Here is a 259,184-nt window from a genome sequence, read left to right on the forward strand (position 1 = left end):
CCAAGCAAGCCAAGCTCATTGTTGTAATTGTAACACGTGTGCGCTGGGCAAGATTAACGTACATGATGAGACACCTTTAGGGCTAGGTACATCCGGAAGATCTCGTCTACTGGAGGGTTTTCAGCAACCCATTGTTGACTGTGCTTTGATGTTGTCCTCATGCTGTCCTGTACTATTAGCGCACACGGATCCCTCTTCGCCATTTCCTTTACCGTAATATTGAGGTGACCTTGGATGGTCTCCTCTCCTCGATGGTCTCTGACTGAAAGCAATTTCCAATGTTAATGTCAGAGAGGTGGTAGGGACAAGTATAAGATATGCCCGACCGACGCAACTGTCCCCGCTACTCGTGACGGTGGCATTGTAGACTGTTAAAGAACAGTAAATTCTACCTCTAAGCCCCTGTACACTCGCTTGGGTGCAGTCGGACAAGCTGGCGGATCCCGATGTGGCCTCTTTTCTCCTGCTGCGGGCGTGCTGCCGCTCAGCAGCCTCAACTTTTGCCTCTCATATTTTCCTTTTGATATCAAGGCTGCCTTCCATGAGCCCTTCAAAAATAAGAGCGCAATGCGAATTAAAAACATGATTCGTCATATATGGATATAGGAATCGATACGTCAACCAAGAGCAGCGATTGGGATGGCTTACATGCGGCAGACCCAGTGTGTCTCCCAATGCCGGAAATCTTTTCACTAATTTCCGTGATACGACTTCATAAAGCCTGCTTCTTGCAACACTAATTTAAGAACGAGAAGCATGCATAGGTTGTAGCTTCCCCATGTCCCACAGAAATTATGCAAAACATACCCATCATACGTGCACATATCCCTGTAAAGGTGCGCTACAAGCCTTGTTCTCTGGGTAAAGTATTGCCCCTGTCTATGAGCTGCGGCGGCTTCTTAAAGGTCGCTCGGCAAACTAGGAAATACATAGCCCTCCGCGGACGGTCGTGCACGCACTGTGCACATGTCAGCCTCCTGCCCAGCAAGTACATCCTGGATTCTGCAAAAAAATTTCATTCCGTGTCATGTGGGTCCAAGCAGCAAGAACTGAATACTCGTAGCAAACACGATACGCAATCGGAAACGTGAAAACTAACATAAATGACGAATCGTAACATAACAAAGATAAATAAATGTGGTAGGGCATGACCAACGTTAGTAGATCCACAAACTCAATTCAGGCGTGTCCTCTTCCTCCACGAGTACGCGGTCCTTGTTGTGGAATGTCGTTGCATCGGTTATTTCGACATGCGTTTGGAAATCGTTGTTGTAAATCTGGGGGAACAAAAAAATAAATGAATAAACGACTGACACACATCGACACTAATTGTTGGTAAGGGGTTCCTTGAAATGCAATATTCCGACAAGGCAGGCACGTGTTGTTCAAGGTGACACTTACCATGAGCTGTTTCGAGCATAGTTCTTCTTGTGACACACCGAGTGCTGCCGATATAGAAACAGTAAGGTTGCAGAGGTTGCAGCCATCCTGCCGGGAGATTAATACCTTGCGGGATTTGTACGAAACCAATACCTTAATCGCATTCATTGGGCGGGGTGGGGGATGCCGGCGTAAATGGCGGACACATACTAGACGGCGTTAAACGTGTGGGCTTGACTAGGATCGACACACTACTAAAGCAAAGCCACACGGGGGTTACACAAATGATCCCGTCCCTCTACTCGAAGTGGAAAGAAAAAGGGAAAGAAGTGTTTAGGGACACAAAGAACGTGGCTGAATTTGTTGGACCAATAAGGCAGTGAAGAAAACAAGGTCACTCTTTCAACAAAGTTCATCTACGTCGCAAGCAGGTCATTCTCAGAATTTTCCTGCTCCGGGGTGACCCTGGGGCGCGAACATAATAGACAGAGTATGCAGGACCACGTGGCATTCTTGAAACGAGGAAAACGAAAAGAAAAAGCCTCACTTTTCGCCACACTGGTTACTTTTCTTTGTTCCTTTCGTTTGCTTGCTTTTCTCTTCGATCTTCTTTTTACTAAAGGCAGCACTAGTTCAGTATACTGTGCTTCCATTTTGCCTTTTGGAAAAACTAACAATAATAATCGAAATATTTATTTAGTCAATATTGCAAACGTACAGAAAGCGGGACTGTGAGGGCAAAGCACGCATTACACATTGCAGGCATTCCGCATTGATTACATGCATTACATGTAATGCACTACAGGCACTGTCAATGTCATGATGACGAAATCTCGAAAAATTCTAACATATAACACCCCCAATTAGATGAGGTGGTGTGTACATTTAGCCTTCTAAAAAACATCAGCAAGGCTACTGCGGGTCCCTTCCTTTTTGTTCCCCTGCGAATATATTAACTAAAAGAACTCTACACAAAAAAGGAAAAGCATGAACAACCGGTACCGCTTAACAGTGGCTCTGCAAGTGAAGGGTAATAGTCAAATTAAAAACACCCACCGCCATCCTCATGGCGGGGTGCATTCAAACGTCTGGTAAAGCGTGCTGAGACTACGAGTTGCCCAATGAACATGGCGAACTGTGAACATGTGTTGTTGTTTTCTGAGCGTGGGGGGTTAGGGGTTGGAACTGTACGAAGGGGTTTGGGGGTGAGGGTTTATATGGAGTGCTTTTTTTTTCTTATTCAATACGAAATCCTGCAGAGGCCGAGCGATTGCTCACCGCCTCTTTCACCCCACTTATATGTAATTTTATTTCGCGTTTTTCTGTGATGTGATTTTATTTCTCGTTTAATGTTTATGGCGCTTATATACTTGACTTTTTTATGTTAGCTGAACTTGGGTGTACCTCGAAATAAAGTAATCGAAATCCCCGTTGGAAAATAAACTACTGTAACTAAATATGACTATAAAATGCACAGTCGCGCGTGAAATACTGCTAACAGCGAACTTAGACTAACCTGGACATAGTAATGCAAACACTAAACTTGGACGAACCTAATAATGAACTAACCAACGTGCTATTCAGTCCTCTCCGCCCTGCTAAGCGTGACAGGCGCAAAAATGTGGCTTTCGTTCGCTAAACCGACTTGGACAGACATAGAAAATTCGTTAATTTTAGTGATTAAGTAGTGAAGTGTTTTTTAAATCTCCCCCGGGTTCTGTCTTGGAAGATCCTGGTGACGCAGGCATGTGCGTACCGAGAGGGGGGCAAGGCACTCCTTATTCATAAGTCATGATTTTTTCCTCAGATGTCATAATAATATGAACTCGTAAACACCCGCACAGTCCGCAGCGTCCGTCTCCAGGGAAGGAGGTGACGTGGTTGCACGCTTTGCCCCCCTGAAAGCACTTTGCTGCCCCCCATCTTGGAAAAAAATCCAATAGGAACGCGCCATGGACGCAGGTCCTGACAAAGACGCTTCAGGCGTGCATGCAAGTGGACGACCTCTCGCCTCACCCACTAAACTGGTGGATTTCCTAGATCTATTTGAAGCAACTTAGACAGCTAAAGAAGAAGTTCAGCTAACATAAAAAAGTCAAGCGCCATAAATATAAGTGTGGTGAAAGAGGCGGTGAGTAATTGTCCGGCTTCAATGGTTCAGGGGTGAACAATTGACCGGCGTCAGCAATTTTTTTGGTGAGCAATTGTCGCGTGAGCAACTGTCCGGTGAGCCCTGCGCCCCGATGCAAGTAAGCAAGTAAATGATGAAGTTATAACGGATAATGGGAATGGCAGCGGAATTGTAAAAGATTGTCCAACAGCGTCACCTACAGAGATGAACCCGCTTACGGACCACCATGACAATCTGCGGTCGGCAAAAATGTCCCAAGGCCGGATGCTGCACGGTCAGCGGTATGCTTCAAAGCAGCCTGAGTGAATGCTTCTAACCGTAAATCTTAGTCTTTTTTCTATCATCGTTACTTGTTTTAAAACGCATTTTCTTTAAATTCCTTTCTTCAGTGTAGTTGCTGGGTATTGTCATGAGCGCATGTTATACAGGGTGTCTGCTTTTGTTGGAAACAGAACACTTCACAAACATAGAGCAATAATGTGAGCAATTGTGGTGAGCAAATGCTGAGCAAAAGTGCAATTGCTCACCGGACAATTGGTCACCACGGTACCGCTGAAGGCGGACAATTACTGACCGCCTTTATCAGCTGACGGATTTTATATCGCGCTTTGGTTGACAGTTGCGCAAGACATTGCATTGTCAAAGCATGATAAAATTGTGTGAAACATCACACCAGTATAGTTGCCTGATCTTTAGAATATTTCACAAATATTTTAACACCTAAGCACTGTGAAGGCCATAAGCGGCACACATCGCGGAAGGAAATTCACTTGGTGGTTCGGCCTCGGAAAACGCTATCTCGAAGTTCATGTCCTTAGGAGGCCTTCCAGCATGACAACATGCGGTTAGATACGGTGAACAATTGTCCGGGATCCATAACACTCAAGGGTGCCACAGCATGATGCGCAGTCCGCTCTTTCGGGCTGCATTTGTGCTACAGCACGCGAAGCTTTCATTCCTCCGTGCAAAGTGGGCTCACGGCCATTCACAGCAAATACACTCCTGCGCTCCACCTGAGTGGATGTTTCGGATTCGGAATCGTTCCAAACGCCGCAGATTGCCTTCGGTTCCACCAATGGTTCCATCATTGGTTGTCTTGTCTTACCCACGAGAAATTCGATCAAGTGACGAGTTTCGCATTAACTTCCGATGCATAATACGTCTCCTAAGTTCGAACTTAACAACCGAACACTCTTATTCTGTTTCGACCAGGCTAAATGTGCTTTGTCTCGGCCGTGGCCATTGCAAAAGCGATCCAGAAAAATGTACTGCGCGTAAGCGTGTAACAACACACAACTATGATAAAACAGACAGCTACAACTATACGATGTGAACTTTGCCCAAAACCAGCCACTGAGGTGACAGATGATCCGGTTACGACATTTCCAGAAACCTGTACTTCTGTGCCAACAACACTGACATTCAACATGGCGTGTTCTGTGTGTGAGGCGGTCAACATGTTTCGACGAACTGGCTCAAGTCCGTGGTCATCATTTGTCACAAGTAGTGCAAGTCTTTAGGTATGATACGAAGCCTCACCAGACCAGTCTAGTTATGGGTATAAATCAGTGCCCGAAATGCTCCGTCGTTTCGCGAAAGCTAATCGCGGTCATAAACCACCTTTGGGCCCATCATGCATGGGAAGCCGACTTCGCTGTCACATGTGGTATTGACGGCTGCCCAAATAGGTACAAAGGATACGGCGTCTTCAAAAGCCGTCTGTATCGCAAGCATCCACATGCGCTGCGAGAACACGGCAGCAACGTTGGAGGCTGTGATAGGATACGCGAAGTGGAAGAAGGATATGACGCCACCGACACCTTGAATGAAAATAACGACACCGGCACCACCGAAAGCGAGCGAATCGATAACTCTGCTACAGACAATGACGGACGTTCAGCAGCCAGAAATTTCATTTGAAAGCTTCTGCAACGACATGAACAAAACAATATGTATTTTCTTCTTGAATGCCACTGAATTGCAGAGCCTCCCTCACAGCGTAAGCAATGCGTTCTTTGAACAGTTCAAGTTCATGTTGTGTTATGTGATGAAGACAGATGCAAAGCAGATAACACAGAAATTGTCAGGTCTTCCAATCCCTAAAGATGCACGCGTATTATTGCAGTGCGACTTCCTCTTGGACACATTTGAAGGAATTCAAACTTCCCACCTGCGACAGAAGTATGCAAAGAAACACCTACCATATGTCGCTCCCCAGGAGCAGGTTATTCCCTGCAGTACCGCAACGTACCAATACATACCGATGGAACCATTGCTGAAGAGCCTTTGCGAATTGCCCGAGGTTGAAGCCAGTTTGAGACTGCACCCCAAGAAGCCCGATGACACCCAAGATGTCCTAAGCAGTTTTATGGATGGCACCTTTTTTGAAGAAAAATGTCAAAGCGTCATCCCTGAAGGTAGCTTGTACACAGTCTTTATAGTGCTCTATTCCGATGAAGTAGAAATTGTGAACCCTTTAGGATCAAAACGCGGCAAGCACAAACTGCTATGTGTGTATGCTACACTCTTGAACGTTCACCCGAGATACCGCTTCAAGGTGCATTCAAGCCATTTGCTGAACCTTGCAAAATATGTTCATGTGCCACAATTTGGACTCTCTAAAGTACTGAAGCCGCTCATGAAAGACTTGGTTCATCTGGAGGACACAGACATATCCGTTACTTTAGGAAGCAGAATCCAGCAAATGCGGATTCGTGTGTTTGCCTTTTCTGGAGATAATCTTTCTTCAAACAGACTTGACGGATTCACATGCTGCTTCAGCAAGGGAAGAGTGGTGTCGATTTTGCCTCGCTTCAAAGAACAGCCTTGCGGGCTTGACCAGTGAAGAGCATTGCAAAGTTCGGACAGCGGAAATTCACCAAGAACACCTGAAAGCTATCTCTGTGAACAGTGTTGAATGCAAGCGAATGTATGGTGTGAACTCGGCTTCACCAATGCTCGACATGAAGTATTTCGACGTGACATGCCAGCTTCTGCCAGACGTGATGCATGACATCCTTGAAGGTGGTTGGGAACATGTGCTGCGTCTGGTCCTCCGTAATCTTATAAATGACAAGGTCCTTACGTACAACGACTTGGAAAGCATAACTACCTATGACTATGAATTCCACGACAAGAAAAATCAACCGGAGCCATTGAAACGAGCTTTTGTCAGCGAAAAAGCACATCTCATAGGAACGGCATCACAGAGGTTGTGCCTTTTGAGGCTGATACCACTTATGCTGGGTGACGCTATTCCTGGAGGGAATGAAGATTGGGAAATTCTGTTACTCTTCCGCGAGGTCGCTGACATTATTTTTGCGGAGTATCCCACTGGAGTACATTGGCTATCTGCGGGTCCAGATCCAGGAATTTCTTCAACGCTTCACAAGTCAGTACACCGACGCAGCTATGATACCAAAACTTCACTTCCTCATCCATTATCCTCGCTTTATCTCTATGTTCGGCCCTCTTCAGCAGTACTGGACCATGCGCTTTGAGTCAAAGCACCAGTACTTCAAGCGGCTATCATAAAGAGTAAAGAACTTCAAGAATATATGCAAAACGCTATCTGCCAGGCATCAAATTCGAGAGTGCTTTGAGTTGCAAAGCGACATCTGTGTTGACGATATATCCACATCACGAGGAAAACCTGTCCTTAGTGATTCCCTACCTCCCTGTGCTGCTGGAGACTCTGTGGGCAGCAGCTTATACGAAGTTACAGAAGCTACTGTTCATGCGTGCCGTTACCGAAGGAATGATGTACTGATTTTAGAGGAAGGGCCCATTCCTTTAATGGGTCATGTGAAGGCAATGTATGTGTCCCATGGTGATGTTTACATTGTGGTGGACCTTTTACACACTGTTCAATTTAGTCGACACAAGTTCTGCTTCACTGTTGAGCCAACTAATTTTCAGAGAATGATACGTCCAGGAGAGGAAACGAGCCATCCACCTCTTGACTATTACAAAGACGCAATAGTCACAAAGTGGGCCATCTTCTGAATGTGATGGGATGATGTCACTGATCTGGTGAACGAAAGTGCTGGGCCCTGGGGAATGAACAAACTGCGTGCACCACGAGTCCAGCTCATTGCCTCTCGTTTTGTTTACGTGTACCTGTGTTATATCTGTAATGTATCTGTTGATAACTGATGCAGGACATCAGATGGTTGTCAAGCCCCAATAGGAATTTCTCCAAACCTTATTAAATTGATGAGAGGCATGGATGCATTGTGCACGCACCATCATAGATGACTCAGTCTCATTTCCACTAACTTTCTACATTTTACGGTCGACTTTCCATGCAATGCATGGTGCAACACGTACTTGGCTCCTGACGCACTAGAACGTGACTAATTCAAGGGACTGTAGCTTTTCTCTAAACTTCTGCAAGTTGGTTTCGTTACTCTCCTGTTGCTTTACGGGCATTCTGTCTCTGCAGCGGTTTTTACCAAAGGGTGAAAATATGATTACATGGTCACTGATATCCGTGCATAACGTGCATCCGACTATGTCCGCAGAATAATTGTAAATGAATACATCGCATGAATACATTTACATGGTACGCTAAAATCTTGCCATTGTTTGTACCAGGTCGCAGGTTTCGGTGATTGATATGGTTAAAGTTTGGGCTAAAATAACATTTGTGCTCACTGATTTACCACGTATGCTGACCTGTTGTCGCCTGTCAAGTACATATCCCAATGTCTGTTATCGTTGATAAAGTTTAAAGTCATACACTAGGCCTAGGAAGCACGCAGTTTCAGTAATAATCCATGCAATTAATGATTGAAAAGAGGATGTAATCTCACTGCTGTCGAGGTATTTGACTGATATCGAAGTTTATAGCTCTACTCGAACCTTCCAGGTGAAGGCGCAGATTTCGCGGATTGGATGCTGTCAAAAATATAACTCGGAAATGCGGATCAACTACAGAAATTATGTGCGCTGAAGGGGATTGGATGCGTATGACCAAAACCTCATCCATGCAGGGCTTTAGTGCAGGGGTTCTCGCCTGTGCTCATTTCTCCGCAGAGTATGCACGCTGAGTGGAGGTGCGCTGCAATTTCGAGATGTACCCAATTATGAAAGCATTTCTGTTTTGTCAATATTATTTTGCCTTTCGAAGAGTGAATGCCTCTTTGCGGCACTCAGGGCGCAGCTACACAAGAGCGGCCATTCTATCTACACTGGCTGTAATGATGACCACCATTTTGCAATACTCCGGCCTTCATGTTGCCATGCCAATCAGTGTGCCAGCAGAATACCTCTTCTTTGGGAGCATTACTTGTAAGACGAATACAGACAGGCTATCAGATCAAAATTCAGTTGTTTCTCGGCATAAACAACATTAATCATGTTGTTTTCCTAAATGCGAAGTACTGAGACCCTCACAGTAGGTGTTGGCAGCTGTGCGATGAATGAAGTTGGTGAGAGTGACCAACCATTGTTCACGCCATCTGATGAGCGTAATTGACACGAATGATGGCTTGGGTTGCTTGTCATCTGAAAGGAACCAATCTGGTGCGACTCCAGTTGCATGTAACAGTTGCCGGAGAAAAGTCGCATCGTGTGGATGGGCCCCACATTTCCTTGCCCAACCAGGACGTTCGCAGAGAAAGAACAGTGCTAGTGATTTTTCCATTGCATTGATCCTGTGTGTGGTAAATACCAAGTACAGCAGATTTCTACGGAGAGATCTCAATTAATAATATTAATAGTTTATTACCACATTTGTTAGGGGCAAGAGCTGTGAAAAAGTCACTAAGGTGGCTTGACGAGCTCACAGCTCTCATACATTGGCAAGAGTGGCAACGAAAGACAGTATTAAAGACGAATACATGTAGAACAAATTAGTCTGTATACAAAAATTCCGGATAGTTTTCCGTGGAACATATAACGGATCAAACAAACATTCACTGAGTAAACAGGGAAGAAAGTAGCTAAGACTTTGTTCGCCATAAGCAGTCTGACAACAGGGAATTGTCTAGGCCTTGCGGTTACGACAGTCGTAACGCCGGGGTGTTGCCTTACCTCAAGAATGGACAGAATAGTTGTCAAGAACTTTTCTGATGCTGTTTGGTAACTACATAACAATTTGTATTGGTATAAAATATGTACCTTTATCACACCATGATTTTCAAAAAGCCCTTGAGTCGTGTGAGGCACGGTAGGTTGTCCAGACTTCGCAGAAATTTCTTTTGGAGAGCAAACAGAATGTTCAATCTAGACTTTGCTGAAGTACCCCACACCAAAAAGCAGTAGCTGTATTGTGAGTAAATTAATGCATAGTAGAGTAATAGAACAACAGACTGCGTCATGTGCGCTCAATATCTGTACAGAAAACCAAATATCTGCGAAGCATTTGAATAAACGTGACTGATGTGTAGCGCCCAGGAAAGACTTGCGTAATAGAGTTTTCACAGTATCAGCGAAATCCACAACCGTGTTATTAATAGAGCCTGAAGTTTTAGGGTCAAACCCGTTTCTTCCCCGAATTTGCACCCCGAATCGGAGGTGGCCTCTTTAGGGCGAAACACTATTTTTACCCGGCAAATTGTCCTTACCGAAACATCTGTAGGAAAGCACACTACCTTTTTTGGCAGCAAACACAATTACATCACCGTTTGTACCAAACCGGTACGGTTCGCTTGAGTAATCGAGCCCGATTTCTCCCCGATTTTAGCGTACTGAAAGTTGTTCCACCCGAATTTGCATGCATTGCTTCTACGACCTTATTTTTAACAAAAAATAATAATAACAGTTTTGTTGGCATTTATTCTCAACTGGTTAGCGTCAGCCAAGGATTTTATTTCCTGGAGTACGTGATTTGCATTGTGTACTAGAGTGTCAGGATCATTGTCAGTAAAAAATAGAGTGGTGTCATCTACATAGATGATGAACTCGACCTCATTTGTTATTAGTATATTGTCATTTAGATAGATGGAAAAAAGGAGTGAGACCAATGCACTCTTAACTCGGTACCCTTTATTGTAATTTTGAGCAATGTGTAACCTTTATATAGACGTAAATTTCCAAATATCGTAGAGGTTACACGTCCGATACCTCTATTTAAAGGTTAAACACAACTTGTAACGCGACACTGGAGGAGCAGTAGAGGTTACTTCAGTGTTAAAACGGAAATCCAATCGTCGTAACTTATAAATGTACCCTTTATGGGAACGTTGTAACTTCTAAACGAATTCCGCGTTTGAATTTCCTTCGCTTGTTTTTCTTGATTCTTTGCAAGGTAACCTGTATAAAAGGTACTGCTCAAAAGTCACTATGTTCTCGTTCAAGCAGCACATTCAATCATTCAGTACGAGAGTGTCGGACCAGTGTGTGTTACGTTATTGTGTCTCTGCGTCTGTACGAACTGCAGATCGTGTTCTGAATTGTGAAGAATGCACAAGGGTCAAGTGACGGAACTTTATCAGGGTGTTTCTATGGTATGTTCACTACAAAGTTTACGTGGTTACGTTTTTGCTGGACAGTCTAGGAACACTAATCACTGCACAGTCTGTCTCTCTAACACGGTTCAACGGTTCAACACAGTGTGCACGTGTGTGTCTTACGTCCGTTATTTGCTTAGTCCTTTGTCATCCTTGTGTTTTACTTCTTCGTGTGCTTCTGATTAACCATAGCCGCGTCGCTGATGCGTCATTCTGGCATATCACAAAGGAATAGAACAATTTTCGGCGTACTGGAGAGGAAGTTGCAACAACGTGGGACTGCAAAAAGTATACCTACTTGAAGCTGAATGTCGTTCACCACAGCTGAAGTGTTGGTATTGTGACGTCCTCGTGCTCTTGCCTCAGCTGTAGTTCCAGGTTTGCCAATTAAATAATACATATGCTCCAGTTGCAGTTCTTTCTTTCTTTAATTTGTTGTGCATGTGAATATGTACATGCAGTGACTTTTCGAAAACTGGATGCCCTTAGATGAATTACGTATATTATAGCTATATGTTCCGAACGACAGTATGCGTTCTGCACTGATTAGAGCTCATTTTGACCACCATTTGTTCTGTAGCGTCTGTGAAGAGGCGAGCGTCTTAGAGACAGCCATGCCTGGCGAAACTGTAACTTTTACGTCGGTGTGGCGGTTAGGAGACAGTAACCTCTATTTATAGGTGATCTGTGTAACGTTTATAGAGGGTATTGCCCATATGTTACAAGGTAACTTCTGAAATGGAGGGTAAAGATTTTGAAATTTTTACCCTTTGCTAGAAGGTACCAGGTTTAGAGTGTAGGCTCCCTTGTGGTACCCCAGACTGTATCTTACGCAGAGTAGATGAGTACTCATTAATGACCACCTTCTGATAACGGTCCGACAGATTCATTGTGAACAATGAAAGTGCAGGACCCCGAATCCCATAATGGGATAGGTTTTGCAGTAACACACTGAAAGATACAAAATCAAAAGCCTTGGTGAAGTTAATAAACACCCCCAGTGTTAGCAGCTTACATTGAATATTTTTTAGAATAATTTCTTTTTGTAGTAATTGAGCTAGTTCGGTTGAACAATTTTCGAGCAAACCAAACTGCAGTTCGGATAGAAAGTGATGTTTATCGAGGAAAGTGACAAGCCTTGTATAAATTATACGTAAGAAGCCCTTTGAAAAAATTCATAAAATTGAGATAAGGCGGTAATTTCAAACACAATCTATGTTGCTGCTCTTGTAAATCATAGTAACTTTTGCCACCTCTATGCTTTTAGGAAATGCTCCTGTGAACATGCAAAGATTAAAAATAAACAATAGATAATATATTATGAGGTCAAGCACTACTTTAATTGAACCTATCTGCATATTATCGACACCTAAAACCCTGGTATTTTTTATGTTCATAAAGCTATTAAACACTTCAGATTTGTCGGTAGGGCTCAGGAATATAGAACTGCTCTGGACTTCGGTTATTTGTTTGCATGCATTCTCGGTGTGACTCTAGCTTATTGCCTGACAGCGTAGGCTGACCAGATAATCATTAAAAAATTGTGCCATGTCCTGCCCACGGTAGCGAACACCGTCCATGTCAATGTGTCTCAGACCTTTGCGTAGCTTTCCACCGTGTAGTAACATATTTACATTGTGCCATATCGCAGACAAGTTGCCACAACTGGAAAACAGCAAAGTTGTAGTCGTGCTTAGCTTTTTTTTACCCTTTTGTTGACATGTATCTGTATTGTACGTATTATCTGGCTCCTGACACACTATGATCTCAGTTGTCTCGCGACGTAAAACCCCCAATTATTAAATATTATCCTGACACACAAGAATGTGGCTAATTCAATGGACTGTATCTTTTCTCCAAACTTCTGCAAGTCGGTTTCGTTAACCTCCTGTTGCTTTATGGGCATTCTGTTTCTGCAGCGGTTTTTACCAAAGCATGAAAATATGATTACATGGTCACTGATATCCGTGCCTTCTACTAAGTCTGCAGAATAATTGTAAATGAATAAATCGATTGAACTACTTGTAGTGGATGCAGTGCAGATAGGAGTACCAATTAAATTTATAAAACCGTTAAATTCAGTCAACAGTCAGTAAGCGTCATCTGATGGATTGACATTCTAGATACACCTAAAAATAGTCTGTTTCGTGTCATTGATCCCAGTTGATTGATGACAGTAAACCTTGTAAGAAAATGAAGAACAATGAGGGTATTACTATCATGATCCTGTATTACTCTGATAACAGCAAAAGCACTTCGTAATTAGCACTGCGAACACTGCATGGTAGCAGAGCATCCCATGTCTCGAACAAGTAGGGAGACTCTGCCACCCCTTTTCACGGCGCGGTTTAAAAAGTACGCTTGGAAGCCAGTCAGTCGGAGGACATCGTACTCATTCCAACAACATGTCTTCACGAACATCAAGATGTCAAAGCGGTGCTCGCGCTCTTGAAGAAGAGCCTCAGTTTTCTGTGGTTTGTTTCCGGTTTACATGTAACACTTTTAGTCAGAACTGCCAACAATGTCATGCAGTTCACTTGGCAGAATTTAGATGCCTCATTCTGCATGCAAGTCATATGTCCCCCCCCCCCCCGACTGACCAGATAACGGGGACCATTGAAATCACTGCAGCATTGCAAACGCATGTACCATCTGTCAAAGGTTGGTCGAGTCAAGTTGTGAAAAAAAAAAATGCATTTGTTAAACGCATGTGCCGCACACAGCCCGTAAGCATAGGCGTATATTTCACTGACTTTGCGCAAGACGCGCATAGTGGCCATGTCACTCCCACAAACCGCTAGCAGACAGCACAGCACAACACATTGCGCGACAAGTCAAACGAAACGAAAAAGCTCGCAGCGAACTGTTCGCATACAGGAAATGCATTCATCTCCTGCTCACTGGATTCACAGGTATAGGGACGGCACGGTTGACCGAAACGACGAACAGCTTCAGCCACGACATCTTGCAGCCATTCACAACCGTTGTACCGCTCACGCTCACTTGTACTTGTTACAAGCAAACCGCACTTGGGGTCTGACGCAGTGGAGAGGCGAAGATGCGAGGGAAGCGCCCAGTTATACTGATGGCGGAGGAACTGCTCATGGGAGGTAGAAACGCTGCCGTTGCACCCGCAAGGGTTCAAAATTCTATTTCTTTTTCTTAGCGTGTATGACCTCCAGCTCTGGACACCCTGTGACGTGACACCCGGACACCCTGTGACCCCTACGGGAACAGATATATGATGTGATTGCATTCCCACTATATTAATGACTGCATCTTGCATTGCAGTTTAGAAAAACTACTAGAAAACTATAATTTTAGGAGCCTATTAAAATTATATTTTCTATGGAAACTATAATTGCCCTGTTACTTGGATCGCTATTAATCAAGCGCTCCATTTTTTTCTCTTCCCATTTTAGGCTACGGGGTCTTGTCATGCAATGAAGCAGACTCACATCCAAAATAATTAATTTACACTGAGGGTGCCGTGCTTCAGGATCTTCCTATCCTGCGCTCAGATGCAACCATTTCTGCACGAATACCTATAACAGCTTACTTCTTCAACATACCGAGCTCCTAACAACATCTAACAAACAAGCAGAGAAACCCACTTCTCAGCTGTACCGTGCGACTTTCTTCTGCGCAAAAGCAGTGATTTGAGGAAAGAGCAGCAAAAATTGCGCACACTTGTGCTGGAATTGCTAGGGCTTCAAAAACTGAAGCATATGCTAATAGACTAAGAAAAAGACACTCATGTCTGGTATCAGATAATTCACGCATAATGCTGCATACACAGTTGCACTCTCCCTTCATAAAGAAAGCACAGGACAAGGGCACACAAATACTTTAAGCAAGAAGGGAAAAGGCTTAAGAAGGAGCGCTCGGAGATAATAGCAGCGTCACCGGACATCGCTACGAAACTCAACGGCTAACACGAGATAACAACAAGATAATAGCGTCGGGTAAAATTGCATCACTGCTAAACAAGCCCCAACATGCCATGATGACGCCGCAAACCAGGAAAAAAGCACACATGCGCGCGCGCACACAACAGCTCAAGAATGCACAAGGAGAGGTGCTTTATTGGAATTTCTCCTCCACGGTCACATACCAGCATTTCTGCACAAATACTGATAACTGCATACAGCTTACTACATCAACATATCAAGCAAAGTGAATACTGACACTCAACATATAAGAAAAAACAAACAAATTCAATTCTCATGAACTCTCCTCCGCCGAGCGGCTTTCTTCTGCTCTACGTGGATGCTGACTTTACCCCCTCACCTACATTCTGAGTAAAAGGAGTGAAAGAAGAAAAGAACCGCGAAAAATTACACGCATTTGTGCCCCAATAGCTGTAACTGCAATAACAACAACTTTATTTTGGTTTTGGAGAGTGGGGAGCTCCATCGCCACAGGCGATACTGTACCCCATTGCTGGTGGGAAAGTGGGGAATAAAATAACGAGCCCCTTCACAATAACGATCGAAGTCCGATGGTGTCCAGAAATGTCAGAAGAGCTTTGAGCGTAGAGCATTGCTAGGCTGGATTAGGCCAGGGACCAAGCAATTTCGATAGGAAGAAAGGGCGAGAGTCCAGCTGACGAAGAGACTCGAAGAGTGTGGTTCGGGAAGGCTGGTAGTGGGAGCAGTGAAGAAGAATATGCTCCAGATCCTCAAGAACACCACAGTGGCAGCAGGTGGGAGAGTCAAGTTGTCTCAAGCGGTAACGCCACTGAACTGTAAAGGCCACATCGAGGCGCATTCGGTGGATTAATGCAGCATCTTGACGAGAGGTGTTTCGTGGCATGCGGAAAGCGAGCGTTGAATCAACTCTGCTCAACATAGATGGGGGGAGAATGTCGGTTGGCCATTGGCGGGAAGCCAGGGGTGTCACGAGGCGTCACACAATGGAAAGGCGGTCTCCTCTCAGCAGAACAATACTGGTCCGTTTCCGATACGAGAGTGCTGCTTCTGCGGCGCTGTCGGCCTGCTCGTTCCCCACGACACCGCAATAGGCTGGAACCCACTGGAGAACTAGCCTGTAGCCTGCTGTGTAGTGTGGTAAGCCATTAACACATCTGTGACTAGGGGTGCGGATGGGCCTCGTATGCCGGAATTTTCAATTGCTTGAAGTGCAGATTTGGAGTCTGTGAAGACTGCCCATTCCCGCGGTGTAAAATCAGCGATGTGTTGTAGAAAGAAAAGAATGGCATAGAGTTCCGCAGCTGTGGAGGAGTTTGGATGTGAAAGGCGTCTTCTGTGCACTACGCCTTCGGATGGTATGACAAATGCTGAGGCGGACTTGTTGTTTCGGGATGCGCCATCGGTATATGCTGCCGTAAACGTAGAAAACTTCTCGTCTACCAGAGCATGAAAATGGGCTCGGAGGACTTGAGGGGGGACCTGATCTCTTCTTTCCAGAAGGTTTGGAAGGCGTACAAAAGTGGGCGGTACCGGTAGAGACCAGGGGGCTTCCGGCGGTATAGTGTCCGTAGTTATGAAGCCAGTGAGAGTCTGCCGTGTCCTCTGCGCTACTCGATAGAAGTCGCTTTCAGGGCGGTATCGAATTTTCCTGAGGAGCAGGTGACGGGGAATGTGAGCACGCAACCGGAGGAAGTGCCGAGCTGTTTCACGTTCACGGAGAACCTCAATCGGGAGCTCACCAGCTTCAGCCAGTACATGCCGTGTTTCACCCATTCTTGGAACTCCGAGGCATCGACGGAGGCTTCGAGCAAACAGGGACCGAAGTGTATTTAATTTGACAGAGTACAGTACACCGAGTAAAAAGAGACCGTAGAACCTGTAACTGCAAGAAACCGTAGCGCACGCTAATAAACTGAGAAAAAGACACTCATTTCTGCCAGCAGGTAACTCTTGCATAATGCCACATACACAGTCGCATTGCCCTTGCGTAAAGAAAGCACAGGACATGGATACACAAATTTCCTCAAGTGAGCAGGGAAAAGGCTTAAGTCGAACCGCTCAGGAATAATCGGAGAATCACCGCTTATCGCAACGAAACTCAATGGCTAGCAACATGACAGCAACAAGATATTAGCGAAGGGTAAAAATTGCAGCAAGAAAGACACTACTGAACAAGTCCAGACATGCGACATCACATAAAAAATACTGCTCATCGGGGAAAAGGCCTAAGCCTGCGACAGAAAATCATAGAGCTTACACAACTTCATTTTTCTATTTCGCGTAAACTAAACGCGGTCTGCGTGGAAAATGACGCACACATTTTCTTAGGGAGCAGAGAAATATACGAATTTCTACTCCGTGCTCAGATACCAGCATTTCTGCTCAAAAACCCATTACTGCACAATTAGTCACTGCTTACTTCACCAAGATATCGAACACCCAACAGAATCAAACAAACAACCCCACTTCCACTGATAGAACACTATTCAGCTTTTACGAGGAGGCTTTCTTCTGCGTAAAAGTAGAGAAAATAAGAAAAGAGCAGCGAAAAATTACACACACTTTTGTTCGCATAGCTATAAGAGAAAAAAATAAAATAACGAGACACACGCTAATAAACTGAGACAAAGATACCCATTTCTTTATCAGATAATTATTGCATAATGCTACATGCACAGCCGCGTTATCCCTGCGTAAAGAAAGCACAGAACCAGGGTACACATCCCGTAAGCGAGAAGGGAAAGTCACTTCTTCTCGGACAGCTTAATACGGTAAAGTCAGAATTCTTACCAAGTAAACTAGGCTTGAACACAGCCACGAGCGTGACAGACACATACTAACTAACGAACAAACAAAACACTGCTATTCACTTCTACTGATAGAATTGGAGTGAACCACACGGTAAGAACAAAGCACACCGCTTCAGGAAGGCATATCAAACGCAGCGCAACAGGATCCGCGTGCAGAACTCCTAAAATATCCCGCCCAAAACAAGGACTTCACCAGGGTCGCGTGGTAATTCCATTAACAACGTTCGTCCAATCCAACAGATACAATGCAAACGCGATAACAATTATTTTTTAAACAACTATTTCACGCAATAGTGCATAAATGTACCACTCGAAAAGCGCGCGCGCACACACACACAGATACACACTCAGATTTTCACACTCATAAACACAAAGTCTATTTCCACAACCACATAAATCCATATTATTCCTCAGGTCAAATATCCTACCATTGTCAAAAGAAGGCACACACATGTATGCGAACGGAAAAATATAGGTCTTCGTAGCGGATGTAATAGGATATCGTCACTCGGCCGGCGCGAACCAAAATAAAAAAAGAAAGAAAGGAATGCATGTTCGCTATACATCCACGAAGAAAACGGTGCCGTGCTTCTGCGCAGCGATCATTATACATGAGTGAATTAACTTCGTTTTCCTTTTATTTCCTTGCACCCGTATAGTTTGCAAGAATTCTATAGAGCAGAACGGGTAAACGTGAACATCATTCGCTACACACTGTAGCTCTCATCATTTTGAAACCAAACCACTTAACATGTGTTCATAGGTCTTCACTAAATAGGTGAGCCGATAATGACTCAAAATAAAATAAAATAAAATAATCATTCCAGCATCGCTGGCTGCAAGCTTGCGTACCCAACAGAGCAGCGCGCTCCTATCAACACGCCTTGGGCTGACCTTACACACCCGAAGCCTTTCCTGAATACATTCTGCTGTCGCCGGAATAAAATATTTATCGCGAGGATACTACAATGGTCAGCTACGTTGCTGTTTAAGTGATAAAACAGTGCGCCTGAACTGCGCGTCGCGAGTCCAAACCGCGAGAACGGGCCTGCGCGCGGCTCGCGTGGGGCACGGTTCGGGCACACGGTTTTATCACTTAAACAGCAACAGAGCTGACATTGTAGTACCCTCGCGATAAATATTTTATTGTTTGCTGCTCTGGTTGTTTGTTAGATGTTGTTAAGGCCTCGGTATGTTGAAGAAGTAAGCTGTTATAGGTATTCGTGCAGAAATGCTTGCATCTGAGCACAGGATAGGAATTCCTGAAGCACGGCACCCTCAGTGTAAATTAATTATTTTGGATGTGAGTCTGCTTCACTGCATGACAAGACCCGGTAGGCTGAAATGGGAAGAGAGAAAGAATTGGAGCGCTTGATTAATAGCGATCAAAGTAACGGGGCAATTATAGTTTCCATAGAAAGTGGAATTTCAATGGGCTCCTAAAGTTATATTTTTGTAGTAGCTTTTCTAAACTGCAATGCAAGATAGAAAATCATTAATATAGTGGGAATGCAATCATATCATATATCTGTTCCCGTAGGGGCGTTCTGTTTTGTGCATTCTACATAAGCCTGGTGATGATGTTGGGTGGTCTCACTTATTATTTTAAAACAGCAGTGGTAGTTTACTGTTGTTATTCTAATGACCATGATGAGCCTTTGGGGTGAAAATCGCTAATATGCACGGTGCTTTTTTTTTGTAGAATTTTATTGTAAAAGTGAACGTCATTCAGAGTCGGACAAAAGAAATAACCTTGCGATTCAATAAATAATAGGAGTGTTTGTCTTTGCCACTGTCTTCTTCAGACAGGATGTGATGACGTTACGCAGTCTGTAGCAATGCATTGACCGTTACTGGAAAAAAGTGTAGCAATAGAAAAATGGTGTATATTGTCCTGGACAGATTTATGATGCGCACTGTTTTTGAATAAGAGGAGTGCGTGTGCTTAGAAATACTTGGATGCTGGTTTTCTTCTTTCTTCAAGTGTTTCTTTTCGCTTTTTCCCTCCTTGTTGTCTGACAAACATGCGCTGACATGCCCAGACCTGTTCTGACATGCTTTCCTTCTACATGTAGTTTTTTTTTTTTTAAAGAAACACTCTTGACGATGTCGACAGTGCTGCATTGGATGGGAGTAGAGCTAGAACAGGTCCCCCAAACTCACCTCGGAAAAGCGTGCAACGAAGAAGGCCGCCACTAGATACCCCACTGTTGCCGTTCCGGATCACTTCAGCGCGCTAAGTTTAGCGGCAAAATGTTTTTGTTGTTTCTGCGAATGAATCTAGCCTTTATATGTCCAAATAAAACGCGTATAACAACTTTCTCTATCGTGTTTCACTTTTTGGTCCCGTTTTTAAACGTGTTGAGCGATCGGAAGGATCTAGTGCACGGCTGCGTGCATCACATAGCGTACCTGTCGTACCAGGCGCCGCAGGCGCTGCAGTCGTCCATTTCTCCTTCGGTGACTTGGCCTGGCTTGGATTGTGCTTCAACTGGATCTTTAGCGCGCTACAATCCACGCAAGCCAACGTCTGGTAACAATGGGGTATCTAAGGGCGGCCTCCGGCATTGCACGCATCGGGATAGGAACAAATACATGGGAAAATGGCGACCTTGGGGGACCTGAGCTAGAAGGATTCTTATTAATTTTGTGATTCATTTAGTTCAGAGAGTAACCGCAAGGGGGACAGGTGTGTGACTTTATTCAGAAGGAACAAAGCGTCATTATTCAGTTAGCTGCCTGGCTCTCGGGATGGACATGTCTTGCTGAACTATTATTTTGTTCTTTTTCAAGTCTCATTTAGTAAGACTTTGGGAATGAAATGCTTAATTCCTACAATCACCTCTCATGTATGGTGTTTTTCTGCAGTAGTTCCCTGTGCAATCATTATAGTAGAATAAAGGAAATAATCTTGGGATAGTGATTCAATAAATAACAAGTCCCCTGTCTAGAGCGTACGCGTCCGTGAGCCACGCAGCTGCATGATGACGTCATACAGCGACTCTATTGTTTCAGGTGGACCTTGTCCAGAGGAGCATTAGTGGAAAAAACAGTGTAGCCGTGAGACAATAGTATGACGTCACGACCAATGAGCAAAGCCTGCAGGGGGCGCAACGATTCACTTCTCACTTGGACACAGGTGGGTGTGGTCGCGTTAATTCTGCTCCTAGCAATTGTGTTGGCCGTTAGTGGAAGAGTGTAGCTTCGGTGGGGTTCCATCTGCCTCTCATGGGGTGCGGATGTGTGGTTCGTCACTGGCGAATGGTGTTCGACGATGCAGGTGGATTTTGTGACGAGCGGATTTACAATAAGGGAATGTAGTGTACGTGTCCGATGATGGTGAGTGTCTTTTCACTCTGTTCAAGAGTTTGTTTTACTCTGTTGCCCAGCAGTCGTGCGATTTGTCCTCGTGTAATAGCGCTCCTAACATGCCTCGACATGCATGCTTTCCTCTGTTGACGCATCTAGCTTTGTATTTTTTTTTTCTTTTTTGACACGGAACATTCTTGTCTTGACGATGACGCTAGTGCTGCCCTGAATGGGAATAGTGCTAGAACAATTCTTAATAATTTTGCGATTAGGTTAGTTCAGAAATCAACTGCAAGAGGGACACATGCATGACTTTATAGAGGAGTAAAAAGCATTACGATTCAGTTCCGCGCCTGGCTGTCAGACGGAATGGACGTATCGTTCTGCGCTTGTCGTGACTGATGTGTTTTGTAACTAATTCTTTTTTCTTTGCGATTTTCATGCCCGTGCATGTCGGGCGCTGGTTGCCGTTGTCCAGGCATCCCCGCCATTTTCTATATTCTTCTGCCTTGGGAACGAGAGTAGCGCTGGCGTGATTCTTAATAATTTTGTTATGAACTTAGTTGAGAAAGTAATCGCTAGGGGGGTGCAGATGCGTGACCTTATAGAAGAAAAAAAATCATTATGAGTCAGTTCTGTGCATGGCTGTCGGATGGAGCAGTCGCATCGCTCTGCACTACTGTGACTGCCGTTGTGGGGGGTTGATTTGTTGTGTAAGTGATGCTTTCGCTCGTGACATTTTGCCCCCACTTTTTTATGATTTTCATGTCGGGTGCTGGTTGCTGTTGTCCAGGCATCCCCGCCATTTTCTATCTTCTTCTGCCTTGGAAATGAGAGTAGCGCTGGCGGGATTTGTAATAATTTGATCATGAGGTTAGTTGAGAAACTAACCGCTAGGGGATGCAGCTGTGGGACTTTATTCAGGAGAAAAAACCATAATGAGTCAGTTCTCTGCCTGGCTGTCGAATGGAGCAGTTGCATCGGTCTGCCCTCCCCGTGACTGGTGTTGTGGTGGGCTCATTTGTTGCATAAGTAAATCTTTATGTTGTTAGCTATTGATGGTTACCATATTTACTCTTGCTTTCCCAGTGTCTGCATTATGAGTGTCTTTCTCCTCGCATGTCCAGAGGTGTCCTAACCTGCCCAGACATGTCATGATGACGTCACAGCTGACATCACAGGATGTCTGGAACTGGTGGTCATAGCTGCGGTGCTTTGCAACCTGCCTCTGTGCTCCGACGCCCGGCGATGGTCAGCAGCCGTTCCGGACCGCTTTCTTCAAGATGGCGTCATTGATCTTTAACGAAACTCCTTCTCTCCACTCTATCCCCATCTATTTTTTTTTCCTTTTTTATGGACTCTCGTAGTGCACAACGCTCAGCTGGTCTCGACACGAGTTACATGCTCCCCAATTAGTGTGGTGGCTCCCTGGAGGGTGCTGATTAATGTGGGGGGCAATTAGCTCCAACTGCTAATTACATCGTGTTCAGGACAGTTGAGCGTTGTGAGTTATGAGAGTCCAGTACTTGCTACTACCACAGAGTCATAATTATCGCAGAAATAGGATTTAACATACGCCGCAAAAAGCGACCGTGCCCTACGGTCGTGAAGAGCAGTACCAGCCTGTTATCTACCTTAAACCTCGCGCTGACGCTATCAGGAGAATGCTCGCTGATTGGCCTGGAGAAATGTGGTCTGCTACTCCGCTGTCGTCTGCTACTAGGCTGTTCGGGGTTCTGAAAAAGCCACTCTCCTGGCTCGGTAATGATTCGGCCGCTCCTACTATCCCCAATTCTCCGGGAGAACTGGCAAAACTGGTTTATTTATTTATTTTACCCCAAGGGCCCTAACGGGCATTACATGGGGGGTGGGAAAAACAGTTACACTTACAGTATACATACAGTTACTATTAAGAAACTTAAATTTAAAGAGAAAATAAAAAAAAGAAAGGAAATGAAAAAGAGGACGTAATACAAATGAGTTAGTACACCAATGAACAACCCGAACATACTTAATACAATTTGCAAGTAATCTGAAAGAGAAAAGCAAACACAATAAAAAATCAGTTTAGCGGATGTAAAATATTCAAAAATGACTGGTGGTCGTGGGTGGTGGCTATATGTCCTGGTAGATCATTCCAAATGACTATGGTGGAATGACTTGGAGAATGCATTTATGTTACAGTGAAGACGCGTGATCTTATTAGTATGGTCTAGACGGGGCAATGTGATATCGGCACGAACGACTGGGGATTGATCTGTGGGAATGGTATGGAAGAATCGATGAAAGAGGGACAACTTTGAAATGGTACGACGATGTGCTAACGTCGAGAGGTTAAGCTCAGCTTTCAGTGCAGATACTGATGTTGTGGTGCAGTAATTGTTGAATATGAATCGTATTGCCCTGTTTTGAATGCGATCAAGATTATCAATGAGGGATGTTTGGGCGGGATCCCATATTGCGGAGGCGTATTCCAGTTTTGGGCGAGTGAGAGTGAGATATGCTAAATGTTTTAAGTGAAGAGGTGCCTGTTTCAATGTTCGACGGATAAAGCCAAGTGAACGATTAGCGTTCGAGATTACGCAGTCAATGTGTGTATTCCATGCCATGTTTGCTGAAAGATGAACGCCAAGATATTTGTAAGAATCTGCTCGTGGCAGAATGAAGTTATCGATTGTGTATGAAAATGGGGGAAGGGTGCAGAGTCTTTGACGTGTGAAGGAGACAATATTACATTTGTTGATGTTCAAGGGCATTTGCCATACTGCGCACCATTCTTGTATTAGCGTTAAGTCTTTTTGTAATGTTGAGTGGTCCAGAGGAGAAGCGATTTTACGATAAATGACGCAATCGTCTGCAAAGATTCGGACGGTTGATGTTAGGCCACTAGGTAAGTCATTTATATAGATGAGGAACAGCAGAGGTCCGAGAACAGAGCCCTGTGGTATGCCGGATGTTACTGGGATTTCGGGAGAGTGGAACTTGTTACACGAAACAAAGAGCGACCGTTTTGTAAGAAATGATTCTATCCACCAGAGAACATGATAATCCAGATTTAGAATAGAGAGCTTATAGAAAAGTTTGTTATGTGGGACCATGTCGAATGCTTTTCAGAAATCTAAGAATGCAGCGTCCGTTCTCGAGTTAGTGTCTGCATGAGAAAGAATATCATGAACAAAACAAGCTAGCTGCGTTTCACAAGAGAAGTTTTTCCTGAATCCACGTTGCAAAGGGTAGAAGAAATTATTTTTTTTAAGAAATTTAATGCTGTTAGAGTATATAATGTGCTCAAAAATTTTACATAATACGCAGGTAATGGAAATAGGACGGTAGTTTTGTGCAAGCTGCGTGTCACCTGACTTGTGTACCGGGATGACCATGGCTGTTTTTCAGACACTCGGCAGGGTGGAGAGATGAAGAGATTGCCTGAATATGCAACACAGAATTTCACTTGATATTAGTCTAGTGTTGTATAATATCTTGGAGTTAATAGGTAATATGCAAAATTACTTTCACGTCGGGCAACACTGGTTAGGACTTTTTGGTCGGCCGTCTTGGTGGAGTCAGGATTTGGGACGCCGGCCGGTTTAGCTGGCGGCCGAAATGACTGAACTGCGACGTTTACCTATGTATGATGACAACATGTGGAAAAACGACTTAGGCGCTCTGCCACACCTGTCAGCGGATACGTTACAGAGTTTTTGTGCTCTTTCGGCACCGCCGTGACGGTAGCAAAACAGGTCCTACGCCTTCGCCGTGGAAGCGTACACACTGCCTTCTTCACTACTCACGAACAACTGTGACTCGAGGTACGTGAACTGCTGTTTTGTAGTGGAGCACCTTGTCCACAATATTGACTAGCACGCGCAATCGTGCTCGAGCAACCCCCCGGTATTCGGTGTTTTAGTGCATGCGCCATTCACGTGTGTTCGAATTGACGGCTGTTTTCCTTCTCCACCACTACTGTAAAATGTGCGTCCGCCGAAGTTTCTCGACACACTTTTGTGTATCGTACGCTATACGTAAGCGCTCTTTCTATGACGTTCTGAGTTAAAAAAGAAGAGAAAAGCCAAATAAACAGACTGTGCTATCAGCGCAAGGATGTGAAGAGTGTGTTCGTTGAAATTACACATAGCTATTAACGAGAAAGACGGAGGTGGGCACGGATAGCCCGTGTCCGTCTGCCTTTTTCTGTCATCGTGTGCTATGAACTTCGTGTGACTAAGTTACGTCTCGCTTGATGGCAATAATCCACTTCTTGTTTAGTGTCTCACCATTTTGGAAAACGGTGAAAGGACACCTACAGAAGACAGAACACTGTTAGCATGTAACATGTTTTGCGTGCCAGCAAGGCTCGAGGAGAACAACAATTGTATTTATTATTTCATTCTGAATAAGCTGCCCTTGTGGAAGCCCTGTTTGCGCGATCCATCCGCAACGAGGTCCGCACATGAATGCCTTAGTTAACACAGCATCGCAACATTGCGCGATCGCAAAATTCTCCTCCTATTCAACACCTATCTTTTCATTCGCGTGCTTCACGCGATACGTGACCGTTATGCGCGATCGCTCGATCATAGCCTCCTATATACTCAGTATAAAGGAGGCTATGGCTTGATGAGAGCAGCAGGCGTTCTGGGGAGAAGCTCAAGTACATTTGGAAGACAAAGGCACCAGCTAACTGACACACGAGACAGCACGTAACACAAGTACTAGCTGTTTTTCTGGCTAGCCCTGTTTCCTTATGTTCGGTATTATCAACGTACACCACCCTCATCACAAAAAAAGAAAAGAAAACGTGGTATACTGCGTGCGTACCATTCACTGCATTTCACGGCCGCTTCTAGGGTTACTGCCAGGCACACTGAACAGAAGTGAGTGATATATACCAACCCTGTTCTCGTTGCAGTCTTTGGTTCCACGTTTACACAACGGAACGCAGCAGTGCGTGGGCATTCTTGTGTCAAAAAATAAATAAATAAATAAATAAAGTACGCTCCCGCAGTGTATATGCACTACAGGACGATACAGCAGCAGCCTAACGCGCGCGTTTCTTGACTCTACCAATATGGCCGCCCTAGTTACAACCGTTACCATGAGATGGCGCGTCGCATTTTGCATATCGCCTATTCCATCTGGTTTAGCAGTTGATGACAGTTTTATGTTTTCTATTGTTTTACAAATGCCATGTGAACTAATGTCTATGTGAGACATCGATGCAGTAAAAGGCATTGATAAGTACGGATGAGTGCTTGAGCTGTCAGAACTGAAGACAGATGAGAAGAAGGAAGCCAATTCGCAAGCACTGAGATTATCCGGCAGAACAGTCCCGGAAGAATCCGTTAATGTGATGTGATGAGATTTCGGTGGTGACAGAATGTTCCAAACTTTCTTTGGGTTGTTTTGCAACAATTTGGGAAGGCCATGGCTGTAGAATTTTTGTTTGGCCCTTTTGACAGAACGGCTATATTCACGGGTACAATCACGAAACGCAGCCCATGCGTTATCGTCATTAGTTAATTTTGCTCGTCTATACAGGCGTTTTTTCCTATTGAGAAGCGTCTTAAGATGCTTTGAGAACCATGGGTTGCAGTGAAATGATTTTATTTTTATTTTTGGGATGTGGGTATCAACTAGTTGCATGACACAGTCACGGAACAGACGCCAATTATCATCAATTGCACGTAATGTGTAGTTTAGGAAGTAGTTTTCATATAAAGACATCTTGCCCTCATTAATTGCTTGGAAGTTAGCTCGATTGTATGCATAAATGGTCTTGATGGTACAAGCACGTGAGGGAGGTCGAGTTGTGGGTATATCAAAGGTGATGTTTTTATGATCGCTAAGACCATCAGTAATGTGTACAGATGATATATGATCCGGGTGTGATGTCAGAACAAGATCGAGGATGGATTTCGTCGTTGATGTTATTCGTGTTGATTGTGAGATGACTTGTGTCAGGTTGAACATTAATGACAAATCAATAAATTGCGCTCCCTGTGAGAACCGTGAAGCAGTGCAGCTAGTGGTATTCCAGTTAATAGACGTGTAATTAAAATCGCCCATCAAGAAGATACGATTTGTGCGGTATTGAGAGTTAAGTTCAACCAAATCCTGGCGTAAACTGTCGTGGAAAGTAGTGTCATTTAGGTCAGGGGGTCGGTAACAAATTCCAAATATGGTAGAAGGGAAGACACGAGACAGCGTTATCCACACTACTTCGAAAGTGTTTTGAGTGTTAGCGAGAACCGGGCACAAGTAATCCCTCGCCGCAATGAGGACACCTTCTCCTTTTCTGTGGGGTCGGTCTTTGCGGAAAATAGTCTAGCCGGGGAAATGTGTCGAAAGTTCTCCGTTCGATATGGCATCAGTTAGAGCAAAAATATCAGATAAACTGGCGTGAACAAAAGCACTCAAGTCATCAATCTTTGATAGAATACTTCGGATGTTAGTATACATGACTGATACATGTGAGGATGCCGTAGACTTTCGTGAATTTACAAGTGGACAGTGTGGTTCTAGCTATCGCTCACATTCTTTCATACAGTTTCTAGAGTATACTGGCATCAAAATAATACGACTTGGGCCCAATGAACAGCTTGTCGTGTCGTAGCTTAAAGCTCATGTTCTGGCCCTTTGCAAAGTCAATGAGTCGCCGACGTGCTGTACGCGTGGCCGACGAGAAGTCATTGGCGACACTAAGACCAGATCCTTTTAGTTTTTGTCCCGTCGATATAACGCTTTCCTTTAGTTTGAAGGAGCGAAACTTTGCTATAATTGGTCGTTGTCTATCAACAGTAAATTTTCCAATGCGGTGGACTCGATCGAAATCATCCGAGGTACACCGAATGCCTAACTTGCTCACACATATGTCAACTATTTTTGATTCGCTTTCTGTCCAAGATTCAGTAGCAGTCTCTTATGCCGTAGAACACAGCGTTATCTCTGCGGGATCTGTCCTACAGGCCATTTAGCCGACTATTTATGGACAATACATGTGCAGTGGTTTGAGAGTTATGTGCACGGAGCTCTTCTACGTCGGACTGAAGTCTTTCAAGGAGACCAAATTGCGTGTCCTTAATCGAAGATATTTCGTCTTCGACAAGGCTTAATTTGTGTGAAAGGACAGATATAGCGTTGTCTGTAGATTGTTGATTTACCTGTAGGGCTTTTACTTCTGACATCAATTTTGTTACATTCCCATCTAATTTGGTTAGGATATCAAGAGCACGGCTATGTTATTCCTCCTGTGATTTTGTCATGGGGCCCGGGATTTGCTCTACATCGCCGGATAACAGAAGCAGTAGAAGTAGGTTGTGGATATTGCGTACAGAACTCAGAAAATCTACAATGTGTGGGAAGGGCAGCAGCAAAATATACACATCATCAGAACGGTAACAAGAAGTGCCTTTTGCACCTACCTGTAAGATAGCAACAAAGCGGTAAGGCAACATTCTTCGGCTGCTGCCGCCGTTCTCACTGGCGCAGAAGTCCTGAGGTGGCTGTTTTGTAGTTGTCACTGTTGACGTTGTCAACACGTGGCTTGGAAGGTGTGGACGAATTAGCAGAGTAGTTGAAGGAATGCCGGGACTTCTTTGCGAGAGACCAGCATTGTCTCCAGGGGAGACAGGGCACTCGCGGGGAAATCCAAGGCAAATAGGCGCGGAACTGGTCGTGGCAGGTGTTTCGTAGACGGTACTGCTTGAAGATAACAGCAGCCGTAAGATAGCAACAAAGCGGTAAGGCAACATTCTTCGGCTGCTGCCGCCGTTCCCACTCGCGGTTTATGGCGGCAAAGGGACGAGGCGCTGACCCCCACTGACCGGCGAACCAGAACGAGCTCTCCTCATAACGTCATCGATTGCATGGAATTACACCTCCTCATCCTCGTTATAGCTGGAATGGCGAGTTAAGGGTGAACGCGCGGAGCCACGTTTATGTGATTTTTTTCTGGCAAACAAATTGCACACATCAAATCTCTTCGCGCTATGCACACACCCCAGTTCACCTTGATTCTAGCAACTGTAGGGTGGATTTGGGGGGATTCTGAAACGATTTATTTTTATTCTTAATTGTGGATTCCTTAGCGTTTATATTTAAACGGGGATATTTCGACGATTATTTTTGCGTTTATTTTTAAGCGTATATTCTGGGAGATATATTTTTAACAGTGGGTACTGACGCGTTTATTTTTGAAAGATTATTTTTAATGGTTTTAAACGGGATACACCCCTTCCATCAGACGTCTTAATCTGAAAGTTTTTTGGATGGCCCTCTGTACTCCATTAAGACACAACTGGAATTTCAGGAAAAGGGCACTTTCTCCGAAGTGGTGCGCAGGGGAGTGGCACCACTAGGAGTATCTGTGGAGACCGAGACTCCTGGACCTCCACTCCACACTCCCCAAAGAAAAGAGAGGGCCATGGAAGTGTCCCCTCAGGCTGGTCAAATTGCCAGCCCAAACGGCACGGCAACATCCTCATCAGAGATTGCTGAATCCTCTACTGTTTGGGATGAGATTACAAGCTATCCGTCCCAAGGCATAACCAGGGAAGTTGACGACGACGACCGGTCATCACGGAAGTCGTCGTCGAGTCTTCCAGCTGGTTCTTTTCCGGGGAAGGACAAGCGGGAGAAATCAGATGGTACAGATAAAGGAATGCTTAAGCAGCACCAGAAAGCACCCGCACGACACGGACGCGTATTGCACTGCTGAGAGGCGATCGGCGGTCCATACTTCGAAGCCTTGCGACTCCTCTGGCTACCCGTCAACGGACCGCCGACATACTACCCCCGCCGTGCTGAGCAGCGTTGACCCAGCGCTCGCTTTCCGCATGCCAACACGTGTCTCTCGTCATGACGCCGCATTAGTTCGTCGAATGCGCATCGACGTGGCCTTCACAGCAGAGTGGCGCTGCCGCTTGAGAAGTTAACTCCCCCCACTGGCAGCCACTGCGGTGGTATTTTAGATCTAGAGTACATTCTTCTTCATTGCCCACACTACAACCCTTCCCGCTCAGTACTCCCCGCCTTCCTCAACAAGCTAGACTCCCGCCCCCTCTCCCTGACACAATTGCTTGGCCCCAGGCCGCATCCATCTCACCAACGCTCTGTCCTCAAGGCTCTCTTCCCCTTTTTGGACGCCACAGGACCTCCATCCTCATTGTAACAGGGCTCATTACTTCAATCCCCGCTTCACCTGCAGCACTGGGGTAGAGTATCGCCCAATGGGCGATGAAACTCTTTACCCATCATCCTGAAATAAAGTTGCCGTTGTTTACCTACACGACGAATACAGGCTCCATAAAACCATGCAGAGACAACGCGAAACGCACACAAAGTACACACACTACACAAGGCAGGTGTTCCTTTTCCTCCTTCTAATAATTTTAATGAGTCCTAGCAATGTTTTTCAGTGGAATGGCCGAGGAGCGGTGACAAATATAGATGATGTTCACGATCCTCGTGACCTACATAGTGCCGCCTGTATTTGCTTGCTGGAAACATAACGAGGAAACATATAACATGGAAGAATGTTGGAACGAGTCCTCCTTGCAAAGCCTGTCTGTTTACTGAATACGGGATTGCCAACATATGTAAACTCTGCATCAAGGTCTTTTTCCGCACTGCAGTCCTTTACTTTTCCACTGCGTGGGCTGGAGAGTTGAACGTAATCCCCCGAGGTGACGACCACTTTCCAGTCATTATTAAATTGCATGGTTACACTAACAGCGTAACCATGTCCACCACGATGGAAATTACAAGAGGCAATTTGGAACATGTTTGGAAAATAAGCCCATTTCCCTTTCTGCTTTTCAGGGTTTGAATGTTGAGAGGACAAACAAGCTCATACCACTAGAAATGCGCTCAACACTCCATTCCACAAACATCCGGCCGACTCCCCAAGATTGCTCCAAGCCTTGGTCGACGAGCAATTGTAAAAGAACGCGGAAAGAACAAAACCGGGTACTTTACAACAGACCTAATAGCCTACAGGAAAGCTCGAGCAAGAGCACGTTGGATGCGAAAGCAAGCAAAGAAAGAATCTTGGAGAAGTTTCGTATCATCATTGAATGGTACAACTCCATAAGAAATAATATGGGACAAACTAAAGAAAAATCATAACTATCTAATATTATCTAATATCTATAATATAATAATAATAGAAGTTCAAAAAGGACGCGGAAAGAGATTTTAGGGGGTGGGGGATATGTTTATTAAGAAAAAGAAAGGAAAAATTTTAGGGAAGTTACAAACACTAGTTTATTACATAGGGAGACGTTAAAAAGTAAAATGGGCAAGGGGTCGACGTTTCGACAGTTGCACTGTCTTCGTCAGGACAAAAGATGCGTAGCTCGTTACACATTACTTAAATAGGTTTGGTACATGACGTCATAATCGGTACGGGCACGAGACAGGCTTTTGTCAGTGAGTCAGATTCGGGAATATTCCAGAAGGACAAGTCCGGGAGGTGATGTCATTCGCCGTAGGTCACTGTCCGCTTTAGGGGAAATTCCGGGGAGGGTGAGCGCTGCTTCAAACTTTGGTGAAAAAAAAAAAAAAAAAAAAACAGAAAGGAAACGAAAAGGAAGAAAGTGTAGCCCATCTAGGCGGCCAGATTTCTTACAGTTGAAAGTGCTCCCAGATCTTCGTTAATGGTTGATTGGAATATGTAAATGAGATAAGATTCGCGTTGTTCCCTGCACCGATCTGAGCTAAAATTTGACTGGAGAATAAAAATGACACATTATTTAGTGAATGACCTGGTTGTTTGAAATGGCGAGAGACCGGGAGGTTTGTCTTTTTTGTAACGTCAGATCGGTAGTTGTTGAACCTGATCCGAAATGATGTTTTAGTCTGACCTACGTATTGTGCTTGGCACATGCCGCACTGAATGACATAAATGACGTTAGATGAATTACAGTCGAAGTCACCATTAATTTTGACGGAAAAATTGGAATTAGTACGTTTAAGTACTTCGGTGCTCTACATTAATTTGCATATTTGACACCTGCGACCATCGCACGGGTGACAGTCGTTTCCTGGATGCGCTGCTTTGCTAACCTTAGAGCTAACTAGATTATCGTGTAGGTTGCGCGCGCGCCTGTAGGTAACCCGCGGTGGCTGAGGGAAAATTTGTCCCATGCGCTCCGATCGGAGAAGGATACTATGGTGACGGTTTAGTATATTGTTAACGCTTGGAATATTGCTGCTAAATGTTAAGATGAGGTTTACGGAACCATTATCTAACACGCGTTTGTGATTTTGGAACAGGGCTTTGCGATCTGGTTTGCGGGCTTTGTTTAGAGCGTCGTCAACTAAGCTAGGTGGAAATTGACGACCGACGAATGTTTCCCTAAGTTCAGCTAGATTTCTGTCCAAGTCATCGTCACTGGAACAGATGCGCCTGTGTCGAAGTGCTTGGCTGTAAGGGATGGCAAGTTTAGTATGACGCGGGTGACAACTGTTGAATGCTAGATACTGTTGAGAGTCCGTAGGTTTACGGAACAGGTTTGTGGACAAGACCCCGTTGGTGAACTTTACTTGGACATCGAGAAAGTTAACAGTTAAAGGGGAATAAGAATGGGCGAACCTGATGGCCGGATGTGCTTTGTTAAAGTCGCTGATAAATGTGATTAGGTCATCTTCTGAGTGGGGCCACACCATGAAGATGTCGTCGAGGACGCTCGTAAAGCGTGGGCTTCTTCAGGTGCTTAGACAGAAATCCCTCCTCTAGAGCTCCCATAAATATATTTGCATAGTTAGGCGCCATTTTTGTACCCATAGCCGTGCCATGAACTTGCAAGTAGTGCTTACCGTCAAATTCGAAGTTTTTATTTTTCAGAATAAGATTGAGAAATGTGCATAGGACACAAGGATCGTATGAGGTATCAGAATATTTTGAAAATGCCCTTTCAGTTGCAGCAATGCCATCCTCGTGGGGGATGTTAGTATATAGAGAGGAAATGTGAGGACGCCATAGACCAGTTATCCCAGCAGGCCAAAACTATCGATTGTAAATCTGTGTTAACAGACAACCACCGGTTAGAATTAGCACAATACGCAAAAGAAAGGGAAGAGGCAATTCGCAATGCTAAGCGGAGGAAGCTGGTCAGGGACAACGTTATTACTCCAGCTACGCTTGAACCCAGTGTGTCAGCTCAGGACTGTGATCATATAAGTAATGCAGGTACAACTAATACGCCATCGCAAAATCATCATCCGCTTGCTAGAAAAACAGGTCCCACCCCAGCAGCCTCATCTGCAGAGATGCTACCTCAGAAGTCCCATAACGTCGTTAATTTATCGTCCCACGAACTTACCGATTCGGAAATCTCACTACTCAGCCGTGGCCTCTCATTCTGCCCCAGTAACAACAAGCTAGATGAATACCAACTTTATCTGGACTTAGATAATTTCGCCCGCCGTCTACGTCTGAAGGAATACTTTCATGACAAACCTAAGTCAGATTCCAAACCATTTAAACCGCTATCCAACTTTACGCCAGAGGCTAACCGTGAAAAGGCTCTGGACATGTACACCCGTGCAGTTCAAAAAGATATCATTAACGCTTACAATAAATCATGCAACAGCAAATCGAAGCCAACTCTAAGGCCGACTGAGCAGCGCAGCCTTTCTGACCTTCGGGACCGCAGTGACATAGTCATTAAAAAAGCTGATAAACGTGGTGCAATCGTAGTAATGGACAAAGAAAACTACATTAACGAAGGCATCCGGCAATTATCGTGCGCATCGTTCAACAAACTCCTCGAGGCTGACCCCACAGAGGAAATTACGGCTCATATTATCCGCAGTCTAAAAGACCTAAAAGCAAGTAAAAAGATAGATTCCACCTTATACGATTATATACTCCCCAAAGATCCCGCAGTGGGCAGGTTTTATATGCTCCCTAAAATCCATAAAACTTGAAATTAAGGGCGCCCAATAGTTTCATGCGACGGTACAGCTACCGAGAACATTTCAAGCTTTGTTGACCACCTTCTTAAAGATATACCTCCTAAACTACCATCCTACATTAAGGACACCAATCACTTTCTTCAAGTTTTAAGTGAATGTCAGCCTCCTTCTTCCAGTTTGCTAGTCATTTATGTCATTCAGTGCGGCATGTGCCAAGCACAATACGTAGGTCAGACTAAAACATCATTTCGGATCAGGTTCAACAACCACCGATCCGACGTTACAAAAAAGGCAAACCTCCCGGTCTCTCGCCATTTCAAACAATCAGGTCATTCACTAAATAATGTGTTACTTTTTATTCTCCAGTCAAATTTTAGCTCAGATCGGTGCAGGGAACAACGCGAATCTTATCTGATTTACAAATTCCAATCAACCATTAACGAAGATCTAGGAGCATTTTCAACGGTAAGAAATCTGGTCGCCTAGATGAGCTACGGTTGACGGACATCTCGGTGCAGGACAATTCGGTGCAAGACATCTCGGTGCGGACATCTCGGTGCAGGGGCATTTCGGTGCAAGACATCTCGGTGCACGGACATCTCGGTGCACGGACATTTCGGTGCACGGACATTTCGGTGCGCGGACACTTCGGTGCACGGACATCTCGGTGCACGGACGTCTCGGTGCACGGACATTTCGGTGCACGGGCAACAGGGAAGAAAAAGACGAAAAGGGTGTTGGGGCTGTGTCATAGCGCTGAAAGTGATGATTTGCGTGGTATCTCTAGCAAATAATTATTAGTGCACCGGCAAACATACATTGCAAGCATAAAGACAATTATGCAGCAAGTTTTGCACATTCGTAAAATGTGCAAACGCGGATTCGATATTATGACGTCTAAAAGTACTAAAACAAAGACGAAGGACGACACACACAGGTTCCGCTACCTGTGTATCTCGTCCTTCGTCTTGGTTTTAGAGCTTTTATCCGCCATATCTTAAAAACAGGCCCAACTTGATGTTTTACGTCGATATCCTTGTTCATTTGAATATAGAGGGTGTCTTTAAAAACTGTATTTAAACCGTGTCTTTAAAAACGACAAGATGCTCTGCATGAACAAAAGAGAGAGAGAGACGTTGGAGCGCTCTCTGGTACTTTTCGTGTCTTGCGCGTTTTCTTTTTTTTTTTTCTTGTACCAAAAGTAAAAGTCTACGTGAGGCGCACGTCGCTGGGAAACAATTGGGATGCCCGATTAATTAATAAAGTGCGATTAAAACGTTACTGGAGGTTAGGAACCGCGGCTGGAAATAACACCCAGCAAATTTCATCGCGAAGGGCGCCTCGTTTGTTTTTGTTTTTTAACCCTTGGTGAGTGGTGCTCGGTTCCCCCAATTTAAACTCCCCCGTCCCGATTCCTCCGCCACGAAACAACCGGCTCATCTCCACCGCCCCGATGCACCCGTTGTATTTCCCCCGCCTTAGTGCAGTGACCCGCAAAGGTCACAAAAGAAGAATGTCTTGGAAGTCTAAACACTTTTTCATCTCTTATTTTTAAATAGCGAGGCTAAAGCGTATCATGTCTATATGCCGCAAAAATGCAGAATTTTGTTGTGGAACTCAATCACTGCGTTAGTGCTTGTTTTGATATGAACGCCGCTATTGGGGTAGGGTTACCACATCGCGGCGGTGAAACACTCCACGTGGACAGCCGGCACCGGGATTCGAACCCGGGTACCTCCCTCACGTCGAGACTGGGAGGTACCCGGGTTCGAATCCCGGTGCCGGCTGTGCTGTCTGGGGTTTTTCCTGGGTTTTCCTCAGACGCTTTCAGACATATGTCGGCACAGTTCCCTTAGAAGTCGGCCCAGGACGCACATCACACCCCCAGGGCGTGAGTCGTGACGTTGCCCACATACGTGAGGCCGACAACGGCAAGCCCTATCACCACCACCACCACCACCTCCACGTCATCGTCATCATTTACGTTGTTGTTACAACCTCTTAATTTGCACTTCGTCCCTAAAGCGCACAATTAAAAAGACACATACGAGTCGAAGATCTATGGACTCGTAATTGCGTATAACGGGTTCCGGAAAGAATGTGTCTGCAAAAAGTGTCCCGGGAAGGAAAGTCTCCGGGAAGGATGACCCCGGAGAAAATGTCCCCATAAGGAGGGCTGCGGGTGAACGGTATGAAAAAATGTCCTCGGACCCGAATATAACTAAGTACTGACTACTAAGTACTGACTGCCGGTAATGAGATGAAGTACCTTTTCGGACTATGTGACCTTTGTTTTTAATAATTTATTTATTATTTACAAACCCAAAAGACCACGAAGGCCATTACATGAGTGAAAAAGAGAAGCAATACAACACAATGTCAATGCTTGTCTGAGATTATTAATCGTTTTTCATTAATTTGGTAAGATTCTTCAATTTTTTGCGAATACGATGGAAATCCGCTGTTGGGTCTGCACTAAACATGTGGCGCTGTAACGACGTGAAACGACGACTAAACATGTGACGCATACACCGAAATGTCCGTGCACCGAGATGTCCGCGCACCGAAATGTCCGTGCAGCGGGATGTCCGCGAACCGAGATATCCGTGCACCGAAATGTCCGCGCACCCAGATGTCCGCGCACCGAGATGTCCGTGCACCGAGATGTCCGTGCACCGAGATGTCCGCACCGAATTGTCCCACACCGAATTGTCCTGCACCGAGATGTCCTAGACCCAGGTTTGGTACATTGCGTCATAATCGGTACGGGCACGCCACAGCGGTTTGTCAGTGAGTCAGATTCGGGAATATTCCAGAAGGTCAAGTCCGGGTGGTGATGTCATTCGCCGTAAGTCACTGTCCGCTTTGGGGAAAATTCCGGGCAGGGTGAGCGCTGCTTCAAACTTTGCTGAAAAAAAAAAAAAAGGGGGAAAGGAAACGAAAAGGAAGAAAGTGTAGCTCATGACAAACCGCTGTGGCGTGCCCGTACCGATTATGACGCAATGTACCAAACCTATTTAAGTAATGTGTAACCAGCTACGCATCTTCTGTCCTGACGAAGACAGTGCCAGTGTCGAAACGTCGACCCCTTGCCCATTTTACTTTTTAACGTCTCCCTATGTAATAAACTAGTGTGTGTAACTTCCCTAAAATCTGTTTCGGCGTCCTTTTTGAACCTCTGTAAAACTTCGTGGCCGTTTGATAATCCTTTTACCTCACCCTATATGATAATAATGTATATAAAATGGAATAATAATAATAATAATAATAATATCTAATCTAACTAACTAAAATCAATGACTATACAAGCTTATGTGTACCATTGTTACAAATAAATGGTACAGTGTGCAAAAGTATAGAGGAGCAGGCCAGTGCCCTCGGGGAACAATTACAACAAGTGTCAAGTTCATCCAATGACAGCAGAGATTTCTTAATAATTAAATCATCTGGTGAAAGGCAAACAATTGATATATGGTCCAGATGAAAGATGTGGTTACAACTCACCTTTTTCAATGGCAGCGCTACAAAGGGCGCTGTCATCCCCTAAAACCACCGGGTCCTGATTGCATAGCATATACTTCATGCTTAAACATCTTACTTTAATTCCACTAAAGGAGGCAACTATAGTTCCACCGCTGAAGCCAGGAAAAGTACCTTCGCACCCGTGGAGTTACCGACCCATAGCGTTGACAAGTTGTCTACACTCTAAATCTTTTTACACCTTAGAGGGTGTAAACCCAAATGTGAAGGGCACGTACCTTTTCAGGTGTAGTTTAACACCGTCAACATTGTTAGGGTGTAATCATGTGGAAGGGCGTAATTCTCAACGGCGAATAAGAAAATACGCAGAAAAGTTGTCAGCTTGATGCGAAAAATCGTTTTTCGCATCGAGCTGACAACACTTCCTGGGCATATGCCCAGGATCATCTAGGAATGAAGTGTATTTGTATGTCATTTTGATAATCACCAAATGAACATATCTATAAAAAGTTTCACTGCACCTAAAGTATTCAGTAAAAGTTGCTCTGCTCATGCAGCAGGTGGTATGGCATGGAGGATGGTAATTGGTGAACTCTAATGCGATCAACTATGTTAAGGAAATATATACGGCTATACATAGGCAACTGAAGAATAGCCAATTCACCACGACACATTTCAATGAGCTATATGAAAAATGGTATGCATGGCCTGTTATATGCTCTGAATTGTTTGCTCGGCTTTGTTTTTTTTTTACTGAAAACTGATGGAAGAAGAGAGGTGTCATTTGAACAAGTACCAGAATGTCACATAAGAAAGCTTCTGTCAGAGGTGTCACGATTGATAGCTGTGGAGTTTTAGCAAGTTGTGTAATTGTAAAAGAAATTGCTGCAAATGACTTCCCGGTATTTTTGGAGATCTTAGGAACATATGGTGTAAATTCTCAGATTATTTTCATTGCCCTGTGTTTAACCACCGTTGAATACGATTGCCACTTGCATGTCCATGTGGTAACTACCACTCAGGAATCGGATTTCAATCGGAATCAATTTCGGACCCCTTTCTGGTGAAAAACTCAAATGAGGTTGTGGAGTGGCTAAAATCGCAGGGGGGCGGGGAGGGTAAGATGGTGTGGTCTTTTGATATCGTGGACTTGTTCTACTCACTTCCTACGTCGGGAATAGTGGATGCTGTTGAGAGGGGGATTGACAGGGTGGGGCTGGTTAGGTTTCAAAATGCTGCGGGGTGCACTGTACCTCAGTTTTTGTGGTTGTTAAAGGAATACCTTAGTTCCACCATGGTACAATATAACAACTGTTCTTTCAGACAAAAGAAGGGAGTATGTATTGGGTCTAGGATTGCCCCAGTTCTCAGCAGTTTATACTTGGCTGAGGTGGATTCCAAAATTGAATGTATCCTTAAGGAAAGAAAGGTCCCTGTTACACGTATTTTTAGGTACGTTGATGATTACCTTGTTGTTGCAAACGAGGGGACGGGACTTGTTGACAATGTACGGAGTATTTTTGAGGGTGCTGCTCCCAATCTTCAGTTTACGGTGGAACGGATGAATGAGGGCAGGCTGCAGTATTTAGACTTGTTGTTAATTATGAAGGAGGAGCACCTCTGTTGGCGGTGTCAACAGAGGTCCATCAAGCCTATCTTGCCGTTTTCATCTAACCAGTCTAAGTTGGTAAAAAGAGGCGTTCCACAGAGTTGTTTAAAAACCTCCCTGGATAGATCGTGCTTCCATGAAATGGAAATCAGCTTTAAGGCACAGGTGGACAGATTAAGGAATGCGGGGTTCCTGGTTGATTTGCTTGTGGGGATCTGCGATAAAGTTCTGAAGTCCCGGGGGTCTAAGAGCCGGATGTTGAAAGAGTCTTTTTCCGGGGCCACTGTCATTCCCTATGTTCATAAAGTCTCGCATAATCTAAAAAAAATTGTCTGAAAAGAGGGGGGTTAAAGTGGTTTTTGGCGGGGGGAGGAAATTGTCTTCCCTACCTGCAATAGTATTCGATAAAGCACCCAACAAGGACTCTCCATGCGAAAATTCACGCATTAAAACCCCACGGTTTCTCTAAACTCTAATTTTAAACATTCGACTTCATCCGAGTGCAGCACGCCTAGCGTCAAACCGAGAAAACATACGTTTATATAGAATATCCACCCCGGTCCACCATCAAGATGACGTCAACACGGGGGCCACTCGCAACACCCACAATTGGCTCAAACGCGTCACGTGGTCACGCAATATCTGTCAATTTCCTTCATGAAATGGCATTTCTACGTTAATATGTTTTTGTTAGAGAGCCTCAAAAAGAAAAATATACCCTGCATTTATCACCTGCAGCAGTTTCTACGATTTTCTTTTCAATCTGTACACGGCGTTCGATACATGCTTCCGTATCCGGTCAGCTGTAATGGATGCCGTATGCCGAGCTTGCGAACTGCGAACTTGTGTGACTCCCGGTTCATCCTCTTTGTTCGGGTCATTGGGTTGGTGTTGGTGTTGGAGTTGGTCACCATATTCTGAACGTTTCACCTATCGTTGCGGTGTACTGTTCTTGATCTGCTGCGAAGCGACGAACCGTAACGGCAGTCACTCGCCTCAGCGAACTTCTGTCTGCTGCATCTCAAAGGAGCATGGGGACCTGATGATACCTTCAACTAAAGAAACCAAATGTGCTCTCGTGTGGTCCTGACGGAAAAGTAGTATCAACAAGGTTAGCACATTTATTTTTCAGTTCCAAGTCTACGTACTGAAAACCATGCAGGTGCAGTCGATCATTCTCGTAGCTGTTGTGTAACGCGTATGCTTTCTTACATATCCCACAGAACCCTCCACTTTTTCGACCAAGTTATCGTTATGAGATCCTTCTGATGGCTTCTTACTAGGCTATGCCGCTCCGAAGCATTGAGATGACGAAGCGTCGTGGTAGCTGCACCTCTGCCTTCGAAAGATGAATCAGTCATTCCACACTGTGCTTACTGGCTTTGTGTAGAGTCTGGCAAATCCGACAGACTTGGACTGCCTTTTTCAAGAAAGTTTGAAATGTAAGTATGTGTATATTGGTTTCACATATCCACCACATATTGAGCGTGTGTATGATTGTACTTTATATGCTACAGCGTATCAGCGTACATTATTATTCAACACGTAGTGTGGCAAACTCGACATCAGTCACACAAAGCCAACAATTGCCATTTCTTCAATTGCTTATTTTTATCATATCATGTTTTTGTCTATATCTCAATTTACCAACCAACAAGGTGTATTATTTTAGTATAATCGTCTGATATTTAACAAGTCACAGTTTTACCATGGTTTTGGCACACTATAGCCCGAGTTGCTTATGCGTCATTAAATTGAATCATCGTCATCTTCAACTGCTATTATTCAATTGAAGTGCCAGGTGGATATAATGATATGGCAAGATATATTTTTTTGCTGACATCCTGGAATTGCTCATTTCAGAAGAATAGTCACCGTGAAGTTTGTTTTCGTTTTCAGAAACATTAAGAGGACTAAAACCAAACACTTTTCTTTCAGAGCATCCCTTATGCACCGGCATTTCAATTCCAATCTGTATTACAAGAATGACAGACCACTCAACAGAGATGAACATCTGAAAGTGAAAGAGCTGGAATGAAGATACGTTAATCTGTGTCAAAGGTTCTTAGTATGTGTGCGAGTCGAGGACATAGGTCTCAAGCTTATTCCTGTCTTCAGAAGAGGTGACAACTATGCTCCTTCTATCTATTAACCAGCTCCACTTTTTAGGGTTCCCTGTAAACTAATGGAGCACATCATGTACTACCACGTTGTCAACTAAGTTGACTCTGTCAATTTCTTTCTTTAAATTCCAGCATGGCTTTAGAAAAGGGTATTCAGGCAAAACTAACGTAGTGGAATTCGTTCACAGCATTTCAAACTGTCTTAATTTCTGGGTCCATGTAGATGTAGTATTCTTTTTATTTTGTAAGGGCTTTTGACACTGTGCTCTACGCTCGCGTGTTGGCCAAAGTAGCCTAATTAAAATTTGATTCTGCTACCTGGATATGCAGTTTCTCAGCTAACCGTAACTGTGGCGACAACTCGTGAGGAGAACCTATCATATCGCCACCATGCAGCATTTGTTATATTACAATCGCTTCACATTTTAATCTAGTCAAAAGCAAGGCCTTTTGGTGATCGGTCTTGTATAATTACGTGCCCCTCCGTTATGTAACACCACACTGGGTTCTTCAACCTATGAGAGAGAAATAAATATATTGCCAAGTAAATTGTCAACAAGGCTCGTTATTCCATTTCGCCACACTACCACAAGCAATTGTTAGAGTAGTGGCCCAGGGTATGAAGCTCGCCACTAATCATCATTGAAACAAAGTTCATAATGTAAAATGCTTTACTCAGAACACTGGCTTAACACAACAATTAAGAATAAAGAGAGTAAACGTTTCATTGCCTATCCAGGTGGCATCATCCCTCCAACAGAGAACAATCAAAAACAACATCAAAGGAGTCAAATCAGTGGTCCGCATTCCTTTCATCCAATGTATTTCATACGCTATTTGGAGGGCACTGTGCCCATCAGGCATTTTGACTGTGCATATGAAGTTGAGTGCATAGAATCTTATGCAACCTACATTGGCGAGATAGACAAAAGATGTGGGACAAGACTAAGAGCCAGTTGCCAGGGCTACTAATGCTTAGCTTAACTAAACAGGACCGAATCAGTCTACCACTGCTGTCCTAAGGGACATATATTTTGATGGTGCAGTAACCTTTGCTCATGACTAGCGATGGGACCCTAGAAAGTTCTTAGAATCCTGCTTTATCAGGCGTGATGCTTCAGCCTGTAATACATACCGTGGCCCCCTATCGGATGTGTAAGATTCCCTCTTAGATAGGCTGATGTGCTCATCTTTGGCCTCTGTTGTACTGATGATGCCACCTGGATAGGCGACAAAACGTTTACGCTCTGTTTTTATTCGTTGTGTTGAGCGGTGTTTGCAGTAAAGCACGCTACATTATGAGGTTGTCACCCGGCTTTTGGAATATGTTTTCAAATAAAGTTGTTGTTTTACAAAGCTCAATACATTGCAGAAATCATTCTTGTTGCCTATTGTTTTGGGGGTGCCATTCTTGCAGTCACATGAAGCACTGAAGGGCCAATTTAAAAAGTAAAGGCAGTCTGATTTATGTTCTTGCTGACATGGCACAGCGTATGTACGAGGTAGCTCCATTTCAGAAGCCTGAGAACACTCAAAGCAATTAGTGTTCTAGCATCAGATATGGTGTACAGCATTACATATTTGCTTTTGCTTGGGCAACTAAGAAGGGTGGATAGAAAGGCAGTTACAACCTGTTTCCACAAAAGACACTCAGATTCATTAGCAATTTCCTCTAAGAGAGCCAAGGCTTTTTCTAGATTACTAGAACATGGGTACCTGGTTATAAATAACAAGAATTCATCTACCAGAAGTCAGTGTTTCACACACCCTGCTTTCCATCAACACTATTAAAAGGTGTGACCCCCAAACCTGCACAAAATTCCTGGATAGTCTTTACTGGACACTGTTGCTGTCCCTCTCACCAGGTGCTCTCTATGAACCCGATTCACAGTTCTGGATGCACTGCCTGAGCTAACTTCAGTATGCTTTCCCAACACGAATGGTAACTGCTATGAGGAGTGTTGTACTTACTGAAAGCAACATGAAATGCTGTACCTTGACAGGTAACGTTGATATCCTTCTTAAGACCGTAGAGAGATGTTCCTTGCTCCCTTTCTTCCAAATCTTACTATCAGACGCAAGCCCACTTGCCACCAAGAGAATGAGATGTGCCTCACAGTCAGTGCAATCAAGGGAATCAATCACTGAGGCTCAGAAAAGCTGTTTTCCATCGGGATCTGATCCAGCACTGAGCCGTGAGTAGCCCCGTGAAAGTACCAGGGTTTCTTCGAATTTTAGATGTGCCAGCATTTGTTTTCCTCCCCTCCTTCTTTTTATGTAGTAGCTGATTACTTTAGCCTTGTACTGCTTTGGAGATTGTGGAGATGATGTAAGAGGTGGAACTAGGCTTTATGCAAAATGAGGCAAAGTGTGACTATGTACAAATCTTCTGAGAATGTCTATGTATCATTCACACAAAGAGAAGATACGTGTTACATCTTTTTCCGGTTTTGATATTTATTTATTTATGAATATGTCTCAAAGGCCATTACAGGCATTACATGAGGGGGGACATCAACATGGGTCACTTAACAAATACGGAAGTTACAAGGAACATACATATTTGGAAGACAAGACTCTATTTTTTGTTCGTCCATCAGTCTTGCTCAAGAAATTGTTCACTGTAGCAATGGTACACAATGTCACGAAAGGAGTGCTCATCTATCGTTCCGCAAGACTCATTAAAAAGGACTAGTGTTGTGTTTCAACACAACATGTTGAACTCATGAACCATGCATCATCCTGAGAGCTATAGATCATCCTAAATACAGATGCTGAATTATTTTAAATGTGATAGACGAGCTGTGCGAAGAGGTACCCCCAGTTAGGATCTTGGGTACTGGAAGCCTGTGGCATTTTCTGTGGGAAAGGCTTGCCAGACCCTCTTCACTGCACAGGCTGGGATGACCATGATCTTGTTTTTTCCAAGCTTGTGCCATACTCACCTTGCAAACTGGCGATACACAGTGTATCTGCATCGTCTACACAGATGTACATAAAATATAGTTTAGGCAAATAGGTAACCGGTTACAGTACAGTGTGTGTGCATTGTCATTTCTACATCTACCTGAGAGTAACTGCAGTTTACCTGCCCACACCTTGTACATTACTACACATGCTGTGTTCTTTTAGAACCCAAAATTGTTTTGCTTTTCACTGAATCGACAATCAAGAACACTCAATATCGCTAAAACCTTATGCACAGGGCAATACATAAAAACGTGACTCAGGACACAGCACACTGACAATTACAAAACTGCCTATATTGGTTTTCTCCAGTTCAGAGTCGTGTACTGTATAGCCTTTTTATGTGCTGCGCCCTGTACTGGAGTTTTTAACGACTCTATTGCAGGACCAAACCAGTTTTGGGCGCCCAAATTTTAACATCGTTCGACAAGGACACATGTGACTTACTTGTGAATACAGTCGCTCTTAGGTTCGCGCTGCCCACGGAGTTCAATATGCGACCTTCAGGACAGTCATATTGAAGAATAGAAGTTGGAAATCTTTGTGGGTTGTAATGCACTCATACTGCAGTCATTCGGCAGTGTTTTCGAGCTCCTTGCAGCACAAGCATTCGATCTCCTTCGGCATTATGACACACCAGCCACACCGGCACCATGAACAGCAAGTGCGCATTAGATATCAGAACACGAAATTTCTGAGAACGTTTACATGCTCGATCACAGTGTGCATTAAAAAGCTCATCGCTTACCTGAAGACAGTCGACTCATGCTGTTTGCTTCATCTGTAACTGATGTTCGTAGAGCTCTAACTTCGTCTCGCATTCGCGGCATCGGCGACGTTTCGAAAGCCTACCGAGCTGTTCAGCACGCAGAATTTTCTTCTCGATGTCTCGATCGCAGAAAGGTCAGAAAGAAGTTCCGGGCTTGAAGTCTCCGCATTTCTGCCTTCGACGTCCATATTGAAGATCGCTTTCCGGACGGATGCCGGCGCTCTCACAAACTCACTAACAACAGAACTTCCGGTCCGGGCGCCCAATGAAACGTGGCCCTCGTGACTTCGTCACACACACGGAAATTGGCGGATGTCCACTGCAAAGAGGCTAGATTTCGGCCCCGATTGCGCGAGTTGAGGGGGAAAAGCGAAGCCGGTTTTCGGCTCCCTGTTTGGCAAACTTTGCCTCCGCGCACAGCCAAAATATTTCGCGCGTGGCTTGGAGGCATATTATACCTTCGTAACAGATGCAAACGAAATATTTGTCGAACTTCTGGTCAGAGTCCCTTTAACGATGTTCGGGGGGTTGAAAAGAAAGGATGCGTTGTGAAGCATAGGGATAGATTTGTTAACTGTGTTTCTCATGTTGTTTATGAAATTCCATTGTCATGTGGGTCCATGTATCTGGACCAAACAGGAAGGTGTTTAAATGTTCGATTGAGAGAGCACAAGTATAATCTATCTGCACGTTCTGGTAATCTTTTTTTACATGTGAGGGAGTGTGGGTGTTTACCTTTGTTTGGTGACACGCAGATAAAGGGCAGGTTCTCTGATAGCGGGGAACGGGAAATCTGGGAAGCTTTTTTGATAGCGGAGGGGGGTGACAAGTGCGTCAGCAGCGCTTCCATTGGGTTGACAACGAAGGAAAGGGAATTCGTGAGCCCTTTTAAGGAACGGTGTTGTTGAAAAATAAATGTTGTTAGTGCGCTAACTGTGTGTCCGTTGTCCTCGTGTTTTTAGCGCTTTTATTCTGCCACTCAGGAATCCACTGTTTTGAAAAATTGGAAGAGCGTTTCACCTGACGTGCTGAACCTGCACAAACCCCCGGATGGCAGGCGCGTTATCAACCCATGTCATGCGCTTCTGTAGTGTGCCTTACTTATGCCAACTCATGTGACGCGCTCTCTGATTCCCTATGTTATTTCTTAACTGGCGTCAATCTCTCCTTAGTGTGCCTGAATTAATCCACGCCTGGCTGTTAATCATGCAATGTGTTTATTATTTCGTCATGTCGTGCGTTCTTCTAGTGTTTCGTAAGTAATTTTATGTAATGTGGAAAACCTGCCCACTTCATCGTCAAAATATAATTGTTGTTGTTGTTACGTAATGCGCTCCTTCCCCTGTCATGTCTGCAGTACTCGATCTCCTTTCAGTGAACAAAGTAAATGTATGTTCAAGATTCAAACACACCCTAGAATATACCCTGTATCACACCCTCACCGAGATTTTCCAGAAAAGGGTGTAATACACCATTCTTACACCCTCAAGAGCTCTCAAACAGATTTTTGGGGTGCACAAAGGGTGTATTACTCCTGTGTACAACCATTTTACACCCATTTTACACCTCTAGAGGTGTGAAAAGATTTAGAGTGTAGGGAAGACTTTTGAGCGCATGGTCAACAGCCGTCTGATGTATTTTTTAGAAGAAAATAATCGTTCAGATAAATATCACTGTGACTTTAGAGCTGCGTGCTCAACAGTTGACCAACTTTTCCGTTTGGAGACTACCATTAGAGAAGCCTTCGTCAGGAAACAGCACTGTATGTCTGTGTTCTTCGATTTAGAGAAGGCATACGATACAGCATGGCGATATGGTGTCCTTCGGGACTCGCATGCACTTGGTATACGTGGTAGAATGTTCCAATGCATTACCAGTTTCCTATACAGGGGAGAACTTTCAGGGTACAAGTTGGGACAATACTATCTCGTCCATTCAACCAGGACAACGGTTTCCCGCAAGGGTCTGTACTTAGCACGACCATTTTCATCATGAAAATGAACTCTATAGCAAGTGGTATCCCTTCACCAATCAAGTACTCTCTGTACTTCGACGATGTTCAGATATGTTACTGCTCCTCTAACCTATCGGTGTGCGAACGTCAACTACAACTAAGAACAAATAAGATGGTTGAATGGTCTAAGGAAAATGGCTTCAAATTCTCTCCCGACAAGGCAGTTTGTGTTCGTTTCTCGAAGGTTCGGAGAATGTTCCAGAGCCCACCCTTTTTATATACAACGAAAATATAACGTGAAATCTGAAAACAAATTCCTAGGTCTCAGTTTCGACGGAAAACTCATTCTCAGATCACCTGAAAACTCTCAAGAAAAAATGCACAAAAATCTTTGAACATTTTGAACGAACTCTCACACCGATCCTAGGGGGCCGATCGCGATACATTCCATCGGATCTATATCTCCACTGGCCTTTCAAAACATTAATTACGGTTGTGTGGTGTATGGGTCAGAACGACCTTCTACTCTGAAAATGTTGGACCGTGTACATCACCTGGGAGTGCGTCTGGTCTTTGGAGTATTCCGGACCTCGCCAGTCGAGAGACTTTACGCAGAAACCAAAGAGAGGTGGCTCGAAAGGCGTCGGTTCTACTTGAGTACGTCATCCGCATTAAGGATTAGCGGCTACCCACAAAACCCGGCAATCGCCGCTGTTAGAGATACAATTTAAACAACTCTTTTTGAACAGGCCTTCAGTGGTACTGTCATTTAGGATGCGCATGTCACAGGAAATTGAGCACTATGGCTTTTCAGAATATAATTTCATGATCCTTGAGTGCAGCAAAAAAATTCTACCATGGCAACCACATTGAAAAGTTTATGACAAACTTTGCCAGTCCGGGTGAATACTTCGCAACTATTCTCTTCTTCTCTAATGAGAGGAGTACCAGTTTGTTTCAATACGTACAAAGGAAGCTTGTCTTCACAACCACTGTGACTACCTTTAACGCTGGCGATCACACAAGGTTTTACCACTTCTCTTCTGAACGTCCTTAGAGTCAGCGACGTAGGCAGTAACGCCTTACTTGAAAATAATGACCTATAGTCATTCAACGAGATTATCGACACGGCTGCTCCCGTATCTAGTTCCATGCGTAATGGAATGTTTTCGACTTCCATTGTAAAAATGATGGGACGTTCTGCAACTCAGTACGGAGCGTTTTCAACATGTCACACGAGTGTTGTTCTGACGCCATGCAACGTACGCCTCACTCGCCCTTTCGGTCTCACGTTCACGTCAGGCTTCCTGTCCGACTGGCAAACCTAAGCTATGTGCGCTGTCCTTTTGCACTTAAAGCAAGTCGCGCTCTGGAAAGGACATTGCTTAGCGAGGTGCTTATCGGACCCTCATCGATGACATTTCGCTTCTAAAACGTTCTGAATACTAATATATTGAAGAGTGCTATCAGGCGGTTACTTCATATCACATTTCTTTGACTGACGTTCCGCCGCATTTCTTCTAGCTCTTTCCAACAACATCGTCTTCTCAACAGCCTTCTTAAACGAAATCGATTCAGGTTCCGTAAACAACGACTTCCGAATGTCGGGTCGTAAACCGAACGGGTGTTACGAACCTTTCTCTCAGCATTACCGAGAACAGTAAATTACATGTTATCTAATATTAATTAATATTAATAATAATAACATTATAAAATAATACTAATATTATTAATACATGTATTAATTGATATTAATACCTACAATATTAATGTTACCTAGCTTGTGAAGCAAGCGAGAAACCAAAGTCGGTAGGGGGCGCCAGTAGAAGGCAGCGAAGGCGACGAAGGAGCCGCCACGGGAGGGCGCGATTGCCAAAGGGTGGAAAGGGAGTAACACAGGACCTGGTAAAAAGGAACGGCGGGGAGGTGGGAGGAGAGACTTTTGCGAGCGGCACGATCGAGGGAGCGGCCTTAGCTTGTCAAGGTATGCAACAAACCTTTCGATGTCTGACTGACTTTTCTTTCGTTCTTCCATGGGCAGGATGGGCGAGGGCGGTCGGGGAGATGGGAAGGAATTCCCATAACATCAAAAGCTTTTTTCTGAAGCCGTATTGATTAGGAGAAGAGAACGAATGGTCAAATCAAGTTGACGAAAGTAAATAATATGGTAGAGTATTTCACAGGGAATGGTTGCTAGTCATAGCGGACGATATTTATAGTGGGGCGATATCCGAGAGTATCGATATATCTTGCAACTTAGAAACGGAGAAGTCTCATTTCTCTTGCCCTCTTTCCCTATACGGAATAGGAAACGTGCTTTTCGAAATGCGGGCCATTTCTAATAGTCATTTTGCAATATCCGTTGCAGAAAGGCATTACCCTGCGGACTACGACCCCATACCACCCGGCAGCAAACGGGCTAGCGCAGAGAGCCATCAGGGATATTAAGAACTACATAGCCGCCTACCCTGAATATCGTGGCGGATGGAAGTGTGCTCTAGAGGCAGCAGTGAAACACCACAACAGGTCACATACTAGAGCACTCGGCTGTAGCCCCCACTTCGCGCTCCACCAGACGCCTCCTATCCTACAAGCAGACAAGGAGCTCGGCATTACGGAACGGCTCGTCCTGAATGAGAGACCCCTGACCCCTAACGAGAGAGTCGAATACAGGCGTCGTATGAAAATGAACTTCGACAAACGTCGCAACACAAAGATACCACAATTGGAAGTGGGAGACTGTGTACTCGTACGGTGTGGGTTAACGGGTGGACGAGTCCCGTTTACCGGGCCTTACACGGTGACAAAGGTGATCCGCCATAACGGAGCTGTGAAGGCCATAGTCTATATGGGATCCAAGGGAACCGAAGAGAAAGCATCCATAGGGAATATCGTTCCGTACCATCCACGGAGGGATGGATTCAACAGCGGGGGAGTAATGTGGACGAGGAAGAAGGGCCGACGGTGTTAGGTGGGGGAAGAAGACGAAAAAGGAATAAAGGCTTCTAGAATGAGTCCCGGTTTGGGACGGTTGTATGCACTTGTGACTCCGTCGCTCATTGGGGAATTCTACATCCGTATTGCTTTGTTTCATGTCCTCAACATCACAACGTATTTTGCATTACGCAGATCCTTCTTGTGCTTCTCATCACGCCTGGTAATAATGCAGCATACAATAATACAGCCGGTATTATCTCTCAGTATATGGGTTCCAACTACAAGACACTGCAACTTGCGTTTCATTTGTTATTTGTGATTGTCGGAGCACTGTGGCTCCAGTTATGGTGTTCGTGTCCGCAACATGGATTTAACGCAAAAACATTCGGGGTGGGTATTATCGGGCCACTACCGCTAGGGTTTTCCGTGAGTCCGTCTCGCATGGGAGACTAAACAGACAGACGAGTTTTGCATTTTACTACTGATCGCCTCAAATTAGTCGAAAGAAAGAACAAACGTTACTGTTCCCGAAACCTGAAATGTTCGAAATGCCTCACAGGCGAATATGCGTTTGTTTGTTCGCGCTTTCGAATATATACAGCCACCACTCGGTTTGTGAACCCTTGGAATATTAATTCCTTTGCTTTACGAACGGTTCGAAAGTGGAGGAACGAAACTCTCCCCATGTATTTCTCTCTCGGTTTACGGATGCTCGATAGCCTCAGGGTGAAGACATTTCGCTAGCCACCGAACCCAGGATACTTACCAATTTTTACATCGATTTAGGGACAGGACAACTGTGGTCGCATGCGTCAATAGCACAGAAGAGCCAGTGGATGTTACAGGAGGTCCAGTATTGTCAGTTGAACATTATCTGTGGACGAGACCATATGGAGGATGACCAATTCGGCGAGTGAATGGTAATGTCTACGGAGGTCTTACGCAGTGGCTCGTATGACTAGCAGCGAGCAATAAGAGAAGTTTCTGCCGAAGGTCATCTTGAGCTTTTTGTCCTGTGGGTAGACAATTTAGTGACCAACTCCGAAATGGAAGTCCATGTGAGATTTTGAGGACAAGAATAATGCCTCCAGTGTCATGTTGTTGTCTTTTCTCCTGGACAAACTGAAGACTGCGCAGGGTTATTACTGAACTTTTTTTGTTTTAGTTAGTTGAAGTAGACGAATAAAAATGGATTAAAATTGTCATTCAGGTCGTCAGGAGCCTCTCTTATTTCCTTAGCGTTCACCCACTTTCATATCTCAATTAACGAATCACTGGTTTTGAGAATGATTTTCCAGGAAACTGTTCATCAGTCGCGAGTTGACTGGTACTTTCATTTCCTAACGCTGTGTTTTACGATTTATAGACTGCGAAATAGAGTAAAATAAAACATTGAGTGTGTGATGAACTGAGACTGGAGTCGTCTATACACTGTCAGAGACCAACATCATTTTCGTCACAGGATCTCTTACACACACAGGTGCTTAAAGCATTAAGATCAAACTTAGAAACCGTAAGAGAATGTCATCATTTAATACCACACGCATATCATATGCCAATACGAAAGTGTAGCAGAAAGCCGGTAAGAACTGAATGACTCGGCACGTTGTGCTAAGATCTCGGAGCTGTGTATTCGCGACACAAGGAAATACAACAAGTTCACTACATTGCAGGAAGGTCCGAATATAGCGCAATCGTGTTTTACGCTGCACGGCGCGATGTAAAGTGGCGTCATTCTCAATCCAACTATATACTACGCGAGCCACTTGCATCAGCTGAATGTCTGGTTTTATAATGCGCGGAAGCTAAGCGATACTCGCTGACAAATGTTTATTGTGCCCTGGACAAACGATATATGTTGTTGAATAATGATGCGTGCTCCTCAGTGTTCATAAACGATTTCCCTAATATCCAGTGAAAAATCAGCATGTGGGCTGAACCTGAATTGCGTTCTTTTCTTGCGTATTTCACATCACACACGCCGTTGCACTATAGGATCGTGGTGGCCCGTGTAAATAGACGTGATGTGCTCTTCCTTGTCTATCTCTTCGCGAGTCCATTGCGTCGCTATACACGGACAGAAACAGAATCCCCTGTCTTTGCCTAAGTTCTCCCCATCGCTGATGGTCTGCGGCAAAGGTAATCCGACACTCTCGGGAAGGAACAGGATCATAATAGCCGCAATGAGAGCTGTGATGCCACACACGAGCACAGGGAAATATTGGTTCCATTCAATCTGCAACAAAAGAAAAAGAAAGAAAGAAAGAAAAAACCGTTAGTCACTGCTCTTGGCGTGCATCTATGGTACATAGCCAACACTAATCTAGCCTATAGTTTCATGTTCCGTATGCGAGGACATCGTAAAGAAGATCTTCAAAGTTCTCGTTTGTATTTCGTTCTGTGGTGTACGCTACCGTCGTAAATAGATGTGATCACGTGACTTCAAACAATCTTGACAACGGTAGCATCTTATGGAGTTTAAATATTGGAATTTGGAACATTTGCCCGGAGTGTGTTTGTTCTGAACTCCTCAAATTTAACGGGTTGCGACAGGTTAGCTCAGGTTATCCCGGACAAACGTAAAAAGACGGTGCTTTGAATCCATGTGAACCTGAATGGAAAGCTTCACAGCGAAGAGGGTATTAGAAACGGAGAAAATGGAGCACCGCGTATACTGAAACTCATCTGCGGCTATGACATCACAGGCCTCACCGCCGCCAGTGAGCAGCGCATGAGAAGTCACGTGCTTACGGCTGCCAATGGAATGAATGCAACTGTGAGGTCTGTGACGTCTGCGCTTTGCTCGGGAGTGGGTTCAAGGTATTGTGTCTCGCTAAGTACGGCGCGTAAAAATTGAATCAGTTTTCCGTTTGCATTTTTGTATTCTGTCGTGCAATACAATGCGTCCTTGATGAAATGAACAACAGCAATGAATGCGTCTCGGCCCCTTTAACGAATTGCTACCCTTGTCACAGTTACACGGCTAGCCTGCATACTGTGTCTTACAGAGATCTTAATTGGTGTTCCTATCGCGCTGGAGGATGTCCACGTAAATTAATTGCTGTTGAATCTAACACAAATGTCAGCACGGACCCAATTATTCAAGACATCGCTAAGCGGTAGAGGCCCAATGTACACGACTACAACCTTGTCAGACGTGGCCCGTGGATTCCTTGGGATGTGTACATGAATAAATGCAGATAGCCGGAAAGCGAATAAATTGACTCGAGTTACTTCACCGTTGCGCTTCGTGGCAATGGTCATATAACAGGTGGTATCACGCGAGTTTCTGTATATATATATATACATATATAAATATATTTATATTAATATGTATTATATATAATATATATATATAGGTGAAGAAAAATAGCATAGGCTCTTTGGCTGCACGTTGAACATATGTTTATAAGTCCCAAACGTCGCCACACCAGCATCACGAGGACATCACGTTCCACGTGACCTTCCGACGCCACTCGCTCAAACGTCGCCCACCTACGCATTGCTGATGAAGACCAAATAAGGCCGAAACAGCTGTCCAATGCTGGTGTGGCGACGTTTGGGACTTATAAACATATGTTCAACGTGCAGCCAAAGAGCATATGCCATTTTTCTTCACTTAATATATATATATATATAGGACAAATAGGTTAATATATCAGACGGCTACGAAGTTGAATAAAAGTGAAATAATAAGACTTGGACTACAAATTACAGGAACGTAACAAAAACTAATTTATTTAATGGGCAATTTAACATATAGATTAAAAAAAGAGTGGTCGGCGTTTCGACAGTGGCACTGTCTTCGTCAGGAGAAAGAGTCCTGACGAAGTCCTGACTCTTGAAGAGTCCTGACTTTTTGTCCTGACGAAGACAGTGCCACTGTCGAAACGTCGACCATTCTTTTTTTAATCTGTGTTAAATTGTCCATTAAATAAATTAGTTTTTGTTAAAGTTCCTGTAATCTGTAGTCCAAGTCTTATTATTTCACTTTTATATAGCATATATATATATATATATATATAAAATGAAGAAAATAGCCGGAGCTCTTTGGCTGCACGTATAGCATATGTTTGTAACTCAAACGTCGCCATGCCAGTACTGGACAGCTGTTTCGGCCTTGTTGGGCCTCATCAACAGTACGCAGGCAGGCAACGTTTGAGTGGATGGCGTCAGAAGGTCACGTAACACGTGATTCCTCCCGTCAGGGTGAGATAACTCACTCACTGAAAGCCCAGTGCAAAGCCAGTGAAGTATATATATATATATATAATAATAACTAATAACTAATTTAAGTTTGAATTTCAAACACGTCTAGTATCATTTATTTGTTTCTTTAATGGCTTTTTTTTCTGCATATATATATAATATATATAATGTATGTAATGTATGTATATATATGTGTATATATATGTATATAATATATATATATATATATATATATATATATATCAGGAAAAAGGTGTTTCGCCGGCGAAACACGTGTCCTGTGGCACTGTCGCATCGTTCCATGAGTATCTATCTATCTATCTATCTATATATATATATATTTATACACAAGGGGGAAAAAATAGCAGGAGCTCTTTGGCTGCACGTATAGCATATGTTTGTAAGTCAAGCGTCGCCATGCCAGTACTGGACAGCTGTTTCGGCCTTCTTGGGCCTCATCAGCAGTACGCAGGCATGAAACGTTTGAGTGGATGGCGTGCAGCCAAAGAGCTCCTGCTAATTTTTTTCCCTTTAAATATATATATGGTATTATATATTGTATTGTCATATATTGTATTATATATATATATATATATATATATATATATATATAAAGAGGGGAAAGCCATTAAAAAATAAGTAAATGATGCTAGACGTGTTTGAAATTCAAACTTACAGATTAAAATGGCTTCTATGGCTGCACGTAGAGAAACAGATACTCATTGAACGATGCGACAGCACCAGAGGACACGTGTTTCGCCGTGTTTGCGGCTCGTCGGCCCTGGGTAGCTGCGCATCGTTCCGGATTGGCAAGCCAGGGGTCACGCAACGAGCGATATACACCTGGGAGGGTGACTGAGCACTCCTCAATGCCACAGTGCAAGCCAGTGCATTATAAAGAGGGGGGGAAAGCCATTAAAAAATAAGTAAATGATGCTAGACGTGTTTGAAATTCAAACTTACAGATTAAAATGGCTTCTATGGCTGCACGTAGAGAAACAGATACTCATTGAACGATGCGACAGCACCAGAGGACACGTGTTTCGCCGTGTTTGCGGCTCGTCGGCCCTGGGTATATCGCTCGCTGAGTGACCCCTGGCTTGCCAATCCCGAACGATGCGCAGCTACCCAGGGCCGACGAGCCGCAAACACAGCGAAACACGTGTCCTCTGGTGCTGTCGAATCGTTCAATGAGTATCTGTTTCTCTACGTGCAGCCATAGAAGCCATTTTAATCTGTAAGTTTGAATTTCAAACACGTCTAGCATCATTTACTTATTTTTTAATGGCTTTTCCCCCCTCTTTATAATGCACTGGCTTGCACTGTGGCATTGAGGAGTGCTCAGTCACCCTCCCAGGTGTATATCGCTCGCTGAGTGACCCCTGGCTTGCCAATCCCGAACGATGCGCAGCTACCCAGGGCCGACGAGCCGCAAACACGGCGAAACACGTGTCCTCTGGTGCTGTCGCATCGTTCAATGAGTATCTGTTTCTCTACGTGCAGCCATAGAAGCCATTTTAATCTGTAAGTTTGAATTTCAAACACGTCTAGCATCATTTACTTATTTTTTTAATGGCTTTTCCCCCCTCTTTATAATGCACTGGATTGCACTGTGGCATTGAGGAGTGCTCAGTCACCCTCCCAGGTGTATATCGCTCGCTGAGTGACCCCTGGCTTGCCAATTCCGAACGATGCGGAGCTACCCAGGGCCGACGAGGCGCAAACACGGCGAAACACGTGTCCTCTGGTGCTGTCGCATCGTTCAATGAGTATCTATATATATATGTATATATAATACAACGGGCTAAGGTGAAGTAAACATTACGGATTCAGGGGCGAAAAATATATTCGTACAAAAAATAATAACTAATCTCATTGTTGAGACATACCGTAGCAGCGACGGGTGTCCCCAGGACGTTCCCGATGACGGCCATGACATGTTGTAAAAGGAAGGCTCTGGCACGAATAACCGTCGGGAATATCTCTGCTCCGGTCTGGCAGGTGATGTTAAAGCCCCCGCTGAAGCAAGTCATGAACGTCACAGCCATCGCCAGGGTCCAAGCATGAGAGTCTGCAAATCAGAAAACGCCTATATTGGGACTGTTATTCTTCTTACCAGAACGGAACGAAGAGATCAGGTTTCCTCTCAATTCCTTCGAGCCAATTTTTATGCTCTGGTAGACCCTGGACTTTTTTTTTTACTCTGGGCCGCTGACATTCTCCCTTCAGCCATACTGAACAGAGTTGATGCAGCCCTGGCTTTCCGCATGTCTCAACATACCTCTCGTCGAGACGCCGCATTAGTTAATGGAATGCGCCTCGACGTGTCTTTGATAGCGCAGTGGCATTACAGCTTGGGTCAAGTTAACTCTCACCAACGCAGTCGCTGCGGTGGTGTCTGCGAAGATCTACAGCACATTCCTCTCCCTTGCCCACACTACCAACCTTCCCGAACCGTACTCCCCGGATACCTTAACGAGTGGACTCTCGCCCCCCTCTTTCACATAACTGCTTGGTCCTTGGCCACATCCAGTCCACCAACGCTCTGCCCTCAAAGCTCTCGTCACCTTTCTGGATACCATAGGACCTCGATCCTTGTTATGAAGGGGCTCATTATTTGATTCTCCGCATCACCACCAGCAATGGAGCAGCAGAGCAGACATTTTAATGACACGCACGAAGTAACGAACTCTTGGAAATGACAAAACGAATAAAAACAGTACGCTGGCTGTGCTCTCGCGGACAATGGACTGGTTTGTTTTATTCTAGAGCCAGCAGAATGTATTCAGAAAGGAGTGTGTGAGGTGAGCCCATGGCGTGTAGAGGGACCTCAACGCACACTGCTCTGTTGGGTACTGATGCTTGCAGGCAATGATGTTGGAATGATTATTTTATTTTATTCTATTTTATTTTAGTCATTAGCGACTCACCTATTTAGTGATGGGTCGTATGCTTATGAACATTAGTAAACTGGTTTGGTTTAAAAACGATTTGAGGTACACAGCGTAGCCACTGATGTTCTCATTTATGCGTTGCACTCAATAGTATTCTTGCAAAAATATATGGTTGCAAACGAATAAAAGTAAAAAGAAACGAATCCCCTTCTGTAGTGTTATTTCTGTGCAAAAGCACGACACTTTTTTCTTTGATGTATAGCCAACATGCATACCTGAGTCGCTGCCTTTCTTTTTGGTTCGCGACGGTCGACTGGCGATATGGCATTACATCCGGAGCGAAGCTCTATTGTTTCATCAGCGCACACGTCTGTAGTACGTGTTGGCCGTGTTTTCACGCGTGGACAATTATTGACTTAGAGAAGTTATATGGATTTCTGCGATCGTGATGATACTCTTCGGCTTTCGCTCGTGGTGTGTGCATGTGAAAAATGCCAGTGTGTAATGTGTTTGTGAAGCTGGGGTCACACTTGACAAGTAATTTCTTTGTGTTTGCTTTTCGTCTGAGACGAATGATCAATTTATATACGATTGCGTAAAATATTAGTTTAAAAAAATAAGGGTTATCGCGTTTGTATTGCAATTTGTAGGATGGGACGAGCGTTTTTTAATTGAATTGCCTCGCGAACCAAGTGAAGTCCTTGTTTTGGGAAGGCTATTTTATGAGTGGTCGACGCGAGTCCTGTTGCGCTGGAATTGACATGCTTTCCTCAAGCGGTATGCTTTGTTGTTATCGAGTGGTTCACGCATTTAGCTCCAATATTCTATCAGTAGAAGTGAATAGGAGTGTTGATTGGTTTGTTAGTATGTGTCTGTTATGCTCGTAGCGGTTTTCAAGGGTAGCCTTATTCGTGAAAATTCAGAGTTTATCGTACTATGCTGCCCGAGTAAAAGTGATTTTCGCTGCTCGCATAAGAAAATTCGTGTGCCCGTGTTCTGTGCTTTCCTTATGCAGGCACAATGCGACTGTGTATGCAGCATTATGCAATATTGATCTGATTACCTCTATTATTTCGCTGTCTCGTATGTGTCCAGGGCTTGTTGCTTTTTTGATAGAAATTCAGAGTGCGGTTCGAGTAGAAGTTATTTTTTCTGTTCACTTAAAGTTTCTGCTTCGTTTTCCAAGCAGGAAACAGCGACCCGCGTTTACTTGACGCGAAATCGAAAATACACTTGTGCATGCTCAATGATTTTCTGTCGCAGGCTTAAGCCTTTTCTCCGATGAGCAGTGTTTTCCATGCTACGTCGCATGTCTGGACTTGTTTAGCAGTGCCTTTCTTATTGTAATTTTTAGCCGTAAAAATTCAGCGTATACCGTATTATGCTGTCAGAATAGAAGTGATTTTCCCTGATCGCTTAAGAGAATTCGTGCACCCTTGTTCTGTGCTTTCTTTACGCCGGGACAATGCGATTGTGTATGTAGCATTCTGCAATAATTTTCGTATGACAAACGTGTGTCTTTTTCTCAGTTTATTAGCGTACGCTTCGGTTTTGAAGTCATAGCTATTCCAGCAAAAGTGCGTGCGATTTTTCGCTGCTCTTTACTTCTTTCATGCTTTTATGCAGAAGAAACCCGCTTGGTACAGCTCAATCGTGTTCTATCAGGAGAAGTGAGTTTGGGTGTTTGATAGATGCCGTTGCTCGTGTACTCACTTTGCTCCATGTGTTTATGATTAAGCTGTTTGCAGGTATGGGTATTTCAGCAGAAATGCTGGTATCCGATCACAAGGTAGAAATTCCTAGCACGCCACCCTCAGTGTAAGTTAATTATCTTGAATGTGAGTCTGCTTCACTGCAAGACAGGACGCTGTAGCCTGAAATGGGAAGTGAGAAGAACTTGGAACGCTTGATTGGTAGTAGTCTAAGTAATAGCGCAGTTATACAACAGTTTCCATAATGAGTAGAATTTTAAGCCTCCTAAGATTATAGTTGAGCTTATTAAGAGTAGTATGGGCTTTATGTAATAGTTTTTCTGAACTGTAACGCAAGAGTGAAAATCATTAATATAGTAGGAACGCAATCACATCATGTACAGGGTGTCTTTTTTTAGGCGATAGATATTTTTCATTAAAAAAAACGATAAGGGCTATAGGCATGTTGTTTTCGCTTCTATCTCTGGGCCGGCGTACGTTCTTTGCCATATGTTGCTTGACCGTGAAATATTAAAGTTAATTAACGATTTTTAGGTAATTAATAATATGAGCAACATATGGCCAAAAACGCCCGCCGGCCCAGAGATGATAGAAGTGAAAACAGCATGTCTATAGCCCTTATAGTTTCTTATGAAACACCTGTATCGCCTAAAAAGGACACTCCGTATACTCGTATGTTCCCGTAAGAAAAAACGACGGGAACGAAGCAGCAATGACGATAACCATTGTCAAGTGGAGGGGCCCTTAGGCTTTTTGGGAGCCTTTTGAAAGGAGCGATCTAACCTTTCACGGACCTCCCGCCGTAATCTGAACGGGAGGTCCAACGTCAGTGTGACACTTCCCTCAGGTTAACAGGTTCCCGTCAGCCCTGCCAAACGACAACGGGAAGCGAGCCTTTCCTCTGGTGATCCCGACAATCCACAGGCCGGGAATGTTCGCGATAACACCATGGACACTTCGGTACCGGCAGCCCCTCAGGAGACACATTAGATGAACGATGGCAACCTTGCCACTTCTCTTCATGACCCGTTCACTACTGTCACCTACAGGAAGAACCGAGCCGGCGGTATTCCCATACTGTTTCGACCAGCAACTAGTGACTACTCCTTCTGGAAGCTGAACCCTGATGCGGTCGCTAGTGAGATACAACCCAACAACAAAGTGAGATACCCAACAACAGGTTATGCATCACCGTTTCCACCGAGATGGTTCTCTCTTTGTCTCCGTACGGTCCGAAGCAGCTGCCCGCAACCTTTTGTCAGCTAAGTGTTTAGCTGGGATTACGGTGATACCATCAATACCCCAATCCTATGCCAGAAATAAGGGCAAGATATATGATGTTCCTAGAGATATTCGAACGACGACCTCGTGCTCCACCTCAAAGTGCGCAGGGGTTTTATCTGCACGGCGACAGGTTCGGCATTCCATGGCAGAAGATGGCAGTGATGTGTTCACCCCGTTACGGAGCGTTATCCTGACTTTTGAACCTACAATCCGTCTTCCCCACCGAACTGCCCGCGGATTTCAGATCTTCACTGTCCAAGAGTACATAGAAGGTCCCATGCAGTGTTATAACTGCGAACGATTTGGCCATATTGCACGAAATTGCCGAGGTTCAAAACGGTGTGGCATATGCGCCGGGCCTCACCAGAGATCAGACTGCAACAATAAAAGAGAGCCAAAGTGCGCTAACTGCAAATCCAGCCATCCCGCATCATTTTCTCTATGTCCTGTGAAGACCGCCGCCACCAAAAGACACCAAGACCGGACACTACGATTTCCGTCTGACGCTCCTAGGGGTGGTAGTGCCACACTCCCGTCTGGTACAAATGCACAAGAATTTCCTGCACTACCCCCTCGATCTGCACCAGGTGAACGAGGGTCGCTGAACAAAATCGCGGCTAAGCCCATCACAAGCAGCCACTCACCGTCTCCTCGTCCTTCAAGGCTGATTACACACACTTACGCTAGTGAGACGGAACCAGCAGGCACGAGGAGACAGTTACCCTCATCAGTCCCTGAAGATGTGTCTTCTCTGGGACTCTTCTCGGCGGTACTCACTGCACTTAAGGCGATTGTCTCTGCTTTTCCTGGTGCGTCGCAACTGCCCGAGGCCCAAGCGCTTCTGGCACTGGAGGCATTATCTTTGCAACAGTATCACGGCATTGTATAGAAACGTCATGGTGATGCAGTGGAATCCTCGAAGCCTGCGTAAGAAGCTCCATGATTTTAAATTACATCTACAACAGTACAAGTTCCCTTTCATAGCTGCATGCGAACACGGCATGGATTCTACACATCGTGTTAATGGATACACAATCTATCGATCTCATCAATCCTGTGAGAGCAGAACAGCGCTATACCTTTGTAGTGACCTAATTGCTGCGCCCATCGGGTCAGTTTGTCATCGCTCTTATGGTTACATCACCTGCAGGATCTGCCTTGGCCCCATGCTGTTAACGTGTAACGCTCACCGGATGAATTTATTGACCTCCGGGATACATTATTATAGGATAAACGCCTGTAAACTGTTTAAAGACAGAAAAGCCGCGAACACCGTCACACACGCGTTACATGTCACGCCGCCATCTTGCACTGTCTCTCCCTCTTTCCCCAGTCGCTTTCTCAGGTCTTTCTCTCCGCCGCGTCGCTGGCGCCCCTTCGTCCTGTGCACGAAAGGCGCCTTTACAGGCGCCCTTTCTTTCGCTATATTCGCCCACCCCAAAGCGGGACACGGTTCCGAAAGCGTTCCGTGGTCCGCCAACAAATAGAACCACACACTCAAAAGTTGCACAGCAGTCACGCCTGTGCACATTTGTCAGCGGGACAATTGTGAATGACTACAAGGAATGTCCAGCTTCCTAATCAACCTCTGCCGTTCAAAGCGTGGCGCGTTTCAGCCGGCTGATATGTTGAACTGACTGCTTGCCATCACGTTCAGCCACTTCATAGAAGTTGTGTCCACGTTGTTCAACCACCTGGGCAGGTCCTCTCCACCTTGGTGCAAACTTTCCAACAATGCCTTCTCTAGCATCTCACAGAGTCATTGTCTGTATCCAGACTAAGTCCCCAGATTCATAGGCTACCTCCTGTCGTGATTTGTCATAGTTCTTCTTTTGGCGAATACTTGCTTGCCTCTGATTTTCTCTCGCCCTTTTCCAAAGAATTCGGAAGTGCTCAAGTTGTTCCTCAACAGCTGGCACATCTGAAGCATTTTCACTTTGTAACCGTGAGGCCAAACGCGTTCCGACGCGCCGTCCGTATTGAAGGTCCATGGCTGTATACCCGACTGACTCGTTCAGCGAGGTGTTGATCGCGTAAAAGAGGGCCAGCAACTTCGTGTCCCAGTCTTTGTGCTTTTTTTTCTGAGTGCGCCATCAAATACGACTTCACGTTGCGGTTTGCTCGCTCCACGGGATTACAGTGTGGGCTGTATGCAGGGGAATGCTGAAGCTCTATTCCCCATAGCTCTAGGAGCTCTCCAAATTTCTTTGTCCGAAACTGTGGGCCGTTGTCTGTGATAATGACCCTTGGCGACCCTATCTCGTAGAAAAGACAACTTAGTCGTTCTACAACCTTTTCCACGGTAGCTTCCGACAATGCGGTAGCCCACAAAAACTTCGTGAAAGTGTCCTGGATCGTAAGAATCCATCTTTTTCTTCCCACTGTCAATGGGTATGGTCCCATGAGGTCCACATTTAGTCGATTGTTCGACCCATGAGGTTATCGTGGGGAGCCGACAAAGTCACACTGTTGCGGGTCTACGACTCGGTTGTGCGATCAGTAATTGAGTACGGGAGTGTCGTGTATGGCTCGGCGCGGCCTTCGGCATTGAAGGTGTTGGACCCCATCCACCACGAGGGCATCCGACTCGCCACCGGTGCCTTCCGGACGTCCCCTGTGAAGAGTTTGTATGTTGAGGGCAATGAATGGTCGCTCGAGAGACGGAGACAATTTGAACATGTGAAGGCTGCGCTAAAGTACAGATGCCAGGGCGATGACCCAGTTGTACACTCTAGTGTGAACCCCGCTCTGGAGCGACTCTTCCTTGCAAAGCCCTCTGTTGTACCCTCGTTCCCGCTTTGTGTGCAGGCGGCGAGTTCCCGTGTGGGATTCAGCCCCTCTGGCGTTCCCCTGCAGCAGGCAGTCCTCGATGCTGCGCCTTGGCAGAGACATCTAATACAATCCAATTTAAAAATGACACAGTTTGACAAACAATCCACTGCACACACTGTCATTCTCCAGGAATTCCTGGAGATTCACCATAACTTCGGGAACCACCATGCAATCTACACTGATGGGACTAAAGTAAGCAATGGTGTGGCGGCCGTTGCCCTTGAAGGTGATTCTATTATGACGGCACGCCTGAACACGAACGCCACAGTTTTCACCGCGATTCTCTTTGCTCTGCGGCACATTCAGCAAAACGACCTTCAAAATTCAGTAATTTATTCCGATTCGCTAAGCTCTGTGCGTGCGCTGCTTTCATGCTATGACAGCAAGAATCACCTCGTCAAGCGAGTACGAGCGCTTGCGACTCAACTTTGTTCCCGAGGCTTTTCAATCTGTCTCTGCTGGGTCCCCAGCCATACACCTCACACAGCCACACGTTTCCCCCCCCCCCCCCCCCGCATCGGACTGAACACATCAACAGATCGGCCGAAGTTCTTTACGCGAGATTGAGGATTGGACACACATGGCTCACGCATCACCACCTACTCAGAGCTCAGGATCCGCCAGCTTGTGCGCACTGTGGTGACAGCTTGACTGTCTTGCACGTACTGGCATCCTGCCCTCACTTCGAACACCAACGCCAACAGTATTTCACCGCATTCTACAGATACCATGTCCCACTCCACCCAGCCCTTCTACTGGGTGACACCCCTCTTGTGCCGTTTGATAACGTCATTAAATTTTTGACCACGTGTGGGTTTCTTAGTCAGATGTAGATGATAGGCATTGCTCCGCTTTTATCCAATATCACCGAATTCCTCATGTAAATATCTCATTGTCACACTTGTAGATAGCTTTTAACTGCCATGCTCGCTTGTTATCGTCATCCTCCTCTCTTTCTTATCCTGGTCAATCCCATCGCTCATCGCTCATACCTGTAGATAGGTTTTAACTACCACACACTCTCTCTCACATCATCTTTCCCATAATCATCTCCGACACACTCACCATAGTTTTGGCGCTCTATGGCCTTTGTTGCCTTTGTGCCATTAAACACATAATCAATCAATCAATCAATCAATCAATCATGAGGTTCTCGGATAGCCATTACGCCAGCAAGCTTGGTGTTTGTTGCTTTTGTTGTCTGACATATTACACAGGATGTTACATAATCTCTCACCATGCCTCGTAATCCAGGCCAGGTGAATTCTTCGGATACCCGGTGGAACGTGCGTTTGATACCGCCGTGTACCGCGGTTTCAGCATCATGCCATTCGCTTAGGACTTCGCGTATTCGTACTTCTGGGACCATCAGGCGCATATGACTACCACCATCATTTTCTGTCGACTGATATCAGAGGGTCCCGAGCTTCTGACATTGTTCAGGATGTTGTTGTCGATATTCCGCGATCCAAGGGCTATTTTCCGGGTCCAGAGCCCATTCGGCACTGACATCAAGGGAGCTCAATCTTAGGATGGCTTCGTTGGAGCTTTCCATTTCCGAGTCCCACTCACTACGGTTCTCTTCGCTGTTCTCAACCAAAGGTGAGACTAGGTCACCTGGAGGGTGGCGTGACAAAGCGTCCGCACAGCAGTTGTCACTTCCCCTGATCTTCTCCATAGTGTAGTCGTACTCCTGTAAGGTGAGTGCCCACCGGGTCAGGCGTGCCGATTTGCATTTGTTGTTCTGCAGCCAAACTAATGCACTACAGTCTGTACGGATGGTAAACTGTCGTCCAAGCAGATATTGCCGGAACTTGTCCACGGCACTCACAACCGCAAGGTACTCTCTTTCCATGACTGTGTACCTCTGTTGCGCCTCTGGCAGAGCAGCGCTCATAAACTCCAGTGGGTGTTTCAACCCAGTGTCATCGGTCTGCAATAAAACAGCCTCAACTCCTACAGCGCTTGCGTCAGTAGACAAAATGAATGGTTTGCTGAAATCGGGCAACCTTAGTGCAGGAGCACGAGCCATCTCCTCTTTCAGCTTAGTGAATGCATCCTCCACTTCTTCACTCCGTTCCCATTTTTTCGTGCGTGAAGTTGCCCTCGCAAGAGGCTCTGCTATTGACGACGCGTATTCCAGGTGTTGGCGATTCCAGTTTACCATTCCAAGGAATCTTCTCAGTTCCCTCTTGTTACGTGGCCGTGGGTATTCCTGTATAGCCACACATTTTGGCGGATCGATCTCCACATCTTTTGCTGATATGACGGGCCCTAGGAACTTCAGTTCGTCACAGAAGAACTGACACTTTTCCAGGCTGCAAGTAAGGCCACTTTGCTCCAGTCGTTCCAGCACTTCCGGTGAGCCTTTGCTCTAATTCTTCTCTTCCGCTTGCAAAGGTGATGATATCATCCAAATACACCCAGCATTTGTGCCCAACCAGTCCCGTCAGAATTCTTTCCATTATGCCCTGAAATACACCAGGAGCACACTTCAACCCAAAGGGCATCCTTGTGAATTCGTAAAGGCCGTTCGGGCCCTGGAATGCCGTGTATGGAATGCTTTCCTCGCTCTTTGGCACTTGCCAATAACCATGCCGTAGGTCCAGGGTTGTGTACACTGTGGAACCCGCAAAGCTCCTCAGTATCTCCCGCATATCATGCAACGGTGCAGCATCTCCGAGTTCTCGCTTATTTAACTCGCGATAGTCCACACAGACCCTAACGTTGACGTTAACTTTTCTGACAGGCTGCAGGGGAGAGCACCAGGTGCTTGTACTTCGCCGAATAATTCCCGCCGCCTCCATCTTCTCAACAGCTTCTTGTATCTCCTTTTGCCACGCTGCTGGGAGGTTTCTGCGGTAGATGCGCATCAGTGGGCCCTCAGACATGTGCAACTTGCACTGGTCTCTAGGATCTCCCGTCTTCCCAATCCTGTCCGAAAATACACTTGGGAACCTGTCCACCCATTTTGATGCAACGTTGTCACCAACGAGGTCGTTAACGTACATCATATCATGCGTCTGAGCAAACGACGTCACTTGATCCCGCTGGTCCGTCAGCAGACGGTGGCGTACCAAAAATGACGCTCCCAGTACAAAATCTGTGGCTTGTACCAGTACCACCTGGAACGGTATCCACTCTGTTTGATCCCTCCATGTGACCTCGATGTCTAATCCACCAATAGTAGTCAGGTTACTGTTGTCATGTTGGTACAGTTTGAGTCGTCCAATGCTGCCCCTACGAGTGTTGACCTTTCCGCTGGCATTCTGTGGCAAAAGCTGTGAGGATACGAGTTTCGCATCTGATCCACTGTCTAACAGAGCACGTGCCACATTCTCCCCAACCGTCAGTTCTGTCACTGGCCGGTGGTGTAGGTCGTTCATGGGCAACCTGTCAGGTCTTGTGTTGATGTCATAAAGTCCAGACAGTTCGTTCACAGATGTTGACACCTCACAGGTAAGGCCGCACACGTTGAGTTGGAAGCTTACTTCTTCCGGGTCCCCCACGCCCGTCCTCTGGAAAGCTTGCGTGGTGCCTTACTCTTCAGACACCAACACACACGTCACTCGCTCTTCCGGGAGAGGTTCACTGTCACGCGGGGTAGGCGGTTGTGGAGAGCGGTTTATGAGATGCCTCACCTCACCGCATCGGGAGCAACTCCGTTTCTCCTTCTAGCTTGTCGCTTGGCTTGGCTTCTGGTTTGTTGAACCCTCTTTGACAATCTCTGACCTGTTCTTATCAGATTGGTCATCAGCCTTTTCTGCCGCTGCCCTTCTTTCCCTCTTGGGTGTCTTCTCCTGTCCGGGTAGGCTACCCATTGTTTTCTGGCGATGGGTCACATCATCTCAGGCATCAAAATAACGATTCAACACATGAGTCAGCTACTCCACCGTCGTGCACTCTCGGACGTCTGTATGCCACTGCAGCTGGGCTGGCATCCCTCATAAACAGTAGTTAGGAACGACGAATCTCGAAATCCTGCTCGATGTACCAGTGCACGGACGCGGTCTACATAGTCCGCAGGGCGCTCATTCCTTGCAATTACAACGCGGGACAGAGCAAGCTGTGCTTCTCGAATTCCACGAGTAGACGTGAAGCGCTCAACTAGCTTTTGACGCCATGTCTCCAAGTCACGGAATGTTCGAGCCGCCATCTGTCCCCACTCAAGGGCATGTCCTACAAGACGCTTGCGCAGTGCTACAATTGCTGCTCTGTCGGACACGCCGTAGGTTTCTATCTGGTCTTCTACACGACGTAGGAATAACAAGGTGCCGTCGTTTTTGCCGTTGAACTTGAGACCCTCCAAGAAGTCTTGTGGCACTTCCAAATTGTCATTATCTCCCTGTCTTGAGGACTCACTTGAACGCCAAGGCTCATCGTTGCTTTCCCACCTTGTCCACGGCTGCGTCCTGCGTTCACCAGGGTTCAGATGGTATCGAGCACCAAGCAGTAATTCTCTCTCCGGAGCTCCATTCAAGCTAGATTGCCCGCCCACCTGGGCAACGAAAGGGACTCGCGTAGCAACCACTCTTGCGTGCACGTCACTCGACACGCGGGGGTATCCAACACCCCTTCTGTCGGCCTTTGCCGCCGCGCCGCCGAGATTCTCTACCTGAACCGTATCGCATTGCACAGACGCATCAACGCCCGGGGCCGACACTAGACGTAGCGATCATTTTCCTCTATATATTTCGCACGACATCGCTCAGTGCACACCGGTATGCCCCCAGAGGCTCTCTCGCAGGCATTGGCCCGCGTTATTCAGGTCGCGGTGGTCAGGTCTAAAGGGTGACAGGCCATGTCGGTCATTCCCCAGCAATTAACCACATTAGGGCATTACGTCGCCGAGCAGAAAGAAGGGCTCGTCGGACAGGGTAACTTACGGACATTGTGGAATACCGCCGGATGAAAGCTAAAGTAACACGATAACTTAAGAAAGAGGACAGGGAGCGTTGGCGTAAATTTTGTCACCCCCTTTCACCGTTTGACTCCGCCACGAAGATCCTGCGGACAATCAGATCTCTGAAGGAGGCGCCACCTCAAAAGAATCCTCTCGCGGCCTTGACTATCGTTAAGGGTGTAGACGAAAACAAGCTAGCAACGGACTTCTGTGTGGTACTAACGACACCGGCGGCTGCTTCGACGACGCCACTATACCGCAGTTTCGTCTACAGTGTGATGGCTGAACCTCACCAAGACTGGCCCCGTCCTTCGGAAATTATGGACCGCGACTTCACACTAATCGAGCTAAAAGCAGCGTTGGAGCTGGTGAACGCCGGGTCGTCCCCAGGACCCGATAAAATCGCCTATGCCACACTACGAAACCTTGATGGACGGTCACTCCAAGCTCTCCTTCATGTGTATAATACGTCTTGGCAACAAGGATCTTTACCACCTACCTGGAAGGAGGCATCTGTTGTTCCCGCCTTAAAACCAGGCAATCCCCCAAATGCCCTATCCTCCTTTCGCCCTGTGAGCCTGACAAGCTCTATGAGGAAACTGATGGAGAGAATGGTTTTGCATCGCCTCGACTGGTGGCTCGAAAAACAATGTGCCTTCTCTCGCCAAAGGGCTGGATTTCGTCGCCACCGAAGCTTCATGGATCCAGTTCTCGACCTAGTCTCTACAGTCCAACATGCTCGTGGCCATAGACGGATCTTCCTATCGGTTTTCCTCGACATCAAGCGCGCATATGATACCGTCTCGCACATTTGTGTGCTGTACGCCTTGCGCTCGTTTGGGGTATCCGGTCGGCTCTTCGTCTGGCTCCAAGGCTTCCTTACGGACCGAACTGTCGCTGTCCGTACGTCCCAAGGCTAAAGCCCTCAACATCCTGTTCCTCAAGGAGTCCCTCAAGGAAGTATTCTCAGCCCGACACTCTTTAATGTTGTGATGGCCGGCCTACAATCAGTAATTCCGCGCAAAGTGTCGTTTTCCGTGTATGCAGATGATGTCACCCTTTTGACAGTAGGAAAATCACGCCCAGCCATACAGCGCCGCCTGCAGCTTGCTTTAAATAATGTCCATATCTACCTCACGCACCTTGGGATGGACCTTTCACCCGAAAAAATGTGTCCAGCTCCCTTTCACTGGTAAAGCTATGGCCAATTTCCCTCTTTGGGTTGCTGCAAAGAAGCTTGAGCCGGTACGCTTCCACCGCTTCGTTGGCGGTATAATCGACTCGGACTTGCGCTGGGCTCGGCACATTAAACACCTTGAAACTAAAGCGCAGTGATGGCTCCCGCAATTCAACATCTTTCTAGCTGAGGATGGGGCTGTGATCAGTGTTCCCTACACGCGGCGTTGGTGAGGGCGACTGTGCTTTACAGCCTTCCTATTTTGCACAGGATATCAACAACATCATTAAATACCATTCGGTCCCTGTTTGCTCGAAGCCTTCGTCGCTACCTCGGAGTTCCAAGAATGGCTGAAACACGGCAAGTACTGGCTAAAGCTGGTGAACTCCCGATTGAGGTTCTACGTGAACGTGAAACGGCTCGGCACTTCCCACGTTTGCGTACTCATATTCCCCGTCGCCTGCTCCTCAGGAAAATTCGATACCGCCCTCAAAGCGACTTCTGTCGAGTAGCGCAGAAGACACGCAGACTCTCACTAGCTTCATAGCTAAGCACATTATAACGCCGGAAGCCCCCTGGTCTTTGCCGGTACCGCCGACATTTGTACGCATTCCAAACCTTCTGGAAAGAAGAGATCAGGTCCCCCCTCAAGTGTTCCGAGCCCATTTTCATGCTGTGGTAGACGAGAAGGTTTCTACGTTTACGGCAGCATATACCGATGGCGCATTCCGAAACAACAAGTCCGCCTCAGCATTCGTCATACCATCCGAAGGCGTAGTGCACGGAAGACGCCTTTCACATCCAACCTCCTCCACAGCTGTGGAACTCTATGCCATCCTTTTCTTTCTACAACACATCGCTGATTTTACACCGCGGGAATGGGCAGTCTTCACACACACCAAATCTGCACTTCAAGCAACTGAAAATTCCGGCATACGAGGCCTATCGGCACATCTAGTCACAGATGTGTTAATAGCTTACCACACTATCTACGCAGCAGGCCATAGGCTAGTTCTGCAGTGGGCTCCAGACCATTGCGATGTCGTGGGGAACGATCAGGCCGACAGCGCCGCAGAAGCAGCACTCTCGTATCGGAACCGGACCAGTATTGTTCTCCTGAGAGGAGACTGTCGTTCCATTCTGTGACACCTCGTGACACCCCTGGCTTCCCGCCAATGGGCAACCGACATTCTCCCCCCCCCCCCCTATGTTGAGCAGAATTGATCCAACGCTCGCTTTCCGCATGCCACGAAACACCTGTCGTCAAGATGCTGCATTAACCCACCGAATGCGCCTCGATGTGGCCTTTACAGCTCAGTGGCGTTACCGCTTGAGACAAGTTCCCTTTCCCACCTGCTGCCACTGTGGTGCTCTTGAGGATCTGGAGCACATTCTTCTTCATTGCCCCCACTACCAACCTTCCCGAACCGCACTCTCCGAGTCTCTTCGTCAGCTGGACTCTCGCGCCTTTTCCCTATCGAAATTGCTCGGTACCTGGCCCAATCCAGCCCAGCAACGATCTGCACTCAAAGCTCTTTTGACATTTCTGAACACCATCGGACTTCGATCGTTATTGTGAAGGGGCTCATTATTTTATTGCCCACATCCCCACCAGCAATGGGGTAGAGTATGCCTCTGGCGATGAACCACCCCACTCTCCAACGTCAAAATAAAGTTGTTGTTGTTGTTCACGTAACGGCGTTCTGTCTAGTCCTCCGTCGCATGCCTGAATGCTGCGCGAGCTGCTGGCCTGGATCATCACGTCATGCCGCGGCTCTACAGTTTCAGCAGTAGCATTGCATAGTAGTTGCGTTGGGCATTAGTGAAAAAAAAAACAGTATAGCCTTGAAAAATTAGGATGAAGTGACGACCAATGAGTAAGTTCCTTCAGAGGGCGGAAGGATTCACTTCTCTCTTGACTTCTGGCGGGTATGGTCGTGTTACTGGTGGATGGCGCGCATTGATTGTGCTTCTACCAGTTGCGTTGGCCATTAGGGGAAAAGTGTAGCCTCAGTGGGATCCAGCTTGCCTCTCACGGGCTACAGATATGTGGCTCGTCACTGGTGGGTGGCGTGCGGCGATTCTGGTGGATCTTTTGTCGAGCGGATTTACAATGAAGAAGTGCTGTGTATGTGGGAATACTACGATGCCGCCGAGCGTTTTTTTCACTCTGTTCAAGTGTCTCTATGTGCGTGCTTTCCTTTGTTGCACAGCAGTCATTCGTTTTTTCCGCGTGTGACAGTGCTCGTTGAGTAATATCCTGACATGCCCTAACCTGTTGTGTCTCATGACGCATGTTTTTCGTTGTTGGCGCATCTAGCTCTGTATTTTTTTAAAGGAGAAATATTCTTGTTGATCATTCTTGTCTTGATGATAAACGCTTGTACAGCCGCCACCTTGATCTGGACAGGAGTAGCTCTAGAACGTTTCTTAAAAATTGCACGATTAAATTACTTGAGAAAATAACCGTTTGGGAGACAGGTGCGTGGCTTTTGGAGGAGAAAAAGCATTAAAATTCAGTTCTCCGCCTGTCTCTCGGATGGAACGGACATAATAACTTTTGCCCGGCTTTGTTTGCTATTAGCAGTGACATGTACATGCATGTCGGCTGCTGGTTGTTTTTGTTTCTGTCTAGGCATCCCCATCATTTTCTGTCTTCCCTGAAAGCTGCCTTGGCCTCGGAACGACAGTAGTGCTGCCAAGATCCTTCATCATTATGTCATGAAATTATTTGAAAAAGTAACTGCTACAGGGTTCACACGCGTGACTTTATAGAGGAGAAAAAAGCATTATGATTCAGTTCTGTGTCTGGCTGTCGGATGGAGTGGACACATCGTTCTGCGCTGCTCGTGACTGCTGTTGCGGCGGACAGTGGGCTGATTTGTTGTGTAACTAATTCTTTTTGTTCTGAGCTGTTGATGCTGTCCCTTGTTCGCATATTTCATTGTTGCTTTCACTGCAGTTTGCATTGCCCTGTATCGGTTATGAGTGTGTTCCTTCTTTCTTGTCCAGAGCTGTCCTCACCTGCCCAGACATGCCATGATGATGCCATACCTGACGTCCCAGGATGTCCAGAACTGGTGGTCACAAGAAGGATGGTGGCGCCAGCTCGTGTGATGCTTTGCAACTAGGCAGTAACCTGCCTCTGTGCTCCATCGCCCCAGTGATAGTCAGCGTCCATTCCGGACCGCTTTCTTCAAGATGCCGTCGTTGATCTTCAACTAAACTGCTTGTCCCCACTCAATTTCTATCTACTTTTTATTTTTTATATCCACGACTTGCTTAGTCTCTTAGTCTTAGTCTCCGCTTAGTGTGATGACTCCTTGGATGATCCTATAATTACTGTGGAAGCCCTAATTAGCTCTAATTACTAATTAATGGCGTGCAGAATGATGTGTTCATTGGTGGCAAGGCGTGGCCAGTGCGTACTATTGGTAATCCGTAACATTCGCTAAACCACTCAGAATTTGTTCACGAATCCATTCACTGAGAAGGCAAAGCGGTCTACCACGAACCTTTCCTGCAGCAAGTCCCGGAACAGGAAACGGGTGTTTCTCCAATGACTTCGTACGACTAATTTCAACTTCACACTAAGAAAGGTCTCTGAGAGTCTCCAATACTTTCACTCAGTGCGGGAATGTATGACTGTTGGGAAACCTTAGGTACTGGATCTTTTCAGAGTAATTTTCCATCTTCAGCCGTTCGTCTTCCGTTCTGTTCCCCTAAGTTCCCCGTTTTGTACTGCTCTGTGTAAGTGCTGTAGGTTTCTCTGCACAATGTTTTGGTATATATATTTGTAATGCTGTAGGTAAAAGAAGCTGCATGTATGCCAGTTTTATTTTTCTCCATTCCAATGAGCTTGCTACCGTTTTAATAATTGGAACCGGGATTTTCGTCCCTCAAATTGAATTTTGGGGTGTTGTTCCCAATGCAGTCCCAATAGACGGATTATCTCTGATGAATAGAAGGATTAGCCATTGTGTAGGGTACACCATTAAAGGGCGCTACCAGCGACGCTCCACCACTACGCGCCGCTGCTGTCGCATTCTTCGGATGGCGTCATTGCTCATTCGGGGAGCATTATGAGAGATAGCGGGATGCATGGGATGGGATGCTAAATAGAGCGCTCTTGTGCAAGGCTGTGGTGACGCTGCGGGTGATGGTACAGATGCTTTCCGTGGCGCCTCTCCACGGATGATCCACGAATTCCGGGTTACGCGGCGTCGGCGGCAAAGGGAGATATTTTAAGATTTTAAGATATTACATTTTATGTTATATTATATTATATGTATGTTATATATGTTATATTATATTATATATATATATATATATATATGTTATATTACATTTTAAAGGGACCGAAAAGTGAAAAATAACCCCCACATTTTTGCCCACTGTCGTGCACAACATCGTTGTTTGATAAGACACAGAAAGCATTACTTCTCAATTTGGCATATTTTTTACGTATAAATATTTTGAAGATTGCTGGAACATGGACGGTGCTGCCAGCGAACGGCGAAAAAGAGCAACGTTTCGGGTCCAGGGCTACCAGGGAATGGTCAACCCCATGGAGTTAGGAAACACAGGAGCGGCCGTTTCGAGCAGATTTCCGTGGGACCCCTCTGGCGGTCACTCCTGTCAAAACCGCCATTACTTCCTGTCCACCACGTGATCCTCTCTAAAGTTTCGGTTTGGAAACGCTTTGTTGCTAGCGCTGCTTTTCGTGCTTTTATGTTTTTCCAAAGTCACTTACTCTTAAAATGTGAGCACCACTGCGGAAACAACGTTTTGTTAACGTGTTCTTACCGCGGTTGCGGCTGTCGTTCAACAGAAAGCAGCTCTGTCACGGGAATAACGTTTCCTTCGTAAGCACGTACTTGACCGGTTGTTTCGTACCCCTGTCCGTGAGAGAGTCATCTTGAATCGTTCCTTTCCAAGCTGGCGCTGTGATACAGCTGCAGAGTCAATTGATTTCCTCCACCGTTGTACAAATTTGATTACTGGCATGCTTCACTTTGTGGCACTTCAGCAATAAACACACAAAACGCGGCCACGTCGTCACACAAACATCGCTGCCGCGAATGATGTTTCTAGTCCTGCGTGGTTGTCCTGCAGACCCTGACCGGTCTTGTAGTAGAAGGGTAAACCGAGAGTAAACCTCCGAACACACACAAATAAAGCTGGACGCGCGGCGTTCATCACAATGCAGATACCTCAACTGCAAGGCAATCACGACTCCTGTCGTCTGCTTTGGCAGCTGGCCTGCGCATGCTCTTGGGGTCACGTGAGCGGTCACATGGTAGACAGGAGCATCCCAGAATGCAGTGCGAAGCTGGCACGCCGGGCACGCCCGTCCCAATGGCAAAAAGTTCGAAGGGCCGCTCCTGTGTTTCCTTCCTCCATGGTCAACCCTTACCACGTGAGAGTTAATTTTGTAGAGAACAAAGTTGACGCACATTATCTTACAGCTAAACGCCATTTTAAAAATGACGCTCACTTCCATAGCTTTTACGTTAATAAAGCATTCAGCTACTTCGCCGCTACGAGCTACGATCCGCCGCGCCATCTGCAAGGCCATCTGTGTTATCGCGTTTATTGTTTACGTCGTGGGTGGTCATGTTGGTTGCGCGGAGCAGAAACCAGAAAGTATAAGTGAATGACATGTTCGTGGCTGTTGTGTCGATTATTCGAGAGACCTACATATGCCCGGTGTAGTTCTGGTGTTCGGGGATGCAAAAATCATGTTCGTTCACCATCGGCGGCGGGCGTTTTCTACCACAAGGTTCTACAGGAGAGTGCGCGAAAACGAATGTGGTTCGAAACACTCGGCTATTAGATGTAGCAGTCGTGTCGTGTGTGCTGAGCTCATATTGCTGCCGATGACTACGAAGATGCCGTAGAAGGCGAATTGCGAAGACGTCCGAAGCACACTGATGTTCAGTAACTAGTGATTTTGCTTCACCGAGGTGACGAGTTCAACACGTCTTAGGTATGTACAGGCGCCACACATGTATAAATTATAATATAGCGATGACGTATTCCATTTAACTTATGTTATCCTACTTGTCCCGTACTCAACATTGTCAACATCAACAAATTTAATTTTAGGGGCCTTCCAGTGCTGAAATGGCGCAAGACTGCTTCGTGTGTGTGTGATCCAGGCACTCAAGTTGGCATGACAGAAATAGCTGAAAGCAGGTATGCAAAGTCTACAGATGGAAGCACTAGATTTGTTACGTGTTGCAGACTTTGTGACATTTTTTGGAGTCTTTGGACAGGTGCAGAACATTAGTATGACGTCAACAATAAGAGAAGAAACCGATGAGAGCTACTAGCTTGTTTGAAGGGTACAAGAATACTTCCTGTTGAGGTGTAGTTATGACTAAGGAACGCTAATTAATTTTCTAGCGATGCATCCTCTACACTTGAATGCCCAATGAAACAGCAAAAGTTCATTGTCTTTGAAGCCCCACTACTGGAATTGTTCAATGTGTGTCAGAGCTGCAGTGAGCCATGCAAGGTTACCACGTCATATCGGTCCTAAATTTGCAGAGTTCCCCTATCTCGGACGCAACTGTCATTTCTCTTTATTGCTCTTCCGATCCCACCTTCTCAGAGGTTAATGTGGTTCACCATACACTGCATGGGCACTGCCTTTTTTTACTCATGCTTTGGGTTTCTTGTTCTGTTGAATAAATCTTCACTTGAGTTTGCAGCCATCACGCTGGCTACTGTGCTTGCCCCTCATCTATACTGATGTGCTATAACGGTATAGCACATCAACATGCCAACAACCTACCAACAACAACCAACCAACCTTGCCTAGTCCTACTTTTGGATGGAAACTACACGATGTGGTGACATCCACATATATAAAGTTTTAGTCGACGGAGATTTGATGTGAAGGATAGATGCTGTTTTTGAACAACCTTCGTTGTACATTTCTTTTGTCTCACTTAGCATGCCTGAAGAAATGTTCTCATCTTCATCAAGATGACAGGTCATTGTTTGATCTGCAGCATTATTGTTCCTGTAATCTTTTCACCAAGAGAGAATACAACAGTGAACAAATGGTAAAATATAACTAGCTTGTTAAATTCAAAAGCGAAAGAAGAAACTGTTTATACTTCTCTTGTTTATTTTGTTGCAGGTTTTACAGCTGTATCAAGTACGTCGAAACATTAGAGGGCAGGAAGCCCTACTCTGTTTCCTAAATATCTGGACAATAAAAAAGAAAGATATAGTTTGAGTTGTGACAAAATGTTGCTTCTGCTCTTATATTATATTTCAATTAAATGTTACGATGCATTTGTCATGCACACTGAAGCCAGTTGCAGTTTACGGGGCTGTTAAAAGTACTTTGCAAAAGTACATCTCAATTACAGTAACAGAGAACTTATGCAATAAATTATTTAGCCATTTTGGAGTATTATGAACACCAATGGTGCATGGTTAACTTTGAACCCAGATCAAGGGTTAATAATACCTGAAGTCAGCCCTCAAGACCTCCTTTACAAATGTTAGTTGGCGACGAGATAATGAATCAGTTACAAGTACAGTCAAACTCCTTTACAACGAAACTCAGGGGACAGCAAAAAAAATTCGCAGTGAAGGTATTTTCGTTAAAAAGGATGTCTATTATTGGACCTATAGGCTCCAGCGGGACCGCAAAAAAAATTTGCTGTAGTGGTATTTTCGTTAAAAAGGTGTTCGCTATAAAGGAGTTTGACTGTACTCCGTTTAGCGAAACAGAGTTAATTAAGTGTAAATCCCAATCTTGGTTCAAATATTAATTGACATTTGGAAACGTGGTCACTAAGAAGTATTCTAAAAGGTTCTGAACACAGTTCAGCTGAATGACACTGATTAAAATTATCTTACTTACTCCTCATATATACAATTGAGACATGAGTATAACCTACAAATACATCTATGCCCACAGGTTACTCAACCCTCCAGGAACAAACTAGTAATTATAATATGCTGTGACAGCAAAGAAAAAGCAATGAGAAAAACTTGCAGCAAGCAAGAAATGAAAATATGCTGACATCAACATTTCTACAAGTCTGCGCACTGAGGGGAAAGCATCCCTAATAGCATGCACGACGCAGATCGAGATCCAGTGGAGTACTTTCTATTGTATTTTCTCGGAGCACCCCATATCCTTCTTGTGAATGGCCGACAGGTGGTATAACGAAATTTACTGCAGAAATAAGGGTTTTACGTCCAGTTTGCCGTTCAAGTAGCGCGTAAAGACCACACGGCGCTGCCGTGTATGTTGCCATGCTCTTCGGTTTCTCGGATGTATGTAAAAGACACTTGCAGTACTTCGGTGTCAAGGCACAGGATTTCGAAATATTCGTTAGTTCTGATGCAGTTGTCTGTCTGCTTTTCACACGCATTCTCTACCTCCCGGCAGCAAAAACCGTAGTATCCATCCGTAGTATCCGTCGGTTTGCATTTCACACATGAACACCTGCACGATGAAAAAACAACGCTAGGTTTCGGCTTACACAAGTGCTTCTCCCTGATACATGGAAATTTCACAAAGCAGTCCATGTTCACGGCACGGTGAGCTACTGCTGAGGACGAATGTGACTCCGATTAATTTCTGGACGAGGAATCTTCTGCTGCGAAGAACACACTTTCCAGCACGCCAACGCACGAACAGCAGTTCTGTGTGAGCGACAGTTATCGAATGTGGAATTCCAGCGCACTCATGTTCAAGAGGCTCGACATTCTCGACGTAGAAAGTGGTCACAAATGCCCACTGCCATTTTCGTTTTCGCCGGATTAGCGCCCGGAAGTGCGCGTATTACATGCGTCCTCGACAGATGGCGCGGGGTCATGCAATTGTTGACAGACTGCTCGGTTTCCTACTAGGTCCCTGGACGCCCTGGACATGTAATCATGGAAAATTCGATTACAGAAAAACTACAGCGATTTCAGCGGAGTTCTTTGATATTTGAACTTTTGAAGGTTCAAGCTTTTCGCTGAACATAAAGTTTCGATAGGTTTATATTCACTTTTCGGTCCCTTTAAGATATATTATAAGAATTGTGAGTTGTGGACACGGCAGAATGCTTGGTACAACGCTTAACCCACTGCTGTTTGTTATTCCGCAGCTGCGCCTGTTTATCAGCGATCGTCTCCACGTTTGCACTGCTGCCTTTCATGCTTCAATTCGTTTCGCTTCGCCTGTCAGTGCTGATATCGGCATCGGTACACGTGCTTTTGATGACTTTGACTACCGATCATTCTGGAGGTACAGCGGTACACACTGGGAACCAGGCCGACCAGGCTACCCAGATCCTATAAGAACAGCATCTTCCTGTCTCAGCGCCAGTGGTGGACACGGCAGAATGCTCGGTGCAACGCTTAGCCCGCTTAGCCCACTGCTGTTTGTTATCCCGCAGGTGAGGTCTAGCTTAGTTCATACAATCCGCAGCAACAGTTTGTTTTTTTGTAATTGTGCCGTGTCCACACACGCTTGTCTCCATTTTGTACGATTGTTCCCTTATGTGCCGTATGTTGCTTATGCGATGTGGTGACGTCGAAATGAACCCTGGCCCTTCTGTCACACTTGAAAAGAAGGTAAATGAAATTCTGAAATGACAGTCAGACACCGCTGAAACGTTGAACGACATTCGGCGTGATCAGCGTTCTCTCCAGAAAGCTGTTGAAGAGAATAGCGAGGAGGTTAAACAGCTATCGGCAAGAATATCTAATATGGAAACGCTATTATCCGATTTCACTGAGTTAAAGAGTACTGTCACATCCCTTCAGAACTGTGTTTCACAACTACTGTCAATGGTCGACGACCTCGAGAACCGTTCTAGGGGTAACAATTTGATTATTCACGGTCTTCAGGAAGGACCTGATGAAACTAATGAAAAGCTGCTTGAACTGGTGAACACTTCTGTCTTCCAAAAAATCGGCGTAGAAGTTCATACGGTGGAACGTATCCATCGTCTGGGGCGTAAGCGGCCCAGTTGTATGTCTTTTATTTTTAGGGTGTATGATTTTAAAGAGAAGTATCAAATACTCGTAACTGTAGCAAATTCAAGGGAACAAGCATTTCTGTGAGTGAAGATTTTTCAAAGAAAATTCAGGAAGCGCGGGGACCGTTGTGGAATAGCTGCTCAGCTGAAAGGAGTTCCGGTGTTAAAGCTGGCCTTGCCCACGACAAACTGTATCTGCGTGACAAGGTCTACTGCTGGGATTTTGTAACTAACTCTCGTAAGGAACTTGTCACGGCAACCGCGACAACGGTTCTGAGTAGCGATATTCTTAGTAGAGGACATACTGAGGATCTAAATACAAATTCCTGATGTATTGGGTCTGCCCCTGACGCTCTTTTATACAAATACTCGCAGCATCTGCTCTAATGATAAGCGTGGCTGCCTTCTGTCGCACATTGATCATTGTGACGCTGATATTGTGGCCCTCATAGAGACTTGGCTGACAGCCCATATAAATAATGACGAAACATTCGCCAACTCATCACTGGTGTACGAGATCTTTCTATGTAATAGTGCACAACGTATAGGTGGTGGTGTGCTCTTGGCAGTCAGGCCATGTTTGAAACCTGTTGTCATTAACCTCTCGGTTGTTGATCTTGAAATGGTGTGGATTTCCTTTCGTTGTACGAATAATAATTTTGTAGTAGGTGTGTGTTACCGCCCGCCTGATTGATTGTCATCTTTCGTTTCATCGTTTCATGATGCACTCAACGAAATAGCTGTCAGGTTCCCTTCATCAATAGTACACATCGTCGGCGAATTCAATTTCCCTGATATTGTTTGGGATCCGCTACCCGTCTCACGTGCCCACAATATGACTTGTGACGACTTTATTGGAGTTGCATCTATTTTTAACTTGTCCCAATTAATTTTGCAGCCCACTAGAATTGGCTCTACTCGTTCGAGTAACTTGGACCTTTTGTTCACAACTCACCCGAATACTGTACATTCTATACAGTTGTTAGCCGGCATTAGTGATCACGCTATCGTAGTTTCTTCTATTGACATACCTTTCATTCGTGAACATGTTACCACCAAGACGATCACTTGTTACTCGAAAGCGAATTTCGATGCCATCAACCATGCCCTTTCTGCTTTTTCCGAAGACTTCCTCTCTTGTTTTTCAGCGCGGTCATTACACTGGAATTGGCTGCTTCTCAAGCGTGAAATCAAACATCTTGTTGACCTTCATATATACCTCGGGTTACTGTTCAAGCTTGTAGCCGGTCCCCGCGGTTTAACAAAGCGCTCAAGAGGCTTAGAAACAAGAAAAAGCGGCTGTTCCGCTGGGCACGTAGCAGTAACAATTCCGACCTGTGAGCTAGGTATCACCACAGCGCGAATGAGTTTAGAGGAACTGTAAAGTGAAATTTGACCCCCCTGTTTCTGTGTGCGACCTGGTAGTGTTTGCCCGTGTGATGCTCCACACAAAGCCTAAGCGTTGAAAGCGCGTTAATTATTACACAAAATAAGTTCGAAAAGTTAAATCGGACGGTAGGTCGCGCACCACAACAGCTAAAAAAGTCATGATGGGAGTACTCCAGTCACATGGAACTTAATTATTATACGATGAAGTTATGACCGGTTACTAATTACTAGTAAGCGCTATTTTGAGAATCACAAGAATTACCCGGACAATTCTTCAAAATATCGGAGAAGCAGTATCCAAAAATACTGTCGGCGCCCCCTATTTGCTCTCCTCCCAACCATATCGCGCAGCGTAAATTGTGTCTGGCGAGGTCTGTGCGTGAAAAAAGTTTTTTTCCAGCCGAAATTGAGCAGAACTTCACCTGACAGCAATGCCAGGTATCTACTGTAATGTTCGGGGATGCACCAACCGTGCTCTTTCGACAAGGGATGTTGTGTACCACAAGATTCCAAGGGATAATGTGAGAAAACGAAAGTGGTTCGAAGCGCTTGGCCAGGACATTCGTGATTCGGGCCGTATCTGTTCAACGCATTTCTCTGACGAGTCGTACGAAGTAGTAACAGCGGACGGTCGAAGACGTCTCAAACCGACCGCAGTCCCAACACCAGTGTTTCTCCTTGCGCGGACGTGTGACGACGCGAACATCAGTGCACACGAGGTATGTATTTACTGATACATAGGAATAATTGGTTGACTAAATTGAAACTGACTTGTGATGCGTACGCTGCGTTACGTACCAAACGGAATCATTCACTACAGTTGTATTCAAAACATTCCTCCTTGAACAGACGAGCAGTGGCCCTGACCCGTCGCAGGAGTGGTTTCTGGTAGGTTTTGCTGTAGAGCTGGAGCTTTGACTCGTGACTGACCAGTGAAAATTTGACGTTGCTGTGTTCCTATGATTGCAGGCTGATAACAGTGATTTTAGCAATCTCTGCATGATTGTAGCAGTACCAACGGCAGATGACTCCACATTGGCCACTACATCGGCTGGTAGCAATTCTAACGTAGGTGTCTATGAGTAGAGAACAGTGGTTGGTGAAGAACAAAGGGAAATATAGTTATCTCAATTTCACAGCGTGTTACTGCAAATGAAGCTAGTCTCCCAGAGTGCGATCACACATACTGTAGACCTACAGTGTTTTCAGAATGTAAGTATGAAATAAATTGTGTGGTAAACACTGACTGTATACTTCATTTATATCAGCGACACAGGTTTCCATCATAGCGGATGAGAAAGTGGAAGTCAGAAGTAAAAGCACGCAAACGGATCATTCACCGTCAACACCTGTCAACATGTCTCCAGTGATGGTTTCAACACCTATTGTCCGTACACCATCATGCCCAGAGGTAGGGCATGCATTTGTTTCATTTAAAATTTATTTATTTATTTTACTTTATTTATGAAATACTGCAGGCTCCGTTGGAGTCCGAGCAGGAGTGCTCTCTGACACTACACAGACGTGACTACACACAAAATTTGAACTTCCGCATTCCTTACAGGTGCATGATACGACTATGTCTTCACCAGTGATGGAGCCAGCCGATGAGTCATTCCGCATATCTGAAGACGACAGTTTTGAATGGTACATAGCCTGCTCATACAATTTTGCAGATACATACTAAAAGCTCTTCCACTTTGCAGTGGTGTGCCCTCTGCTTCACCAATTGATCAGAAGAAGTACATCGTATTTGAAGCTCCATTGTTAGAACTGTTCGAGAAACGCAGGACTTGCGGTGCGGCGTGCAAAGTGGGCACAGAGGTTCGAGGGACACTTCTCACCGTAAAAGCTGAGTGCCCAAGTGAGCACACTTTATCTTGGAAAAGCCAGCCAGAGGTGAACAGGATGGCTGCAGGAAACATCTTGCTGTCTGGCGCAATACTTTTCAGTGGGGCTAGTGCAACCAAGGCAAGTACTCATAGGCTGTTATGTTGACACAGATTCAAATGACACCGTGTATTTGCTTATTTGCTTTCGAGCAGGTTCTCCGGTTACTCGAGTCAATTAATGATCAGGTGATCTCGAAGGTAGCATACAACACCTACCAGAGAGGGTGCCTATTCCCTGCCGTGACACAGGTAGGACTATCAGAATTCACGGCCATATTGCGGAGCATAGACTGGTATTAGAAATCATACATACTTGGTGCGCTTGAATTTCCTGTTACAATAATCTTCCAGCCACAATGACAGCAGAATAACGAATGCAGTGATTTCATTCTTATTCACGTCATCGCTTCATTTGATCCACTATGGTAGGTCTCGACTACAGAAAGAGAATGCCTGCTCTCGTCACTTCAAGACAGGAACGTGGACCTTTTGGGTGATGGCAGGTGTGACTCCCCTGGGCACTCTGCTAAGTACCTCACATACAGCTTTATGGATGCAGCATCACAGAAGATCATCAACTCTGTGCAAATTCAGGTCGGGGAGGTGAGTTCTGTCAGCTCGCTAAATGTTATTTTATTGCAATATTCCTGAACATATCTCATCTGCACCAGTCAGAAGATATTAGATCCAGCAGCCACATGGAAAAGGCCGGGTTCATAAGGTGCCTGGACGAAGTGAAGTGCAAGGGCATTACAGTTGCATCTATCACTACTGATCCTGCTGTCCGAAAGCACATGCGTGAGAATGAGCCAACCATTGTCCATGGATTTGACATCTGGCATGTTGTAAAAGGTAACAAGAACTAGATTATAATTGCTTATGATAACCAGTTGCGTCATACAATTGCCAAGCTTCAAAATGCTTATGGGCGATGTAGCTCACAAGAAGATCTTGTAATGCAGGGATGAAGAAAAAGCTTGAAGCTGCAGCCAATTCGCGTGCATGTGCTGCCCTAAAACCATGGATGCAGCATATTTGTAACCACCTTTACTGGTGTAGTGGCAACTCTGAGGGGAATACAGAGTTTCTGCTTAGCATGTGGAGAAGTATGAGCTTACGTACTCTAATGAACTGCATCGTCATTCAGGAGACAGTGTATATTAACTAAGAGATAATGCATCTAGGTTTGACCCGGCATGTTATCAACATCCATGACAGCCATGACGGACCATACAACCGTTGCCTCCACGGTGACCTTGGCGACCGGAGACCCTGGCTGCAGCCTGGTAATTGGAGGGCGTGAGGGTACATTTGCTTTCTAGCCCATATTGACTAATGTGTGCATGGTGTTCTCACTTTATACGTCAAACATGCAGGCACTGTTGTTTCGATAAAACTGTGCAAGAGTGCTAGACAAAAGGCTACTGAAGGATATTGAACAGCTCTCTACAGTGGGGCAAACATCAGGCCTTGAATCCTTCCACTCCTTGCTTCTGAAATTTGCTCCCAAATCAACGGCATACACTCCAAAAGTTATGCGTGCAAGGTGTGTAACACTCAGTGTACATGATTTTTGTTTTTTTTTATATTTATTTCAAGCATCACTTGAACTGTATATTATTAATGTTATTATCATGATTCAGACAGGTACCGCAAACTTCGGCACATATGATACTTGTTTCACTGTTACTGATAGTGCCATTTTTTCCCTGTCTGTGCGTGAACCTACGACGTAAATCGCTATCCTGCATTTTAATGAAAATGCTGACCGCCCACTTACACGTCGAAAGGATGGTGGCCTGATGTACAGGAGAAAGCTAGTTAAGACGAAAAAGGGCACGGAAGTAGTTTCTACCATGAAGACAAAAGCAACACATAGTGGGTTTCGTTTTAGTATACATAGTGTAGGGAAGAGATTTAGGCATGACTATATTTCCTTTTCTTGGCAGAGTATATAGACCATCTTTTGAGGGAAGCAATGACAACTTGCCAAGATGTGAGCTACAGCGAAATGGTAGCAGCCTGCAAAAGCCCTGAGCCTGTACCAATGACTGCACAGTACGAACGGCAACCAAAGGAGGTCCTGTTAGCTAGAAGAATGCTGCGGTTCCCAACAGAGTGAGGTAATGTGCATTCATCACTTCATGGGTTCTCGTAGCAGCATAACTTTGTGATTTTCTAGCTGACTGCTGCCATGACGTGCCTCTAGCTGGAACTTAGCCTGATTGAGAAAAAAAGCCCCTCCATCCATGAGAATGAGGTACTGTCTTTTCATCACTTCATGGGTTCTCGTAGCAGTATAACTTTGTGATTTTCTAGCTGACTGCTGCCATGACGTGCCTCTAACTGGAACTTAGCCTGATTGAGAAAAAAAGCCCATCCATCCATGAGAATGAGGTACTGTTTTTTCATCACTTCATGGGTTCTCGTAGCAGTATAACTTTGTGATTTTCTAGCTGACTGCTGCCATGACGTGCCTCTAACTGGAACTTAGCCTGATTGAGAAAAAAAGCCCCTCCATCCATGAGAATGAGGTACTGTTTTTTCATCACTTCATGGGTTCTCGTAGCAGTATAACTTTGTGATTTTCTAGCTGACTGCTGCCATGACGTGCCTCTAACTGGAACTTAGCCTGATTGAGAAAAAAAGCCCCTCCATCCATGAGAATGAGGTACTGTTTTTTCATCACTTCATGGGTTCTCGTAGCAGTATAACTTTGTGATTTTCTAGCTGACTGCTGCCATGACGTGCCTCTAACTGGAACTTAGCCTGATTGAGAAAAAAAGCCCCCCCATCCATGAGAATGAGGTACTGTTTTTTCATCACTTCATGGGTTCTCGTAGCAGTATAACTTCGATTTTCTAGCTGACTGCTGCCATGACGTGTGCCTCTAACTGGAACTTAGCCTGATTGAGAAAAAAAGCCCATCCATTCATGAGAATGAGGTACTGTTTTTTCATCACTTCATGAGTACTCGTAGCAGTATAACTTTGTGATTTTCTAGCTGACTGCTGCCATGACGTGTGCCTCTAACTGGAACTTAGCCTGATTGAGAAAAAAAGCCCCTCCATTCATGAGAATGAGGTACTGTTTTTTCATCACTTCATGGGTACTCGTAGCAGTATAACTTTGTGATTTTCTAGCTGACTGCTGCCATGACGTGCCTCTAACTGGAACTTAGCCTGATTGAGAAAAAAAGCCCCTCCATCCATGAGAATGAGGTACTGTCTTTTCATCACTTCATGGGTACTCGTAGCAGTATAACTTTGTGATTTTCTAGCTGACTGCTGCCATGACGTGCCTCTAACTGGAACTTAGCCTGATTGAGAAAAAAAGCCCCTCCATCCATGAGAATGAGGTACTGTCTTTTCATCACTTCATGGGTTCTCGTAGCAGTATAACTTTGTGATTTTCTAGCTGACTGCTGCCATGACGTGCCTCTAACTGGAACTTAGCCTGATTGAGAAAAAAAGCCCCTCCATCCATGAGAATGAGGTACTGTCTTTTCATCACTTCATGGGTTCTCGTAGCAGTATAACTTTGTGATTTTCTAGCTGACTGCTGCCATGACGTGCCTCTAACTGGAACTTAGCCTGATTGAGAAAAAAAGCCCCTCCATCCATGAGAGTGAGGTACTGTTTTTTCATCACTTCATGGGTTCTCGTAGCAGTATAACTTTGTGATTTTCTAGCTGACTGCTGCCATGACGTGTGCCTCTAACTGGAACTTAGCCTGATTGAGAAAAAAAGCCCATCCATCCATGAGAATGAGGTACTGTTTTTTCATCACTTCATGGGTTCTCGTAGCAGTATAACTTTGTGATTTTCTAGCTGACTGCTGCCATGACGTGCCTCTAACTGGAACTTAGCCTGATTGAGAAAAAAAGCCCCTCCATCCATGAGAGTGAGGTACTGTTTTTTCATCACTTCATGGGTTCTCGTAGCAGTATAACTTTGTGATTTTCTAGCTGACTGCTGCCATGACGTGTGCCTCTAACTGGAACTTAGCCTGATTGAGAGAAAAAAAGCCCATCCATCCATGAGAATGAGGTACTGTTTTTAAATCACTTCATGGGCTCTCGTAGCAGTATAACTTTGTGATTTTCTAGCTGACTGCTGCCATGACGTGCCTCTAACTGGAACTTAGCCTGGTTGAGAAAAAAAGCCCCTCCATCCATGAGAATGAGGTACTGTTTTTTCATCACTTCATAGGTTCTCGTAGCAGTATAACTTTGTGATTTTCTAGCTGACTGCTGCCATGACGTGCCTCTAACTGGAACTTAGCCTGATTGAGAAAAAAAGCCCCTCCATCCATGAGAATGAGGTACTGTTTTTTCATCACTTCATGGGTTCTCGTAGCAGTATAACTTTGTGATTTTCTAGCTGACTGCTGCCATGACGTGCCTCTAACTGGAACTTAGCCTGATTGAGAAAAAAAGCCCCCCCATCCATGAGAATGAGGTACTGTTTTTTCATCACTTCATGGGTTCTCGTAGCAGTATAACTTCGATTTTCTAGCTGACTGCTGCCATGACGTGTGCCTCTAACTGGAACTTAGCCTGATTGAGAAAAAAAGCCCATCCATTCATGAGAATGAGGTACTGTTTTTTCATCACTTCATGAGTACTCGTAGCAGTATAACTTTGTGATTTTCTAGCTGACTGCTGCCATGACGTGTGCCTCTAACTGGAACTTAGCCTGATTGAGAAAAAAAGCCCCTCCATTCATGAGAATGAGGTACTGTTTTTTCATCACTTCATGGGTACTCGTAGCAGTATAACTTTGTGATTTTCTAGCTGACTGCTGCCATGACGTGCCTCTAACTGGAACTTAGCCTGATTGAGAAAAAAAGCCCCTCCATCCATGAGAGTGAGGTACTGTTTTTTCATCACTTCATGGGTTCTCGTAGCAGTATAACTTTGTGATTTTCTAGCTGACTGCTGCCATGACGTGTGCCTCTAACTGGAACTTAGCCTGATTGAGAGAAAAAAAGCCCATCCATCCATGAGAATGAGGTACTGTTTTTTCATCACTTCATGGGCTCTCGTAGCAGTATAACTTTGTGATTTTCTAGCTGACTGCTGCCATGACGTGCCTCTAACTGGAACTTAGCCTGATTGAGAAAAAAAGCCCCTCCATCCATGAGAATGAGGTACTGTTTTTTCATCACTTCATAGGTTCTCGTAGCAGTATAACTTTGTGATTTTCTAGCTGACTGCTGCCATGACGTGTGCCTCTAACTGGAACTTAGCCTGATTGAGAAAAAAAGCCCCTCCATCCATGAGAATGAGGTACTGTTTTTTTCATCACTTCATGGGTTCTCGTAGCAGTATAACTTTGTGATTTTCTAGCTGACTGCTGCCATGACGTGCCTCTAACTGGAACTTAGCCTGATTGAGAAAAAAAGCCCCTCCATCCATGAGAATGAGGTACTGTTTTTTCATCACTTCATGGGTTCTCGTAGCAGTATAACTTCGATTTTCTAGCTGACTGCTGCCATGACGTGTGCCTCTAACTGGAACTTAGCCTGATTGAGAAAAAAAGCCCATCCATTCATGAGAATGAGGTACTGTTTTTTCATCACTTCATGAGTACTCGTAGCAGTATAACTTTGTGATTTTCTAGCTGACTGCTGCCATGACGTGTGCCTCTAACTGGAACTTAGCCTGATTGAGAAAAAAAGCCCCTCCATTCATGAGAATGAGGTACTGTTTTTTCATCACTTCATGGGTACTCGTAGCAGTATAACTTTGTGATTTTCTAGCTGACTGCTGCCATGACGTGCCTCTAACTGGAACTTAGCCTGATTGAGAAAAAAAGCCCCTCCATCCATGAGAATGAGGTACTGTCTTTTCATCACTTCATGGGTTCTCGTAGCAGTATAACTTTGTGATTTTCTAGCTGACTGCTGCCATGACGTGCCTCTAACTGGAACTTAGCCTGATTGAGAAAAAAAGCCCCTCCATCCATGAGAATGAGGTACTGTCTTTTCATCACTTCATGGGTTCTCGTAGCAGTATAACTTTGTGATTTTCTAGCTGACTGCTGCCATGACGTGTGCCTCTAACTGGAACTTAGCCTGATTGAGAAAAAAAGCCCCTCCATCCATGAGAATGAGGTACTGTTTTTTCATCACTTCATGGGTTCTCGTAGCAGTATAACTTTGTGATTTTCTAGCTGACTGCTGCCATGACGTGTGCCTCTAACTGGAACTTAGCCTGATTGAGAAAAAAAGCCCATCCATCCATGAGAATGAGGTACTGTTTTTTCATCACTTCATGGGTTCTCGTAGCAGTATAACTTTGTGATTTCCTAGCTGACTGCTGCCATGACGTGCCTCTAACTGGAACTTAGCCTGATTGAGAAAAAAAGCCCCTCCATCCATGAGAATGAGGTACTGTTTTTTCATCACTTCATGGGTTCTCGTAGCAGTATAACTTTGTGATTTTCTAGCTGACTGCTGCCATGACGTGCCTCTAACTGGAACTTAGCCTGATTGAGAAAAAAAGCCCCTCCATCCATGAGAATGAGGTACTGTTTTTTCATCACTTCATGGGTTCTCGTAGCAGTATAACTTTGTGATTTTCTAGCTGACTGCTGCCATGACGTGCCTCTAACTGGAACTTAGCCTGATTGAGAAAAAAAGCCCCTCCATCCATGAGAATGAGGTACTGTTTTTTCATCACTTCATGGGTTCTCGTAGCAGTATAACTTTGTGATTTTCTAGCTGACTGCTGCCATGACGTGCCTCTAACTGGAACTTAGCCTGATTGAGAAAAAAAGCCCCTCCATCCATGAGAATGAGGTACTGTCTTTCCATCACTTCATGGGTTCTCGTAGCAGTATAACTTTGTGATTTTCTAGCTGACTGCTGCCATGACGTGCCTCTAACTGGAACTTAGCCTGATTGAGAAAAAAAGCCCCTCCATTCATGAGAATGAGGTACTGTTTTTTCATCACTTCATGGGTAGTCGTAGGAGTATAACTTTGTGATTTTCTAGCTGGCAGCTGCCATGACGTGTGCCTCTAACTGGAACTTAGCCTGATTGAGAAAAAAAGCCCCTCCATCCATGAGAATGAGGTACTGTCTTTTCATCACTTCATGGGTTCTCGTAGCAGTATAACTTTGTGATTTTCTAGCTGACTGCTGCCATGACGTGCCTCTAACTGGAACTTAGCCTGATTGAGAAAAAAAGCCCCTCCATCCATGAGAATGAGGTACTGTTTTTTCATCACTTCATGGGTTCTCGTAGCAGTATAACTTTGTGATTTTCTAGCTGACTGCTGCCATGACGTGCCTCTAACTGGAACTTAGCCTGATTGAGAAAAAAAGCCCCTCCATCCATGAGAATGAGGTACTGTTTTTTCATCACTTCATGGGTTCTCGTAGCAGTATAACTTTGTGATTTTCTAGCTGACTGCTGCCATGACGTGTGCCTCTAACTGGAACTTAGCCTGATTGAGAAAAAAAGCCCCTCCATCCATGAGAGTGAGGTACTGTTTTTTCATCACTTCATGGGTTCTCGTAGCAGTATAACTTTGTGATTTTCTAGCTGACTGCTGCCATGACGTGTGCCTCTAACTGGAACTTAGCCTGATTGAGAAAAAAAGCCCCTCCATCCATGAGAATGAGGTACTGTTTTTTCATCACTTCATGGGTTCTCGTAGCAGTATAACTTTGTGATTTTCTAGCTGACTGCTGCCATGACGTGCCTCTAACTGGAACTTAGCCTGATTGAGAAAAAAAGCCCCTCCATCCATGAGAATGAGGTACTGTCTTTTCATCACTTCATGGGTTCTCGTAGCAGTATAACTTTGTGATTTTCTAGCTGACTGCTGCCATGACGTGCCTCTAACTGGAACTTAGCCTGATTGAGAAAAAAAGCCCCTCCATCCATGAGAATGAGGTACTGTCTTTTCATCACTTCATGGGTTCTCGTAGCAGTATAACTTTGTGATTTTCTAGCTGACTGCTGCCATGACGTGCCTCTAACTGGAACTTAGCCTGATTGAGAAAAAAAGCCCCTCCATCCATGAGAGTGAGGTACTGTTTTTTCATCACTTCATGGGTTCTCGTAGCAGTATAACTTTGTGATTTTCTAGCTGACTGCTGCCATGACGTGTGCCTCTAACTGGAACTTAGCCTGATTGAGAAAAAAAGCCCCTCCATCCATGAGAATGAGGTACTGTTTTTTCATCACTTCATGGGTTCTCGTAGCAGTATAACTTTGTGATTTTCTAGCTGACTGCTGCCATGACGTGTGCCTCTAACTGGAACTTAGCCTGATTGAGAAAAAAAGCCCATCCATCCATGAGAATGAGGTACTGTTTTTTCATCACTTCATGGGTTCTCGTAGCAGTATAACTTTGTGATTTCCTAGCTGACTGCTGCCATGACGTGCCTCTAACTGGAACTTAGCCTGATTGAGAAAAAAAGCCCCTCCATCCATGAGAATGAGGTACTGTTTTTTCATCACTTCATGGGTTCTCGTAGCAGTATAACTTTGTGATTTTCTAGCTGACTGCTGCCATGACGTGCCTCTAACTGGAACTTAGCCTCATTGAGAAAAAAAGCCCCTCCATCCATGAGAATGAGGTACTGTTTTTTCATCACTTCATGGGTTCTCGTAGCAGTATAACTTTGTGATTTTCTAGCTGACTGCTGCCATGACGTGCCTCTAACTGGAACTTAGCCTGATTGAGAAAAAAAGCCCCTCCATCCATGAGAATGAGGTACTGTTTTTTCATCACTTCATGGGTTCTCGTAGCAGTATAACTTTGTGATTTTCTAGCTGACTGCTGCCATGACGTGCCTCTAACTGGAACTTAGCCTGATTGAGAAAAAAAGCCCCTCCATCCATGAGAATGAGGTACTGTCTTTCCATCACTTCATGGGTTCTCGTAGCAGTATAACTTTGTGATTTTCTAGCTGACTGCTGCCATGACGTGCCTCTAACTGGAACTTAGCCTGATTGAGAAAAAAAGCCCCTCCATTCATGAGAATGAGGTACTGTTTTTTCATCACTTCATGGGTTCTCGTAGCAGTATAACTTTGTGATTTTCTAGCTGACTGCTGCCATGACGTGCCTCTAACTGGAACTTAGCCTGATTGAGAAAAAAAGCCCCTCCATCCATGAGAATGAGGTACTGTCTTTCCATCACTTCATGGGTTCTCGTAGCAGTATAACTTTGTGATTTTCTAGCTGACTGCTGCCATGACGTGTGCCTCTAACTGGAACTTAGCCTGATTGAGAAAAAAAGCCCCTCCATCCATGAGAGTGAGGTACTGTTTTTTCATCACTTCATGGGTTCTCGTAGCAGTATAACTTTGTGATTTTCTAGCTGACTGCTGCCATGACGTGTGCCTCTAACTGGAACTTAGCCTGATTGAGAAAAAAAGCCCCTCCATCAATGAGAATGAGGTACTGTTTTTTCATCACTTCATGGGTTCTCGTAGCAGTATAACTTTGTGATTTTCTAGCTGACTGCTGCCATGACATGCCTCTAACTGGAACTTAGCCTGATTGACAAAAAAAGCCCCTCCATCCATGAGAATAAGGTACTGTTTTTTCATCACTTCATGGGTTCTCGTAGCAGTATAACTTTGTGATTTTCTAGCTGACTGCTGCCATGACGTGCCTCTAACTGGAACTTAGCCTGATTGAGAAAAAAAGCCGCTCCATCCATGAGAATGAGGTACTGTTTTTTCATCACTTCATGGGTTCTCGTAGCAGTATAACTTTGCGATTTTCTAGCTGACTGCTGCCATGACGTGCCTCTAACTGGAACTTAGCCTGATTGAGAAAAAAAGCCCCTCCATCCATGAGAATGACGTACTGTTTTTTCATCACTTCATGGGTTCTCGTAGAGTATAACTTTGTGATTTTCTAGCTGACTGCTGCCATGACGTGTGCCTCTAACTGGAACTTAGCCTGATTGAGAAAAAAAGCCCCTCCATTCATGAGAATGAGGTACTGTTTTTTCATCACTTCATGGGTACTCGTAGCAGTATAACTTTGTGATTTTCTAGCTGACTGCTGCCATGACGTGCCTCTAACTGGAACTTAGCCTGATTGAGAAAAAAAGCCCCTCCATCCATGAGAATGAGGTACTGTCTTTTCATCACTTCATGGGTTCTCGTAGCAGTATAACTTTGTGATTTTCTAGCTGACTGCTGCCATGACGTGCCTCTAACTGGAACTTAGCCTGATTGAGAAAAAAAGCCCCTCCATCCATGAGAATGAGGTACTGTCTTTTCATCACTTCATGGGTTCTCGTAGCAGTATAACTTTGTGATTTTCTAGCTGACTGCTGCCATGACGTGCCTCTAACTGGAACTTAGCCTGATTGAGAAAAAAAGCCCCTCCATCCATGAGAGTGAGGTACTGTTTTTTCATCACTTCATGGGTTCTCGTAGCAGTATAACTTTGTGATTTTCTAGCTGACTGCTGCCATGACGTGTGCCTCTAACTGGAACTTAGCCTGATTGAGAAAAAAAGCCCCTCCATCCATGAGAATGAGGTACTGTTTTTTCATCACTTCATGGGTTCTCGTAGCAGTATAACTTTGTGATTTTCTAGCTGACTGCTGCCATGACGTGTGCCTCTAACTGGAACTTAGCCTGATTGAGAAAAAAAGCCCCTCCATCCATGAGAATGAGGTACTGTTTTTTCATCACTTCATAGGTTCTCGTAGCAGTATAACTTTGTGATTTTCTAGCTGACTGCTGCCATGACGTGTGCCTCTAACTGGAACTTAGCCTGATTGAGAAAAAAAGCCCCTCCATCCATGAGAATGAGGTACTGTTTTTTCATCACTTCATGGGTTCTCGTAGCAGTATAACTTTGTGATTTTCTAGCTGACTGCTGCCATGACGTGCCTCTAACTGGAACTTAGCCTGATTGACAAAAAAAGCCCCTCCATCCATGAGAATGAGGTACTGTTCTTTCATCACTTCATGGGTTCTCGTAGCAGTATAACTTTGTGATTTTCTAGCTGACTGCTGCCATGACGTGCCTCTAACTGGAACTTAGCCTGATTGAGAAAAAAAGCCGCTCCATCCATGAGAATGAGGTACTGTCTTTTCATCACTTCATGGGTTCTCGTAGCAGTATAACTTTGCGATTTTCTAGCTGACTGCTGCCATGACGTGCCTCTAACTGGAACTTAGCCTGATTGAGAAAAAAAGCCCCTCCATCCATGAGAATGAGGTACTGTTTTTTCATCACTTCATGGGTTCTCGTAGCAGTATAACTTTGTGATTTTCTAGCTGACTGCTGCCATGACGTGCCTCTAACTGGAACTTAGCCTGATTGACAAAAAAAGCCCCTCCATCCATGAGAATGAGGTACTGTTTTTTCATCACTTCATGGGTTCTCGTAGCAGTATAACTTTGTGATTTTCTAGCTGACTGCTGCCATGACGTGCCTCTAACTGGAACTTAGCCTGATTGAGAAAAAAAGCCCCTCCATCCATGAGAATGAGGTACTGTTTTTTCATCACTTCATGGGTTCTCGTAGCAGTATAACTTTGTGATTTTCTAGCTGACTGCTGCCATGACGTGTGCCTCTAACTGGAACTTAGCCTGATTGAGAAAAAAAGCCCCTCCATCCATGAGAGTGAGGTACTGTTTTTTCATCACTTCATGGGTTCTCGTAGCAGTATAACTTTGTGATTTTCTAGCTGACTGCTGCCATGACGTGCCTCTAACTGGAACTTAGCCTGATTGAGAAAAAAAGCCGCTCCATCCATGAGAATGAGGTACTGTTTTTTCATCACTTCATGGGTTCTCGTAGCAGTATAACTTTGCGATTTTCTAGCTGACTGCTGCCATGACGTGCCTCTAACTGGAACTTAGCCTGATTGAGAAAAAAAGCCCCTCCATCCATGAGAATGAGGTACTGTTTTTTCATCACTTCATGGGTTCTCGTAGCAGTATAACTTTGTGATTTTGTAGCTGACTGCTGCCATGACGTGTGCCTCTAACTGGAACTTAGCCTGATTGAGAAAAAAAGCCCATCCATCCATGAGAGTGAGGTACTGTTTTTTCATCACTTCATGGGTACTCGTAGCAGTATAACTTTGTGATTTTCTAGCTGACTGCTGCCATGACGTGTGCCTCTAACTGGAACTAAGCCTGATTGAGAAAAAAAGCCCCTCCATCCATGAGAATGAGGTACTGTCTTTTCATCACTTCATGGGTTCTCGTAGCAGTATAACTTTGTGATTTTCTAGCTGACTGCTGCCATGACGTGCCTCTAACTGGAACTTAGCCTGATTGAGAAAAAAAGCCCCTCCATCCATGAGAATGAGGTACTGTCTTTTCATCACTTCATGGGTTCTCGTAGCAGTATAACTTTGTGATTTTCTAGCTGACTGCTGCTATGACGTGCCTCTAACTGGAACTTAGCCTGATTGAGAAAAAAAGCCCCTCCATCCATGAGAGTGAGGTACTGTTTTTTCATCACTTCATGGGTTCTCGTAGCAGTATAACTTTGTGATTTTCTAGCTGACTGCTGCCATGACGTGTGCCTATAACTGGAACTTAGCCTGATTGAGAAAAAAAGCCCCTCCATCCATGAGAATGAGGTACTGTTTTTTCATCACTTCATGGGTTCTCGTAGCAGTATAACTTTGTGATTTTCTAGCTGACTGCTGCCATGACGTGTGCCTCTAACTGGAACTTAGCCTGATCGAGAAAAAATGCCCCTCCATCCATGAGAATGAGGTACTGTTTTTTCATCACTTCATGGGTTCTCGTAGCAGTATAACTTTGTGATTTTCTAGCTGACTGCTGCCATGACGTGTGCCTCTAACTGGAACTTAGTCTGATTGAGAAAAAAAGCCCCTCCATCCATGAGAATGAGGTACTGTTTTTTCATCACTTCATGGGTTCTCGTAGCAGTATAACTTTGTGATTTTCTAGCTGACTGCTGCCATGACGTGCCTCTAACTTGAACTTAGCCTGATTGAGAAAAAAAGCCCCTCCCTCCATGAGAATGAGGTACTGTTTTTTCATCACTTCATGGGTTCTCGTAGCAGTATAACTTTGTGATTTTCTAGCTGACTGCTGCCATGATGTGCCTCTAACTGGAACTTAGCCTGATTGAGAAAAAAAAGCCCCTCCATCCATGAGAATGAGGTACTGCTTTTTCATCACTTCATGGGTTCTCGTAGCAGTATAACTTTGTGATTTTCTAGCTGACTGCTGCCATGACGTGCCTCTAACTGGAACTTAGCCTGATTGAGAAAAAAAGCCCCTCCATCCATGGGAATGAGGTACTGTTTTTTCATCACTTCATGGGTTCTCGTAGCAGTATAACCTTGAGATTTTCTAGCTGACTGCTGCCATGACGTGTGCCTCTAACTGGAACTTAGCCTGATTGAGAAAAGAAAGCCCCTCCATCCATGAGAATGAGGTACTGTTTTTTCATCACTTCATGGGTTCTCGTAGCAGTATAACTTTGTGATTTTCTAGCTGACTGCTGCCATGACGTGCCTCTAACTGGAACTTAGCCTGATTGAGAAAAAAAGCCCCTCCATCCATGAGAATGAGGTACTGTTTTTTCATCACTTCATGGGTTCTCGTAGCAGTATAACTTTGTGATTTTCTAGCTGACTGCTGCCATGACGTGCCTCTAACTGGAACTTAGCCTGATTGAGAAAAAAAGCCCCTCCATCCATGAGAATGAGGTACTGTTTTTTCATCACTTCATGGGTTCTCGTAGCAGTATAACTTTGTGATTTTCTAGTTGACTGCTGCCATGATGTGCCTCTAACTGGAACTTAGCCTGATTGAGAAAAAAAAAACCCTCCATCCATGAGAATGAGGTACTGTTCTTTCATCACTTCATGGGTTCTCGTAGCAGTATAACTTTGTGATTTTCTCGCTGACTGCTGCCATGACGTGCCTCTAACTGGAACTTAGCCTGATTGAGAAAAAAAGCCCCTGCATCCATGAGAATGAGGTACTGTTCTTTCATCACTTCATGGGTTCTCGTAGCAGTATAACTTTGGGTAGTTTCATTTTAAATCGAACAACGTGTGAAAGTCGTATTTTTTAATTCGCCCAGAAAAAATATATGTTAGAGGACAGCTCAAACGGCGCAAATCGCGCCACGTGCGACGCTCCCGCGTGGAGTAGTTTCTGCGCGGGAGAGGAGGAAAGTCTGAGGCTGCTTGAGCGCGCTTTCTTCTGGACCGACTTTGACGGGATCTAGCACCGCTGATTTTTTGCGTCGGGGCTAGAGGTTTTTTGTGACTATAGGCTGTACCATAGACACTGTCGACAGCCACCCACAGAACTCTGAGTGTCACAAAAAAAATGCAACAATACATACATACCAAATGACTGTTGTATGACGACCGCTTCCTTTTCAAAATTGGCCATAAACACGTTAAACTTTGCGAAAACCGCCAGGTTTAAGGTGTACTATGGCAAAAACTACTGCATTGACTGCTTTGAAAACCAGCAGGCTTGTAGAATGGGTCCTCGTGAACGGCCACAAGGCTTTGAAGAATTCCAGCTGTTATGGAAAGTATGTTTAAAAAATCGCAAAATCGCAAGAAAAAGCGTCCATAGTCGGGGCGTTTTAGGGTACTAAAAGTTGAAATTTCCCCGAAATTCTTCCTTCAGCGCATTTTCCAAACCCAGTCGTCTGTTTCAGCACCATAATTATGCGTGTAACGCGAGCGATGCAGCCGTCCGATTATTTCAAGCGTACTATGGTTTTGGTGCTTACCGAAAACTTTGACCCCGCGTTAAATGACATGGGCTCAACATTCCCCAGTAAAACTTTGCGAAATGTCTATTAACACCATAGTGTATGCACGATAATTTTTTGGTCCAGAAGTGCGGGGGGTCGAGCAGGACCTTTGGATCATTTGGCGTGGAATGACCCATTAGGAAGGCAGAACTACGGCCACAGGGGACTGAAAGTTACACCACCTGAGAATACAAATTTGTGGCCGCGTGGTTGCAGCCGTCTCTTAGCTTGGGCGCAATAAGTGATAGTTCCGAAGCTGTGCATGTTATCTTTAATTAGTTTTATGCCCCGTAGCGTTATTTCGGAACCACGACGAGTACTACAAAGCCCTTAAGACCGCTGTGATGACAGTATGTTGCCTCTCAAGTATAACCCGTTCGCCCTCCACGAGCTGTGTCATTGCCACCGTGGGAATCAAAATTTCCGACAGAAAAACGCACAACTAAAATCCCTCGTTTCCGGTAGCCGTAGGCACCTTAAACCATCGGTGTGATCTTCAGTAATTCTTTTGGCATCCATGCGCTTGAACCCAGTCACTTTATATCATGTGAAAGGCCATGTCTAAAGCTATCGGATGATGCTAATCCAATGGTGGCAGCCATCACCTGCAGGGGTCTCGCAATGGGCACATTTTACGTTTTTCGAAACTTCCACAACGTTCTTTTACCAATGAAAAGGATGTGACTTTCACACTGCCTGGGGGACTGGCGGCAACCTGAAACAAAAGCTACGATGTTACCAGTGGATAAAGATCTTTACGAAGCGCTTCGTTTCCTCTCACTGCTTTCTCGGTATGTTCGTCGGACTGGGACTTCTCATCAATGGCGCACAGGCAACTCATGTACTCTCCCACGGTTTGAATGAGCCTGACAGAACTGGGACACCATTGGGTAAACGTAAAGTGATGCTCTGGGGACACTACAACAAGCTCACGCAGTGTGGTCATTGATCTCTCTGTCAGCGGGAGACCTGTAGCAAAGAAGAGGTTGAAGGTCGCCTGCTCGTGGACCCTGCCTGACAAAAAAAAATGGCTGCGCATCTCTCAGGTAAAAATAAAAGATTGTCTCACTTGGCGTCTAAAGTAGAGACATGACGGCACCTTTTCAAAAATAATAAAGGAAATCGAAGATGGCATTTTTGGGAAAATTGAGATGCAACATTGGCAATTTTCGCCTACCATGTGCGATTCTCAAGCTAATAACACAGAAACCACTGGGCTGAGTAAAATGAACTGTATACAGCACGAAAGTTCTTTCAACGTCCTATCGAATGGCACTAAGCTCGATGTCCTCAGACGTTCCATCATGAAGCAAATTGGTAACAAAGTTTGGCCTTTTTGAACGTTTACGCCAAGTTTTGCATTTTTTAACAGAAAATCTGTGGACCTCAGAGTTCTGTGGGTGGCTGTCGACATTGTCTATGGTCCAGCCTATAATCACAAAAAACCTCCAGTCCCTAGGCAAAAAAATCAGCGGTGCTAGATGAAGATGCTACTGTCCTTGGAATAGCTGAGATACATTTGCCTTGGCAATTTTTCTGGTGGCCCGGTTCCAGCATGGTGTGCCAACAACCACGCCATACACTGTATGCAACGGGATAGGATGACAAAAGCGAAGGATAAGTAGCCTATATGAAGTCCGTGGCCTATGGCATGGCCACACGGCTGCGAACAGGTGTGTCACATGACACACGTGCATTTCCTAACATACTTCTCTTTCTTTTTGGCAGGGCATTCATGAGTGCAGAAGTAATATGCAGATGCAGCTGTTGAAAGTCGTATTTATTCTGCCTTTGTAGCTGTGCAAATCTACATAGGAATTGGGCAGCTATTAAGGAAACCATAAAAAAATTTATAATTAGAAATAGAGAAAAAGTTGCAAAGATGAATGTGCACAGAGAAGGTGTACAATGATGACAGGGATGCGTCTGAAGAAAAGCCTATGTTGATGTCACTGGCATGTCCCAACCTGAGGCTCTTCTTATACTAATAAAGAAGTCATGGACTTCTACGTGGGTACTCCAGTAGAGCTTATGGACTAGGACACGTTTATAGCACACATCTATGTACTGAAAAGGAAAACATCATGCATTCATTTGTTACTGATCGGTGGGAAGTGAAACTATAGCAAACTGATATACATCTTGTGTCTGTTTCCTGTTATCGTTCATGTGTTCTTTCAATAAAGCAATGTTTACATTCTTCGTTGTTTGTAGACTGTATTTTACTGTGTAGTGGCTGTTGGGTTACTACAGTAGGGTATGTGCCTGGCCCAGTATTCTGCGTCAAAGGGATAGTGTTGTGATTTTGCAGTTTTCACGACCAAACCATCCTGTGTACCTGTCTGGTGCACACATTGAATACTGTCCACAAACACCTGAAAGAAAAATAAAAGTTTCACCTCAGTGAAAGGGAATGAACATACACATTGTCAGAGAACACCTACTGCATCACACATCAGGAAGGCGAAAGCCTTTGTACAGTTCGGAAGGAAAATTGTCCCTTATGGCATGTACAGCACATGCTGGGAGGACCTTCCTGCAGTGTTTTCCTAACGGTCCCCAGAGCCACCTGGTCAACTGCCTGTAGGCGACGTACCTAAACTTCCTGCATGTTCCATAGGCAGGTATAAATTATGACATGTAAGTTTCTGATAACAGAAACTGAACGCGCACGTGAATGAACTCACTTGTTTACTTCGCTGTTCCGGATAACGGCATAGTCGTCGCTTTCTCTCACATAGCAGTAGGACACCTGGAGCACCTCAGTGTCCAGGCACAGTATCTCAAAATACTCATTTCTTGTTATGAAACCGCTGCGTTGCTTCTGTACCGCCTCGTTCACTTCGCGGCAACAAAGGCATTCCTCTGCTGTCGGCATCAGTACACATTTGCCGCAAGTACACCTGAACATGAAGAAGCAATACCGAATTTCCACTGTGACCCTCTCAACGGTTTCATTGCACATGTAACTAACCAAAGACTGTTCCCAACGCGGTCAGGCGACGGCGATGGAGGCAATTCGTCCTCCGTCGACGACTCCGCGGATGGCATCATGTCGTGTTGACTCTCCGGCGTGCTGTCATACGAACAGAAGTTTTGCCGGCGTGACCGTTCGAGTATCCGAAGCTCGAGGGCACTCAGGTTTGGTAAGCTGGACATCGCAGGGCGCGTCTCCCAAAACACTTTCGGTTTTGCCGCAAACCCGGACGCGGATGACTAAGCCGAAAGTAGCCACAGGCTAGCTAGCCGACACGAGCCAACCCAGTGTTGTTGCGAGGCAGTACTCAGCCTTTCGTTCGAATGCAATCTTTGAAATTCGATTACTCAAAGAAAACAGCGATTCCAAAAGAAATATTTCGGAACTGAGATGTGCAGTTCCTAAACTTTCAAAAGATCATAAGGTTTCCCTGGGTTAGAATTCACTTTACAGTTCCTTTAAACAGTCTGTACGGTTTGCAAAAACTAGGTACTTCGATACAACATTGCCATCACTTCTTTGTACTAACCCTAACCATTTTGGAATTCCGCTCGGCCACATCATAGTCATACAGTAAACCTCATTCATGGTCAATGATACTGCTGTATCCCCTGATTTGTGCGCGTGTGTTCTTAACAATGAGTTCTCCAAGTTGTACACTGTAAGAGATCCTCAGGCTCTATTACCATCCATAAACGATGCATTCACTACAGCTTTTCCTATGGACCCTGTTGGTGTATTTTCACTCACTGACAATCTAAGGCTATCTTCCAGCTGTGGAACCGACAACATCACGTCTAAGTTTCTCAAGAGTACTAAGGAAACCATTGGCATTTTATTGTATCAAATATTTTCGCAATCTATTGAGTGCTGTAGGTTTCCGGACGACTGGAGGACGGCGAAAGTGGTTCCTGTCTACAAGTCTGGTAGCAAGCAAGATCCGGGTAATTACAGACCGATTTCGTTAACTTCCGTCCCCTGCAAACTTCTCGAGCATATCATTTATTCCAATGTTATTCGTTTCCTCGAAGCTAACTCCTTCTTTTCTAACTTACAACATGGTTTCCGGCAAGGGCTCTCATGTGAGACTCAGTTGACATGCTTTACGAGCGATCTATTCTCCTCCATGCATTCTAAGTCACTTACTGATGCCATATTCATAGATTTTCGCAAAGCTTTTGACACTGTTCCTCATCATCTGCTTCTTCAGAAGCTGTCGGCCCTGAAAATCGATCCTAAAATTGTAGCTTGGATCGGCGACTTCCTTCATAACAGAACTCAGTTTGTGTAAGCTAACAATTCATTTTCTCCTTCTACGCTTGTCACTTCAGGGATCACCCAGGATTCCGTCCTCGGGCCTCTCCTATTCCTAATATACATTAACGATTTACCTTCCTCTTTATCAACGCATATAAGGCTCTTTGCTGACGATTGCGTATATACTATATATATAAACTCCTCCAGTAACGTGTCTGCCTTACAATATGATCTTGACAGCTTATCATCTTGGTGTAAAACTTGGCTCATGTTCTTGAACGTTAACAAATGCAAGCACATAGCAATCAGTCACACTAACCACTTTGTGAATTCCTACCTCCTTGGCAACGTTGAGCTGGTTAGCGTACTTAGTTACAAATATTTAGGTGTGCACATTTCGAGTGATCTTAGATGGGACATCCACATTAATTCTGTGCACTCCAAAGCCAGCCAAACGCTTGGCTTCATCATACGCAATTACTCAAAGGCACCATGCGACTTAAAACGGCAGCTTTATGTTACATTTGTCCGTCCAAAATTAGAATAGCATAATCTATTTGGGACCCGCACCAGGGTTCCCTCATTAACAAATTAGAAGGCTTACAAAATCGAGCAGTTCGCTTTATATTTTCTGACTATTCCCGACACTCAAGCGTAACACTACTCAGGAAACAAGCCTCCCTTCCCCTTCTTTCTGTTCGTCGCAAAATAGCTCGCCTCACATTGCTTCACAAGTTTTACTACCACAACATTCTGCCCAGGTATCTCCTGCTCCCACCACCCCATCATATTTCCAACTACCTCGACCACTCAGAGAAACTACTTGTTCCATTTAGTCGCACAAATCACTTTGCCAATTCATTTGTTCCCAGAACAGCGAACGACTGGAACCGTCTTCCCGCCTCAACCGTCATCGTCCGGGACCCTAATAGCTTCCGCAAGCTGCTGGACCAATTACTTTGGATGTAATTCGTTGTATTTTCCTTTTATTATGCCACTCCCCTCTGTAATTCCCTGACCTGAGGGTAAATAAAGAAAGAGAGAAAGAAAGCATTTGCCACAGAAAAGGCACTAAAATTTTACTGATATCCACCCAGTGATTCTGCAGATATAAGGTGCATACAATATATACTACAGCACTGTAGCGTGCTAAATTGCTTATGCTGCAGTATTATTAACCGCTAATTAAATCTAAACTAGTATGTGAGTATGGTATACTGCAGCGAATAAATAAATCAATCACTCAGTCAATCAATCAGTCTGAACATATGCACCATCACCAAAATAATATTGCGCAAGTCTTGAGCCTGCTAATATACGCGCTCGCGTAGCAAAAGCATTATTAGGCAATTAAAAGGAAAGTGTCCAAGTCTAATATATACACGACGGGATGCACACGGCTGTTTGTGAACGGACTTGTTCGTGAAAGCGCCTTTACAATGCAAAGTGTAGTGTAGCAACACGAGAAGCCATAATAATGCGGCGCAACTTATCGTGCACGTCCTCGTATGTCGTATGCGTGCTCTACACTCCAATCCCACAGCAGAGCAATTGAGCTTTCAAACAACAACCATCAGTTGAACAATAAACACAGTGAGATTAATATAAACTCGCTCGAAGACTGGTACACAACGCTGGACCCAAAACCCTTTGCCGCTGACGCCGCGTATCGCGGAATCCGTGGAGAGCCGCCACCGGGAGCGTCTGTCCTGTCGCCTGCAGCAGTCCTCCTCAGGTACCCGCGGACGCGGCTGTAGAGTATGTACCACTGCGCCCATACACCATGTTGCAGGCCCATTGGCCTAGATTGAGCGCGCGCTCCGATTGGTCGAGAACGTTTTGAAATCGCATTTTGTACGCGCGCATGTGCGTACAGCGTCTCGGCCGTTTTCAGCATAGTTTCGAAATAGCATGGCCGGCATGTCGTCCTCCTGTGTTCGGTGGTGTCAATCGACAGAAGAGTTTGCAGAAATATGTTCGCGGATTTATTCGTGCGTTATTGTGAGTCTACGCGTGCTGTGCTGTTCCTGGACACAACTATTATCCCACGAACAATTTCTCAACTGCGGTACCAGAATGCTTCATGAGTTGGAGCGTGAAGGAAAAGTTCGGGCGCCGTTTGATTTCGAGGACTGTCAACAAACACAGGATTACGTGCCACACAAGCGCTTTTCGCTTCGCTATAATGGATGCACCGCAGGCAGCGAAAGAAGATGCTCATCATGAAATGGTACGCACTCATGAGACTGGCTCTCAGTATTAGGAGTTGAACGGTGTGTTCGTTCTGCTTCATGTTCGAACTTTGTCCCAGTGTGTCAGCAACGCAGTGGGCTTTGTACGCACAGTGCACCCATGTATCAGATCTTTGAATTAGTGCTTTGTATCAAATAAATCTTTATTTTACCCCAAAATCGCTTTAGTTATTTTGAATACCGAGTAACGGCGGCAGGCCTGAAATCCAGTAGAAGTCGATGGTAGCCAGGACCGACCGAAAAGCCAGCCAGACATGGGGGCTCCTGATTGGCCGACTGGTTGTGCATAATATCCACCACGTCGCAGTTTCATTGGTCGTGTGCCCAGTGTTGTGTGAATTATCTCAAACTATGGGCTCTATGGGGAGCTGTTGGAGCCAGAGCCGTATATTAAAAGGGAGTCTGGCCATTAATGGGTCATGCCTATACCTGAAGCTCCACCCACTTTTTCAGCTTTCCGACCAATGAAGTCTTGAAATAAGGGGCGCTATCAATCTGCCTATCCTCACTATTTGCCCCCCTATCCAACATGGGCAGCGCCATTTTGGGTGGCAAGTGGATTGGATGGGATAGAAATGGATACCTCTCGCAATCTGCAAAAGTAGTGGATTGTTGGTGCAAATTTGATAAGCGCCACCTAGGGAGCTTAAGGCACGTCGGGAATTGTCGTCTGCTTCCGTCGTTGTACCGCTGCCGACAGAACCACCTGCTGGGACACATTCTGTTGTCGGTATGATTTTTAAACAAATCTACATGAATAGTTCGAATATAAGAGGCAAGAATGTTTATATCCATGAAATCCAGCTGATAAGACTGTACAGCACAGCGCCGTTTTTGTTATGATTTCGTCGTGATCGCCGTGTCCACTAGGCCTAACACCGGCGACAAAACGTATTATTTTCAGTTAGATATCGATGGATGAGCATAAGTTGAAACTGATTTCCGAGAAATTTATATTAGTATGTACATTTGCAGCGTAAAATCAGGTTAGTCTGTGAAAATTTTTTGTCACGAAATCCCCGCTTCACTGTGTTTGTTTTCGTCGCCATTTTGGGTGGCAGTATGGTGTCATGGCGACCCCCTTGGTAAAAAGCAAACCAATCAGAGGAGCGAAACTGTGATTGACAGGTCGAGCCTCTTTTTGTGACTCCTCCCAATGGCCAGACTCCCTTTTAATATACGGCTCTGGTTGGAGCCTGCCTGCAGCGCCACCACAGCCTTGCACAAGGGCGCTCTATTTCGCATCCCCGTCCATTGCCTCCCGGTATCACTCACTGTGCTCCCCGAAGGAGCAATGACGTCATCCGCAGAATGCGACAGCAGCGGCCCCTATTGATGAAGCATCGCTCGTAGCGCCCTCTAGTGGTGTACCCTACACAATGGCTAATGCTTCTATTCATCGGAGATAATCCGTCTAATGGGGGGGCTGCATTTGAAACAACACCCGAAAGTATTCCAGGAAGTATGAAGTTAGTCATCACGACTTGGGCAGTTTGGGTACAACAAGCGGGAATCCGAACAACATCCTCGCTTATGAACTCGACAGGACAGAGTAGAGTTGGGTAGTTGGATTCGACTCGCCCATGTAAGTGCTGTCATGTCGTATTCATCCCGCGTCCCATGGAGTCGAGTGGGGTCAACCCGATAGCAGGGGTATATCGACTCGCTCGACTCACTATGCAACTCTGCGGCCGCCTTACGCTGGACTGATTTCATATAAACATACCACATAAGCCCTTTGTGGTCGGATCGGTTTCGAATCAGCCCTCTAGTGAACTCGACTCGCTCCTCTCGGGTTCATGTGAATGAGGCCAACGTCTCTTCCTGTACGTACACTGGTAGTATAGCGCTGTCGACGCTTAGCAGTAGCAATTACGTTATCTCTTTGTTTAAAGACATGCCATTACCTGTTTTCACGATGACCATTATGATGCTGACGACACCGCCGATTAACATGAAGGTGAAGTTCGGCCACCGTCGTCCCAGGCGATCGAGCACCAATATGCAAATGATGTTCATGGGAAGCTCGAAAGCGGACGACACAGAATATGTGGCGTAGACGTCGAGGCCCAAACGACCCAACTGCATGGAGCCCACGTAGTAACACATCGTTATCATGCACCTATTGTGAATAATAATAAAAAACATACATTCAAAATCATATTAAAAATACAGGGTGTTACCCTAAAAAAAGTATACCCGTGCTGCCATCCGGTACTCGCCAATTACTCAATGTAGGTGGCACACAGTGCGATCTTCATATAGAGCTCATCAGGACATTTAATCTTGGTAAATTTCGAAGTGATTGAGCGCAGCAGCACGAAGTTATTACTCAAAACGTGCAATTCCCGTAGTCAAAACAATCAAGATGGCGGCGTTGAGAAGAGCACCCCAGACGACGACGTGTCGCATATCCTGCCAGCGGGATGGAACTGTTTCATTTCGCTTTTGTGTAACTGTCGTATGTTGCTCAGAAGTAAGCAACGTGAGCAACGAAAAATGCCGACGTACTCGGCAGACGACACCCAAAAGAGATGTCGTCTGCTTACTGGGAGGCGCCATCTTGGCTGTTTTGACTACGGGAACCTCACGTTTTGCGCTATAACTTTGCGTTACGGTGCTCAATCACTTCCATATTTACCGTGATGGAATGTCCTTATGAGTTTTACACGTATGCAGCACATTGTACCGCCTGAATTGTGTAATTAGCGAGCACGGCATGCCGGCGGTAGACGTTAATAGGGTAACACCCTGTACACTCATGCAGTGGCTTGCATAGCATCTTTTGCGTCGAGAGTCTCTCAAAGACTTCGAGGGCGTAAAATCTGAGATATTTTTGAAACACACTGGGTAGGCTCCGCTCTACGCCGAGGCGAGGGCGTTCTTTGGATCCTGGTTGTTCACTCGTGTAGCTCTCAATGCGAGAGCAGCACTCTTTGCGCAGCGCATAAGCCGTGGGTAATAGCTAAGAAGTGTTGGGTACATTCGACCTCGAGTAACCTAGTCGTGTGCTAACTGGTCAGTGCTGACATACACCGAGTGTCATGGAGCCGCCGGTTGTACCGCCGCAACCTACATTTCCCTGTTTCTCTCTCTTTCTCTCTCTCCCTACCGAGCTATCCATCCTAAAAGGAGACAGGGGACTAAAAGCGATTATACGAGTATTTACCCACGATGATGTTGAGGAAGGGTGTGGTATTTCAATAATTATATGCCGGTATTACGGAACTACAAGTATGCACTAGGAAGACGGTTCCTACAGGCAGCACCACCAGTCAGAATACTTGTCCTTGGCCTTGGTTGACTCTTGCGTGTGTTTGTGTGATCGCTGACGTCATGTTCTGATCATGCTATACACTAAATGCAGCCTGTGATGTTCTGCTTTGAAGTCGGTCCAAGGAGGCTAAGTTCGTTCCATGCAGAGATAACTTGATGTTTCGAGAGAAGTAATCTGAACACTCCTAATGCCCAGCGCTGCGCACGGTGCTGCCCGTTGTCCAATAGACGCGTTCCGATTATTCTTCTTGACGCATTAAGTTATCTCTGCACCGAATGAACTTAGCCTTCCAGGACGCGTTACGGCCACCCGAGCGATGGTATGAACCCAAGGCCCGTTTTACTAAACAAAATACATTTTCCGATTATGGGAGAATTTTTGTGTTGCTGGAGGTCCATCTATGCACACAGTTTCAGAGGGACCGTCTGCATATCTCCAGACCCCCACCATATACCGCCATTTATTCCGCAAGGCAGGGAGCCGCCAAGTTCTGGAGGCGGTTACATTTTCGGTAATACCACGTTGCATTCCGAACTAAATAGAAGAACAGTTTCTGCTCAAAATATCGGCAACTCTCGTCCTGTGGCAATTCTCCTCATAAATCAACTTTAGTAGTTGGTGTATTTAGTATGATGACTGGACATGCAGGAAAAAATTAGGCATTTTTTTATGTGGTCGTAACGGGTCCCATAATGCCTTTGACACGTGCTCTGGAAAGCCCATCAGCACCAAGCGCGAACTATTAGGTCGTTGTCTTTTACTGTGAAAAAGCTGAACTGTGGTCTGAATTAGGGTGACCAAATTTCTGATGGTAGAAAACGTGGCAAAATATTACGGTAGAACAGGGAGAACATTGTACGAAACGCTGAAACTATTTTTTCTTCTGCAAAGGGCGGAGAATGGGGTAAATTGATTGAGGAGCATCCTGCCTTTTTACTTCAAGCACGGCAAATTCAGCAACACAAAGATTTCCGTGCACCAGTCTCGAAGGAAGGTACTAGTGGATGTATGAAAGGACGCAGTACTAAATTGTATTCCGAGAAACGAATATTTTCGTGATATAGGTTCTCAAAAATACTACACGTACGGGTGATAATTTTAGGACATGTCACGAAGAAGTTTGTTTCAGTTTTGCTTTCATCGATTCAGACTGATTCAGAGACTGTTCAATATCCACAAAAAAGGAATACTTCACTGAGGGAAAATCGGTGGAACGGCTTGTAGCGCAAAACTGAATGTCTGGTCGCCATAGTCTGAATGTATCCATTTCACACAAAACGTTGCTCTGTTGAGAACTCCATGCTTACAAGGTAGCAGTGGAATTGGAACAATTCGTAAAATCGCCTCGAGGGTGCTGTGCTCCTGTGTTGAAGAACATAGCACCCTTGAGGCGATTTTAGACATAACTAGAGGAACTGGAATGACAAAACCGCGTCCCTAATTTTGCTGTGTATGGCCTGCGTTGGTTTCAGCGAGTTCGTGAAATTGATTTCATTAATTATGATGAAATCTGTTGTTTCTTAAATTATAGTACCGTAGAGCAAACCCAGGAAGTCTCAATTCACAATATTTACAACTGCAGCGACCTCCTGTGATGCACCGTGAGAGAAACTAAAACGGAAATCGTCGTAGAAACATCACGCCACCGATTACGGAGCTCGAAGTGAATGGTGTTGTGCTGTCTCGAAGTGCTCTAGCTGATCACTTCAATCAACACTTTGTAAATATTGCCACGGATACTCGGCCACAATCAATCTCTACACCTGACGTTGGCTTTGTGAATGCCTCCTTTTTACTCAATCCAGTAAATGACAATGAAGTCTACTCCATACTATGTGGCTTGCGTAATAGCGAAAGCAATGACATTTTTGGTATCCAGGTGGCACCTGCGAAGTATGTTGCCGACCTAACCGCACCCATACTTACTCACATATTTAACATGCAGATGCCTATCGAAATGCGAATTTCCACGTAGTATGCAAATAGCAAAAGTGATAGTCCTCTTCAAAGGTGGAGACCGAGGTAACTTGGGAAATTATAGGCCGCTATCGTTTTTGCCTATTTTCTCATAAGTTCTAGAACGGGTTATTTTTTTTACAGCTCGATTCCTTTATTACAAAGTTTTCTATAATAACGGACTTTCAGTACGGCTTTCGTAAGGGGCGCTCCACGGAGCTCGCACTTCTCAAACAAAAAGAAATTATATTAAATGACCTGGAGACTTAAAAAATTACATTAGCAGTTTATGTCGATTTTCGAAAGGCCTTTGATTCATTAAATCATACAGTACGGTTGCAGAAGCTATATCGTTATGGCATACGTGGAGTACCTCTTTCCCTATTGAAATCCTATCTCGCTTTTCGATAACAGTCAGTAGAGAATAGATCGATAGTAAATTATCTTCTCCCATTCATATATCTTCTGGTGTACCTCAGGGCAGCATGCTTGGGCCTCTCCTGTCCAATATTTACATAAATGATATTGTTAAGATTAGCTCTAACGTCCACTATGTCATCTATGCTGACGATGCCAGCCTATATTTTACGGGCACAGATCCCAATGAAATCGCTGATAGGGCCAACGGAGTGCTTTTATCTTTAGATTACTTGGCCAACAATAATATCTTTCAAATAAATAACAAGAAAACGAAAGCTGTACTTTTTCAACAACAAGAAAAGCAAATTTCATTGAACGTTCCTTTGAAAATAGGAAACTCAGAAATTGAAATCGTAAATGACATTAAAATGCTTGGTGTGCATTTCTCGTGCCATATGAGCTGGGACGTGCGCGTCAGTGAACTTTCCACTAAGCTATCCCGAGTGTCTGGAATTTTATGAAAGTTTAGGTCTACACTTCCAACTCTTGTCAAACAAAAATTACATAACGCCCTTTTTTTCTCTCACCTTTGTTATGGTTATTTAGTGTGGTGAACCACTACTAAAACCAATAAGGATATATTGTCTAGAATTAAAAAGAAAGCGGTACGCGCTATTTCCAATGAAACCTTCCTGGCACACTCATAGCCGCTGTTACGACGACTAGGCATCGTATCAGTTAAGTACCTATACGAATATGGGGCCATTACCCTGCTAAAGCTCTCTGATGATCAACAACTTCAACTATACACTATGTCACAACTGGAGAAAAATACTAAGGTTCAAACCCGTGCCAGGGAAGCCTGGAAGGTGCCCGTTACCGAACGCAATATGGGTCGCACATGCTACGCCACCAGCTGCCCTTCCTCCTAAGCAAGCATGAGGAAATCTTTCTAAACCAGGAGTTCAAAAACATCATTAACAGGCGTCTCCGGTTGCACTGGGTTGAAAACATGCAAACATAAAGTTATGATGACATGGCATCTTTTTGTCATAATTAAATTCCAATTCAATTAATTAAATTAGATTCTAAAAATTGTAGTAAATTATGTGTGATTTTTCCTTCGTTCGTTCGTTCGTTGGATCGTTCCATGAGTATCTGTTTCTCTACGTGCAGCCACAGAAGCCATCCTAATCTGTAAGTTTGAATTTCAAACACGTCTAGCGTCATTTACTTATTTCTTTAATGGCCTTTTCCCCTCTTTATAATTCACTGACTTGCACTGTGGCATTGAGGAGTGCTCAGTCACCCTCCCAGGTGTATATCGCTCGCTGAGTGACCCCTGGTTTGGAAATCCCGAACGATGCGCAGCTACCCAGGGCTGACGAGCCGCAAACACGGCGAAACACGTGTCCTCTGGTGCTGTCGCATCGTTCCATGAGTATCTGTTTCTCTACGTGCAGCCATAGAAGCCATCCTAATCAGTAAGTTTGAATTTCAAACACGTCTAGCGTGATTTACTTATTCCTTTAATGGCTTTTTCCCCTCTTTATAATTCACTGCCTTGCAGTGTGGCATTGAGGAGTGCTCAGTCACCCTCCCAGGTGTATATCGCTCGCTGAGTGACCCCTGGTTTGCAAATCCCGAACGATGCGCAGCTACCCAGCGCTGACGAGCCGCAAACACGGCGAAACGCGTGTCCGCTGGTGCTGTCGCATCGTCCCATGAGTATCTCTTTCTCTACGTGCAGCCATAGAAGCCATCCTAATCTGTAAGTTTGAATTGCAAACACGTCTAGCGTCATTTACTTATTTCTTGAATGGCTTTTCCCCTCTTTATATATATATATATATATATATATATATATATATATATATATATATAAAACGAAAATATTTTACGTATTATTGAATCTCCTGTTCGTTCCTGGCCGAGGCAGCCAAGGCAGTATTAGTTGTGTAATGACGTAAGTGTGCATCATACGCATGGCGAGTCTGCTATCTCTAGCGGTGAAGTTACTGGAAACTAAGATATTTGACATTTTTGTGAATCTGCTATTCGTTCCTTGTCAAGACAGTATTAGTTCTGTAAGGATGCAAGTCTGCAGCATATGTGTGGCGAGTCTCTGCACATAGAATATGACACTCAGAAATTAACAAAGAACATACAATATCGGCAAAATGAGCAGGGTGCTGCGACGAATCCTTGGCGTCTCCACCAGTGCGAAAGTTGTCCTCCAAAATGACTTTGTATCTCCCGCGCAGCTGATTTCCAAATCGTCCTCACCTTTCTGCAAATAGACATACAATAACTTAAGTAATTATCCTGCGCACTATAGTTTTTATGCCATTATTATAGTAGTGATAAGCTGATGTTTTTGTTACAGTAGAAATGGAAATAAAAAGAACGCTGCGGCCGCCTCAGTCGTGTCCTGGCCGGAGTATTTTATATAGAAACATTACGATCCCGGATTCATTTGCTCCTTTGCTCCAAACTCGTTCGCATCAAACGACACGGCGAAGGCAGCGCGCTGCCTCCATTCGCCGCTGCGCCTGGGGTTTTCTGGAGTCCTCTGTGTCCTCCACGTTGCGCAGCCCCCTGCAGATACAACCCATCCTCTTCCTAGATCGCTTTCACACTCGCACAAGTCGGAGCTGCCCCGCTAGTAGACGATCGACACTCGCTGTGCGCGCCGGCAGTCAGTGCCTTTGCGGCTAATCTTCTTCGGCGCTTCATTGTTCTCCCTATTGGTCACTGGTGTATTCTGGGGATTCTTGGGTTCCTTTTGAGCCGTGCTTTCTCCTGATTGCCGTTTCCTTCAATTCCCGTCACGTTTCAGTTTAATACATGACGGCATTTGGAAATAATCTGGTATTTCAACTTCGCAATTATTTGGAAATTCGATCGACGTCCTAGCTTCACGTGTTCGCGAGAGAGACTGCAATGTACGCGTGCCCCCATATTTCGGTCTCTGTGGCAAGCGTCATCCACACCCAGAAATGGCGTCACCCACCGCAATTACCTTATTAGCTAGAATCTTACACATGCAAGCTATCTGGATTTAGCTGGTTGGCTGCTATCGGCTTATTCCTTACTGAGCTATCGCGTCATGAAATTCATGATAATTCTGTTGCATCGTAACTTTTGATCTGGCTACTACACCGAACTTACAGACGTTTTCACATCGAAACAGGGACGTGTCTCCTATACAGCTCCGATAGATTGCGGGCTATCGTGGCTGCAGTAAGCCAAATAATAAGCAAATAATAAACCACAAAACATGTTCGTTAATGTAATTAGCATACAGTGCGAACTATAAGGGACAAATCTTCATATCAACTTTGTAAATGAACTTACACACGTGGATGCAACATCAATGGAATTTGTTCCGCTGCGACATCGCGTTCTTAGAGAGCAGGTTACAACCGTTGCTACTAAATAGAAGAACCGTTATTTCATTAAGTTGCTTAACCGTGGAGGCTACGTGATTAAAGGGGCTGTCGCATCCGTCCCAATTTCTAGTGCCGTTTCTCTCGTCGCTCATCACTAACAATAACTCCGAGTATTCCTCGCGAACTAATGGAGTGGTTCCTTTGCAATTTGATGTAATGCGAGGCAAGAGCAGCGCCGAATGTCGAGAGTACGCCGGAATTGTCACTCTGGAAATCGGCGAAAACTCCACTCGGACAAAGCCAATGAACGATTGGCCGGAGTGCCTATAACTACGGGTGGGCTAATGGGAGGGTAACTGCAGGTTATGGGAAGTGTTAGATAGCCTTCTGGAATATCGCACCTTGCTAAGCCTAGGATTTGTTGGTAGAGCTACACTGTACAAAAAAAATTCACCGTAGAAAAAACGGGCAAATGCAAGGAAAGTTGGCTGACAAACATTGGCCGTTTTGTTACGGTGGCCTCGTATAGGTTGTGCCCGTGAAAAATACTGCATTGGCTAGTAACTTTAACAGGCACACGCCGTGTAGCATTACTGTGCTGTGGTCTTTAAAAAACTGCATTGGCCAGTAATTTTAACTGGCATATGCCGTATACCCTTATCATGCTGTGCCCATCCCTGGAGCCCCCCCCCCCCCTCTTTTTTTTCTACATATAGTCGTAGTAATGAGAGCAGTTTAAGTAATGACCATGCGTAACACATTGTGATGTTTGTCAGATTGTGATTTATTTTCTATGTACATAGTGATGAAAATGCGCTAATCACCTCTGGCATCAAAACCCTGCAAAGAGAAAGGAAACTGTTACAGGGAACAGGGCAACTGACATGCAGTTATACTCACCGTTTATCTTTCAACAGAGGAACATACGAAGGCACCATGTGTACCCATCAGTCAGCTCCTGCATAAAAACCTGCAAAGAGAAAGGAGGTTATACTTACAGTTTTATTTTTTATTTAATTAATTATTTATTTATTTATATTTTTTCAAAGGAAGAACATATCAAGGTGCACACAAAACGCGAAGACGGCACGGAACTTCTTTCGGCAGCGTTCATAAGGACATCTGACCATGACCCTCTATTACGTGCTGCTTCATATGTGACAGTATCTCTACAGCGTGTTCAAAATTAAGCTTTCACTAGCACTTTATAAATAGGCGAACAAAAAAATTTGTGCTATTTGAACATGAAAGAAGTGATGTTCTGAGGCTGGAACAACATAGAAAGGACAAATACATACAGCTAGCTAACCTTTTCAGTGACTTTCATCATTCATTGGTGCTATTTTTCTGTTCCTTAAGTAAGAAACAGGTGTTACGTAACTAGCAGCACCTGTTTCTCACACAAGGAGCGCAAAGTTATCATCCAGTTTCCTGTGATCGCTGTGTTTGCGTAGCGCTCGTGAAAGCTTAATTTTGAACACCCTGTATATTCGTAGTGAACTGACGCGAGCACGAATGGACGTGACGTACATTCGTGGTTTCGGAGAGCAAATCGATTCGAGGCGACCGTCCTGGTGTGTTCTTGTAACGTCCCAAAATGTGATATCTCAGTGTTGCATAGTTCGCCGCCGTGTACACGCACAACGCATGACAGCACGGTATTCTGCTCGCTTCATGTGCATGTCTACGGTGGTCAACGTAGCCCATCAAAGTGTTAAAAACACACGAGCACCTTCCGCCACGATACATTACAATAAGAGCGCCTTGATCACCCTACGAGCAAGGACGCATGACACACGGAGATCTGAAACTAGGGAGACGACTCACAGCAAACGCGAGCCACGATTTGCTGGTGTTCGATAAGTTCAACAAAAACAAAGCATACGGTGCACCACGCTCAAACCGCAAAAACAGAATGTGCGGAGAGAAATGGGCTTACCTGGCTACGTGCATTCACGAGATTTACAAGGACCACTTCTTCTTCTTCTTTGTAGGGGGTAGTCCACCTTCATCAATCATCGCCCGCGAAAGGCGTTGGGCGTCTGGCGGTTGTGAATGACGGCAGTGACCCGTACTTGGCTTGGCCTTGCCTCCGCATTGAAGTTCTCGGCCGGCGCATGATGATGGCACCACCGTTTTACGTAGTTTTCGCAGTATTTGTGCTTACGGTAACACGCCGTCGTCAGATACTATTAAACGCCCGTAGAAATCACAGTATTTTTTACAGTGTAGGAGCGCAGTAACGTGTTCCATGCAACATGGTCGCATCGGAACTCGCAATGGTAAGGGGTCATTCCATGCTAAACGTCCCAGGCATTGCGCTCGGCCATCCCCGATTTTTTCACAGAAATTGCTCATGCAGCCGGCTGTCCGGCTTATTTTTGACAATTTTTGTTTCACGCCGTGCCCGCCTCTTGAAGATCGCGATGGGACATGTGACCTACCTGTTGAAAAAAATTCTAACAATATAGTTTTTTTTTTTTTCAGAAATTCCAACAAAATCTCTTCTGACTGAGTACGAAGCAAAATACTTTCGTGGCGGGACCGTTGAAGGTTGGTCGACACTGTTTATCCATAGCTTATCCCCCGAGAAAACGGTAAACGTTCGAGGACTTCAGGATTTTTTTTACGGAACCCTCTAATTTGTTAGAGCAATTTAAAGTGTTTAGCGTTGTTGTCTAGGAAGCATACAACGTGTTAAAATTATTTTGAGGCGCGCGGACTTAGAAGAGTACGGAGACAGAAATCGAAACTTTCGTAAATATTGCTTTTTGTCACATGTTCAGCCGTCGATTGCAGTCTGAGTTGGTCGTGATACAAATATGAATAAAATAGCACTTGATAGTACGCCACTTCAACATTTAATTTGCAAAGTTTCACTCGACCAGTTCTTGTTTTCGCGTCGAAAAAAAAATAACAAAACGCGTTTCAATTAAACTTGAACCACATTTCACTTGAAATAAATCGGGCCCAAAGGAATCGGGATGGGCCAGCGCAGTGTCTGGGACGTTTGGCATGGAATGAACCAAAGCGAAAGGCGGCGTATTTATCGAGGGCATTTCACTTTGTATCTTACGGTGCCTATGCGGAGCAGACGAGCTCTGAGACGATCGGCATGTTAAATGGCTGCTCTGGAGCAAGAGTATTTGGCACTCCCCCCGTTAAATGATGCCGCTCGTACTTCGACGTTTGCAAGCGAGCGCGCTCTCCACGCACCTGCTTTTGTAGACCGCATCAAGAAACGTCACGTTTCCTCTTCCCTCCTCGCCAGGAAGGCCAATAAAGAGAACGTGGGACGGCAGCAGAAGAGAGAGAGTGAGCGGGGAAAAGAAAAAAACGAGAAACGGGGCACAGGGAGCATGTTCAAACCGTTCAAGCTTTCAAGTGCCGTTTACTTGCTGCACCAGGAGCACCAAACTCAGAGCGCCAGACAAGGAGTAAGAGACGGGCTACTTGACGGCTAAGAGACGGGCTACTTGACACACGGGTGAAACACGCCGGCCATTTTGTAACTACCCTCAAGTGGGTGCTTTCCTCAAAACCGCCACCTTGCGAGGTCACATGTCATAGAAAACGCCATAATGACGTCACGTGACTTTGTTTTCATGTCGTTTTTGGCGCTTCCCGACATATTGTTACGAAGTGGGAGAGGAGGATGAAACTCACGCTCATCCATTCTTGTTCATTGTGTAATTAAACCTCTGCATACCGCTTGCACAGCTGTATGTTTCCTCTTCACAAATTGTTGGAGGTGCGGGGCCGCAGGGACAGAGACGAGCGGATGCATCGTGACAGCTTACAGATCCGTGTTTACCAGATCTCTGATAACTCGCTCCTTTCCAGGATCGGGTTGAGCATTGGGACAGGGGTTCGCGTTGCTGTTTATCGCATCGACAGAAAGGGCCGAAAGTTCTTCACGAACTATATCCTTCACAAGATGCGTCTGCGTCGGTCGAACGTGGGTTATCTTCGCAAATACCGATGTGGTGGTGTGAATGCAAGTCATCGAGGATGCGTTTCCGTCGGCGTTCTTCCATCCGACTAGAGTAGTTTGCCAGGTCTAAGACCTTATTGTATTCCTTCGCCGCGACAGAATTATAGAGTGTAGGAGACAAGTCTTTCAAGAGATGGTCAACTTTATCTACCTCCGACATTTTAGAATCGACACGGCGGAATAAGGCAAGGACATCTTTCATGGAGCTGGTAAATGACTCACCGTGCGCTTGCTGCCTAACACTGAGTTTTGAGGTAGCGGCTGACTCTCTTGTCGTCCCTTTGCCGACATGTTGACCCACCACACTCTTCACAATATTGACCCATTACATCTTCACATATTGACCCATCATTCTCTTCACAATATTCCCGTCGGTATAAAGTCAATAGATGACTGCATCCCCAACAACACGGAACGGCCGTCGGATGTATATAATAGACCTGAATGTCCACAGCCCCTAGCGTGCATTGGGCGCACGTTCTTTTGAGCGCCGGGTCCGCCCAAATTGCTATGCACTGCCGAGTGCGCGATATGGCACGCGGGGGAACGTCCAGACAGAATCTATTGAATCTAACATGCACGTCTGGGACAAAAAGTAGAAAAGTGCGGCCGGTATAGGTGCAGTAATAAATGAAGCTCAAATGTGTCATTTACTATGCAAAACAAAGTGTCGTTTTCACTGATGGACACTTAGTTTGAGAGAACGTCGCTGGTGGAAATATCTGACGGCGTAATTTGAATTATAACGCCTAGATGGAGTTAGCGTCGGCTCTTCTGCTCCTTCCCACCAGAGTTGTACGTAACTCGTTACCCAGTAACCGGTTACTTTTTTCGGGTTCGGGTTTACTTTACCTAGTTACTTTTCTAAAAGTTTTAACTAATAACGTATTCAGTTACAAAAATCGGTAACGCGTTACTCACGTTACTCTTTCCTTTCCTTCGTTTAGGCTCGGCTTCAACATGGAACGACATGGTCAATTACTATGTGGAAATTCCCGAAATCTCGTACGCTTCTAACACGAGGTGACCTGACCTGGATGTTCAGCTCCTGGGAGCCTCTGGTCAACAGTCATTCTTTTGTTGAGTCCTAAGGTGACCGCCTTGACGAATGCCGCAACACTTCCGGGAAGTGTTGCCACCAGGCCGGTATTATACCGGAACGGCCGGTTATTTGCTCGCTCTGCCGATTGCCGGTATGAAGATGATACCGGCAGCCTTTTGCCGGTATTTGTGGTTCAACACCTTTCATAGGGGCTTCTACAGGGTTTTCCTTTCAACATTCCACTACAGCTTGAATAAATCTGGACAGACCCACACAGACCCAACTCCGTAGTCAACAGTCGTTTTGTTAGTTATTCATTATTATTATCATTGTCTTGAGCGAGTACGCTGGTTCCTTCTTTCTTTCTCTCTGTATACTCTCCACCCCTCACCCCACTTTCCCATTCCCGCGAACGTTTCCTCCTTTCCCTCTCTTCCGCCTCCTCTCCCTCAGTCGGTATTTTTCACTATGAAATGTGGACTTCCCGGTCCTGTCGCTGACCATGAAAGCATTCTTGGAAAAACACCCTGGATTTGTTTGTGGGTGTGGGTGTTATCTCCCAGGAGCTGCCAATGGATATATTAGAGTAACTAAGCTCGCCTAAACTCGGATCCTGAGATGACATAGTCATTCTCTGCTGATTCGCCGTGTTGTTGTAAAGTGGGTCCACCCGACGTGGACCACGAAATCCCAAGTTTATTATATGCAGCTCGCGCGTGTCATTGGCCTAGCAGCGTATCCCGTGAAGAAACCTTAGTCCCTGTACTTTCGCTCCCACCTCCACACTTGTGGACTCCAATGACGATCACTCGTTGGATTATGAGATGGCACAGACGATAATCACGTGAGTGTGGCCTGGGTTGGACGAGATGTTCAGGATGAAGGCGGCAAAAGGTGACGGGAATGTAGTATTTTGGTGTGTTCTTTGCCTCCCCAAACTAAAATGACCTAGTGCACCCCACTCGTTGCATTCGAATTTGGAGAAGCGTGCTCAGGTAAGCGTCTTGAACATCTTAGTTAGCTATAGCAGTTACCGTATCGAGGATTATACGGTAAAGGCACTTTATTCCACGCACCAATCGAATACCTCGTGGAGCCAATGCCGTGTTGTGAAGAGGTAGCCCGAGAACCTGGAAACCCTGGCTGTTATGATGATTTACAACCGGGGTGGGGGGGGGGGGGGAGGGGCGGTTATGTTTACTAAATGAAAGGAAAGGTTAGCCATGCAAAGAGCCAGCTGATACAACGGCTTGTAGACGTTGGTGTAGCATTTATCAGTTTGCATAGACGCGCAATATCGCGCTGACGTCGTGTAGCCTCCTAACGGTGGTGCCAAAATAAGGGAATAAAAGCAGCTGTTGTCCTTGAATTCAAAGAACAAAACAAGAAGGAAAGTCAGCCTCGCTACTGATCAGGCGCATCCAACACATTTGCTTGTGGTATCGCGCAAAGGTGGCTGTATTTGATGCGACCATGCCTCACAGCAATTCTTCAGTGTTGCCACAGAGGCTCTCTCAAGCAAACGCACTAAAAATAACCGATGCCCATTTCGGGTACCAACTATTCTTCAAAGCGAATTCCATGGAAATTGTCGGACCAAATGAAGCACGTGTCAATTTTGACATGGTTGTGGCTCTGTAATAGCGTGGTTACGTAAAAGTAACTCGTTACTATCGAGTAACGGGAACGCGTTCCTTTTGTTAATCTGGTAACGGGTAACGTATTTAGTTCCTTTTTTTCGTAGTAACGAGTAACGGTATTTAGTTCCTTTTTTTCGTGGTAACGAGTAACGGTATTTAGTTTCTTTTTTTCGGTAACTTGTACAAGCCTGCTTCCCACCAACTATGTTCTGTGTGTGGCGTGTTTGCCTTGCTGCAGTGCCGCGTTTGCATGTGTTTGAGCAGTTCATAGTAACAGAAATCGTTGTCATAACTACAAGGCAATACACGAAGGGAACGTCAACAACTGGAACGTAAAATTTGGACATTGTCGAGCATTTCCTTTCTCTGCTGCGACGACGTTCCATAGCAGGCGGTGCTGACAGCGGAGCATCCTCCTCATCTGCTGTGACCACGGAGGAGAAGTAAGGAGACCGGACTCCGCTGGAAAACGACGTCGCAATTCCTCGAGTGAATTGTTGGCCGCGGCGCGGCGCTCGCGTTCCCTCCGGTACTAGCTCCGCGAAATCGCCTGCACGGCAATGCGCCGTTTGTGCTCGAATACTCTATTAAAAAGCGTTCAACACGAATGTTTGTTTGATGAGCATAAACAACGGTGTCTCCAGTAACGAGTTAATATTTTCTGATCAGCTACAATTATTTTTTAAATTTTTTTTTTTCCGGTTTCTGCTTCCTCTTTTTTGTCTCATAGATGGAAGCTACCTGTCGGATAAAAATGAAATCGGAAATAGGAAGAAAAAAAAAAACTAAACTTTAATACGTAAAACAAACGTCTGACATTGCCAAAGGTGTAGTGTCGAATGCCTCCGACGGAATCACCTGTCGCTTCTCCTCGGTCGTCCCGGGTATCGTGCCCTTCTCTCTCTGGTGCGCGCGTACTTCGACCACTGCGCTAACACGCTAACATACCCCAAAGGAAGCAAACGTTGTTCCGAAAAGCTACACTTGAATGGTATGGAGGAAAGAGTATGTTAGAAGCTCTGTAATCGAAAGTTGCTGGATGCGATCTTTCCGGAATCGCGCATTATGTGGGTCGCTCTGATGATGGGACACGGTGGGGTTCCGAAGGTTCTGGCACTTAGTTTCTTATTTCTTGTCATACATGCCAATCGCTCGGTTTTGGGAACCATACTGCAAGGAAAGAAAACCACTGGAAAGAGGAACCATACTGCACCACCACCAATATATACCTGCAGAAAAGCTAAAAAGCCCTAATTCCAGTAGATATGAGATTCATCCCCCCACCCCCACCCCCCCACCCGGTACACCAAGATGAGAATCGTCTTCGAGATCCCTTCCTTAAATAGGAAGTGCATGCACTGAATCCTGCACCGCGCATGTGCAAAACCTGCGACAGAAGTGCGTTCTGGTACCTTGGTATTAAACTCGTGTATGCTGGCATGCGAAATGTAACTCTCTATCCCAGCGGATGCATTGCAATTACGACAAAAGGCTCCTGTTTCCCAAAGCGCTGTGGCTGGTAGAGACGCGGGCAACAACTAGCTAGAGCTCTCGTGCAACAGCTGGAATGCAAATACGGATTAACCAGCCCAATGACATCATTACTCTACACTGCGAAGTGTTCCCGGGAAGTAATAGTGATCAATGCAAACCATTCATCAATGTATCAATGTACATCTCGTGGCCGTGTGTTGGCGGTGATGTAAATACCCGTACAATCCTGTACGATGTCGGACAATAACCTTTGTGCTTCTTCGGGTGTCGTGTTTTATCTCAAGAAAAAAGAGAACAGCTTGTTGACTGCGAGAGCACCATGTTTACTGAGACATTCAAGCCGTCAAGCCAACGCGGAGCCCCCTTCACGGCGGCTTCCCCGCATTCTAAAATAAAAACTTCTCGCCTTGCACTAACAAGTCGGCGAAAATTTCACGGAGAGATCGTTCCTTGATACACGACAAGCATGTTTATTTATCAAAATATTTTTTTCTACTTGCACCGGACACACAAGTACATCTCAAAGAGTGCATTGCAGCAACCTTATTTCAGAGGAGAAAGTACCTGACGGAGCGCGAGCGCCGCGGCGCGGCCACAATTAGACTCGAGGAATCGGGAACACGCTTTCTCAACGGCGGCTCGGCAGAGTTCGTTCTCCTTACTTCTCCTCCGTGGCTGTGACATAAGGTCCTTGAGATGTGGACGGTCCCTGGCTCTTCTCGCTTGATGCCCCAGCAGAAAAGCAGTCGTGCTTGTCCATCACCTCCACTACCTACACTGACCACCGCTACACTGACCTATTCAAGAAGAGTGCAAATAGTTTAGTGTCACGTGATACAACTGCTACTACAAATTGCTTGTTGGAACTTTCAGAGCTATCAAGTGGAGGACAGAGTGGATATCTAATGCCTGTGTGGTATTCATAGTGCTTATATTCCTTGTAAAACATGTTTACGCATTACATTTACATACTGTGATATTGTGTATATGGTAGCATCATGTCTTCAAATACCTACATATGAGTTGTGTGCATATTATATGAGTGCATGTCTTTCTTATTTATGCGTGATTCAACTTCACCTCTGCCTCAGGTCCTTCAGTACTAGGTTCGAGAGTGTCCTTTCCTGTTGTCTCTGGGGGCCGGTTGGAGACAATCCTGAAGAAAATGTATGTACCATAAATGCTGTGTTACCTAGATGCAGTGTTGTTACATTATACTGAGACTGCTACCTACCTCACTGGTGTAACGACATCTCTGAGGAAGAGGAGAGCATTGTAAAACTTCAACTTGGGTGCCCCACTGCTCTCCTCTGCTTCAAGCACGTCGTCCAGGCCAGCCCCACTGGCTGCCGCTTTCTTTGCTGCAAGCGGTGTTCTTCGGAAGCTGTCGAACAACCTCTTCAAGGTTTTCTTGCATAGTTCCACTAGATTTGTGACACAAACAGTGATTAGAAGTTCACCATATTGTGGAATTTATTGCACATGTGGTTTTGAGACTGTAATTAAGTTTCTGTGTTTTTTGCTATATGTGTTGTGTAACTACTTGTAAAATAGACAATGTTTTCCTCGTCATGTAGTGCATTTTAGTTCATCAGTGCATTTCAAGGCACAAGGGAAATTTCTCAATTTTGAATTTGTGTTGTGAAGGTTTCTGCAGTTCCCCAGCAAGTACTGGTAAAGAATACGTGAGGCGGTGGTATAATTACAGTTGTCGTGATTATGTAGGATTCTACAATTACCTATTGATGATGCCTATATCATACACATTGATTATACCTGTCCCTTGATTATGTATTCCATGATCAGTGCATTCATTCTGCCGTTTGGAAGTTAACTGACATTATGTGTACTGCAATTCATAATTATGTATCGAACAGCCACCCTCGTAATGACAAATACCTTCTTTGGTTTTCGAAGGAGCTCAAAGATTGTTTAAGTAGGAAGCTGCACAATTACCGGCTGTACAAAAAGAATGGCTCACAGCGCTGGTATGACAAGTTCAACACTGTTCATGCTCCTTGTTGCACGCTGTTTGCCTGAGATAAAACACTTTATGACAAGTCATTTGGGAAGAGTCTAAGTACCAGACTGAAAAAATTTGAAACCTATTAATCAATATAAACGGGGCAACTGTTCTTATGGCCTCGCCTCGCTACTGACCCTGCTATAGTGAGTAAAATATTTGCCGTGAACATATTTGAGTGACATATAACAGCTAGCGTTATTTTTCTACTTTTTGACTCGGCATGTGACACTGGAATATTGAGTATGACTGTCGTCCACTTGCTTCCGTTAGCAATCATGAGGTTCTTTCTGTCATTCAAAGGGTCGAGTCTAAGACAGCCCCTGGTATTGACAGTATTCCTAAGTTTATTTTCAAAAGCTGTGCTGCGTGCCTGTTATATGCTTCCACTTATATTTTTAATTTGTCTTTGCAGACGTTGGTGTCTCCCAGTAACATGAAATTAGCTGATCTTATACCCATTTTTAAGTCTGGTGATCCATGTTCTGTTAATAATTATTGACTGGTTTCTTTGGCATGTTCTTTTTCTAAAGTGCTTGAAATGGCTGTCTATGCTCGTTTCTATTACTTCTTATTTAACAAAATTTGTTCAGAACAATATGACGTTATGAAAGATAGAGGTATGGAAACGAACTTGTGTGCATTTCTGCACTACACAGCGTCACATGTCTGTAATCGGCAACGAGTAGACACTGTCTATTTTGACTTCAGTAAGGCGTTTGACTGTGTCCAGCCGGACGTGCTTGTTCCGAGACGTAGTCAGTATTGCTTGTACAGTAATTATTGTGTTTGGCTAAAAAGTTACCCTAAGGACAAAACTGAGTTTGTTAGTGTGGGTGGGGAGATGATTACTTTGTTTGTCTGTATATTTGGGGTACCTCAAAGAAGCAACTTGGGCCCTCATCTATTTCTGATCTTTGTCAACAATGTCGTTAACGTAGTGAAGCATTGTGATATTTTACTGTTCGCAGATGACATACAAATTTTCCGTTCAGTATCTTCTAATATTGATTGTGATTGTGTTCAAGTCGATATTGACGCGGCTACCGAATGGTACAAGCTAAATGCCCAGATATTTAAAATTAAATTAAATGAAAAATGAAATGTACATACATATTTACTACGTTCAACAAATATTCTGCCCTTTAGGGAAGCCTTCAATGTTGTTGTACGATTACTGGTTAGAGGATGTGCAGATTGAACGAATGAATGTTGCACATCATCTCGATGTGATACTCGATAGCACTTGAAAGCTTGATCATTACATTTCACACATTTATGGCTTCTGCATGAGGATATTGAGGTTTATAAGGCGTATTCCTTGGAGCTTCTAAGGAACTGAATCTGTGATCTGTTTGTTTTACAGCCTTGTTCGCAACAGTTGATTACCCGAATCACACTACTTGGAAAGTATCCCGAGAAAATTTGTCTATATTATTTATAATATATTTTTATACAAGGCGCGGTACCACGATTACCGTCATCTTTTATCGAAGCTGTGTACGGTGTCCATAAGGGCACGCTGTCATCGTCAGGACATGCCATTACTGTACTACTTATGCATAGTGTCCTTGATGCACCGTGTTTCTTAAGTGCCATTGGTATATACGTTCCACTAAGACGAAACAGAGTCCTGTTAATTTGTTCCCCATCATCATGTGACTTATTTGTTGTTTCCCCCGTTGTTTGTCTTGGGTGAATGTACAATCACTTGAAATTTGAAAGTCCAAACATATTTACATACTTTTTTCTTTCGCTTCCCGTGTTAGAAATATTTTCCTGTAGTTTGCTGTTGTGTATCTGCCTTCTTCTGTTTTGTATCGTTTGTTATTTATATTTATAGTACACCTTCGCTTAGGCTTTCGATGTTGGTGGGCACGGCATAACTAAATTCTCTTCGCTCTCGCTCAGCATGGAAAATTACATATGCCCCACGCATGGTGGAAATATTCGAGTTAATACTTTGAAGATGAGGTTTTTCCTGGAGCATTCAGTCATATGCTCACTCAGCCAGGAGTCGATGGCTCACACCTCCCCCAGTTTTGTTTTGTTTTTTCTTTATGCACACAATCAATAAAGACAACCTAAGTGTGCTATTAGTGTAGACTATTATTTACTGTGTATTGTTATTTATTTACTATGTAAAAATTACTGTCACAGTTCTTGATCTTGTGTAAATAAGTATAAATATAAATATTTATAATATAAATAAATAAATAAATAAATAATAACCAATGAATTAGTCATGAACATCATTAGCGGGTTTTGTTCAGTACTGGATAATATCATTAAAGAAATCAAGCAACTCTCGTCTTTTCTCATTGTTTAGGATTAATCAATGGTGTTCTAAAAAATGCAAGGTTGAGTAATGATGTTTATTTTAGCACTGGTTCTAGCTAGTTTCGAAGTGCATGAACCTCTACCTTTTCAGATAGATCGTGAAGTGTTCGTGTCTGTTCTCATCACGCACGCTGAGTAGACCGCTACACAACTTCACCTGAGCTAGTTTTGGTTTCCCATTCCCTGCCTCAATGCGTTCTGCCGATACGAACGTAGATCGAGGAGACGACGAAAGCGTCATTTTCAACTCGTAAAACAATAATAAATTAGTGAATTTCTTACCTGTCATCTAGGGGTGGTTAAGTGCCTCCGCAACTTCTAACGAAAGCCTCGAAATCTCGTGGCGATCTTTATGCTGAGCGTTCCACTTGTTCCAAAGGGGTGGCCTCTCCTCAACTCCGTGAATCAATCTCTCGCGGAGTTCGTCACTTGGGCAAGACATCGTGAAGACTGACAGACTGGAGTACGTCGAACACCGGCCACAAAACCGCAGCGCAACGTTTCTCGTAGGGGACATAATGAAGTCAAAGGGCCGGCAATGTACTAATCCACCGGTCGACAGAAGCTTTCGCACCTGCCATTAGTTATGACGGCGCCTATACGGCCTCGATAAGGGATTCTAACGAATTCAAACAACTCGGGGCTCATGGTTACTCGCACGTACTCACTCCATACAAAAGACTGGACTACAGGGTTCTTTGCTCGGCATATTTTATTGATCATATGTAGCAACAAGCATTCACAGCATTTTAGTTCTTTAACAAAGATCTACAGTGCAGAGAGACCTTATGAAATAACACACCGGTGTACGGTACGGTATGTATACCGTATTTCAACACAGCCTGCACAACGTGTACCAAACTCTATTACGCTATGTTACATTTTCCTGTGTGTATATATAGAAGGATGCTAATAATTGCATACTTCAAGTTTCAGAACCCCCGTACGGTGAGCTCTTTTTGATGATTCTGGTCAAAGGAAGGCAACAGTAATCCGCCCCTTATTCCTCTTGCCTCTTTCGTAGATTTTTAAGGATATAATCATGCGCAAAATAAACAAGCCCTGGTATGTTTGAGGATCGGTGTGTGTCTGTCTCCATGACTCTAGTTTGTGCCTGGCTTTAAATGTGGATATGGTATCCTTTGTCAGTTTTCAGATATCCTTAAAACGGCGGGAAGTGTGTATATCACCCAATCTTGTTTATAACATTAAAATGCGCAGTACAACTCTAGGAGGAGCAACTGACAACCGAAAGTAGTATAGGACAGAGTAAAATGCAAAACAAAATCAGGGTCATTTTCGTTCGATTGCGACGGTGGCTGTTCATGTTCGGAATAAGCTAGGAACAAGTAGTGTTAAACTAATATCTCCTGTACGTATACTATTGCCTGTGACGTCGAGCAGGCTACCATACTTCTGTCTGTGCCGCGTGGTCTCCGATATGAACACAGGGATGGCGCGCGCTTCTCACACTGCAGGCCTACCGCCGGCCATAGTCTCCGTGTAAATCCCAGCAGGATGCGAGCTGTTTCAGTGCACTAGATACGTATTCCGCTCACTGGATATTTACTCTGAGCCTAACTGTAAGTGAGTTCCTCCAGCCCGCTGTTGTCAAGCAACTTGAGCACAACGTAGCACCGTCCATGTTCCTCGGGAGGCACACAACACGGTATTTGCAAGCTCACACACTTTGGAAGGAGCGACTCCGTAGAAGAGCAGTTCATTTAGTGTCTCAATGCCTTCCGAAGCTTTGCAGGATGAGGCGAAACTACAGAAGAATATGATATATGGGAGTTGGAAAAAAAGGCAACTGAGGATACGGTGAGCACACATTCTGCCTCATCGTCTGCTCGGCATCCACGATCCATGAAAGCAACAACTTCATTGTGAGATGATGAATGGGAAGTTTCATCGCCAGGTGCGATACTCTGACCCAGATCCAAGAAACTTGCTGATTTAGTATTCTTCTTTAGTTTTCAAATTATTTTTTTTAGAGAAAGCCTTCCGTTCCGTGCTTTCCAGGCCCGTTCTTTCTCACTCATTTTTTTTTTCCTTTCTCTGAGGAGTGCTAATGAGCTTCGCTCTCCACTTTGCGTGCCAAAGGACCTCATGGGTTACATTACCACTGACAGCGCTATCACATTCACTGTCAGCAACAGCAGCTTCTTAATTGGTCTTGTGACCTGTACGGCCCGTTCCACAGGGACGCCTAACGCCGCAGGCTCGGGTGACAACATGAGTGAAGAAACAGCTCAAAAGTCTCACGCTTCTTTTTCCGAATGCTACTGATGCAGTGTTCCTATTTTTTGCTCAGCGGGTCTTATGTACGTAGGGTTATGAGGAAATATGCTGGGCACTACACCGATCGTGAACATGAACCTCTTCTGTCGGTTTGAGAATCCGTTCCGTTGGCATGCATCCTCAGTGTTGAACGCAGCGCAGTGCGTTGACATGTTCTCACTGCCACGGACCTACGTCCGTCGGTTGACGGTGGTTGACACATGTGGTCGACAAAGCGCACCAACGTAGGTTCAGTGCATGCCCATACTGAACAGCGAAGGCACTACGATTGAGCATCGTGTTTTAAAAGCGTTTTGTTTGCGTGATGTGGTGCCTCGACATGGAATATCCAGAAACGGTGACGCTCAGGGATGATTTCGCTGGATTTCTTGTGGCCCACTATTCCTCGGCAGCGCTGCTCTTGCAGCAGAAATTGAAAGAGACCAGGACACACGTTTTCATGCTACACTGCCTTCTTATAATCTAGCCCAGTCTTGTCACCTCCATTTCGCTGCAAAGCATTCATTGCACTGCAACTCCCATGGCAGCACCAAATACACAAAACCGCACAACGCTGCTTCATTGGCCGTCATTGCTCTTTACCTACCACGTACAAACTGCGCTTGCGTCAGGTTCGCCGCTCTGATTGGTTCTCCGTTGCGAACTCTTGTACGTCCGTACGTGGGATCTCTCGGTTATCTTGTTGTCATGGTAACTGACGGATACAGGCCAACGGAACGAATGCCTTTTTGTGAAAACGCATGAGTGAGGACCAACCTTAAAAGTGCCGTCTGCTCGCTGTCCTAACGCAGCGCTATGCCGCGGAAGCGCCGCACATAAAAGGGAGAGGGTAGGGATGTACACTCCGCGTTCTTTTGACAGGCATCTATAGTGTAGAGGAGCCATTGGTTAGCATAATGCCGAATTTGCTTGGTCATTTCCGTAGTGTGAATACGTCTACTTGTCCGTGTCTCTCGGTTTTCTACCTCTCTACTCATCCTCTGGTAGCTTTCATTGCCAGGCTCTGAGTAATTACGTTCTCTTGACAAAAATATTGCAATCGTGCGTGTTCTCGTGGCGCTTTCCTGGCGCTAAAAATTCCCCAAGCACTTTTCCTGGCACTTTTCCGCCTGTCTGGGTACAGTCGGGCGTCGGGTTGCCCAACCATACCCGGTGTTGTCATATCCGCACCACGACGGCCTGCATTGGCCCAGGTTGGCCCGCAAGCCGAAGTCAACGTTGGTTAGCAGACGACGGATACAGAAAACCACCGAACGCCTTGCCGCCAGCGTGATCCAAGTGACTAGCGCCGCTAGCTTCTGGGCAGGGATGTTCGGGTGACCTGCCGCGGGCACAAGGTTTGCGTCGATTGTCGATTTTGGAAGGTTAGGACCTGTTGCACATTTCGACCAAGCGAAGTCACCATAATTTATCAGTCATCACAGAAGTCACCACAGATTTATTTTCGGAAGTTGAAATATACGATAGGATACAGAAGTAAAAAATTATAGAAATACGTAAAGTCTATTAATAAGGTACCTGTTGGTATTCCTGTGATTAAATCTAATGACCAGCTGATAACAGATGACGCTGAAAAATGCCGAGTTCTGAATGACTATTTTAAGTCTGTGTTGTCTGTGTGTCGTTGTCATGGTGCTATACAACCCCCTCTGTTTGATGCGACCATACATTTTCCTATGCCTCCTGTATTGCTATCTAAGCAAGGTATTGTTAATCAACTCCGTAATCTGAACACAGAAAAAATGTGTAGGACCTGATAAGATTTCCCGTGTTGTATTGAGGGCTTGTTCCGATATCATAGCTGATTATCTCTTTGTACTGTTTAACGGATCGTTGAGCTCAGGTATGATTCCTTCTGAATGGAAACTGGCCAATGTTGTTGCAATTTTAAAGTCAGGAGACAAGAAATGTGCAGAGAGCTATAGACCATTATCTCTTCTGTGCATATGGGATGAAATCATGGAGCACATTATCTATTCCAACATTATGAGACACTTAAAGCTCAGCTCCGCCGATTTTCGACTGCGACAGAATGGAGCCATGCTTGGGCTGTGCGTTCGTTTCCGCACAGGGAGCATACACGTGAAAAATTTTCACCCATTTGTTTGTAGTTTTTAAGAAAACAATTTTTTAAATTTTCCTGGCACGGCGGTCCTGTGGTCGGCAAACCCTGACCAATCCCGGCTTCGTCCTGGCTTAGCCGCGCTCGTGGCTTGGCTAACGCCAAATCGTCGATGCGATGGCGGAGATCAATGGGCGAAGGTGAATGTTTTGGGTGTGTTCCGTGATAATTGCTGTCGTTAATAGCCTCAAAGATAGTTTTGCCGGTCTTCTTTAACAAGCCTTACAGGATGGCCTCGTTGTGCAACGACGGCCGTCGTGAGCGGACATTCTGTGCCCGCACTGTGCTTCATGCTACCAACAAGACCTAACACCTAACGTGTGACGTACACTTACGCATTCTCAATAGCTTTGGCAGCGCACTATGCGCGGACTTGCTGCGCGTGCAGAATGCACCACCAAAGCTATTGAGAACGAGAACGTGCTCGAAGACGAAGTATTCCTTATAAGAAACATGATAAAACGGTGAGGTGGTCACCGATAGCTCGTGACAGCTGTTTCAGCACGATTCATAGGCCATGACGGAGTGTAAACACAAACTGGTTGCCAGGCAGAGCTGGCTAGGTGTGGCTATCCAATCCGCGCAGTTCCAAGTATGACGTCACAAGTGGAACCGCCGCCCAGTAGTTTTTCTCAAATTTCTCACGAAGGAGTATGGAAATTTGGAAAGCAATGTGCGTTTATGAATGAAGTTGGGACCACGGTTCTGAATATCTCAACGTCTTCATACTTTCGGAACAGCAGCGGAGCTGCACTTTAACGAACAACAATTCCTTTTCTCCGGCCCAGCATGGATTTCGTAAAAATTATTCGTGCACCACACAACTCATATCCTTCTATCATGACCTCGCCTCAAATTTCGCTATGCATGTTCGAACGGATTGTGTCTGTTTGGGTTTCCGTAAGGCATTCGACACTGTTGATCATACTCTTTTACACCACAAATTAACATTTTTGAAGTTGGATCCTCTTCTACTATCCTGGCTCGGGAATTATTTGATCAATAGAGAACTGCGCGTTCTATTAAACGGGGCCGCGTCGTCTACAACTCCCATTACAATGGGTGTTCCACAGGGTGCAGTTTTAGGGCCGCTATTGTTTTTAATCTATATGAATGATTTAGTTAATACTGGTGATTCATGTATCCGGTTATTTGCAGATGACTGCGTAATTTATAGAATTATGGAATCTGAGGACGATTGTAGAGTACTTCAGAGTGACTTGACCAAAATCGAACTATGGTGCGAAAATTGGGGTATGACTTTAAACACGTCTAAATGTAAATGTGTTGCTTTCTCCTCCAATAATTACAGACTCTCTTACCAATTAAATAACACGATTCTTGATACCGTAGACGATTATAAATATCTTGGTGTTACTTTAAGGACTTAAAATGGGTCAAAGATATAAACAGAATTGCACGGCCTGTAAAACATTGGGTTTTGTTAAAATGAATTTCAAATGGGCTCCTAGAGATATTAAAGAAACTGTCTACAACTCATATGTTCGACCGTCCTTAGAATATTGTAGCGCGGTGTGGGATCCCTCTGAAATAAATCCTCGGAAAAAACTAGAAAAAACTACAAATCCAAGCGACTAGATTTGTTTGCAATAATTACTCTCCTCAGGTTAGATCAACATATCTCAGATCCATGCTGGGATGGCCTTCACTAGAATGCCGTTGGAGATAATCTCGATTAAAACTTTTTTATCACATATATCACGGACATACAGGCATTCCTCGAGGGCATTATCTTTTCCCACCGAGTTACATTTCAGAACGTGTAGACCATGAGTATAAGGTTGAACCCTATCGTTTTCATATGTCAATTTTCAGAAATTCTTTTTTTTTCCTAAAACAGTTGAGGAATGGAATAGACTTCCACGAGACCTTGTTTCTTCCCCATGGGCTCTTTTTTGTGAAAAGTTATGCACGTATGTGTTAGAGCAATTGAACTTTTGTGATTGTGTTGTTATTAAGTTATCTCCTCTCCCCTACACAATGCCACTTAGATGGAGCAGTAGGGTAGTGTAAATAAATAAATAAATTATTTTGACTGTCACAAGATCAATTGTCTGCGAAGCCATATATGCACAGTATGAATGCCGGAAGTCGAAAATCATATATACAATCATACTGCGCTTTGTTGACGAGTTTCTGGATTTCAACACGTTTCCGATGGTCTGCACAGATTCAAGGCAGCGGGCTGAAGGCCGACCTAGCGCGCAACAGAACTTGGGCAACGAATGCCTTTCTTGGGCGTGCTTTTATATGACTAAGCAATGCAAGGTAGGCTAAACATACCTGGCATAAGGACGATTCCATTTGGTCTTCAGTGACGACATTTCCGTTTATCTTTGCTATGCTGAGCAGAATAGTTGTAGCTTCCTTTTTATTGCCCACAGATAAGAGCCACGACGATGACTCTGGTGCCCACCTGTAATCATTTCCATTTCCATAAGCCATGCGACAATAGTGTCTCCAGTGCTCACGTTGGGCAGTCTCCTGTGAACACCCAAAGACTGCACCGCACGTCAGATGACCTAAAGGGACGGGACTGAAGTGCAAAAATTTTTTCCTGACGGAAAGGAAGATGTTTCGGTTACCTTGATATCAACACGAGAGGAACGGAATTCACCAGTTCCGTCGTTTGTGATTGATGAGCGAATGAAACTGCAATTGACGCTTTTCCTCTTCTTCCCCTTCCCAAAATGGACGCCAATGCAGTGCCGGCTCTCACTAGTCTCCTTCAAGGATTTTGTCAATAAACGAGGCAGATCGTCTGCGAAGACAAATGGGACCTTCTACGCAATATCGCCTTTCTTGTGAAGGAAATGCGTAGCAAAAATTGTTTTCTCTCGCACATAAATCACGAACGGTGCAACTGGTGACTTCCGTTCCTTTTGTGTTTGTATCAGGTTAACGGCATCCTTGATCTTGCGAGAATAATTTTTAAACCCTTTTAGTGTCTCTTTAAGGAAATGACAGTTTCAACACCTAGTTTCGTTTCCACTCGTTTTATGTCTCAACTGAGGGGCTTATTAGAGACTGCGCAATCTCAAATGGTCCCAATCAATAACGCAAAATCTGGAACACAGAAATGCACAATAATTACAGTACCAGAAACCGTTTGAGGTGGCTATACATTGCTTAGTCTTAGAAGCCGCCCTATGGAAATCGCAGCGCCGTCTAGCGGGGGAGCGCATTGAAAACATCTGTAGCAATAGACGTCGACGACGACAATCAGCTCCGCCGTTACATCACATGACGTGAGCATGATGTTTTCAGGAGAACATCGTTCGTGGACTACTACTCAGACTTCGACGCGGTGTGCGCATAAAGCGTTCCCCCTTCTCTGCGTATGTCTACGCCTCAAGTTTACCGCACAAGCTAGAGAGAAGGAAAGTAGACGCGCTGTGTGCTCCCTCCCTGGTACCCTTTCCTCTTCTGTGACCTGTGCTAGATGCAGGAACGCAGGCTGTGAGACTCGCTAGAAAACGATGTATACTCTATCATGCGTACTGTTTTCCGCGATACACATAATGAATTCTATAGGCAAAGGTTGGTGAAAGTTGTGCTCCGGGAGCCTGCACAAATTATTCCACTGGTAGAAAAGGCCCCACTGGTTTCACGCATTGAATGTTCTGTAAGGGGTGAAGAGGCATAAAATTGCTTTCGAGTGGTATTGCTCTACAACCAGCCAATGTGCGTGGATTCACACGTTGTAAAACGAGCAGAACGGAACTGGAGAGAAGAGGCACAGTAAAGAAGGACACTAACAGTCAGGATATTCCTGGGTGCTGTCCCCACTAGGTTCGGTAGAGCTTCGGGCACGCACAACTGTTCTTCGATGCTGCTCTTTCATTGTGTACCGGCAAGGCACACATAATACTTTTCTGCGCGTTCGTCCAAGCGTGCCCACGTGCAAGGAATGCTCACGACGATTGAGGACTGTAATACAGAGCTTCTCTTTTTTGGCGTACACAAGGAAGCTGTGTGTTCATGCCGCGCACGCGTATCCACATAATACCACGTGCGCATAACACTACGCCTAGTGTGCTCGCGCTATTTCCGCGCTATTTCGCTATTTCCCGCTAATAAGAAGACTCTCGACTGTTGGTGCGCTCTTTTTCTTTCATTTTCGTTTTCTTTCTTCTTTTGCTGAGCTAGAAGAGCACACCACGGTTTCGAGGAACGCTGCCCGTCTCGTCACTATTTACTCCACGCTGTCACCCCGGTCCTAGAAGAATTATGGTCAATCCATTGTTGGATTCGACGGAAATGCGTTGGCATTATAACTTTGAAACATTAAACTTTGAAATTATAACTTAATGGAAGACAGCATCCTCAGCCAAATGAGCATTCCCGGCTTCATCGGGTTCAGCTTAGCGTCGCCGTCTCGCAGCCTCAGCCTTCTTTCGCCATGGCTCATTCGTACAGCTTTCATAACCGATGTGTTATTGCGCGCCCACGCGGACACGTCTGAACCTGTCAGCCACGCATGCGCGCCGCGCTGTGCCTACAGACAGACCACGCCGCGATTCTTTCGTATAGCGAGGGCTCTAATGCTAACGCATTCAAAGAAGACTCAGATTGCAGCGCAGTGCGAAACGAGCTTTGCTGCTGCGAAAGCTTATTATGTCATGCTGAGTTAAACTTCCGCGATGTTTCTTAGGGTATGTCGCATAATTGGGCTCGTCATGCACCACGTGACGTTCGTCCGATCAGTAGGCAAAGAGTTACCTGTGTAAATGCCATTTAGGTTTTGACATGAAGACGTCTGTAAGTTAGGTTTGGTAGCTAAATCAACATTAAGAGTGCAACGGAATTATGTCTAAATTCTTTACGCGCTAACTCATTCAGTAATAAACCAATGGCAACCAACCGGCTAAATGCACATAGCTTACACGCGGATTCAAGCTAACAAGATCATTGCTGCGGCCGCCACAAGCTTTGGGTGTGGCGGGAGCATGCTAAAGAGACGGGAAGACAGGAGTACGCGTGCTTTTATTCCAATCCATCTCGCGAACGCGTGAAGCTAGGACGCAGGTGGAGGTATTGTTGAAAAGCGCTTGAGAAGTTTCCCGAGCGCTTAAGCGAGATCTGCTTCATCAACAACAACCATAATTTTATAAATTTGCAGACAGAATATCAAACTTTTGCCAGAATGCCTCGATATATGAAACTAAAATATGATTACAGTCGAAGGAAACGGCAATTCGAAGAAAGAGCGACACAAGAGAGACTCAAAGAGCCCCCAAAATCGAGCACAGAGTGATCGAGAGACCTACGAGAGCGACGAAAAATATTAGCGACAGAAGCAAAACAAGGCTGCGGGCGCGCACAGCGAGCCATTAGCCTCTACCAGCGGGGCAACTCCAAATTTTGCCAGTGTTAAAATGACCCACAAAGACGATAGAGTGCATCTACAGGAAGGGGGGGGGGTCGCTGAACAGGGTAGGGGAACCAGAGCCCGCCAGAGAGCCACAGCCGCAGCGCCGTTCGGGCGGCGCGCGCCGCTTTCGCCATCTCGTTCACGGCGAACGAGTTTGGGCCGTCGCTTTCACTAAAATTCTGACGTTTCCATGTAAAATACTACGACTCGGACACCACGGATTCCGCTCCCCCTTTTTATTCTGCATACACCCCGTGCATTCGTCTAGCTAACAAATTACCCAGCACTTTCTTCTTTCGAATCGATAGCTAGTTATGTACCCGGTAACTCAATGAAACTTACCAGAAAACAAATAGCAACACAGCTTCCACTGCGGCTACGGTGATGAAGAGTCCCCGCCAACTGGAAATGTAGCTGGCGTACCACGGAAACGTAGTGCTTGCAAGCGTCCAGTTCAATCCCCAGATGAACGCCACCAGTGTTCGTTTCGATGCGATGGTGTATTCCATGACTGCAGACAGTACGACCAAAGATAATCCACCACGCAAAGAAACAATGCGGCAACATTTAAGATGGCCCCAAACCCTGTTTGGTTCGTAAGGCAGCCCATCAGGAGTCATCATGCGATATATTTTTGCCGTGCGGTACACTCTCAGACTTGTTACCTTATCTATTTTTTGCATCTCTTGCATTTTATAAGTTCACTTGTGTTTCCATGTTTCTTATCCAATGTTCCTTTTATGTGTTCTTTATCACCACTACACCTCCACGTTACACCACTAAGCGCATTAGGCTACGAGGTCTATGTTCTATCACACCTCTGCAGCGTTGTGGGCTTTGGTGGGTCCTTTTTGCCACAGGCCCGAGAAAACGTGTTATCAAGTGCTTACCCAGAGCTATTCAATGTACTACTCGGCGGGTACATGATCAAGCACTCCACGATGCGTTCTCAGAAAAACGTAATAAGTAGCAGTAGCATTCCCCTCAGTATTAACATGACGAAGACCCACAAGGTCCCTCAACGGATCCGTGACGACACCCCATGCCGTCCAGGTGGGTCAAGCTGCCGTAAAATCAGCGTCAAACCGCGGGGGCTGCCATTTTGTGGAACGCGGTTGCCAGACCCGGAAACCCGAAGTTCGCCAGTTAAAGCGGCACAAAACGCCGCTGTTGTCTCTTTGTCATATTTGCTTAAAGAAACGAATTTCTTGAAAAATGATGCGGTAAACAGGTAAAAGTTAGTCATAACTAACCCATGTTGTCTTCCACATTCTTGGCGATTGTTGTAACGCTCGCACTGTAACGCATGCGCAAGCTAGAATGATAGTTCCGGTTTCGTGGTTGCGTGTTTTTGCGTGCTACATATCTGTCATATGCAGGCGCATCTGAAACAACATGTTGAGTCAAAGTCTGCCTGAAATGTTTTTTGATATATTTGCAAAGGAGGGGGAGGATGGAACGTTCAACACTCCACATTACAATACTGCTAAGGGTAAAACCTAACTGATAAATGCAGACGTCCAAAGATCACGAAATGTGACCACACCTCGATGGCATAATCCTGATGTGAAGCCTCCATGGACCAGAGGACAAGGCATAGCAAAAAACAAAACAAAACAAAAACAATACATCTACCAAAATGTTACATATCAATGACTTGATGCTTTCTCTTTTCCTCTATCGTGATTACTCAAGCAGCACAGTTCCAAAGAAATTACCCAGCCGTGACGAACTCTCTCCTGCACCAAAACGAGTAGCCTACACTAAGCGTATATTGGTATGATGGTTGACCACAGTGGGAACAGCATACTTCTGCTTATGGAAAGCAGTCTCAATATAGCTTATCCCTCCTTATTGGAGAAAATCTTCACTGTGATGAGCATACATACAGGCAAAGCGCATATGTTGCTTTGCAACCACTTGTCATCTGTGCATTTTAGATTTTCGCATAGAGACAACGATTTGGAAGTGCACTTTGTGTAAGTGAGATATTTTACTGAAGGCACAGTGCGCGTGATTTCAAAGTTCCTCGGAACGACGTGCCATTCAGACACAGGTAACGATCATGGTACATGACAGAGCTCATGCCAGATATGTTGTACATGTTCATACATAAACAAATTTTACTTCGAAGCAATAAGTAGTTACGTCCAGCACAGTAATGCCACTATGTGTACACACATTTTGTGTACGCAATGACGGTGTTCCACATTTCACTTCTATCAAGTAGGGAGCGTTTGTGTGGAAAAAGCAACAAGCCTATCGGTGGGTGAATATGAATTTTGCAGATATTAGTAACGTGTAATACAAACCATTTACTTATCTTTTACAGCTGCACAGATTTCTTAGTTGTATGCATGCCTCAACTCACGTGAAAGCGAAGCAAACACATTTTGTTAAGAAATCTATAATCAGTGATTTACAACAGAGTAAACTTCATTTGTGCATATGCTTTGTGAACGTAATCACTGCTTCACATCTTACGTCTAATATAGCTAAAAACGATTAAACCACCTATGCAGGAAAAGACGAGAACAGAACACAAAAAAGATGAGGACACCACACTGAACTGCCAACCAAAGAATTTTTATTTTGTGAAACGAAGTCTTAAATACATGAGGCACCTCCTCTCTCCCTTTATTCCCTCTCATGTTGGACTTCCTGTTTGCACCACAAAGATAAATACAGGGGTTACTGACGCAGTTACTACCTGCTTTTTTTACCTCGTGCGCCTCTCGAAAGAGAAAGCTACTTTTCTTTTTACACCTGAACAAAATTTTTGAGTTTTGGAATTCTGCCTGACATCCCACACATAATGTAAAAACCCCGAGACTAGGGAACACGAAGGGACAGACACAAACACGATGTCTTTCACGCAAGTCACACGCGTCAAACACGAAGTCAAGTCAAACAAACACAAGTCAAACACGAAATCACGTTTGTGTCTGTCCCTTCGTGTTCCCTAGTCTCTGGGTTTTAACATTATGCATCATCTTCACCAGCTCGCTTGCTTCCTAGCCATTTTTTCATTGTCACATCCACATGTCAATAAGCACCCCAATGCACCATATCTATTAGAGGTATTAGTTGAATGTTCTTTTAAACGAGCGTTCATGCACCTTTCAATTAAAAGAATTGAAAGAACCCCAGTGCTTTATCAACCAGCCAAAACACTCGCTCTGTTTATACACCTTGATGATTCCCCGATATATATATATCTTATCACACTTTCGTGGTATAGACTAAACTACAGTCAACCCTGATTTTATGAACCCTCGATTTAAGAATTCCCTCGGTTTATGAACGGCGTCACAAGGAACCAAACTTTTGCATGTATTTCTCCCTCGGTTTATGAACCCTCGGTATCCGAACTGTGAACGGATTTTCAGGGAACGAACCGCAAAAGCACATGTGTTACGACCTCGGTTTATGAACGGGTTGTTGACGCAACAAATAATGAAGGTCAAGCAGCCGTGCAGTGCCCCACAGACACAAGAATTAACCAGAGGTGACCCACCTGTTTTGTGAGTGGAAAAATTTTACTAGCTGGGTGACCTATGACGGCAGTGCTGCATTCAGTTTCAATCATATCTGGAAGATGGAAACACTTGATGGCTCCAAAAGAAGGCGATCACTTCTAACAGCCGGCGACAAGCGGGATATCTGCCGTTGGAAACAGTCTCACCCCTCTGCTAATATGAATGCCGTTGTTGCAGTGTGTGCACACGTTGCTCAAGTGTTACCAATGGATGTTGTAAATGAAGTCAGGGTCGTGGACATCGTGACGGAAACGTTGCCTCAATATTGTATTTGTGCCGGAGAAACATGGTTTTGTGCTGTCACAATGCTGCAGAAATGTTTTCAAGCAACGTTGCTCCAACAGATTTTCAAAAGGACATTAGTCATGTTTTTGTAACGTTTGAGTAAAACTTTACCAGAACGTTCCGCCAACAAATTCTGCTACTTGGAACCTAAAAGCTGAGATCAAGTGGCACGACTAGTATTCGCCTTGTAGAGTCTTTTCTTCTATTCCTGAGGGGTTGTTTGATGCTTTTCCCTGTTGCTCTCTTTTTCCTCCGAAATGTATTGAGCAATGTCGCTGAATGTCCCTTTTTGATTATCCTAGGAGAGGGCTTTCTGATTGTTCGATTTTGCTTCTGCAAAATTTTTCGAATTACGATGGCTAGAGAGCAGCATTGACACCAAACGTATGTGTCTCGGCTGCAAAGGGCCTGGAAACCTTACCCCCCCCGCCCCGTAAGCTTCACACTCTGTTTCTCAATGTTTGCTAGTTGAGAGCATTGAACGTCCGTTCAAGAGCATGTTTTTTTAATGCTGTTTCTTCTCGAGCGCATAGTAATTATACAGTGCACTCAATGATTCTCCTTCAACATGATTTCCTTGTCAATGTCATCGAAGGCTGGTTAGAAGGAACTCCTTATAGTGTCCTTTAGGTTGAGCCAGTTATTGCAAATGTATTTTAGAGGGGGTGGATTTGGTCGAAAATGTAGAAAAAGGAGTTGGATATTCATTTTGCCAGATAGATTTGAGAATGTTGTGCTACCATTGCCTGCGTTGACTTTCCTTGCATTTGCTTCAGTACTCGCTTTCTTTTTGTATTTCTTCTCAGGTGCCTCTTGTAACGTGCTTGCAGTAGAGAAATCATCAAGAGACAGCCATGTGACCTTCACCGGGTATCCGCACGAGCGGCTTTTTCGGGTGAAATCTCGGTGGAGGCGCGAGGGCGACAGGAGTGGTGTCATAGTTGCTTGGGTGCACGTGAGTAACGTTACGTCTTCTCGTGCACACGTCTCCCGCCGAGAGATTCTGTGAGCGCTCCACAGAGTTTCTCCGACGAGAAACTATGTCTGCTAGCTACGCGGAGTGCAGCGTCGTTCACCGTCACTGATCTCTATCTATAAAGGCTGGATGGCGCATGGGAGAGGGGCTCGCGGGGGAGAGGCGTGCCTTCGGGCCGCCATGTTGGGAGGCCCTAAAGCGCAGTCTGCGCCCATAGAAAACAATGGGAGGCAACATAGATTGTGAGTATTTATTGCGCTGCAGGCGTTGATCGTTGTTTGTCATCACACAATTTTGTAAGGTGCCAGTATACTGATGTATCCTAACAGTGTTTCACGGGTGTCCTGCCGTTGGATTCTTAATTACGTTATGTTTTGCATTCCGAAACTAGACCGTCACAGCAGTGCAGCGCTGGGGATTGCACTAGAGTACGTTTCCCAGCCAATATTTCAACAAGAAACGATGTGAGGTTAACAACCACCATGTATGTAATATCCCGTGCTGCGTTCTGGACAAAAATTGTTCCATAAAGAACGGTCCGGGAAAGGATATACTCGCATGGCAGAAAGAGATCGTTCTGTATAGAATCACAGCCGTTGTTTTAGCCGCGTATCGGTTTCGTATGATTTATATCAAGCACCGCCGCAGAAAGTGTCTTTTAGTGAACGACTGCGGTGCTTTGCCTCGCAAATATGGACACACCGAAGCAGCCCAAATACGTTGTGAGCGTGATTTAATTGCTTCACGCAATTAGAACACGCTCGTTAGGACAGTTAATCAGGTAGTGATGTAAGCTTAATCAATTAAGTTACTTAAAAGTGGTAACACCTCCTTGATACACAAGATTTACCTCTTTTTGAAGTACAGCCCTTCTATGTTTGTTTGTTTCTTCCTTCATTTGTTCTGATTATTTGCAGGCGCGGTTGTGCCAAACTGAATGTCCTTCTCGAGTACTCACATGCTTTTGCTGAATACAACTGCAGCGTGAGCAAAGCTGCTTAGGAACGGGGGCCTGCTATCCAGTGCTGACTTTGTCATGCTTGTTATGTGGAGCACGTTTTCTGAGCACCAGACACGCTTTCTGAATATCTTCTATGGCACCTTCCGCAGTTTGCACAATTTTGTTCAGCATCGCGAAGTCTCTCATAGGAACCACTTTGCATTAACTGTGACTCCCATCTTACATTTTGATGTGCAAGGGCCTTCTTGCACTACACACGTATGGTCTGCAACAGGATAATTGCAGCAGGACGATTTTGAGCTTGAAACAGTTGTGATTTTGTCATTTTGGCCCTTGTGTACCCCGTCTGTGAAACGTAAACAAAAAAAATCTAACACGATATGCTTTTGTAAAGAAGGTCACTGATGGTGAGTAAAGAGAATATACAAGTTCAAGTTTATTCAACATTTTATATCATACATTATATTATTCAACATTTTATATCAAGTTTATACAACATCAAGTTTATTCAAGTTATTTCTTGCACTTATGCGTTTCAGGATACAATGAACGTGCAGGGAGGTCACAAAAGACTACATTTATTGTTTTGTGACCTTGCTACAATGGCAATATATATTTTAGGAATGACAATGGTCAGGTACGCTCTCTAAATTTGTAGCACTCAATTTTAGGTTGGAATGAGCAATGAATAGCAACTTCCCCACTGATATTTTCTCATTAATGCTAAATTTTAAATTTAATGTGATCGAATATGTGATAATATAATAATAATATATAAGAATATAATATCTGATAAATGAATGTGATCAACAGTAGATGTAAACAACATGAGTAGCCAGAGAAGTGCATTCTCAATAAATAATTGTCTTCTTATAGCGTATATGTGCATGCCTATTAACTGAAACAATTATCACAGTTCCCTGACAAGTTTTAATTTCTGAGAGTGTACTGTAGAAACTGCTTAGATCTACAACAGTTCATACAAGGTATTATATACTGTGAATGCCTTTAAAAATCCCATGTGACACATATCCCTTTACTTTCTGGAGATGCTATGGTAGTCAAAGTTTGCGGGCATTACGCAGGTTCTGCACCCATTTCTTGAGTATGTCGAGGCAGCTGTGAAGTAACCTGCATTGATGATGATTATTCCAACTTTTATGGTGCATCGATAACAAAGGAAATAATACATCAGAACATTGGTTTGGGTGCAACCAGTTAAAAATGAATATGTTGTTTAATAAATGCATTGGACAAATGTTAAAACATCAGTTTAAAACATGGTTTACAATCCCTGTATCTTCTAATAATTAAAAAGATTAAAAACGATTCTAAAAAGAATATGGGGAACTCTTCTAAAAAGAATTATAATCTCTAATTATTATATTGCTGGGTGAAGGAGCCTAAAGTGTAAGGTGTGTTTCTGATGTGAACATGTAAGAAAATATGCAAAACTGAGAGAGGCTAACCACAGTGCGTGCACTGAGGTTGTTCCTTCCTGTAAAGTAGAAACCAGTGGATGAGGAACGTGATACTTACCTGTACACCCAGCCGTATCACGCTGCACAGATTATTCACTGGGCAGCCCTCATGACGAAACCTGTATTGAGAGACCACTTTTGCCTTAAAACTGCTACAAATAGCACGACACGCTACAAATTATTACTATCGTAACAAGCTGACGATACAGCTCAGACACAAAGGCGTTATTCAAGTCGCGCCGCAGCACCGTTACGTAGGATTCTTTGTCACAAATCAAACCAAGGCACAAAACAATACAAATACATGAAAAAATGTGACAATCGTGGTCTTGTTATGACGTAATACCGAATTTGTGCGCGAAGGTAATTCAAAGAAATGAATGTGGCACTCGCTTCCGCAGAGAACACCGTGTACCATGCTAGCAATGCATGCAAAAAAGCGCTCGAGTGCTCGCACATATATTGATGACAACACTACCTATGTAGTGTAACATGTTCTTTCAAGCATATTATGCACTCAAACTGTATTTGCCGCCGGGTAAAATGCAAGTGTGCTCGATTGAACGTCGGAAGAGCGATCAAGCAACCTGCATCCAGTGCTCGTTTTGGGCAAAAAAACACTCCATAATGGTCAAATAAATGTACAGAATGGACGCCTATTTATTCCCTGATGAAGAGTGACTCACCTGTATAAGTTTAGGCCCTGTAACATTGCTAGTACGGTTGGTACGACCGTAATTGCAGGAAGTTGCCATGATCGCTGCGGCGGCTGTTGTGGGCACCGTAAGATGGCGGCCGGTTTCTTCACGCTCGCGCTCCCTATCCGCGATCCAGCCTTTTACAATCGAGATCAGTGTTCACCGTCGCGTGTTTGAGTAACTTCTTGTTCGTAACTTCAGACATCGTCCGGATGCGATCGGCTTTTCTTCCGCGATATCTTATTGGCGCATGCTTTTCTCCTCGCCCTCCTTTGCCGAGATCTCGCCAGATAGAGTGGCTCGTGCGGATACCCGGTCAGTAGGACTACGACTTCCTTCCCTGTCTTAGGGTCAACATAGCCTGATGCTTTTGTGATTGGTTCTGCCCAGTGTTGTACCAGCTACAAAACTAAGTAACGAAATACCGCTATCCGCTACTCCACAGAAAAGTAACACAATACTGGCGTGGTGACAAATTTGAAAAGGTAAGGAACAACAACTTCCTTTTCACTTTGGAGAGTGGGGACGTTCATCGCCGGAGGCGATACTCTACCCCATTGCTGGTGGGAATGTGGGGAACAAAATAACGAGTCCCTTCACAATAACGATCGAAGTCCGATGGTAACCAGAAATGTCAAAAGATCTTTGAGCGCAGAGCGTTGCTGGGCTGGATTGGGCCAGGGACGAAGCAATTTCGATAGGGAGAAGGGGCGAGAGTCCAGCTGACGAAGAGACTCGGAGGGTGCGGTTAAGCAAGGTTGGTAGTGGGGGCAATGAAGAAGAATATGCACCAGACCCTCAAGAGCACCACAGTGGCAGCAGGTGGGAGAGTCAACTTGTCTCAAGCGGTAACGCCACTGAGCTGTAAAGGCCACATCGAGGCGCATTCGGTGGATTAATGCAGCATCCTGACGAGAGGTGTTCCGTGGCATGCGAAAAGCGAGCGTTCGATCAACTCTGCTCAACATAGAGGGGAGGAGAATGTCGGTTGCCCATTGGCGGGAAGCCAGGGGTGTCACGAGGCGTCGCAGAATGGAACGGCGGTCTCCTCTCAGCAGAACAATACTGGTCCGTTTCCGATACGAGAGTGCTGCTTCTGCGGCGCTGTCGGCCTGCTCGTTCCCTACGACACCACAATGGGATGGAACCCACTGGAGAACTAGCCTGTGGCCTGCTGCGTAGATAGTGTGGTAAGCCATTAACACATCTGTGACTAGGGGTGCGGATGGGCCTCGTATGCCGGAATTTTCAATTGCTTGAAGTGCAGATTTGGAGTCTGTGAAGACTGCCCATTCCCGCGGTGTCAAATCAGCGATGTGTTATAGAAAGAAAATGATGGCATAGTGTTCCGCAGCTGTGGAGGAGGTTGGGTGTGAAAGGCGTCTTCCGTGCACTACGGCTTCGGATGGTATGACGAATGCTGAGGCGGACTTGTTGTTTCGGGATGCGCCATCGGTATACGCTGCCGTAAACGTAGAAAACTTCTCGTCTACCAGAGCATGAAAATGGGCTCGGAGGACTTTAGGGGGGACCTGATCTCTTCTTTCCAGAAGGTTTGGAAGGCGTACACAAGTCGACGGTACCAGCAGAGACCAGGGGGCTTCCGGCGGTATAATGTCATAAGCTATGAAGCCATTGAGAGTCTGCGTGTCTTCTGCGCTACTCGATAGAAGTCGCTTTCAGGGCGGTATCGAATTTTCCTGAGGAGCAGGTGACGGGAATGTGAGCACGCAAACGGAGCAAATGTCGAGCTGTTTCACATTCACGGAGAACCTCAATAGGGACCTCACCAGCTTCAGCAAGAACTTGCCTTGTTTCAGCCATTCTTTGAACTCCGAGGCATCGACGAAGGCTTCGAGCAAACAGGGACCGAAAGGCATTTAATGATGTTGTTGATATCCTGTGCAGAATAGGAAGGCTGTAAAGCACAGTCGCGCTCACCAACGCCGCGTGAACCGCGAGCAGAAAACGCTGATCACAGCCCCATCCTGGGGCAGAAAGATGTTGAATAGCGGGGAGCCATCGCTGCACTTTAGTTTCAAGGTGTTTAATGTTCCGAGCCGAGCGCGAGTCCGAGTCGATTACCACGCCAAGGAAGCGGTGGAAGCGTACCGACTCAAGCTTCTTTGCACCAAGCCGAAGAGGGAAATTGTCCATAGCTTTGCGCGTGAAAGGGAGCTCGACACACTTTTCGGGTGAAAGGTCCATCCCAAGGTGCGTGAGGTACGTATGGACATTATTTAAAGCGAGGTGCAGGCGGCGCTGTATGACTGGGCGTGATTTTCCTACTGTCCAAAGCGCGACGTCATCTGCATACACGGAAAACGACACTTTGCGAGGAATTACTTATTGTAGGCTGGCCATCACCACGTTAAAGAGTGTCGGGCTGAGAATACTTCCTTGGGGGACTCCTTGAGGAACTGAATGCTGACGGCTTTTGCCTTGGGACGTACGGACAGCGTCAGTGCTGTACGTAAGGAAGTGTTGGAGCCAGATGAAGAGCCGACCGGATACCCCAAATGTGCGCATGGCGTGCAGCACACAAATGTGCGAGACGGTATTATATGCGCGCTTGATGTCGAGGAAAATCGATAGGACGATCCGTCGAGGGGCACGAGCATGTTGAACTGTAGAGACTAGGTCGAGAACTGGATCCATGGAGCTTCGGTGGCGACGAAATCCAGCCATTTCGTGAGGGAACGCACGTTGTTTTTCGAGCCACCAGTCGAGGCGATGCAAAACCATTCTGTCCATCAGTTTCCCCATACAGCTTCTCAGGCTCACGGGGCGAATGGAGGATGGGGCATTTGGGGGCTTCCCTGGTTTGAATGGGAACAACCAATGCCTCCTTCCATGTATATGGTAAAAATCCTTGTTGCCAAGACGTATTATACACATGAAGGTGAGCTTGGAGTGACCGCCTGTCAAGATTTCGCAGGGCGGCATAGGTGATTTTATCGGGTCCAGGGTTCGAGCCGGTGTTCACAAGTTTCAACGCTGCCTTTAGCTCGATTAATGTGAAGTCGCGGTCCATAACTTCTGGGGGACGGGGCCAGTCTCGGTGAAGTTCAGCCGTCAAACTGTGGACAAAACTGCGGTAACGGGACGGAAGCGGTAACGGCAAAAGGTAACGAGATACCGCTACCGCTGCCAAATAAAAGTAATATAAATACGATGCCGCTACTTATCCGCTACTACCCTTCTCTATACAACACCTTACTATAGACGACTGCAGGTTTTCCCGTCGTATTTAATCCACAAACCGCGGAATTTTATCTTTATACCGTGGAATTTCATCCTCATGCCGCCACTTTTAATCCTTGCTTCGTGGGATTTAATCCGTATACAGTTACTTTTATTTCTTATGCCGTTGGATTTCATCCTTCCTCTGTTAAATTTAACCGTCGTGCTGCCAATTTTAATCCAGATGCCGTCGAATTTAATCCTAAATTCTCGGACTACCTTTTTATACCTCTTTCACTACAATGCGGTAGTATGGGACTACCTGCATGTTGGACACTACCTGTGTTGACTATTTCCTCGTTTACAGCTATAAATTGACTTTTTATCGCTTTAGTGATATCTTTGCAAGTCAGAGGCATTCTATGTTCAAATGACGTGGGCCTCGTTCGTGAATTCTCAAATAGCAAGCGTTATCGTGAAGGTAGCCTTACGCTATCCCATCGCGGCGTAAGGCGAGTAGTCGTAATTATAAGCAATCCATTTGTAGCTGTAAACCAGGAAACTGTCATAACACGCCGAAAATCAGGTAGCCTTATATTATCCCACTGAAGTGCAAGAAGTACTAGTCGTATTTATAAAAAGTTCATTTGAAGTTGCAAACATGAAACAGTCATAACATGTCATAAATCGTGCAGGTAGTCTCACACTATTCCTGGTCGAATTCAGCCCACCAACGGTCTGCGCTGAAAGCTCTCTTGACCTTTCTGGACACAATCGGACATCGATCCTTAAAGGAGCTCATTATTTGATTCCCCACGTCACCACCAGCAATGGAGTAGAGTAACGCTCTGGCCATGAAACTCCGCATTCATCATCTTAAAACAAAGTTGTTTGATGTTGTTCTATTCCATTGTAGTGCACACTGTAGTTGTGGTCACAAAAAGATCATTTGTAGCTGTAAACCAGGGAACTGTCATAACAGATCATAGATTATATAGGTAGTCTTATAATATCCCTTTGTTGTGCAAAGAATAGTTGTATTCATAAAACCAGGAAATAGTCATAACTGGTCATAAACCTTTCAGGTGTCTTAAATTATGCCATGGTAGTACAAATAATACTCATAGTCATAAAAAATCGATTTATTGTTGTATACCAGGGTTAAGTACAGCTTGTGTATTACTTTCATAATAAAGTTCTGCTTTAACAACAAGGAAATAGTCATAACAGGTTATAGATCATGAAAGTGCTCCATGATCATGACAGTCGCACAGTTGTGCATTTACCAGCGATAGTTAATGTATAGCTGCAAATGAGCAAACAGTCATAGCTGGGCATGAACATTGCACGCAGTCCGACATTACCCGATAGTATTGCATGGAGGAGTCAAAGAGCAACTAGTCATAACAGGTCATAAAGCATGCAGGTAGTGCCACACTATCCCATGGTATTGCATAGAGCAGTCATAGTCATAAAAAGACCATGTATAGCTCTGAACAAGGAAATCCTCATAATAAGCCATAAATTATGCAGGTATAGTCCCATACTATTCCAAAGTAGTGCACTGAGCAGTGCTAGTCACAAAAAAGTCAGTATATGGCTGTAAACGAGAAAATAGTCAAAACATGTCAAATCCTTATACCGTGGAATTTAATAATACATTATCGGGTTATTTTCTCATTACTCTCTTCACTACAATGCGACAGTAGTGGGACTACCATACAGGTAGTCCCACCCTTAGGGAGCTTCAGACCCGAGAATTTAGGATTAAAATTCATAGCACGCTCTACTAAAAAAAATGAAAACATAATTACATGCGGGTTTGTACGGAAGGATATGAATTCCAACCGAAAGCTACAGAATCGTACGGTCACGGTACGGTCCCGCCGTAGCTCGCGTACAGACTCTGCAGGTAGCGTCTACGGAGCCCAATGTAATTGTGCTGTAGCGTACGAATCTGTTGAATATTTACAACACTATTTGAGTAAATAAAGTGAACAAAATGCATATTACAATGCAACAGTGCAACTCAGTCCCGAGCCACCTGCTATTGGCTGTGTTTGTGCTCTACTCCTTCCATTGTAGACCTGCACCAGCAAGCCTGCCTTTGTGGCTATTAAAATTTGTATAAACAAATTCATGTTTGCAAACGACTTTGACGTACAGCGCATTCATGCAACGGTGCGCATATTCAGTGTCTACAGGAATTTTCCTCATCAATATTCAGTCAATCGTTCTTTCCTTGGAAACACTGTGAAAATATCGGGAGAAATGCAAGTAGGGCATATGCCTATATATATATAGTATATGTTTGACTATGCCTGCTGTATGAGACTACCTGCATAACCTATGACTGTTTTGGCTATTTCCTTGTTTGCAGCTATAAATTGGCTTTTTGTGACTATGCCTAGTCTGTGCACTACTATTGGATGGTATGGAACTACCAGCATGATTTATGACCTGTTTGGCTATTTCCTTGTTTCCAGCAATGAATTCACTTTTTTGTGACTATGCCTACTCTATGCACTGCCATATGGTATGGTATGCGACTACCGACATGATTTATGACCTGTTTTGACAATTTCTTTGTTTACAGCCATAAATTGACTTTTTTATACTATGCCTACTCTGCACCACTATGGGATGGTACGGGACTACCGGCATGATTCATGGCTTGTTATGACTATTTGCTTGTTTAGGGCTATAAATTGACTTTTGCGACCACGCCTACCCTATGCACTACTATGGGATAGAATGGGACCACCGGCATGATTTATGACTTGCTTTGACTATTTCCTTGTTTAGAGCCATAGATGGATGGACCTTTTTGTGACTATGTCTACTCTGTACTACTATGGGATGGTATATGACTACCGCCATGAGTTATGACCTGTCACGGGTATTTCCTTGTTCAAGGGTATAAAGTGACGTTTTTGACTATACCTACTCTATGTACTACTATGGGGTGCTATAAGATTGCCTGCATTATATATGACCTGTTATGACGGTTTCCTTATTTATTGCTATAAATTCACATTTTATGACTATGAGTACTACATGGACTACTATGTGTATTACGGGTTACCTGGAGCTAACTTGAACTATATGGAAAATAATTGCTCCGAAGTTGGAACACACGCAGAGACAAACACAACACATGCTTCAAGTTGCCTGCAAACAAGAAGAATCGAAATATGATATTCATCGGAAAAGGCCCCTTCTTTTTCACGGCTCTTGGCAGTCCATTTGTCCATAACTAGGAAATTCTGATCACAGGTCATGAATCAGGCAGACTTTTATTAACCCACTGGAGTGCAGCAAGTACTAGTCGTATTTATAATCAGTTAATTTGCAGCTGCAAACATGAAGCAGTCATAACATATCATAAATCATGCCGGTAGTCCAATACAATCTTATAGTGGTGCATATAGGTCGAGAGGTTAAGTTCACCTTTCAGTGCAGATACTGATGTTGTGGTGCAGTAATTGTTGAATATGAATCCTGTTGCCCTGTTTTGGATGCGTTCAAGATTATCTATGAGGGTGTTTGGGCGGGATCCCATATTGCGGAGGCGTATTCCAGTTTTGGGCGAGTGAGAGTGAGATATGCTAGATGTTTTAAGTGAGAAGGTGCCTGCTTCAATATTCGACGGATAAAGCCAAGTGAGCGATTAGCGTTTGTGATTATGTAGTCAATGTGTGTATTCCATGCCATGTTTGCTGAAAGATGAACGCCAAGATATTTGTAAGAATCTGCTCGTGGCAGAATGAAGTTATTGTGTATGAAAATGGGGGAAGGGTGCAGAGTCGTTGACGTGTGAAGGAGACAATGTTACATTTGTTGATGTTCAAGGGCATTTGCCATACTGCGCACCATTCTTGTATTAGCGTTATGTCATTTTGTAATGTTGAGTGGTCCAGAGGAGAAGCGATTTTACGATAAATGATGCAATCGCCTGCAAAGAGTCGGACGGTTGATGTTAGGCCACTAGGTAAGTCATTGATATAGATGAGGAACAGCAGAGGTCCGAGAGCAAAGCCCTGCGATATGCCGGATGTTACTGGGATTTCGGGAGAGTGGAAATTGTTACACGAAACAAAGAGCGACCGTTTTGTAAGAAATGATTCTACCCACCGGAGAACATGATAATCCCGATTTAGAATGGAGAGCTTATATAGAAGTTTGTTATGTGGGACCATGTCGAGTGCTTTATGGAAATCTAAGAATGCAGCGTCCGTTCTCGAGTTAGTGTCTGCACGAGAAAGAATGTCATGAACAAAACAAGCTAGCTGCGCTTCACAACAGAAGTTTTTCCTGAATACATGTTGCAAAGGGTAGAAGAAATTTATTTTTTCAAGAAATTTAATGATGGTAGAGTATATAATGGGCTAAAAAATTGTACATGATATGCAGGTAATGTAAATAGGACGGTAGTTTTGTTCAAGCTGCGTGTCACCTGACTTGTGTACTGGGATGACCATGGCTGTTTTCCAGTCACTCGGCAAGGTGGAGAGATGAAGAGATTGCCTAAATATGCAACACAGAATTTCACTTGATATTAATCTAGTGTTGTATAATATCTTGGAGTTAATTCCATCTGGTCCAGCAGATGATGACAGTTTTACGTTTTCTATTATTTTACAAATGCCATGTGAAGTAATGTCTGTGTGAGACATCGATGCAGTAAAAGGCATTGATAAGTACGGATGAATGCTTCAGCTGTCAGTACTGAAGACAGATGAGAAGAAGGAAGCAAATTCGGAAGCACTGAGATTATCCGGCAGAACAGTCCCGGAAGAATCCGTTAATATGATTAATGTGATGTGATGAGATTTCGGTGGTGACAGAATGTTCCAAAATTTCTTCGGGTTGTTTTGCAACAGTTTGGGAAGGTCATGACTGTAGAATTTTTGTTTCGCACTTTTGACGGAACGGCTATCATCACGGGTACAATCACGAAATGCGCCCCATGCGTTATCGTCGTTAGTTAATTTTGCTCGTCTATAGAGGCGTTTTTTTTTCCTATTGAGAAGCGTCTTAAGATGCTTTGATTACCATGGGTTGCAGTAAAATCATTTCATTTTTATTTTTGGGATGTGGGTATCAACTAGTTGCATGACACAATCATGGAACAGACGCCAATTATCATCAACTCTACGTAATCTGTAGTTTAGGAAGTAGTGTTCATATAAAGACATGAGGCCCTCATTAATTGCTTGGAAGTTAGCTCGATTGTATGCATAAATGGTCTTGACGGTACAAGCACGTGAGGGAGGTCGAGTGTGGTTTTATCAAAGGTAATGTTTTTATGATCGCTAAGACCATCACTAATGTGTACAGATGATATATGATCCGGGTGTGATGTCAGAACAAGATCGAGGATGGATTTCGTCGTTGATGTTATTCGTGTTGCTTGAACACCAATGACAAATCAATAAATTGCGCTTCCTGTGAGAACTGTGAAGCAGTCCAGGTAGTGGTATTCCAGTTAATAGACGGGTAATTCAAATCGCCCATCAAGAAGATGCGATTTGTGCGGTATTGCGAGTTGAGTTCAACCAAATCCTGGCGTAAACCGTCGTGGAAAGTAGTGTCATTTAGGTCAGGGGGTCGGTAACAAATTCCAAATATGGTAGACGGGAAGACACGAGATAGCGTTATCCACACTATCTCAAAAGTGTTCTGAGTGTTAGCAAGAACCGGACACAAGTCATCCTTCTCCGCAATGAGGACACCCCCTCCTTTTCTGTGGGGTCGGTCTTTCCGGAAAATAATGTAGCCGGGAAAATGTGCCGAAAGCTCTCCGTTCGATATGGCATCAGTTAACCATGTCTCGGTTAGATCGAAAATATCAGATTAACTGGCGCGAACAAAAGCACTCAAGTCATCAGTCTTTGATAGAATACTTGGGATGTTAGTATACATGACTCATATATGTGGGGATGCCGTAGACTATGGTGAATTTACAAGTGAACAGTTTCAGTGAAGTGCACAGATTCTAGCTATCGCGCACATTCTCTCACACAGTCGGCACTAGCATCAAAATAATACGACTTGCGCCCAATGAACAGCTTGTCGTGTCGTAGCTTAGAGCTCATGTTCTGGCCTTTTGCAAAGTCAATGAGTCGCCGACGCGCTGTACGCGTGGCCGAGGAGAAGTCATTGGTGGCACTAAGGCCAGATCCTTTTAGTTTTTGTCCCAACGACATAACTCTTTCCTTTAGTTTGAATGAGCGAAACTTTGCTATAATTGGTCGTTGTCTATCAACAGTAAATTTTCCAATGCGGTGGACTCGATCGCAGTGTAGTTGAAGGAATGCCGGGACTTCTTTGCGAGAAACCAGCATTGTCTCCAGGGGAGACAGGGCACTCGTGGGGAAATCCAAGGCAAATAGGCGCGAAACTATTGTAGCCGTGTATAGCAACATATGATTCTAGCCTTAAACAAGGAAATAGTGATATCACGTCCTAAATCATGCGGATGGTCCCATCCACCCCATAGGAGTGCGTAGAGTAGGTATAGTAATAAAAAGTCAATTTATGACTGTAAACGAGGAAATAGTCAAAACAGTTCATAAATCGTGCGTGAAGTCCCATACCATCCCATAGTAGTGCCTAGAGCAGGCATAGTCATAGAAAAGCAACTTATACCCATAAACAAGGAAATAGTCATAGCGGGTCATAAATCGTGCAGGCAGTCCAATACTGTCACACAATAGTGCATTGAGCAGTGATAGCCACAAATACGCCAATTTATAGCCGTAAAAACGAAATAGTCATACCAGGTCATAAAGCGTGCAGGTTGTCCCATAGCATCCCACTGTAGTGCATACAGGAGCTATAGTAACAAAAGGTCAATTTATACTCGTAAACACGGTAATAGTAATATCAGGCCATAAATCATGCAGGTAGTACCATATTATGCCATAGTAGGGCATAGATTAGACACTGTCGCAAAGAGTCAGTGTATAGTCGTAAAGAAGGAAATAGTCATATAGGGTCATACAGGTAGTCCCATACTATCTCACAGTAGTGCATAGTAGTAGTGCATATCTCATAGTAGAGCAGTAATAGTCATAAAACGTCAGTTTAGCCTTGAACAAGGATACAGTCATAACTGGACATAGATCATGCTGGCAGTCCCATATCATCCCATAGTAATACGTATAGTAGGTATAGTCATAAAAAGGTCTATTTACACCTGAAGACACGGAAATAGCCATATCAAGCCACAAATCATGCATGTAGTTCCATACTCCCACAGTAGTGCATAGACTAAATAGAGTCAGAGAAAGTCATTGTATAGCCGTATACAAGGAAATAGTCATATGAGGTCATAAATCATGCAGGTAGTCCCATACTATTACACAGTACAGCATAGAGTAGGCATAGCCATAAAAAGTCGATTTATAGCCCAGGGTATAGAAACAGCAATTGGAGCCATAAAATATGATGGTACCTCCATACTATCACATGATAGTGCAATGAGCAGTGATAGTCACCAAAAAGGTCAATTCGTTACTGGAAACAAGGAAATGGTCAAAGCAGGTCGTAAACCATACAGGCAGTCCCGTACTGTCGCATGGTTATAATCAGAAGAACGTAACGAAAGAAGAACAGAGTAATGAACCATTACCCGAGAATTTAGGATTAAATTCCGCGGCATAAGGATGAAAATTGGTAGCACAAGGATTAAATTATACAGGAGGATTAAATCCCGCGGTATAAGGATTAAAAGTGGCGACATGAGGATTAAATCCAGCGAAACAAGGATTAAAAGCGGCGGCATCAGGATTAAATTCCACGGTAAACGCATTAAATTCCGCGGTGTAAGGATGAAATACGGAGGGAAAAGCTGTAGAGCCGCCATCACCTGCACATTCGTCACTTGAATAAGAGCTGCTTGTTCACCATTGGTGAAATATGTGACGTGTTAGGGAGCTCCGAGCATGCATGCTGCCCCGATCCTCGAAAGTGTTGCAATGGCTCATTTCGAAGCATCCTCTCGGACATTTTCTTTGTGCTTGCGGAGAGCGGTGCAACTGTTAGTACTGCGTTGGGCTGTTGAGACGTCAGTACCCGTTCTATGACCTGCTGAGGCATGCCTTTTGCTGCTGTTATATTCTTTACCAAAGTCCCATACCCGCCTTCAAAAGCAAAAGTGGAGTGAGTGCACAGTGGACCAAGCTATTCGGCTCATTTTGCGAGGTGAGCAGCTGGTGCACATTGTACGTCATGCTGCTATCGCCGTACAGACTCTTTGTCCGACCAACAAAGGCCTTCAGAAGGTTATCTAAAACAAAGAAATTTGCGCACATTGACAAATTATATGCCATTGAAGAGTGACAATGCAGTGGCATTATAAGTAGATTACCAAAGAATGCGAGAAAAAGTAACCAGAGGCTGTTGCTGTGGCACCTGTGTTACACACAGGTGCTAGTTTTGATGTGGCACCTGTAACACATGTAGCGCGAAAACGGCCCCCAGTTCTTTTTTCCTGCTCTCCGTGTGAAGAGCCCAGTTTTGAAAAAGAGAGAAAAAAGCATACTGTTTATACAAGATGCAATAAGCAATTGTGAGATTTTCACAGTGCCCGAAAAGTGCAAAATGAGGCATAACGTGCCTCCAACTTCGCCTATTGACAGCATTCCTCTTTAGGTTTTATTAGGAATTTTTTATACATTTCTGTCGTGCAGAAACAAAAACTAAAATCTAGCAAAAATTTGACCTCAAATACTCTCGGTCCACATTGTCCGAAACCCGCTTTTCTCTGCCATTCCCATTCGAGTTCACGTTGGCTGTTGTCAGGGGTGCAGTAGCACAAGAAACCCGAGTGCGTTCTCACTACATTTAGTTCAAATTTTGGTTTTGCAATATTCCTATGTGTCATTCCGTGTATATCTGTTGACATGGAGTTGAAGTGGACAGTTATAGCAGTGTCCAGTCTCAGGTGTGATTGAAAAGCTGCCTATACAGTGGCGTAGCCAGATTTCCAAGGAAGGTGGTGGCCCTAGGCCACTAAAGTCATGTTCACCTCAAGAACTCACAAAATTGGGCCCCGCCATTTCACCTGTAATGCTCGGCCAGTCGTGGATGGGTGGGTAAACACCGATAGAGAAATTCCACCCGACACAGCGCTTACTGCATAACACCTGCTGCCATAACAACTACTGCAAAGCTGTTACTGAAACTACTATTATAAGACGCACTGAAATGTCTTTTCCATCAATGTTAATCCTTTGACGCGTCAATGTTACCCTGCTTTGTCTCCATGAATGCAATTTCAAACAAATTGCCCACGCGCACTGCCTCTCACAGCGAAGAGTGACCACAGTGCGAAGAGTGAATCACAGCGAGACCCATTAAACAGCAGGAAATTACTGCTGGGGGATTCGGCATCCCCTCCAGTTTCATGACAGAAAATTTTTGAGCCGCCCTCAAACCTGGTAGCTGGTGTGACAGAGGACCTCCCCTGCTGCACTTAAGAGTGTGTCCATACTGAAAAAAAATTCAAGTTCAATTAAAGTAGTTAGGCTAATCAATGGGTACAAGGCTGCTCAGGAGCAGTTGCTGTCCATTACTGTTCATCATCAGTTGGTCTTAGTTGAACACGAAAGATATGATAAAAAATGTACAGGAGAATATGGACTCAAGGAATCAAGGAGACAAAAAGGACACCTAAGTTACAAAGTGAATTATGCCAATAACTTACCAGCATGATTTAGCAAGCTTGATTTGATTTCAGTGAGTAGCAAATGGTGCACGTCTTCAACAAGTAGCCCGAGGTGCCTCCAGTATTGTTTGGGCAGGATATTTGCAGTACATGGCAGGAAGTAAAACAGTAGCCAGTGCCCCCACTCACTGGCTTTCCAGTATTGTCGGTCTGCCAGAGATCTAGGAAGCCGTGTAAAGCAATCCGGTGGGCGAATGGCAAACAGACGTTTGTTCACTGCTGTTTGGTCAGCTGTAACATAATTATTCACAGACACTTTATCATTGCTGGCGTACATTAAGGATGTGCAGGGTGGTAATGCTGACATGCGTCAACAAAGTCTTAGGGCATCTTGCATAAATTTACGGTTGCTGCTAGTCCAGGTCACTAGTGTTGCGATACATGATTAACTGACGAAAAAAATCTTTATCTAGCATAACAAAACGTTTTTTTAGCAATATTTGCCAACCATCGGTGTGAACTGTAATTTCTTAAATTCTACTAGTTTTTAACTGAAATGTCCAGCACTTGTGCTGGATCAGTGTGCAAGATTTAATTTGTCACAGTCACACTGGTCTACGTCAAGGGCAGGGATCAGAACCGGAACTGAACCTGAACCGTAAAAAAAGAAAAAGTTTTCTGTTGAGCATGAAGTGAACCCGAACGGACTTGTAGCTTGGCAGGGGAAGGAGTTTTGTGTTCTTGTTCCACCTTGATTCGAAGTTCGTGACATAGTCAAATTAAGCACCTTGCTTACTTTGACAAGGGTAGGGCCCCATGGCTGAGATGACTGTGATATCAATCTTTTAGTTTTTATTTATGCATAATTTATATGTCTATTTTTCTCTCTAAGCGCTGAAGTGGCAAAAATACGTTCCATCTGAACGGATATATCTAAACCAGTTCAAATTGATAGTTTCGGTTCAGGAAAGCTGAACCCGAACCAAACCAATATGCGTGAACACAAACCCAACAAACTGTTGATGCGGCAAAATTGGTAGCTGTACAACATGGTTATGAAGCGCCAAAAACACAAGGAACGCAGAGGAGACGACAGAGTTTAAAAAGGGTTGCTTTTTCTTTTCTTTTTAAACCCATGCTATGCATTAAACTTTTAGTTGTGTGTTAGCGGTCGTGTCGTCTCCACTTCGTTCCTTGTGTTTTGCTGCTTCATTACCATGTCGCACAAATCCACACCGAACCAGAAAAAATATCGATTCCGATCCCTGTTCAGGCAACAACACCCCGTTCTGCAATTTAATGCCTACCTGAACTGAGGACTGCCAAGAGGTGTTCGGTCAGTTGTTTTGCAACACGCAGCAGAACGCACTGCATATAGTCCACCGTCTGTCCCCAGACGAGGTGCAAATTCTTGAAGTTCATTAGGGGTGATGGTCGTTTAACTCCATTCATAGGGCACTCTATGTCGAGGTCCATGTTCATGTCTCTCAGAACCAGCTCCTGTGTACATTCACCCTATGACTCAGCATCAAGGAAGCGCATACTCACTGAAACAGGTTTGACAATGTTATGTTATCGAAAAACTGCATATGACCATTTCAGCGCGAAGTGGAGATGATAAAATACTGCATATTCTTACCATCAATGTACGTATGTTCCACGAAAATAGCACCATGTGCATGGGAAATAGCCATTAAATGATATGTGGTTCAGTACCATGGCACGTGCTGGAGCGTCCACACAGCAACACAGCTGTCGCACCTTTGAAGTAATGACTTCTACATCATGTCTCCACACAGCTGTATTCCTTTCATTGGCTTCTTCCACAAACTTGTCAAAGAACATAGTCATGTTGGAATGCTTTCTGCCAAACCACAGAAGCCAACCAACATAGTGTTTTTGAATCTCACTTCAGGAGGAAGCTCATTTACGGTGTACAGTATCGGCCAGGCAGACACTTTTGATGATGACCACACAGGTCTACCGTCAAGTTGAATGTCATGGTAAGGTCCATAGGAGATAACTATGCATCATTATGTAACCTTCTATGCAGTGCAGCGTCAGTGATGCCTGTCATTACGCCCGATGGCACGGAAAATTCAATCTTTTTCAGGTTCTCCTACAATTCCTTGGAATTCTCGGTGACAGCATGACTCATTTGGTCGGCAAAGTTTAGGACGCTGAAGAAGTTTCCTGCATTTCTACTGTCACTCTGATCATAGCCTTTGCGCATAGCATCACTTGTCAATTTCGTGCCACTAGTTGCCGTAAGAAGTGCACTGCACTCCTCACAATAATAATGATGCTTGACGCGTGCTTGCTTTTCGGAGCATGTGTATGCTTCGTGGCACATCTTCACATCCGAGCAATGTGTTGGTGAGTCTTAACAATCATCTAGTGATGTCCACGTTAGTCCATATCCAACAGAAAACACATTTTCTGTGACCCTGAGCTTTGGTAACAGTGTGCAGAAGTAGCAGACAGTCGTATTCCTGAACAGATTCATCTTTTTCTAATTACTGCGTTGTTTCCTCGCATACGCAAGCATTGCAGGAAGCCACCTTTAAAGATTGCAAAGGTACGGTTATACTCTGGACACAGTGCTCCAGCTGTATTTCTCTAATACTTCTGGTGCGTGATTCTTATTTAGCAGACGTGAACCAGTTCTTCGAACTAATTTATAAATTCTGCTCACGCACTCCTAACAAAAGGGCACCATCTGGGGTATCGACAAGGAGGCAGCACCAAAAGCCAGTTTGTCTCAGAAATGCCACAATCTAGACAGTGAGAAATGGGCACTCAGTTTCCGGTGACACTCTTGTGGGACAGTTCAGTTTGTTGCGTTGCGTGGGGCAGCAGTCACCACAGCTGCAGTACTTCAAGTTGGCAGGCTGGTTCTATTCATGTTTTGGTGGAAAAGCAGGGCATTGCTGATACAAATGATGCACATAAATTGCTGCGTGTAGTAATTACCAAAATTTTACGAGTTGCGGACAAGGGACTCAAATACATCTGTTTTTGCCTTCTGTCTTATTGCTGCCTTGGAAGAACGCTGTCCTCTTCGACAAGCTTCCAAAATCTGCTACTCATTACCAATGCATTTTGAGACCATTTCCGTTCTGTATTTGTGACTGAAGCACCATTGGTCGACTTTAGTGCAATGCTCAGTAAACTCAGCAACAGATTCCGTGATTATTTGCCCTGACATGGTTGGTTCTGGACAATGTGATAATGAGAGACATCTCTGTGTGACCTTATTTTGGTTTCAACAGTTTCTGTGCATTTGGTTAAGTTCTTGTGACCATCATCGTTACAAATCATAGAGGTGGAGGAAGAATGCAGAGGGTCCAGGTACGGAGCGCCGGGCTCATTGCTGCCAAAACACAGGCTCCAACAGATAAGATTAGAAAAATTGGAGCGCATCATGCAGTGACATTCAGTAATTTAGTTATATTTTCAGGGCAGGAACTGAACTTTCGAATAGTTCGTGTTGAGTAGTAGCTTCCTGAACATTGCGAATACGTGCCGCGCTCGTGTCATAACACCTGTTCGTAACTCAAGGAGCAGAAAAGTGGTTCCCATTTTTTGTTTGTCGCTCACTAAAAAACACAGTCAACACATGTTTTCATACATGTTGTGAATTGCAGGATGGTCGGTGTTTGCCTGGATCTGTGGGCCACATACTCCCTGGCAGAGAGGAAGCAACTGCAGTATCCTATCATGCTGCTGTGGGCATGGATGCTTCATGCACTGCACAGGTTAGCTTCCTTGATGAACTTGTAAATGTGCACACGTGTGCTCATGTGCAGGGACACGTGCCAGTAGGTACAAAAGTGCAAAGCAGCGTCAGTCAAGCAGATGTGCCTGAAGTCATGGTTTCGATTGGCAGTCAGGTGTGCTGGTACTGGCAGGGTTACTCTCTGGTCAGTTTTCGGCGAAATGGCAGGGTTGCGGTAAAGGTCCACTGTAGTGAGGACTGCGTGCTTACAGAACATATTACGGCAAATTAGTCGTGATGCTTCCTTGTTCTCGTATATAACTATACGTGGTATTGTGTTGTGATGCTAAGCCTTTGCAGTGACAGGTACCAGTGGGTGCAACACCACACAGCAACGTGAGTCAAGCACAGGTTCCCAAAGTCGTGGTCTCGATTGGCAGTCGGGCTAAAGTACCCCTGCTGGTACTTCCAGGGCTACACATTTTTATTCTTCGAATGTTCATGACTTCAATGTGAGCTGTAAATTTCAGGTTCACCTAGGCGGAGGGGTATTTATTCCCATGAACAAGTGGGATTGTGCTTTCAAGGCTACATCTGACTCCAGGTTTGTGAGGGAAATAACACAGGTGATATGGTCACCTCAAGAACTGCATTCTGATAGCGTCAGAGGCAAGCCCTGCCAAAGGTTTGCTAAAGCAGGAGCAGAAGGCAGAAGATCTGTTGCCTTTGATAGTTCTTGGAGTGTAATCTGCAGTGAAGAGGCCCAGTTTAATATTTGCTGATTTTACTGTTCTCCCCCTGTGGCCCTTGGGTGTGATAAAGATAACAGCCAGTAATAATGAATCTGCCAGCGCGATTACATGATGAAAACAATGTGATAGGCCCGAGGACAGACACTGACAAGCGTTCATCCATGTCTCGATCGCGTCGTTTTCATCGTGTATTTTAACCAACACGCTCTATACCTACTCGGGGATGACTACAGCGCTACTAATAACAGTCACACGTATTTTTTTTGCTTTCTCAGATGCTTTTGAAGCATACATCGCGAGAAACCCTTCTCCGAAACATATGAAGGCCAACGAACGTGCATGCCGCAGATTACTGGAAAACTATGTAATATCAGCTGCTGTTAGATTTTGATTTAAATAAATTTGTTCACACAGTGCCCTCTACATATGTGATTATGCAGAGACTATGACCCATACAGCCTTGCGGAGACTGTGCTGACCTGCACTGTCCGTACAGCCCTACAGATTCTCTGCAGCCCTACTGAGTCTTACAGTCCTACGGAGTCCGTAACATACAGACTCGGTAGGACATGTCTCCTAATTCCGTACAGCTGAGGCACGGAAAAGTCTTTGTGGTTTCTCTAATAGGGCGAGAATTATATTTAACAGAAGGATTAAATCCCATGGTATCAGGACTACAAGTGGCGACATGAGGATTAAATTCCACGGTATATGGATTAAATTTCGCGGTATGAGGATTCAAACGATGGGAAAATCTGTGGTTGTATTAATAACAATCAATATGCAGCTACAAACGAGGAAATAGTCCTAAAAGGTCATAAACCATCCAGGTATCGTAAATTTTTCCATGGTAGTTAAAATAGTACTCATAGTCATAAAAAGTCAATTTATAGTAGTTGACGAGGACATAGTCGTAACAGGTAATAAATCATGCAGGTAGCCTTGTAGTATCCGTAGTAGTGCATTGAGCAGTGACAGTTAGAAAAAGCTAATTTATAGTCATGAACAAGGAAGCAGCGACATCAGGTGATACATGCAGGTAGTCCCATCCCATCCCATAGTAGTGCATAGAGTGGGCAAAGTCACAAAAAGTCATTTTATAGCCATAGACAAGGAGAAGGTTGTAACAGGTCATACATCATGTCGGGAGTCCCATACTATCGCATTGTAGTGTGTTGAGCAGTGATAGCCACAAAAAGCCAATTTATAGCCATAAACAAGCAAATAGTCATATCAGGTCGTAAATCATGACGAGAGTCCCATACTATCGGATAGTAGTATTAATCAGGGATAGTCATAAAAAAGCCAATTTATAGCCATAAACAAGGAAATAGTCATATCAGGGCATAATCATGCCGATAGTCCCATACTATCACATGCTAGCGTATTGATCAGTGGTAGTCACAGAGAAGCCAATAGCCGCAAAAAAAACAAATAATTATATCAGGTCATAAATCATGCAAGTAGTCCCATGCCATCCCATAGTAGTGCATTGAGCAGTGATGGTCACAAAAAAGTCAATTTATAGCCACAAACAAGGAAATAGTCAAAACAGGTCGTAAGTCATGCAGGCAGCCTCACACGGTCACATTGTGGTGAAAAATGTAAAGAAACGATAACCAAGAATTTAGGATTGAATCCCCCGGCATAAGGATTAAAAGTGACGGTATAGGGATTAAATCCCGCGAAACAAGGATTAAAAGTGGCGGCATGAGGATTAAATTCCACGGTATAAGCATTAAAGTCTGCGGCATATGGATTAAATACGACAGGAAAACCTGTAGTTGTCGAATGTGTCTAAAGAGGTGCAATATTTAAGTTCCCTCACATAGCTGGCACGCAGCATAAACTACGCCACTACGTGCAGCCAATATATATAATTTCATATGGATGTTGACCTTGAGATGATGAGCGTTTAGAACATAATTTAATACAGATTGCACATATATGCATTTAGAAATTTTCTCGTCTGAATGTTTGAAGCATAAGACGATTTTTCTGCAGCGATAGTATTTCGTCCCAAATATCTGCTGATTCCAACCTCAAATACTCCGTTTGCTTCCTGTCGACGGATTGATCACTGCGATCAAGTTGCGCAACCGCCGTGATAAGCGACCACACATCCAGTCATCAATAAGTGGCTATACCATTAGATGGAAAGATCAAACGAATGGCATAATGTTTGCGCTCGCCAGGGCCAACGCTGTGCTGTTGGCGTTCTGCACCAAAGCTTAGGTCTCACAGGAAGTAGGAGGTAGTGTTGTTTCCTATACCTCCTGCTTCCCTTCTTCCAGCCACACGACGGCTTCCCTTACAAAGCCTTTGACTATACGAAAGTCGACATTTAATACGCCTTTTTTATCTCAATTGTCTCGCGACGTAAACACCCAATTATTATTAATACGCTTTTTCCGGGAGAACGAGTTCCTCAGTAGGAGTCTACCAGAGTGAGATCACCTCCGTAACAAAACATTTAGAGAGAGAAAAATATCATGTAGCCTTTCCCTGCAACGCTGTCAACAGCCAACTGCTTTAAGGTTAATCGCCTCTGTACTGCCACCAAGCCAGTGTACAGAGAGCAGGTTGCAGGGCATAATAAGCGTGTTGGCGTACACTGAGTCCAGGATAATATCATTGTTTATTCATTCTGTGTAGCTCATATACCCGCAGTGTAACGTACGTAATGCGAGAAAATCACTAGATCGCGTTCGGCAACATGTGTAAGCTTAAGAAATTCTCTCTTGCCAGGAATGCTTCACATGAGGCACCACACCTTAAAGGAAAGTCGGCGGGGTGCGTTTGCAGTACAATGAATCACTATACTGATATCGCATTGTATTTCCCATATATTTTCGTATTCCTGTCCCAAACGACACCGCGCTTTGTTTATCTGTTCCGAACAATAAAGCCGCGAAACATAGTTTTAAATGTGCTATCAGCACGCTCACATTAGTTTTGCAACTCGTTGTATGACGGAACCTAGCTTCGCAGCCAATATTATGCAGTATGTTATACATATCTGTGTGTGTTACGCGAATGTGAGCTGAAAAGTTAGAAAATGCACAGGATAACACAAATTATAGTCCTAACAATTCAATTGCGCTTAGCTAATAGGAGTTAAAACATCACTCAAAACGTAGACACTGACGCTTTTACTAAAGAACTAGCTTTCGCGTGGTGGACTGCGCTTGTTCAGGTACAAAATGAGTGGAACAGAAGTGCAAGTATACATATACACAATTACAATAATCTATGTGGGGACAGACTGGATGCTCACTGTAATTGTGTGTATGTATACTTGCACTTCTGTTCCACTCATTTTATACCTGAAACAGCGCGGTCCACCACGCGAAAGCCATTATAATAAATGTAAAAAGCTTCAATGTCTACTTTTTTGGGTGCCGTTTGATCTCCAAGGACCTGACTTCGTCCTCTCCGTGCTTCTGCGTCTTCTTATAAAAGCTAGTGAAATTGAGGAAGACCGTCACATCACTCTGCCTAAAGTAACTGAAGGAACGAAAGGAATAAATCCTGCTTTATCGTCATCTCACTTTTTCTTACTGTGTTCCAAGTCTTCTAAACTACGAAAACTAGCGGTAGCGGAGAAAGAGTGCGCTGCTACCAGTATTTGTAGCGCAAATACTTTTTTCATTACCTATTTAAAATGTAGCGAGATCGCTACTCCGGTACTGAAAAATGGAGCGAATACGCTAGCGTCGCTACTAGTAGCGCCGCTATGTACAACACTGGTTCTGCCTTAACATGAAGCTCGCAAGCCTGCGTAGAAATGTTGAATTTTCACAACAAGTGCCTTGCGTGCAGTGCTCTACTTCATGAAATAAATACGCATTGATATATGAGCATCTCCTTCTTCTACTGTATTCATTTGGCAAGGTCTAGTGATACGTAGTTGACCATAAAAGAAAATCTCAGGGACACAGTTGACAGCTTCTCTGAATACGTTTGCCCTTGAGAACGATTAAGATTCATCCGTTTTGGGCCCGTGTCATAATTGTCCTGGCACTCGGGCTTGCCGATGATGGACACTACAACTCTATGAAGCTGATTCACTGCAGCAGCGGTTTCAGTGTGTATGCGTTAAAGCGTTGAAAGTAGCGCTCTCTGTGTGCGTAGTCCTGTTTTTAGTGAAGTGGGAGCTCATTGAATCATAAAATAATGACACACGCAGTGGGACGCGCGCGTGTAGAATCTTGCGGCAGCAAACGAAGCAGACGAAGCAACTGGACGGGATTGCGTGATGTCACTGCAGCGGAGAGGGAAGCATGGAGAGGCCTCGTCTATCTACGTGGTGTTGTCAGTACGCGCCCAACGTTTTTGTCTTAGGGTGTATTCCCACAGATGCTCACGCACACATGTTTGCACCTTAGTTCTTAATATTGTAACAGTAACACTGCAGTAACAATACAACATTTTAATATTTCTTTTTTGCTTTGCTCAATAGTACACTCTAAATCCGGTTCACCCTTATCATCCCTTTAACAGCCTGTAACCTGTGTTCCAGGGGTTACATTGGCATGTTTCCCTTAAAAACATGAGTTACTTCGTCTCGAACCCGTTCCAGGGGTTACCTACGCCCATTGTACTGCTTTCGCACCGGGAGGATCATGCGACGACCGCACTGGGTGGTGTGTGTTCTGTTCTGCGGCCATCCACCATCAACACATGGGCGTCTTGAATAAATTTTGAGTGTGTTCCGCAGTTACGAAAGCCATGAGTTATGCTGTCGCAAAACGACGAGGGGCGGTGCTTTTTGTAGACGTGCCTCGCGTTGAGGAGATGGAAGTGGCCCCCATTCGCGACGAAACAGAGAGTTTGCAACACGCTAGCACCGCAATGGAAGTGTGTAACGATGTGTATCTTTTCTCTTTTTACATTTGTCCCTCTCTTTGTTTGAATGTGTAACCACCTTTTGAGGGCGAGGGTAGCTGTCTGAAGCAGGCTAAGGCTTGTTCATGCATGTGTCTTTTCAAGATGCAATGTTCGACACTGATGACCTGAGTACACCTGGATCGAATTTCACGGCGCAGTCAGCCTCTGTGTGCAACTGTTCGACTGTTCCAGTAGGAACAGCCGGTCGAAGTAGTTGTGAAATAATTTTGTAATTTGTCATTTAGTCATAACAAACCTATGTGTTCCACAGGGTGTCGGAGCGAACGGAAAACCGGAACCGAAAACCGAAAAAAAACCGCTATTTTGGTGCGAACCGGAACGGAATCGAAACCGTATACGTTTTTTTCGCTCAGGAGGGAAACCGAAAAATATATTTAACGGTTTTCGGTCAAAGAGAAAACTTCGCCGGTTTGGACTCCGGATAGGCAAATGAAACAGACGTCGTGTGCTCTGAAGTCATGTCATGGATAGTATACGAGGGTTACGGTTACGGTAGAATGTATGTCGGTATGACCCTTAGGCTCCCTTTTTAATGGTTTATCGTTCGCGCACGCACACAGACTTAGAGGTACATGTGACTCTCTAGCAATGTGCCGTAGTGCTAGTTTTAATTTGATCCCCTCAAACTCTCCTCAACTAAACAGCGACCCAAGGGGGCTGCATAACGGCTTCTTTATCGGTAATGTCGCGCAACGCGTCCCTTGTGTGAGAGCAGCTAAGTTGAATACATTTACGTATACGCGAGGGCAAGCCCGTGCGAAGTGGCAACTCTTTTGTGGACAGGACACGGTGAAAATAAAACGGAGTCGTCGAGCGCGTTTGTGAGTGAAGGTGTTCCTCGATTTGCGTCGTACTCGTGCAGTGGTGCTTGCTGGCTAGACAGTAGCAACAGACATTCGGATGGGACGCGATCGCTCCAACCCAGCAAGACAGTACTTTATGTATGACATCACGACAAACAAGTCCGTTTGTAGCATGCACTTCAAGAAAGGAGAAAGCCCATTTGAACAGACAGTAACCTACAGGAACTAGGAGCTACCAATTTCACAGCTGTCTATTAATATTAAATACCATGTATGCGGAATAAACGGGTTTACATTTTGTAACCTTGATTTTTTTTTGTGGAGATGAATATTCCTAGCAGAAGCGGAACCGGTCCAAAAACCGGTATGAACCGTTATTTTTTTGCTCCGGAGCAGAACCGGTAGCGGATCGTTTATGATGTAACCGGAACGAAAAACGTTTCGGTTCGACACACTGAGCCGCTACCACTTCTCTAGAATTACATCAGCTGGGGCCACACGGCAGTACACACAGTGAGCGGGTTTCACCACAAGCTAGAGTGCTGTGAGGGGAAGAGCGCTGCAGAGGACCGGTAACACATAACGCGGGGTTCAGCGCCTACGGCAAGGGTTATGATTCGTAACCTATAAAGCTAAGAAACTGCGGCCTTGAGTGTCACCCTTATGTGCAGGCCACGCCTACATAACCCGTACACTAGGGTTAGACCACAACCCCTACTATAAGGGTAAAAAGATATTTTTAACGCTTACTATGGGTGACCAGATTTACAGTGATGCCTGCAGGATAGTGTGCAGCGGTTATACGGCTTTCTCTTTATGTAGTTTATCTGTACTCCAGTCTGCTGATGAGGGAAGCGAGAGGGACAAACCACCGTTATCTGTTTCGTCGAATGAATGGCGATGGCAGCAACACGCATAACATATTTTCCCTGAAGTGCTTGACAAACAGGATAGAAAGAACGACGATAAAACCTGAGATAAGAAACAGAAAATAACAACACGACACGTTCTCCAACTCAGCAACCCATTTAATGACAGATACACCTACAATAACCCCAATAACCTCCTGATGGGAGGTGGGTCATTTTCTGTTCCTTGTCTCATGTTTTGTCGTTTTACGATGTACTAGCTCGCCTGCACCCTTGCACTTCTTCCAGCATAGAAAGAGACTGGAAAAGAAGTACTCACCTAGTATAAAACAAGAAGCGGACGCTGTGTATGTACCAGCACCGGAGAAGAAACGGAATATTGAGAAAGTGGTGTGGTCAGTAAACAATACGCTTCCCAGATTGCTCAGTATCGTCATCACCAGCAATCCACAAACAGTCTTCTTTCTTCCGAACCTTAAATGGGAGCGCCAATCGCCTTTCACAAATGCGTCCCGCACAATAGCATTTTTTACCCACACTTAATTTCACTGCAGTAGTGAGTGAAATGCGATGGGAGTTATGCGATTAGCGATAAGCATTTACTGCAAACTCGGTAAGTTTGAATGTTAGAGGCCTATCAAGGAGATACGAGATATTATCTCTCAAAGACACACAACATTGCACCTCACTCACGTTATAATATGAGATAAAGAAGTTTGCGTCACTTGTTCCAAGCCAAGCTGTGATTATTCACCTGTCAGCTAAGAATCCTGATATGAGAAATCCCACGGTGGAACCAACCCAGTGGCAAGTATGAATGATGTACAGCTGAGTGCTCTCCCCGCACAGCCAGCCTTTCTGCGCGGAAACAAGGATGCCGTCACTGCGAATTACACACGTTCACACAAAATACAGGGTGCTCAAAATTAAGCTTTCATGAGCGCTACGCAAACACAGCGATGACAGGAAACCTGATGATAACTTTACGCTACTTGTATAAGAAACAGGTGCTGCTAATTATGTAGCAGCTGTTTCTTACTCAAGGAACAGAAAAATAGCACCAGTTTTGCTTTTGTTCGCCTATATATATAAAGGGCTAGTGAAAGCTTAACTTTGAACACCCTGCATACCTTCTGATGAAACGGTCTATCAAAGAAAATTGATACAGTGAAAACATTCATGGGGCCAAGGTGTGTGTCTTCCATACTGCATCATTGCAATCACATGCTTAGTATCGCGAACACTCCCATCCGTGGGTAAAAGTTGGGTACCTACCTTTCCTTGGACGGCCTCAAAAACAATAAACTTCACCGAGCTCTGAAGATGTTGTTAGTAACAAGATCAATAGGTTCGGTTTCATGTGTATTTTTGAGCCGCTAAGAGACGTGAACTTCGTATCTCGTCGCGCACGAAAATGGTACTGACACTTCTCAAGGGATCTGGACCTCTGTGAATGTATTTGTTCACACAGTTCCTTGTGGATTGTAGCAGGCACTCGTAATCACACTACAGGACACCTGCATATTCCAGGTAAAACCAGTACTATACAATGGAGACTTGGTGGAAAAACTTCATACTGAAGAGCCTCAGATATGGGGAAGACGCAGAAAGTTCGTTAGTGTCTTTCGCGTGTTGTACCGATCATAGTGCAGGCTTCTTTACTGTGGAGCTCAGCCCATGCTATATCGGGAGGCGCGGAGGTCCTCGGTCAACAAATGTGTGCTCTTTGAATCGCGACACTCATGCTCCAAGTTACAGTTTTCGAGGCGACTGACATAGAGTGGAGATTAAGCAACTTTTTTTCTTTTTCGCGAGCCTCTGGGAGGGAATTGTAGCCGGGTTCCTATAGCTATACTGTAACAATGTTTCATTCTTATGCGTCCTGTGCAACGTATGAAAACATTTCACCGTGATGAGAACCTTGCTAAAAATCTTTCCTTGCGCGGGGAGAAATTGCTGCATTTTGGTGCCTTTTTAAAGTTTGTAGAGTGTTGCGACTGGGCGGTATTACAATGCAGCTGAGGGACAAGTCGCAGGATAACACGGACTTCACTCACTTTTTTTTGCCTGCGGGACGCTAGGATCCCTGCTTATTTCAATGTCAAACAGACAGAAAGGCCCATCACCCCTTCGAATTCTATACTTCGTATTATCTTACCATTAGAAAGGGGTTCAATTACTCACCAGGAATTGCACTGACAGAGCGGCATGTATTCACGCGTGTGCACAAAGAAATCCTTCCGCCACGGCCGGTGGAACCACGTGTCGACATCTTTTATGGAAGCGAATGTTTGCATATGTCTAGGCCTTGTGTGAACTCTATATACTGCTTGCGACACGGTTGTCTGAAATGAGCACCCCGTGCTTTACTCAATCTCTGATGTTGAGGAGTTGCAAGATCCTCTATTTCGCGTAAGAAACACGTGCAGCATATAGTCCACCTTCAAATACAATATTGGAGCATCATTTACGAGGGCAATCAAGGAAATATGGGCCGCGTAGCTACTGACAGGCGATTTCAGACAACCGTGTCGCGAGCAGTACATGTGACGTAAGCCGTCACACTAAACATTCGTCAAAGCTTCATAGAATTCTTAATTATATTATTCTATACATTTTTGTAGATTTTTCAAAAGGCACAAGCTGTTTTCTCTCCTGCTTGGGTTTTGCTGTCTCTGAGACAGCAGAGAAAACATGTATGATCTTGCGCCCCCGACGTTAGATGAGGTAACATACATAGCCAATCGGTCAGAATGTTCTCTATTTGTTCGCTATGGTAACTTGCTTTCTACACAACAGACGTGGAACAGTTTGGATTAGTGAAATACACGGGGTGTTTATTTATAGCTTTTACAAAATTTTTATAATAAAAACGGATAGCAGCAAAGATGATGTTTTTTCCAGTTGCGTTCTACGGCAAGGCGGATATCCGCTGGAAAAGAGTTAGTAACTACAAATGGCTATTTACCTAAAATTCATTCATGAACTTTCTAATTAGGGGATTTTTGGGAAAAGCAAGATGGCATGCCATCCAAAATACCCTAATTAAAAAAGCTTATCAACTTATATTAGTTGTTAGTTTACTCAACCTGCAGGTTGAGAGGCCATCCTTGTTGCAATCCATTTCACGATTAACAAATCATGAAACACGCACGTGCGTTGAAATATCCATCCCCCAAATTTTGATATGCAAAGGAGCCGAAGCGGAAACCGCGGAGACCGGGAACGCAAGGAGAACAGCGCTCATTTCACATCAGAGGGCCACGTGCTTTGAAACAGTGGAGTTGATTGGACAAGGTGTCGCTCACCTGACCAGATAAAGCCCCGTCGGCGAGGGTGATGCGCTTCTCAGACGCGTTTTCCTTTCGTTTTTTTTTTTTTTTTTTTCGTTTCAGCTCATTCCCATGTCAAAATTCGGCGTGGATATCGTAACGCATGTGCGTGTTTCAAGATTTTTCAACGTGCAATGGCATTCATCGAGGAGAGTCTCTCAATCTGCTATCTCGCTTTTGGCCGAATTTCCCCAATTAATAAGTTAATTATTGAATGTTAGGTAATTAGTCATCTTGTAGTTACATACTCTCTTCCTGAGGAAATCCGCCTTGCCGTAGTACCCAACTGCAAAGACAGTATCAATGCTGGCCACATACCTGTTTTTAGAAAAAGTCTGTAAAGGCTAAAAATAAACACAGTATATGTGGTACGGTATATATATCGTCGGTGGTATGCGTAAAATATTGGAGAATACGAATCACTTACCTCCATGGTCGCTGTGAGGAATATACTAGCGTCGTAGATCCAACCAGAATCGCACGTGGATTCTTTGTCTACAATGAATGTAACGTTTCCGCTGTTATTGGACTGTTCCAGGAACTGGCACCCTCCGGGTGTCATGGTTGATTTGTTGAACGTCTTCCATTCGCTCTGATTGTTGATACACCATTGGTTGTCAGGCGTCAGCAGCACGAACAAGTGTCCGAAGAAGCTCCATGATTCATGCCACGTTTCGATGATGATAATAGCAACCAGTAATGTTTTGTTGAAAAGACCGAAGCCAACGTACTTCTCTAGAGCGTGAGAGAAAGCCATTTCTTCGCAGGCGTCGAGAACGATGAATTGTAGTTACGCCACGTAATGCTTAGGCGTATTTAGCTGAGAAGTTTTCTCCTTTCGGTGAAAGAATGTGTTGCATTTACACATCAGGAACTGGTTCTGGAACAGCCACTTCAACTTGGAGAGACTTCACGGCGTGTCAGGGAGACCGTCAGTAAGATATCACTCAGTACAGATTAAGCTGTGGTCATCAGGTGTATCATGCTTTCCGGCGCCGTAGCTGGTTGTTGATGATAAGAATTCTCGACTTCGAGTGGCAGAGGATACCGAGAAGCTTCTAATCAGATGTGACCGCCGTGATCTTCTTCTCTTTTTTTGTTTTTTTTTTTTTCGCAGGCGTTATGTTGCTGGACGAAGCATTCTTTGTTCTATTTCCCGGAATGAATGGCGATGGCAGCAACACGCATGACAACACACTTTCTCTGAAGTGTTTGTGAAATAGGATAGAAAGAGGCGTTTCCATTCACAGCTGCTGAACGAAGTTACGCACCTGCATAAAACAAGAGATGGACGCTGGCACCATTGAAGAAACGGAAGATTCACAATGTGGTGTTGTCAATAAGCCATACGCTTCCCAGATTAATCAGAATGGTCATCAGCAGCAAACTACAAACTGTCTACTTTCTTCCGAACCTCAAACGGGAGCGCAAATCATCTCTCACATATGCTTGTCATGTGTCTCCCTTGTCTACATGCGTAACCATTTCGCTTGAATGTCGTCGTTTTGATACGGGATAACGTGTGTTTAGTGGTCGCTACGGAGTTTTAAGGTACGACCGCCAACATAGAGGGGCTAGATTCTAAGAAAAAAAGGGAGTCGGGAGGCGTCAGATGCGCTTTACCCCCCCGCACCCCCCCCAATTCGCCGTCTCTCCGATAATGACTCCCCCCTTCCTTCTCCCCTCCTTCGAGCGGAATCTGTTGCGTGCGAGAACGGGAGGAGAGTGGACCCGTAGAGCCTCCAGCAGTGCCCTCAAAACGTGAGACTGCGTGAAACGGCTGCTCGCATGAAGTCAAACGCATAGGCGAAAAATTTGCTCTGCTAATGTGCCATGTACAGCTCGAAGCAGGGTTAACTGGAACTGACGTGGAGAGATGGAGAGAGGGTAGAAAGAAGGAAGAGGTTCGTTCCTACCTCAACTGCACGTTCCCCAAATTTGCTCTCCCGCCTTCCGTAAACCGCATTTTGATTTTTTTGCACCACATCAATCCCTTTTCTGTAAATTTTCCTCATCTGAAACACTTCACCCTAATTTTAATTTTGGAAGCTTAGGAGAGGTGAGAGACGACTGGTTCGCACGTGCTAACCTGGCGCGCGCCTTCGGGATATCATGGATTCTTCAAGGTATATTTAAACAGGTACCGCAACTCCCATAGGCCCCTGTGTCTTCAGAATGACGCCATGATTGAGACGGTCAGCGCCATCCATCCGTTGCGCGGACTACTACGATTGTAAATAAATGACGTCAGAGATGACGTCGCTAGTATGAATAATAATTAGTGCATAATTAGCCATGCACGTTTACATTGGCCCACTTCACTTGCTCTGTATTCCCTTTTCCACGCCCAGTCAACAATACCAGACGAGAACACAGAAAAATAAAGCATATCAGGTTTAATGAATCATATCAATTCCAAATACATACGGTTATCACAGATTTTGACAACACCAAACAGGAAGGCATGACCATACAGAAATTAGGAAGGCTCACATAAGGCCCATTTCTCACCCAGAGCTATACGTACACCTAGTGATTAGACATTTGCATTTATTCAATGAGTGGCCGTTATAGGTCCATTGCAACAAAACACGACATCGTTGGTGCACAGTTGGTTCCTGCTAACACTCGCACTATGATGGCCGCTCGTCCCATGACGAAATCTTTTTTTTTTTTTTTCGCGGGCCCAGCAACAGGGGATGCATTGTATTCACCTGCTCACACGTGTTAATCTTGGTCTACAGCACGGAGATGTGAACGTCGCTTCCTGTTTGACCCAAAGAGTCTACGAACTCCGTATTACAATGCACGGACACACGGTACGGATACAGAGACGCACGGATAAACACCCCCAACTGTGACACATGCGCAAAGGAGCAGGATACGGAAATGTACTGAGTGGTACATGATCTCGTATATGTGCACGAGCGGGGCAACAGAAAGTTTTTTCTACATTGAAATTATGAATAACCTATTAGTACACACACAAGTGACGCCCATGTTGCAAAGTTTTTCTGTTTACAACCGTACCTCTACTGTCAACACCCAGGATCGCTCGCGCCTCTTGCTGGTGGCCTTGCCGATGGGTCTGATTTGGTATTTTCGCTAGTTTTCGCGACCAGTTTAGATATACCTTGGATTCTTCGCAATCCCTCAGACACGGTCGCCCAAACGAAACGAGCGCAGCGTTGATAACGCCAGCCTGACTGCGCACTCTTCAGCGCGCCACAGCAAACACCCCTCGGACTAGAATAGAGATGTCAAAACCTCCTAGCCCTTTATTTGTGCTAGACGCCGCCAGGGTGGCTCCCCCCTTGCTTCGCCGGTGGAAGCGGCGTTCCAGTGAACTCTGCTTCGAGCTGTACAAACAATGATTCAAAAGTACAACGAAAAAGTGAAAACATACACATACACGCCTAATGCGCCTCCCGACTCATATTCCAGGCTCCGGGATTTGCCGCTCCACATTTTCGGTCCCTTCAAAGGATTTGAAACTCGTGAAGGTAATCACATGGTCTTTCTAGTTTTGTGGCTTTTCGTTCATCATTTTCGCGGGACGTTTACGTAAGGATAGCACGAATGTCACTCTGTTTGCGTACAAGTCGTCGATGAAGTAAAATCACAGTGGGAGGCGATCACCGTGCAGATAACGTGAAGGGGGCATTACGGGACTCAAGCTTTCGATACCGTAACCACGGTCCCTTGATAGTTTCTGGTCACGCAGCTTCTTCGTATCTCTACGGGGAAGCTTTGCCCAGGGACCAGAGCGCCCGCGTGGTGGCGCTGCCGTCGGAACCCGGGAGGGAAACTCCTTCGTCTCCCATTGCGGTATGATGCGCCAATAAAACCTGAATCAAATCAAATCAAATCCCATTGCGGTACACATGTTTCGGCTGTTGTCGCGTGATAACTGTGTGCTAGCAGCATGCCAGAAACACGCTGTGTTACGAAAAGTCGCTCTGGGTATTCGGGAGGTGCCAAGCTATCATGTTCGCGTTTCCTGTGGATCCTGAGAAGCGTGAGAAGTGTCATTCCTCGCATTGACGGTGGGCGGTTCAGGTTTGACTCTCCTCACACACGTGTCTCCGAGAAGCACGACAAGAAGCAGCGACGTCGTGTGGCACGACGAATTCGTCATCAACGGCGAGAAAGTGCTGAACGAGCGTGGAAAGCCAAAGCTCCGAGAAGATGCAGTGCCGCGCATATTCGACGCCTGCGTGCGCCGTCGACACCAACAACGAACTCAGTGCTTTTATGGATAGAATCTTAAAGGGACTATGAAACGATTTTTTCTTCGTTCCGTTTGAAAGAAGACATTTTTCTGAGTCTAGGACCGAAATTTTACTTTCGTCGCGCGAGCGGATTTCTCGGGAGCGAATTTAAAGAGAGCGGCGAAGGGAGGACAGCTGGCGCCGCGCCGTGACGGGCTGCCGAGCGGAGACACAACGGGTAACTTGACGCGACCACGGCCGGCTCAGCAACACGTTATCGTGACGTGTTGCCGAGCCGAGGAATCCCGCCAGGAGCATGCGCCGTAGGATCCCGCGTATGCGTTCATCGGGAATGGAAATCTCCATGACAGCAGCTTTCGCGCGATCGGCAGATTTCGGCAGTGGCGGGAGCCACAGCGCGAGCTCGCGGCATTACTTACCATTGTGCAACACCGCTGACGTAACGGGGAACTGAAGAGCGGTCCGTACAGTTACACCATCGGCAGGGAAATGTGCGCGGGAGAGGAGGAACGCGGAAGAGACATTTCCAGCGCGCGCTCCTCGCAGAGTGGAGCGATTTCGTCCGGAAAAATTTGTGGCATATTAGTTTCTCTGCGGGAAGAACAGTTTCCATCGAAAAAACGTATGGGGGTTCGGGAAATTTCATAGTCCCTTTAAAGCAAATTGCTCAAGCAACTGGGACTTTTGAGCTGATTCGCCTCCCAGGGATGTTAACTGGTGCGATAATCGTGTAATCGCGTCGAACGATCGCGTCAAATACTAAACGGTCATGTAACTGTCTGCTATTAACTGAAGAAAGTCCTCTACGCGCTAAATAAATAACGCATTATTAAAGTTGTTTAGCATTGCAGGATAAAAACGCCGCTCGAGATTGATTCACGGAAGCATGTCGAGCACATGGCGATTCCTTTCAGTCTCGGAAAAGGAATGAGGTGGACACGAGATTACTAAAACATGAGAAGAACGACAAGGATACTGCTGCTAAATCTCGTGATATGTCTGAGTCAGTCGAGATTCTTTTAGAAACTATACTTTTGTCTTCATCAGCTTCGCAGCAACAGTTGAGAGTAATTCATCTTGCACCACATGAACGAGACTGGTGTGATTGCGATAGGCCCATCGCGTGAATTAGTACGCCGTCATGGGCGCGGCAACCGTCTGCGATTAACTGTAGAAGGTCCTCTACGCGCTAAATAAAGTACGGATCACCCTGCCGCCGGGCACTATGCACATAAACGGCGCCAGAATCCCCGGTTGCGGGTTTGAAGATACGAGACTCACCACAATACATCCGTGCCACTCGAAGTGGTCGGCAGCAGCTTTCCGCATAAAATAAAGCCGAACAGAAAACGATATAAACAAGGAGATTTGGCCGAGGCAGACCAACATTTAGGGACGATACAGACAAGTAAGCCTCAGACGCCCAGAAATTAACGAATGCAAACAACTCAGGGAAAAGAGGTGCTGACGCCAGGAATCGAACTCTGCTGTTGTTTGCATTCGTTAATTTCTGCGCGTTTGAGGCTTTCTTGTCTGTATCATCCCTAATTGTTGGTCTGCCTCGGCCAAATCTCGTTTTTACGTCGTTTACAAATCGCCCTGCCTCGTGTCTGAATGAGAGAGTGAGTAAGAAAGATGTAAGAGAGAATGGGAATAGCCTGGTTGGTTGTCCGCCCCCTCCCCCCTCTCTACTTGAGGCACTCAATGGCTGAAGGAAAACGGCTGGCTGCTGTGGTGTAACGGTTAGCATATCTGACTGGTAATCAGAAGACCCAGGTTCGATCCCTGGCGTGAGCACCTCTTTTCCCTGAGTTGTTAGCATTCGTTAGAAAACGGTTATCCGCATTATAGCCGCCTGCTGCAACGTAGCAGGGAGCCATTGCAACAAATAATTTTCTTGCAGGATGTTTGGAAAAGCGCAAACTCAACACTGCATCTGCTGTTCTCATGACTGGCCCGAGCGCGAGCTTCTACCGGGTTCCAATCGCGGCGCCGCCACGCGGCTTCTGTAGTCCCTAGGCCAACTTTTTGATGGAGCTGCATGACCAGAAAGCTATCGAGGGACCATGCCGTATCGGACAAACTGCTGATGCAGGTAAATGGTTTTCTCACTTTTTGTATCGCATGCGTTTTCTGCGCTTCTATGCACAATGAATACAGGGACAGTTGTGTTATGTGAGGAAGAACGTGTGTCTAAGTGTATACGCTTTATGTTTGATGTCTTTGTGGTTGAAGATACGTCATAACGGGTTGTGTGGCGTTCGCCACCTGCACAAATGTCCTCATGCACGTCGATCGTACAAACTCACAGGCTTACAAGATCTTGAAACAGTGTCGCTTGCGGTGTCATTGAGGATACAAATCGGTTGTCCCCCCTCCCCGTTTTTCGAATGTGCTTGTCTGCCTGTGGTCTGCCTTTCCATTATTCAGTCAGGTAAAAGGCAGACGGGTTGAGGAATTTGCGCAGTTCAACGCAGGACGGAATTTTCATGTAATGTCTGAATACCAAAATATTAATGTGAAGATTGGGTGATTCCTCTCGTTCACAGATTCGCGCCCAGAATATAAGACGTGTGCGTTATGTGCTACTACAAACTCGCACAGAGTATCTCTGGTGTATTTCATGGAAGTGATACATGACAGAACAACTTGTTTGTTTGTTTGTTTATGGGCTGGGGAAGGTTGGCTACCCGGATGGAGGCTTGCAATGGCGCCTGCATCCCTGCACCTCTTTTTCCTGAGATGGTTGAACTTCCTGCTGTTCACACCTCAGCATTTTATATTTGGATTATCGTATACAGTGAGCCCTCATTAATATGACCCCCGATAATCTGACATACGCGCTTTACGACCATACTCCTGGGGAACAATGCAGTGAAACCTCTGCAAATCCCACAGTTAATATGACAATTCCGCATTATGACCAAAATTTTCGGGAACGACCATGGTCATAATAACGAGGGTTCACTGTATGTCCTCTGCGTGATTTGGCGTCACACCTTCATGGCAGTGGGTACAGCTATGTTAAGATTTTGTGCACGTTTTGCTCTGATGGAAAGCTTTTGTATGTGTGTGTGAAGCATGCATGTCTGCTCAGTATACAGCTTCATGTCAGCTGTACTTCAGAATATCGCAGCAGCTGAGATTGTGTATTATATCTGTATTATTGTGCATTAAGCATCTGTCTTTTTCCAGCTCCTTGCATTTGAAATGGAAGCACAGCAAGCGTGTGCCAACACCTTGGCACCTGCTTTGCAGAACTTAGATGCATATGTAATCGTCACCTCATCACCTTTTTACTGTAGCTGTTCAGATAATTCTTCGGTACACCGGAACCATGCGAATACCTGCTTCTCCCCCATACCTTCTGCAGTGGTTATCTATGAAGTTATCTGCTGGTCAGAAAGCGGTGGCTCTCTGTTGAAGGTATGGCACTGCACAATCTCAATTTATTGTGTAAATTACAGGTGTGTCACTTCAGAATATTTAGACACTATTGAAATTTGCCCATCGTATAAGGAGACCTGGTCAGTGTTATGTTCCGCTTCCAGCCACCACTGCTAAGAGGGAAGACAGATGGAGTCATCAAGAAGTTGGTAAGCAGAGTTCTTTGTGCTGTAGGTCTATTTTGCTGAGAAGGGGTGGGCGGGTCTTCAAGATATGTGGAATATTTATAACCTATCCGAGCCATTGTGCAACCTCTGTCATAATGAACATGAAGGCGCATATAAAGATTATGCGCAAACATGCATACATTAGGTTAGTATAGGTTTTTTTACTGAATACAGATATGGATTTGCAGATAAAGATCAAGGTAAAATTATTTATTCCAGGTAGATTCTATCACTGCCTCTAGGTTACTAGCATTCGACCCTACAACTGGAGCTGTACACTATCGGAGTCAGCCAATTAGCTAAAGGTTTGAATTATTCATTTCAGGAGTAGGTAAAGTTTGACTAGAGTTGCAGCACCCAATTGAGATCACTGCAGTTAATATGCACTCTGGTCACGCTAGAGGTCACGCTAGAAGCTTGTTTGTGCTACAGTGCACATTTATGTTTTAATATGTCGCGCATATACAGGGTGTTTCATGTAAAGTGATAAAAAAATGTAACTGGCGATTTAGGCGCTGGAGCATTGCAGGACGTTCAGTAATTACCTGTTCTGGAAACATTTGCCACCATAGAGGAAGGCTTTGGGCAATTCTTACTTGCGGGGAATTTATTTTAAGTCACTTCAACTTCGAACATTGCCACGCGAACCTCACTTTCTTTTTACAGAAATACCCAGTCATCCACGGATAAGGGCCCAAGAGGCCCAACAAAGACTATGCACAGTATTGCAACTCAAAATCGTAAAAAAAAAGTAAAAATCGCGCTTTAGCCACGTCTGCTCTATTTTGGCAAAGAAGCGTGCGTGTAATGTTGGTCTCCAGGACGAAATGTCCCCACCATCATTAGTTGTGTGTGCTTTCTAATCAGAGTAGTTTTGGATTCTTTGTGATAAGACGGTTGTCTCCAGCATCAAGGTCGGTGCGGGGTAAAGAAAGGTAAAAGAAGGGGGTCACTTACTCTTCTCCTGGCATCTTCCATGCATTATTCTTTCCGACAATTGAGAAGGCGGGGATACAGCAGACGTTTTACTGCTTTTTTTTTTTTTTTGCTCTATCTGTTACGATACTGTTGTAAAGAAGAAATACAGCGAGATCCACTTGGAAATTCTCAAATCTTAATTGAAAAATAAGATTCCCACAATATAAATTGTTCAAAGTTTTCCTGAATCCCTGCTGGAAACCGTCTCGTTCAAAATCCTATGAAAATCTCATTGAACCTATTGGATATCATGTACACAAATATCATTCAGTCACTGCGAAAATTCTCATTCCCAATAGATGATTTGGGACAAATATTACATTGAATATGGTGCCATATTCAATGAGAAGTCACAGTATGTGTTAATGAGATGTAATGAGAAATCACAGTATGTGTTAATGAGATGTAATGAGAAATCACAGCAAGTGTTAATGAGATATAATGAGAAGTCACAGAAAGTGTTAATGAGATGTAATGAGATGTGGTGGCTTCAAACTCATTGAATGTCCCCGTCATGTCTCATTGAACCAATGAGCCCCAGCCGGATATTTCTCATTGGAATGGTTCCTCATTTCGTTTCGCCAGTAGGTTTGTTGTGGTATAGTCACATTAGATGTGTAGAGCTTTCCAGTGAGTATAAATGAATTCCTGCAAAAATGAAGTAGACTCAATGTGATTTGGATAACTTACTGGATCAATGCACTCCATATTGTATTCTTTCACAGCACATATTTCAGCTTGGGTGTAATATTCTCAGTCGCACTGTGCCTTCACAGATGCGTAATGTTTGGCTAGTAATACTGTCGTGCATCAGATAGTGGGAAATAGAAAATCTAAAAGATGTAATTAACATTTAGCAGTAGCTGAAGGCGCAGCCTCCTTCACTCCTGCTTATTTTCCAGGGAGCACCTCGTAAAGCGCAACAATGCAGTGTAAACCGAACACTAGAGAAGAGGTTGCCGGCACTCACTGTACAGAATTAAGAGAAACAAATTAGAAGGTATCTTGGACAGAGCAAAGTATGAAGCATTAGCCCAGCCCGGTTAGGTCCTGTCATCAATTGACAACTTCTCTTATACATTTAATGCCGATGGGGCACAAGTAGCACAAGTTAAATCAGCAAAAATCAGCTTGGTCAATTCACGTGATGATAAATGAGCTGCAGCAAACTGTGAGGCAGATTGTGGTAAAGGAAAGCTGGACATGAACACCTTCCTCGTTTCTGTAGACGATGCAAAGGATATTTTCAGTGATGCCACATTGAAGTCATGAAAGTCATGGAAGTCAGGAAGCATTGTTCAAAGCAGATTTATTGGACTATGCTGCTGTGTCGGCTCCGTATCTCTGCCCCCCATGCAAAACAATGTCGGGTTTCACGGGTACTGTGGATGTAGTTGGTGCTACCATGAAGGAGAGTACTATGCCTCAGCTATGGACCCCAAGAGAATTAACACCCCAAGAGAATCGACTGGTGAGAGAGAGAGATTATGGGTTTAATGGCACAAAGGCAACAAAGGCCATAGAGCGCCAAAACTACGGTGAGTATGTGAGAGACGATTATGGGAGAGATGATGATGTGATAGTGAGAGTGTGTGGTAGTTAAAAGCTATCTACATGTATGAGCGATGAGATGGACCAGGATAAGAGAGAGAGGAGGATGACGATAACAAGTGAGTATGGCAGTTACTACATTATGTTGTTCTATGTACATTCTATGGTGTTCCAGCCTCAGAACATCAGTTCTCTCATGTTCAACAGTTGCCGCTTGCGTCGATCCCTGTCGTATGAATGTGTGTATGAATGTGCAAAAAATGTAAGAGTGAAAGCAGGATGAGTGAGACAGAGTGACTGGTTTGTCCCTTCAGATGACGCACCCTGGAAGTCGCTGAGAAAGCGTGTTAGCTTAGCTCAATGTGGTCCCAGAGGCTCGACAACATAAGGAAACACGCTTTCATCTGGAGGAAGAAAGACCTTTCAATTTTTCAGCGAGCGACAGTATGCAACGTGTTTCTAGCTGCTAAACTGGTTTACCTTTTGCAAGTCTTGCAATGCCCGCGCAAAGTAGTGCACGCCTGTCACAGGATTTTTGCCACCACAATCTGGTGCTCTACATTTGAGAGGATGCGTCGCGACTATCTTTTTCGAAAACTTCGTGATGGAGGCCTCGGCCTACAGCACCTCTTTGTCAAACAACTGGTCATGAGACTCTGGTTCATTCGTGAGGAGCTGCATCCAGTTCTCGAGGGAGTGAAACGCATCCTTACATATAATTACATCCCGGAGTTACACGTCACGTTCACAGAGGGAACGATGCGGTTAACAGGCTTTTTCAAGGAGGTCGTTGAGTGCATGCTGTTTTTGAAAGCCAGGTTTACCCTTGAATACCTCTTGTCTGTCAACAAGAAAACGCTGGTGGCCCACTTGATCGATACATTGTTCCCTGTGCCTGTCTATCGAGATATTCCACCCACTTGGCCAGGCAGGGATGTTTTGGTTCGAGTCCAAAGGATGCCAATCAAACCAAACATGAAGACATTCTTTTACAAACTTCATACGTCAACACTACCTGTCAAGGCATGGCTTGCGCAGAAGGGCATATACGTGCCCTGGTCGGCAGACTGCAGGTTCTGCAAAGTTCCTGAAACGCATGATCACCTTTTCTTAGACTGCACAGAAGCCCAGTTCTTCTGGGACGATCTCCAGTATAAAGTTTTCAAAACTCGACTTCGGCTTAACCCACACACCATACGGTTTCTCCCATTACACCCGAGGGAAACAGTCAGGTACGATATTGTCATGCTTATAGCCTTGTACTGTCTGTGGAAACTTCGTATGGCTGACAGGAACGAAGAACCGTTAATGCCTCCTATGAAATACTTTAAGATAGAAATATCTCAACTTAAGCTGTGCCTTATGCGATGTTTAGAGCTGCCAGACTGGTTAGAAACATTGTCTGATGCCCTTACGTACTTGTAAAATCGTATGTACGAATTCAAAAGGTCTTCAGTTTCCTCTTTAGACGTTTTGTAATGGCCCACGGCGTCGCGACCGTGTGACGTACCTGTAGTTGTGTGCACTTGTGTGTATTGTTAATAAAAGGTGGAAAAGAAAAAAGTTAGCTTAGCTCAATTGGTAGAGCTCTGCACGGTAATCCAGAAGATGTGGGTTCGAATCCTACAACTGGCTAGCCTTTTCAGTGGCTTTCTTCTTTCATCGTTAATTTCTTAGGCAACTTGAGGCCTTGTATGTGATCGTCCCTTCTATGTTGTTCCAGCCTCAGAACATCAGTTCTCTCATGTTCAACATTTGCCGCTTGCGTCGATCCCTGTCGTATGAATGTGCAAAAAATGTAAGAGTGAAAGCAGGATGAGTGAGACAGAGTGACTGGTTTGTCCCTTCAGATGACGCACCCTGGAAGTCGCTGAGAAAGCGTGTTAGCTTAGCTCAATTGGTAGAGCCCTGCACGGTAATCCAGAAGATGTGGATTCGAATCCTACAACTGGCTAGCCTTTTCAGTGGCTTTCTTCTTTCATCGTTAATTTCTTAGGCAACTTGAGGCCCTGTATGTGATCGTCCCTTCTATGTTGTTCCAGCCTCAGGACATCAGTTCTCTCATGTTCAACATTTGCCGCTTGCGTCGATCCCTGTCGTATGAATGTGTGTATGAATGTGCAAAAAATGTAAGAGTGAAAGCAGGATGAGTGAGACAGAGTGACTGGTTTGTCCCTTCAGATGACGCACCCTGGAAGTCGCTGAGAAAGCGTGTTAGCTTAGCTCAATTGGTAGAGCCCTGCACGGTAATCCAGAAGATGTGGATTCGAATCCTACAACTGGCTAGCCTTTTCAGTGGCTTTCTTCTTTCATCGTTAATTTCTTAGGCAACTTGAGGCCCTGTATGTGATCGTCCCTTCTATGTTGTTCCAGCCTCAGAACATCAGTTCTCTCTTGTTCAACATTTGCCGCTTGCGTCGATCCCTGTCGTATGAATGTGTGTATGAATGTGCAAAAAATGTAAGAGTGAAAGCAGGATGAGTGAGACAGAGTGACTGGTTTGTCCCTTCAGATGACGCACCCTGGAAGTCGCTGAGAAAGCGTGTTAGCTTAGCTCAATTGGTAGAGCCCTGCACGGTAATCCAGAAGATGTGGGTTCGAATCCTACAACTGGCTAGCCTTTTCAGTGGCTTTCTTCTTTCATCGTTAATTTCTTAGGCAACTTGAGGCCTTGTATGTGATCGTCCCTTCTATGTTGTTCCAGCCTCAGAACATCAGTTCTCTCATGTTCAACATTTGCCGCTTGCGTCGATCCCTGTCGTATGAATGTGCAAAAAATGTAAGAGTGAAAGCAGGATGAGTGAGACAGAGTGACTGGTTTGTCCCTTCAGATGACGCACCCTGGAAGTCGCTGAGAAAGCGTGTTAGCTTAGCTCAATTGGTAGAGCCCTGCACGGTAATCCAGAAGATGTGGATTCGAATCCTACAACTGGCTAGCCTTTTCAGTGGCTTTCTTCTTTCATCGTTAATTTCTTAGGCAACTTGAGGCCCTGTATGTGATCGTCCCTTCTATGTTGTTCCAGCCTCAGAACATCAGTTCTCTCATGTTCAACATTTGCCGCTTGCGTCGATCCCTGTCGTATGAATGTGTGTATGAATGTGCAAAAAATGTAAGAGTGAAAGCAGGATGAGTGAGACAGAGTGACTGGTTTGTCCCTTCAGATGACGCACCCTGGAAGTCGCTGAGAAAGCGTGTTAGCTTAGCTCAACTGGTAGGGCCCTGCACGGTAATCCAGAAGATGTGGGTTCGAATCCTACAACTGGCTAGCCTTTTCAGTGGCTTTCTTCTTTCATCGTTAATTTCTAGGCAACTTGAGGCCTTGTATGTGATCGTCCCTTCTATGTTGTTCCAGCCTCAGAACATCAGTTCTCTCATGTTCAACATTTGCCGCTTGCGTCGATCCCTGTCGTATGAATGTGCGAAAAATGTAAGAGTGAAAGCAGGATGAGAGAGTGACTGGTTTGTCCCTTCAGATGACGCACCCTGGAAGTCGCTGAGAAGGCGTGTTAGCTTAGCTCATTTGGTAGAGCCCTGGACCGGTATTCCAGAAGATGTGGGTTCGAATCCTACAGCTGGCTAACCTTTTCAGTGACTTTCTTCTTTCATCGTTAATTTCTTAGGCAACTTGAGGCCTTGTATGTGATCGTCCCATTTATGTTGTTCCAGCCTCAGAACATCAGTTCTCTCATGGACCACTTTGGTGTTTGTCAAAGATGCCCGCTTCTTCCAAAGCATATACGAGCCTTGCATCTACCATGCGCTCAAAAGTCTTCCCAAGGCAGCTGGTTAATGCGATGGGGCGATAACTAATAGCAGCAGACGGGTCTTTCCCTGGCTTGAGAACCGGAACCACTTCGGCTAGCATCCAGGACAACGGAAGAATTCCTTCTCTCCACACACGGTTAAAAAAGTGGAGTAAGGTTTGTTGCGACTGGGGTGTTAAATGCCGCAATATGTCATAGTGTATGCCGTCAGAGTCAGGTGCAGTGTTCTTTCTTGCATGTAAGGCTCTCTGAAGTTCATGCGCGTTGAAGGGTACATTGTAAGGTGCTGTATCTTGTTTAGGCTGTTTAATGATGCGATTTTCAGTAGCAGTTTTGTGTGACAGGAAACGCTGGCTGTAATGGGAGGAGCTAGACACGTGTTCAAAGTGTCCGCCAAGCACGTTAGCCTGTTCCTCCAAGGACGTACAGGGAACGCCATTCTGTGAAAGACAAGGCACAGTAAACCCTTTGTATTTCCCGGAGACCTTATTGATACGGTCCCACACAACTTTGGCTGGAGTTCGCGAGTTCAATGTACTCACGAACTCCTTCCACGAGCTATGCTTGGCCTCCTCCCTTGTGCGTTTGGCTGCAGCACGCTTCATTTTGTATTCGATCATGTTGTCAACTGTCGGGTATCGACGCAAACGAGCCCACGCCTTTTGTTGTTCCTTGCGCGTCCGTTTACAGTCGTCGTTCCACCAAGGCTTTGAACGCTTCGGCAGAGAGGACGACGTCTTGAATATGGATTGTGTAGCAGCATGTATTACTGTGTTTGTTATGAATTCGTTGGCCTCGTCGATACTCATGTTGTCAGTGTTGTGTAGGATGAGGTCAGCCAGCACGCTGAGCACCACCCAGTTCGTGTCCTGCAGCCTCCAGTGGGGTTTCCGCGTACACAGCACAGCATCATCACACTGATACTCGACCCAAGTTGGAAAATGGCCACTGCCATAGGGGTTTTGGATCACGTGCCACCGCAGATCTTGTGCAATGGTCGCACTACAGATGGGAAGATCCAATGCAGAGAACGTCCGTGTTGATGTGCTGCAGTATGTTGGTTGTGTTGTGTTCAGGAGTGTGATGGAGTGGCGGAGGAGTAAATCCTCAAGAAGTCTGCCCCTCGAGTCCAAGTCTGCACATCCCCACAAACGGCTGTGTGCATTAAAATCCCCCATAATGAGGAATGGGGCTGCCAGCTGGTCTAAGAGATCTTCGATATCCTGTCGCTGCACATCTGCTGCAGGAGGAAGATATACTGAGCAGAGCGTAAGTGGTGTAGAGAGATTCAGTCGAACCGCCACAGCTTCCAATGTTGTTGTCAACTGCAGCAACAGACCGGGATGCTAGAATCGCCACTCCACCTGAGGATCGCGAAACCACCGGGCGATCCCTCCTAAACATTTGGTATTGTTGGAACGGATTTGTGTGTCCAGAGTTCAAATACGTCTCTTGGAGGCAGACGCCATTTGGCCTGTGCGCCTCCAGGAGGTCATGCACATCATCAACATTTGGAAGCACTCCCCTGCGGTTCCACTGCATGAAAGTCTTTTGCGTATTTGTTTTGTGCAGTTAGGGTGCTTGCACACTGGCTGGAGGTGCCTTCGGTGGCACCTTCTGCGAATTGTCCTCTGCCTCGACCCGGCTGTTTCCCCTTCTGCTGGTGTGGGAATTCTGAGGGGTTGGCGATAACTTCTGTGGCGCGCAGCAGTCATCGACATCCATCGACTGAGGTACGGTTTCGACCGAGCCCTCACCGCCCCCATTCCCTTCGGAAGAGGTATTGCCAGCCTGATTGGGGCTGGCGACCTCCTTGTGGCCAGCCCTTGGGCAGGCCACGTTTCCCTTGGGAGACACATGAGCTGTGTCCCCAACGTTTGTGTTGGGAGTGTTGTGTGGGGACTCAGTCTGAGGTGGCGCCACTCCTCTGCGCATAACCTCGGAGTACGAGCCCTTTCTAGAAAATGCTACCTGTGGCTTCGCTGCAGTATAAGAAAGATTCTGCTCAACTTTAACTTTCAGGATTTCCTTTTCGTCCTTCCACTGTGGGCAGGACCTGGAGTATGCTGGGTGGCTGCCACTACAGTTGATGCATTTTACGGCATTTTCACATGTTGGCGACTCGTGGTCTTTCCCTGCACACTTTACACATGTTGCTTGTCCACGGCATGTCTGTGAGCCATGCCCAAAGCGCTGGCATTTAAAACAGCGCCTTGGGTTTGGAACGTAGTACCGTACATTACAGTTGAGGTAGCCAGCATGTATTGTAGTTGGAAGAGTGTGGAGTTGGAATGATAGTACCACATGTTTTGTTGGTATTTCTTTGCCGTCTCTACACATAATTATTCTCCGTGCACTGACCACTCCATGCTCTCTGAGGCCCTCCTCAATTTCAGAGTCAGAGCACATCAGGAGCTCTTCTTTTGAGATGACGCCTTTTACGATGTTTAGTGTCTTGTGCGGAGTGACTGTGACAGGTATGTCGGCAATTGCCTACAGGGACTGGAGGGGCACGCGCTGTTCCTTTTCTTGGACCTCCACCTGGATGTCACCAGAGCGGAGCTTTCGAGCAGTGTAATTTTTGCCGATCGTCTGTTCCAGAACTTTAGTAGTTGAAAATGGAGACAGCTGTGACAGTGACTGGGTCGATTCATCTGCGTGTATAACTAGGACTCTTTGGAACCATGCCGGCTGTTTCTCATAGAAAAACTCGGTTGTTGGATTACCTTCGGTGCAGCGCCTCTTCAGGTGCCGATCATGGGGGTTTTTAAGGGGTTTGTTTGCCATATGTGTTTGTGTGTGTGTGATCCAGTGCGGAGGCCGTGCCGCCCACCACCGAGCCCAACCAGGGGACCGTGCTCCGTACGGTGGCACGTGCCGTCACACTATAACCAGGCGCAGGCGGGTAGCTCTGCACGAGGTTGACCCTTGCCGCCGCAGCGACTAAGCTGGATAGCCCTGGCCGGGCCTTCCAGTACCACCCGTCTATGGGAAGCTGGGGCCAAAGCGGTGTGTTGCTTTCCCGGAGGGGCCGCTAAGGGTCCTAAACATCCTCCGGGGCCACTCAACCGCCAGGATCCCCTTTTCCCCAGACACGGAAGAGCCACGCACAGCTAGACGTGGCGAATCGACTGGTGAAGCAGCAGTGAGAGAGATTCAGCAGTCATTAAAGGACAACCTCTAATGTCTGCGGATATGAAGGACCAGCTGCACTAATAAACATGACATATTTTGAATTTGCACACGGTGTCCTTGGGCGTTGTACGGACTGCCACAGGTACGTGGCTGTGTGAAGCCAAAGAAGCATTTTGCAGACCTGTGTTTACTTTTATTCGTCACATAAACTGTAGTTAGAAACTAGCAAAGCAAAATAGACGCTGTTTTTGCAGGTGAGTAATGTGGAGAGGTGAACATTCTCCGGAAGAAAGTATGTAACTAGAAGATCAATAATTATTTAATCATGATTAATTAACCCTTTAATTATGAGCTTTCGCATAAAAGCGAGGAAACAGAAAGGAATATGTTCCTCGTTGAAAGACATTCCATGTGGAAATATGTGTTAAATGCGCACCTGTGTTGAAATGTTCATCGCTCAATTTCGCTATGCAAATGAGCCGAAACAAGAAATACGCAGTTTGCAAACGCAGAAACGATGTGACCGTCGCCTTATCCGGGTAGAAGAGCGGTCTATCTGGCCATTAGCTCCTGCATCAATCAGTTTCATCGCTCCAAATTACGTGGCCCTCCCACTTGGGTTGCATGTCGCTCTTTCTACGCCAGAAACGTGCTTAGTTCCTGTTCCGGCTCATTTGCATAGCGAAATTCCACGCAATATTTCCAATATTTCAACGCACGTGCGCGTTTGTGTGTTCTTTTTTTCAACATGAAATTACTCTCGACACCGAATAGATCCCGTTCTCTCATTTCGCCTTTGCGAGAAGTCCCCTAATTAAAAAGCTAATGAACTTTAGGCAATTCATGCATTTAGTTGCATGATTTTCTTCGAGCGAATGTTCGCCTGGCCATATAACTCATCTGAAAAATGGCATCTATTTTGCTCTACTAGGTTTTAATAGAAATGTTGTAGCGAATGAAAACAAACACCCTGTATGTTAGCAAGAAACAAAGAATAATCATCATTAGCAGAAGAATAATGACGCCACGAAGCTCTTTATCGAAACCACTAAAGGATTTCAGAGAATATAGCTCTTGGAAGCCCTCAGAATGGAAAGGTTGGTTACTTTTCTAAGTTCACCCATGTATATAGGGTATCCTTACTGAAAACTTACATCATATCTCGTTGAAGCAACTGATTCAAGATAAACTGTTGCAGGAAGCTGAAAAAGCTGAAATATGCCGAGAAAATTATGAAGTCACAATGAGCAATAAATTGGAAGATTTATTGTAAGAATGTGAGACAGTTTGGCTGCAAATGAAGAGACTATGCGAACTCGTTTAAAAGAAAGAAATGTGCATGAAAAGGAAGCTAAAACAATGAAAACGCCCCTCTGCTTCATTAATTTCTGATCCAAAGTTGATCCGCACTAACAGGTATGAAAAGAGATATACTACAAATATCCAGTGTATATACAGTAACAGTGACAACACTATAAGGAGATAATGTGTGACACAATTTGAAGCAGGCAAAATCTGATACATGCATATGAGAAATCACGAACGTCACTTATCCAGTAGCACCTTCTCATTTAATTGTCCGACAAAGTAAGTCCGTCTAGTGCAAGTGGGATGATGGCACATCATGAAGGCACTTCAGAGAACTATCGATAAATATCGGGTCATTAGAACACCTCTTGGTTCGCTTGGGAGTTGAGGATCAAGCGTCCGAAACACGCCGCTTACCTTCGTGCTAACAGAGCTCGTGCACGGGTTCAGGAACAAAATGCGTGACGGAGGACCTCACTACACAAATGCAAAGACGTTCAGATTTTTATACGGTCCGCGGAGCTGAAGGGCAGGAAGCACCATCTAATTTACCAGACTGCATCTTAGATCCTACACGCCAACAGACGTTTCCAAGTTCAAAACATATTCTGAATTGATGCCGATGGCGCTCGGTCGCATACGACGACGAGAGCATTATAGCTGTAGTTTCGTTTTGACAGACCGGCAAAGCTGAAGCGTCGCAGGGTAAAGCTGTCGCAGTGAACAACCAGTTTTTTGCAACCTACTCAGGAACGCGGAGCTGTGTGCATAACTTTGCACACGTTTCGGTCTTTATTGATTTTATTATCTTAACTATTTATTTATTATTAGAATCATTATTCTTATTTCGTTTATTTTATTATTTCATCAATATGTTTTATTATATTTGAGCATAATTTCATTTGTACACTTGTGCAATTAATTTCGACAGTTATTTTCTTTTTCCTTTTTTTTCACTTTATACAACATAAGCCAGCTTATCTTCACAGTCAGGAATCTAACACTCTGGCGTAGTCGCTGGAACATCCCACAAGGATCCCACAAGGATGCATCCCATTTGCAGCTCGAATCCAGCATTGAACTATTCTTGTTTTCGAATGGCAGTTGGATTGTTTCACAATGTAAATTCAACCTGCACTGACCCAGCATAGAAACTGCCTCGGCAGTCTTTTTTTTTTTTTTTTCTAGGCTCATTCTTATGTTTCCGTGCGAAATAGAGCTCCTCTATTGCAAGTCGTCAGTGTACTTCAGTTTTCATTGTTTGACTCACATTGCAAAAAAAAAAAAAAGTGTGATCAGTTTTGGACCTATCGGGGCCCTATTCCAGTGGCTGCTTTAATTATGCTGCTCAACTGTTTCAGAACAATTTGCTGCAACATGATTTGAAAGTTTTTCGTCTGCACGGGAACATATTAAAAAAATGCAAAGGCAGTATTGCCGTCATCACCCAGCGCTTACGAGCGAATGATCGCCAAAGGGGTCGTGTACAATGCCACTACATATCATATTAAATGTCAGAGGACAAACAATAAGATAGTTCCCCTGGACGGCGGGTCATATGCCGAGATTATTCGCATTAGCTTTCGCCAAGAGGGTCAGCAAACGGTAAGTTCACTGACACTTTTGGAATACAACAGTGTCCGGAACACACGTAACAATATGCTATGTTTCGCAGTGAGCAAGAATACCTTCACCTGTAGTGTTGGCATGTAGACGTATGCGCGTGGCACTAAATGAGCAGTTGTGGAGCAGTTGCCAGACAAGATTGAATATGAGTGATCACTACCGTTGTGGAAGACTGTTTTTCCTTTCTTGGTAAAATTTCTTTCATTGCATGTATCATTCAAGTGTTTAATTGTATTAGTAGTGCGACAACCATTGATGTCTTTTCTAGCAGTTCCTTTTTTCTGAGATAACGTAAGCTATAACCATCAATGTTTGTTACACGATGTCATGTACCGTGGTTTTGAGATTTTCTTGTTTGAAATATATACTTACAGCTGTCAGATACAAGCGTACATTATTTGTAGTATACGTTTTGCTATATATTGTTTACACAAGTTTGTTCACCACTTGCAAACACAATGTGCAAAACTATGCATGGGTAGACAGCATACTTCACTTGAGGCACTCCTGCGTATTTTTATATGCATGCTCATGGGGAAAATAATATTCCCTTTCACTCTCGTGCAGTCCAAAAAAATATATGAATTTAAATGTAACCGATTTAAAAATCGTCAGTTGCGTAGTTTGTGCCAATTGAAGTGTATAGGAATTCAAACACGTTTCGAATAGAAGATATTTTAAATTAGAATGATTGACTTCTGTATTCAGTGTATACCAACTTGCTCTATCCCTCGAATGTGTCTTTCATGATCTTCATCCTTTCATCTATGCATGGAGCAGTCCTATCTGCACAACATGTTTGCTCACATTAATTCAATTGACACAGTGATCATGATGGTTCGATGCTAAACCAATTGCCGAATTCGTTCTTCTTCTGTGAAGGGGATCTTCATTGCACAACACGTCGGTTCAGATTGCTCCAATTGGAAATCATTGTTTCTCATTGACACCCAGTAAACTAATTACTTGATTTGGTTCTTGATTTCCTATTAATCTTCTCCATCACAACACCTGTTAGAGCGCTAAAACATGAAGCTTTCTTTCCCTCAACACTTCTCATTACTTCAATGAGAAATACCTGCGTTATTCACATTAAATGAATTAGGTGTCTCAGTTTTCATTGAAAACCATTGGTTCTCATTAAACAAATTAGATCCTGGTTCCCTGGAAGACTCCTTCTCCACAGCATCCGTTAGAGCGCTCAAACATAAAGTCAGCTTTCCCGCAACACTTCTCATTACTTCATTGAGAAATACCTGCTATATTCACATTAAATGAAATTGATGCACGAATTCTCATTGAAACTCATTGAAATTGATGCGGGCGCTTAATGAGATCGGGGCTACTTTTTCCAGCAGGGATGGTGGCAGAAGTTTCCAGTAGGTACGTTTCCGAATTAGTACAATCATCAAGAAGGTAGGTCGCTACAGCGGGCTGCAGTCCAGTGATGTGATTGCTACGCCAATTGCGCGATACACCCAATCCTGCTACATCCTACTACATTGTCGCAAAATATCAGGAATTCGCGGCAGGCCTGCCATCCAAGCATCCACTTGCGTTGTTGAAAGCGAAGGGAAGCTTCCAGCTGAGGCCCTCTGCTTGTTTAGCCCGTGCCTAGTCACTGGATAGTGCTACTTTAGGTAGCGCAAGTCATCGCAGAACAGAAGTCGCGCGTCCTATTTGTACAGTTTCGCTCCTGTTTTGCAGACTTAAGTCCGGTATCCTGCCGTTAGGAAACCCTTTCCTGACTCTTGTTGATTAAAGCGGGAACCTGCGTATAAGTTTGTCTCCTACCTGTTGGGGCCATGCAATAGTCAATAGTGCAATAGTCACTATTGACTATTGCAAATGCAATAGTCACTATCACCCTTTCTTTCATTTTTGAAGTCGTTGCTGTTTCAGTGCTGTGTTTCCGCTACTTATCGCAGATGTTACATGGCGTCTCTAACGCGATAACGCAAAAGATTTGTGAGAACGCTCGTCATTGGCGATCAATTAATTGGTGTTGTCGTACGAGAAGCTTGAAATAAATATTAGTCATGTTCAGCCTATGTAGTTCTAGCAATAACCCAGGCAGCACAATGTACTGAAAGTCGAGTGCAATATGGGTGGACGTGTAGGTGAAAGGCCTTGAACACACTCGTCAAACTAAAGAAGATTGATAACACATCTACCGTCCACCCCTATTGCACTCGACTTTCAGTGCATTGTGCTGCTTGGGAAGTGAATGCACAGTGCACAAAATGAGTGCGAAAATAACTAAAGATGATGACGTGGTGTGTAGAGCACACATTGAACTTTCTCAGCAGAAAGGCAGCTTTGCCATTTTCTTTGACTATTTCTTTTATATTTGGCATCGTGGCTGCAACATGTGGACAGAAAATAACTAATGGGAAATTATTGGCAGTTATCTACGTTCGACTGTTTACTGTACTTCACCTGGAACTTTGGAATTTTGACACCGCTCTGGTCGAACACTGGTCTAATTTTTGTCATTACAGGAAACCTACTTCAACTGATTCAATCAACAATCGCTACAAGGAGATGGGCTTCGGGTTCGATGACCACATGTACGTCCCTCTTTTGAAATTATATTAAACATAAAGCATATAGGCTGTACGTGATGATGTAGCATATCTGCTCAAAAGTCTTGTTTTTTTGCTAAAAGTTTTATTTTATTTTCTGGCTGCAGTAGGTTCTCGAAAATGGCTTGGGTCAATCACATCGCTACAGTGCTAATGAGAAACATCCTCCATTTTGCCTTATTTCGTTCAAATACCAACAACAAATACCAACTAAATTTTAACCCCTAAATTATCTATGGATTTTTTGCGAAAGCGATATAACTTATAAATTATATTATTATCTGATAATGTAGTATTGGTTTTCAGGCACTCTTCATGATTTCACTCTTAAAAAAAGCCGGGAGAGGCCCATGTTTACCTTACCATCATCCATCACACACCCGGCGTCGGGAACTTGGCGCCCCCATCGCCCAGGAGCAGCCGCAGTAGCCCCCTCCTGCACTCACGGTTGGGTCGCCGCAGGAGGGAGACCCGCACGTATAGCTGTGCGTGGCTTTCCCGTGTCTGGGGAAAGGGGGATCCTGGCGGTTGAGTGAACCCGGAGGTTGTTTAGGACACTCCGGTGCCCCTCCGCGAAAGCAACACACCGCTTTGGCCCCTGCTTCCCATAGTCGGGTGGTCCTGGAAGGCCCGTTGAGGATTATTCAGCTAGTCGCCATCCACCCTTTCATTACTTTTTCTTTCTACCTTCTCTTCTACTCATCCTTCCTCTTTCACCCTCTTTGGCGGCAAGGGTCAACATTGGGCAATCTTTCACCCTCTAGAAACTGCACTTGGGTATCCTGCAGATACACCTGTTACCGTGGTGGGCATGGTCCCCTGGTTGGGCTCCGTGATGGGCGACAGGGTCTCTGCACTGAATAGCAAGTTTACTTGTATGGGGAACAACAACTCAAAACTCAATTATCGGAACCGGAAACGGTTCCGCACCGATGGAACAAAAACTTCAACTTCTTCGAAACCAATTCAGAGTCATGGTTTGCGAAGGTTATTGTTGTTCACTCTGATGAAGAATCAAAGCCACTTGGAAAAATGTCACCATTCGTTGTTGCAAAGACACTAGAGACAACAATAGGTAAAAGATACAATGAGAAAAAACTGAGCACTGGTGATCAACAAGTTCAGATTGAGACAAAGGAGCAGAGTTTGGCAGTTCTTTCACTAGGGAACATTGACGGTATTGCCGTGACCACATCTCCACACAGGACTCTCAATACAATCAAAGGCGTCATTTCGCAAGATCAGTTGCTCTCGTGCACTGAACAGGAACTTGAAGAGGGCCTGAATGAGCAGGGTGTCATTTCAGCAAAAATAATATGGGTGAGAAGGGACGGAGAAATGATTCCAACAAAGCACATTGTACTCCGTTTTCAACTTCACAGTCTTCCAACAACCATAAAAGCCGGATATGTAAGCTGCCATGTCTGAGCATATATCCCCAACCCCAGACGCTGTTACAAGTGCCAGCGGTTCGGCGACGCTTCACAGGTGTTCAGTGGGCAGGAAGTGTGTATGTGCAAAGTGTGCTGGTAAGGATCACTCTTCCGAGACCTGTTCTAATAATGTACGATGCACAAACTGTGAGGGTAGCCACCCAGCGTATTCCAGATCCTGTCCTTTCTAGAAGGAAGAAAAACAAGTACTCAAAATAAAGACAGAACACAACATTATATACCGAGCGGCAAGAGCACAGTTAGAGTTCCAGAGAAAAGGAACTTTCTCTGAGGTGGCGCGCAGGGGAGTGGCACCACTCAGAGTCTCAGTGGAGACCCAGACCTCTAGGCCTCCACTCCACACTCCCCAGCACAAAGAGGTCACTGAGGTTTGCTCTTCAGTGACCACACAACAAAACAGCCAGGGGGAGACTGCCGGAGCCTCTGAGGAGGTGTCCGCAACTCCCTCCATTTGGGACGGGCTTTCAAAGCACCTGTCTCAAAATGCGACACAGAGTATGGATGTTGATGACGACGACTGCTTATCGCAGAAGTCGTCATCAAGTTTGCCAGGGTCCACTCCTAGTAAAGAGCAGACAGGAAACAAGAATGGTGGAAGAGGTAGGGGCTCAAAAACAAAAGAACAGCAGCGGGTTCCTCCACCAAGGATACAGCCTCCCTAATTATTACACACTGATGCACAAATCAGTCTTTACGTCGCCGGAGTATATGTCAGCTCTTGCTCCTTCTCTTTCTCTCTACGCTTGTGATGAGTTATAAGAGCATTATGCAATGGAATTGTCGAGGAATTCTCCGTAATCTTGACGATATCGATGATAGTTCTGAGAGACACCGTGCTATATGCCTTTGTCTCCAAGAAACAAATCTAAGTCAAGAAACGTCGGTCCAACTACGTCCCTGGAACATTCATCGAAAAGACCGGATGAGCACAGGACGTGCTTCCGGGGGTGCGGCCATCCTCACCACAAAAATGCTCCCTGTCAAATCCCTCTCGCTTAACACAAATCTTGAGGCTGTCGCTGTTCAAATCTGTATCGACCGTGTGGTAACAGTCTGTTCTTTATACCTGCCACCATCTCTACAAGTTAGTCAAAAGGATGTTGAAAATTTGATTAATGAACTTTTAAGGCCGTTCCTGTTGCTAGGAGATTTCAATGCACATAACTTTCCCTGTGGAGGCACAAGAGCAGATGGCAAAGCAAACTGTGGGAGATAATACTGCTGTTATTGCCAATTTCCCTCTTCAACACAGGAGGAATGACTCATGTTAACAGTGCTTCACAATCATTTTCAGCCATTGATCTTTCTTTCTGTACTCCATCTCTCTCCCAGAATATGGACTGGTGTGTGGACAACAATCCTTACAGTAGCGACCACTTCCCTTCCACTACCAATGTGGTGCTCAAACTCCGCCTTCCATCTATACCTTTAACTATGCGACCGCCCCGGTGGAAAGGTGGTGTCTATTCAAGAGGAAATCTCTCAGTTGTTCGAATCGTTGCAGGGAATGGATATTGACGAGTCAATGATTTCTTTCTGGACATGGTAATAAAGGCTGCCACTAAGTCTATTCCGCAGACCACGGGTCACCTCCCCAGGCGTTGCAAACCCTGCGAAAAAGCTAGAAAGGAACAGAACCATGCATGGGGTAGGTTCCGAAGGTATCCTAAACCAGCAAATCTAGTGCTGTTCAAAAGAGCCAGAGCTAAGGCGAGATGGACACGAAAACAAGCAAAACGAGACTCTTGGAAGGGGTTCGTGTCTTCCTTAACTGCAAATACACCAGCAAAAGTGGTATGGGAGAGGATATGAAAAATCAAAGGTGATTATACCAGCTTCTGTGTCCTCATTCTTCAGAAAATGGCGTTGTTTGTAAGACTTTAGAAGAACAGGCTGACGCCCTGGGTGAACACTTTCAGAATGTGTCATCGTCTTCCCACTACAGCAACGAATTCTTAAAGATAAAGAACTCTACTGAAGAACGCAAGATTGTGTACGGCACTAGGGGGGTGACTGCTACGCCTACAACAAACCCTTCAACATGACGTAATGTTTAAGAGCCCTGTCTGCATCAAACCAGACTGCTCCAAGGCCAGACCGTATCACTTACAGCATGTTAGAATACCTTGCACCAGCAGCTCAAGAATGCATGCTTTGTCCCTTTAACTCGATCTGGAATGAAGGCCGTCTCCCATCCCATTAGAAGGAAGCAATAATCATTCTTTTTTTTTTTTTAAACCAGGAAAAGATCCATCTAACCCAAGCAGCTACAGGCCTATAGCGCTCACAAGTTGCCTGAGCAAAACCTTTCAACGCATGGTGAACAACCGCCTAATACACTACCTCGAAGAAAATAAGTACTTAGATCGGTACCAGTGTGGGTTTAGAACTGCATGCTCCACCACAGACCACCTGTGCGTTTGGAGACGACAATTAGAGAAGCCTTTGTGAGAAAGCAACATTGCATTTCCATATTCTTTGATCTCGAGAAGGCTTATGATACGGCATGGCGATACGGCATTCTCCGGGATTTGCATGAATTTGGAATACGTGGCCGTCTGCTCTGCTGCATCGCTGACTTCTTTCAGGAGAGAATATTCAGAGTCAGAGTTGGAACAACCCTCTCTCGACCTTTCGTGCAGGAAAACGGTGTTCCCCAGGGATCAGTCCTTAGTGTTACACTCTTCATTGTCAAAATTAACTCTGTTGCCAATGCCATCCCATCTACTGTGACATATTCCTTGTGTGTAGATGATATCCAACTATCCTGTTGCTCTATGAGCCTGCCCAGATGTGAAAGGCAGCTGTAAAGAAGTTAACAAAATGGTCTTCGGAGGTTTTCACCTGACAAAACTGTCTGGGTGCCATTCTCCAGGGTAAGGGGTGCTTTCCCTGATCCCACACTCCAAATGAATGGCCAGGACATCACTGTCAAGCACGACCACAAATTCCTTGGCCTCATATTTGACAGCTGCTGACTTTTAGACCATTCATAAGGCACCTAAAGGGAAAATGTATGAAGTCCATCAATTTACTCAAAGTCTTGTCTCACAGATCATGGGGCGCAGACCACGAGGTTCTACACCGCATCTACATGTCTTGCATTCGCTCATGTCTACATGTCTTGCATTCGCGGATCAGCTAGTGAATACGTCCTTGATTCTTTGGATCCTGTTCATCATCAGGGTCTGAGACTAGTGCTTGAAGCCTTTAGCACATCCCCAGTTGAGAGCTTATATACGGAGAGCAATGAGTGGTCCTTAGGGAAACGCAGATTTTATCTTGCCTCCACCTATGCAATGAAAGTAAAATCGTATCCAAAACATCCGGCTCAGCCCTGCATCACATCAACCTGGTTTCGACACGTTTTTGAGAAGAGGCCCTCTGTAACTCCTCCTTTCTGCATGTGGCTCGCACAGGAGATGGAATCTTATGGCTTCTCTAAGGGCACAATGGTCCCTGAAGCAAGTGGTGGGATCCCTCCATGGCAGCTGCTGCCCAGGAAAGATACATCTTTACTTAAATACAACAAACGAGAAACCCCACAGCAGTGCTTGAACGGGAATTCTTATCAGTTAGGGAACAGTTTGGAGACCATGTTGCCTTTTATACGGATGGCTCTAAAACGGCTTCCAGTGTGTCGTGTGCGGCAGTCACTGACATATGCACCATATCCCATCGTCTATCCACTACCTTCTCTATCTTTAGCGCAGAGGTTTATGCTGTGATCGTAGCACTGAACTTCATTTTACAATCCAGCATTCAGTCGTCAGTAATTTACACAGACTGCCTCAGTTGCCTCCAGGCTATTTGCAGCATGCGATCGCAAAAAAAAAAAAAAAAGACCTGGTAGAACGGGCTCAGCACCTACGCAGCAGAGGTCATCAGTTAAGTCTTTGTTGGGTCCCCAGTCATGTGGGTATAGCTGGAAATGAGCGAGCAGATAGGGAAGCTGCTGAAGCACTATCAGCTAGCACAACACCGTTTAAGATTCCGCAGCAGGACCTCAGGGTAGTATTGAGGAAACTAATTAACAGGCAGTGGCAGAGTAAGTGGGATACGCGCCAACACAACAAGCTCCATTTGATTAAAGGGCGAATAGGTCGTCCTCCACATGTTCATACAGATCGCTTGCACCAAGTGGTACTGTCCCGCCTGAGGATTGGCCACACAAATCTTACACACAGATACTTGCTCTGCAGAGAGGGCCCACCTGAATGTGCACATTGCGGGCAACCACTTTCTATTCTTCACATCTTGATCACTTGCCCTACACATGAGCATCACCGGGCCCGCAACTTTCAAGAGCTGTATGACACAGAATTCCTCTGCACCCATCCCTCTTACTGGGCGATGAGCCTCTGGTAAGCTTTAATGCAGTCTACAATTTTTTTTAGAGATATCGGGTACGTGAAAGAACTTTAGGTTTTCACATATTTTACATGATTTTAGGTTTTTAACTAGTTCATTCTTACTAATTTTTAACTAGTTCATCACACCTTTCTGGCGCATTATGACCCTCGTTGTCGCTGCGCCAGAAACCTACCAATCATCATCATCATCATCATCCATCACACAGCAGATGACCTAGCAGATGACAAAGTTATGCAACATTCTCTGCTTTGACCGAAGGGTTCATGGTCGGGCATTCTGCGTGCTCCTTTGTTTTTCGTTAACGTTGTGTACAGTCCCAGAGCTTAACTAATTAACTGTTACATTAACGTGGAATCACTGTTTGGAGCTTATACAGATTGACGCTTTGCATAAATTTCATAATGTACATCGATTACTACTAGTTGCCATAACTAGTTGCTGCGCGTCATTGATTTCGATGTCACCCTCCATTCTAGGGGGGGGGGGTTGCCTTGGAAAGCCCTCCCTTATTCAGTTTTTTGCTTGCTATACAGCTGTGAGACAAACGCCTCTGAGATTGCAACACACCTGCACAGCACCTGTTCTTGTTATCAGACGGCAAACTGGGAATTAATTTGAAATAGCAGTAAAATGTTAGTCGAATATATGAAATAGCATACAAAAAGATTTTGAAGGCAACGTTTAAGCGTCGCTAGCAGACTTCTTATGGAGTAACAATGGCAGGATCAAAGGAGAGTATGCAAGTGTTACTTGAATTCTGCGGCAGCACCACCAGCCTGCACATCAGCAAGATGTTCGTGCATTCTGTTTCGCGCATTTTTTTAGGCAAGTTTTCATATCGGATCACATCTCAATTGTTCTGTCTCAATTGGTAATGAGAATTCGGTCTCTCTCATTTCGGAAATCCACAGGTACCATTTCCGTATCTGCAGTACAGGAAATATCTGGCTGGTCGGTTTTTGCAGACACCACCTTGTAGGTGACGTTTTCAACTCGCCGTAAAAAAGAAAGAAGAAAAAACAAGCTGTTCATTCCAACTGGATGAAACTAGCTTCAAGAAGTATAGGACAGTCAATATCCACTACGCTCAGCAAGTGCTAGTTCTTAATCGATGTGGATAATAAGATTTGTGCAGGACTGTGAACAACATCAAAGTTGAGAAGGTGGTTCAGGTGTTTCAATTTAAAGAGCAAAGCGTATGTAACTTAGTCACTTGGCATATTGCTGCTATCTTGTCTCAAAGGAGTGCTGATTGTTAAAGCTATAAAAATCTCTTATCTTAAGCCTATAGTCTGGGACCATTCAGTAGCTTGTCAAAAATGGTGACTACCATATGCAACGAATTATGTATTTCTGCTGGATGTTCAAACTGCCAGTACACCTTGATGTAAGTGACCAAACGGAATTTATATTTGTAGGTTCTGGTCAAGAACTGGTGCAGGTAGCGACTACTGCAGGTAAACAATTTATTGCAGCAGTGCTGCGTTCTGGCGCATTTTTTTTTTGTGTGGGGGTGGAAGGTCCCCCACTTCCGAGGGCATCAAGTGACTCTCCCCATGGGGTCGCTTGATGCCGGTAGGAGTCAAAACAAATCCATGGAAGTGGGAGTCAAATGACTCCCCTTGATGGCATTAAATGATCACCCTGCCTTGATGGAGTCATAGTGACTCCAGGAGGGGGGTATATATGTGGCAGGGTTTGACTCCCCCAAAGGGAGTCACCCTGACTCCCTTATTTTTTATTTTTTTAGCGATTTCTCTTCCTACAACATAGGTCCAAGTCTGTATCCTGAAACACCCAGGGCACTCCGCATCTAAGCTTTCATTCAGCGCTCGGTGTCCTCTTTAGCACACTATACCATTTATGGCTATAGTGGTTAAGATTATCGCTTTCCACGCCGACACTGGGAGGCGACACGGGTTGGAATCCTGTCACCGGTTTTGCTGTCTGAGGTTTTCCCTGGGTTTTCCGAAGAATTTCCAGACGAATGTCGGCACAGTTTCCCCTGAAGTCGGCCCAGGACGCATACTAACCCCCCTGTCCCCCACTCCTTGCTGCTGTCCTCTCTCCATCTGACGACGTCTGTACGCCGCTCATAGCCACAGTTGCTTCGTTCATAGCCACAGTCGCTCATAGCCACAGTTGCCACAGTTGCGCTAACACGGAATGAGAAAAGAAATTCGGGCTCCGTTGGGTGGTGTGAGTCCAAACCAAGGAAAATGCCTCCCAAGCTACACCGGCGCGCACACACATCCAAGAACGGAAGCTTGCCATTTTGTTCCATCTCGTAAGTAAACTTGATCGATGGCGCAATGCTGTTTAGAAACGAGTGGAACTCACCAATGTGGTCACTGTTGAGAATCACGAACGTGTCGTCAACGTCGAACTTGACCCGGTGACAAAATCGTTGCATGGCAGTTTCTTCAATATGCTCCATGGCAAGATTAGCTAAAGTGACTGACACGGGGCTACCCATCGGGCAACCTTCGATCTGATTGAGGCAAAACCTCAAAAGAATAACCACTTCTCCAACTGTGAGCGATGTTCGAGCCGCCAGGCTGTCCTGGCGTAGTCGTGCCTCAGCCACCTGTACTGCGGGATCTTTAGAAACGTTGGTGAACAGAGACATCACATCAAAGTATACCATAGCCTCATTTTCGTTATGAACTTGCCTCCGGACCAAGTCTCCGTTCGAGTTGCGAACCGTCAGGCTGTTGCTACCGGTGACCGGAGCTATGAGTTCCACCAAGTATTTGGATAGGTTGTATGTCGGTTACCCAATTAACGAAACAATAGGCCTCAAGGGGCATCCTGGCTTGTGTATCTTGGGGAGACCGTAGAGCTTGGTGGTGGCCCCGTCTGAGGAGAAAAGGCGACGATAGGTAGCATCATCTAGGTGGTCCTTCTTTAAATTACGTAGGCGGTCAACCAACGAGCACCACCTCGATGATGCTACCTATCATCGCCTTTTCTCCAGGATGCCCCGGGGTGGGTTAGTTGGTGGAACAAATAAAAAGGGGAGGTTGACTTCCGCAAGGGAATTCTGCTACAAAAAAAAAAAGAGGAAGTACGAGCGCACCGCAAAAAATTATGAGCAAATTACAAAAAAAGTACGAGCGCCACGACCGCGACCACGCAGAACCGAGCGCGCCGTTCACATCAAAGGATCATAGTATAGAGTTTCTAGTCCAGATTTCACAATGAAATTGACAAGGGCTTTGGAGGCCGCGTCCCTGTACTTAGCGTCCCATACGCCTAAGACCTTCTCTATGCTGAAGTCCCTGCCGTTGAGATGAGGTGCAGGCGTGCTAGCTTAGCACAGTTTGTAGAGCCCTGGACCGGATGCCCCTTGAGGCCTTGTGGGGCGCTGCAGTTCGCCCATGATGCAGTCGCTGCTTATCGAGGGAGATAAAAGCGCCGCGCGATGGGGGGAGAGAGGAATGTTTCTGCCGACAGCTGTCAAGGTAAGCAACGGGATTTGGAGCGGAACGGAGGATCCGCGACACATGATATGTAAGTGGTGCCCTTGTCACTGAGTAAAGAGTGTGTTTGCCTTAGTACCAGATCTCCAACGCGGTAAATGACCTGGCGCCGACCTTTGTTGTACTGGAGAGACTGCTCCAGTCTTGCGACCTCAAGACTCTCTCGTGCCAAACGAATGGCAGTCGAAATTCTATCGCGAAGATCATTAGCATACTTCGCGTACGAACGACTAGGCTGTGCGTGCCGTGTTCGCAGCGTGTTTTCCAGAGGGAACACAATTTCCCGTCCGAAATTAAAATAAGCCGGGGTAAATCCTGTCGACCTATTTTCCGTAGTACGAGTGGCAAAGCCAAGCTCCGTAAGACGGGCGTCCCAATCTTTATGCCTTTCGGTAAAAGATACCAACACCATCTTGATGTTGCGATTAACCCGCTCAGTTATGTTCGCCTGAGGGTGATAAGGGGACGTCTTTACGTGACGTATGCTCAAGGCAGAGCAACTATCGACAAACACCTTACTTGTAAAGTACGAGGCGTTATCCGTGATGAGCTGGTCCGGGAATCCAAACCGGGAAAAAAACGTCCAGCAGTCTGTCCCAGATCCGAGCGGACACCAACGTCCGCAGCGGGTAAAGCTCAACCCACTTCGTGAAGTGATCTGTAACAACTAACAGATACTGGTTACCACGGGGACTTCTGGGATAAGGACCCATTACGTCACATGCGACTATCTGCCAAGGTTTCTGGCTAACAATCGGTTGCAGCAAGCCGGGAGGCTGCCCTCCACGCGGCTTAGACTTCTGACATATCGGACAGCTGCGGGTATACCGCAAAACATCCTGTCTCATGCCTGGCCAAGTCGCGATACGACGCAACTTAGAATAAGTCTTGCTGCCGCTACCGTGACCCGACAATGCAGAATCATGGAAGTATTTGAGGAATGACTTACGTAGCTTCCTTGGAACTACGATCCGAAAGGGGCTATCACCAACCTCCTCGTCGTCCGCCTGGGGAATGTACCGGACCAGGAAACCATCCTCACTCAGCTGATAGGAGTCGTACCTCTCCTCAGCGCCTTCTGTGCCTTCCAGGTTTGACGTTTCCAGCCACCTTGACACACGCTGACAAAGGCCGTCGGTCCTCTGTGCTTCCAGGATGTCGTTCCTGCTTACAATCTGTCCCCACGAGAGCTCCTCCTCCGTGACGGTCCGGTTAACCGCGGCCACAAGCTCCTGCGGAATAACGACGTCCTCAAGGGGCAACGGTGCTCGAGATAGCGCGTCTGCCACCTTAATTGAGGTTTCCTTCCGGTATTCCACCGAGAAGTCATATCGCTGCAACGTTAAACTCCAACGTGCGAGCCGTCCGGCTGGGTTTTTCAACCGCTTTAACCAGGACAGTGCCTGATGGTCAGTTTGAATAGTGAATTTCGCACCATCCAAATACATGTCGAACTTATGTAGTGCGAACATGATTGCTAGGCGCTCCTTCTCCGTCACGCTATAATTGCGTTCGGGAGGCGTCAGCGTACGTCTTGCAAATGCCACGGGCTGGAGTTCACCGTGATGCTCTTGTAACAAGACTGCACCAAGGCCGTAATCGCTCGCATCTGTTTGAAGTACAAATGGGCGATTGAGGTCCGGGAGATACAAGCGGGTAGTTTCCGCAATCGCTTTAGCGAGAGAGGTAAACGCCTGTCCCTGCGCTTGACCCCACGACCATCATGCTCCCTTCCGCAAAAGCCAAGTTAGCGGTTGCGTTAGGTCTGCGCATCGCGGTATAAACTGTCTATAAAAGCCAATCATACCGAGGAAGCGCTGCAAGCTTTTCACATCCGTCGGGCGGGGGTACTCAAGGATAGCCTTTAGCTTGTCCTCGTTCGGCCTGACCGTGCCGGACTCCACCTTGAACCCGAGGAGATCGATGCTGTTGGTCGCCAACCGCATCTTGCGGGGACTGACAGTCAATCCTGCAGCCTGCATGCGTCTTAACACCACTTTCAAATGAGAAAGGTGTTCCTGGAATGTACATGAAAAAATTACTACGTCATCCATGTACGCCATAGCGAAATTGTTTTTCGCATCGCCAAGCACCTCGTCCATCACTCGCTGAAAACTAGCGGGGGAATTTGACAGTCCAAAGGGCAGTCGGACAAATTCAAATAATCCCCTGTGACAGGTAAATGCTGTTTTCTCAACATCATCCGGTGCTATCGGAATCTGCAGGAATCCTCTACTGCAGTCCAAAGTTGTAAACACGTGGGCGGATCCCAACGAATACATAATCGAGTCTATCGAGGGAAAAGGGTATGAATCTCTTACCGTCACCTCGTTCAGTCGGCGGTATCTACGCACAACATTGCCGTTCCATCCTTTTTCGGCGCAAGAACCACCGGAAAAGCCCAAGGGCTGCGAGAAGGTCTCACAGCACCGGTCTCGATCATTTCATCCAGCGCAGCATCGAGGAGCTTGCGCTTATGCACACTCAAAGGCCGAGGATTACATCGCCAGGGCCTTGCGTCGCCGGTTTCTATCCGGTGCTCCAATGCATGGGTTAGACCTGGTCTCTCTGTGAACATACAGGAGAATGGCCGCAATGCTTTAGCGAGCATGCGTCGCTGGTCTGGGCTTCCTGGAAATCGTTTCAGGACGTCCTCCGAAACAGCGGGTACGACCGTCGCTGTTAGGTGTTCTGCTCCGGAAAATAGCTCAACGGACGTAGATTCTCCAGCTCCGGAATCCTGGGTCTCCTCACCAGTCCGGTTCTGCTCCGTTTCCGGCGTCGTCCACTCCATAAATGGGTAGAAGGTAGTACCGCTTGTATGCTGGTAGCCTCCGCGACGTAAGTCCAGGACGGTGAACACACCGGTGATTGTCTGGTTCGTTTGGTCACCGACATAGAATCTGTGGCAGCCTGTGTGTGATGACGAAGACGTGCCTCTGCTGCCACGCGCTACAGCGCTGGCACGGCAGTTCTACCGGCACCGTCCTAGCATGAGGCCCGACCATCTGCGGCTGGGACATTCCATCATCGCCGGTCAGGACTCATGTAGACGAACAACACCTCCTCTACAGACCTGTTGTTTAAGTTCAGATTCAGTTTTGCACTGGTGATGTTCGTCGCGTGGCAGACGGAACGCCTGAGTAAACCTTGTTAGTTTGTTAAGTTAAGTCGCAGTTTCTCTCCTTTCTTTGCCCAGTTATGTCGTCTCCCGACTTTTAGAGTATGTTTGCAAACACATGTTTGTGTTATTTTTGGCCCTCCCGATCGAAGAACACGACAGAAATTTCTGTCGTGACAACAGGATTTTGTGTCGTACAACACGCAGTTCTGTCGTCACTACAGAAATTTCTGCCGTCATGACAGGACTTTTGTCGTAACTACAAAAAAGGATGTAGTTACGACAGGAGCGCCAGTCGTAACGACAAGCAGTGTCGTGTGACGTGCACGTTTGTCGTCACGACAGAATGGAGGGGGGAATAGGAGGTTACAACAGGCAGTTTTGTTGTAACTACAAAAGAGTCTGCAGTAACGACAAGGATGGATACTGTACAACAAGCAGCTTTGTCGTACGACAGACATGTTCCCCGACACTGCAGAGAGTCGATCTCGCTGTGGTGACAGGTCGTGCGATAAACAACATGGGAAAGTGGCACCTAATAAAGAAAACAAGAAAAGGGAAAAAGATCACGATGCGTACAGCTGTTGCGGTTATTATCGCTGTCATTATATTATTATCGATGTTGTTAGACTGTTATTATTGGTAGCTTGGTCGTGTTGTCACATTTGTTCGCTGGTGCCCTGCTACGGGTGCCGGTAACCGCATAGTTTCCGACAATGGTTTGAGAGCGCAGGCTCGCTAGCATCCTCTCTTACCAAATGAAGTTCACTACATCTATGCCTGACTACACTACAAAAAACAAATGAAAAAAGGACAAAGACAGCGAGTACCCAGCGCCAAAAACAGCTCCGCCGATACGACGATACACTTATCGCATTTCGTGCGCGTTACTCTCGCCATGTTCTAAGACAGCCAACCAAGAAATGTAGAGAAAAAAGAAAAAAAATGTGAGCAAGAAACGTTAGCAAAAAGAACAGTTACTTTTTAAGTACAACGAAACAAGGAAAACTTGACACTTGGTTTTCCTGAAAATAGCACGATGGACGTAAGAAATTTTCCAAAATCTCATTCGTTATTTGCTAAAAAAGTTTGTAGGAATTTAATTCTTATTAGTTTAATGTACTGGTCCTTTTTACGTCTCACGCGCACATTAATTCGTAATGCATATTTCCTCTCCGTGTGGCCTCCTATGACGACTAACATAGCCCGCCACCTACACACGTAGTAGGCCTGACTAGAGCACTGCACGGGCCCGGGCCCGACCCGGCCCGCGGGCCGGGCTGGGCTTGTTTTTGGCTGTGTGCTCCGGGCCGGGCCGAGCCCGGGCCGACAAAATACGCCAGCACCGCGGGCCGGGCCGGGCCCAGGCCGTTAAAATACGCCACCACCGCGGGCCGGGCCGGGCCCGGGCCGACAAATATGTTCCCGAGAGTCAGGCCCGGCCGGGCCACGCAGCTAATTCCACACATTGGAGATGCATTAGTTCATATCATCATGCGCTTGCGTCATTCCTGTGCATATTTTGCAAAGACAAGCAAAGGGTACTGCATTATGCATATGATTCGACCCTCTAGAACATCCTCCAAGCCACTTTACATTGCTCCTCACATATTTCACAATCACTTTGGCAAAGCTTGGTGAGAGGGATAGGGACTGGGAGAAGCAGTTTGTCGACAGCATGCTCTATCTCCGCAAAATCTTGACAGTGTAACGATAACGCCCCGTGCGTTCTGGATTTAATTTGGTCTCGTGCGGTTACGGTGTTAAACCGCCATCACTTGTATGTTTGTCTTCTCTCCTTATAAATTTACTTATAAATTTGTTTGATAATCGCCAGAAACGCGTACGTCGCGGCTGGAAATACTAGGCCGGGATCTACTCGCCGGGTCACCGGGCCGGGCCGGGCCGGGCTCTAGTCACTGGGTCACCGGGCCGGGCCGGGCCGCATAAAAATATGAAGGTCCGGGCCCGGGTCGGGCCGGGCCATTTTTCGATGCGCCCGGGCCGGGTCGGGCCCGGAAAAGTCGGCCCGTGCAGTGCTCTAGGCCTGACCCTGATTCTGTTTCTGGGCCGGCCGGCAGTTTCTGAACATGAGGGCGTCATTCTTATTTGTGCCGTTCGGTGCGGTTCGCTTCGTTGAAAAGTTTGCTGTTACCCAGGGAACACATGGTAGTCAACTAGACGTCCAGACCTGTTCTAGCCCTAGACTTTAGGGATAGTGCCCAAACTAGACGTTGACTAGACGTCTAAAAGTCTTACCATTATTTAGACGTCTAAAATTAGTGATTTACTAGACATCTTGTAGACATTTAGTAATTGACGTCTAATTGTAGACGTCTTGTAGCTGGCCTTGTATGTACCACATATTAGAAATCATCAAGATTTTTGTTTTATTAGCTTTTTAAGAGGTCTGAACACATTCACACATCAAATACAGTCACTATATTATAAGAGGTGGTTCTAAGCTTAGCTTTCAGGCTTACAAAACTGAAGTTCAATTGTTACAAAACATATGCAGGAAACTGAAATACTTGATGGCAGAGTTAACATAATTGTGGTGTTCAAGTTGTCTGTGAACCGGCCCTGGTGAGTGAGTCTGTTCGCCTTCTGATCCCTAGATCGCTGGTTCGAACCCGGCCAAAAACAGCAGCAACTTAGTGCCAGGATACAGGTTGCTTAGACATGCCATCTTCCACAAGGGACATTAAATACGGTGTGTTGTGTGGTGAGCTTTCATTGCACATTTAAGGACACTCAGGTGGGCAATCCACAGACCGACTGCTGTGGCGTCGCTCATGATCTCAGTTGTCTCGCAATGTAAACCCCAATTGTTATTAAGTCTTCCATGCTGGTATTTGTCCACAAGAGTCGTCACAAGAAATCTAAAAAATGTAGCCAAATGCAGAAAGAGAACTGGAATTAGGAGGGCCATCCAAAAATAAGTTTCCCGATATTTGTTATTCAAAGGAAACACCACTAGGACAAACTGGATGGTGTAGTAGTTGGGTGTGACATCCCGGCACTGCAGATGTTGGTTAATGGAGTGTCGTTCACCTAATGTGTCAGGCATTCAAGCATGGATGTAATATTTCCGAGTACGTCTGACTATCCTAGTACGGAAGAGTTATCCTACTTTTCGTTAAAGAATAAAAGAGTGAAAGAGTACTTTAGAGAATATCCACTGAGAGTTAACACCTGTTTATACAAAACACTTTACAGGCATTGAAATGGTGTGTCCTCTATACGGGGTCGTGAAAATCTGCACAATGAACAGTACAGTGGGAGATCAGCTATAACACCACGAAACGACGTTTCTTTTCTGAAATTCAGAGAATTGTTAACGGAGACTGGCGGGTCACTGGTACTGCACTCTGATACTAATGAGAACGAATTTCCTTCAGCATGGTCAACGAAAGTTATGCGAGATGGGGGCCACATTTTGCTCGGTAACATTTGTAAAGAGCAACGAATGAATGCAGCTTGCATTTTCCTTCAATGGTATCAAGACGGTCAAGATGAATTTCTTGGAACAATTTTTATTAATGAAACCTGGATGCATTATGCAAGTGCTGAGACAAAATACCATAGGAAGTCATGGTGGGTGCCCGGTGAAAGCATTCTGAAGGAGGTCAAACTCGCGTTTTCGTCTGGAAAGGCTATGCCGACAATGTTTTAGGACTATCATTGTGTGCAACTTGTAGATTATCTCACATGCACAATGACAGTAAATGCAGATGTACTGCGAGATCCTGGGAAAGCGTCAAACTACAATGAAACAAAAATGCACAGGACTTGGAAGGGTGTAGTACAACCACGTCAACGCTGTCTGCACTCGTCTTGAAAGACTCGGGATTTGTTCCAGAAATTCATCTGGAAATTTGCCAAAGAGAGAAAAAGTACACAAGCGAGCGGGTACAACGTTGAAATAGGAAGCATCACCTTGAGCATGAGGAGAATGAAGTATACAGGAGACACACAAACGTGAGTTTCCTTTTCGTGGGCTTCCTGTGTACTTCGTTCTCCTCGTGCTCAAGGTGATGATTCCTACTTCAATGAAAATTTGCCCAATCTGCTGTTCCATCTTCCTCTCAAAGCACCCCTCGGCAGTCCCGAAATTCGCAAGTGATCATGAAACACAAATTGATCAGGTGAAATGCAAAGTGAATGCCTCACAGTTTCAAAAATATACAGCTAAATAAGGTGACTGTGTTAGGGAGTAACGTTGAGCTCTAATCTGTACATAAATTTTTTCAATGTTGTGCTATAGGTTATTATTTTGATCACAGCAGAGGAACTTTTGTTGGATGATCCTCATACATGAAGGAAATTCCTTATTCTCTTACTTTCCATCACACGTGTGTGGAGCAGCAAGTACAATCTGTTTGCAAATGATCATACTGAGGTAATAAAACTGGACTCTGCAACAACCTTCAGAAACTATGCAAGGAATGGACCACATTGACTTTGTCCAATTATATTATGACCAAATGGATAGTATGTAGTCTTTCATGTTATGTGAGCTGTATGCCCATATATTGTAACAAAAGATCAGTCAAATGAAGGCAGTCTGACTGAGGTATGTAGATAATTTAAATAATGTCCATACATATGATGATCCGAGTGTTTTTCGCTCACTGACATGCATATACACTGACAGCATCCACAACTAGAAGTCATTACCAGAATCTAAGTGCTGTGAAGTAATATTTTATTTTACTGAATATATATCTTTTTTTCTTAACGGAAGCCCGCATTTGTTCGGGGCAATGTTTTTTGAACTAGCGTTCCTGATGGCGTTACCGTTGCTGGTAAATGTAAATTCTGTACGAAGTAACTCCCCTGCACCAACACCTTAGCACCAACTGCTACACCAACTTAAAGAAATCAGCAACTAAATTATTGAATCACTGAAACGTCAATAAAAAAGTCGACGACGCCGACGAATCGTGCAGCGCAGCACTCTAAACCATAGCTCCACAAACACAGCAGCACTTTGCACGTACTGTGGGCAGCAGATAGCAGATGTTTGTTTACTGCACATAACATTTTCCCACAAGCTACACAGCTGCAGCAGTAAAATGGAATCTGACGTGACTTAGGGATTTCAGAACCCTTAAAAAAATCTTGAAACTGCCCATGGTATCTCTTTGAAACCACTGAACAGGCAATGTGCTACATATTAGGCACACCTGTAGCTCAGTAGCAAAGGCACTGATAAAATGTTTGCAAAAAGAACAGCGATTTTCAACACATACATCACAAAATACGACACTCGTCGCTGCAACAACGATGGCGATTGCATAATGATAATGATGTTGGTGTAACTTCCGCTGGATTGGCATATGTGTTATTTAACATTTAACCTCCACCACCCAATTATAATGAACGGCCACGGGAATTAAAGATATTACAAAAAATAAGTACTCAATAAGCACGAGCTAAAGCAATGGCAATGACGCCTGCCCGTCTACCCAATCACCATCCATCATCCATCCATCCAACCAGTTCGAACCAGTTCAGTTTCAACGGTTGAAACTTCAAACTTTCCGGACGCGCAACGGGTAGCAGTTGGTGTCTTTGCGGCTGCATTCCACTGGTTGTTATACGAAAATCTTTCGAAGTTCTAATCTCCCGCGCGTTTTGTCTTGCAATTTCTGAGCATAGCGAGAACGTACGCCGTGCTGTCCAGTGATAAAAACTGTTGAGCGCAGCAGAGCTCCCAGAGTACTGTGGTGGACAACGTTTCTTTGTTCTCTGGCTTTCAAGTTTAAGGGGTGAGTTCACCCTTCATTAAAGTATGTGCCTGTTTCTGTGCACCAAATCGCATGTAGTAGAGATGCGTGGCATAATATTGGAATATCGTTTCCTTTATTTCGGCTTCGTATCACCGATTGAAGCATATTGGAAGTGTGGGTTGACCTGACTGCACTTGCATTCAAAGTAGTGATTAACGTTGTATGTTCGGCAGTACAACGTTTCATTAAGTGCCTTGGTTCGTCTTTGTGCTAAAACAAATACGGTATCACTAATTAACCATCGAGATTAACTAGTTTTCGATGACTGTTGAAGTCTTGAGTAAACGAAAGTCGATAGTTACGGTTCGTAGGGCGGACATGCCGGAACATAAATGCTGGTTAGTTCATTGTCATGTCAGCCCGACTTCGGTTGTTCCATTTTTCGCTGGTAGTGAAACTACACACTGAAAATTTTGCGCAAGTACTTTTGTTTGCATATCATGGTTTCATAGCAACTGGGTTTTTCTTTTTATAGGTGCTTGGACTATCTTGCATCGGTGGATATGAAAATAGTGGTAACCTACCCTACGAAACAGCTGTTTGCACATAAGCTTAACAGTTCCCTGTGAGGTGAGGGGAAGCAGTTGTCACTGACGTGTGACTGTGTTGCCCTCCAATGTTCCTGATGTTCGATGTGCCCCCTAATCTTACTCTGGAGGGTGCCTCTTTAAATTTTTTGTCAACAAAGTATTGCAAATATAGTTGGTGGAAGACTCTAACTGCTTTCCATTTACATGGTTGTCTTGTGGTTAACGAAATCGAACTTTTTTTCAGATGCTGTGAAAGTCAGCAGGGAAGTGCGATGTAGAAGAAACGACTGCCAGAAGCTTGCTAAGGAACCGCACAACCTGTGTGGGCAGCAGACAAAATATTCATCAAATGGTACAAAACTAGTATTTTTGTGCTTGGTCGTTTTGAGACATCCTTGGTATTGTATGGAGAACAGCGTGACTATGTCATTCCGTCTTACTTCACCAAACAGCTATCTGGTAATAGTGCAAGATTTGAGTTCCTAAAAGGTTTATTCACTGAAGTCACCTCAGCGCCATACTATAGGTCCCGCAATGTTTAGTCCTTGCATTTATTTGCTGCATTATGCTTTTTAGGTGACTATTAACACAAAAAATATGGAAATTGCTCAGACATTCTACAAATCACAGAGCAACAAGTTTTAAACACCAGATATACGGTGAGTATAATATGGGTAACAGCTTGACTGAAATCTACAATAGGGCCGATGGCAGCAAATCTGCCTGCTAGCGACAGTGGCGGTCTCCTGCGGATGACGTCATGTGAATAAACTTGTATACTACTTGTACGTACTTATAATATTTGATGTGGTGATACAGCTCTTGCTTTGTATTGTCTTTTATAATATACACAGTGTTTATTTTTATCCTGTACAGAAGTTTTGCACCAAAGTTATGAGAGCAGCACAGATGTTTTTTTTAGCGTAATGGAGTGATGGAAGTGCTGCGCCAATCATGGAGTGCTTAGCAGTCGCCTGCTCGACCAGGTAAGGTCGTGTGTCACGAGAAAACGCCTGTCACATTGATGTACTTTCACAGCGAAAGCTGTTACATCCTCATTTCCCTGAGATCCTGGCAGCGTCCGCTAGAGCCCTGTGCAGATAAGGTTTTTAGCATCCGCGTACACGTTATCCGATCCGCACCGTTGCATACACAACCGTTTAGATCCGCAAGTTTCGAAGGACGCGTAAACACAGCCGGAAGAATGTTGGTATAATTTCGGATGCCTCCATGCTCTCATGGAAGGACTCATGGCGACAAGCAAAGGTAAACCTTTCAACAAACGCGATATGGAGAGACTCCTGGAACGCTTCCTCACCGGTGCTCGTGTGGACGCCAAAATGCCTTCTCTCCCGTCTTGGCCGTGCATGGTTAAAGGTGAACCTGGGCATGCGCTCGCTGTCGGTGCGCAATACAAATAAATTGCTAGTAGAAAAATTACAGCATGCGGTATATCCGCATCCGACCTCGAGCCATCCGATCCGCACACCGCAGAAAGTGATAAATTCTCATCCGAATCCGCAAGCATCTTACTGATATTCGCTTCCATCCGCGGATGGTGCAGGGTTCTAGCGTCCACATCAGGTAGTGACGCGCAAACAGATTTTCAGCTGTTGCTGCAATTTGTGTTGTGTAGCTGTAACAGTTCTGTGATTTTTGTACGTGCAGCTTCTTTTCTGTGTCTCTCAGATCAATGTTGATACAGCTTTTGCTCTTATGTGGCCAGACAAGCATCCCGTAAAAGAGTGTGCATAGCCACTAAACAAACTAGTTAGAACTAGCAGGCTACATAATGCTTTCTGACATGTTTTGTTCTATTTTCTAGCCACAGTGAGTCATTGGAGGCAGTGCTGCAGCACCAACAATCACTCGTTGGAAGAAAGGAATGAGGTGGCCATCAACACCCTGCTGCCAGTTCAACACTCCTCAGTCAAAACACAAGACGCCTGCTTGGCGGCAAAGTCAATCCAATTTTAGACAAGAGTTTTGTACCGTAGACTTTGTGTGTGGTTTACTGCGAATAAATGTTTATGCTGAGATCCGTGTTGCTATCAATTATATCACATTTCTGCATGAATGCATGCCAGGACGGTAGCAGGACTAGTCATGGTCTAAAGTAGGTCTAAAGGTGGCTAAAGTAAGGTACAGGAAATGTATAACCCTAGACCTGTCGCCTGAATGGAGGGATAAAATTGGTCTAGCTGTAGACTTCATGTCTAATACATGGTTAAGTGTCTGACCCTGTTCCAGACATCCAGGTCAAAAGAATGTCTAAATCACGGCTAGGTACATAGACATCGGATGTCTAGGGCTAGATGGCTAGGTGGCGTAACGTTAGACGTGTTATTTGACGTCTAGTGGACGGATACTAGACATTTGGTCTAATTGCCTAGACATTCTATAGACATTCCTTATCTCTTTTTTTAGACGTCATTTAGACGTTTACTAGCCCACCATGTGCTCCCTGGGTATGTTCCTATTTAGTCAATGTGAGAACGAATCGGAAAAGTATGTCGTTGAGCGCAATATCATTGTGAACTTCCACGGTATAAATGGCTACGACGAACGAAAGTTTATCGGGGCATTTTGGAATGCGACGAGGCGACACATGCTACACGACAAGTAAGGTGGTTTCGACAGGTCATTTTCAATAAGTTTTCTTACGTCTTTGTCGTAAAAACATTCCAGAAACAAGGCAGGATGAATGAACGGCGCTGAAGCGGGCGTAAAGTGAATCGCGAGCCACTTGCAGAAGGAAAAAAGGTAAGAACCGGCACTTCTATTGGGCCACGAAATCATTTATTTTGTAGTGTTTGTTTAGTATTTAGTTCTAGTGACTGATTAGAAGTGAATTACGGTCACAGAGTTCGCATGTCGCACAGTGTACACCAGTGTTCGCTGGTCGAAACTTGTCGTCTTTGCGGCTTTTAGGCAAGGCAGGACAAACAAGCACTTCACGATGGCATGCAGAAGACCGCATACTTTTAGTGCCCCTGGATTCCGCGAATTCAGTGAACAAAGACTACGAGAGTTCGAAATAAAAATAAAACATGTAAGTTTACAGACAGAACAGGCAACACTGGTTAAACTTAATCGTGTGCACAAAGAGACCATCGCTTCAAAAGTTTTTCAAAGTGGAAAGCGGAACTTTGCGTATGTATCAGAGCAGCGTCACCTTGTTTGTTTTTAAGTTTATCTATGAATGTACGTGTGATTTGTATTCACAAGTGATTTTTATGATGCAGTTTTGATGTCTTCCTGCATGTTGCACTTAGTGGTGGATGAACACTTTTGGGCAAATTTTGTGAATATATATATGGTTAGCAGTCTTTGTCTGTCAGATAACATCAAGATAACTTTCAAAGCTAAGTGTACCTGCACTAGAGGTACATACATGCACTATGGCACACTGTTGCTCCGCTCTAGCGGATGCTGTTGACCAGATATGACTGTTGTTCGTGCCTATTTTTGTTTTCTTAATAGCATTAAATACTCAAGCTATGAATGAGAAAGCTGCTGGCATACGTGTGCAAATGTGTTGAAATGTCATTTCTCCTAAATTTGACAGGACAATAATTTGTCGCAACTTTGGCAATAAATATCAGATGTAAGAATTACATAGTTACAAATATCTGATAGTACAAACAAAAACTTGTGCAGTAGGCTGCATATCACACTTTTATAAAGTAGTAAATGCTTGTGAGCTACTATTTTTTTGAACAGTAATAATTCAAAGCACAAGTGTTCAGGGTTTCAGAAATATGAAATCGACAAAAAAATATGTTTCTTGCAAGTACTTCGACGGGGGCTGAAGCATCATTAATGTAACTACAAGTCCAATTATGTTTTCTATTAACTAGAAACTACTTTGACAGGTTCCGATAAGACCTGTTTGAGCACCTCTCCACTCCCAGTCTCTCCAGCATCACGACAAAACGGTAAGATATGATTGAAAGGTTCTCACATTTTTATAAACTTGTTTATTGTCAAGGACTAGCTTTTTTTCCTAGTTTTCATGCACAGAATGGCATGTGAAAGATATACGAATATGACGCTTAACAAATTCGGTCATGTTGTGATACTGATATAGCCTCTTTTTCTTCTTTCGTACAGGTAAGAGGAGGCCCCATACGTCCTGCATCAGTGAACAGTGCATGTATGAGTTTCGTAAGTGAAGAGATAATAAATAGATCTACCTTATTCATGCACAGGTTCTCCCTGATCTTGCACGTTTGCATGCAATCATACGTAGTCAACACCTGTTACTGAGACACCAGCATTACGGCAACTGCAGATGCAAGATGTGTATGACACAACAACACGGCAAGACTCATACGACACAAAGTACACCAGACAACAGAACTGTACACGGCAGGAATCTACAACAGAACGGCAGGAATCTACAACAGAACGGCAGACGACAGGAATCTACGTCAGACGACAAGCTCCCATATACGACAGCCTTGTTGTTTGTCGTAATTTCTGGCGTTTTTTTCGACTTGGCTTTCTTCCAACGAAGTGAAATTATTTGGTGACTTTTTATTGTATTTTAGATGCGTGCTATTAATGCTGTGGGAAACACTTCCGCGCATTCAGATGTTCTCGTTTACACGAGATAGCGGCGTACGCGGGCTATGGTGGGAGGATGAACCCGGTTGAAGTGATGCACTCGTGCAGCTAATTTTTCTTTTTACCGTGGCAAGAGCTCTTGTATATTGCTTGCTTTGCGCAAGAACGTGCCTTTTATATCTGTTATTCCAGTGATGGATGCGTTTGTATGTGTCAAATGATTTTGCAGTACAGTACGCCAAGCTATTGTGGCGCACGTGACCGTCAATTGCCACGTCTTTTGGATGAGCAACAAGCTATGAAAGGAAAGGAAAAGGACGATGTATGGCGTCGTTCCCATGACCTCTGGTACATCTGTATCTCTTTCAGCATTCCCTTCGTACTTTCGAACTGCTACTCTGCGTTTCGTCTCAGCTCAAGTTCTTCTTTAACTATCGGTTCCAGCAGTTCTCGCGCATCTCTTTCTACCGTCAGTTGCGTTTCCAAGTGTTCCATCACTTCACTCCACTGCTGATTTCGTTTGGCGAATCTCCGTTCCATTAGACCTCACATAGGCGTACGCCAGAGCCGACGGAAGGTGGGGCAGGGGCGCTCTCGCCACCCTTTTGACTTATTGCATGGGGGCCCTGATCCCTATGAATCTTCAGTCTGAGGCCTCCCCGGCCTTCATTCCCCCTTCCCAATTTCCACATTTCCCCCAAGTCACGTCTGAGACAGATTAACTTTGAGCTCTGTTACCGCAGGATGAAAATAAACATCAGTTTAAAAAGCAGAGGACGAAATGCACCGCAATAGGTACTAGCCCTCCAATTATCTTACGCGACACTGCTTGTGATGACCTCTTATGCGAAGAGCAGAGACACTCTATTAAGCTTTCTTATACCGTACAAGAAAACGCAGATTTGTTCTCCAGCAAAGACCCGCCGTCGGGAACTTGGCGCCCCCATCGCCCGGCAGCAGCCGCAGTAGCCCCCTCCTGCACTCACGGTTGGGTCGCCGCAGGAGGGAGACCCCTAGGTATAGCTGTGCGTGGCTTTCCCGTGTCTGGGGGAAAAGGGGATCCTGGCGGTTGAGTGGACGTGGAGGTTGTTTAGGACCCCTTAGGGCCCCTCCGGGAGAGCAACACACAGCTTTGGCCCCTGCTTCCCATAGTCGGGTGGTCCTGGAAGGCCCGGCCAGGACTATTCAGCTAGTCGCCATCCCACTTTTCATTGCTTTCTCTCTATCTTCTCCCCTCCTTGCTCCCTTTCTCTTTTCACCTTCTTTGGCGGCAAGGGTCAACCTTGGGCAGTCCTTTTCACTCTCCAGAAAGCTGCACTAGGGTATCATGCAGAGGTACCTGCTACTGCGTGGTGTGCGGTCCCCTGGTTGGGCTCCGTGGTGGACGGCAGGACGTCTGCACCGAATGTCATTCATTATTTCCTATGGACACACTCACCAAAAAAAAAAACCCGATCGGCGTCCGAAGATAAGCTGCACCGAAGAGCGAACATTGAATTTCTCTGACCTAAGTTGTTCAGAACCCTGGTTTGCGAAGTTCCTGATTCTCCACTCAGATGACGAGGCTAGACAGCTATCCAAAGTATCTCCTTTCCTTGTTGCTAGGGCACTCGAACATGAAATAGGAAAGTAATTTCAGGAGAAGAAACCAAGCTCTGGAGACATTCAGGTGGAGGTTAACAATAAACAACAAAGTACAACACTGCAATCTCTAAAGAACACCGGGGACATACCTGTTTCATTTACAACCCACCGAACACCGTTAAGGGAGTCATTTCCGAAGAAGAGTTAATCGAGTGCAGCGAAGCTGAAATCGAAGAGGGCTTGAAAGAGCAAGGCGTCGTCTCTGCCAAACGGATAATTATGCGGAGAGATGGCAAGGAGATCCCGACAAAGCACATCATCATGTCGTTTAAGCTGCACACGCTTCCTTCTACCATCAAAGCCGGTTATGTCAATTGCCATGTCAGACCATTTATGCCTAATCCTCGTCGCTGTTTCAAATGCCAGCGGTTTGGGCACAGCTCCCATGTCTGTCGAGGACAGTTGGTGTGTCCCAGATGTGCTGGCAAAGAGCATACTCCTGAATTGTGCACGAAAGAGTTCCACTGTGCTAACTGTGAGGGGGGAGGGGGGGGGCACCCTGTCTATTCTCGGTCATGCCCACGGTGGAAAGAAGAAAAAGAAATATTGAGAATAAAAACAGAACAAAACTGAAACTACGAAGCTGCACGAGCACAGCCCGAGTTCAGGAAGAAAGGAAGTTTTTCCGACGTGGTGCGTAGGGGAGTGGCGCCACCGAGGAAGTCCGTGGAGACACAGACCTGTTTTTCGGGTTCTGAGTCCCCACTCTACACTCCCCAACCTGAGAAGGCTGGAGACACTCCGGTGTCTTCTGCCGTGACGGAGGCGAGTGGTTCAACTGGCCACAAAGGAACAGCCACGGCCTCCTCTAAGGTCGACGGCACACAGTCAGTTTGGAACGGGGTCGTAAAAACCCCTTCTCAAAACGGCACCCAAAGTATGGAGGTCGACGATGACGACTGCATGTCGCAGAAGTCATCGTTGAGCCTCCCCAGCATTCCTTCACAAGGGAAGCAAAAACGAGAAAAAGGACGAGGATGGGGTTTCAAAGGGAATGACCAACAGAAACAACCTCTGCGAAGGGTCCAACCCCCCTAAATGGTACAAGTCTTTTCTAGTCGGTGTCACCAAGTGCTGCGCTTCCTCTTCCTCCTTTTTAGTGTGACTGTTATGAACCACTTCCCCCAATGGAGCTGTCGTAGTTTACTTTCTAACTTGGACGACATTAACGATCTCTTCGACAAGTACAATGCTGCATGCTTCTGCCTACAAGAAACATATTTAAGCACACACACACCAACTCCAATTCGTAGACACAATGCACCCCGAAGAGATCAAACAGACGCAACTCGCGCATCTGGCGGTGTGGCTATCGTCACACGAGGAACTGTTCCGTCCAAAGAAGTCCGTTTGGTTACAGACTTGGAAGCCATAGCCGTGCAGATGTGTCCGGACAGGATTGTCACCCATCTGCTCGGTCTACTTGCCGCCAGGAGGAAGTTTTGCACAGAGGGATATAGAACAGCTAATCTGCCAACTTTCAACTCCATTTATACTCCTGAGCGACTTTAATGCCCACAGTCTGCTTTGGGGCAGTGCAAGAAGCGACAGCCGAGGGAAAATGTTGGAAAGGGTCTTGATATCAACTTCCATCTGTCTTTTAAATGCAGGAGCACCGACGTACGTCCACTGTTCAAGTCAGTCTTTCTCGGTCTTAGATTAATCGCTTTGCAGTCCATGTCTATATCAAGATATAGAATGGAGCGTAGAAGAAAACCCACCTGGGAGTGATCACTTTCCAGTGGTCCTGAAATATATGTGTGCACTCAATAGTCTGGCAGCATGCCCCCCTAGATGGAAGCTCCAACATGCTGACTGGAATGGTTTCTCTAAAAAAATGTGACCTGTCGTTAATCCCTGTGGAAAGGTGACGATTCAAGAGGCCAACAATGTAACGTCATTCCTCGATGCAGCAAACCAATCCATTCCCCAGACTTTCGGTCGTCTACCGAAACGACCGAAGCCATGGTGGAACAGCGAGTGAAAGGAAACTCGTAAACTTCAAAATTGTGCGTGGGGTACATTTCGGAGGTACCCCACATCAGAAAACCTTCTTTTGTCCAAAAAGGCGAGAGTCAAGGCCAGATGGACGCGGAAACGAGCAAAGCGGTCATCTTGGCACAACTTCGTGTCTTCCCTATCTCACAGTACCCCATCCAAAGTAGCGTGGGACAGACTTCGCAAAATCAGAGGAGAACACCGCAGTTATACAATCCCTCTTTTAGAAGTCAAGGGGCAGGTGTGCGGAAGCCTACAAGAACAGGCGGATGCGCTCGGACAATATTTTGAATGCATCTCTGACTCATCCCATTACAGTCCCGAATTACTTAGGTAAAAACAAACGCTGAGAAACGAAATATTCCAATGCATGGTGGTGATGAGTACGTATACAATCAGCCGTTCACGATGGTGGAGCTTCAGCGATCCCCATTCGCTGCTAAAGCCACTGCCCCGGGCCCAGACAGAGAAACATACTTTATGCTGTGCCACTTGTCTGATGACTCAAAAAAATTGTTGCTCCTTTTCTTTAACCGCGTTTGGGCAGAGGGAACGTTACCACTATTATGGAAGAATGCAACTGTCATTCCCCTTCTCAAGCCAAGAAAGGAATCATCGAATCCAGCCAGTTACAGACCTATCGCCCTTACGCGTTGTATTAGGAAGACGTTTGAGCGAATGGTCAATAACCGGCTGGTTCATCATCTGGAAGAAAATAATTGCCTTTCTGAATTTCAATGTGGTTTTCGAACGGGGTGCTCCACTATGGATCACCTTGTTCGGCTAGAAACCAGTATCCGTGAAGACTTCGTCAGAAGACAACATTGCTTATCCGTTTTCTTTGATTTAGAGAAAGCGTATGACACCGCCTGGCGACACGGTATTCTGCAGGATCTTTACTCTTTTGGCGTGGAGTGCAGGCTCCTTAGATGCATTTCAAAACTTCCTCCAGCACAGATCCTTTAGAGTGCGACTGGGAGCCACTCTATCCCGCCCCTTCGTACAAGAGAATGGTGTCCCGCAGGGATCTGTTCTCAGTGTTGCTTTATTTATTGTGGAAATCAACTCTGTGACCAATGTCATCCCACCCTCCATATCTTTCTCCTTGTACGTGGATGACATTCAGATATCTTGTTGCTTCACGAACCTGTCAATATACGGACGACAGATGCAGGTGGCCATCAACAACATGGCCAAGTGGTCTTCATCAAATGGATTTAAACTTTCAGCTGAGAAAACTGTGTGTGTCAATTTCTCTAGGATTAGAGGACTGTTTTCACCACCTACGCTGCAGCTTAACCGACAAGATATCCTTGTTCAACCAGAAGCCAAATTTCTTGGCATCACCTTCGACTCGAAGCTGACCTCCAAGGCTCATATCCAAAACCTAAAGAGTTTCAAGAGTTTTAGTGTCAAGTCACTAAACATTCTGGAAATCATGTCACACAGATCTTGGGGTGCAGACTAGGAAACACTGCACCAAGTGTATACTGCATGTATTCGTTCCAAAATTGATTATGGGTCCTTTGTCTACGGCTCTGCTCGAGAGTCGGTGTTGAAAGCCCTGGACCCTGTCCATCACCAGGGGCTCAGGCTCGTGCTTGGCGCATTCCGAACGTCTCCAATACAGAGTCTATATGTTGAATCGAAGGAATGCTCCTTGAAAAGACGGCGTTCTTACCTCGGTACGTCGTACTCACTTAGAATAAATAGTCTACCCCAAAATCCAGCCTCGACGTGCGTCAAGCACACACGCTGTTCATTAACAAGCCCTCTGTCGTCCCTCTATTTTCTTTGCGAATTGCATCCGAGTTTGATTGCCAGGGTTTCTCGTCCTTTGACCTACAAGTTGTAGAGTGTAGCAGAAAGGTCCCACCCTGGGAACCACCTCCAAGGTATGACACCTATTTGGCAAAATACAAGAAACGAGACAGTGCCTCATCAGTACTTCAAGAAGAGTTTGCACACTTGAAATACAGCTTTAATAACCATACTGAGAGTTTCACAGATGGGTCCACGTCTAGTGCTGGAGTGCCTTGTGCCATGATTTGTGCCGCACACATAAGGTCTCATCGTATAAAAACATTTGCATCAATTTTTACTGCCGAGGTTTACGCCATTATCTTGGCTCTCAACTACATCCTTCAAGATTCCATAAAGTCTTCTGTTATATATACAGACTCCTTGAGTTCCATTAACGCAATTTGAAGTCAGCGCACAACGAAGAACTTTCTTGTGCAGCGAGCAGGATCTTTAGCCAGTTTGATAAGAGCAAAGGGGTTACTCCCTCATCCTATGCTGGGTGCCCAGCCACGTGGGCATCAAAGGCAATGAGTTCGCAGATCAAGCAGCTGCAGCTGCTCTCCAAAATGACATCACACCTTTTGAGATGTCCATGCAAGACATGAGATCGGCATTCAAGAAATCACTGCACAGAATGTGGCAAGCCTTTTGGAACACACAAACAAATAACAAGCTCCACCTAATTAAACCTCACATTCAGGATACAGGAGACCGGCTGGAAAACCGCCTGTTGTGCACTTTACGAGCAAGGTTACGTATAGGCCATACGTACCTTACACATGGGTTCTTACTTCGTGGAGTGGAGCCACCTCAGTGTGCGCACTGTGGTCAGCTCCTGTCTGTTGTACACATACTCATCACATGCACCACATCATGAAATACATCGCAAACATCACTTCAAGGAATTTTATAAATACTTCTTGCCTCGTCACCCAGCCCTATTGCTTGGTGACGAGGCTCTCGTCCCTTTTACGAGCGTCTTTGATTTCCTGAGAGACATTGGTGTTATTAGCCTTTTGTAGTCTTACACGTATACACTCATCTTTTATTAGTCATCGTGTTTACTCTTAAATAACCATAACATGACCACTGTCTCAACCATACCTCAGTTTATGGCGCATTATGATCTTTATTGTCAATGCGCCATTAAACTCCCAATCACCATCATCATCATCATCATCGTCCAGCAAAGGATGCTGCCTTGTTTTTGATCAACGCAGGGGAGCATTCGTGGCTAGAAACAGTACCTGTTATCTCGCGATGAGGGAATAAAGGGCACTCTGGAAGGACTTCGGCAGACCTCTGTGGCGTGACCTGTAAGAGCTACGCTAACATCAGTTCTGAAGGAACTTGCCGTGTGGTAGTTGGAGAGTAACACAGCTTCCGTATCTTGGTCTGTATCTACAATAAATCCCAATCTCGACCAATTTCTTTCTCCCTAACGTCAACGCTTACAAACGCGTTATTTCTTCTTGACTCGTACAGAAAACATGAGTTTTCTTCTTCTAACCTTCATTCATTGGTTAAGTCATGTTTTTGGAAAGGCCTGCAGTAGGCTATAGGAGAGAGAATAACCAGACTGACGGATTCGCGTTGGCATTTTTGTCGTTAAAGTGGTGACACATGTTTGACAGACTGTGACGACATTGAACAATTGTACGACGAGCGATGCAATCCTTCATTGCACGAAACGTCTTGGGAACTGTCATGTACGTACCTCTTCAGAAAAGTGTTGATACATCGATTGCGGGATTTTGTTAAAGGTCAGCTATGCCGATATCCCAAATAGTCGAAACGGTTGTGATATTCTGAAAGCCCACATCCAGCTCTCCCCAAAATGCACCTTCATTCTCTCAGTTCGGTACAGTACCATGTCAAAAAAATAGATAATTCCATTCCGAAACACACATGGGCGAAGCCATTTTTATGACGTAGATGCACCCGAACGGGCATTGTGACGTGTACGAGCCTTCGTACTTGTCAGTGGATTTCAGCTACGGCTTCTCGCGGCTTCACGTATCTGTGCTTGAAGATGGCGGACAGCCGGGTTCCACCGTTCCGCGATAAGTAAACAGTGCAGCAGCTGCGAACTCATTCGCGAACCAACCTCTGTGCGATGTTGTGATGGGAATTCGTCGTTTGTGTTTTCTGACCACGTACAATTTGTATCAAGTCGCGTCTGCGTTAGTCCCTTTACAGCACTTGCCCATTGTAGAGACTGACGTTTCGACAGCCGTGTTAGCAAGAAAATGCCGACAGCGTTTTATTCCTGCAGGAAAAAAAAATGAGCTGTGTATTTGAGAAATCGCATACTGCTATGGGACAAGTTTTACGTACGATTGATCAATGTGCAACAGCGTCGACGATGGTATGTAACGACGAGAGACGTAAAACGAAATACAAATCACATTTTAAACTTTTTGTGGGATTCTGTGCATTTTCCAGAAGCTCTCTTTGAATCACACCCCCACACTGCGTTGTGTGGCACGCTACGAACTACTGCATTTTATGTCTAACATCTGGATATAATGAGCACCGTCGCACAAAAACATGCACACGAAAGCTCCAGTAGCCATGTGGTTGCACACTATGCAGACGCAAAAGAAGTACCAGAGCACATATTGCCACTTCGAAATGGTGCTTTTAGAAATGTGGTGTCTGAAGAGTTAGGGCATAGCATAGATCCTAGAAATCAGGTGCACCTTATCCTTCTGTAGAGTACTCTTTCAATTCGCAACTCAGCCCATGGGGTATAAAAGTGTTAGAGGCAATTATGTGACTTGTCGTCCTGGGTGACATCACTGGCCAGCCTCGGAATTAATTCCATGCTCAGGAATTATTGTACAAATCACTTTGTATGTAGTTGCAACCTTGTCTGCAGCATTCTCGATGGCCTCTTACCTTTACAGTTAGAGAGACGTTACTAAACCATTTAAAAAGGGCACTCTTACAGGGGCCGTGTAACTTGAGTTGTTAATTTATAAACATATAAGTATACAATATGTAATATGAAGTTTATATAAAATAAAAAAATAACATTTATAAAAAGAATTTATAAAAAATAAATAAAAAGGCTTCATGGAAGCAATCCGTTAGCATACCCGTTGCACATGAAGCACAATTATATATGCTTGGACATCATCTAATTAATCTTCCGAACCATATGTGTGGCTGCATACGAATTTTTTTATGCGCATGCTCTACCTTCCTATTCCTACATGTGCACACCAATAACAGTGAATATATGTGAAGTGGCAAAAAGCAACGCTAGACTCTACCATTATTGTGCCCCTTTAACTTTTCCACATTTATGTCTGGTGAACAGGGAATATCTCACTAGAAAAGAAGACATTTGTGCATTGTTTGGCAAGCAAATAAATATGTTTATTGACATTTTCCATCAATCAACAATGTTGTTACCTGGTGCAAATATTAATGTCAACAAGGAAAGTACTTACAAATTATTCCTATGTGCTCAAATGCAGATATGACAATTCTATTTTCGTACCTCAGCACAGTAGAGTTTCAAAATTAACAAACTGCACAGCACCAGCAATCTTAAAGTATCTCAAGAGGGGAATCACATAAAGCTCCAATAAAAGACTGTGCAAACAAAGCTCCAAAAAACAAAGGAAGGGAGTTGCCTCAGGACAGAAGCCGCCGATATTTCGAACAGAGACTGTTCTTCTTCTGGGCCCAGAAGAAGAACAGTCTCTGTTCGAAATATCGGCGGCTTCTGTCCTGAGGCAACTCCCTTCCTACATTCTACCGGTTCGCTGGATTTCTAATTTTAATAATAATTGGGGGTTTACGTCGCGAGACAACTGAGATCATGAGCGACGCCACAGCGGTCGGTCTGTGGATTGCTTTTGCCCACCTGAGGGTTCTTTAACGTGCGATGAAAGCTCATCACACGGCACCCCGTATTTAACGTCCCTCGCGGAAGACGGCGTGTCTAAGCAACTTGTACCCTGCCACCAAGTTGCTGGCGTCCTCGGCCGGGTTCGAACCCGCGATCTCGGGATCAGCAGGCGAACACGCTACCGACTGAGCCACCGAGGCCGGTCGCTGGATTTCTACCCATCTCTAAAAAAACAAAGTACTTCAAGAAAAATCTGAATAATCGGTTGCCGTTGTGATATGTACTACTATACACCGTTCATGAATGGAATATGTTACCTCATTGCATTGCCTCCATGTGAGCACTAGAACAGGCAGCTTTTTAGGTCGCTCATTTCGTGTTTTTCTATTGTCTTCTTTGTTTTCTGTTTTCGCAATAGCAAGCATGGCCATAGTGAAACACAAGCAGCCAAGGACAGGATGAGACATCTGCAATGCGACTGCTAGCTCTAAACTGATATATTTATTAGCAGACTCTGGAATATACACATATATGCTGCTAAGAAAATGACAATTTAACCAATAGAATAACAGACAAGAAAAAAAGGTTATATATCTTCCCCTCTCCTCATTCTATTTCACAGGCAGCCCTAGTATCATTCTGAGTGTGTCCGTGCGTTCCCTTTGAGATAACGTATCTCGGACAGAAGCAAATCCAACAGCGGACTGCTTACACACGCAACTGTCTTGGATTACTCTAACCACTTGTTATTTAACAGCTGCCTTGAGCTGTGTGTTCTGGAAATTTGGGCAGCATCCAGAGTCCCTGCATTGTGTTGCCATGTTTCTCGAGGGCATCAAAAGCCCGTCCTTGGCTGCCTGTGTTTCACTATGGCTCTCAGATACAAACTATCCGATTTCAACACAGTAGAAACACAGATTTGTAAATAGCATCCGTTGATTGCGCTGTACATACCCCCCACATAGTGGATACTACATCTCGTGCGATAATGTGAGGAACACAAAAAAGCTAGATTTGAAACCACTCTTACGTGGTAGTAGTAGTATTTGTGTGAAGCTACGCAATTCCTGTTCTGCAAATAATTTAAACCATATGTTTCATCTGCCAGCGTGATGATCCCCTGAAAAGCAATTCACACTTGGCGGGAACTACCGGTTCTGACATGTGTAGCCATCCCTGACACCTGACCTATCCCTGACATGTGTAGCCATCAGGGAGGAAGCCCAAGGGCTGCGGTGGAAAAGACAAACACACATGGGCTATGTTCTCACTGTGTATCAGCTGCTCTGGCTACTAAGAAGAACATGTTCCAAATTAATATAACATGGCTTGACATGATACGCCGGCGAAAGCTAACCGATAAAATTAGTAGTTAAATGTACAATACGTAAACACTTGCCATAACATGACAGTTTCCTTCCTGCATTCGTGCGCTACCATTCAACCCACATAAACAGTGTACTGAATTTTTTTATAGCATTACACGTCGTTTGACAGAACTTACGATAAAAGCACACAGTACAGAGAACACGATAAAAATCGAGTAAACATGATGTGCAGAAAAAATGGCTAGCAAGCAAGCGAGCTGGTGAAGATGATGCATATGTAAAACCCCTAGACTAGGGAACACAAAGGAACGTGTTTGTGTCTGTCCCTTCGTGTTCCCTAGTCTTGGGGTTTTACATCATGCATAGGGTGCAGCTTTCCATTCACGCTTAATGGCCGTAGCAGTAATGCATGAAGGCCACTGCTAAGTTGTGCTGAGAAACACCACCTTATGTTTGCCGTGTCTAAATGAAACGTACCTGGCCTGATCCAAATTAACAGTTCTGAGTCTGGAGCACACAAAGAGAAAAACGCAACACACGCCACAACATTAACAGATAGGCGAATGAGCTGTGGCGAGCTCCACCTTGGGACAATGTCAACAAGTAATTCACCAAAAGTCAATGAGCGCCTGAAATGTAACATCTCTGACTGGTAGCAGGACGGTCCACGTTCAATTCCTGGTGCTAGCACTGACTGGCTTTTTCATGAATTATTTGTTGAAGTTTCGATGTACTTGGGAATCATTCGTCAACCATTGTATCCTCATGAGGTGATGAGGGTTTGTCATCCCAAAGAGACTCCCTTTCTGGCATGTGTCCTTATGGATGCTCATCACTGCAGAAAAAAACAAAACAAAAAAACATTTAATGACAAGAAATGGATATTCGTATTTACTGTATAATGATTGTGCACAACAGAAAGAAGACTTTCGCACAGAAGGCAGTGCTTCTTCAGGTCTAACATCAAGTTACAAAATTCCAGAATATATGACATGTTGTAAGGTAGAGAATAAGTAGAGTTATTGAGTTGTCGAGTTGAGTTGTATGGGAAGTTGTACCCCTTTTTATTTTATTATATATGATTCTATAATTATTTTTATGTCTGTACCAATCATCGCTCTCTATATTACAACATGTTTTATATATTCTGGGATTTTGTAACTTCATGCTAGACATTAACAAGAGCAGCCTTGTGCACGAAAGTCTCGTCTCATTAAAATTTTTCTTTCTGTTGTGAATCTCTATCGCAGCATACCTGCACATTGCTGTTCTACGTACTGTTACTTTGCAGTAAGAGTGTGGACTTTGCGTAAAAAGACTACACAGCACTGCTCAGGTATTTTTGCCTATCGAACAGTATGTATGTATGCAGTATGCACACAGTATTTGTGCACCGGACCCACTAAAAAGTAGTGAATGTGGCATTGCCCACGGTAATGCACCAAGTTGAACACAATTATTGTAGAATCCAGGTATTTTAGCTTACATATCAAGCCAGTACCACACCAGTATCCAATATCCAGTGTGAAGTTGTGACAAATAAATAGTTTCCATTTTTCTTAGCTCTCAGAACACAGACAGTAAATTAATAAGAGTAGACAATGTTAACATGAATTCTGGGCTATTCTTCAATTAAAGATTCACAGATAGTAAAGGCACCTTCCTCAATGGACGTTGATGAGACTGAAAATTCTAAAACGTTATCAGAGACGACATCAGCTTCGGTGTGTCAAAGGATTGTATGTCCAACAGTAATCCAGCTAACAGTAACAAAAATGTGCAAAAGACAAATTAACTGAACCAATGTAACGTAGCTTCTATATCAGACAGTGAAGCTTGTGACACCCCATCCACAGGTCCAGACAGGAAAAGTGCTTGAACTGGGAGATAGCAGCTAATCGGAATGGCGACCTTTGTTTTCCACCCTGAAAGCACAGGTTGTAACTTTGAGGGCAGATTTAAAAGTGGTGTCAAGATGTCTGCATGCGAGTGCACATGAAAAGTTGAAAATAGGTGAATACTCAAATTATAACATCACATTGTCATACCTGCTGGTGGAGGTAGACTGCAACTAACGTGTCAGCAATTTCTTCATGCACCAGATGCAAGCCAGATCATGCTTCATTTCCGCTTTCAGCGTGCACCTGTGATAATTCAGAAGTTAGATTATCAATACTATTGTGTTGTTAATCGTGGTTATATCAGAGTAAGCGCAGTAGGACAGCTGCACAATCGATTCATTAAGCTTGCTATTTTTTTATATCTCAACCTCGGCTTACCTTTCTTGCTCTCGTTTTTTGCCTTGATCGTCCGTGGCACGTTCAAAATGTTGTGTGTCGGGCACCTCAGATTTTCATCAATCAGACGATTTCGTGCCGAGATTCCAAATTGCCTCTGGAGTCGCGCGTAACCTATGATAACATGATAACATTCGTGGACAAAATCCTTGCAGTGGAAATTAGCAGGCACCACTGTCAGCCAAGAGCTTCGCACTGCTTGGTTTTTGGCAGCTTATAATAGGTAACACTTGAATGCTCCGATGAATTGTTCTAACAGCGTAGCACCGTCGCATCTTCGACAACTTCGCCGTGGCATATCACATATCATATCGCCCCAGCCCATAAAAAGCAAGGTCAGAACGAGGAAGTGCACTTTGCAAACGACGCCGTGCCAAAAAAAAAAAAAAAAAAATTCACATGCCTTGTTTCCGGCTTAGCAACAACATAACAGCTGTTCGCTTATGTACGATGCACAGAGGACGAAACGAAAGAAGCCAAGCCAAGAGTCCATGCCAAGCCAAAGACAGATAAACCGAGAGCAGTGACGTCGGTGCGCCCGTGCGCAGGGTTTGCCGACGGTCTGATGGCCGGGCGTGGGAACTAAAAAAACTGTTTTCTAAAAAGCTACGAACAGTTGGAGCAAGATATTTCGCACACATATTCAGTGTTCGGTAATGAACACACAGCGCGAGTATCGCTCAGTTCTGCGGCACTTCAAGATCGGCATATCTGGCCTTTAACACGCTCCACGGTATAAACGGGAGAAAGAAGGTGGCGACACGAATGACACTTTCAATGGGCTGCGGGCGGTCGAGAACATTTGGAAGACGCGTCCTCCGTACTACTACTAAAGCACAATCGAGGTGCACGTTCAACAAGACTTATCAAGGAATTGCTCCGCTAGATTGTCTATATGTTGGCCTTAGCTCACATGGAAGTAAGCGCAAGACCCGATTTGCAGTTTGCTACTGTTTGTAAGACGCTGAAGTGGCAAGCGTGTCAAATGGTAAAATCATGGAAGAGAGAATGTATATTGCATAACTCCCTTTGAGGTACTTGCTCTAAAAAGAAAAGTTCGGTAAAAACCGGGAAGGTGATAACGGTCTCCTCAGTTCGGACATCTTGGAGGCACAGCAAAAAGAGGCCGCTAATGTTTCGAGTTTATGCCCAACCGCGCCACTATGTCGTTCAGCTGCTACTGTGCCCCGAAAACTTCACCCTCACAGTCGCGACTAGTTTCCTAAAGACAACCACGGAAGATTACGTTTGTTCCATTTGTTCAAAACATTTATGTAGCTCCATTATGATAGAGAGCGTGACACTGTACTGCGCTACAGTTGCATGGAATGAATGAATCTCAGTGCTGATACACTTGAAAAATCCCAAGAACCGGTGTTTCTCTCGTGTTGCCCACTGTAGGATGGGAAAACCGCAAGTCTTGCCCACATCACGTTTCGAAAATAGTACCGCCCTCTCCCTAAAAGCGAAGCGAGGGTAGGCTATAGTAGAAAGGATTCCTATTTTCACCAGAATTCTCAAACTGAAAAAAAAAAAGAAGAAAAGCATAGTTGAGGAAAAAATATTTCCGGGAACACGCCGCAAAAGGGGGAAAAAAAGAAAGCAACAGAAATGTTGGGAGCGATTATCATAAGCGATCGACAGAAAACTCCGTGCCGAGAAAGACGAATTTTCCCGTGTCTAGTCTGATGAACGACCGGGGTTTAAAACAGCGGAATATGGCACGTACAGCGCTGCCTGTGGTGCTCAGTCATGTTCGATACCTAGCTCGATGCGGATAGAGCATTTGCGTTCACGATATAGAAATGGCCGTCGGCATTCATCATGTCCTCATTGACTGCCCTCTATACAGTTCCAAGAGAGCAATGCTCCTCCAGTCCCAACTGACGCGTATCAACAACAAGCCGTTCGGCCTCGCAACAGTCTTGGGTCCTTGTTCTAACCCTGTCTAGCACCGTCAATGCTTGCACTCATTCTACATGTTCTTGACGTCTACTACCCTGCCTGAACTCCTCTAGCTTCTCCTTGAGCTTCTCCTCAGAGCTTCTGCCATGAATGCGAAGATGTGATTTTCACAGCACTATATCTCCGGTGGCCGATGGGATAAACTCCTATTCCCATTAGTTAGGACGCACTCGACGTGTGATATCTCATTTGCGTGTGTCATGTTTGTGAGCGGGTGTGTGTATGGCTGATCTTTTTCGTCGTCTTCCCGGTCATATGTTATGCCACATGCACTAAGGCCGGAGTCACACTGGTTATATATTATACACGAACATCCCGTCATACATGTATGACGAACGTGTATAACAAACATCCCTTAAACATGTATGGCACCGCGCTGCGGTGAATCAACTCATCCCATCGTCGTTCATGCCGTAGTTGGTGGTGTTGTTAAAGAAAGAAGCATGAACGTACCAGCTATGAAAGATGAAAGTCGCTGAAAAGGTTAGCCAGCTGTAGGATTCGAATCCACATCTTCTGGATTACCGGTGCAGGGCTCTACCAATTGAGCTAAGCTAACACGCCTTCTCAGCGACTTCCAAGGGTGCGTCATCTGAAGGGACAAACCTGCCACACTCTCTCAGTCATCCTCCTTTCACTCTTACATTTTTGCTCACTCATACACACATCCATACGACGGGATTGACGCTAGCGGCAACTGTTGAACAAGAGAGAACTGATGTTCTGAGGCTGGAAGAACATACAAAGGACAAACACATACAAAGCCTCAAATTGCCTAAGAATTGCCTCTTAGGCAATTTCAGGCTTTGCATGTGTTTGTCCTTTCTATGTTGTTCCAGCCTCAGAACATCAGTTCTCCCTTGTACCAGCTGTCGCCGGTTGGAAAGACGCGTCGAGTGGCTAAGCACGGATATTCAGGATGGGATAATCGAAATCATGGCAGACAAAATACAACGAAGAATCAGCCGGAAGGTCCACCGCTGTCTGTTCTATTGCGTCATAGCTAAAGCAAACGCCGACGTTTCCTCGTCAGAGTAATTCACTTGCTTCATACGATGTGTGGCAATGACACTATTGGAATAAACGAGTACTTCGTGGGAACGTACAATGTGCCAGACACAACTGCTGAGTCACTCTTGAGCAGCCTACAGGATATGCTCATGCGTCTGGGGTTGCATATGGAAGACCTGCGCGAGCAATGCTTTGATGGCGCTACGAACTTCTCTGGACGATTGAGTGGTTGTGATGGTGGATGGTGAAAGGACTCGACGTTGTTGGCCTGACAGCGGCGGACAACGTCGCGACTGACGCACGTGGAGGAACGTGCGTCCTGTGCCGATTTCTAAAAGAACTGTGCCGGCATATATATGAAAGCGTCTGAGGCAAACCCAGGAAAAACCGGTGGCAGCGCAGTCACCTCCAAGTGTCGACCTGACATGGCCAGCACGCTAACGGCTGAGCCACGCGAGCTGGTCTGGTAAACTACAGAGTCCTCGACGTGCAGCCGCTAGCTGTGCCAATGCACTGCGCAAACCATTCGCAAGATATTAGATGAGCAGAAATCGAGCGAATCGGTAGAGGAGTACGAAGGGAGTTGCCTCAGAACAGGAGCCGCCGATATTTCCAAGTTTCTTCTTCTGGGCACCCTCTCCATGATTGGCATGGCATCTAAAGGATTAGGTGTGACGTGTTAAAGGTTTATGTGAAATGCGGGTCCTTGCTGGAGGGAGGAAAGTGTCCGTATGGCCTTCTACGGCCGGAGCGAATGGCCTCGTTGTTTGTGGAGGGGATGTGAACGAAGTGATTTTGACTCCAGATCGGTCACAGGAACGGGACGTTCACGAACACAGGGACGAAGCGGGACAACAGGCAAGAATTGGCAAGAATTCCGAGAGATAAGGAGGTTAGTGGTTACGTGAGGAAGATTCCAGAGCGAGCAAATAATTTTTTTAAGATATATATATATTCGTACTACAAAGTCGTGGCATGCAATAAAGAAAGGAAAAACCAGTCGCCATGCAGAACACTACGCATGATAATGCGGATAGAAGGGAAAAGATCTGGACATCTTATTTTTTTAAGTGTTTCTAGGGTGCCTTTTGATTTGTTGATACCAAACTGGTGAAGAGCGTTGAACTTGTATGTGAGATAAGACTCCATATCATGTCTGTCACGTGTGGATCTGTACCTGGTTTCTAGAATATATATTTTAATGTTGTCAAAATTGTGAACAGGAACGTTAAAGCTTGCGTTTCTGTAACCGATCTGGAGCCACGATCACTTCGTTCACATAACCCCTCCACAAACAAAGCGGCCATTCACTCTGCCCGTGAATGCCCGTACGGACCCTTTCTTCCCTCCGGGCTGTTGACCCACAATTCCCATGAACCTTTAACACGTCACACCTAATCCTTTGTTGCGGCACCACCACCGCCATAGACGGCGCACCCTGAATCGTAGCGCGCGGATACCAAACAGCAGCTCAGGCAGTTCGGCACTGGCTACTCATTAGAACGGTTGTTGTCCGTCGTTATTCCAGCTGAGCCAACTTCTGTTGACCCGGACGTTCCACTTACCTCGCTCTTCCACGGTCATGTCTCACTCTTCAGTTCCGCAAGTTGCGCAGTCTCAGCTCACGGCAGTTGCTATCAAGTTGCCTCCTTTGTGGGACAGAAACCCGGTTTGCCCAAGCCGAAGCCCAGTTTCACTTGTCTGGCGTTTCATCTCAGCTGATTAGGTTCTACCACGCAATTTCCGTCCAGTCCCCCACCGCCGTCGACGAGGTTTATGACCTCATAACCACCCCTCCGTCGGATAAATACATACGATCAGCTCAAGTCAACCTTGCTGAAACGCACATCGTCTTCCGCCCCCGACCGAACAGCTCCTCTCCGCCGAAGAACTAGGCGAGCGCCGCCCCACCTAGCTACTTCGGCGCATGACACAGCCCCTCGAAAGCGACGCGCTCGGCCGCGGCGGCGACTCACCATCTACCAGTGATAGATTTCTGCGGCAACTCTTTCTACAGCGGCTTCCCCGCCACGTACAGATGGTGTTAGCGACTGCGGCGAACCTCAGCTTAGATGAGTTGGCTACACGTGCCTATGCAATCATGGAGGTAACGTCTGCCTCCCCACAAGTTGACGACATTGAGCGACCAGCGGGGCTGTCTTCCCCGTCCGAAATTCCTCGACAATCGCTGGCTCTGCGTTTTGACGAACATGGTATTGCGCAGGAGCTTAACCACCTCACCCAACTCGTCGCTGACCTTCCCACCCGCTCACACTCCCCAAGCCCTCGCCGCCAACGTCACCATATCCCCGACCGTGGTTGTGGGTTCCGCTCCCCTCGCCACTCGGGATCACCCAGCAACAACACCAACGGAGGTTGTTGATACCATCGCCGCTTCGGCGCAGACGCCTTCCACTGTCTTCAGCCATGTACCTGGACCGTGTCCTGGGGAAACTCCCCGGCCCCTCACTAGTGGCGGCTGGTGGACACGGCCTCGAAGAGAACCGCCTCTTTTACATTGTTGACCGCGTATCTGGGATGCGGTTTCTGATAGAGACAGGTGCCGAGGTCAGCGTCAACCCCACTCCTCGTTCTTACCGATATCGAGAGCATTGTTTCACCCTCAAAGCACCGAGCGCGTCAACAATCTCGGTCTATGGCCAGCAGTAATTTACTCAAAACATCAGCCTCCCGCGAGATTTCCGCTGGCCTTTTCTCGGGCCAATGTCACCCAAGCCATCCTCGGCGCTGGCTTTTTGAGGCTCTACAAAATCCTTGTTGATGTGTCCCGGAAGCATCTCACAGACAGCACCACATCTCTCACTGTCCACGCTCTTCGGCTACATGCTCCTCCATCGCTGCTATTGTCATTCACCGCCCCCGACTCTTCTCCAGCGTCCAGAAGAGGACATCGCTAAAACAGCCATAACAACACCATTCGGTTTGTTTGATTTGTTGAGAATGCCATTCGGCCTACATAATTCGGCACAAACCTTTCAAAGATTAATCGAAAACATCATTCGAGGGCTTCCCTTCGTATACGCCTGCATCGATGGTCTCCTAGTGGCAAGATCTTCACCTGACGAGCACCAGCAGCACCCTCACCATTTTCACCCGTCTTTAAGAGAACTGCATTGTGATTAACGCTTCCAAGACCGAATTCGACGTCCAAGAACTAGACTTCCTCGGCCATCGGACCAACAGGCAAGGCATACTGCCCTAAAGTTACCACCATACGGGAGTTTCCGCAGCCCTCTCCTATCACCAAACTCCGACGATTCCTCGGGCTGCATAATTTCCACCGCCGTTTCGTTCCATCAGTAGTTGTAAGCAGAGAGTTGAACCGAACGCGAATCGAAAACCGTTATTAATCACTATTTTTGGCCGAACCGGAACTGAAGCGAACCGAAACAGTCGACGCCATCTGAATTGGAATTGAACCGTTAAAAAATACCGGTAACGGGTTCAAATAACGGTTCATACGGAACTACGGGCGGAATCAACAAAACAACGAGAATTGGCCGAGGCAGATCAAAGTTAGGGACGACACAGACTTGTAAGTCTCAAACCCCCGGAAATGTTTGAACTGGTAAGAGTGGAATTTTTTTGCATATTGTGCATGAACATAAAACTACTTTTCTTCTTTTATTAGCTTTTGCTTGCCGAAAAAAAATCGTGCCGTGTTGGAATGCTCTAGATTTGCTGGAGTCGTGACATATACACAAATATGATAACTTAAAAGTGTTATAACTATTAACGTCTAGGACATAGACATGCATGTATATAAGGATTAGGGATCAATAACAGCTTTGGGTAGCATTCATGAAGTGATCCGGTCCGGAACGGCCGCTGACCGTCGCTTGGCGACGAGGCAGGTGACTACCTAGTTGCAAAGCATGACACTAGGTGGTGCCACCGTCCCTCTTGTGACCACTGGTTCTGGACATCCTGTGACGTCAGCTGTGATGTCCTCATGGTATGTCTGGGCAGGTTAGGTCAGCTCTCGACATAGATGGAGAAAAACGCTCATAATACAGAGGAATGCAAACTGCTGTGAAAGCAAGAGTAAATATGCTAACCATCAATAGCTAACAACAAAGAGAATCAGGCACGGAAGCAGAACAACCCGCCAGAACAGCAGTCACGAGGAGTGCAGAATGATGCTACTGCTCCATCCGACAGCCAGCACGGACTGAATCGAAATGTTTTTTTCTCCCCTATAAAGTCGCGCACCTGCACACCCTAGTGGTTACTTTCTCGATTAAATTCATGATAAAATTATTCAGAATCACGACAGCGCTACTCTCGTTCCTAGGGCAGAAGAAGATAGAAAATTGCAGGGATGCCCTTACAGGTACAACAACAACCAGCGCCGGACATGCGCGGACATGAAAATCACAAACAAAGTGGCGGTATCACATGCGAAAGAATTCGTTACACAACAAATCATCCCATCAAAACAGCAGTCACGAGGAGCGCAGAGCGATGCGTCCATTCCATCCGACAGCAAGGCAGCGAACTGAATCGTAATGCTTTTTTCTCCTCAATAAAGTTATGCATCTGTCCCTCTTGCGGTTCCTTTCTGAACTAATTTAATCGCAAAAAAAAATTAAGAATTGTTCTAGCACTATTCCCAATGAAATCACGGGCGAGGCAGCACTGGCGTCATCGTGAAGACGAGCACGATCAACATGAATCTTTCTCATCCAAAAAATTAAAAAAACACAAAGCTAGATGCATCAACAAAGGAAAGCATGCAGGTCAGGGCATGTCAGGATAATGGTCAACAAGCGCTGTTACACGAGGAAAAATCTCACGACTGCTGGGCAACAGAGGAAAGCAAACACAGAGAAACACTTGAACAGAGTGAAAGAGACACCTACCATTATCGAGTATTTTCACGTACACCACATTCCCTCATTATACAAAATCCGCTCGACACCAAATCCACCTGAATTGTCGCACACCATTGACCAATGACGAAACACACATCATTACCCCATCAGAGGCAAACTGAATCCTACCTAAGCTACGCTTTTCCACTAACGGCCAACACAATTGGTAGGACCAGGATTAATGCGCCCGCCAATTTCCAAGAGAGAAGTAAATACTTACGCCTTCTGCAGTTCTTGCTCATTGGTCGTGACGTCATCCTATTGTCTCGTGGCTACACTGTTTTTCCACTAATGCCCAGCCCAACTTACCCGGGGCAACGCCTACTTGAAACAATAGAGCCGCGGCATGACGTGATCACCCAGGCATGCAGCTGCATGGTTCGAGGACGCGTACGCTCTAGACAGGAGGCCTGTTATTTATTGAATCACCATCGCAAGATTATTTCCTTTATTTTACTATAATGATTGCATAGGAAACAGAAAAATTACTGCAGAAAAGCACCACGCATGAAAGCTCATCTTAGGAATTAAGAATTTGAATCCCAAAGTCTTGCTAAATGAGACTTACGAATACAGGAAAGAACAAACATCCTAACAAATAACACCATCAATGGCTAAATATGACAAGCTCAGCGAGACATGTCCGTCTCATCCGAGAGCCAGGCAGATAACTAAATAATGACGCTTTGTTCCAGCTGAATAAAGCCACGCACCTGTCCCCCTTGCGGTTACTCTCTGAATTAATAGAACCACAAAATTATTAAGTATCGTTCTAGCACTACTCCCATTCAGGGCAGCACTGGCGACATCGTCAAGACAAGAATGTTGCTTGTCAAAAAGAAAAAGAAAGAATTACATGCACAAGAAAAGCATGACAGAACAGGTCTGGGCATGTCAGGATATTGCCCAACGAGCACTGTCACGCCAGAAAAAATCGCATGCTTGTCAGACAAGAAGGAAAAAAAAGCATAGAGAAAGCACTTGAAGAACGTGAAAGAGACAGTCTCCAGCATCGAACTACTTTAAAAGCACACACAACAGACACTCCTCTTATTCAAAAACGATGCTCATCGTAAATTCGTCCAGGACGATGGAGACCATCGACCACCCTCCCACTTCGGATGCTGCACTTTTTCTCCAGTAATGGTCAATGCATTGCTACAGACACCTGTAACACAGAGCCACTGCATGACGTCATCTGGAGAAGGTGCAGATCGGGGCTATGCAGGGGCAAAGACAAACCCTCCTATTATTTATTGAATCACAGGATTATTTCCTTTGTCGCACTCTTAATGATATTTACTCTTACATTAAAATTCAACAAAAAAGCACCGTGCATGAATGCTGATCACTGGAAAGGCATGGTACCCATGGTACTTTCAATCATTAGAATTACAACAGCAGTAAACTACGACTGCTCTTTAATATAATAATTGTGATCCTGGAACACTCAACATCATCAGCAGGCTTATGTAATACATGGTGCACAACCTTTTTTGTGCTCATATACTCATATATTGTCTGAGGCTACACCTGCGAGCAAAAAAGGGCAAAGTTCCATTCGCACATGACAGCACAAGACAGAACGCCTTTATCGGAACAGATATGTGGTATGACTGCACTACTACTATATTAATCATTTTCATAGTTGCATTGCAGTTTACAAAAACTACCACAAAAAGCCCGTACTACTCTCAAGTATAATTTTAGGAAGCCTAAAATTTCACTATATTTGGAAACTGTAATTGTGCCATTAGTTGGATTACTATCAGCCAAGCACTCCAAGTTTTTCTCTCTTGCCATTTCAGCCTTCCAGGCCCTGTCATGCAGTGAAGCAGACTCACACCCACAATAATTAATTTACACTGAGGGTGACGTGCTTTATATGAATTTCTACTACACGCTCAGGAAACAGCACTTCTGCACAAATACCTATAACTGCAAACTGCTTACTCCATGAGCATATCGAGCAGAGTGAATACTGACACTGAACACCATCTAGCAAAAACAAATAAACAAACAACCCACTTCTCGTGAGTTCAGCCTTACAAAGCGTATATTTGCTGCGTAAAAGCAGTGAGAGGAGGAAAGAGTAGCAAAAAATTGCACACACTTGTGCTGGAACTGCAGTGGCTCGAAAAACCGAAGTATACACTAATAAACTGAGAAAAAGACACCCGTTTGTATTTCATGGAAACTAAACGTGGTCTTCTATTTCCTGCATGGAAAACGGCGCACAAATTTTGTGAGGGAGCAAAGACATATAGGAATATCTGGTCCGTGTTCAGATACCAGCATTTCTACCCAAATACCCATAACTGCAAAATTAAGCATTAGGTACTTCATTAACATATCGAGCACCCAACAAAATCTAAACAAACAAACCCACTTCCACTGATAGAATATGTAGCTTTACCAAGCGGCTTTCTTCTGCGTAACAGCAGAGAGAGGAGAAAAAAGCAGTGAAAAATTACACACACTTTCGCTCGCAGAGCTATAACAGAAAAAGAAAAGGAAAGAAAGAAATGAGGCACACGCTAATAAACTGAGACAAAAATACCCATTTCTGCTACCGATAACTCTTGCATAATGCTACATGCACAGTCGCGTTATCCCTGCGTAAAGAAAGCACAGAACGAGACTACATAAATTCGATCCCTTAACCGAGAGGGGAAAGTCGCTTCTGCTCGGACAGCATAGTACCATAAAGCCTGAATTTTTAACAAGAAAGCTAAGCTTGAACACCGCTACGAGCGTGACGGACACATACTAATGAACAAACAAACAAGCGAACACTCCTAGTCACTTCTACTGATAGAATTGGAGCTAAGGGCTTGAACCGCACGATAAGAACAAACCACACCGCTTTAGGAAGGCATATCAAACGCAGCGCAACAAGATCCGCGTCAAAGCCTGCCCAAAACAAGAACTTCACCAGGTTCGCGTGGCAATTCCAGTAAAAACACTCGTCCAATCCCACAGATTACAATGCAAACGTGATAACTATTAAAATTTAAATGAACGTTAAATTAAACGTAATAATTACTTTTAAAACCACTATTCCACGCAACAGTGCATAAATTGATCACTCGTGTCACACGAAAAGGCAAACACAAAGCACTTACTTGTCAAGTGGGGTCCCAGTTTCACAAAAGCGCGAGCACGCACGCACGCACGCACACACGCACACGCACACACACACACACACACATTTTTTGTGGCCATGACGAGCGCAAACACAAAGTCTATTTCACAATCACATAAATCCACATTATTCCTCAAGTCAATAATTGCCTTACTATCGTCAAAAGGTGGTACACACATATATGCAAACACGAAACGATAGGTCTTCGTCCCGGATGTAATAGAGTATCGCCATTGGCCCGTCGTCAAGCTAAAAAAGAAAGGAATGCATGTTCGCTATACGTCAAGAGAAGACAAAACGGTGCTGTACTTTGCTTTTATTTCCTTGCACCCATATATTTTGCAAGAATACTATAGAATGGAACGGGTAGATGTGAATATCATTGGCTACACGCTGTATCTCTCATCATCTTTAAACCAAATCAATGAACACGTGTTCATAAGCTTACGACACTTCACTAAACAGGTGAGCCGCTAAAACTAAAAATATAATCAAATAAAATAATCATTCCAGAATCACTGACTGCAAGCTTCAGTGTACAACAGAACAATGCGCGCCCACGAACATGCCTTGGGCTCACTTCGCGCGCACACGATACTTTTCTGGATATATCCTACTGCCACCGGAAAACAAAGTTTTATCGCAAGGATAATCATCTGCTTCGCGTCGTATTTTTTATTTGTTTTTATTAAGAGACGCCAAAAATGTCTCATGCTCGTCGTGTTAAACTGTGCATAGGGACTGATACCAACAAGGGCAGGGTATTTTTTTCTTTATTTATTTATGGGTAGTTTCATTTATAATCGAATGATGCCCGCCGGTCACGTATTTTATTTCTCTAGCAAAAAAAATGTTATCCCACCCGCAAAGAGATGCAAAAGATGCCTGACCGCATGTCTCTGCGATATTTTCTTCTCCGTCCACGGCGCTTCGGAGCAACCGGCGCGATATTGCGGCTGAATTTTTTTCCAACTTTGTGACCTTCTATCTCTTGAACGAGATGTCCCATTTGAACGATTTTTTTTGCTGACAGAGTGGATGGTGCACGTTTCACCGTGGACTATTAAACTTGTATGGTCAAGAGAAAAGTATACGAAAAAAACGGAAAACGCAACAGAGAGCCTTTTACCATACGTTTGGAAGGTCATGGCCGAGGCTCTGGATCTCCAACTGTGATGTTCTTCTCATGAGCAGAAAGATCATTCTTTGCTTTTTTGTTTGACGTTAAATACAGTACTTTTTTCTCAGCCACTATCCCGTAACAATGCCGTGAACACGGAACGGTAGGGAAAAATTCTCATTTTCGCGGCAGTTTTTACCCAAAAGTGACATCTTCAAATTTTCCGATATTTTCAATTAACATAGCTGAGACATAACTCTCTTTCATGATATGCAATAAAATGTTAGCTTATTTTCGTCCCATAGGGCGCGCAATTTTTTTTTTCGCACCCCTATTGGGCAGCGCTCGCAGGAGTGAAACACACGTACAAAAAGTGGAATTCAACCACACCCCGTTTTTTAATTTTTTTTTTTTTGCTTTTGGTTTTCCCCGACGACCAGTGTTTGGCATGCAATGACGCATGTATGGACTTGTTCAGTAGTGTCTTTCTTGACTTTTTGATCTTCCCCAGTACCTTGTTGAGGTCGTATAGGCTGTTGAGCTTCGTAGCCATGTTCGGTAACGCTCGATTATTCCTGAGCAGTCCGTCTTAAGCCTTTCCGCAGACGTGTGTTGTATGCGCTGTCGTATGTGTGGAATCGCTTAGCAGTGCCTTGTCATTTCCACCTGTATTTCAACGTTCGCTGCCCGAGTAGAAGTGGTTTTCCCTGTTCGATTTGTGTTCCCTTATTCTGTGTTTTCTTTACGCAGCGAGAATACAGTTGTGTGTATGTTACATCATGAAATAATTTTCTGATAGCAGAAATGGATGTGCATTTCACAGTATATTAGCGTAAGCTCCGGTGTATGCAGCCACAGCTATTCGAGCAAAAGTGCGTTTGCTTTTACTTCTTCCACTGCTTTTACGCAGAAGCAAACCGCTTGGCAAAGCTGAATTCATCAGAAGTGGGTTGTTTGTTTATTTGTTTTTTGGTAGATGTTGTTGAGTGTCAGTATTCAGACTGCTCGATATGTTGATGGAGTAAGCTTTTGCGGTCATAGGTATTTATGCAGAAATTTTGGTATCTGAGCGTGGAGTAGAAATTCCTGTAAAGGAAAGTAAAGAAATTCCTGTCTCCTTGTGCATTCCTGAGCTGCTGCGTGTGTGTGAGTGTGTGTTTTTCCTGATTTGTAACGTCATCATGGCATATCTTGGCTTGTTTAGCAGTGTCAATTTTACCCGCCGCTAGTATCTTGTTGTTGTCATCATGTGATAGCCGTTGAGTTTCGTAGCGATGTGCGGAGACTCTGCGATTATTCCTGAGCGCTCCGGTCTAAAGCATTTTCTCTGCTCGCTTAAGGGAATTTGTGTGCCCGTGTCCTGTGCTTTCTTGACGCAGGGGCAATGCGACTGTGTACATAGCATTATGCAAGAATTATCTGGTAGCAGAAATGGGTGTCTTTTTCTCAGTTTATTAGCATAAGCTTCGGTTTTTGGAGTCATAGCAGTTCCAGCACAAGTGCCTGCAATTTTTCGCTGCTCTGTCCTCTTTTCACTGCTTTTACACAGAAGAAAGCCCTTTGTAAAGCTGAACTCATGAGAAGTGGGTTGTTTGTTTATTTGTTTTTGCTAGATGTTGTTCAGTGTCAGTATTCACTCCGCTGGGTATGTTGATGGAGTAAGCTGTTTACAGTTATAGGTATTTGTGCAGAAATGCTGGTATCTGAGCGTGTAGTAGAAATTCCTACAAAACACGTCACCCTCAGTGTAAATTAATTATTTTGGATGTGAGTCTGTTTCACCGCATGACAGGACTTGTTGAGCTGAAATGGCAAGTGGGAAAAACTTGGAGCACTTGCTGCTAGTAATCCTAGTAGTAGCGCAATTACAGTTTCCATATAAAGTAGAATTTTAAGCCATCTCAAATTATACTTGAGTGTAGTACGGGCTTTTTTGTGATAGCTTTTCTAAACTGCAATGCAAGAATGAAAATCATTAATATAAAAGGAGTGCAATCATAGTATATGTCTGTTCCGTAAAGGGGTTCTCTCTTGTGCTCCGTCGTGCGCACAAGGAACTTTGCACTTTTTCCTCGCAGATGTAGCCTCAGACAACGAGTACATGAGCATGGAAGAGGATGTGCGCCATGTCTTACGTAAGCCTGGTGATGATGTTAAGTGTTCCTGGGTCACAATTATTATTTTAAAGAGCGGTGGTAATTTACTGCTGTTGTAATTCTAATGATTGAAAGTACCGTGGGTACCACGATAAGCCTTTGCAGTGATCAGCATTCATGCACGGTGCTTTTTCGTTGAATTTTAATGTAAGAGTGAATATCATTAAGAGGACGACAAAGGAAATAATCTTGTGATTCGAAATATCATAGGAGGGTTTGTCTTTGCACCTGCCGAGCCCCGCTCTGCACCTCTTCAGACAGGACGTCATGACGTCATGCAATGACTCTATGTTTCAGGTGTCTGTAGCAATACATTTTTTTTCTTTTTGACAAGAAACATTCTTGTATTGACGATGTCGAGAGTGCAGCCCTGAAAGGGAATAGTGCTAGAACGGTTCTTAATAATGTTCCGACTCAATTAGTTCAGAGAGTAAGCGCAAGCGGGACAGGTGCGTGACTTTATTCAGGAGGAACAAAGCGTCGTTATTCAGTTATCTGTTGTTACTTGTTGGGATATTTTGTTCCTTGCTGTATTCGTTAGTCTCCTTTAATAAGACTTTGGGATTGAAACGCTTAATTCCTAAGAACAGCGTTCATGCATGGTGCTTTTCTGCGGTTATTTTTCTGTTTCCTATTCAATCCTTATAGTAGAACAGAGGAAATAATCTTGGGATGGTGATTCAATAAACAACAGGTCCCCCGTCTATAGAGCGTACGCGTCCTCGAACCATGCAGTTGCATGCCTGGGTGCTGACGTCATGCCGCGGCTCTATTGTTTCAAGTAGGCGTTGCCCCGGGTCAGTTGGGCTGCGCATTAGTGGAAAACCTGTGTAGCCCTGAGACAGTAGGATGACATTTTCTTGCGCCTCGAATTTTACTCTGTGGAGAACGGCATTGTCGATACCAAGAAGAAACGTGCCTTGCTCTTCAGCCTATGTGGAGAGGCTACATTCGAAAAGCTAAGAGATTTACTTCAGCCTAGACGTCTTGCCGAAGTATCCTACGAGGAAATAATGGGCCTCGCCAACTGGCACTTCGACACCGGGCGATCTGAAATGCTCGCACGTTGGCGTTTCCACAGGCGGGACCAATTTCAGCACGAGACGATAACAGAATATGTCGACGAGTTGGGATGGTTGGCCAAGGATTGTCCGTTCGGTGCAGTCAGCACAGGCACGGCAGCTTCTCCTACGCCGACAGTTGTTGCACCATTAGTGAGTGGGGGCAGCGCAACAACCCTTACAACAGATTCAGCGGCAGCCATCCCGATGGCTACGCAAGTCTCTGTCCTGCTGCCATTGGACATTATGCTACGAGACCAGTTTATCTGCGGTCTCCACGACGCCGGTCTGCAGCACGCACTTCTCTCTGAGAGAGATATCACGTTTGAACGGGCTCTTGACATCGCTAAAGCCGCAGAAGCTACAGTTAAAGAGCAAGCCCAGAGGAAGTAGGAGAACCAGGAAGGACACGTGAACTACACTTCCCAGAAATCGCAACGACGAAAGAAATTTGGGCAGGGCAACCCAGCTCTGAGAACAACATGCAGTGCTTCCGTGCACTGGCAACCACAGTCCACACACATGGATGTTCCAAAATGCTGTTTGCGACTTCTGGAAAATCGAGCCATCTGGCGAAAACCTGCTTCAAGAAGCAATCATCTGGAGGAGTCTGCAGCAGATGAGCTATCAGTTCGACGTGATGGAGCCCGGTCCTCAGTTCTCAGATTTCTACACGATATTTTCTGTGCATCAGGGCTAGCCAGAGAAATTCACAGGAAACGTACTGATTGAAGATCGCCCACTGATAATGGAGGTTGATTCAGGCGCTTCACTTTCTCTGATAAGCGAGGAGACGTTTCACTCCATGTGGCCATCTAACCCACCACTGCTCATTGCAGACGATATCAGGCTCCAAACGTGGTCAGGCAGCCAGCTCCAATGTTTGGGAACACTTCAAGTCACTGTAAAGCTTGGAAACAGGGCAGCCAACCCCTGTTTGCGTGTCGTCTGCGTCGTCGTTTGCGTGTCGTCACTGATAGTGGAATGACATTTGCATCTAGCGAGATGCAGGATTTCTTCGCTAAGAATGGTATCAAGCACGTTACCAGTGCCCCCTATCATCCCGCCACAAATGGTGAAGCGGAGCGCATGGTAGCAGAAGCGAAACAGGCGTTCCAGAATCTAGAAGAGGGTTCGTCCACTGGACGGCTTTCACGCCGGCTTTCACGTTATCTGTTTCGACAACATTCAACGCCACATGCAACCACCGGGCAGACACCAGCCCACGCGATGTTTGGGAGGAATCTCAGAACACCTTTCGATCTCATGCACGAGAACTCATCGGCAAGGGAGGAGGAATACAAGGACAGCTGGCACCGAAGGTTTGCCGAACATAACATAAGTCTACGTACGAAACTTCAGCGGACACCCCAAATGGATTCTGGCAAAGGTCATCCGTCAGAGTGGGAAACGATCCTACGAAGTCGAGACGGAAAACGGTCAGCGTACCAGAAGACATGTCATGTCCACCACATGCGGTCCGCGCTGGCACGAACTGAGGCACTTGACAGAAATTGGGACTGGATGGTGTATGCACCGTTCCAGACGGAAGGGATCCAGGATACTCCCCAACCGATCGACGTCGACGCAGCACATACCGAGGTCCAGGATCAGCAGCCGGACTCGACCCTTACGACAGCGGCGAATGCTGTACTGCGAAGAAGTACTCGTCCACGCCTACACGTTTCGGGTATCCTTAACTTTTCACCGTGACTTCATCCGTAGCGGGGGGATGTTTTATGTACTCTAACAGTAAATATGATATACCGCTAGCGCGGACGAAGTGGAAGACAGAGTGATTGCGCTCGCGCATCGTTGTTCGATTCGTTTTTCTTTTTTTTTTTTTTGAGCAGTTAATAAACTACAAGTTGGACTCTGCCTTGGTCTCGTTCTCTGTGATATAACAACTACGAAGTTGTCCCAATGAGAACATCTGTTCCTTTCGGTGACCTGATATCCTAGCCGTACGGGCAAGAACGTCCGCCGGCCTAGAGATGAAAGAACTGAAAATAAAGTGCATATAGGCCTTAGTTTTTTTTATTAAAAATTGTATCGTCTAAAAAAATACACCATGTGCCATACACCTAAGTGCTAACCTGCCGTTTGCACTTATTTAAACTCGTGCCCTTTAAGAAGATCAGAAGGAAACAGCGAATTAAAGAATTATCGTGCGTCTTCTCTGCAGTTCACGGTGCGCACCTCCTCAACGCTGCCGATGTGGACAAGCTTTGTTGTTGTTGTGGACACGCAACACAAGACCATTGTTATAGGATGTGGGATATGAGGGTTTGCGTACGGAGTGCGTGGACTGAGGCGTACACACCCTGCCATAGACAGAGTTATATCTGTATGGTTTTCCAACACCTGTATGTGCCGAGTGCAAGTCAAGCGAGCCAGTCAAGCTAGCGTCAGGCTAGAGGGCGATGCTGCGTTACTATGCCCAGGATACAGGTTACAAAGCGTAACACATTAGGCTTTTACGTGCAGACGGTAGAACTAATGTCTTGAACTAATTAACTAATTACGTCTTAACTAATTGTCTAGAACAAGTCATGAATACTTCGATCAGAAGCCGACTCGAGTGTTTTCAAGCGCTGCTGTATTCGCGGTCGAGCTTTGCCTGACGGCTATGTGCAAACATTATTTGCATACATGGACATGTAGACACGCTAAGGAATCTGAACTGCGGGAAGCGTTCTTAGTAATGTGTTGAGCGTGAGTGCACCTAGAAAGGATAGAAATGATGACTCCAAGAGATGGGAGAACGAATTCTAGGGAAACGTTGTTAATCGTGTACGTTTCTTTAATTTCGGTACACGGAAAATCATCTTGCGCTTACATTTTATCATGGTTGTGTTCCATTTGCTACGTTTGACGCCATGTAGCTAGCTTAACGAGATTGCACTGAAACAATTCGACAGCATTAGTAACTGCACAATAGATATCACACTCAAGCGTATATAGGCGCACGGAAGAGGTGAGATGAGTCGGGATATCGTTAATATAAATAAGAAAAAGAAGGCAACGAATCGGACATTGTGGTATTCAGGAAACTAAGGGTGTTAAATCAGTACGGTTAAATGGAATGAGGGAAGCCAGGATAAAATAGTGCTAGGAATATTAATCTTACGCAGTCTGTGAAGCAAAACCAGCATTTGTGTTTCGCATGAAAAGCTTTCCTGAAGCCGTGCTGATTAGGAAAAGAGAACGAATGATCAAATCAAATTGCTCAATGAAGCGAGAGTAAATAATCCAGTTTCTCTCACTCGCTTTACCGAAACAGAATAGAAAACGTTATTTTCTAAATGTGATACATTTCTAATAGCGATTTTGATATATTCGTGTTGGTTTCATTCACTTCCTTGACATCACAAAGTATGCGGCACAACGCGGACCCTTCTTGTGCTTCTTATCAATCCCGGTATTAATGTTGCATTCAGTTATCTGTTCACGTTGCTCGTACTAAGTGCCACGTGTGGGTGTACGTGCTACAACTGCAAGGAAGTTCTTCTGGCTTTTAATTTTTTTTTTGTCGGAACCATCAGCATTGTGGCTCCCAGTGATTGTGTTCGCGTCCGCAACGTGGATTTACAAAGGTATATATAAAAGGGTAGCGAAAGTTCAATCAGGCACTGCGTCTTCAAATCTGCGCCATCTTTTGAACGTCGGCGCCATTCGTCCGTTATGCGGACAACCACAGTTGTGACGTCGGTTCACGTGTTCACGCACTTCCATTTCCTCTCCCTTCCCCCTTACCCCACACGCGCTTCGTCTCCCTCACGCTACGTCGAACAGTTGCTCGAAGGCCGATGGATCGCCTGTTTCACCATGGAAGTAGCCCACTAAAGAGAGCAATAAAATACAAGACAGAGATCACTTCATGTAAGCGTGCACTGGTATCAAGTTTAATGACAAATCATGCATACACAACCCGTGCGAACATTGAGAGGTTTGTGTATGTGGAATCCTGCTGTTTACAGGACGCGCGATCAGCATACAAAATGCTATGCATAGCGTAAGACATTGTGTGGTGTACTTATGGTCTCAAAAGGGACCTGCTCAAGTTTGGATTACAAGAGAGCTTTCAAAGAAGCTTGACCATTCCACCATCACACGTCACTGCAACAAAAGGTCTACGAGCTGTGTGACGCACTATATACAACTGGTATGGCGTAGTGCCACACGCAATACCTCTCAATATACAAGCTGTATATCACCTTAACTTTCACGTGGAAATCACAAGTGAACGAATGACACAACAAGGCAGCAGGTGAAACGGCACGGAGGGTTACTTTTTCTAACACGTCTGCCTAAATACTGTGTGGACTGCTTTACCTGTTTAAAAAGTGTTGAGCAGTTCAAGGTAGCGATTCTCAGAGGCTGAGGAATGGCAAAAAGTAGCAAGTGTGCGTCGGCCGTTGTACATGGTATATGCACACGACAGTAAACCCGAGACATTCAAAATAACACAATGCAAAGCACAAAATGCGTATTATTAAGTACCAAGGCACACTACAGGGTGTCTTTTTTTAGGTGATACAGATTTCTCATTAAAAAAACTATAAGGGCTATAGACATGCTGTTTTCACTTCTATCATCTCTGGGCCGGCGGACGTTCTTGGCCAAATGTTGCTCGACCGTCAAATGACTAATTACCTAAAAATCGTTAATAAACTTTTTAATTATAAGAGATACGAAGTTGTCCCAATGAGAACATACGTCGTCCTTTCGGTGACCTGATATCGTAGCCGTTTTCAGAACAAAAATCCGTTCAGTAGATAGTCCGCAAAAAAATCGTGAAGGAACACCATTTCTTCTTTATTTTGTTCGATGCCCTTTCCTTCACCCTCAATGTGAGAGGGGGAAAGAGCACACTGGCGCCTCTTGCGTCCTGGAAAAAGATTAACAGAAACTGCAGCCCAAGGTAAGGGCAGTTCCGATAGCGTCGCCCGATACATGTGTTTTTGTTTTCTTTCAGCATGTTAAAGCTCATCTTCGACGTATGAGGCGGCACTCTAGCGGCATCTTCGATGCATGAGGCTCCTTCACCATCTCTCGTATTCTCGCTGTCTCGTATTGTTGCTTGGGGTCCGAAATGCTGCTGAAGGATGAATTTCTCATCCGTGCCTATTCGCCTCGAGATCGAACAGCGTCGCCACCATGCGGCTGCTCCGTGAACTGCCTTTAGTGGAGATGCGCTGCTTGAGCCGGTGCTTTCGCTGTGGTCATCGCGCCCGAAAACGTGCTTGGAAGGCCCAATTTCTGGACATTTGAACTTTTAAAATCGCTTCAAAGTGAGTGAAAATCACTTGGTCGAAAGCAAGCTTTTTTTAACTTGTCTAGTTCTCTGCACCAGCGTGCTTAGCAGGGAAGAAAACTAGTGCACGCGCATATGTTCTAGTATGCGGATTCCACTCGGCCTTTGTTATATCATATTTGTCACTGCGGTTCTGTGTGTCAAACAAAATGTACCAAGAGCTAAGGTCAATGTTGTAACAGTTTTTTGAAAAATCATAAGTATAAAACTATGTCACAGTTATTTATAGAATGGTTTCTGTGCTAGCTGTTCTAAGTTACTTCATAATGCTCATTTAGGATATTCTGCACGCCCTAAACACAAGTTGTATCGAATGTATTAACATATGGAATATATGAATGCATGTGTAGGAGCTATGCTACAAATGACCGCACAGGAAACCAGTCGCGGGCAGAAACGAAGGTTTACTGAACGAGAACCAAAAGGGGTGAGCGCGAGCGGGTGGGTCACAGGTGATGCTCGTCGTTGTCGTCGGGCCGCTACACATGAATATATATATCTATGACACGGGTGTTTTTAAATGTGTGAATTTAAAGCTTTCATCTCATTTCATCTGACCGTATGACAGACTAGACGTCTTTCACATACATAATCATTGGAACGCACGCATTCAAGGTAAAATGCTATCACCACCCCTGAACGTAATATGTAAAACACGCGTTTTTTTTTTGGGGGGGGGGTATGAAGCACGTCTGCAACAACGTGTTTCAGAATATATGCCTGCCGCTGGAACCAAAAACTTAGTTTATATGTAGTTATTACGTGACCGGTAGCACCCCACAAAAACTCAAGTCCACCGCACAGGTGCGGTCATCTCGTAACTTATTTTAGCACCATTTAGTGAGTTCCCGCCCAGGAGACGAATCAAACCTCGAACCTCGCCCGTACTCGCTCGACGCAAAATTGCAAAAATTGTTGCGAAGGGCTTCGATACGTACTGGGCTATTCTGCCCTTATTTTACATTCTTGCGCATTTGTACATTTAGACTCATTGTTATTTTTAATTAGTACATTGTACATTTAGATCAGTGGAGACAGGAATTTTGAGTGAGTGTTTTTTTTTAATCCTTGTTGTCTCGACGTAATATAAAAAGGTACAGGGAAAGACAGCAATACACAAGCTAGAATAAATATTCAAGCGAGGACAGCAAAACACTAATACAAAATCACGCTTGGAGCAAAGGAGGCAGTGTTTCCCTTCAAAAGCACACAGGATATTTTCTTTTCACAACTTCGCGACTTGAGCGTTTCGCAGTGCAGCAATATTTGTCAACTTTCACACCATATCAGTGTTCTAAGTATCGCATTTCAACTCATCCGCAATATGTGAGGCACTGACAGCGGCATTTCATCCTGAAACACTGCGATATATGCGTAGAAAAGCCAGAGCCTGCTGCGTCAGATCATGCCGTATCCCCACTAGGGCATCCGTCGCAGCGCCACCTACATTTCGATCTCGAGGCGAATAGGAATGGTGACAAAAGGAAGGTTACGGATTGCAGTAATTGTGACAACAAAGCTACTCAATGGACGTGCATTCCTGAGTTGGTAATCCCGATGACAGCTGTAGAACATCGTCACAGTGCCTCGTATGACTAACAGCGGGCAATAAGAGAAGTGTCTGTAGAAGATTTATGAATTGATATCAAGAAGCCTCTAGTGTCACGTTGTTGTATTGCCTCCGGGACAGAATAAACACTGGACAGTTAATGCGCAGGAGTATTATCGCTCTCCAACTTTCATACTACAATTTACGAATCCCTCGTTTTTTGAACGATTTTCCAGGAAACTCCTCCTAAGTTGAGGGTGGACTGGTACGCTCATTTTTTGACGCTCCGTTTCGGGATTTATGTACGACGAAATAGCGCAAAATAATATGTGTGGTGGACTGAGACTCGACTCGTCCATGCACAGTCGGAGATGAACGTCATTTTCGGTTACTCAAAGGCGGTCCCACTTCTTAAGAAACTCTATGGGAAACTTTTGTTCGTATAGGGATCTCGTAAACCACGCTAAAGTTCTACACGAAACAGTACGGTGTTCATCTCGAGTTTATTTAGGCAATGACATCTTTGTGAAGGCCTGAAGCGAACCACTGAATTTTGGTGAATTAAAGTTCAGATTTTAAATACATGGCAGTCTATGGGAGATGCAACAAAATCGCTTTTCACAGCACCCACGACAGCGATACGTGGGCCAAAATGTACCATTCCCTAGAGTAACAGTTTAGGAACCGATTTCAGTTATCAAATTCGATAAACTTACAGTAGTTTTCCATATCCCTACGCATAAAAAGAGTGGTTTTACCGTCTACTAGCATTCTCTGCACTTTGGCGCTAACCCGTGGTTTCTGTCGATACGAAAGCGCGTTCTTCCGCTTACCTTTTTCTTCATTTCTGTATATCATTTCTCCGTCGCGGATGCGGAGACCGCTGGGGCTCATACATAAGGTTTGGGCTGTGCGCATGCGCCTCAGAGCCGTTGCTACTCTGCATTTCTTGGCATGCTTGCTCGCTTCGGAGACCGCTTGTTGTAGGTGCATCGTTTCGCGATTGTTTGGAAAGCTCGTTCTCTCGCGTGGCGTCTTGCGTACACATTCTTAGTGTGGTTTAGTTGAGGAAACTGGTTCAGTCCGAATGCTTCGCTCGAATGTCTCAAATCGGAACCACAGGGAGCTGCTTTTTCCTTGTGATCACGGCTGTAGTGGAGTCGAAAATGAACACAAATATTCGGCATTTCTTTTGGTTTTCTGATTTGATTTTGTTCAAGCTTATTTCAGCTGTCACTGGTTGGAACGCTTACTTTGGGTGCACAAAGAGGAAGAGAAATACGCAAGTGATATGCTGAGCAGAGCAGAATCAGTTTTCATCTTCAATATGACCGCATGCAGGGGCGTCGGAACTTCTTCACGGCAGTGGGGCCCAAGCCTAACCTAGCCTTATCTACAGGTGAGCATACGGTGAAAGGTTCTGTTGAAATAAGGCAGCTCTTAGAAAAGCCAAACAGCAGAGTGTTTTCTCGACCTACATTTGTTTGTTCAAGCTCAGAACAGTTTCCGCGATGGTTCTGTGTTGAGAAGTGCGGCGAATACAGCAATGGCAGCCATCGATGCGTTTATTGGAAATGGGTCGTCCAAGCATAGGGGCCGAGCATCCATGTTATGGCGGAGGGGGGGGGGGGGGGAGGCGTGCAGCGGGCTTCGGTCCAAGTGCAACCGGAAAATGTGTATGTGTGTGTTGGCAGATAAGAGCATGGTTGCCTCGATGAGATCCACCATGTTGTGAGTACGTCTACGGTACCGTCGGGGCATCACCGGACTTCGGTGGCTCTCTTCGGACGGCTCTCAATTCTTTATTTTTGCCGTGCGCGGCATTTCTAACTACTGTGCAGGCAAACTTTTCTTCGATATTTTTTTTCTAGTATTTGTGTTACGTGCTTTGAGTACACCTCCAAAACTTGTAGTTGTTGTAGGAAGAGTCCCTAGAAAGACTTCAGACTGTTGTATGTGCGTAGCGCAATTCTTATTAGATTTCTACACGGAAATCACGAGTGAAACGAAACTGAGAGGTTGGGAACAATATAATTTCTTCGCCGTGGTGAAGAACGCGTTCCTTTGCACTGCGGACCGCTCTATGAACTCGCCTGCAATAGTATCAATGTTTGATTTGTCGGCGAGCCATTTGCGGTCGTGTAGAAGCGCCACATGTTCAGTCGGGCTTGGGACGTTGCGTATCTCAAATATGTTTTCATGCGACGTAGACAGGGCAACCGTACAATGCGGAAGAATACGGCGAACCAGTGGGACACATATGGAAGAAAATGGTCTCCGTTTGGGAGCAGTCGATAATACGACTGGACACCCTTATCATTACATGCGACATATTGAAAAGGAAAAATCTGAAACGGGGTAGCCATATATGCGCGAAAGCCACTCCAAGTCTGTGGATGCTAAGAAGCTAATTTTGCCATGACAAAAACAATATATATATATATATATAAAGTAAAAAAATAGCCGAAGCTCTATAGCTGCATGTTGAGCATATGTTTATAATTAGATCGTGCACTCCCAGCCAAGGACAGCTGTTTCGCTCTACTTGGAGCTCGTCAGCCTGGCGTAGGGAAGTGACACGATCTTGGGTCGGCACAACAATGCGTCTCGGCGAGACGTCAATGTTCCACGGTGACGACACCACCTGTGGAGGCCGCAGTGCAAGCCAGCAAGTACATATAAAAAGTAAAAAAATAGCCGAAGCTCTGTAGCTGCACGTTGAGCATATGTTTACAATTAGATCGTGCACTCCCAGCCAGGCACAGCTGTTTCGCTCTACTTGGAGCTCGTCAGCCTGGCGTAGGGAAGTGACACGATCTTGGATCTTGGGATATATATATATATATATATATATATATATATATATACTGTGGGGGGCGCTGATAACCCGGCAACTTCCGCGCGATAGCGCAGATAGCGCAAGAGATAAAAGAGCGTGCGCTCGGGAAAAGAGTGATATTCGTGCGGCAGGCACGCTGGCAGACGGTCACAGAAACGAGGAGCGACGAAGCGGGCAGACGGCCAGCAGCTGTGATGTAAGGCAATAAACCTTGTTTCTTTTGTTCAACTGCTGTGTCAGTGTTCTTCGGGGTTACGGCGGGGTCGAATACGGAACCACCCCGGGTTTGTGGGCCGAGGTTCCCACAAAATTGGCGCCCAACGTTGGTGTTTTCGACCCGTCGTACCGTTTTCCCCGGAGGGCACGGCATAGTTGCAGTTAGTGTGCATTTTTGTTTGTTTTTTTTCGTTCTGCCGGCGTCTGCGTTGCAACGCAGGTTCTTCGACCGGAGATGCCTCCCAGGAAGAAGCACGAACCAGACAGTGACGAGGACGAGCCTGCGCCAGTGGCTGAGGACTTGCTTCGACAGATGGCATCCCTCTGTACGTTACTAACGCAGCAGCTGGGTAGCAGCACGCCCGCCGCCCAGCCGTCCCCGGACACGCAGCTGCGCCTGAACTTGCCGGTACCGACATTTTCGGGCTACAGCGACTCCAAGTCTGCTGAAGATTTCCTCGCCGACTTGAGTGCTTACCAAACTGCCGTTGGAGCCACCGACGACGTCATTCTGCGTCGAGTACTTCCCGCAGCGCTGGTAAGCTCAGCTGCTTTGTGGCGTAGGTCCCAGCCCCCATTTCTCTCGATGAGAGTATTCAAGCAGCAGTTTCGGGACGAGTTCCTCCCCCAGACTATGTGATGCGTATGCGCGAAGAGCTTGCAGCCCGAACGCAGCATAGTGATGAGAGCCTTTTGGAATACATCCGGGCGATTCAGGAACTGTATCGGAGAGCGGACCCTCTCGTAGACGAAAAAGAGAAGGTGGCACGCGTTATCCGACAGTGCCACCCTCGGTTCAAGCCATATTTACGGGATCGAAGTTTTACTTCCCTGTCGGAGTTAGCTACAGAAGCGCGCAGCATTCAGGCCGACCTGCTAGCTGAACTGCGTTACCGCCCACCCCCTAGACCGGAGGAGACCCTTGAGCCTAGTTGTGCATGGGGCGGATCGGTACAGGCAACGGAGCTGCATCCCCGTTGGCCTGCAGGACCGAATAGCGGAGCGTCGGCAGGTCCTTCACACCGCTCACTCGATCCTTTTGCGCACGAGCAAAGGAACCGAGCGAGGCTTGTTGAGGAGACTTCGAGGAGCGCAGGACAGACCGGTAGCGAACGTCGCCGAACGTCAGGATACCGGCGTAACGACAGGATTGAGGGATCAACCCCACCGCGCTCTAATGGACTAAACGTTGGGAGACCACGTTGTTACGGTTGCGGGCAATACGGACACATCCGTCGGGACTGCCCACATCGTACTTCGGCCACCCCCGAAAGAACCCCCCAGGGAAACTCGGAACGCCGACGGCGGTAACCGTAGATTACGAATTCCCGTCGTCGGCCGGAGCGAACATTGATAAGAGGCAAGTTACTTCTAACCGTGCTATCTTTTCTGATAATACAGTGGCCTTGGTCCCGCTTGCGTGCCGATTGCAAGATGACATCTGCAACATTGGACCTTTCATCGTGGTGCGCGTTCTGGGAAAAGACGTTGCAGGTTTGGTGGACACCGGAGCAGCTGTTTCCCTGATCGGCGACACCATCCACGACTGGTGCCGGGAGCGGAACATCTCGGTACGGACGACCAGGACTCGCCTAAGGCTCGCCTCTGATGCGGTTGTACCTGCCGGTGGCGCGGTGCGCCTTACCTTGACTGTCGATGGACATCGGGTAAGACAACGCTTTGTTTACCTTCCTGGGCTGGCAGGAGCAATGATCCTGGGACGCGACTTCATTATCCGGATGGGACTTGTCCTGGACTTGCGTCGCGGAGGTTACCAGCATGCATGCAGCAGTGCCTTCTACCCATTCCTGGAGTGGACAACCCCTGGAGCGGACCAACGCCCGACTGGCGAGAGAGCCCAGGACGACTGCTCAAAGCGAAACCGGGAACCGACTGGCAACAGCGATGAACCTAAGCAGCAAGCCGCTGGAGTACTTCGCGGCACTGGACCATCACTGCCCGTTGGAGAGCATCACGGAACGGGATACCAAACGCCTGTAGTTGCAACTGCTGCCTTGCATGAGGGTCTGCAAGGGTTTTCTGGAACCTCAGAGCAACGAGAAATGCTGGAGCAAGCATTGCTACCCTTTTCCCGGATGTTTACGGAAAAACCAGGTTTGACCGAAGTCTTGGAACACGGCATAGACACCGGCGACGCAAGGCCTTGGAGATGCAACCCGCGCCCGCTTAGCGTCCACAAGCGCAAGGTGCTCGATGCTGCGCTGAACGAAATGATCGAGACTGGTGCTGTGAGACCCTCGCGCAGCCCCTGGGCCTTTCCGGTGGTACTCGCTCCGAAGAAAGATGGAACCGCAAGGTTATGCGTGGACTACCGCCGGTTGAACGAGGTGACGGTGAGAGATTCGTATCCATTTCCCTCTATAGACTCGATCATGTACACGTTGGGATCAGCCCGTGTGTTTACAATCTTGGACTGCAGTCGAGGATTCCTGCAGATACCGATAGCACCTAATGATGTCGAAAAGACAGCCTTTACCTGTCATAGGGGACTGTTTGAGTTCGTCCGGCTTCCCTTCGGACTGTCCAATTCCCCGGCTAGTTTTCAGCGTATGATGGACGAGGTGCTCGGCGATGCGAAGTACAACTTCGCCATGGCTTATATGGATGACGTAGTAATTTTTTCCCGTTCATTCCAGGAACACCTTTCACACCTGAAAGTCGTGTTAGGACGTATGCAAGCTGCTGGGTTGACTGTCAATCCTCGAAAGATGCAGTTGGCGACTAACCGCATCGACCTGCTCGGGTTTACAGTGGAGTCCGGCACGGTCAGGCCGAACGAGGCCAAGCTGAAGGCTATCCTAGACTACCCTCGCCCGCAGGATATAAAGAGCTTGCAGCGCTTCCTCGGTATGATTGGATTTTATAGACAATTCATACCGCGGTGTTCGGACATGACGCAGCCACTAACCTGGCTACTGCGGAAAGGTGCTCGCTGGTCATGGGGAGAAGCACAGGAGAATGCATTCTCCGCCCTGACGGAAGCGATAGCGCAGATTACCTGTCTGTATCTCCCAGATCTTAATCGCCCATTTGTAATGCAGACAGACGCGAGCGATTATGGACTGGGCGCAGTGTTGTTACAACAGCACGAAGGTGAACTTCGGCCAGTGGCATTTGCAAGCCGCACGCTGACATCACCTGAACGAAATTACACCGTGACAGAGAAAGAGTGCCTAGCTATCATGTTCGCACTGAATAAGTTTGACATGTACCTGGATGGTGCGAAATTTGCAATCCAGACTGACCATCAGGCACTCGCCTGGCTGAGTAGATTGAAAAATCCCGCCGGAAGACTTGCACGTTGGAGTCTGACGTTGCAACGGTACGACTTCTCGATCGAATATCGAAGGGGGACCTCTAACAAAGTGGCAGATGCGCTGTCTCGAGCACCTCTGCCCCTGGAGGACGTCGTTACCACGCAGGAGCTCGTAGCCGCGGTTGGACAAGCCGGAACGGACAGAGAGCAGGCGTGGGGACACATCGTGAGCCGGAAGGACATCGTGGAAGCCCAGAGGACGGACGGACCCTGTCAGCGTGTAGTAAGGTGGCTGGAGACAACGGGCCCAGCGGACGCCGGAGACGCTGAAGAGAGGTTCGACTCCTATCAGCTGAGCGAGGATGGTCTTCTGGTGAGGTATATCCCCCAGGCGGACGACGAGGAGATCGGCGGCAACCCTTTCAGGATCGTAGTACCACGAAAGCTACGTAAGTTATTCCTCAGATATTTCCATGACTCTGCTTTGGCAGGTCACGGTAGCGGCAGCAAGACTTATTCTAAGTTATGTCGTATCGCGACGTGGCCAGGCATGAGACAGGATGTGTTGCGGTTTACTCGCAGCTGTCCAGTGTGTCAGAAGTCGAAACCTAGGGGCGGACAGCCGCCAGGATTGCTGCAACCGATTGTCAGTCAAGGGCCTTGGCAGATAGTCGCATGTGACGTAATGGGGCCATACCCCAGAAGTCCCCGTGGTAACCAATACCTGTTAGTCATTACAGATCACTTCACGAAGTGGGTTGAGCTCTATCCCCTGCGGAAATTGGTGTCAGCTCGGATCTGGGATCGACTGCTGGATGTCTTTTCGCGGTTTGGATTCCCTGACCAGCTTATCACGGATAACGCCTCGTACTTTACAAGTAAGGTGTTTGTCGACACATGCTCGGCATTGAGTATTCGACATAAGAAGACGTCCCCTTATCACCCTCAGGCAAACATAACTGAGCAGGTCAATAGAAATATCAAAATGATGATGGTAACACTTACGAGCAGGCATAAGGATTGGGACGCGCGTCTAACGGAGATTGGCTTCGCCACTCGTACGACGGAAAATAGGTCTACTGGGTTCACCCCCGCCTATTTGAGTTTTGGACGGGAAATAGTATTCCCACTCGAAAACACGCTACGAACACTGAGGGAACAACCCCGTCGCCCGTATGCACGATATGCGGAAGACATTCGCAACCGTCTCTCAACTGCAGTTCGTTGTGCACGTGAGAATCTTGAGGTCGCACGACTGGAGCAAGCATCCCAGTACAACAAGGGTCGACGCCAGGTAACATACCGCGTAGGAGACTTAGTCCTGAGGCGGACGCATCCACTTAGCGACGCGGCGAAGGGCTTCGCAGCTTCTCTCGCGGACCGATGTGACGGTCCTTACCGGGTAAGTGCGCAACTTACACCCGTAACTTATAGACTTGAACGTTGCAGTACAAGCGAGGAGTCCGGCCCAGTTCACATCACAGACCTCAAGGAGTTCATCGATCGCATCTTGGAGCAAGATGAAGGGCAAGAGGACTCCGGCACAAGTTCGTCGCAATCCCAACCCTTCCACGGCCCCATCTACACGGAGTCGCAGCCCGCTGAAGATGGGACAGTTCGGGGCGGGTTACCGGGGTCTCCTCGCTATAACCTCCGCCCTCGTAGACCTCCAAGGTGATGCTTTTCCATTTTTTTTTTCCTGCAGATGCCACGACCACCTGCAGCGAGAAGCCGTTCTCGACCCCAGCA

At 45.2% G+C, this 259,184-nt stretch overlaps 3 protein-coding genes, 4 long non-coding RNA genes and 1 other non-coding gene across 9 annotated transcripts; 7 read left to right on the forward strand and 1 right to left on the reverse strand.

Moving 5' to 3' along the window:
• Nucleotides 1–51,287: 51,287 nt before the first annotated feature.
• Nucleotides 51,288–170,920, reverse strand: LOC135367013 (solute carrier family 22 member 1-like). The gene is made up of 9 exons (XM_064600065.1): nt 170,261–170,920; nt 167,256–167,359; nt 166,821–166,975; nt 134,995–135,163; nt 131,562–131,694; nt 111,078–111,199; nt 105,224–105,438; nt 55,872–56,053; nt 51,288–52,009 (listed from the first exon to the last, which is right to left on the reverse strand). Exons 1-9 carry the CDS (start codon nt 170,588–170,590, stop codon nt 51,746–51,748), a joined length of 1,674 nt encoding a protein of 557 aa, XP_064456135.1. The 5' UTR covers nt 170,591–170,920; the 3' UTR covers nt 51,288–51,745.
• Nucleotides 74,118–76,628, forward strand: LOC135378500 (uncharacterized). The gene is made up of 3 exons (XR_010418422.1): nt 74,118–74,773; nt 74,893–75,857; nt 75,935–76,628. It is a non-coding gene; the product is annotated as an uncharacterized LOC135378500 (long non-coding RNA).
• Nucleotides 76,643–84,183, forward strand: LOC135378499 (uncharacterized). Its single transcript, XM_064611546.1, has 14 exons — nt 76,643–81,062; nt 81,144–81,242; nt 81,314–81,386; nt 81,443–81,585; nt 81,739–81,821; nt 81,881–82,145; nt 82,220–82,315; nt 82,496–82,669; nt 82,738–82,918; nt 83,029–83,172; nt 83,251–83,371; nt 83,443–83,612; nt 83,857–83,944; nt 84,016–84,183. The coding sequence occupies exons 2-11, from the start codon at nt 81,174–81,176 to the stop codon at nt 83,367–83,369; spliced, it is 1,347 nt and encodes a 448-aa protein (XP_064467616.1). The 5' UTR covers nt 76,643–81,062; nt 81,144–81,173; the 3' UTR covers nt 83,370–83,371; nt 83,443–83,612; nt 83,857–83,944; nt 84,016–84,183.
• Nucleotides 94,734–95,483, forward strand: LOC135367008 (uncharacterized). The gene is made up of 6 exons (XR_010414337.1): nt 94,734–94,792; nt 94,852–94,931; nt 94,991–95,068; nt 95,128–95,206; nt 95,266–95,343; nt 95,403–95,483. It is a non-coding gene; the product is annotated as an uncharacterized LOC135367008 (long non-coding RNA).
• On the forward strand, nt 95,548–99,033 carry LOC135378501 (uncharacterized). The gene is made up of 2 exons (XR_010418423.1): nt 95,548–95,757; nt 95,817–99,033. It is a non-coding gene; the product is annotated as an uncharacterized LOC135378501 (long non-coding RNA).
• Nucleotides 170,921–175,793: 4,873 nt separating the features above from the next.
• Nucleotides 175,794–175,862, forward strand: Trnat-ggu (transfer RNA threonine (anticodon GGU)). The gene has a single exon. It is a non-coding gene; the product is annotated as a tRNA-Thr (tRNA).
• A 34,476-nt stretch (nt 175,863–210,338) lies between these two features.
• Nucleotides 210,339–213,420, forward strand: LOC135378504 (uncharacterized). Of its 2 annotated transcripts, XR_010418425.1 has the most exons (5): nt 210,339–210,832; nt 211,329–211,423; nt 211,628–211,735; nt 212,260–212,369; nt 213,209–213,420. It is a non-coding gene; the product is annotated as an uncharacterized LOC135378504 (long non-coding RNA). The 2 variants fall into 2 exon arrangements; XR_010418424.1 differs by having other exon boundaries at nt 211,628–212,369.
• A 40,641-nt stretch (nt 213,421–254,061) lies between these two features.
• On the forward strand, nt 254,062–256,332 carry LOC135378502 (uncharacterized). The gene is made up of 2 exons (XM_064611547.1): nt 254,062–254,696; nt 255,560–256,332. The coding sequence occupies exons 1-2, from the start codon at nt 254,394–254,396 to the stop codon at nt 255,683–255,685; spliced, it is 429 nt and encodes a 142-aa protein (XP_064467617.1). The 5' UTR covers nt 254,062–254,393; the 3' UTR covers nt 255,686–256,332.
• Nucleotides 256,333–259,184: the final 2,852 nt, after the last annotated feature.

Source organism: Ornithodoros turicata, chromosome 1 (assembly GCF_037126465.1).
Source record: "Ornithodoros turicata isolate Travis chromosome 1, ASM3712646v1, whole genome shotgun sequence".
NCBI lineage: Eukaryota > Metazoa > Arthropoda > Arachnida > Ixodida > Argasidae > Ornithodoros > Ornithodoros turicata.

Bases quoted from the DNA above. Each gene is read 5' to 3' on its own strand.
- LOC135378499 (XM_064611546.1), top strand. From the start codon at position 81,174: ATGATTGTAGCAGTACCAACGGCAGATGACTCCACATTGGCCACTACA. The intron at 81,243-81,313 runs GTAGGTGTCTAT...TCAATTTCACAG, and splicing joins CGGCTGGTAGCAATTCTAAC to CGTGTTACTGCAAATGAAGC. The intron at 83,173-83,250 runs GTATGAGCTTAC...TAATGCATCTAG, and splicing joins TCTGCTTAGCATGTGGAGAA to GTTTGACCCGGCATGTTATC.
- LOC135367013 (XM_064600065.1), bottom strand. From the start codon at position 170,590: ATGGCTTTCTCTCACGCTCTAGAGAAGTACGTTGGCTTCGGTCTTTTC. The intron at 131,695-134,994 runs GTAAGTTTCATT...AAATGATTACAG, and splicing joins GTGTTGCTATTTGTTTTCTG to GTGGGCACCAGAGTCATCGT. The intron at 105,439-111,077 runs GTATGTTCTTTG...TATTCACAATAG, and splicing joins CTGCTCATTTTGCCGATATT to GTGCATGATAACGATGTGTT.
- LOC135378502 (XM_064611547.1), top strand. From the start codon at position 254,394: ATGCCTCCCAGGAAGAAGCACGAACCAGACAGTGACGAGGACGAGCCT. The intron at 254,697-255,559 runs GTAAGCTCAGCT...CTGATAATACAG, and splicing joins GAGTACTTCCCGCAGCGCTG to TGGCCTTGGTCCCGCTTGCG.